Source organism: Prinia subflava, chromosome 5 (assembly GCF_021018805.1).
Source record: "Prinia subflava isolate CZ2003 ecotype Zambia chromosome 5, Cam_Psub_1.2, whole genome shotgun sequence".
Classification (NCBI taxonomy): Eukaryota; Metazoa; Chordata; class Aves; order Passeriformes; family Cisticolidae; genus Prinia; species Prinia subflava.
In genome coordinates, this window is record NC_086251.1 from 40,705,728 (window position 1) to 40,945,554 (window position 239,827).

At 44.1% G+C, this 239,827-nt stretch overlaps 5 protein-coding genes across 13 annotated transcripts; 4 read left to right on the top strand and 1 right to left on the bottom strand.

Annotated features, from left to right (window-relative positions):
- Nucleotides 1-24,040: 24,040 nt before the first annotated feature.
- On the top strand, nt 24,041-42,169 carry JDP2 (Jun dimerization protein 2). Of its 2 annotated transcripts, XM_063399018.1 has the most exons (5): nt 24,041-24,268; nt 35,288-35,349; nt 35,438-35,661; nt 40,176-40,280; nt 41,114-42,169. In XM_063399018.1, the coding sequence occupies exons 1-5, from the start codon at nt 24,045-24,047 to the stop codon at nt 41,297-41,299; spliced, it is 801 nt and encodes a 266-aa protein (XP_063255088.1). In that variant the 5' UTR covers nt 24,041-24,044; the 3' UTR covers nt 41,300-42,169. The 2 variants fall into 2 exon arrangements, with proteins under 2 accessions (XP_063255088.1, XP_063255089.1); XM_063399019.1 differs by lacking the exon at nt 35,288-35,349 and having other exon boundaries at nt 24,126-24,268.
- A 9,114-nt stretch (nt 42,170-51,283) lies between these two features.
- Nucleotides 51,284-62,086, top strand: BATF (basic leucine zipper ATF-like transcription factor). 2 transcript variants are annotated; one of them, XM_063399021.1, is made up of 3 exons: nt 51,284-52,108; nt 58,996-59,100; nt 61,481-62,086. In XM_063399021.1, the coding sequence occupies exons 1-3, from the start codon at nt 52,103-52,105 to the stop codon at nt 61,685-61,687; spliced, it is 318 nt and encodes a 105-aa protein (XP_063255091.1). In that variant the 5' UTR covers nt 51,284-52,102; the 3' UTR covers nt 61,688-62,086. The 2 variants fall into 2 exon arrangements, with proteins under 2 accessions (XP_063255091.1, XP_063255090.1); XM_063399020.1 differs by lacking the exon at nt 51,284-52,108 and adding an exon at nt 54,946-57,176.
- Nucleotides 62,087-71,616: 9,530 nt separating this feature from the next.
- On the top strand, nt 71,617-107,215 carry FLVCR2 (FLVCR choline and putative heme transporter 2). 3 transcript variants are annotated; one of them, XM_063399031.1, is made up of 11 exons: nt 71,619-72,394; nt 82,927-83,068; nt 84,276-84,416; nt 90,102-90,169; nt 90,956-91,059; nt 97,716-97,826; nt 98,261-98,366; nt 98,828-98,939; nt 99,348-99,403; nt 100,942-101,039; nt 105,282-107,215. In XM_063399031.1, exons 1-10 carry the CDS (start codon nt 71,882-71,884, stop codon nt 100,993-100,995), a joined length of 1,407 nt encoding a protein of 468 aa, XP_063255101.1. In that variant the 5' UTR covers nt 71,619-71,881; the 3' UTR covers nt 100,996-101,039; nt 105,282-107,215. The 3 variants fall into 3 exon arrangements, with proteins under 3 accessions (XP_063255099.1, XP_063255101.1, XP_063255100.1); XM_063399029.1 differs by lacking the exons at nt 100,942-101,039; nt 105,282-107,215 and adding an exon at nt 100,535-100,918 and having other exon boundaries at nt 71,617-72,394; XM_063399030.1 differs by lacking the exon at nt 100,942-101,039 and having other exon boundaries at nt 71,628-72,394.
- Nucleotides 107,216-107,354: 139 nt separating this feature from the next.
- ERG28 (ergosterol biosynthesis 28 homolog) lies at nt 107,355-109,934 on the bottom strand. The gene is made up of 4 exons (XM_063399032.1): nt 109,675-109,934; nt 109,395-109,485; nt 108,033-108,151; nt 107,355-107,891 (listed from the first exon to the last, which is right to left on the bottom strand). Exons 1-4 carry the CDS (start codon nt 109,805-109,807, stop codon nt 107,812-107,814), a joined length of 423 nt encoding a protein of 140 aa, XP_063255102.1. The 5' UTR covers nt 109,808-109,934; the 3' UTR covers nt 107,355-107,811.
- A 134-nt stretch (nt 109,935-110,068) lies between these two features.
- TTLL5 (tubulin tyrosine ligase like 5) lies at nt 110,069-231,807 on the top strand. 5 transcript variants are annotated; one of them, XM_063399026.1, is made up of 35 exons: nt 110,069-110,221; nt 110,733-110,861; nt 114,521-114,630; nt 116,451-116,533; nt 117,271-117,377; nt 117,909-118,039; nt 118,598-118,680; nt 120,661-120,730; nt 121,024-121,108; nt 132,282-132,383; nt 132,505-132,596; nt 134,661-134,768; nt 143,658-143,739; nt 144,599-144,660; nt 145,357-145,448; nt 148,307-148,348; nt 151,204-151,320; nt 151,699-151,790; nt 152,402-152,464; nt 153,381-153,419; nt 154,350-154,495; nt 155,472-155,757; nt 159,753-159,873; nt 161,502-161,648; nt 163,800-163,900; nt 166,764-166,897; nt 167,502-167,621; nt 168,008-168,156; nt 168,355-168,409; nt 169,799-169,992; nt 182,370-182,524; nt 207,681-207,855; nt 215,037-215,257; nt 222,286-222,371; nt 231,237-231,807. In XM_063399026.1, the coding sequence occupies exons 2-35, from the start codon at nt 110,782-110,784 to the stop codon at nt 231,275-231,277; spliced, it is 3,771 nt and encodes a 1,256-aa protein (XP_063255096.1). In that variant the 5' UTR covers nt 110,069-110,221; nt 110,733-110,781; the 3' UTR covers nt 231,278-231,807. The 5 variants fall into 5 exon arrangements, with proteins under 5 accessions (XP_063255096.1, XP_063255092.1, XP_063255097.1 ...); XM_063399022.1 differs by having other exon boundaries at nt 168,008-168,409; XM_063399023.1 differs by lacking the exon at nt 110,069-110,221 and adding an exon at nt 110,234-110,506 and having other exon boundaries at nt 168,008-168,409.
- The last annotated feature ends 8,020 nt before the right edge of the window (nt 231,808-239,827 follow it).

Sequence of the window (239,827 nt, forward strand, 5' to 3'; positions counted from 1 at the left end):
GAAAATGCTTTGTGTGGTATCTAAACTGCCACTCCAGTTAATTCCACATTTTTGAAGAGATAGAGAGATTCCTCTTTTCTCATTTTATTTTTGGTCTGTACTGCTTTGGGGACATGTTTAAGGATGCAAACTGCAGGCAGTGACTAATGAAGTGTCTCAGATGTCTTTCCATGATAAGACAGTCACCAGTGTGGAAAATAGTGTACTTCTTCTGAGGGGAATTTTGTCTCTTGCTTTCTGCTATAAGGGACCCACTTTCCTGTTCTTTATTTTAGGCTTCAGCAGAGAAGGAAGATTTGGGGGTTTTTAGGCAAGTCAGAAGGACTGTTTTTTCTAGAGCTTCAGCAGCTTCTCAGCACTGTGATGCTGGGATGGACTTTCTTTCCAAGTTTCCCCAGCCTCAGCTGTTACATATTTACCTGGCTTCATCTTGTCACCCTGGGCTGTGCCACCGCTTGGTAAGGCTTGCCAGCCCTGTGGCTCTGGTGGCTCATCTGTTGAGCTGAGTGATTTGGCCAGAGCAGGGGCACAGGTCAGTGTGGTACAACAACAGCAGCCCCAAGCCTGCTGATATGCAGTTAGGCAGCTGTTTCCAGTGCATGGATCAGCTCTTGGGATTTGTGTGATGACAGCAGCAATTGCTGCTCCCTAAGTTTTGCATGGATGCAGTGTAGGATCTCTGGTTGCTTGTGATATAGCAATATGGAGATTTTATTTTTCAAAACGTTGGTGTTGATAGGTAACAGGACTGTCCACCAGTAGAAGCTACTGAAGAGGAGATATGGAAGCCGGGGCAGAATATGGGAAGGAAGCAGAAAGAAGAAAATAAAATTGATACAGGGTAATTGTGGGATGGAAGGGGAGGTGGGACATTGGCTTTTATGGGGAGTTACTAGTGTGGGTCCAGGGAGGAATAGCTACGAATTGTCTGTGGAATTATTTGATCCATGTTGGCACTTTGAGGCTGCTTTGTGGTGGCTGGAACCCAGCTCTGCTCCAGGAGTTCCCCAGCGATTACAGGTTCCTGGTAAGGTGAACTGAGACCTTGAAATGAGGCAATGTTCAGCACCCAGGCTGCTGTGCCACTGCTCCTGCCAGTGGTGCTGGTGATGTCAGTGTGAGAAACATGCAGCAGTCAGAGCGTGCTCTGCCCAGCTCCTTCTGTCTTTCAGGTTCTTTCTCCTCTTAAATGGTCCTTCTCAGGGTTGTTGATTCCCTGAGATTCTCCTTGGGGTTGCTGTTCCCCATGGTACTAAGGGTTCCCCCAAGGTTGCTGTTCCCTGGGAGTTTCCCCTGGGTTGCTGTTCCCAGAGGTAATAAGGTTTTCAGTCTTCTCTTTGCCCTAAGTGTTTCACACCAGAGGTAGAGACGACAAGTTGAGTTTGCCGGTGCACATTTCCAAGGTTGTTTATTCTTCATTATCTCAGTTCTTTCTCAGCTCTGCAAGGCATCCCCAGCAGAGCAGGACACGCGGCAGACTGGGTGCATCAGAAAGCCCCACACCTTATGTACGGTACCTTTGACCCAACCACCGTCCACGATGTACTTTTTATTTACAAAACTGTACCAATACCTACTACCTATGCTAACATGTCATTTCTACTCTAAACCAATCCTTGAGATCCAGCTCAGCAGAAAATGGGGGACGAGAGCAAGAACAAGGAGCACAGGGGCCACTCCCCAATTCCTCCATCTTGCCTCTTCAACCCCATATACTGAGAATCCTAGATTCTACATTTACATTCTATGATAAACTAAATACTACTTATTTTGAATTTTCTCAGCTTGTGATTCTTCATACAATGTGGGCATTCACTCCCATGGACAGGGATCAGAGGCAGTGTCCTCCTGGGCTCTGTGTGAGGCTGGTTGACCCCCTCGTACAGATCCCAAACCCCCGTCTGGTCTCCAAACCCTCCAGGATGGCCAGAGGGATGTTCTAGACTCCAACAGGTCCTGTGTGGTGCACTCACGGCCAATGATGGATCCTATGCTTAATGCTGCATTCCCAGAAAATAAGCAGTTCAGCACCGAACCAGTGCTTAGCTGCACTCTCAGACAGAACTACCCTTGCAAAAATGAGCTTCAGGCCCTCCAATGCATTGTTTGACCAGGGGTATCCCAGCCTCCTTTGTTTGAGACTCTCATGTAAGGAATCCAAATGGGTTTTTTGAAAAGGGTCATTAACAGACAGTCCTGCAGAACCCCTGAATATGTTTGTTGTCGTGAACTGCAAACACAGGTACGTGTGATGTTACTTGATCTTGGCATTTAGTACCTGTCCAAGCACTGACCTTCGAGTTGTAAGGCATTGAAAATTTATAATGTATCATGCCAGAGTTGATTCCTCTTCCTCTGACTCCAAGAGCTTTTCTCCTTGCAAGCATTTCAGTATCCTAAGCTAGGCTTCAGGATTTTTTTTTTTTTAAATGGTTAAAGAAACACGATCAGGTCAGTTTTGGCCCTCTAGTGTAGTTATTAGCTAGTAGCAAACTTATTGGAATCACTTGATGATTAAAAAAAAAAGTGATCAAGTGAAGTCTTTTAGACTTTTTCTGAAAAAATCAAACATGCCTTTGCCCATCATGCTTACAATCTTGGTACTGCAGTCCTGAAATCCTGTCAAGGAGAAAGGCTTAAAAGTATGGACAATATGAAACTAATTAGCTTGCTGTCATTGTCCAAGCTGAATTGAAGTGCTGAAAGAAAATAAACATTCACAATGAAACACAGCATGGATCTAAACAAATTCTTTTAGCTTTAGTAATAATCTGTAGGGCTTCCTTATGAAAGTAATGACAGGAGAATGTTTTATTTTGAGCTGTGTTTGTGCTCTGACACCATCACCGCTGAAGCGGCGCAGCTCAGCATGGACCTGCTCTTGCCACAGAGGGAAGGCCGGGCTCTCTCCTGTCCAAAGTGTTTCCTTTTGCAGGCAATCATGGTAGCTGCATGTGTCTACTAAGCATGCAACTGCACACATGGTTTTTGATTTGGACTCCTGCCTTTTAAAGATCAGGCCGTGAGTGATTATGGTTTTCAAATTTGCTTTGGAACTGGTATGATCCCTGAGAGTGCCTTCATTTCCAGAGTAGCTGGTTAATGGATTTCTCTTTAGATAAAGAAATTTCTGTACTCTGGCCTGAGTGGAACTTGTCAGCTGCAGGAAGGATTGTAGCTGCAGTTATGTGTGCTGTGAAGTTCCCAAAATTCCCACTGCCACCTTCACTTAAACATCCCCCAGCCTTGCTATAAACAAGTGAGAGACACTCACCCTGCACCCTGGCTGGGAGCCAGGGATAGCAGAGCTGAGAGACAGAAGGGGAGAACAGAAAATAGTGTCAACTCATGAATCATCTCAGTGAGGATCGACACCCACCATTCACTAAACCAGACAAACCTGGGGTTGCTGCTTAGTAAGCAGTTATTTCTAGTCCACATTACAATGTGCAAGTGAGCTGAAAAGGCAGCAAAGGACCAGTGGCAGACAAGTGCCTGTGCCTCATGCACAAAGGGCACCTTCTTGGCCTGTCCTGTTGCAGCAAGATACCTGTATGGCTGTGGATGTAGTGTGTGAGGCTCTTGGCTGGTTTTGGATGGTCTCCTAAGGTGACAAAGTTTATGTAATCGTGCTGTTTACCACAAGGCCCTTCTGGCAACTTTTGAACATGTGGAACAGTTTCAACCAAATTTGAGAGAAGAGCAGAAATTCCCAAGATTGTTACATTTCTGCAGGTTTTGTGAGGTTCCACAGCTGGACAGAAGAATCAGACCAGGCTCAGTGCCAAGCCATGGAAAAGACATGGAGAGTGCAGCTGGTTTGGAAACTGCCCAGTGATGTCCAGGCACCCTGTATATGCAGGGGGTGTGTGTTAGTACCACAGGCAGCACACACATGCATCAGAATTAGCTGGAACCAGGAATGGGAGAGGTGGGAAGAGGAGCCAGGATTAATGCCATGTGGGAGAGGCATTCAAAGGCAGGGGACACCAGTGTGGAAACTGGCTCACCTGCTGTTTTCTTGTGTTCCAAGATCCTTATCTAGACCAGCTTGTGGTTCTTAATACTGGAAAGAAATCTTGACAGTCTGTGCTCATGAGTGAAGATTTAGATACACCTCTCTGCAGCTTCATGCACTCGAGTATAAGACTCACTTGATTGGTTCCATTTCCTAAGCTCTTCTTTAATCAGACTCGAAGCTTGAAAGCAATGCCTGCATCCTGAGTGACTTTGCAGGGATTTAGGTGCAACCCATCAGCTCTTGGCAGGTTTTCAAGGTGGCATGGCTTCTTTTTTGTGCTAAGTTTTCACTGCCTGGTCTATGTATGCTGTCTCCTTGCACCAGGTCTGTGGGGCAACAAAGACTAGAGGGATGCTACATAGCAGCTGAAGTTTCTTTTGGGTGCTGCTTATGCAAAAACTTCATGGACCCACAGCCTTATGTCTGCTTTTTTTTTGGGGGGGGCGGGGGGGGTGTGTGGCATAAGCAGCCTCATACACAAGGAGGAACCATAGTTTTCCATAGTTTTCCATAGTTTTTCCCTTTTGGAGCACATCACTACATTACTCTGGGAGGGCTGTAGCTCAGCTTTGCAAGGTGACCTGCTGTACAGCTGTTGCCAGTGGATCCTTGAGATTATTTGCATACCTTGGGAGTTGCTCCTTCATCTGTGCCACACTGCAGCTCGTGTCATCTGAGCTGATCTGCTGAGCTGGCCGTGTGCTCTGTGGGTCTGGGGTCACCTTGACTGTCCACCCTCCTCTCTGGATCTGCAGCACATGGCCTCTTGTCTGTGGTTCCAGGGTGTAGCCAGCCTCTCTGGTTGCCATGCTCCCTGTTTCTGCAAGGTTATACAAGGAAAGCTGAAACTTTCTTGCTAGAGGCAGGGGAGCGAATTCAGTCTCTGGCAGACCTGGAACAATGAACAGCTTGGAGAAGGTGTGCTTCCAGGACACATGCCAGCACTGAACCAGCACCAGTGGCAGGTTTACAGAAGTGCCACGGGCAAAACGAGAGCTCTGGCAATTCACAAGCTCCCCGGGTTTGACAGGCAATCATCCAGCCTCACCTCTTGTGTAAGACTGGCCCCTTCATTTCAAGTAGTTACCTCTGTCCCACACCCAATAAGACGGGCTTGCCAGCAGTGCTTTTGGGAGGTTAACCAGCCCCAGTACAGAATCCAGTGGAGACAGGGGATCTACCGTGTGCACCCATTGATCAGCCACTCTACAGAACAGTGTTCTATTCCTAATCAGAGCTTGCCTGCTAATGGCATCTGGCTGTGGTTCCTGTTCTTCCTTTCTTCAGGAGATTAAAGACTTTTTGAATGCTCCATGTTTACTCTCTGGGATTACAGTGGAATAAAGACACTTTCTTCTAGTGCTCAAGACGCTAAACAGGCTGAGCTTACTGTGGGGCTTATAGTGCAGCTCTCAGCCACTGCAGTCTCTCTTCCTCCTCCATTCCCCAGTGGTCAACCTCCCTTTTAAAGTAGGGAAGTGATGCTTTTTCCAGTGTGTACACTGGCATCCGTGTACTTTCCTTTACCCCTACCCACTATTTCTTCTCTGACTGTCTGCTATGAGGACTCAGGCTGGATTTTAACCCATATTCCCAGTGGGAAGTGCTTGGAGCTATTTTATATGATGCAAGGTGCATGCTGAATCAGAGAGGGACAAAACCAGCAGTAACAAAATCTCTTTGGAGTTGCAAGGGCCAAAAGGAATTAATCACTGCAGGGAAATGGGCCCTCTCGTCTACACAGAGGGTGGGAGAGAGAGAAAAGGAAGTGCCTTAGAATGGAGAAAGGAAAGAAAGGTCCTTGCAGTGTCCCTGTCAGTACTAAAATAAATCTCCAAAGAGGGAGAGAGGGGAAACAATAGCAGCAGAAAGCTGCCAGAGCAATGGAAGAGCAGAGCCCTAGGAGCAGATCTCTTCCTGGTGAAAGGCTGCCAGCTCGGGATCTTTGTGGTTAGTTTGCTTTTGAACCTAGTAACTTCTGGCATGCACTTGCCTTTCTCATCCGGGGACTGCTTGCTAAATAGGCAGAGTGGTGATACTGAGGGCAATATCCTAGCAGGAATGTAGCTGAGCCATCGGATCAAATACTGGATTTGAACTAATCCAGTCCTGTTTTGGAGCAACTAAACTGTCTGGTGGGCTGGAAAAACCCTGGGGAACCTTGACTAAGGTTGCTAGAGAGCAATGTAGCAGGGAGTTTCCATCCAAAAAGGATCCAGGCAACATGTCCTCACAGTAAACAGAAGACAGCTTTGCACTTCTGTGATCCTCAAGCATAAGAGGGAGTAGATGAGGCTGCTGGGAACAGGCTGACAGCCCTGGGATGTTTTATACTGACAGAGCACATCTGTAGAGCAGAGCTGCCAGGCTGTCATGCAAACCCACGGGGGGCTATTTCAAGCACATGCTCTCTGCAGCTCTGGGGCTCCTCACACCTTCCTGGGCTTGACTGCAGGCAGGGCAGCAGGTCTAACCACTGGCATTATTAACAGCAAAGCTGACATCTGTGCTGGCCAGTGGAACAGCCCAGGCATTCGGTTTGTTTATTTTTCTTCTGCCTTTGGCACTTTTTCTCTCTACAGAAGGCACCCTGAGTGCGTTGCTAACACACTGCTTGGGATAAGCACTAAATGAAACTTCCACTATTTTGAGGAACGCAGCTCAGGCATTTTTTTAAATGACTGCTGCTTTTTTGTGATTCTTGGACAAATTGAAACTAAAACCTCTTAGCTGACACAGTGTTTTTGTCTGTTGTGCTGGTAGGCTGCTCTGTGGCTGCAAATCTCCACCATACTCAGATTCTGCTCTCACTTGGCCTAATTTGACACTCTGGGCTAATTTCATTAATGTCAGTGGAGACATTTCCTCTTTATGCTGGTGCAGAGCTAGTTTGGACATCAGCCCCATCATACCTAGAGGAGAGCTGTAACTATCAAGATATGTGCAACAGAGGTTCTGGAGTGCAGAATGTGAGCACATAACTGCTAGGGACTAGAAGGAGCTGCTCTCCTCCCTCCAGCTTGCAAGTAGCTTTGCCAAGAGCAGGTTTTCAACTGGGAGCTGTTAATTTGCCCAGGACCTGCTCTGCAGCACTAGGGAAACTGAGCTTTGCATTGACCTTGGCCTGGTTGGAGACAGCCTTCAGAGGCACCAACTCTCCTCCTTCCTCTTCCTACTTCCAAGCCTACCTGTCAGCATCCTGGTGCCTGGCATCATGAGCTGCTTGCTTTCTCGGTCTTAAAAACAGTGGGCTCAGAATGTTAGGCTCTTTGGAGCAATTAGAGTCTATTTTTAGCTGAGCTGCTTTTGAGGGCATTTGCGTAGGAATAGGTACAGTGTCCAGGGATGAGATCTTGGAGGCTTGTGACTGCTAAAATGCTGAACAGAGGTCTGGTGTGTCTGGCAGTGGGGTTCACTGGTCCCTCTGGGGGTGTTGCAGGGAGGGGGCTGGGGTGGGTGTAGCTGGTCATGTGTATCAGCAGCCAAAACCTGGTGTTGTAATGTCTGAGACGCACTGAGTTTGGAAAAGACCCCGATGATATCACCCTGCAGAACTGTTAATAATGCAGGAAAGGAAATGTTCACAAGGCTTTTCCAGATCTTTAATAGAGAGGAATTAATACTCTCTCTTCCTATGCCCATTGCTCTGTTTGGAAATGGCTTTCTCTCAGCACCAGGCATCAAAAAGGATGTTTCTTTCCCTTTTCTTTCTTCTCTTTGTTGTTGCAATCTCCCCACCACATGTAGCAGTGAGTGTTGAGGGCAAAGAGTATGAGAGCCGTAGCTCTTCTGCATGAGTTCCCTGTGAGGACACTGAACTCTGCATACCATCCTTCAGTTTTGCTTAATCCACTTCCAGAAGAGATAAACAAGCAATGGTGCTTTTACTGCTGCCACAGATTATGCAAAAAAGAGAATTAGTTTTGCAGGAGCTCTCCCATGCTACTTTTCCTTTGTGGCTCCACTGTCTCTGCAGCTCTCCATACCCCACAGCAACCCAGCATGACCACCAGCCCTTGTCAGAGCTCTTTCCCAATCCTGCAATGGAGACCTGCCTGACTGCTAGACATTCCTTGTTCATTGTGGCTGTAGCCTGCTGCTTAAGAAAGCATCTCTTCCTTGGAAGTGGGGAGCAACACCATGCAGAGATTGCTTAGTTGCTCTCATCTCTGCTTTTTATCATGATCCACCTACTGTCACAAGATCCTTGGGAGAGCAGGCAGTAGACGTCCAAAGCTGGAGGCAGTTAATGTGAATTAAGTGAGCAGTACTCCACATGGCACAAGGAGCATGAAGAATGATGTCAACTAGCGACTGCATGAACTAGGCAATTATCTCTGCGATTTTTCTCAACCAAAATGTGAAGAAGAACTCAATGCAATCAGACTTGTAGGCTGACTGGGCTGGTGTGTCATGCTGAGAACAAGTGAAAATAGGGCCTGTTAATCTGCTTTGCTGGGGGAGCCTTCTCTTGCAGCCAGCTGCTCATTGCCAATGCACAGAAACTTGCTTCCCCTTCCCTAGTGCATGGACTGGTCTTCCTTCTGCCATCTGTGATGGATGAGATCAGTGTGGAGCTCCCGCCCTCCTGCATGCAAGAGAGCCGAAGTCCTCGGCAATTTGAGAAAGGGGCAAAGCAGGTAACAACTGTGGCTTCCGCAAAACTTCGTGTCCTGGACTCATAGATTCCAGCATGGACTGGCCTGCCAAATGGCTGAAAAAGGACTGTGATAATTTGTTTATGCTTGTGAGCAGCAACGTGTAGCAAGCAAGGTCCTACCCTTACGGAAACAGAAAGATAAGACGGAATCAATTTTGTAATAGCTTGCACTATTTTTGGGCTGCAGCCCAAAGGACTGCAGTGGGGAGCAAGTCAGGCAGGAGGCCTGTGTTACTTTAGGCTGTGAGAAAGGCCAGTGTGATTTTCCTCTTTAGGAGGGGAATGAGGATCTCTCTTGAACAATTTAACAAATATTGTGATCTGAACTGGGGGCAATTGGAGGTGTTGACAGACAGGGGAGTTAGATTGAACATAATGCTAACCAGCCAAAAGATGACATAGGTGGGGGAAGCATTGCTGTCTCCAAACATCTGTGAGGAGATGGAGATTGCGTTAGCAAAAGGGGAAAATTTAGCCTTAGCATCAGGAAAGTACTTCCTAGAAGTGAACTGTGTCTCCGCAGGGAGGGGGTGGGAGTCCCATATCTGGCAAGATGGAAACAGCAGTAATAATGAATCTGATTACTTGCTATGTAATGATAACAAATAATGTAAAATGAGTCTTGATAAAGAGCTAGATTTCTCTGATAGCAACAAAATGCACAAGCCAGGGATGAGCAGGGTGGGACTTGGCAGGCATCTGATGCTGACAAGGGTGCACCTGGGAGTTCTGTTGACTTCCTTGAGTCACAAAGCCTTTATTTACGTTTTTGTTCACTTAATACTTCAAAGCAGAGATAAGTTCAATTCCTGGCCCTTTCTCTGAGGTTTTTCATTTGAAGGAGAAGTCTGGTACAGCAGTGATCAGTTTGTGCTTTATTTGCTGGCAGTGGGATCCCAGAGACCTGCCCCCACCAGCTTGATCCATTCACATGCTGTTTGGAATGGAAGGATCTCCCAGCAAAGAATGCAGAAAGGCAAATGTACATTTTGGTTGGGGGCTGTTCTATGAGATGAGCCAAGGGCTGGAGTGGGGTCTTAAATGGACAATCACATGCAGGAATATGTGAGAATCATCTTCTCTGAGATGTGGCCAAGATCCTAGACACCCTGGCAAAAGGAGCCCTCCTAGAGAGCAAGTGGAGTTATAGATGAGGAGAGCAGCTTGGTCTACGGACCCAAGTGAGCCCCAGACACCCACACTACAGAGCCTAGGCCCCAGGTTTCTCTGCAGCTGGTTTCTTGGAAACACACAAGCATCAATCTCCTATTAATACACCACTCAAAAAAATGGGGTTAAGGCCAGTGTGTGGGGCTTTTGGTTGCTGATGAGCCCTTGATTTGCTTTGGTAACCCAGGAGCAAGATGGCAGTGTTTAATTTTCTTTCCAAACTTAATGCCTTGTTTTTGTTTGGCATGGTTTATAGTGCCAGCCCTGGAGTGTTAAATTGTGAAAGGGGAATGCCCTTCACCTGTGCCCTTACCCCCTGTGCCCCTACACTTGGTCTGCTGATGGTTATGCCCTAAACAGTAATCATAAAATAAGAGGAAAATCATGACTGAGGAGGTGCTGGGAGAACTGTGCCATTCCTGGTGCATCACCTGCCCCACGAGTGGAAGAGAAAATGGGTGACTTAGGGCCTGGGAGCACAGCTGGGCCAGTCGTTTTACAGGGTCCAGATTCAGAGTGCTGAATGGGGGTCAGCCTCTGTCCACAACAAGCTTTGTAAGGGCTGAAGGAGAGGAGTTTCCAGCCCTGCTTTACAGCAGCCCTGCAGCACAAAAATGTGAGCCATGGGCAAACATGGGGAAAAGAAGACAATGAGCTGGTGGTTGAAGACATTTTTTACCCTGAAGCACATTTGTTGGAGTACACAAGGAGTCCTCTCACAGTCCATAGGAAAGCAAGCACAAAGGGAAAATAAACTCTAAGGATCAGGCACCTGAACAGCCAGGGCAGCAAGGCTGTTGTCCGCAGTTCCCTCAAAATAGGCTGTGTCATTTCAGAGACACTTCCACCCTGTCTAGTCCTGCCGCCTTCATCCCTGAACAGCCCCTGTGCTCCTGCCAGGTACTTGTTGAACTGCCATGTGGAGCCTGGGGGAGCTGAGTGCAGTGGGGAAAGGGTGAAAAGTGGGAGCTGGCTTGGATGTGGTGGCCAGCATGGGCAGGAGGAACACAGCATGTGTGCCTGGAGACCCACCTGGGTCTGTGGAGATCCACCTGAGGAGGCTCCCTGCTTCCCCAGGATCTTATGAGATGGCTACAAACCTTTGCTTCTAAGGATGCTTCCAATTGCCCTGATGTGCAAACTATACCTCCTCTTCCTCTATGGCCCTTCCTCAGCTAAAGGCTCTCTTCTTTTTTGTGCTGTGAAGGGTTCAGCTCCCTGTGTCCTTGAGGCTGAAATGATGAAAGTAATACCCAATGCTCTCAGGCCTGTTTTCCACCATAAGGAGCCATGTGGTTTACCCAGAGCCAGCTCAGTATGTGGAAATGGATCAAGAGGAGTGGCCAGTCAGGGGACAGAGCCAACCTGCAATGGCAGCATACCTCCTGTGCAAAATTTGGTGGTTAACTTTTCTCTCAGGTGTGACAAATAGACAAAGGGATCCCAGCTGACAGCATGCACACCATGTGCTGTGTGGAAGGAACCTCAGAGCTGTGTGGAATTCATTAGGAGTGTCACCTGTCACTTTCGTCTGGGTTGTGGGCCTGGCTGAGAGCTGACCAATTGTCCCACCAGATCCATCTCTTTTTTGTGATAGAGGTATCTAAACCAAGCAGGACCTGAGCTCACCTGTACTGAAAGAGCTCCCATGTCTGGCTCCTGGACTGGTGTGGCACTGCTCAGGAATGCTGCACACTGGAAGGCCAAACTAATCCTGCCACAAGGAGAGGAACCACCACAGCCAGCACAGGCAGCCTGGCTTTGCACACCGCTCATGAGGACAAGCACTTGGGGAATGGTCATCTCTGAACCCTCCTCCTAGTGTGCTGCTACAGCCTGGCCTGATTTAAAAGCTGGATAATAAAATGTCTAAAGAAATAATGGAGAGTCCCCTGAGGCCAATACTGGGAATGGTCTGGAGTGCAAATTTTCCTCATTGCCTCCCTGAAGCAGACTTGCCCTGGGTGCCATGAGGGCCATGGAGAAGTTAACTCTGCAGCTGGGAAGACATCTGCCATTTGGTGAGGATAGGTTCTTTCCACAGAGGCTGCTAATTCTGCATGACCTAATCTGGGTTTGTTGCTTCTCTGCACTGTGAGTCACAGTGTGCACAGTCCTTTGGTCACTGTGGCAGGCTGCAGGACTTCACAGTGGCCTTTTGCTCTTCCTACAGACAATGACTGTCTTTGACTTGGCTGTCATGTGCTGTTTGATGCTTTCCATTTATATCTAATAAGATCACCACAATCTGCAGCAACTGTAGGTTGTCATACTAAGGTCTTCTCAGCAACAAGAAATACATTAGCTGGTCAGGAATCACACTGGTCCAGAACAAAGACTGTATGAAAAAAAAATCCCCAAAGGAGCCACTGATAACTCTTAGGAACTGAAAGCCTTAGTGTGGCTGTCTTGTGCAGGTAACACTTTACAGAGCTGGGTGGAGGGGGAAAAACTTCTGGCATAGAAATAAAGCAGAAGTTGATAATTCATTGAAAGGTAAGTGCTGTCTTCCTTATCAGCCTGCCCAGCACCCATGGAAAAGCTGGTGCCATCAGTAAATCCAGCCTCATGACCAGAGGACTCTCTACCCCACCCTGCACCTACTGGGACAGCTGAGCCCTGAGACTCTGCAGATTCCCAAGCTGCAAGCACTGGGATGTGGGTACCAGATTAGCTCTTTTTATTTCCTTTCATTTAGCAGGATCCTGCAGAGCTGGGTAGCTGCCAGTCAGTCTGTCAAGACGTGAACTATTTTGGGAATTTTTATGATGGAACAATATTTTTTTGGTAAACAAACGGAAAGCTGTTAAACAGGGACCTTCACCTCACAGCTCCCGGTTCAGCTCCCTCGCTGCTGTGATGCCACAGTGACTGTACTGTCCACTCTGCAGAGCTCCCTTCATGGTTCCTACAGGGGCAAAACAAATAGCAGCTCTTTTTTTTTTTTTTTTCCTTTTCAGTAACTCCTCAACAACAACAACAAAAAAACCCCCCAAAAAACAAAAAAACCCCAAAAAAACCAAAAACCAAAAAAACAAAAAACAAAAAAACCCCACAACAAACAAACAAAAAAAAAACACCACGAAAAAAACAACAAAAAAACAAAACAAAAATACTTCCCCCCCAAAAAACCCAACCCAAAAAAGTCCCAAAACAAACAACAACAACCACCAAACCCTAAAACCCACCAACCAAGGAAACAAACAAACAAACAAAAACCCCAACCCAGAAAACAACAGAGAGAGAAGAAAAAGAACAAATTTGCTTTAATCAGCAGAAGAATTTTCTTGGTGGTCTTAACCCCTGACACACCTGAGGGCAAGCTGTATATTGTCTCTGTGTGTCATGTTATCTGACTGTGTAGCAGCTAGCCACATCCCAGGCTGGATTTCCTCAGGGCTACTGGTGGCACATGAATCCAACCCACAGTGGCCGACTGTGTCCAACAGGAAGACTTAGTTTTCCACAGTATCTGTTAATAGGAAGCCCTGATGGAGTCACAGAGTGCACAGAGGAAGATATTTGTCTGGAAGAATTGAGCAGGGAAAGAAAGGGCAGAAACATTTCCCACTCTAAAATGGACGTAACATGTTGCTCAGGGGAAAAACCCTTTAGGGGCCAGTGAGTCCTTCTTGCTGCCATAGGCTAAAATTAGTTTCACTATTCCAAGGTACTGGGGCAGTGGAGAATCTAGTCATACATGGGCTATATCTGCCCCAGCCTTTGGGGGAACTGATTGATGGCTATCAGTTGGAATGAGCCAAGCCATTTGTCTGCGCCACATGTTTTATCCATGCCACAAAGGCAGTTTGTGGTTTTCCTTGGTTCCTGGAAAGTCCAGTCCAGTTTGTACAACACAGTCCCTACTGGCAGCCCATTAATTCCAGACCATGATGATTGCTGAAGAATCTCGAGGGATGCCATTCTTCCTCTCTCTCCCTGCCCCTTGATCCACTCTCAGACTTACCAAGGAGTTGTAGTTTGCCCCACTGACAACTCGCACAGTGGGGTCTTTTGCTTGCACCACACTGATTCTGCCTTGGGATCTCTCCTGTATCTCATTAACTGTTCTTACTCTGAGACTCTGCTACTAATGATTTCTTTGGAGGAGCCCTCAGTAAAGTTGAGTGTGGGCAAGTGCTCTTTCTCCCTGTCAGTAAGCGCACTTCCTCCCTGGCCAGCTGTCTGCCCTTCACTTGGGCAGATGCAACCCCTGCATTTCCCTCTCTTTTTGTTTTTTGTTTGCTTTTGCAGCCTCAGCAGGTCAGCTCTGGCCCTTATCCTTCTCCATTTCATTCTGATGCTTCCTGGGATTCTTCCTGTGTCCATGTGTGTGCATGAACCTCTTCTCACCTGTAGGTCTTCAGTACCCTCCCAGGGCAGCTTCCCCTGTTCCTGCTCTTCCTGCTCTCTGCACAGAGTGCCTTCCTTGGCTCCATGGTTTGCTCTCTGCCAGGTAGAGCAGAATTCATCAGGCCCCACTATGGGAGGGCCTGTGCTGTACGTGAGGACTGAGAGTCCCAGGACTGCTGGGAGGACACGGGCTGAACATCTTGGGAACAGCAGCAGTGATGTGGTGGGAGAGATGCACACCAGTCCTCAAGCTCTTTGGCATTTAAGGCACCCCCATTCTGCAGCTGAATGTACAGAGATGGATTTACTCAGATCTTTCAGATCCCAAGTGTGCATTTTAAACAGATATCTAAGCTGCCAGGAATCCTGCAGCCCATATCTGCTGTGACTACAGCTTCTGCTGTCAGCTATTGGAATCTCACTCCTATTTCCTCTTGAATTGGCTTCTCTGTCTTTACCCACTAGCATCTCCTCTCTTCATTGCACCCCACATATTTGCTAATTTAGCCCCCTGATTTGAACTTAAGAGTGCTTAGTTGGTCCATTTGCCCCAGAGAGAACATACTTGTCATCAGTAAATAGCTCAGGTCTCTTCCTTTTCATCTCTTTTCTCCTGAAATGTGTGTGCTCTTTTGTGGGTCTTTATCTCTTTAGTACTCAATGGCTTACTTAAATTGGTGTCGCTTATGCTGTCACTCCTATTCCTCCTGCTCAGCCTCATGCCTTCCCTAAAGAAGGCTTATCTTTCTGCTGCAGTTTTATTTCTCCATCTTTTCTCCATCTTAGTTTTCCCCAGGTTCAAGTGCACGTAGTTTTCTATGTAAGTCAGGGAGCTATGTTCAAAAGGATCATCACATGGGAGAGGGGACAATCCTACAAGTCATGGCAATGTGTTTTGCTTATGTTTATCTTGTGCCTCTTTGGGCCTTAGCCTATAGTTGTCCAGCTCTGTCTTCTCTGTGCCAGACCATTGGAGGCAGTTTTATGATCCCCTACTTGGGTCTGAGCACTTGTCACATGGAGGTGCAGCAGAATGCATGGGGTTTGTCCCAGCAATGCCTCTGCAGTGACTTGTAACTCTAGACCCGGGGCACCAGAAGGATCTGGTTTTTGAGGCTGTTCCTTCAGTCAGATGGGAGATGAATGTACCCACAGAGCTGGAAGGCAACCTAGCCCCTCTGCAGCTGTGACAGCATCCAGCTGTACTACATAGTCAGAGTGCCTTGGGAGGAGCAGGGAAGAGATTTCAAATTGTCACACTGGCAAAAACAGCACCTCGGGTAAGAGCTCAGGGTCCTGCCTCATTGGTGCACCTATGCCTTCGTGAAGGATGTTCTTTCTCTCAGCTTCCAACCTGCAGGCATCTCCTGGTCCTTTGTTGTTTATGATACTGCAATTAGTTGCCTTGGAAATAAGTGGTGGTTTATCCCAAACAGAGCCTACAGTTTCACAGCACAATCAAGCGAGAGGAGCAGATGGTTACCCCAGCTCTTCTGTTGTGTTTCCCATTATCCTCATCCACAGTTGGATGACAGGAATCTATGATTCAATGCAAGTATCTGTGGCCCGGCTGCATCTACCCATGTGAGCTGGGGAGCCATGTTTCTGCTGGGATATGACATGCCTTTGGGTCTAGCATCACTCTTTTGGCTTCCTGCAAATGGAACTTGACCAAAGAGTGAAAAAACCCAACCTTCTTGCTTACTTCAATGGTGTCTAGGATCAGGGGGCAGAAGGAAAGTTCAATACCGTTTCTGTTCAATGAAGTTTCTGTTTCCCAGGGCTTTGTAGTATCTATTCTTAAGCTTTCAACCCTCTGCAGCCTCATTTTACTGTTTTATGTGTTGAACTTTGGACAGTATACACCTTGTACTCTCTGTAGACACCGGCATTCTCCTTTCCTGCGTCTCTCCGGGCTGAAGTTGCAGTTTGGCAGCAGCTCTGCTAGGTAAGACTCAGGGAACTGCGTGGAGGCTAGATCTTCATGCAAATGCCTTTGCTTGGAAGCAGTTTTCAAAAGAGCTGGTGGTCCAGAGATACAGTGGAGTCATGGCCCTCATGTGCACTTGGAGAATGGAAGAGATATGGGGACTCCACAGGGCTGAGGAGCCTTCAGGACCTGAAATGGCTGGGGGAATCAGCACTTCCAAGCCCAAGATTAATTGCTTTGCAAACAGTTCTGCTTTCATTCCTCAGTGCTATTCTTTGCGATTCAATCTGATTTGTTTGAATTCTGTTCTGAGGCTTATGTCCTACCCAGCACTTTGCTGCATGAGTACTGTCTTTCCTTGCCTGAGCAAATTTAGCCTGGAGATTAACAAAATATTTTTTCCTTTCCAGGTAGTAAGATCCTTGGGCAGCTTTCTAATGAGAACAGAGAGAGCAATTGGTTTTGAAGACTGAGCCTGGTTAGTTTATGAAGGGAAATATATAAATAATGCTGTTAATGCTTATGGCTGGATTTAGTGATTTGGTGTCTCTTCTAGTTCTTTCTGGGAGACAGCTATGCTTAAAATTAATTTGAAGAAGGGAAAACTATCCTACTGGTTCAAATACTCTGCATTAAAAATGGAGCAGAGGAGATTGAAAACTGGTTCTTGCCTAGCAGCAGGCAGGCTGCAGAGCCAGGTCAAGAAAGGAGGTTGGATTGTGGAAAGAAACAAAATTGCTCTAGTTCAGTGCAGAGATGTGGCATGGGGAGGGCAAGGCTGGGCCCTGGGGTGGGCAGTCGGGAGTGATGAGGCCAGGAAGGAGGGCTGGGAGCAGCACTGGAGTACAGGGTGCAGGCCTGTGAGGTGTTGGAGGAGGAGAAGGGAAAAGAGCTGCTCCTCTTCCTTTCCTGCACATGCCATATCTTTTGCTTATCACTGAGCTTATCCTTTCTGCAATGAGTAACTGACTAAGGCTCCTTGTGCTGCTCCATTAATCTGTGGCTTTCCATTAACAGGCAGGTGCTTGTACCCGGGGGACCACCATGCTGACTGCCAGAGATTCCTGGCACTGGCTACTACAGAGTTAAGCAGCCAGGCTGGAGTGTGCAAACAAACAGAGAGACCTGTACTAACAGCCCTGCTTTGTGTTAGTGGGAAGCACAGGCTCCAACTTCTTCCTATTTCTCACCTGTCCAGACTGGTACAGAAAGAAAATGCCTCTTGGAGTTTCAGAGAAAACCACACCTATTTACAGTGGATTCCCCAGGGCCCTCCTGTGAGGTATTAACCCTTCAGCCCCAGGCCCACAGTCTGCCTTTGGTAGGAGGAATTCCCCAGCATCCCTGGGGAAGTCAGCCCTTCTACCTCCACTGCAGGGACTTCTCCTGTTTGTCTCCAGGGCATTGGCCCATCCCTAGAGCAAGTCACTGATTTCTGTTTTCTCCCACCTGTACAGCTGTCTCTGTCCTTTGCAGAGCTGTGTGCTGGTGTTCTCTCTCTGTGTACTGGTCTTACTGACCCAGCTCCTTCCCCCAGAAAGCAGAACTTGCTGTTCTGTGTTGGGGTTGGATCTGTGAACGTGTCTCTCTGTTTGTCTCAAACCCCACAAGTTTCCCTGAGATACCAGCTCATCCCTTCCCCTTAAAATATCCATGCTTTCTTCAGATTTCTTCCTGGTCTCACTGTTTGCTTTCCCTCCTTTCCCTGGTTTCTGAGTTTTCTCGGAAGGAATCCCGTGCTCTGGCCTCCTCAGGCTGGAGTGTTGTGTTGTTGTTTTTCCTTTCGTCGCTATGGGCAGGGATTTTGAATACTGAGCCAAGGAGAGGGAGGGAAGAGAGGCAGTGAAGGAGGAGGGAGTACAAGGGGGGGGCAGGGGGGAATGAAGAAAGCCAGAAAAGTAAGAAAGCAAAGTGTTCAGGGGAGCAGGGTAAGAAAGAGATGGTGGAGAAATGAAATGGGAAAGGAGGATAGGGGGCATTGAGTAGAGAAAGAGCTCTGGATAAATATCAGGAGATCTTTCTCATTGGTTCTTTTATTAATAATGCGATTGCCGTAGACAAAGATATCCAGGGGAAGGCAAGGAGCCCCCGCCTCTCCCTGGCCCAAACCCCTCTAGGACACAAGACATGAGAGATCCTTCCGAAAATGAATGTTTAAGCCTAAAGCAGCCAGTAGGTGCACAGGCTGCAGTAGGGAATATGTTAGATGTGAATCTGGCAGGCAGGGAGAGAATGCAAAGCACAAAGACCCAGCAAAAATTATAGGACCTTCATTCAGCCTGTTGAAAGTAGGAAGCCTGGGAGAGGACTGATGTGTTTTGGGAACAGGGAAGAAAGCAGAGTAGCTAAGGAAGCTTAAGACACTGCAGAGAAGCTAAGTAATTCCTGTGCCTAAAAGAAAAAGAGACAAATCCCCCTAACAGTGCTTCTCGGCTGCTACAGAGAGGGCACCTTCAGGCCGTGAGAACTTCTGAAAGCAAGGCTGATGTCTTAAAAAACAACAGTTCTCAGGGCTGGGCACCAGCACCTGAGGAGCAGAGTGCTAGACAGTGACAGCTGGGTGCAGTATAGGGGAGGGCAGACAGAGCTAAGGAATTGCAGACTTAGGTCTTATTTCCATCCCAGGTAAACTGTTTGATTACAGATCTGCAAGCCCCCCTCTACCTGATTGGCTACATTGCAGCAAGAAATTTACAGTTCACTTTCTCTGCTAAGGAAAATCATACTCCTGGAGCTGCCAGAAGTTATGGAATGTTTCCTGTTGTAGGAAATAACAGCAGGACACAGATTTTCAGAAAGCTAGGAACACTGTCTTTCACAGGAACTTCTTGATGAGGCTGAGTGGCCACGAGGTAATTTATGCTGGCATTGCTGAAATACTGCAGAGCAGAAACTGTGGGCTCTGAAGGCTCAGAGCAGTCTGCCTCTGGGTGCCATGCAGGGGTGGCTTTATAGTAGAATGGAAACAAATTCAGACAATAGTGAGTCTGGGATACACCTTCAGCTGGAATACTCTGTATGCCTCTCATCACCCATGCCGGGGAAAATAGGGGAAATAAGGCAGATAAAGAAGGTTACTAAAAGGATGAAACTCCTTCCACATGGGCAGGGACTGTAAAGAACATAACGTCAGTTTACAGAGAAGATATATGGGGAAGAGAGATGAATTAGATAGAACTGTAGCTTTTTAAGGAGACATATATATTTCAAAGTTTAGGCCAGTGTCTAAATGACAAAGATAAAAAGGAAATTCCTTTTTGAAGAGGTTATTCCACAACTGTCCAACATAAAGATCATTTAACTTAAGGATCTGGTTTGTCAGAGACAAGCTCTTGCACAGCATTTTCCAGCCCCGGTATGTAACCAGTCCTATTTTTATAAACAAGCTATGTGGGGATCAATCAGTCCATCAGCCTGTGTGGCACTGTGTGACCACTGTGGTGGTGGTGACCATCAGACCTTAGCACTGCCACCAGCCCAGACACAGCTGCTTTTCCTCAGTGACTGAGGGGCAGTTTACCATCCTCTCACTCCTACTGCTTGTGTGATTTTTCTTTTCTCAGCCCAGTTCTAGAAAACGACGGGAAGTAATTTTTTTAAAATAAGAATAAGACTAGAAATGGGTTTGGGATTCATGAAGGGAGCAGTTAAATCAGAGCTGAGTTGTGGCCAAGGGGGTGGTGCGACATGTAGGCAGAGGTGGCCAAATGGCAGCTACGTTAACTTTACTTGTATCACCACCATTCTCTCCCGCAGGGTGAAGCTCTTTCTTGCTGCAGACAGGTATTGTACTGTGGCTTACAGCAGTCTGGATGTACAAGTCCTAGGTCAGATCCTTCAGTGAATGGTTTTCAGAACTGGCCATCAGGAATGCACATACTGAAGACAAAGATCAGGAAAAAGGGAAGCAGATCCATGAGGATTTGGGTGATTAAAGTGGATGGGTAAAAGATGAAATGCACTGTTTCATATGGCAAATGTTGGATGGCAACTGTGTGAGCAAGCAGCAGGTCTGGGAATCCCAGGTAAGCACAACACAGCACAGCTCTCTCAGGCTCAGTGGGTGGAAGGGGATCATTAACCCTGTCAGCCTGCACTGAGAGGCAATGCCAGAGAGAATTTTACATGTAGGACATCAATGTGGCTTTATATCTGCCAGGCATGTCCCATGTTGTTGTGCTAGTCAGCCCTGAAGAGATTTCAGGAGGTGAACTGGAATGGCTAACATCCTGATTAGACGTAGGATATTGATTGTTTTCAAGCACATATAGCTGTGCTTGGTCATGCAACAGAGATGTTTAGGTCTAGTGTATCATTGCCTTTCTTGGCCAAGAATGTCTCAGGGAGGTTACACTGAGTCTCAGTGAGCTCATCACTGCTAACAGTGGCATCAGGAGGGTGCAGAGGGCAAGCAAAGGACTACCATTGCTGGGGTCTGAAATGTGCTCTCAGTGCATTTGGACAGGGCACACTGAATGTCAGGGACCCTCAGGAGCCTTGTCCATGCTGTGGCTCTTGTCACTGTGCCACAGACAGGGCTGTAACAGGCTTGGGAGAGAAACCTGGCAAGAGGGACCAGCGCTGGCTCTGCCTCCCCTGCCCACCTTCACATGGGTCTTCTGAAGGGTGGTGTCTACTTCTGCTGTGAGAGGGCCACCAGGCAATCCAGAAGAGGGGTAGAAGAACAAGGGTGGTTGTGGTGCTGTTTTGTGGTGTCCTGGCCTAGGCCTAAATCCAGCTGATGAGCTGCACTGTTCATCCATGTAGAGAAGGCAGAGGAACGCATGCTGGCAGGAGAAAAGCAAAGATGTTTCCTGAGGACTGAGAGCAACTCCTTTGCAGTCAAACTTCTCTGCTGGTGCAGCTCTGTTTTGCTCTAGAGTTCTCTCTGTTCCTGATAACTTTCTGTCCCCATGTTGTGTTGCAGAGGCTGTGTTCCCACATGAGCCTTCACCTTCCACACACTTTATTTTGGACAAAAATATGCAAATCATCCCATTCATCTGAAGACAAAGCCATCTGCCAAGCAGCAAGGTACTGTCAGCTTTTTATTTTCTGTGCAGTGGAACTTTTGCTTTTTTTCTCGACAGCTCCTGTCTCCATTGCAAATGCTGCCATTCACATTTGATTAATTTGTCTTTGTCAGCACATTTCCACTGCAGTGGCAAGACTGACCAGCCCTGGTAGGGCCAGACATGTTTATCTGCATCATTCAGTAAACAGCCTGTTGTAGGTGACTTCTTTGTTCACTTTCACCCATTGAAGCCACGAATTCTCAATTTATTGTTATGCCTTTTCTAGCCAAAATGAAACTATCTGAAAAGTAAACATGTTTGGTGCTCACATGAGGCAAAACCCAGCTTGGGAAAGAACAGTTCAAGCACAGGCGGCTGCAAGAGGAAGGAAAATTCCCCTGTGAGAGAAGAGTTCCCAAGTCAAGGAAGAATGATGCAAGTTTGTCCCTTTAAACATGTGCGTAAGCACTGTCCCAGACAAGGATCATTTCCCTGGAACTAGCTCTGCAATAGTTAAGTGAAATAAGTCCTAGTTAGGACTAACTTGCATTATTATAATAATGGAGACTTAGCTGCCTTCAGGACCTGCAGTGGGAAAGCACGGAAGGAAAGAAATTGTTGGCTGAAGGGCTTTCCTTCCCACTTCCCAACCTGCTTCAGCACTGTCTTGAAATCAGTGCACTGCAAACATGCTGCAAGTGCTGGTCTTTCACAGACCAGTGGATGTTGGATCCCTGCTCCCATCCTGTGAGGGCTGTCTGGGAGAGAAAGAGCCAGTACTCAATGCTGGGGCAATAGAGTCTGTGTTGCAATGAGATCTCCCAGCTCTGCCCACCAGTGAAAGAGAAATGAAAAAGGCAAAACGGTGGAAGACAGAGCAGGGAGAGCTCTATTTCTTCCAACCCCCTGCAAAGAAGGGGAAGTGGCACTTTCCCCCCTTCCCCAGGGTAGGGAAAGGCTGCAGGAGGAACCATGTGCTGGACTGGACCTTGCTCAACCAGGTCATCAACCTCTGCTGAAATCCCTCTGGTTTGCCCTCTTCCCTTCCCTCAGGAAGCAGCAGTTGTGAGGAAGCTGCCATGCCCCGAGGTCAGCTTGTCTGATTTGCCGGAGAGAGATACTGTTTGTCAACCCCATTGGGATACCTGCAGCTTAAGGCAATAGAACAGTCTCTCCTATCTGATGCAGGAAGGAATGCATATGGAAAAAATACATCTTGGCTGGCATTTCTGCTTTGCCCCCAAGATTAAGTGCCAAGATTAAGGAAATATTTGGGTTGTATGCAAAAGTGTATAAAAAGTATACTGCCTCTCTGAAAACAAAACAAACAAACAAAAGAACAACAGCATGAGAAGATTAGTAATGAAGATACATGTGGAGTGTCCTGCCAAGCCAAGATGTTACCTTATTTTGTAGGACAACTTGGGCAGGTTATTTCCTATACTGAACACAGCATTTCTGATCCCATGTTCCTGCTCAGTCTCAGACCTCTCCACATTAATTCTCTCTCTTGCTGAGGTACAGAGAAAGAGGACAAGGCTGGAAGTGCTGATGGCAAGACCTTGTAGATGATGACTAGTGTGAATCCTCAGTTGTGAAAAGAAATTAAATTGGTGAATGCTGAAAAGAAACAATGACAAGTCAGGGGAAGGAAAACAAGGTAGGGTGGATGGTGCCTCTCTGTGGCGTTAGGTGGGTCAGAGAGGTGGCACTGTCACTTAGCTGGGTAGTGCTGCTCAGCCTGGTGGTTTTGCTAACTACTCTTAGGATGTTGTCTCTCCAAAGGAAAAGGAGCCCTTCTGTCCTGAAATGCTTTAGGAGCAACAGCCCTGGAGAATCCAGTACCTAAGGCAGGTCCAGCATGGTCCTCCAGTTGTGCAAAGCTTTGCTTCCCCAGAAGAGTTTGGCTGATGCAGCTGGAAAGAGGCCAACGTTAGAGAGAAAGAGGAAAGAAACAAACACAAATCAGTCATTGAGAAGGCCCCAGTCTGTCACCTGCTCCATGATCCCCATCTGATATGACGGTGCTGGAACACTGGGCACCAGGAGTGTACCTGTGCTTCAGGTCATGTCCCTTCCTGATGATAGGAAAACAGAACACCTGGGAAGAGGAACCTTGAACCCCTCTGCTTCGTAATGGTTACTGTCCAGGCCAGTCAAGGGAGTGGTGGAGCTGGGGCTGACAGCCCTTGGCCCTTGTGTGAGGAAGACAGCTTTATGTGGGGTATCGCAGACCAGGCTGCAGAGGGATGAGATGGGAACGTTCTTCCCTCCCACGGGACAGGGGAGTGACCCTACAGCCCTCCCCGCCCCTGTGCCTCTGCTATCCCGGGTGAGGTGGGCTTGATGCTGGGGAGCACCGGATACTCTCTCTGCTGCCTTGCCTCCTTCTTCCCAGGCTCAGGACTGAGGAGCGGAAGCTCTGCACAAATTGGTCCAGCTCGGGCACGGCTGTGGCGGCCCCGGGCCGGTGTCCTGGCGTGCACCGGGGCCGACAGCGGCGTGCAGGGGAGCAGGGAGCGTGTGGAGGGGGCAAACAGGAGCGCGGGGAAGACGCGCACCCGCTCGGGGGCTGCGAGGTCCCGGGCGCCGTGGTGCGGAGGGGTCAAGAGGTGCCGGAGCGTGCCGGGGATGCCGGCTGCGAGGGCGGAGGGTTGCCGAGGAGCGGCGGGTGCGGAGTCCCGGCGCGCAGGATGCGGAGATGCCGGCCCGTGGGCTGCGGGATGCCGAGGCGCGGGATGTCGGGGTGCCCCGGCTGGTCCCACCCCTGCGCGGCGCTCCCCGCCCCGCGGCCCCGCTCCCCCGCCCTCCCTGACGTGTGGCGCTGGCAGCCCGGCCGGTTCCGCATTCCCGACCCCTCCCCGCAGCCCAGGGGCCGCTATATAACCGGGGCTGATGCAACCCACCCCGCCGCCTGCCACAGCCTGCGGGAGGCGCGCACCGGGACGGCGGGCGGCGGCGGGCCGAGGCGCCCCGGCGGCGGCCGGCACCGACATCGGCACCCGGCGGGGCCCGGGGGTCGGGGCAGCGGCGGAGGCGGCGGGGCTGAGCCTGCAGCCCGCGCCCGGCCCCTGCGGCCGGGCCCCGCGGGCACCCCGGCAGCCCGGTCGCCGTGCACGGTGGGTGTGGGCGGGGAGCGGGCCGGGATTGCGGCAGGGGGCGGGCGGCGGCGCGGGGCTCCTCGGGGTGGCGGACAGCGGCGGGGGCCCGGGTGGGGGGGCCCGGAGGAGTGTCCCGGCATCCCGCGGCGGCGGGCAGGGTGCCGCTGTCCCGGCGGTCGGGCGCTCCGCGGAGATGCGGGGAGACCCTCCATGAGGGCGGGCACAGCCGCATGGGCGGCTCGGAGCAGGGCTGCTACCCCCGCACCCGGCGACCCGGGGCTTGGGCTGTCTCTCTCTGGCTGTGGGGCTGTCTCTGGGGCTGTCTCTGCTGTGGGGGTGCCTGTCTCTGGGGCTGTCTCTGCTGTGGGGGTGCCTGTCTCTGGGGCTGTCTCTGCTGTGGGGGTGCCTGTTTCTGGGGCTGTCTCTGCTGTGGGGGTGCCTGTCTCTGGGGCTGTCTCTGCTGTGGGGGTGCCTGTCTCTGGGGCTGTCTCTGCTGTGGGGGTGCCTGTCTCTGGGGCTGTCTCTGCTGTGGGGGTGCCTGTCTCTGGGCTGCCGCTGTACCGAGGGGCGGCGGGGGCGGCCTCCCCCGCTGCCGGCGCCGCTGCCTCGCTTCACCTGCCGGCCGGGCGCGCAGGTGAGGGGCCGGGCTCCCCGCACCGCCGGCCCGGGCGGGCTGGTTGTCGCCAGCCGCGTCTGCAGCCCGGGAGGCCCGGAAAAGGAAGGGGGACCCTGGAGGTGCCCCCACCGCGCGGTCCCAAGTCCGCTTTAGCAGTCAGGCGTGGAGTTGAATGGAAGTTGCATTCTTTTGCACGCTCTGCTCCAGGAGGCACTTTTCTTTTTTCCATGGAAGGGAAATAGGTTTGAGAGCAAATTGGGGGAAAGGGAGAAATACCAGGGGAGCAAGAGCCACATTATGTTTCCATTTTCCTTTAATGAAGGCCCTGTGGAGGTGTATTTGAAAACACAGGGTCTCCTATGCCTTCAAGGAGGGTGAGAACACTGTGCTGGCTGGTTCCAGGGCCATATGCAGCGTATGGTGGCCAATGAAACGGGGCCTGGCTCGTTCTCTTGCTTGTCTTGGCAGCCTGCTCCATGGCTTGCATTACCAGCCCTGGAACACAACCACTGCCAAACTGTGAGTGTGTGTGCGTGTGTGTGTGTTTGGACTCCAAGAGCTCAGCAGAAGCAAATGCTTCTGCAGCTCAGATCAGGATTTTTTAGCTAGTTTTGAGGAAATTTGCATAAAAACCCCTATCTGGAGGCCTTTGACAGTCTGCCCTGGGAACTGGTTGGTAAAATCTTGTGTGAGGGCATCTGTGATCTTTAGCATTTAGAATCTTAGTATGAGTCCTGGTGTTTTAAAAATGCAAAAGCTTGCCCATCTAGGGGATGAGTGTGTGGGTTCAGGAGCTGCCATCCACACCATTACTGGCTCATGCAGCAATTGGTTGCCCCTGGTGTCTGGGGAATTAACAAAATCTGCTGAGTTAGTGTGCAAGTTATTGTCTCTGCTTCCTCGTTGAGACACCTATGGATGCATTCCCTGCATCTTCACAGTTGAGTGTTTCCCTCCTTACAGGATGCAGAGGTCTCTGTGCTACATTCCTTGCAAAGGAAGAGTAAATACCCTCTCAGACCTCTTGCCTTCTCCTGCCCTGTCCATCTAAGCAGTGTGTCCAACTGCTCGAGCAGCACTGAGCATCTGCTCTGTGGTCTCCTTCCCTGTGCTGGTGTTTGCTACTTCAGCTGCATTGCCTGGGCTGGGTACTTGGCAGCCTGCAATGTCTTGGATGTGAAGCTGTAAGAGGCTCTTTTCACTGCAGTGGCTGTTCATAGTGGGCCTGGCCCCAAGAGCAAGGGAGGCAGAGCCATGGTGAGGCATGGGACCCCTTGCCAGCATGTGTGTGTCCTGCCAGGGCAGCTAGGAGGGGGCACTGCAAACCTGGTGCCATCTGTCTTTGGCTGCATTTCTCAGTTGCTTGGACTGTCCAGAGTATCAATCCAAACACTGCAGGCTATTTTAACATGCAGCCAGGGAGCTGAAGGCACATACGGGCCTCTCAGCTGAGCAGTGCTGTTGCAAACTAGCCAGGGCTGGTCTTTATATGGATTAGAGGTCTTTGTGGATGACCCTGGTATTCAGGGCATAATTTTGAGGAGTTTCTAGTGGGGGGTGGGGGCTGTCATCTCTGAGGCCATCCTTGGCCCCCGAGGGCAGAGCTTTGTGCTGGAGCAGGATTGTCTTCTTGAAGATTCTAGTCCTGACCACATGTGGTCATGGAAGGCCCTGGGTAATTTTAACAAGTCAGAGGTTAGGCTGCAGCTCAGACACTGAGGTTTTCTCAGACCAGGATATTCCTTCCTTCTCAAATCCCTTTGAACTGCTTCAGGTATGAGTAGAATAGCTTTTACCTTCCTGCTCTGTACTGCTGTCCAGTGGGTGGTGCAACCTCAAATAATTAATTGCAGTCTTAATAATACTGTGATAATGAATGGCACTTTTTTGTAATTATTGCAATTAACTCTCACAGTAGGGGACCTTGCTACGGTAGGTGCTGTATAAACCCTGCTGTCACAGGTTGCTTGGAAGTCAATCGCTGCATTGCAGTGGTGGGAGCAGCTAAACCAGAGCTTTGTGCTGCCCTGTGAAGGTATGGAGGAGAATGCTCAGGGAGCAAGGGCTGTGAGCTGACTGCTTTGCTAATGGCAAATGAAGATTGTTTCTAAAGCTGAGGACTGGAGAACCAGTATCCCCCGTACTCATAAAAGGGAGAAAAAGCAGTAGACAGGCAGATATGGAGGGCTAATGTGAGACTCAGTTGAACAAGGGCTGCAAAATGTCATTTCTGCCAAGGAGAGGCTGCCCCATGTGCACAGGGTAGGAAGCTTTGAGCTTCCCTGATGCAGGAGAGGAGGGAGGGCAGCAGGGCTCTTTGCACTCCTGTTTTTAGAAAGCTTTTCATAGCTCTCTGTCTGTTAATGACTCGGATGTTCCTCCTGCCAGCTAGATGTGCAGGACTGAGCCAGAATGTTCCCACTCATGAAGTAGGTTTAGCATTCCACCTCCTGAGGAACAGTTCTTCATAGCTCCTTCTTCTGTTCAGCACTGTGGCCCCCCACTCACTCTGTGAACTGGGGGTGGGAGGTTACACATGTGGGTGTTCACAAACCCTGCAACTCTTCTCCCACCACATGAGTTTGCCTGTGGGAGGAAAGGAACAGGGGGAATGGCAGCTCTGAGTGTCTGTGGGAAGGGCACAGAGGCATCTTTGGACCTGCAAACCTAGAAGCTGGTTGCAGGAGCTGTCTCTCCCTGCTGGGATGGGAGTGTGGAGGTACTACAGTATCCTGCATTCTGAGGTGGCATGCTCCACCTCAGTGCACTTTATAGGCCATGCTGTGACCATGCCTTTAACTGCTCTTTAAACAAGGGGGAATTTCTGTGATGCCATAAAACAGTAAGTAATGTTAGGTGCTCAGTAAAGAGAAAGCATGCATGTTTTTATCCCAGTTGGTGTCACTGCAGCTTTTCAGTATGCTATAGGTGGTGAGTTCCTTGGCATCAGAAGGTTCAGCAGCTGAATGAATGAATGAATTCACCGTGGCTGTTGTTAAAGTCCATTCTTACAGCTACTGCATGGGGATCTGAAAAGCCTTGGCACTGGCCCTGCAAGCTACTGCTTTTAACAGTGCAGAGCAGAAGCAGCTAGACAGATTACTGTAAGGTGCTACTCAAAATTGAATACATCTAGAGCAGATAGAACTGTGTGGCAATGGGAGAGGGTCGTGTTTTAGACAGCAGAAGAAAGCTCTAATTGCTCAGCAAGGTACTTGTGGCACTGGGAATGTGGGGTAGTGTCTTTCTGCCTTCATCTGCCCTCACCGGGGCCTGAACCTTGAAGCAGAAGTGGAAGAAGGTCTGTAGACTTTGGAGCATCAGCACTCTGTAGTCTTCTTAGAAGAATCCAGATGGAAAAAAGCAAGCTCCTTGTCAGAGCTTTAGAGAGGGAGTGATAGCCAACTGCCCTGTCACTGTTTAAGAAGTTACATTCTTGGGGCATGAGAAGTTGGGTATGTCAGGAAAGGGCTTTCATATAAATCATCCTTCTGCTCACAGAAGGAGCTAGATAGAGTCAATGTATGACATATGGACTGAGGTAGCTTGATAGCCAGCTAAAAAAAGTTTTAAAATGGCAGTAAAGCCAGAGTGGAATCTAGGGATCTAGAAGTTGATAGTGCTGCTTCTGATCTCCAAAGCAGAATTATGACTCCCTGTTGGCCAGGAGCTGATGAAAGACCAGTTACTGTGACTAGGGTGCTCCAAGACAATACATACAAATGGCAATATTGTGCTAGGTGCTAACACACTGATGAAGAGATCAAAGATGGCTTGTATGGTGGCTTACAGACTTCAGCAGTGCTCTGATACATGGCAGCTGATAAGTAATGGCAGGCACCCAGGCTGAGCCTGGTGAGAGAACACCAGGCAAGCTTGGCCTTTAATTCTGCAGGCAGCGTGGAGAAGGGCTGGTAGGACAGCCTATGCCTTAGTGCAGTGAGACATGAGCAAAAGAGAAACGTAGGTACAGAGTGTCAGAATCTGCTGGCTGGCAATATTAGGTGCTAGACTGGCTCTCTGAGCATCAGAAGGGTACTTGGATCAACCATTATAGGTGTCAGCACATGTGAAATAGCTTATGTAGTGAGAAACTGTGATTGTATTATAGACAGCAAAATTGAAGATAAGGCTGCAAATAGCCCCCACTCTCAAGGAAGCTGACACCAGAGATAAGGCAGTAATGGCAAGTTAAATTGAAGTGTGACTGTCAGCCTGCTTTGAGATGTCATGGTTGTCTCTGCAGGATGATGCTCTTGACGCAGCAGTAGCAACTGCATTTGGTTTATAAAGAAGCAAACAGCACCTCTGGATAAATGGGGATGCATAGGATGGTGGATACAAACTGAGGCAGTTTATGTGCAAGGCATTGCACGTATGATTTCAACACAGGTAGGCATTCCTGTGCCAGCTTTAGTCTGTGGGTAAGAATAGCAGTGAAGAGGTGGCAGGAGGGGTGTGAATACAGGCTAGCAGCTGGAGTACAAGCCCCCAGGGATACTGGGTTATACGAATTATGCCTACACACGTTAGATTTATGCTGTAACTGCTGTGCAAACATCAGCTACTTAAAAAAAAAACAAACAACAAACCAAAACGAAACTAGACGAAAAGAGTTCCCTGAAAAAGCAGCAACCAAATCAGTATAGGGAGAGAAAAAAATCCCAGCTCATTAAAAAAAAAAGACAACCCAATAACATGAAGATTAGAACTGCAGGAGAAAGAAGAGAAGGGTATGTGGGGACAGTGTCACTGAGGAAGCAGAGCAACTTTATAGGACAGAAACAACTTGGTAAAGCTTCTTCCCTCTAGGTTTTGGTTTCCAGAAGATGACAGCCTCTGGCAATAGGAGAAAAGCTAAGAGTAATGGGTGCTGCCTCTAAGAAACATTAAAACAACCAGTGTCACAGACTGCTTACCATAAGGACATAATTGGGGAACAAAGCACACAGAGACTTGGAACTGGTGGGAAAGATGCAGCAAAACCAAGGCAAGCAAAGAAAGCTATACTGCTGTTAGCTTTTGGGGTATGAGACTGCTGATAAAATAACTGAGTTGACTGAAGCCACAGGAAGAACAGTGCCAAAGCAAGGATGCAAAAGTTGCTGCAATTATCAGGAGGGTTTACAGACATTTCGGCAAGAGGTCAAGTCTTGTGTTACAGCATTTTAACCAGAATAAGGGAGTGTAGAGAAAAGCTGAGGAAATAAAAACTGAATTTTGACCTGTAAAATCATGTGTTTACCAGATTTTTGCTGTAAAGGTAGTTGCTGAACAGAGCAATGAATGGCATAAGCTACTCGTCATTGAACTGAAGTTGTAAGAAAGCCTTCTCTGTCTCCTAATTCACTCTGGAGCATCTTGATGTCATGGCACAAAATGATGAATAGTATTGGTGCAGAAGGCAGAGTTATGGTGAAAGTGAACTCAAGGAGCTGGTGTCAGGCTGATCCATGATCATATGCAAGACTGCACATTCTCTTTCCCCTTGCTGTGTTGCTGTTGGCTTCATTACGTGAAAAAGCATAGCTGATACAATGTGTACAAAGGAATTGTGTGGTTCAAATGTAGGACACCAGAAAACTAGGTTTTACTAAAGACATGACATTTCCAAGCTCATGTAGAGAGATGTTGAAAGACCACCTGAGACTGAGGGAAAAAGGCTGTATTATTAATCAGTTCTGAAAGGTAAAAAATCTAATAAGAATTCCTACTAAAGCACCATGTTAGGAAGTGAAGGAATACAGAGGTGAGTTGGTTCATGTGCCTTAGAAATAGCAAATGCTGCAAGGGAATATCCAGAAAGAATTAAGAATTGGGAAGGTGCCAGCTGTATTCACCACATCCAGTGAGATGTGGCTGTTGAAGGACTGCAACTTAAAGGTCAAACTCAGATCCTGAACTTTAAAGTTCTGCCCTACCATGCAAACATGGCACAAATACACTGGAGCTGTAGGTAGGCATGTCCATGTCTGCCAGGGTAATGGCTTCAGGAGGAAGACCAAAATATTGAATAGAATTCCATACTCTGGCTTTTTTTTTTTTTTTACGTGATCAAAGTACAACTTACCTCTGGCACTTGCCAGAAAAGAATGGGAAAGTATCTGGGACTTGGGATGAAAAGGAAGTTGTGCTTACATTAGAAGAAGCAAAGGAGTGGAACAAAGTTGGAGTTTGTTTGAGTCCCTTCAGTCAGCAGGAGTGACAGTGCCTGGGGCTGAGGGCCATCAAGAACTGGGGAGATGATCTGTTACTGCACCTTTGCTCTGCAGAGAGGGATGGCACTTCTCCTCACTCCTTTTTATTTCCATGGTTATAGCCCTGCTGGGAATGGTGTTGCATTCCTCTCCAAGGCCTAACTCAGCTTGACTCTTGGCAGTTCTCAATGTGCTCCTGAGCTTTCTGACCCCGAGCAAGCTCTCACTTGTAGAAGACTCTTCCCCCTTTCCACCTAGTTCTCAGCTCATCTTAATGTGCAGGTTAATGGTTTTTCAGAAGGCTTCTGGCACTTTGGTTTGATTGGTTTAAAATTTAATTTACACTGATGCAGGTGTGATGTGGGCTTTGGCACTGCAGTCCCCGGATCCAGGATACATTTTTACAGCATATTGGATACTGGGCCAGCCCTTCGCTCTTACCTGTGTTGTGTGTTACACTGGGACAGAGGCTATTTCAAGGCATGTTAAGCTACCAGATCAAAGATGCAGAAGGAGAAGGTGTGCTGGAGTAAACAGTGTTTACTCAATTCTTTAGCCACTTGTCCCCAGGGATCTGCCCCAGGCTCAGGAGTGCATGGGGGTGGGTGCTGAGCGGTCAGGTTCTCCCACAGTCTGAAGAATGGATTTCTCCTTATTTCATAACTTGCAGTGACCCTGTATTCAGTCTGCCTGAGGACCTGGACTGTCTAACCTGGGTGCTGTCAACTGTGTGTCATGATGAAAGAAAATTGAGCACAGCAAGGCCAGCCAGTCAAGGGAGGGGATTGTCCTGCTCTGCTCCACGTGTGTGGCCTCACCCTGAGTACTGTGAGCAGTTTTGGGCACCACAATAGAGAAAAGAGATTAAGCCATTAGAGGGCATCCCAAGGAGGGCCATGAGGATGGTGAAGGCCTGGAGGGGAAACTGCAGGAGGAGTGGCTGAGGTCACTTGGTCTGTTCAGCCTGGAGAAGAGGAGACTGAGGGGAGACCTCAGTGCAGTCTACAACTTCTCTGTGAGGGGAAGAGGAGGAGCAGGTACTCTGGTGACCAGAGACAGGACTCGAGGAATAGCATGAAACTGAGGCAGGGGAGGTTTAGGTTGGATATCAGAAAAAGGTTTTCCATCCAGAGAGTGGTTGGGCACTGAACAGGCTCCCCAAGGAAGTGGTCACAGAACCAAGCCTTGCAGAGTTAAGTGATTGTCTGGACAACAGTCTGAGGCACATGGTGTGACTCTTGGTCTGTCCTGTGCAGGGTCAGGAGCTGGACTCAATGATTCTGATGGGTCCCTCGAACTCAGCATATTCTATGATTCTATGAATAAATTAAAACCAGGTTGTCCAAGTCCAGAATGGATTTTGGCATCCAATGCTGGGCTCAAGTCAGTTCTCATCCTGAACCCTGTGAAAGGATGGGTCAGGGCCCCAAATCAGTCCATGAGAGACTTCAAGTGGATGCTCATATACTTCTGCTACTGATCATTTCTCTATTTCTTTTAATGTTGATGTAAGCTGTTCAAGCTGGGGATGGACATCTGTGGGAGGATGAGGGGTGTGCAGCAGATGGGCCAGGCTGTGCCACTGTTGGTAGGTGTCTTCCCCAGTGGCACAGCTTGTCACCTTGGTGACACAGTCAGGGACATGGCCAGCTCTGCAGTGTATACAGTTATCCCAAAATGGCAGACTGAATTGAACTCCATTCAGCTTGTCTTGTGGCAGGTGAACCTTGAGATTCACCTCCCCTTTGTCATGCCACCTCATTGACCCAGGGCCTTCCTGCTGGAGAGGGACAATCTCTGAGGAATGTGGTAGGGATTTAGCCACACTCCCTAAATAATTTGTGTTTTCCTGTCTGGAGTGCAGCCTAAGGGTGTGATGGTGCTTGTTGCTGGAGGAGTGAAGCATCTTAGCCATGTGTAGGCCTGAAAGGAAGGGGGAGAGAGGTAGTGTGCAGCTTCAGAGAACAGCTGCATTGGGCATCTCTGGACACTTTACAAGATGTTGATGCAGATTCACTACAAGGTTCTACTGCAGACATGGAGTGACAGTTTTCTAGTTTAGGGAGCTCTGTGGAACAATGAATACTTTACATCAGTTTAGGTTCTTGCAATCTCAAGGAGTAGTCTTTTCTAAGGGATACTTTTCAAGTATAAAGGATACTTTTCAAGTATCCTTACCAAGTATTTTCTCTTACTTTCTGTCACCAAATGGGCAGGAGTCCATTCATCAGGTAGCAGCGCTTCTCTTGGAAGGTTACTTGTGTGTCTTTTCTGTCTTCTCTTCAGGCTTTAATGACCTTATCCAGATTACCCCCTCCCTGCCCAGCTTGCTCTCCCCACAGCAGTGCTCCCAGCACTGCTGAGCACTGGCTTGCTCTCCCCTTTCTGGTCTCCTAAAGGATGACTGGAGCAGAGGGCTTGATTGCTGCTTGTTACCTCTTTACGGTTTCTGTCTTGCTGCATCTGCTTTCCCTGCTCTTTCTCAAGTTTTCTTGATCACAGCTGAGCAAACCCTGCCAGGGGACATCTCATGCTGACACCTGGACCTCTTCATTGGCAGATTAGTCTGTATGGCAGCTCATAGCAGCTTGTAGGTGCTCTCTGCTGCAAATCATTCTGTCTGTCGCACCAGTATAGCTTGCACAGCACCCGTGCTGGATGCTGTGAAGTGTGCATTAGCCTCTCTGCCCTTGACTAGCCTCTGTGCTTGTTTTTCCTTCCCTTCTGCTGCTTATCTCTGGTTCCTTCACATTAACAAATATATTAAACAATCTCTTGAGTAAAGAGATGTGCCAGTGCCAAGAAATCTCTGACTTCTCTGTTTGTCATGATTAACCCTGTTCAGCCAGCTCCTACTGATTCCACCTGAGCAGGACAGCTGGACCAGGCAATCTCCAGAGATCCCTCCCAGCCTCAAATGTTCTGTGATTCTGTGATCCAGCAGTTCTATCTCACATGCAGCTTTTACTCAAGTTTTCAGCCTGGTACTAACATAGATTTGTCACCCTGGGATGGCAAGTGCTGAGCAGCTCTGGCAGCTGGCTTGGCTCTGGTGTGTGTGTGACTCTGCATGACTGTACTGCCTGGGCCAGAAGTCTGTATCACCTGGTACCTGGTCTCTCAGCAGATGAGAGTGGATGCTTTGGAAAGAGCAGGGCAAGTGCATGTTATCCCTCGTTTAATGCTCCTCCCTTCTCTGACACTTGGTGCTGCAAGAGCCTCCATGAGCTTCCCCAGCTGTTTGTTGAATCCTGCCTTGTGACTGGCTCTTGTGGTTGCAGGAAGCTGCACAGTGGGATTTTAGGTCCACTCCTTTAGTCTGTTTCTCTCTTGACATTGCCAGTTCTTATCCCTGCTGTGCTGGTGCCTCCTGCACAGGGGCAGAATGGGCTCCTACAGTGTCCTGGGAGTTCTCTGGATGGGCAGAGCAAGGAGAGCAGTGCACACACACTGGGACACGTGGTTGAGTTGAAGAAGAGGAACAAATGGCTGCTGTGTGGACAGAAGTTGACTCTGAATGTTGGAAATAGGTAACTTGTGAGTGTCCCAGGCCAGTGACACAGCAGGGATGTACCTGCATTGCAGCCAACAAACATCTGCTCCCGTGGCTTTTGGACTAATGTGACAGCTCCAGCTCTATGGACCTCCCATTTTAGGTTTAATTTTGTTATCTCTTTGTTGCTTGTTCTTCATACTTATGGATAACTCCCTTTCTCCTCCCTGTAAGTGACTTGCTGAAGTTTGCCCTGATCCTATTCTCACTTTGTTTCTTTCATGATAGAAGACTTTTGAACCTTGCGCCATTTCCCTTCCCCTGCAGCCTTTGTTTCCTCATGTTTGTCCTGAGAGATGTTTGTACAGTGGTGGGTTTTTTTCTTGCAGTTTTATTGGTGGTCTTTGTGTGCAGTGTCCCAGCCCGGACCAGTGGCTGAGCCTTCCCAGAAGAAATCCTAAAGCCTAAGGCATATTACAGTTCTCTTTGTGCCATTTTCTTCTTGTACTAATAATCCACAGGTTAATTAATCAAAATGCAGTTAAAAGCAAATCTTGATCTGCTGTACTCCAGAGAAAGGTGTCCATGGGATCACATCACTGTCATTGCAGCCAGCTCCTGTTCTTCTGGTGCTTTGCCTCTTAGGTCTCTTCCCTTCCTGATCTACACCCCAGTAGCCTATGGGTGGGAATTCTTGGCAGGATTCACATATTTTGGGTTCTGTCTTGCAGGTTCTGCTTATTCTCTGCCTTTGCCCTTCCTGGGGGAAACGTCTGCCTTGATTCATACCCCTGTAGGTGATGGGACTGTAGCATGGGTTTGTCTTGTGCTGTCACGAGGCGGTGTAGCTGGGCTGTAATGGGCTCTCTCTGTCCCCCTAGCCTGCGCAGCTGTGTCCCCTGCTATGATGCCAGGGCAGATCCCCGACCCGTCGCTGGCGGCCGGCGCGCTGCCGGGGCTGGGCCCCCTGACGGGGCTGCCGGGCACGGCCCTCACCGCCGAGGAGCTGAAGTGCGCCGACATCCGCAACATCGGCGCCATGATCTCGCCGCTGCAGTTCCTAGAGGTGAAGCTCGGCAAGAGGCCCCAGCCTGTCAAAAGTGAGGTGAGTGTTGGGGCCTGCTGTCTGCAGGTGGCCCTGCAGGGCTGTTGTCTGCACTTGCCTGTGTTACCCTCCTGCCTGTGCTTGGCTGTCGTAGCGGGGTGGCCAGCACTGTGTTTTATAAGCTCCCTGTTTGGTGCTGTGCACGCACGTTGGAGCTGCTCCATTAGCTGCCTCTTCTTCCTGCCTGATTTTCTGTCCCTGGCTGGCAGTGGGAGCCTCAGTGTCCCAGACCTGACTGGTCCAATGCAGCAATTGGCAGCCCCCTGGACTCAAACCCGGCGTGTGGAGTGGGGTCTGGTGCAGCCAACATGTCCCTAGGTTGGAGCTCGCACCCAGAGCAGAAGTCCCACAGCCTGTTACCCGTGTCAACAGGCTCTTGGTGTTTCTGGCGTTGGTGTTGCCTCTCCAGTGGGGATGGGCTGTGTGGGCAGGCGGTGTGGAGCAGTGACAGCCTTTGCTGCTGGCTGGGAGCTGCCCCTGCCCCATTGCTTGGGGTGGGCCCTGGCTTCACCTTGAGTTTCCCGGGATGGGGAAGGTGCATAGTTTCTGCTTGGTACCACAGGCTGCCATGTCAGAACCAGGCTGAAGGGACCAGGGGGATGCTTGGACAGTGTTTTCCTCATATGGCTGTGCCATGTGTTGGTTGTCCAGTCTTTGACTCTAGCTGAACTGGCAGGGAGTGTTTGCACCTCCTACTGCCTGCAGATGGAGCTGGGAACTCACCTTTTCAGAGGTCCTGCGTTGGTGAGGGTGCTGGCTGCTCTTAGAAGATCCAGTAAACACTCTTGTGAACAGAGCACTTGCTCTGAGTGAGGTTACATCAGATGATGCCATGTGAGGATAGGGTGATGTGTGTTCTCTGGAAGCGTGAGCAAGGAGATGCTAGGTGATATGAAAAGCTGCCTGTGAGCAGCTGAGCTGTGAGCTTTTCACTCCCTGAGCTGTGAGCTGAAGGGAGTAAGATAGGAGTTCCAGGGAGCAACCTGCTCCCTGGAGTAGTGCTGACACTTGATTTAGCCCAATTTTTTTGGCAGAAGCTCAGCAGCAGACAGGCCCACCTGTGCAGAGCATCCCTGTTCTTTCCCCCAGCCATTTGGAGTGGACACCTGTGGGTGGAACTGGTATGATGTAGCCCTCTGATTACCTTGCACAGGAGCTCTGTGCCCAAGAGAGTGTCCAGTCAGCTTGTGCAGCCTGGAGGTTGCCTGGGAAGGACAGGGCAGCTCTGCAAGCAGAAGAGCTGAGGCTAGGATACTGTGGGAGGCCATCATAAGGTCCTGGGGGATGCTAATGGCTTTTGTTCCTCTATGGGCAAAGCAGTCATGGGTTTGCAGCTGAAGCCAAATTTTCTTCCAAGCCCTTGGCCTGGGTATTAATGCAGCAAATGGTCTGCCATGCCTGCCTTGCTTCATGGGGTAGGGAAGAAAAGAGGGTGACTCTGTGACTGTGCTGCCTTCCTGTGCCCAGCTCCTTTCCTGGGGCACCTCTGAGCTGGCCCTGCAAGCACTGCTTTTACTTTTTGTGGGCATGGGTATGTGATGTCACTGGCATCTTTGTCACAGGGACAGGGCAGTTCTGCCCCACAGCAGGTACTGGAATTGCTGAGTGTCCCCTGAGCCAGCTGTTGAGGCACCATGTGGAGGAAAGATAAGAGAAAACCCACTGACAGCCCTTGCACAGCTGCCTTGCATGCAGCTGGTTCCTTCCCTGCATGGCCTGTGAAGCTGAGTACTTGAAGAGAGCAAATGGAGCTGCCTTTGGCAGGGCTTTGCAGCAAAAGCCTGAGGGAGCTGAAGCAGTAGCTGCTTATCCCATGAGTAGCCAAGAAGCTGCCCACGCATAGTTTTGCAAGGCAGCCTGCAGCTGCTTTCCTCCTGCAGGCGCTGGAGCCCGGGATGCTGGGTGCTGGTGTGCCACTCTGTGGTGCCTGGGAGGACAGGCTGCTTGCTGTGAGCCTGGCCAAGGCAGCTCTCTCTGCTCTGCTGGGGGCACCAGCATCTCCTGGCACTGGGGTGTTTGTGCCTGGGGGCACACACAAAACCCACCCTGTGCGTGTTGGGTGCTGGCTTCTCTGCAGGGTGATGGACAGCCCCACTGGGAAAGCTGCTCTCCTCTTGGCCAGGTGTAGACAGATGCTGCTGGGCTCCTCCACCACTGAATCCCACCTGGGGTGCTCCCTCTGGGACTGAGCCCTGCCCCTCAGGCAGATGATCACCTCAGTCACTGAGGCTGCTGACTGAAGCAGTTCAGGAGGCATTCCCAGACCTTCTACCCACAGGGATCCCCTGGAGGTCAACTGCTCAGACACACTATTGGGTGATATGTCATCACTGCCCCATGTGCCTTTGAATAACATCCTAACCCTCAGCACCAGGGCCGTGTCACCCTTTTGAACCGAAATCAAGCAGGAGCAGATGGGGAAAACCTGCTTTCTTGAAGAACAGAACTTCTCTGCCCTGAGAATTTGGGGATTCCTTATACCTGGAAGTGTTCAAGACCAGGCTGGACAGAGGTTTCAGCAAATGCTCTACTGGAAGGTGTCCCTGCCTGTGGCAGGGGAGTTGAAACTAGGTGATCTTTAAGGTCTCTTCCAAACATTTGTATATTTCTATGAAGCTACAGGAGCTGTGGTCAAAAAGCAGAGCCAAGTGTTAAAACTGCTTCTGTGTGTGTTGAGCCACCTTCCTTGGGCATCTGTACTCCATCTAAAGGACACAGACCTTTGCTGGGCCCTCTGTGGGATGGAGGCAAGGTCAGAGACAGGTCATTTATTACATAATTGTAGTTGAATGGACCAACAGGGCATGGAAATGTCAGGCAGCTCCCAGGGCTGGTGCAGTTGCTGGTTGCTCTTCCAGTTGCTGTTATGCCTCAAGATGTGCTTTTGAAGCCAAGATTAGGGGTGGTTTTTGAGCCTTGGACCTGTGAGCACATTACAGCTGTGAGCTGTTACCTCTCTGCATCTTCCTAGTAATCCTTGAACTAAAAAGTCAAGAAGCTGTCTTAGGGGTACATGAGTAGTTGGTAAATGTGCAGAGGGGAATTGCATCTACCCTCATGACTGCCTTCTCTTAACTTCTGTCAGGAAATTTTGTAAGACCTGGCAGTGGAATGTAGAGTTAGTGCCTTCCAGATTACCTCTGCCAACCTGTCACATCTAACTTATGTGGATGCTGTGTGAGCTGTCTGTTTCTGACTGGATTTGGGGGTGTCAGTGCAGTTTCCATCCTGGTTCTCCCAAGTTGGTACATTGGTGCCCATGACACTGCCTTGGCAAAGGGATGGTGGCAGCCTGGCATTCTGGAAGTCTGTGCATAGCTTGTGCTGGCTTTGCTTAATATTTTAGTCCCAGCTAAAATAGCAACTTTGGTATAATGCTTGCAAAGTAAGGTAGAAAAGATGCAAACCCGTTAGTGCTGTAAAGCTTGGACATTGCCTTCTACAGCATGTTGTGTGCTGTGTATTGGACATGCACATGGACATGCAAGATAACTTATGCTACCCCTTCACCCTGCCTTTGCTGAGTCCACGTTTCACCCAGTCCTTGTGCATCACGCTGGGATGTTTTGATTAGTGGGTTTTGGGCTTGGTGACTGTTAGCAGTGTGCACAGTCTGCTGTGGATGATGGTTACCGTCAGGCACTACTGGTGTGTCTGCATGTGGGGTGATCTTGTGGCCACCGGGTATCCGTCAGTAGGAATGGGGCAGTTCAGTCTGTCACCTCAGATTGCAGAGACCCAGGCCAAATGTGGATGAAGGCACTGGGGACCTTTCCTTCTCTTTCCATGCAATAAAGCATAACCTGACTTCACAGGGCTTTCCAGCACTCAGACTTTTCTTGAAGGCACTAGTTTGGATTCTTGGATGTAGGCATGCCATAGGCCATTTACACAGGCTTTGCAGATATATCCATAAATACTTTGATTATGGGTTTCTAACCCATAGGACCTATTGGCCTGTGTGGTTTGAGTCAAAGAGCACAGAGAACTGAGTCATGGCGAGCAGTGCAGGTACTGCTGTGTCCTGCCTCCTTACAGGGGACGCAGGACCTGTCCCCACCCTGCTGTGGTGGCCCTGTGACTCAGACAGTGCTGCAGCAGACAGTCCCAGGTATTGGAATGGGGCAGGCCCAGCTGGAGTATCTTCTGTGTTTCTCTGCCTCTTGTCCTTGGCCATGTGTGTGTTGCTTTCAATGTCTGTGCTCACAGAGCTGAGCCTGTAGGTGTCTGTGTGACAAACCACCCATGTTTCTGGGAGCAGACTCTATTTTCCATCTGTTCCCTCTCTCAGGGAAGGAGCAGCCCTGTGAAGGGTTGTCTGTCCCCTGCCAGCCATGGCCTCAGCTGTGGGTACAGGTGTCCCTCTCTGTGTTCCCCAAAGTGGAAGTAGAGGCTGTAGGAGCGGCACACCTGGTTCCAGTGAGGATTAAGTCATTTTGCTGGTGGCCCATGACCATGGGCTGCCACGTGCTCACCCTGCTGGCTCTGATCTGGGTTTCTCTGTCTTCTTGTAGCTGGATGAGGAAGAAGAGAGGAGGAAAAGGCGCCGGGAGAAAAACAAAGTAGCAGCAGCACGATGTCGGAACAAGAAGAAGGAGAGGACAGAGTTCCTGCAGCGGGTGGGTGCCCCAATCTGTCCCAGGGCCCAGCAGGGACCTCCCTGGAACACTGCTCCAGCTGCAGGCAACACTTGCCTCCTGAACTGCCCCTCTGCCACCCCTTGCTCCAGTGCCCTTATCTGGGAAAATACAGCCTGTGCTTTTCATGAGGCTGTGAAGGTGATGGCCATGTGCATGCCCAGGCAGAGCTTACCCGTGGTACCAGGGCTGGAGGTTGGCTCCAGGCTTGCATTGAGAGAGGAATGATAATGTCTCTGCCTCAGAGCTGAAGCAGGAACACCCATGAGTGTGGCACAGGACGAGGGCTGGCAGTGTGCTGGCCCCTTGACTGAACTCTTAAAGATTCTCCCCCTCAAAGGCCAGATGTCCACTCCACCTCTAAGCCCAAGGCAGAAAAACTGTCACACCACCTTGCTGTTTTTCTGCAAACAGTGGTGAGACATGGGCAGATGACATAGCATGAGACTGGGAGTCATTTCACAAGGGCAGATCCTTATATATGGGCTGGGTGAAAACTTAAACATGGGTTTGTTCCCAAACACCTTACCAGACCATGGAAAGCAGCCAGGCAGAGGTTTTGCTGGGGTGCAGCAGAGACCTGTCCCAGGTGGTGGCTGTGTATTTCTGAGTGATGGCACTAAGTGTGGCAGAAGGCAGCAGGGCTGGGGATGAACTGCCTGGAGGGATGTGATGCCTTGGCAGCTCTTCAGTCTGCTCCCCTGCTGCGGGGGCTGAGGGACAGCACTGAGCAGAGGTGGCATGTTGGCCAAATTGTTTCTTGTATCTTGTCCTGCTAGATAAAGTCACATGCGGTTGTGTTCCTGTCCTGCTAGGAGTCTGAGCGTCTAGAGCTCATGAATGCTGAGCTGAAGGCCCAGATAGAAGAGCTGAAACAGGAGAGGCAGCAGCTCATCCTGATGCTGAACCGGCACCGTCCCACCTGCATCGTGCGGACAGACAGCATCAAGACGCCCGAGAGCGAAGCCAACCCTCTGCTGGAGCAGCTGGAGAAGAAGTGAAGGTGGCACAGGGCCAGGAGGAGCAGACAGTGGCACAGGGTCTTCCAGGGTCTCTCATGTATGTACTGTATGAAGAACTGTGCACCCAGGCCTGGTGCAGCCAGGACCCAGTGGGCTTCCTTGGGAACTATGGACCAAACATGGGAACAGAGAAGATCAGGAACCTGCCAACCATGTACTCTGAGGCTGAACCTGGGAGCAGGGCTGGTGGTGCCAGTGAGGGCAACCTCGCTGTGATACCTCATCCCAGCCCTTCAGCCTGCCCTCAGCCCCGGGACACCCACAAAGCCCCGGCGTGTCCTGCAAGGACCGCGCAGCCCGTGGGTGGCAGGGGCAGCAGGCTGAGGAGTGGCAGCTGTGCCGTGCCCACCAGCACCTGCCCAGAGGCTGCTGCTGCTCCTGGCGCACGCTCCAGAGGGAATCCCTAACCCGAGAACCACAAACACTTGATGCAGCCCCATCTGGTGGGCAGGCCTGTCAGGGCTCGGTGGCGCAGGCGCCCCCCACAAGCACACTCAGTATAATGTTTACAGCCCAGCTGTCCGTGTCGGCCGTGCTTTTGAATGCACATTTTTACACTTTTTTAAAGTATTTTTTACAAAGTTTTTATACAGTGATCTCTATATGGATTTATATAATCACTAGATGTGATCCCATAGAAATGTATGTTATAATGGTCTGTTTGTTACAAACACATATGCCGCAGTTATCTCCATTGTGTTACTTGTCTGGTAGCATCCAGCTCCTTTCCTGGCATGCTGGGAAGGGGGTCCAAGCTGCCCTCTGCAGTGGTGTCGCTACCCTCTCCATCCATGTATGTCCTTCATAATACTCAGTTCTGTATCTCTCAGTAAATGTTACCTTTGCGTATGCTGTCCTCCTGTAGCTCTGTTTGGATCAGCATCTGCTGGGGTGAACAGGGCAGGTGTGTTCCTGGCTGAGTGGCACAGTGGGGCAGATCCCAGAGCTGGTTTTGGTGGTGGTGTTAGCAGCTGGGGGCCAGGAGCATTCACCCGAGAAAGCTGGGAACCTTGGAGGCCACTCTGACTATTGTCAAGCAAGAGTAGCTCAATACTGCACCAAAGAGGATAGGCAGGCATGGCTTGCCACTTGGAAAGGCAGAGGGAGGCCTTAACTGGTCATCCATAATGACATCCTTAACTGGTCCTTTGTGTTTCAGTCAAACAGCAGTTTGAACTCGTTTCAGGGATGAGAAAGAGGCAGGGCAGCTATCATGATGTCCTTGTGCTGGTTATCCCGTTATGTGCCTTTGTGCTTCCTTCTGCCCAGACTGGAGTGGAGTTCACAGCTCAGATCTGACCCATTCCTCAGCTATTGTCAGGAGCCAATCTTCATTCTCTGAAAAACATGATACCTCTGCTTTCATCAAGCTCTGCTGAAAGGAGGCAGAGCACGTGGTGGTCCTCCTTATCTTTTATCTTTTATTTCCCCCTGCAAAGAGTACATGGTAATAAATTTCCTCTTTGGTGGTCAGCAGGAGCTCCCTGTGGATACCAGATGATCCAAGCATCTTGTATTTCTTGCTCATCTGGAGAACCTGTGTGCTCATCTCCACTCAGGAGGCCTCTCACTCATCTGCTACACAGCTTCTGGTAGTGCTGGCAGTGCCGTGGGTGCAGGCGATGGCCTTTCCCTGGTGAATAGCCACATTGCAGTAAAAAATTTCTTCTATGAAAACAGCTGGCTTGGAAGAGAAATAAAATGTGTCCTTTGAAACTCAGCATGCTAGAAGCATGCAGAAGAGTGATATATCTACATCAGTTAATTGCTTAGCTGTTCTAGCCACGGCTTGGGCAGGAGCTGAATCCTAGCAATGGCCAGGGGTTGGAATGAAATTATCTTTAAGGTCCTTCCTAACCCAATCCACTCCTGATTCTGTCACCCAAACAACCTGCTGCTCTATTCCACTCAGTACCAAGGCATTTGACACTCAAAGTTGAGGGCATTTCTTTTTCAGGCAACTTGGTTGGGCTGTAGCACAATAAAGTTAAAGCAGAGGGTTTGTGTGTCTTCCCCTTTGTGCTACAGCCTGTGACTGTTAAATGGAAAAGATTCCATCTCTGTGCAGTGCACTACACTGCACCCCCCTCCTGGTTCCTGTAGGAGTCAAGCTGTTTGCTGTTCTTGACTCTGGTAGCATTTGTCCACTCAAAACCCAGCTCCCACCTTCTCAGAATTAAAAATTTTGCTATGGGACAGGCTTGTGCATTACAGTGACATCTCCAGGGCATGGGCAGGAGCAGAGGGCACAGGCCAGGCACAGCCTGTGTTGCTGCATGCCAGAATACATTCCCAAACCTAAAATGCAATGTTTCTATCTGTGGCAGTGTCCTTGCACTTGGATCCACTTCATGCACAGATTGGTAATGTGGATTTGCTTGGAAAAGTCAACTGACACTTCCAAAAGGCCAGGAAGCCACCTCCTGGCCATACCACCCCACCCTGTGTTAGGTGCACTGTGGACCACTGCTGGAGCAGAGCTGAAGAGATCTCATCCTTCTGGGACAGGGCTTGGTGCCGGTGCTGCTGGAGCGGTAGCCTGGTAGTTGTGGGGCTGTTGCCGGCCCCACGTCCCCTGTCCCGCCAGCCCTCGGGCTGCAGCCCTCATCGGGGTGAGCGCACACACACGCACACGTGGATCCCTGCCGTGGGTAGCTGTAGCTGCGTGTAGAGCCGCAGCTGCTGGCCGTGGGCGCAGGAGGCCTGAGGGCGGCGGTCGCTGCTGGTACACAGCTCTAGTCTCGCTTTCTGCCTGCTCCAGCCCGAAGCTCTCCCGTGCTCACCCGCACACGTCTGGAGAGCGGCGCGCAGGAGCCGTCGGCGGGCGGGGTGCGGCAGTGCCGGGCACCGGGCAGGTGCGGGTCCCTCTCCCTCAGCCCCCCGTGCCCTCCGCTCCCCGGGCGCGGGCGGAGCCGCCGTGCGCTCGGCGGGGCGGCGGGGGCGGCGGGAGCCGGGGCCGCCGGCAGGAGGCGCCGCGGGAGCGCCGGGCCGGGCCGGGCCGGCAGCGCTCCCGCTCGGTCACGGCCCGCAGCGCCCGCTCTGCCCCGCGCTGGGGACAGCCCGAGCACGGACCGGCCCCGGCCGGCGGGCAGCTCGCAGAGCGCGTCCGGAGCTACGGGCATCTATCCTATGAGAAAGCGAGAGCTGGGGCTCTTCAGCCGGGAGAAGGGGAGGCTCTGGGGAGACCTCAGAGCACCTTCCAGTACCTAAAGGTCTCTGGGTAAGCTGGAGAGGGACATTTTACCAAGGCTTGAGGTGACAGGAAAAGGAGCAACAGTTTTAAACTGAAAGAGGATTTGGATTGTATATAAGAATCTTTTAAAATGAGGGGGCTGAGGCATGGGAACAGGTCCAGGGAAGTGATGAATGCCCCATCCCTGGAAGTCTTCATGGCCAGGTTGGGCCAGGATAGGGCTCTGAGCCACCTGGTCTAGTGGAAGGAGTCCCTGCGTGTGGCAGGCGGTTGAAACTAGATGACCTTTAAAGATCCCGTTCATTCAAACCTGTCATTCTATGGTTCATGGTGCAGTCCCGTGGTTCCATCAGATGGTTCTTGTTAAACATGTGAGCCCACTTAACAACACTGATGCTTCCTGGCCATTTCACCTGCAGGCCTCTCTGCTTCTGAGATACCTGAGGTAGCTTAACAACCAGAACCACCGGCAGGAATTTCCAGGGTGCCAGCAAACCTCCTCCAGGACACACCCATCTTCTGGTTTGTGAGATCCACATTCAGGTCATAGCTCTTGTGCTCCTTCTTACACTCACCAGCAGTTCAGGCCAGAGCTCTCCCCAGAGTGATGTGATACCATGTTTTTCCTGAATCCCAGGCAGGTGAGCAGCATTACTTTCCCATTGTTTAGATGCTTGTAACAGCTCTCTGGTGCCCTTCATATACTACCCCAGTTCATTCCGCAAAGCCACCCTTTCTTCTTCACTCCTTAGGAAAGGTAGGTACCACTTTGCCCAAAATCACCAGGCCTGAGGCAGTGGGGGATAAATGGGCTGGGAATCCAGCTACAGTAGTTTGGTGTCAGTGCTCTACACTGCATGCCTGACTCTCTTCTTCTTGCTGGACCCCTGGCAAGTGTCAGGGTCTGTGGACAGCAAGAACTCTGTTTCGCAGAAGTGTTTTGCCAGGTCCTCACCCCTCTCTCCTGCAATCAGCTCATCCCAAAGAGGTTGAGCAGGCCATCATGCTCCCAAAAGGTTCATTGTGGCCCTCCTCCTTTCCTCCTCATCTTCTCCCAACCCATTATGTGGGTCCTGGGGACAGAGGCATCCAGCCCCTCCCTCCCTTGCCTTGCAGCAGAGGATTCTTGGGGGTCATTACTTTGCAGTTTTCACAGTACTGTTCTCACTTCATCTATGAAAAATTGCCTCCTCTGCCCTTCTTGTCAATGGCTGAGGGTGACTCCGTAACACTGTGGTAAGTGGTATTAGCTAACCTTTGCCAGTGACCTGTCTCTCTTGTTTCATTTTGAGCCAAGGGCAACAGGTATTCATTTGTCTTTGTCCTTATTGGTTCTTCTACTCAACTTGCTGGAAAACAAGCCCCAAAAATCCCCAGCCTTGATATTTACCAAGAGTCACGGAAACTGCTTTGATTACCATGGGTGCCAGACTCTGCTGAGCACTACTGACACCAGCACGGCCCATGGCTGGGCACAGGACTGGAGCCAGGGAAAACTGTGCTGCCAGGATGCTCAAGAGGAAAGAGAAAACCCAACTGCTGCTTCCCTTGGAAACATCACCTAGCTCCCCATGGCTATGCACACTTTTTGCTTATTTGTGATCACTGGTTGCTGGTGATTGAAGGGAGGGGTGGGGGCAAGAGGGTGGGAGGTGGACATAAGCAAAGGGAATGGGCCCACGTGCATCCTGTGCTTGCATGGAGGCATCATGCTCCTACCGGGCTCAGGACACTGCTCTGTGGGCAGAGCTGGGTGGGTGGCTTGTCCCTGGTTAGGGGCATGAGTCTCCCCAGAGGATGCAGCTGGTGGGGTGGCCAGGGTCATCTCCCGGGTGGGTGATGGAGGCAGGCAGGGCAGCTGCATTCAGAGGTGTAGCCAGCCCCATGGCAGGGAGCTTGTTGTCAGCAGCTCTGTCACCAACACTTTCCATGTGAGGAAAAGATCCTTCCCTGCAGCCAGGAGATCTTGGTCAGGGCCACGAGGAAGGGCTGGCACCCACGACATCGTGGCTGGAGTTTGCCTTTTCTCTGCATCTGAATCCCCACGAGCAGAAGTCCTGGGAGCACCTGTTAGCTTGGACTGACTCCTCCACGGCAACTGAGCTGTAATTCCAGGCACAGCCAGTGCCTGTGATGCTTCCCCAAGCCTCAGTGCCTGTGACAGCCTCAGTGGCTCTGCCTGCATGTAGCTGGGTCTCCTGCCCAACACAGACATTTCAGCTCCTCACCACACACTTGGGGAGAAGGTGGTGGAGCAGCTGGTGCTGAGGCTGGCAGGGAAGCACAGAGCAGCTCACTAAGGTGAGAACCAGGCTTTGCAGCCCATGCATCATCTGGGGCTGTATTTGGGCTGAAGATGCAGTGTGTAGTTGTGGGATGAGCAAGTTTAATGATGCTCAGCCTTTGGTTTTGTTTGTCAGGATGAGCAAGAAGTTATTCCAAATTAGCTAAACTGATGGGCTAATTTGGTGGTGAAAAACCCTCCTCCAGATGTTCTGCTGTGGAGTTAAAGTGGTTTTTTTTGGTTTGGCCTTTTCAAGTGGAGTGACCAACTCAAGTAGACTTCAGCCCAGGGACATACTTGGTAGAGCAGGCAGAGATATAACTGCCTGTGCTGATAATTTCTTTGTGAGCAAAGCCTACCCAGGGGGTAGGGAGTGAGCCCAGTTATACTAGGATGGCTTTAATGCTGATTAAGAACATCTGCCAAGGGGGCTGTTGAACTTCAGTCACTTCCAAGAAGGAAGGAAGGAAGGACTTTCCTCTCTCCAGTCCTGTGTCCTGCTGTGCTTATGCAGAGTGTAAGTGAGATGCCATGGGGATTGGAGAAAGGTTAGGCCCTGTGGAAAAGGAAGAGCTTTTGCTGCTTAAGGCATGAGGTGGATCACTGTGGGTAAGACTGACAGCTCTGCATCCCTGTCTAGTTCAAGGGACTCTGCTCGACAAAGAGGCCCTGTGTTAGCAAGATGATGGACTTTTCCAGCCCTGGCTCCCAGCATTGCCACCTGGAGCTCCTAGAAAATACCAGTACAAAGCCTCTTCCAGAAGCCCACATGGGTTCCAGCAAAAGCAGAGTTTGGGTCTCTTTGACAAAAGGGTTTCACTGCAGCCTGTCACGTCTCAGATGAAGCTTCAGGAACAGGATCGTTTGCCAGTAACCACCACCTTATGCTGATGTTATCTAGTTTCTGCAGAATGAACTTGCTGAGTTGTCATCTGTGACACTGTCAGGGGAAGTCCTGACTCCTGACACTGCAGTTGCTGCCTCTGCTTTGCCATGGCCCCAATTCCAGCAGCATCATCTGGCTGGTTGGATTTGCTGGACACCTGCTTGTGCTGAATTGTCACGGGGTTGTCAGAAAGAACAGGGCAGCAAGGCTGTGCTGCAGGCCTGCGGGCTCCCAAATCCAATGGAGCTGCTAACATGTCGTTTCTAGCTGAGGATAAAGTGACTACTGACAGCTCATCTCAAGGTGGTGCTGAGGGCTTGGTGATCAGGCAAGCAGCAAGAGGGGGTTTGCACTAGAGCCAAGGTGTGGGTATTGCCAGGTGCCTCTCAGTATGTGGGCTACTGACTTCTGTGACAGAGACAAACTCCGTGGGTGCCAAGCAGAGGCACTGCTGCATTTTGCAGGTGTTTGCCAAGTGTGGCACCCCTTTTCTTCTGTGCAGACCTTCCCTGGAGGCAGTGACCTGATTCACTCTCTAGCTCCAGACAGCAGGTAATGGATGAGTGGCTAAGGTAGTCAGGTGCTGGTGCGTGCTGGCACTGCTGTATGACTGAGCAGCATAATGCCACCCCATGCAGCCAGTGTAACAGGCTGGCAAAGCCAAGCTCAGCGGTCCAAACAAACCTCCTCAGCTGCAGGTGCAAGGTGTTCTCTGTGTCTGCAAAGTGAATGCAGGCACCTATTCTTCTGTCTGTTGAATACCTGCAGGTTATTGGATGACGTGCACAAGTTTTAGGAGCAATGCAAGCAGCCAGTGTATGCTGTGTGACACGGAGCCTCATTCAGGCAGGGCTTGGAGCAGCACATTTCTTCATCTGACAGCAACCATCTGCTGTGGCTGCAAGGTCCCACACTGCTTGGCAGCTGAGTTTGCATGCTGGGGTAGCAGCACCTCTGCATTTCTCCCAGCCATGCTCTGGAGTGTTCCTTAGTGCCAGCTGGCACCTGGGTGGTTTAGACATGAGTGCCGAAGGGTTCAAGGCTGTGCTCCAAATTCAAGATAGAGCTACCTATGGGTCCCTCTCACTGTGCAGTGGTGGGGAAAGGAGGAAGGCTGCATGGGGAATGGGATGAAGAAGAGTACATCCATCCTTTATAAATGTAATGCCATAGTAGATGGGAGAAGCTTCCCTCAGATGTTGTTTACTTCTGTCTTTCCTGCTGTGAAATCAGTAGACATCCAAAGATGGGTGCTGACCTAAATTAGGGCTGCAGGAAAATTTCCCTATGTAGGGACTAAAAGTCCCACTAGTTTAGAGTGGAAACTAGTGAAATGCCACATGATAGAGATGTGCAGAGCAATTCCTGGCTTAGAGATAAGTCTGTTCCTCTGCTCACCCCCTCACAAGATGTTCAAAGAAATGGAAAGACAACTCATTTCACACTGGTAAACTGACACACTTCTCACAGAGCCAGCAAACTGGTTTGTGCAGGTGGACAAGATGCCCTGCTGGCCAACAGTTTCAGATGGCTCACAAAGGATCAGGTATTGATATGAAGAGCAAGGATACCTAAAACTGAAGTAAGAAAGTTTGGCTTAAATAAGATAAAAGATGACATGATTCTTTGGTTCATCATCTACTTTGGGGTTCAGGTAAAGAATGGTGGCAAGGAGTATCTATTTTCCTGTCCCTCCTTTGAAACCAATTTTGGCATTATAAGTGACACCAGGAGGACCAAGTCTTCAAGTCAGGGCCTTGCACCATCACTGCTGGCCTGGCTTAGGGTGCAGCACCTCTCCCTCATCCCAACTCCAAAGCACCATGAGGGATGAGGTTCCATGGAGGCTGCAGGTCACTTGTGTCCAGGGTGTGACAGCACGTGCCAGTGCACTGTCCAGGCTGATGGGGCTCATATCCACCTGTGTGTTTTGGTAACTCTGCCAGTGTGGTTGTGCCGTTCAGCACTGCTTGCACAGGCACCAAGTGTACCTTCTGCACAAGCTCCCCTGTCGCCTCCTTCACAGCCACTCTGCCCCAGGCTGCCTGTCCTCCCCCACGCTGCCTCCGGCGTGCTGGGCTCCAGCTCTGCTTGCACAAGCACCACACATGCCTGGGCACAAGCTCACTGCATGTGAGCCCATCAGTGCAGCTGCTTGTGCTGAACACCTCCTCCAATCCTGCTGTGTGAGCTGAAGGATTTGGGAAGCTCTTGTTCCTACCAAGTGGGGTGGAGAGAAGGGAAAACCGGTGTACACACGCCCATAATCCAAAAGTGAAGCAGATCCCATTGGGGTGAAAGTACAGTGCTAGCATGGATGTTGTTCACAGCCATCTCCTGCCGAGGTGGGTGTCTCAGAGTCTATCTGAGAACATGCCCTAAATAAGCTGTATTCAGTCCTTGGGAGTCTTGAACATGTTTTGTGGTGATGAGTGGTTGAAGGACATTTTTCTTCTGAATGGAGTCATAAAGCAGCAACGTAATACACTCAAGAGTCATGTATTATTTAAGAGACACCATCCACCCCCATGCCATGGATCACGGCTTCAAACAAAGCCCTGTGAACATCAAATCCTCCATCAGGCATTGTTCATCCCCTGGGAGCACAATTTTTGCTGCTTGGTTGGGTTCACTGCAGCAGTAGCAGAGTCCCAAGGCCTAGTCCTGCTAGGCTGAACAGCCACATGTGTCTCTCCTGCTCTTGTATCTCCTGGGAAGCACAAAGGAAGCAAGGGCCATGGCCCCTTGCCATCACCAGTAAGTCTACCCCTGGGTGGATCAGCCCTTCTGGTTAAACGGGTCACTGCCCTTCCTCTTTGGGCCTTCCCCGTCATCACCGAACGAGACTGCCACCGAGATGAGTCAAACCGTCAGACAACATCTGCACCTCCACACGCCCGTCCATGCGCTTGGATAGTTCAGCTGGTGGGCTCAGCCAGGCAGCGGAACCAAAGAACCCTGCCTGACGGGGGGCGTCTGGTGGCTGAACCTTTTCAGTGTCCCAAGCGCAGCTGGGCGATCTGGTTCATTTTTGACTGATCCCAGAAGGTAGACAAGGCCTGTGAAGACAGCGGTGAGAGAAAGTTTGGCCTTGAATGGATGTACTCTACCAGGGTTTGAGATCTGCTGACCTGGAAACTTGTAAGTGTACATCTGAGTATTTGCTCATGAGCTGCTAAGTCCTTGCCAGAAACAGGTTAGAGGTTGCTCAACTAAATACACAACCAGTTGATCTGTACAGGGTAATGTGGTTCATCCCTTCAAAATAGCCTGGGGTGAACTCTAATAATTGGTGTCTTGAGACTGAAACTCCCATGTGTGCAGGAGGTCTCACCCTGCCAACCTCCTGTCGACCCTTCAGCTCTAGCAGGGCTTGCTCTTCCTCTCCAGCTGGGAGATGGACCCCATCTACCTGGTACTCAGTGTCCATATCTGGAAAGCTAGCACACTTGGCATTTTCTTTCTACAATTTCCTCCTTTTAAAATATGGACAAAAAACCATAAAAAGCATTACTAATCACATTTTAAAAACCCCAAAAAACAAACAAACAAACAAAAAAAAAACCAAAAAACAAAAAAACAAAAAAAAAAAAAAACAAAAAAAAAAACAAAAAAAAAAAAAACAAAACCAAACAAAAAAACCAACAACAACAAAAAAACACATAAAAGTGGCAAAGCCAAGTACTGAAAAATCTAGAAATTGCCAGAAATGGGTTTGCCTAGGCAGCCTAGTGCCAGCTGTCTTGTGCATATGATCACTTCCTACATTTTGCCCCAGATTGCCACCTCTTCAGCACCCAGGTTGGACCTTGGCTGGAGGGAGCAATAAGCTGGACAGCTATGCTGCCTCCTTTCTTAGCAAGGCTGGGAAACTCCTATCAAGTTAGTGAAGTGAGAGACTGCAGAAAGAAACGTGGTTCTCCCGGTAGACAGCTGATGCCTCCCTGGAGAGCTGGGTCTGTGTCATCCCCTGCCTTGAAGTTACTCTGTGAGTTGGTGAGCCACATAAGCAAGAGCTTTCACAGAAGCAGCCACGTCTTCCTCATTTCCCAAGCTGCTTTACAGAAGAATTGAAGATTTTCAGATGCAGTCACAGACATCAGGATCTGGGGTTTGACTAAACTAAGTGCTATATAGTGCCAAAACTATCAAAAAATTTAGATCCTAGTTGGTTTAAAACATGTATCCAAAATTAATGAGTACTTATGACCTGAATCTCTTTTGTCTCTTATTTTGCACCTGGTAAATAGGTATAACTCCATCCCCTCATCCCCAGCTCCGGACCTGAAAAAGTGGCTGAGAAAACAGCTTCATTAATAACCCTGAAGCACTCACTCAGTGCTGAAGTGATGAGCATTACAAGGAGTCCATGAAGAAATGGAAAAGCAGGATGTTGGAGCATGCTGACTGCAGGACAAGATGAAGGTAACACAGCCACCCCAATGAATATACCCTAGTGGATCAGGCAGCCACAGAGCACAGCATGAAACACAGCATGAGGGCGTAAATGCAGCGTGCTTTAGGAATTTAATGATGGGATTTCCATAATTTTGAGCACTTGACTTACAGCCCTTGTCATGTATCAGACATTCCAGGTGTAAAGTACCTGTTTCCTGTACATTGGCTGGTTGCACCCGGTAAGGACTGGAAGTGTTGGAGTTTGCTCTGTGCCAAGTGGGATGAATTTGGTGGGATTATGTTTCAGCTCTCCTGACACAGCCTCACTCTCATACTCAGCTCGGTCAAGATGAAATAGCTCTGGTGACAGAGACTGGGGAAGCTGCACATGTTGCAGACAGGACATGCATGCTGGCAGAGTGGGTCATGGCAGAAGCATCTGGTAGAGAGCAGGGACTTTGTTCAACACAACCATTCACTTAACATCTCTTCTTAGCACTGATTTCTATGCTAAAATCTCCAAATTCATGTTAAGAATTTATAAACAAGTTGTTGCAATTGTCCAAATATTGTAAGAAATTATTTGCATAAAATGCTACATGTGAAGCAGAAACAACCTTGGTGGTTTACAGGAGGCTGAAGTTGGTAACTGCTCTAGGCTGGATTTTTAAATAGCACTAGGCACTGAATGGCTGTGCAAATGAGATGAGTGAGGTGGATGGGGTGAGATGCCATTTTGAATATTGTTGTCATCAATCTGCTGCAGGCAAGAGCTCTGGAGCAGTAGGTTTACAAGGGAACTCCAGCATCCACCTGTGCTGAGGAAGCTGATTGCACATGTGGGACACAGGGATAAAATACCCCATGTGCTCTCTTGGGTCTGAGGAACTCATCCTCGTAGCACCTTTTTTTTTGTTTGTTTGTTTGTTTTGGTTTTTTTTTGGTTTTTTTGGGTTTTTTTGGTTTACCTCTTATTTAAACCCTGGGAACATAACTCATAATATAATTGATTGCATCATGAGGCAGGATTCAACCTAGACTTCTTTTGAGAGACATTTCTTCCCAGCCACTTCATATAAAGGGGCTTGAATAACTCTCCTGAATTGCCCATCTCAAGGTCTTCCTAACCTCATCATGTTTCAAACATCAGACCTCCACCTTTCCTGCTGCAGTTGTAGCCTGTTGCTTCTTACCCTGCTTTGGCTGCACAGAAACCATCTGACCACCCTTTCCATTACAACATATGAAAGACTGTTCCTTCCTCACCACCCACTTCTCATCCCCAAGACTTCTCTTTTCTAGGCTAAATGGGCCCAACTTCTTCACTCCTTTCTTTTAGTGCAATTATCTCTGTGTGTTTATCCTTTGTTTTGTTTTCTTTCAGACTACTTCACTTCTTGGCCTGGGACTCTGAATGGGTCCTGCACAGGCAGCACAAGGCAGTCACCTCCTCTGCCCTGTCCCAGAACCCCAAGTCAATACGTGACCCCTTAGCTGCTGGCAAAGCTTCTGTTTTCAGTCGTCTGCAACCCTTGGAGTTTTTCCCTGCTATTCTGCTGCCCCATCAGTTATTCCCCAGATCTTCTACCTACAGCTCGCTTTGCTTTACATTTGCATTTGTTCTTGCTGAACTTCATCTTGCTGCTTTCAAACCATTTCTCTGCAGTCGAGGTCACACCAAGCCCAGGCTCCAGAGTCCCTGCAGCCTCTCTGTCCTAAGACAAGACTCCCATCAGCATTGCCTGCTGTAATTTACAAGGGACAAGTACAGGACTGGTTGGTCCTGTCCTTCCCCTAAAAACCTTTGGAACCTTCCTTTCTCCATCAAGGTGCTGGTATGGCAGTAGCCTAGCACTGGTGAGTTTTTCCAGTGTCACTGACAGTGATTTCACAGCTCCTGTGATTAAGATCAAAGAAAACTCAATGATTCCAGAGAGAAAGTCAGGGAATGTTATTCACAGTGTAAATTTAGTCACCTAAGTCAAGCACAGAGATTAGGAGACTGACTCCTGAAGCTCCCCCTTATGGAGTGGGGGAGCCTGGGCAGGGGCAGCAGGAAATCAGCTCCCCATGTTGTGCCTGGGAAATGCCCAGGTCATTTCCCACAAAGCTGTGAGCAGATGCTGGTGCAGCCATACTGGTGGTTTCTGCTGCTCTGGTTGGGGGATCACATCTCTGACCAGAGAAATGGCAGGGGGCTCTCACTGCCTGTGAGGAGATAACATGGGCCCAGCCCAGAGAAGCATTGTGAAGGCTCTGCCCATCTTCCCACCAGGAGACACTTGTCTCACAGATGCTTATTCATTCATAAGCGGAAGGAATTCATTAATATCACGGCCAGTTCAAGGGAAAAGAGTGTGTTTGGACACGGCAGGAAAAGAGATGCTCTCTTAGTCCTGCTCAGAAACACAAAGTGTCCAAGCCCTCTCCCATGCTGTTGCTCTCTCCTTAGGTATCTTCATCAGCTGTTCATAAAAGCCCAGCTCTGAGCAAACCAAGGTGCACTCAAAACCTTCCTCCTGTGGATCAAAGAACATGATCAAAGGCTATAGCCTTTGCCATAGCCACATTCTAGACAGTTTTGCACTGACTGTCCAGCTCCTGCCAGGACACTCAGCTTCCCTCACCACCTTCTGCCAACAGCTCCACCACCTTCCCAGCTGCCTCCCAGATGCTGGCCCTGCTAGGTACAAAAGGAAGGAGTTCAGCTAATTTGTGCAATAATGGAACAAGGATATTTTTCTCTGAGGAAGGAGCTGCCTCCATCCAGCAGCCTGCAGAGCAGGACAGAGACCAGGCAGTCTCTGAAACCTGCTCCCCAGCAGAGGAGTGTGGTTTCCTCGGGAGAGTGGGAATCCAGCAGTGTGCTTCCTGGAAAGGAAGTGCTGCACAGGGTTACCGAGTTCAGAGGAAGTGTAGCGATGCAGCGAGCTGATGGATCCTTCAAGGGCTGTGCTGCTATCCAGTGCCTTGGGAGGCCTCAACTCAACACCTCTCACCTCACCGATGCCTTTGGGTACTCCATTTCTGGAGCCAGCTGCACCAGAAGAGCCCTGTGTGCTACAGGGGGGCTGCACTTCCAGGAGATTGGGTCCCTCAGTGTGGGTCGTGCCAGGCAAACCCTTGCAGCAGTGTTAAAAAGTGTGGTGGATCCTAGCATTTGCATATAGCACACCAGGAGGAAAAATACACTCAGTGCTGTGAAATGTTCAGATAAAAGGGCTAAGAGCAGAACACCGGTGCCACAGGATGTTTCTAAAGAGGGAAATGGGTCAAAATGGAGTCGTTTCCCTACCGGAGCAAAGTCAGGAGATTTCCCTGAGCCACCAAGCCTGCAGCCAGCCCCATGCAGTTCTTGGTTTTGGCCAGGTTTGCTCCTGTGTTGGCTCCATGAGTGGCAAGGATGGAAAGAAATGCTAGCAGTGCCCATGCAAGTCTGCATTGAGTTGCAAGCACATGCTTCTCTCTAAGTGTATTTTCTGTGCTGCAATACAGAAATTTTTCCCAAATGATGACTGCATCTCAAGTGCCCTGAACTATGTTCTGCTGCTGAGACTTGCTAGCTCTTCCTACCTGAGGCAGGAGAAACTCAACCAAAAGACCCACAGGCAACAAAAAGCAGTAAGCTGGGAACTGGGAATTGCTGTTTTCCACAGCAGTGGGTTACTGTGGATGGGTTCATGCCTGTTTCTAGATCTGCTCCTTATTGCACATGCAAGAAGGTAGCAGCTCCAAAGTTGTGTGCTCCTGTCTGTGGATGGAGAGCCTGTTGGCATGTGACCCTGGCTCACCCTGCTGGATCTGGTGACATGAGCAGATCAGAAAGCAAATGGTCCCTGCTTTGGCACTTCCTACTTCTGCATTGTCACCTCCAGAGCCACTAGCATGGGCTACTCCCTGAAGCACTGCTGTCCTAGGGGCTGACTGCACATCTTTAGTCTTCTGAGGATCATACTAAGGATAGAAATAGTCCCAGAGAGCACAGACTGGAGGACAAAGAAGGGGATCCCAAGCAGCTTCTCCTTGCTGCTGTCTGCATGGGCTGATCCACAGATTCTTACATTTACAGCACTTTGTCTGCCAGGGTTGATATTCCCTTAAGGGCCAGTGGAGACATCCTAATGAATGTTTTAAAGTGCTAAGTGGCTTTGCTTTGTAGAAAATACTGGTCCTACCCACTCCAAATGTTCTATGATCCTGAGCTTTTCTTCTTAGATGGGACTGGTGCTCCAGCGTGCTCACATTAAGCACCTGCACAAGCAGTGTTTTTGTGGCACCTGCTGAGGGGACCCGTCCCCTGCCCGGGATGCGCGTCAATGCTGTCGGGGGCGGCAGGAGGGGGCGGCTGGGCTGTGGGGAGATCTGTGGCTGCTTGGGAATTTCCTCAGCTGCGTTGGGGTGACTGAGGTTGCCTAGGGCTGGACTGACCTCCTGCCTGCATCGGGCTAGCATGGAACACGGTGTCCCTGGACTTTCTGTGGCTCCCAGTGCCACCTCCTCCGCACTGTCCTCCTTTGAGGGTCCAAGTTTCACAGCCAGAGCTGGGGCTTTTCTTCCTTTCCATCTCTGCTGTTTGTCTCAGAGAAAACCCATCGTGTTGTTTTTCAACTGCCTGAAGGTGTTTTTTGGGGGTTTTTCAGGCTATTTTGAAGCTCATTTTTCCCAGATGTGCTTTTTTTTTCTTCTTTTTCTTTTTTTTTTTTAATTGGTTTTTTTAAAAAAAAATTCTTCTGTAAATTTTCTTCTTTGCCTTAAAGTTTCCGGCCACGTGACTTTCAGCTTACATCCCTGAGGTTCTGAGAAACCACAGGAGGCTGAGACCTAAAGGGAAGGTGCAGAGGCTCTGAGAGGAGAGGCAGCGAAAGTGTTGGAGGGCAGGAGGACAGAGTGCTTCTGGGACGGGTGAGAGCAGGGAGCCAAGGGCCACACCAGAGGTGACAGAGGAGGACAGAGAAGAGGCAGAGAAGCAAGACAGAAAGCAAGAGCACAAAGGAAGCTGAAGAGACCCTGGGAGCCAGAAACAGCAGCTATGCCCCACAGCTCCGACAGCAGTGATTCCAGCAGCTTCAGCCAGTCTCCCCCTCCCAGCAAGCAGGTAAAGCAGGGGCCCTTCCCCAGCTCTCCCCAGCTATTTCAGGGTGGGCCACGGGTGGGCAGGAAGTAGGGTGGCACCCACTGTTGGTGTTTTCACAGTGCAATATAGAAGAGCTTTCTAAGAATGGCTGTGGGGAGAGACATGCAGGGCTCAGCCAAGGGCCCTGGCAGAAGCTCCAGCCACTGAGCTGGGTATGGGCTGAGAGAGATGACCTGGTTACCTGGGGCTACACCAGGGCAGCTGGGGGCCCAGGACCCCAGGCACGGTGGATCCTATGATACGTGCCAGGCAGGCAGGAAGCTTTGGCCTGACTTGGTGCTCTGGTGAGGAGCCTGAGCAGGCACCTCCTGGCCATGGAACAGGGCAGCTGAGGGGCAACCTGCCCGCTTCCTGCTTCTGTAGACAGCACTTGGGACCCAGAAAAGCCCTGCTACTTTGGATCTGCTTTCTTTACTGTTCATTCTCAGCAGTTTTTCATGTCAGTGATGCTTCACAGAAGGATTTTGTTTTGTTTCATTGCATTCCTTAATGGCAGGTTTTTGCTGGCAGATACAGACACAAGTCTGAGGTATTCTCACTGCCTTTTCTGGCTAAACTTTATTGTATCTGTCATTTGCCATTTCTCTAGGGCTAGCAACAAGAGCAAGTGCCTGAGACTTTGCTCGGAAACCTTGGGGTTCATCAAGGCAGATGATTTTTGGCTTGCAAAAAAGGATGGGAATGCATCCTGGCTTGCATTCTAGTAAAGACAGGGATAAAGGATATAATGTTCCAAAGGATATAATTTTCCAAAGGATAGGAACGGACTTGATGCAGGACATGGGATCTGCTATATCTGAGACAATATCTGAGACATTTTCAGGTATTGAAGACAAGGATAGAACGGTTAAGTTCAAAGAAAAATATCTTGGGCTGGGGGAGGGGGGAGAGGATGTGGACAGATAGATGGGCTGGGAAGATAACTTTTGTGGCTGAGTTTTGTAGTCTTGTGGAGAAGCAGTGGTGTGAGTGTTAAAGAGTCCACAAGAGGGGCAGTGCAATATGAAAATAGAAGATGAAAGTCTGTGGGACAGTTTCAACTGTCAGAAGGACCAGATCTCAGCAAAGAATGGCTGGTGCATGAAGCTCATGACCTGGAGACCTCTGTTCTCCCCTGAATAAGGGGCTTGGGAGTATTGCAGTCAGCACTGCAGGCATTGCTAACAGCAGACTCCAGAAAAAAGCAAGGACAGGGATCAGAGAGATGAAGCAAATAAGATCTGTGTTAAATACAAAAGCTCTGAGTTTGTCTAGTTAAACAAAGCAGGGACCATATTGTGTTGTGAGGGTCTGCAACCACTAAAGCCTGAGGCAGAAGGGTGATGGAGAATAGAGGGACCTACAGGGGTGAAAAGAGGAAAACACAGGCTGAATATCTGGAAAATGGTATATCGAAGGAGCTGGAATGTCTACAGTGCCATTACCCTGCAAAGAGAAAGGAAAGGAAAAGGTTTTCTGTACAAGAATTCAAATTGTCTTTTTTCCAGGGGAAGGTTCTCACTCTAGTCCATCAAACTATATCCCAGGCCAGTGTGTTGGTGAAGGGAGAGTGGCCATTTCCCAGCTGTGCTGGGATCCTCAAGGATGTCAGATGTGCCCCTCCTGGCAACAGGGGTACTAAAAGCATCACACATCCCCTGGGCTACGGCTTTATACTGGTGTGGAGGGTGTGTCCTGTGCTTCAATGATGTTATCTGCTGTGTCCTTTTCCCAACTACTGCCCTGCAAGAAAAGGGTGAGGGAGAGAATTCCCAGTCATTTCCATGCCTTGTTTCCCTAGGACTCTTCTGATGACATGAGGAAAGTCCAAAGGAGGGAGAAGAATCGCATTGCTGCCCAGAAGAGCCGCCTGAGGCAGACCCAGAAAGCAGACACGCTGCACTTGGTGAGCACTCCCACCCTCCCCTGGTGCTGAGGACTCATAAGAGACAATGTGCTTTTCCCCTGGGACTGGAGCAGAGATGGTCAGTGGAGGCAGGACAGGAGCAGTGAGACCAAGGCAGGATGTAAGAGCAGCACTTGCAGTGAGAGCACACAGCCCAGGATGACTGCCATTGAAGTGTTTAGTTTTGCAGCTAGTTTTGAATCCAACTTTATCTCTCAGTCTTTCATTACTGATTTCCTTTCCCAACCTCTTCTGACTGAGCTCTTTGAAAGCACAGTCCCACCTGGGTTTGCTCTCCCCAGGTTTGAGATTCATGCCACCACTTACGCAGAGGTGCAACAGCACACAAAGATACTTTTCTGTAGCACTGTGGGCACCCCCAACAGCTCTTCCTGGTACAGAGAATTAGATATCTGCCTTTCAGGAGGGATGGTCACTTCTGGCTGTGTGTGTTTGGGCAGGCATATGTAGTCAGTGCTGGAGCATAAGGCTGGGATGCTCTACATTTTGCACAGTGATAAATACAGTCCCGTGTATTCTGGGCCAGTGGTAGGAAGGATGAAGAACATGCAGCCTGCAGTGGCCAGAAACCATCTTTATCCTTGTGCTGGGCTTGGCTGTCCTGTGAAAAGTGGTAGTTGAGCTCATGTTCAAAAAACATCCTTTGATTTAGCAGTCTCCATATTTCCATTATTGGAAATAATTCTTGAGAATCCAGTTCTGAACCTTTGTCCTTACATAGTGCCCTTAGTCCATGGTTGGAGCTAGGTTTAAGACAGAGATTTCACTCTTTTCTCAGTAGCTGATGAACCTTCTGGACCTGACATAGCTCTAGGCTGATTGCAGTACATCAGCCAGCAGCAATGGCTCTGGGCAACTGTTTCTGAGAGACCCTTTCCTGGGTGTCAGTGGTCTCTCCACAGTAATCCTAGAGGTAGGGATGGGCTCTGAGCTTCCTCCAGGAAAATCATGCCTACCTGTGCACCAAACAGAATTGGGCTGCTTTTCTTAGAGCAGATAACAAACCACTTGCTTATGAGATTGCCACTGCTCATCTAGCACCGATAGCACACAGTCCTTGCCTTTTCATTGGGGTGGGGTAGTGGGGCTTAGTCCAGTTTGGATCTCAACAGGCAGATAAAAAAATGCAGGGAGGCAAGTAGATGATGGATGGTAAATTTCTGCTAGTTTTTATTTTTTTCAATTCGAGTGGACAGTGACCCCCTGCTGCTCCTGGGTTCATTCCCTGAGCACTCTTCGCCTTGGGTTGATTCCGCATCAGGGACTTTGTTTTTCTGATGTGGTTCTTTACAGAAAACCATGGCTCATTTTGAGCTAAAGTGGTATGAAAGGAGGCACCAGCTCCATCTGCCCCAGGGTTTTCTAGCTTATGTTTTGAGGGGAATGAGTCATGAGAAAGCTGGGACTCCTGGCCCCTGGGTGATTCCCATCAGTTCCTGAGTTCAACAACAGTCATGATTTCCAAAGCATTTGGTCATGCCAAATGCTGTTTGCTGTGTGAGCTCCTGCTGTGACTGCAGCTGTAACTGCTGGGTGCATTTCAACCTGTGCAGGAATCAGCGTGGCAGTGGAGGTTCACTTTGACAAGATGATGGTGCAGCTTTCCAGAGCCTCCCCTCCAAGTGCTGGGTCTTGCTTTAGCTCTCTCAGCTGAGTTTCCAATCCTCTGGTCCTGCCCAGGCTGCTGGCTCCATGGTCAGTTGATGCCTGCAATGCTTCAGTCTGGAGCTGGCTACACTTCAGCAGAAGCAGAGGTTGCAAAGGCTTTGGTGCTCTCAGTATTGTTGAGACAAGGCTGAACATCATTATTAAACCCTTTGTTGTTATTCTCATGAATACCAGTATTAATTCAGTTCTTCTGAGGCCTTAGTTTCTCTTTTCTTCTGACTCAAGCGTCTCCCCTTCCTCCCCATGGTGCGCTGCTTTCCTCGGCTGCTGGCAGGAAGCAGTGAGTCTCTTCTTTCCAGGGCCATGACAGGTTTCCTGTGGCAGGTGGTTTTCTGGTTAAAGACGGCGGTTATTCAACGTGCTCTCCCCTGGGGGCTGGGCTGCCCGGGAAGCGCCCGGAGATGTGTGTGCATGAGAGGGAGCGAGAAAGCCTGGGCGGGAGCCAGCCACAGTCAGTTCTCGTAAGCCGGGCCGGGGAGCGTGGCTGGGGCTGCCGGCATCGCACCCACACCCGGCCTGGCCAGCTGGCGGAGGAGGGTTTGCCCAGGCGTGGCTCTGTGAGGAATTTACCAGAACTATAGCATTCTGGAAATTCTGTGGGGCAGAGAGGTGAAGGACTATAACCCTCATGTCCCTACCTCGTCCCTGTGGGTCCCATGCTGAGAAAGCCCCTGTGGTTTTTTCTCCTCAGGAGAGTGAAGACTTGGAGAGACAGAATGCTGCCCTGCGCCGGGAGATCAAGCAGCTAACAGAGGAAATGAAGCACTTCACCTCGATGCTGAGCTCCCACGAACCACTCTGCTCCATCCTGACATCCCCTCCACCGCCTCCAGAAGTGCTTTATGCCACACACTCTTTTCACCAGCCCCACATTAGCTCCCCACGCTTCCAGCACTGAGCCAGCCTGCAGGACAGCAGCCTGCCAGCTCCACTGATGGAGAAGTAACTTTGTGGGGCTTGCTTTTCCATCCAAGGGAAGGAATTGGACAGATAGACATTCCTTCTTAAAGTATGTATTCTGAGTGATTTGCCTAAGACTTGCTCCCTGTGCAGAAATGGCAGAGCCACCATGAGGTATCTTTGGACAGTTTCCAGCTTGGATTCTGGGAGGAAGAGGCAGTCACAAAAGAGCACCAACCCCCTTCTCTGGTCCTTGTTTGGGGAGACTCACAGGAGTGTGCAGCACGGCAACCTCCATGAGAGCAGCTGGCTGTGGCACGCAACAGCCAGAGCTCCAGGAAAAGGACAGGGAGCAGGGGTGGAGGGGAAGGTTGGGGGCCACAGAGTGTCAGGGCAAAGCTGGTTTATTTTTGTAAAATAAAGATTGAAAATGCTTAACTCTTTGTTTCCAAAATAGGATTTGAGTCACTCCTAAAGCCTGGCATAATTTGGCAAAGGTACAGTGAAGAGACAGGCAGCAGGAGGGGAGAACTTGGAGCCCAGAAAACAGCCCTGCATGCATAGCAGTCTAATCCAGGGCCAGCAACCAGAGCCCCACGTTTAGAAGGGGGGCCCATGCATGTAGGCTGGGCAGGCTGAGGAGCAATGGTTTGTAGGGTGATGATGTCGCTGGGGAGGATAGGTCTCTCCTTGCTGCAGGGCTGGACCTGGCTAATGAGTGTGACATGCCAGGTAGTATCACAGGTCTCTGCTGAGCCTCTCAGCTCCCTGCAGCTGGTGGCCATGCCTCACATGCTCCCCTTGCATGTGTGGAGGTGCACTGCCATGTTGTGTCAGCTCACAGGCAGGTCTTGGTGGGATGGTGGAGCCTTCAGTTTGGCCAGCAGCACAGCTGGGAAGGAGCATCATGGCATGGAGGGAGCTGGTGCTGTTTTCCTGGCATGCACAGGAGAAGCAGCACCTAGCAGGACTCTTGCTCCAAGGTACCCTGCTAAGGCATGTAGCTGCAGCCTACATTCTTTCTCCTTGCCCATCAGTCACAGCTTCACAAAAGGCTGCTGCCCTACCTCATGCATTGAAACAGATGAAACCTGAAAGGTCAAAGAGGAGTAGATTAGTACTTCTGAGACTGATTTGCTGGAAACACAAGCCAGTCCATACAGGCAATCTCTGCACCTTACCCCACACCAGCCAGCGGCCCATTTATCAGCCCCACTCTTTACACAAGGCTGAATCCCACCTGCCAGTGGTTCTGTTGCTCACAGTGGTTCAGGACTGCTGCCATCTTCAAGGAGCATCAGCTGCAATCTTTTCAGCATAGAGTACCACACACAATGCTGCTGATGTAGGCTTTTAAATGAGGGAAGTAGACTAAATTTGTAGATATCCTTCTTGCAGGCCCAGAGAAGCGGCCTATTTCCAGATGGGTTTTGGCCCATCATCACAGACCTCAAGAGCAGTTGGGTAAAGTCTGTAATGTGCTGTGCTGTGCACATTTTCTCTCTCTGGTTTGCACTAGCAAGATGATAACCAAATACTGCCATGTCTCAGCAAGCTGTCCTCAGGATAGGTGCAGGTAGCACTGTGATTTCTCCTGCCACAGTCTGTTCAGAGGTTTGTGAGCCTCCTGTCTCCAGTTTCTGTGCCAGCAAGGGAAGCACGGTGGTCAGAGATGCCTGGTGTCAGCACATTGGCCTGGTGTCACCCAAGGTGTCACCTACAAAAGCAGTGCTGAGGCAATAGGGGATTGCTCTGGCCTTCCCTGTCTGTGTGGCTCTGGGATGAGGGATGAGCACATTTAGGGAAGGACATAGGGAAGGATGGTGGTTGTTCCAGACAGGGAGCTGGGTTTCTGCATATATGACATGCAGAATACATCTACAGGAACAATTTCAATGTCTTACACCATCCTTCTCTGCTAGATCTCACACTAATAGGCTTCACCCTAACCATTGGTTCAACAAACAGAGCTGCTGGTTCCTTGCACAGGACATGCTTTGAGCCAGTCGGGCTGCACAGGCTCTTCCCAAGGTTCTTTTCTCTGTAATTTGTCCCTTTAAGTCTGAGAGAGACAACTGACTCCAGCTCTAGATGAACCTGTCTTTACAGGCCCTGCTTCTGCTCCTTGAGCTTCTTGTGAATTTTCTTCCAGATTTTTCACTTTTGCTGTTCCTTAGGGTTCTGATGTTCCCATGCTTCCTGGTTTACAGTCAGAGAAAAAAGCTATTTGAAAAACCCCTTGCCTGGGGTTTGCTGTGGAAGGCACTGCAGACTCATTGCTCTTCACTGGAGGTTGCAACAGAGTCCCACCAAAGCTTGCAGTGTTGCCCACAGTGAGAGATCTCCACCCTTGCTGCGACCTTTGTATTTTCTCATGGCTATAAAATGCTAAGCTTGGTTTTAGCTGCAGATGGAGGAGGTCCTACCATGATGTACATGAAACCTATGCCCACTCACATACGGAGCCAATATTCTTGCTGCAAAGCTGTCAGAGTCTAAATCCTTCAGGCTGGGTGGGGTTCTGTGTAATGCCCATAGAACTACTAGACCCAGTCACTGGTAACGTCTCAGACATATTACTGCAACTCAGAACGAAAATAACCAGCAAGTGGTGAGACTGGCAGACGGGTTTGCAACAACATCCTCTCCAAAACCTAAACAATATTCTTGGCATCATCAGTCAATGTGTCCTGCTCCCTCTGTGGGGCTGACTGTGAGCTGGAAGGCCTCCTACCAGTGCTGAGCTCAGCCACTTTGGCCAGACCAAGCTGTTCTGGTGTTCGCTGGTCCTAGGAGACACATCTTCAATCTGACATGGCTTTGTCCCGGTCTTGCCCTCAAAAACCTGATCACAGAACATGATCTGCGTGGCTTAAGCCGGTTTTGACCTCTCCCACCTTCTGAAATGGTGAGGTACCTGGGAGGCAGCCTCTCTTTGTTATAAAGAATGGTTCTCCTGGGAGAATGTCCTTGTCACCAAAGCAGCAAGGGACAACATATCCTTTCTGCCCTTTCAGACAGTGTAGGGAAAAAAATCCTTTCCTAAAGCTATTTGCAGAGCTGCACAAACTGCTTGTTCCAGCTGTGTGAGGAGATTCCTTCACTTCTGTACTGGTGCTGCCTCTTGCTTCTCTTTCCCGGGCTCCCTGCCTTTCCTCAAGACTCCTCACACGCTGCTTTTGATTTCTCAGTGGCCAAGTGCCTGTCCTCTGGTGTGGCCCTCACTGCTGTCGGCAAATGAACTGCAAATGAACTTAAACGAGGAGCAAGGTGCAGGGAGGTGGCCAGGGCAATCACTGCCGATTGCTTTCCATTGTCTGCTCCTCCCAGCAACGCAATTCCTGTAATTTTCATTTCCTTGGCATCTGGCATTCCTCAAGTGCTGTGTGTGTTATCTGGCCGTGCCCCGCCTTCAGGAGCACCGAGCTGCTGCCTGCTCCAGGGGAAGGGGATGCTTCTGGGCTCGCAGCCGGTGAACCGAGTGATGTCCGGGCCTGGGGAAGCCTGTCCTGCCCCAGGAGGGTGTCAGCGCCCTTCTGCTGCGCTACAGAGCACCTCGCTGGAAACATCTCTCAAAGCAGTACAAAAACGAGGAGGCTGAGAGACCCTTTTGCAGCAGGGGGAGGCCAGAGAGGAGACAGAGCTCTGCGCTGCAAGCACAGCCGGCCGAACGCCGCGGGTGTGCTGGCCTCTGCTGGGCGAAGGCTGCGCGCTGCCAGCCGCACCTGCGCTGCTCCGCGCACAGCCACCGCGGCTAGGGACGGACCAAGCAGCTCTGGGGGAGCTTTGGGCACTTGTGTCACAGATCCCATGCCAGAATTCACTTCTGTTAGAACTACCAGCCTGCATCAGCACGAGGATAACCTCCTGCATGCTGAACTAAAGCAGCAGCCCAAAAAGAGACCCTCTCTGCTTCCTGCAATGATTGTAGTGTACAAAGCAGCACTAGTCACACAAAAATGCTGCCTGGATGCTAATACTTCAGTACACAGAGATCAAAAAATATCAGGAATCACTGCTAAGAGACAAAGTATTTTTATAAATCACAAGCTGTCAAGAAGGGAAAAAACAAAGCATGGCATGAAATGGTTAAGATTTTCTCTGAGTGAACAGCACTGTGCTCACTTTGTCTGTGTTCGGCTGTGTTTTTGCCACCTTAGTGATTGTTGATCTGGAGGAGATTTGAGCAGCGAGGCAGAGTTATATGTATCCATTAAGTTTTTTGAGGTTACTCAAAAACTCTACCCAACTAAATGTTAGGGAGCACATACTCATTGCTTGCCAGGGCAGGGTTATAATCCATGTGTTAGGGTTAAAATATGAGACTATAATTTTTATTGCAGCTGAGGTTGCAGACACCAGCTCCTGAGAGTTCTCCTACCTCAGAGACATACATGCAGTGGCAAGACACCTTCCCCACAACTCTTATTCCAGTTCTGTGCTTTTTGCTAAGACACTATCAGCTTTTCTCCCCTCACAACAGCCGTGACTTGGTGCTGTGGTCCTCAGAACTTCTCCCAAGTTTGTTTTTTTGCTGCAGTGTGAGTGGGATAAAGAAGAGGGAAATGCCTGAGTTCAGCAGTGAGGCTATGCACAGTTCCAACACTCTTTTATTATTAATTAATGTCAGCTGCAAGCGATAGAAGATTAAAATCTTTTTCTCATGTCATTGCCATGAACTGGTATGACTCACTGAGATGGAGGCTGGAGGATGCTGAGTAAGAAGGGCTTATATACTTCAAGCTTTGGTATTTGGGGTTAATCCGTGACCCTGATCTGGACCAGGCATGGAAATCTATAGCTGAGTTTTGAGGCTAACTCAATCTTTTTTCACTTCTTTTATTCTGAGCTGAACAAAGACATCTTCGTATCTCATGTGCATGCCTGGTGCACAGCAGAGGAGTGAGGTGGGTTTGCTCCAATAACAGAGCGTATGCACAGCTCTCTGTATCTCCAGCTGTCTGTATCTCCACAGCTTTTCACAAGCAAAGGTTGAGAGCTGGGCTCAGATACTCAAGCAGCACAGCAGGCTAACCACAGTTACACAGTTTTTGGATTAGAGCCGGTTCTCATCCGGCCTGATCAGAGAATGGGGCAGCGCAAGTTGATATGTTTGCAGAAGGCCATGCAGAGGTAGCATAAGCACCCTCTGTCTGGAGGGGTGTGTGCTAACCAGGAACCAGCACCTTTGAGGCACCTTGTGTGCAAGTGCTTGTCCATCCTGTGCACTCCTTTTACATCTTTTTCTTACTGCAAGGAGGCAGCTGTGAATATTAGCACTTCAGCCATTCCCTCCCATCTACTCTTTACAGTTCACACTTACACCACTCATCCACACAAACATCACATCTGAACTGGACAGAGTTAAATTAAAGCCATTGCTCTGTTAAAGCCAGGCTTTGAACAGGGAGATTAGATTTGCAAAGGACTGGTTAAGTTCAAGCTGCTCTTGGGCAAGCCCTTGCAGCCCAGGCTGGAAGGTGTCAAACTGGAAAAAACCCTGCCCCTAGCAGGGCCACACAAACCACCATAACTCTTTGTGCCCCTCTAAAATAGACACAGATGATGCATCTTCACTGAAGCTCCCGGAGAGTGAGAGCGACATATGAAATATGCTGAAGGGGAGCAAAACCTTATTTCCTTTCCCCGAGTTCTACTTCTGAAAGGCCTAAAGCTTTGGACAGTACAGGCTGGGTGCTCAAAGTTAGCCCCTGCACAACCTTGGTGGTTCTGAGGTCTGCAGTCTTTGCTAGATGAGAGTTTAGACTGTGCAACTAAGCCATTGTGTTTTGTTTAGCGGAAGGTAATTTTTGCAAAATTTTGAATGCTGCAGAGGTTACCTGCTGCACTGTTATGAATGGAGTTCTCCACCACTGTTCAGGTACCCAGATCTTCACCCTGAGAATGTAACAGGAAAGATTCTTAAAGGGTTTAGGGTATCGAAATAATTGTGTATCTAAACTACAGTAATAAACTAATCCATTGCCATTGTAAGCTGTATTCTGGGTGGCTCTTGGGGTGCAGAAAGCTCTGGGTGCCAGCAGAGGGCTTGCAGGGTACCCTGCTCCATCGGGGAACACCACTGGCTTTGTCCAGAGCAGCAGCCCTGCCAGCCCATGCTTCACTGTGTGTCTCCAGCTCAGCACTGCATCCAGCTGTGACCCCAACATGAGCGGCTCTGCCAGCTACTTGAATCTTGTCATTTGATACAACTACCTGACCTCTGAAGAAATTCACTAAAGCAATTTAGGAGCTGAACCCAAAAATAAATCCTTCTCCTTCTGCTAACAAAGATCTTGTAATCTTTCCTGCAATGTCTATTGTGAAAAGTTGTGTGGGATATCTGCTGACAGTTCTTCTAGACATAAATGCTATCAGTCAAAATGTGATAGATCCACCTAAGAGGGCTTTTGTTAGGCTTTGTAAGTGCAATGATGAAATTTAGAGGCACAAATAACAAGGCTGAGTGTTTGAAAGCAAGGGACATCCTGTGATCCTTCGAGGTTAGATACTTCCTATTTAAAAGGAATCTAAAGAACTGTATGGATGTGAAATCTGGTAGATCCTTGAGTACTTGCTTTTCCTTTTTTCTTTTGCTCACATACTCCTTGGATCTCTGAACTGCTGTGGAGAGAAAACACACCAAGGAATTATACTTTTCACAATAATTTTCTATAATACCTTTTGTATACCCCCAAGCCAATGTTCTTCACCCATTCGTATCACCTTCCTTGTCATCGAGCCCTAATTGCCATCTGGATTATCATTGCTGTCACCATCCCTAGCACTTATATTTATTGGGTGGACTTTGAGAACAGCAAGCTTGTTGCAAGGCTTTACATAACATAAAGGAATGTATGTACTAATTGGTCATAAAGGCAGCATATATTCCAAGACTGCCAGTGTTGGATTTCTTGAGATCAGTAGGGAAGAAGATTATAGAGGTTAGGCTCTACCTTATGACCTGCACTGTTACACTTAATTTGGGTCCTGCTTCTTCCTCTGACTTAGTGCATTCCAATCTTCCCAGATACTTTTGGCTCTAGGATCCTATAAGCTTTTTAGCACTTCTGTTAATCTCCATGTAAAGGAGATTTCCCTCTAGCTTTAAAATCCACTTGAAAGGGTTGTCCTGAAATATAAATAATTTTTCATGCCTAAGAAATTTTTATATAAATATGCTGTGATGAGGGAAATCCAAAAGCAGCTGCTCTGGTGTTTAGAAGGGAAAGAGGCATGTGAGTAGAAACAGATGCAGCAATAGAGGAGGAAATGCAAAGCACAGGGGTTTTATTTTAGTATTTTATAATTAGAAATTTGCAAATTATATAAAGGGGTGATTGAATAGTTCACAGAGTTAGTAACAAAACAGCCCTGAAATCCAAGGACAGGAGTTCAGGGAAGTGTGGGCCTACAGGTATGAAAAACCCTTGTCTGACTTGGCTTTGAGGAGCCAGTGTTCCTTCCCTACCTGGCTCATGTTCACTTGACAGGCTGCAGTCACCAGAGGCTGGGCACTGCATTCACACATCTCATTTCAGCTGTTATCTTCAGCAGAGTCTGTGTTTTAGTCATTCTTGACTTACCATTTGCCTTTTCTGACAGGACCAAGACATTGGAGCGAATGGCTCCTTGCTTGGCAGGCTCTGACTTGCTGCAGATCTTATGTTGATGCTGAGTAAACCTGAGGATTTTTGAGAAATTTAGGAGCTGAAGGTGGGACAAAAACAAAACTCAGGATGACAGACTGTTTTTGACTGCAGCTTGGAGTAGAGCTGGCAGGAGGCAAAGGACTCAACATGTGTCTCACTCATCTCCCATATATCTAAAGATTTGTCTCTTGTGTGTGTTCTTCTTTTATTCATGCATTGAGAAATTTAACTGTTCTCTGTGTCTTCCTGATGTGTGACAGTATCTCCTAGATTCCTAATTTGTTCTCTTTATACTTTTACTGCTTGTTCTTTTTTGAAAACCACATTCCATCTTCCTCTTTGCTGCCCAGAGACCTTAGGACAGCAGACTGCCATACAGTACCTAATTCCATTATCCTGCATTTATCTGAGTTTACAAATTAAAGATGCCATGGACTGTGACAATACTTTCAGTTACAGATAGCTAAAGCTACAGTCCTAAAGTCATTTCAACCTTAATACAACATGTAGGTTACATATTTAAGTAAGGCTTGACTAACTCAGTAATGTCTTAACCATCTGCAAATTTTGTTCCTTGCACTGCTAAAGGGATAATAAATGATGGTCCTCTGAACAAACCCAGATTGCCATCCTAAAAATTACCTGTACATTTCTTTTCTTGACTTTGTTTTTCAACTGCTTTTAAATCAATGATAGTGATTACCTCTGTGTAACTTTAATTTCTGTATAATATTGTGGAGAATTTTAAAAGGTATTTTCAAATCTTACCAGCCTAGAAGTTAATCTTCTGTACTCTCTTAGTTTTATTGTTAGAGTTCTCAGATGAAGTAGTTGTTGAACCGTGATAGTCTTTTTCCTGCTCTGTTTCACCTCTGTCCTATCTGCACTACCATTACTCATTGGATTCCTTATAACATTTAGATTACAAATTTGTTACAACAAATTCCTCTGATCTTTCTGTTGTCTCAGTGCAGAGCTTCGAGTTAACTTTGGTTGCCTAATTTAATAATAAATGGGACTGGATACCTTTTTTTCTGGCTTTTGCTTCTGAATTTGCCTTTCTTATTTATTATGTAAAAGAGCTACATTATGTTTATGTTGTACCATTGTGAGAAGCATCCCAGGTGAGGCTGGAGGTTCACTGGCAAAGCTGTGGGCTGAGGAGGGAGAGAGTAGGAGGATTTGCAGCTCTGCCCCATGGAACTTTCAGCAGAGTACATAGGGCAGACTGCACTGGTTCTGCTCATCTCCAGCTCTGCTTCTGGCCACTGCTGAGAGTAGGAAACCCAAGCAGGTGACAAGGAATAAGCTCTGTGAGGATACACAGCAAGAACCACTTAAACTGGCATTTGTGCTTGTTGGAATAATTTATGCAAAGCTTTTTTGTTTTGGGAGTTTGTTTGTTTTCTTTCATGGTAAATAAGAACGTAAAGGTATCAAAGCTGTTTGTCTTTGCTCCTCATGCTAGGTGGATAACTCAGAGGACAGCAGCAGTAACCTTTGACAGTGTTCCACCAAGTAGGCAAAAAGGGTATGTTATGATGCAGCTATCAAGTAAATACAAGCCAGAGAAACCTCACTTTTTCATACTCTGTATTCCTTTGTTTCAGGAATACAACATCCAAAAGACACTGCTCCCATTTTTCCAAATGAATTTTGACCTTTGTGCTAAATGCTGGAAGAGAGCTGAACACCACCACTAAACTCACGTCCTTGTGCTGAGGAATGTTTATGCAATTCAGGTAACATGATGCTAATTAAATGAACTGTAGATCATAAATGATCTCCAGGCAGGCATCTGCCAGTGGCGTGTTGCTCAAGTAATGGGAAAACAAGCGCTGACTCATTAACTGCGAATTCCCCATGAGAATGGAAACAAACACCACTTTTGGCTCTTTTACTTCAGTGACGCTGAGATGTTTTAATTTTGATTTCACTGGATATTTTCACTCTCTAGTGTGCCATTGTGAAAAAAAAAACATCAGAGGCCAACTCAAACGAACTCCAAACCAATTCCTCCTCTAGGACTCCACCCTGGCATCTCTGGCGGCGCCGGGCATTGCCCGCTCCCTCACAGCCTCCCCCAGGTCACAGTTCTGCTCAGCCCACGTCCCCTCATCGCTGGCGGCCGAAGCCTCTCCTCCCCCGGAACGCCGGGGGGCCCTCGGCGGGCCCGGGCAGTGGCGGGGGGCAGCCCTAGGGCGGGGGTCGCGGCCCCTGTGCTGCGGGGCGGGCAGGGCATCGGCAGGACCCGGGCCAGGGTAGCGGCCCACCACTGCCCCGGCGCTTCGAGGGCCTGCCGTGCCCCCCGGGCGGCCCGAGCCCTTCCCGGCCTCGCTGCGGGGCGGGGCCGAGGGCGCGGAGGGCCGGCCCGGGCCGGGGGCACCTCCCCGCGCTGCGGCCGCCAGTGAGCCCGGCGGGGGCGGCCGGGCGGGGCCTTTGGGGCAGGTGGTGCCAGCGCCGAAGCCGTGCCGTGCCGTGCCGAGCCGTGTCGAGCCGTGCCGTGCCGTGCCGTGCCGGGTGCGGCTCACGGTGCCGGCATGGTGTTGCAGGAGCCCGCCGGGGCGCCGAGTCTGTCGGCTGCGGCAGGAGGGGTCGGTGATGCCGCCGCTGAGGTACAGCTGTCCCGGCTTCGCTGGGCTGTGCTGCTGCTCTTCAGCAGCTACTCCCTGTGCAACGCCTTCCAGTGGATCCAGTACGGCAGCATCAACAACGTCTTTGCGAGCTTCTACGACGTGAGCACCTTCGCCATCGACTGGCTGTCCATGAGCTACATGCTCATCTACATCCCCCTGCTCTTCCCTGTCGCCTGGCTGCTGGACAAGAGGGGCCTGCGCCTCATCGCCCTGGCTGGCTCGGCCCTGAACGCCATGGGCGCCTGGGTGAAACTGGGCAGCCTGAAGCCGCACCTCTTCCCCGTCACTGTCCTGGGACAGGTCATCTGTGGCCTGGCCCAGGTCTTCATCCTGGGCATGCCCTCACGCATCGCGTCCGTCTGGTTTGGCTCCCACGAGGTCTCCACTGCCTGCTCCATTGCGGTCTTTGGGAACCAGGTAATGGGCAGCTGCACCTGGCTGGCCGCACACGTGGGGCGGGCTGAAACCTGCCTGGCCGGAGACTGGGAGCGCTCAGGGAGCAGACCAGGGAGGGCTGGGAGATGCACATGGCCTGAAGGGCAGCCCCAGGGATAACACGAACTTATGTGAAATTCCCCCTGGAAATGCAGCTGGTAGCTGGAATGATGTCACTGGTGTTAGCCTGAGGACTGATGGTGGTGGCAGAATCAACTGGGACCACCATCTACAAAGGTCGGGGCTGCATGGGGGTTAGGTATGATTCTGGCTTTGAGAGCTCTTTGGTTCAGGCTCTTCTCCAGTGCCCTCCACTTCCTGTGTGTGTGAATCTCCAGTCCAGGGCTGTGATTGAGTTGAACTGTGAATGGCCTAGGGGGGAAAGCACAGTGCTGAGAAACTGCTTCAGGCAGAGTGTCCTTCAAATCTTGTATCTGCAGTTGCATCTGGACTTGACACTGCAATATCCTCTTCCTGCTGACAACTAGATGGGACAAAGGAGATTAGCTGTTTGCTGAAAACATTGTCATTGGGCCCTGGAGGAAAAGGACTTTAGCACTTTTATACCTCTTAAAAGTAGCTACTGAGTTTCTACGAGCAGTTGCTTTGAAAAAAAGGAAAGTTCCATCAGGCCAGTGTGAGGTCAGCTTCCCGAGGACTCTTGTATCAATGCAGGTCCCGGAGGCCAGTGACCCACACTTGCTCAGACTGTGACTGTCTTTTCTCGTAGCCAGAGCAGATAATTTTTTATACAGCTTTGAAAGGCTGGGGGAAATAGCTTCTTGACCCTTGCACCGGAACACCTGCTCGTACCAGTTGCGTGAAGTGAACAGGCCAATACTGATGCAGTGGGGCATAAGTGAAATGAGCCTGGCTCTGCAGCCCTGACACAAAGAAGAGGAAAGTAGAACCTGGCATTAGCTGCTAGGCTGGGCCTGTGCTCCTTGCTTTGAGATGCAGTGTACTCCCCTGCATGTGACTCTGCTCCACCCTGGACCATTCATCCACCCAGCCTGTGAGTGGCTGCCATTCTGATTTGAATGGTTTTTGATTCAGGTAGGTTTTAATGCAGACTGCTTCTTCGTGTGTTTCTGTATTTATTTAGGTACTGCTGAGGCAAAAGTGGTGAATGCTTGAAGATGGTATTTGAGGAACAGTAGTTTGCTGAACAGCACTAGGGAATTAAGGGGCCCGCTTCACATGTTTTGGAAAGAGAAAACATCTTTCCTTGAGTGCATCTAAGCTTTCCTTTTTGCTTTTATCATCACTTCCAGTGGGCTGGTTTTTATGTGTTTTTAAAGGCATCTTTAGAGTCGAAGGCATCTAACTTAGCCTAAGCAAATAAGTAACTGAGCATTTTGCTGTCAGATTTTTTGAAAATTATTCAGGTGGAGTTACTCAACAGTGTGCATTAGAAATCCAAAAAATGAGGCTGTCAGCTTGTGCTATATGCATGTGTGGAGTCATCATCATCCCAAAAGGAGTGGCTTAGTGTAAAGGTTGCTAAAAGCAAACTTTGGCTACCCTTTTGGTGTTCCACACTGCTCTGGTGGTTGAACTGACATGACAATGAGACCTCAGTTCTGTACAGTCTTTGCTTTGTAAGCCCAGACTTTCCTTTTAGAGAATCAGGGAAGTCAGAAATGGTAGTGACTAAAGACAGAGCATACTCCATAGAGAAGACCTATTTATTCCCATAGTCAAGCATAATCACAGTGAATGAAAACTAGCTATTTTGTTTACTGGTGAGGTTGGGCAGGAGAAAGAAATAGAGGCATAGATTTTTCCTGACTGCAATTAAAGATTGTGTTAGGGAGTATTAGCAAAGGGTATAATACAGTGGTTTTGTAATTGCAGGATAGTAAATTATTCCCTATGCTTGTTTCTCTACAACTGTATGGTTTCCCTTGCCATGTCACTTAGCTTAATTATTATTATTACTGAATACCAAGCATTGTTGTCCCTCTCCATTAGAAAGTGCAAGCAACTCCATGAAGAAGCAGGGAAGTGCCATTGCTTCTTTATTTGCTGTACCTGCTCTCTTTCTGCTCTTGCTCTCTTGGCCCCAGGCTGCACTTCAGCAGCACTGTCCTGAGGAAACAGGACAGTTTCCTGTCTGCTGGCTCATCTCGGTCTGCTGGGGCCATGTTTGCTTAGGACACTGCCTCTGCTTGCTGACTGGTGGTAACCTTCAAGTTCAAAGTTAACCCCTCCAGAGTAAATAATTTAATCAATCAGACAAGATATTAAATACCCTTAAAAAAAATCAAACAATCTCTAGTAAGGTGTCAGAATTACCTCACTTGTTTCTGGCCATATGTTGGCTATGGTATCTGAATTGTGAAAACTGGTTAGATTGAGCACTCTTGAATCAGTGCTGGAGAGCTTCTAGAAGAGTGTGAACACCTTCTGTGGTGTCATCACATCCTCTTGTTTACCCACTGCTGGTTTTCATGACATTTTACTTTTCCATATTTTAACAGGAAGATATATAGGTGTTTTTCCATTTTTTTTTCCTTGTCATGGAAGTTCATGTGTGGGGAGGTATAGAATGAAGTTTACGTGTCAGATGCTTTGGCATTAATATATTAGTGATATTGAAATACTACTGGCTTCTCATTGCTTGAAAGACTAGGAAAAATCTATATGGGGATTCTTCCTCATGCTGAAGATCTGGGGTTAAGAAGCAGAAGTGTTATGGAGAGTTCACTAATGTTCTTCAGATGCATTTTAATATTGGCAGGAATTTGTCTGACATGCTTATGAAATACAGCTGTCAGTAGTGGTGTGCCTGCTGCATCAGCAGTGTTCCCTGTGGAGCACGTCAGTGCTGGATGTCTATGTGAAGCCCCACACACGAGGTGGATAGGAGAGAGTGGTCTGAGTAAGGCCATGCTGCTACCATTTTGTTGTATTGATTCATCAGCTCCACCCCTGTTTGGGACTGTGGTTGTGACCTGACAGGCAGCAGCAAACAGGCTTCTAAACTTGTGTGCTGATGGCAGACTGTCCATCATTCTGCCTGGTGACAGGACTGCAGTGGGAAGAAACGCTCTCCTGAGTTACTGGCATTTGCAGGAGTGTGTGCTTGCTGGAGCAGCAGGTCTTGCCCCTTCATTTAACACACTTGCTCCTCCGTAATGTGGGGATGAGGAAGCACATGGTCCTTTGGCATGACAGAACTAACATGGTGGTGGGGATGCTTAGGTAGTGAGTTAAGTTTTCATGGCATTTTGAAATTTATAAGCTGGATTTGATGGCCAGGTACCAGCTCTCTCCTTCAGCTGCCAAGGTGTGTGCTGAACTGCTTTGCCTGGATTTTATGTGTATCTCACTCTTACTAGTTTATCTCCCTGTTTGTCACTTGATGGGCAAGGGGCACAGGCAGCATGCAGAGAAGCGTATAACTGTGTTGCACACAAACAAAGAACATTTGTGTATTTGATTTGTTTGCCACCAGTACTGGGTTTTTTGATGATTGAGAGACACCTTGTTCCTGTTTCTTGCTGTTTTGACAAAGAAACAAGCGACTGATGGGCTTGGGAGTAAGGATGCGGGCCTGTTAAATGATCTTTTTGCAGTAATTCTGCCTTTTTAATTATTATTAATTTAAAGCAAGGCTTGAAAAAAGGTGATGTGATTTGGGAGGAAAGAAAACTTCAGCCTCATAGTAAGCTCTGCTTTAGGGGAAGAATCATGCAGCACCTTACTGATCTTAGGATCTGTCCGTGTTCTGATGTAGCCGAGATGTGACTTCAGAGATTTAGGGCTTCTGTAACACAAACAGCCTGAGGTGGAGGATTTAGGTGGTATCTGCAGCCTGCTGGGAGTGGCAGTCTCGAAGTGATTAGGTGATGGCCTATTGAAATGGATAAAGGTGTGAATGATGGTGATAAGGTGTGAATGAAATTCAGGGAAATGTTCCCTCTCTCACTCCTGGTGGGTCCTTTCCTCTGTTTTGAATTGAGGGTAAGTCTGCCTTGGTAGTGGCTGAGGTGGGTTTTGCCATGTAGCTGATCTGCAACATCTGAATAGCCATTGCATTTTGAGCTGGTAATCCTACAGTGCTGTTTGTGCTGAGCATGTGCCATTGTTTGATGCCCCACTGATAACTCTGTTCTGTATCTTTTGTACCAGGAAAGGCAGCATCTTAAAGTCTAAGAAGCATTGTGGAAATGTATCATGTCCTGCAGAATCCCTGTCTTCCAGTCTTTCAGTGGACTTTTAGATCATCTTTGGCTGCACTGTCTCTGCTGGAGGATTCGCATTCTCTCAAATGATTCCCTGTTAGAAATATGGACAGGTGGTGATCTGTCTCACAGCTCTCTAGCTTGGCCCTATATTTCTCAGAGTTTTAGCTATCAGAATAGAGAAGATTTTAGTGTCAGCAGCTAATGGTTGACATAGTTGCTTGTAGTGACAATAGTTAATGGGTGAAATTCTCTAGCCCTGTCTCCTTTCTCTCCCTGAAAAAAAAAGGGCGGGGTAGATCAGAGTGCTTGGATCTCAATAAGTGCTGTGTGGCCAACTCTCCAAGATCCTGGACATGGCTCAGTGTGGGAGGGTGTGCTGACCAAATAGCAATGTGGCTTTTGCAGGAATGCCTCAGTTTCTATAAATGGACATGAGAGCCTGAAATGAACTTTTTCTACCCATTTCATCTGATGCTCCCTTTCCAGACCAAACGCAGCTCCCCTTTCTCACTCACAGAAGTTGGCTTTTGGGTTAAGTTCTGCCTGAGGTAGCTGTCAGAGCTGAAATCCCTCTGTTTTGTTCTCTCTCTTGTCTACTGCTGTTGTTTTGCTGTGTTGCATTTCTTTCCCAGCAGACTGGGGGAAGTTGCATTCAAGACTGACAGCCTGAGTGACTCACACGGGGGAATAGTCTTCACTGTACAGCATTGCATCATATTAAGCATTATGAGATGGTGCCATAGAAGCAGAAGTGTGCAGAAGGGAGTTTGCTTTGTTTTCAGATGAGCTTTGGTTGTGCAAGTGCAGTTTGGAAAAAATAAAATGTCTCCCACATTTGTGGGAAAGTCAAATAGAGCTTAAGCCCTGTCTTATCACACAGCTTGATTACAATTATTCCTTTCACAACTTGTGTATGTCTTTATTTTTTCTCAAAACACTGCAAGAAAGTTATGTAAACTGTACAAATATGTACATTGGCTTCGTGACTATCTGGATTTCAGTAGGCTCTTCTTTTTGCTGTGAGTGGTATGGAAGAAGCATATTCTGGACACTAATTCATACAAAAGTTTATTGTGTAGGAACTGGCAGCTTCTGCTTAAACAACACCTCAGCTGAGTATTTTCAATTCTCCTGTAGCCTTTTATATGGAAAGACAGCTGGGACCTTTGCTGACAGCAAAGTATTGGGAAGCCAGTGTGCAGTTGGGAGGCACGGGGGGTGAGAAGGGGGTAGGGGTAGCTGTCTGCTCTCTGCAGGTTGTGATATATGAATTATAGGGTCGGAAGGTTCAGCTGCTCTTGTGAAATGTCATGGTTACAGTTTGAGGGGGACGTGTAGTTAGAAAAGGAGGGAGGGCCTAGGACAGAGCTTTGATACCCAGACAAGAGTAGAAGAGGATGCTGCGTTGCCCAGAGCTCTGGAACAAGCATGTCCTCAAAGGGCTTCTCTGGGTGAATCCAGAGGGAGTCTGAAGTGTATCCTCCTCACTCTCCAAAGTCTTGGCTTGTTGACCAAGCTCTAAGACTGTGTTGAAATCATAGTGTCTGAAAAGCCTGTTGTATTGGTGTTTATCAAAGATCTTTTGATTGCTACATTTTCTGTCCACTTGGCCAAAACAGCAGGCTGCTGGTCTTAGGGTTTCCTGGGACTCCTGCTTATGCTGAACCTCCTAAAATTTGGCATCACTTTTCTCTTCTTCCATTCCCTATTTGAATATTTGGTAACAGACCATTTGGTATGTTTGTGTGCAAGTAGTGTGGATTTTCTGTTGACTTGTTCTTTTGAACTCCTAGACGAATACTAGCTGGTCCTGATGCCTCATAGAAAAAATTAATTTAAATAAATTGAGTAATATCTGCCACTCATAACGCATCATGAATGATGGTCCAAGACCTTTTTCTCGAAAGTTCTCCTTCCACACTGATGATGTGTTGACCCTTCCATCAGGTTTCCTGATTTTGTTGTGTTTGAAGAGTTTTGACTTGGTTTGTAAAGCTGTTCTGGTGCCTCTTTTGGCCTAATTACAGTTTTATTTTAGCTTGGTCCAGTTTGCTGTCATTTTTCTTTGCTTGAAGGAATAATGTCCAGTTTTAGAGCTGGGTAGTTTATGTTCATGTGGTTTGTTGTTTTATTTTTTGTGTTTTTGTTTTTTTTTACTTAATAGTGGTTCCTTTATTCTAAAATATTTTTGGTAATATTCTCTAGGCTTACAGTGAGCCTCTGATTCAGTGTCTTTGCACAATCTTAATGCCACTTGCAAGCATTTAATTTCTTAGGCTTTTCTTCTTCATTTCTGTTTAACAAACTTCTTTCCTTTTAGGCAGCTTCCTCTTGTAAGCTATATATTGCTGTAGTGTTTTGGAGGGTGTTTCCTTTTTTTTGTCACTGCTGCAAGGAAGCTGAATTTCAGTCCACTGCAGAACCATTCTGTAATATTGATCATAGTCACACTGTGCTGTTCTGGGTCAAAATCACAAATTGTGCTGCTTCTTATAAGTTTTCCTCAGTAAAGGATATTTATGGAATCCAAAAATGCAGTCTCTGCATCATCCCTGTCATGATGTTTATTTAGCTTGCAAGGGCATTGTCAAAATTTCTTACTGTTGTATATTTTTGCTTTTGCAGCATCTCTCTCTCTCTATCTTTTAACATTTTAATTGACCTTTTGGATTTGGTGGTACCCTCTGTCAACATTTATACCTACATATGGAAGTTTACAGGGCTTCTGTGTTCCTGTTGCTGACTCATAGTTTTCTTTGAGGTGGAGGTCCACTCCTGCACTCTTCCTCTGATCACTCATTTACAATTTTTATGCTGATAACCACTGGTTATCTTCCTTCAGGAGACTCTTAGCAGCTAACCTTAGATATGTCATTTTCTATTTCAAGATTTTGGGTACATTTATGCTATCTTCTTAGCTACTTACTCTTGGGTTTTTTGCCTGTTCTTGTGCACACTTGAATATGATCTTGTTTTTGTGACAGGTCCTTGGCAAAATTCAGGTAGGAAATACATTTCTTCTATCCTTTTCTAGTCTCTAAAGAGTAAGTAAGTCATCTGAACAGTGCACTTTGCTGTAGTTGTTGACTTCCTAGCAATGTGTTTAAAAATTACCCCGAAGCTGTCTTAAAACAAAGTGCCAGCAGCCTGATCTCTTGGAGAGATCCTCAGAGATCAGGATCAGGCTGGGTGTTTTGGGTGAGAGGATTCTGGGTGATGTACCAAATGTTGAGAACAAGCTTATCTATATAGGTATTAGAGACCTATCTGCCTGTATAAAAGTTGGAGATGCAAATACAATAAGAGGGTCCATTATGACGCATTATGACTGATAGTGTCTGTAAGAGGGTAGCACAACTTTTGCAGAACTAACCTTATTTTTACATAGCTTTCTTTTCCCTGATGTGCAAGGTGTGGAGAAGGGAGAGAAGTTATATTTCCCTTTCTAAGGTATCTTTAAAATTTTCTGGTTAATAGGTTACAGTGTTTCTGTGGGCTGATGGTAATGTTCACACTGACCTGCTGAGAACTAGGCTAAAAATCTCCTTATAATAAGTAAAGTATATGCAATGTAATAGTCATCATGTTGTTGAGAGCTTGTTTTCTCTGCTAAAAATGCTATGAATAATCCAGGATCTGTGAGTGTCATTCAGGAAATCTTCAGTTTTAGTCAAGTCAAGGGGCCTCATCTTCACAGAATTATTACCATGAGTTGCTCTGAAATATAAAATGTAGCTCCTATTGCTATGATATTTTTTGTCCATTCTGCTTCTTATCAAGGTTCTTATCAAAGGTATGATGAACTCCTAATGGATAAAAGTTGCTTCTTTTGGGGGGAGGAGAAGAGAAAGGACAAAATATCCATTTATGGTTAGAAAAGTTGTTCAGGAAAATTCTTCCGAAAAGGCGATAAGTAGTTCAAGAAAGCTGGGTAAGTCTGTGACCCATTGGGTAAGTGATGACTGTAGGACCTATCAGTAAAAGATTTCTAAACAATTTGCAACAGACTCTCAATGCCTTCTCTGCTAGGTATATCAGACAGATCCTTTTTCAGGAAGGAGCAGCTGGAAGGAGACTGGAAAAGATTGAATCTCAGCTGTGGTCCTGCAGAAACTTATGTCAGAGGTCAGAATGAAGCGTGGATCTCTCCTCTCCTGTTTTGCTGCTGTTCAGCAGCTCATGTGGCTAGCATGTGATTGCAGAGAGAAGGAAGCCAAGAAGTACCTAGCACAGGAATCCAGCTTAGTTCTTCCAAGAATGAAACAGTGGTAAAACAAAGAGTCAGTTTCCAGTCAAATGTTTGTAAACCTTGCTTGGGAAAGGGTGGAGGGTGTATGGAAGACCTGATACATGAGACTCAATAGGACTCTTCTCTCAAATGGAAAGGAGCACTGTTTAGAGTCTCTTCCTCAAAGGTTAAATCTTTAGAAATGCTCTGGAGATAGGAGTGAAGTCCAGGCTGGCTGTGTCCTGGGCTGACCAGGCACACCAGAGGCACAGACCTGCACTTGGCCATGAGGAGGGTAGAATAAATGTGCTGCAGACACAAGCAGGCTTCTGCCCTCTACCAGCAATCTCCGAGAGCTTCTGTGTTTGATGCCGTTACCTTTTCTGTGCAGCTGTAGGTTTGTGTAGGGGAGGGGAGGCATGCAATTTGGTGGAGATTACAGCTTGAAGCCTCTAAACATGAGAGTTCTCTGTAGTCAGTGGGCAGTGCAGAGGAGAGCCAGCCTGACTCGCTGTCCTGAGAGGCTAGGCATAGGCCATATCTGAACAAAACCGAGCTCTGGCAAGTTTAGTCCTGTGTCAGAGACTCTCTGTGCCATGTGGATGTTAGAAAGGTTTATCCTCCTTAATGGTCTTTTAAGTTTCCTCCTAAACTCTTTTCAGTCCTTGACTTGCTATCTAGGTTGGCACAGCGTGGCTTTGTCTTCAGTCTCTATAACCAAACCTCAAATGTTCTTATTCTTGACAGTGCCTTGAAGTGGAGGGGCACATCTGTAATCTCTTGATGGCTCTTCTCACTAGCTCCCTGCAATGTCTGAGCACCAAGAATTAATTTAGTGTAGATATCTGTTGCCGATCCTGACCCAGAATATCCCCGATCCCAGTGGAGGGCACTGTTTGACACGCGAGAAGTTTGGCCAGACATGGTTGAAAGTCACTTGTTTGTAAGCTAAATAGGGTGCCTGAGGCTAGCAGATAGCTCTGTTTGAATCCTAAGCCCTCTTCCTGTCTCAAAAATACACCAGCTGGAGGGAGGAGTAGGGATTTTGTGGAGAGTTCTCTGGTGCTGGAGGGCACAAGCTGATTTTTAGCTTACTACCAAATATGGCAATATATGAAATATAGTTGTTCTGAGATCTTTGTCTTGGCCAGTAATTCAGTCTTCCAGAATGTATCTATCAGCATCCCAGAAACATGGAGACATGTCAGAGAAAGCATTCAGAAAGCACAAGGAGGTTTTGCTAGAAGACAGCCTGGGAAAGTTTATCCAAGCTCATGCCTGGCTTGCAGGGCTCTTGGGTCTTCTGCTCTGTGCTGACGTGCTTCCATGAGGTTTATGGGCTCCACAGAACTTGTCTTCCTTAGTGCTGGCTTTCTGTATAGTTCAGAGCAGTTTATCCAGGGACAGCTGCCAAGCTCCATTACTGAAACAACCTCAACATCTAGGATATGTGCTGTCAACACTTCCTTTGCTTTCAGCCTTGATGCTCTTCTAGGTTCTCCTGGTGGTCATAAGGTGAGCCTTGTCTTGGGAGGCTGCTCATTTGAAACTGTATCAAAGTTGGCTGAGCCGGATTAATATATCAATTATGTGAGTGGTCACATAATGAACTTAAGTGGTTAGAAAATAAATTGTTTCAATTTATTAACCCAGCAAATATTGGTTGGTTTTGATGGTCTTGTTTTCTGCCATTTTTAGTGAGCAAAGTTGAATTGCCAGGTGATCAGGCCAGCTCTAGAGCAGGGGTAAGGTAAGGAATGGGATGTGTGTGTGAACAGGAACATATATTTGTGGAGGAGGTAAGGGCAGGCCAGACCACCACTTTTGTGGAGCCAGGTATTCATTTTGCTCAATTCTGTTGTAAAACCTTGCCTTGAATATCCTGACAGTTGTAAATGCAGTGGGGAAACCTGTCTTATGGCCTAATTGCAATGTGTATCTGACTTTTATCTGTTAATTTTTAGGTGGTAAAGAAGATTTTTATCTTGGTTGTGAAACTGGATTAGGCTCAGCTGAGCCTGTACTGAGCTGTAGGGTAGTAGCACTGTTGTGGTTTCATGTCGTGCCTCTGTTTATCCCTTCTCTCTCCTCAGCTTGGCATCGCTGCAGGCTTTCTGGTCCCTCCAGTTCTGATCCCTAATGTGGAGGATGTGGAGAAGCTGGCCTACCACATCAGCATCATGTTCTTCATGACTGCAGGTGTGGCATCAGCCCTGTTCATCCTGGTCATCATAGGTAAGGAGGTGGGAGTGTGAACATGAAACCAGATGGGACTGAGATCAGCCGATGTGTGTCAGGGGCCTGTGTGCTGGGAAATGGGCTGGGCAGGCCATCTGGGGATGTGTCCTACCATGCACCTGACAGGGTCATGCAATACTGTATCTTGCTGCTTCAAACCTTTGACAAACAGCACATGTAGAAGGGAGGTTGTCAGCGAGCCTGTCAAATTGTTAGTTTTGTCCATTGCCTGCATAAATTCCAGGCATGAGTAAATCCTTTAAAAACCAAAAGATATCTTGCAGGTTTCATAGTCATCTTGCCTGCAAACAGGGTGCAGGGCCTTGGGTTATGTTTGGGACCTGACTACCCCTTAAGAGTAGAAAGAGGCAGATTACATGGCAGGATTCCATAACAGGAACAAGCTGTTCCCATTTATGAGTGAAGACAATAAAGCATGAAGGACAGTATCAGGACACATGGGTTGCAATTCCCCAGCTTAACACATGAAGTTGAAGCCAGATCTTTAGCATGAAAGACTGGCATGCTCTCTGGCAAGCTGAATTTGGTTGCTGAATTACATGCAGTTTGTTTGACAGGCTCCTCTTGCCAGTTTATTCATGTTGCTGGTGGCTGAATCAGATGTAGACTTCAAATAATGTGGGGCATGGAATAGACAAGGTACAAAATGCCTGTCTCGCACCTGGCAAAGCAGTATCGCCTGTGACTGGGATTTCTGGATGCTACTTTAATACTAAAAAGGGGCAGCAGATGGCTTGGCCTGAAATAAAACCTGGCAAAGGTTATTGTTCCCTGGCCACTGGCCACTGCAGAGCACTAGGCCATCTTTGTCAACTGACTTGTCCTGTTCCACTTTGTCATTTGTAAATCCACATAACACTTTTGCACCTGGCTGGTCATCCTTCTAGAGACACAAGCATTAATAATCCTGAGAACTCTTTTGGTGTTGCTGTACACTGCCTACACAAAAAGCTCATTGAAGTCAAGATCTTTCCCTTGGGAAGGTGGCAGGAGTTATTGTTGTAAGAGAGCTGTTCTTTCCTGTTCCTGGATAGGTTCATGCATGGAGATCAAAGCTTAAGGAAAATGGTGTGCTTTGTACTTGGTTCTACCAGCCCCTCTGCCATCCCTCAAATGGTGCAGTGTGTGCTCAGGCCCCTCAACTGCACCATTACAAACAGATGTACTTTGTGTCTGTTTTCAGTCTTCAAGGAGAAGCCCCCGAACCCTCCAAGCCAAGCTCAGGCTTTGATCCAGTCAAGACCAACTGCAGAGTATTCCTACGTGCAATCAATCCTCCGCCTGCTCCGCAATTACAACTTTTTGCTGCTTATGGTCACTTATGGTAAGGTCTGGCCTTTCTTCTTGTGCAGTTATCATGACTTCTCTCTCCCTCTCTGTGCTCTGCTGGAGCAGTAACTGGCTTGAATTGGGGAATATAAAGATAGCTCCCCTGTGCTGCCACAGACCAGGAATCCTTATAGCCCAGTTCTCTCCAGCAGTGGCTACCAGCAAATGCAGCAGGGAAGAATGAAAGGAAGATGTGCCTCTACAACTGTTCTTCCAGTCTTCGTTTGCTCTTCAGGGGATTTCCTTATTTGTTCTCTTTTCCTAGTCATTTAGTTAATTGCATCATGATCTAAGTGTTTACGTAAGAAATACAGAGACGCGTCTGAGTGCAAGTCACAGAACTGAGTGAAAGTTATTTCCAAAGGCAAGGATATGAGTATGACTGCAGACATCTCTGTAGAGGTCATGTGGAGTATGCAGACATGCAGACTTTGTCAGCTTCCTAGGCAGTTTCTCTGAGGCAACTGGAAAAAAGGACTGGAGAACATCTTATGCCATCTGTCCTTACATGCTGAATTTGCTGCTTCCTTCTCATCAGCAGTCTCGGTCTGTCTGTTTGAGGGCAGTGTGATGTGCTGAATCTATTCCCTGATGCTGAATTGGCATATGGAAAAGTGTTTTTGTTAATAGCAGAAAAACCATTGTGGTCTGTGCCTGGCTGCATAATAAGGTATACTGTAGCCAGCTAGTCTGTGGGTAGGTTTGTCTTCACTTTTCCTACCAGGCTGATATGGAGACTTCTCGGGGAGACAGTTAAACATTGCTGAAAGTTCTGCACGTTCTGCCAGCAATTGCATCTGAAAGAGGTTGGAGAGAGTCAGATGGTGGCTTTTGTACTTGCTGAGGATGCTAATGGTCTTTTGAGTTGTTGGAATCTCTGTTCCCTTCCTTCTCAGTGCAGTAGACTTCTAGAAATGCCCCTCTCAGATTGCTCTTAAACTCTCCTGGTTTGCATTGCCGTTGGGTTTGGCTTTTTTTTTTTTTTCCCCTGTAGGACATAATGCACTCTCAGAAACTGAAGACACAAAAACCTGTCAGGCAGACTGTCTAAAGTTGGATTGTATCATCTGCTCAGTTCATATTTACCCTTCAGGAAAAAGAAAGGGGGAAGCATTCGCTCTAATACGCTGTCTTGGTTTGAAAGACAGGTGTCTGCTAGGGAGGGGCAGGGCCTCCCTTGGAACAGAGAATTCAAATCCCCTCCCTCCAAATTATTATAATTTATAAAATTAAAGGGCTCTCAGACAGAGGTATGGGGATAGGAATAACAGTTCTTTACTAGTATGTATAATAAGACAAACAAACAACAACTACAGCTTTAATAATAAACAGAACCAGGACCCCGGTAACAGCCTCCCCGACCCTGTACAGACCCGTTCCCCGTGGGTGCAGTTCCGCTCCCGGCCGACAGGGGCGCTGCGGGCTCCCGGCGGGCAGGGCCGGTGCGATCATCCCCCGCGGCTGCAGGGGGCGCTGTGGCGCGGGCTCGGGGAGCACGCGGTGATGGCGGCTTTGTCCCAGATGGGAGGAGACGGCAAAGACGCACCAGAAACCCTGGAGCGGAGGCTGAAGACGCAGGAGGTCTTGGCAGGCAGGAGGTGTGGGCTACAGAGCAGCGAAAATACTCAGAGCAGTGCTGAAGGAACAGCAAGGGGGCGGGACAACAGCGGCCCTGCTCCCAGCGCGGTGACAGGCCCCCCTTTTAGTGAGGTAGGGGATAACAAGATCCCAGTTCAGCGTTTGCTCCCAGGAGCAGAGGCTCACTCCACACGAGAATAAAAACAGGACCAAGCTGGGCTTTTGCAGCAGTAAAATGAGTTCTTTTCCTAAGCAGCAGCTACACCATCACCATCGGAAGGCTTCAGTAAGTGAAAGAGTTTCCCCTCCCGGCTGTCTCAAGCACCCAGCCATTAGTGCTGCTTAGCAAAACAATGGGAAAAAACCCATCGGTAAGACTTAAAGAAAAGGAAAGGAAAAAAAAAACCCTCAGCCCCCAGCATAGGCATAAACAAATCCAAGAGGAGGGCTCTCAGTTAGAGCATGTTAAGAATCTGACCCTCCTGGGATAATTCTTTTCTGTCAGTCGCAAACAGTGTGTTCAGTGGCTCATAATTAATTTTCTCTTGCTGCTGCTCTGTGCATTTATTCTGTCCGTCTCATGCTAATCTCCAGTTTGACTTGAGTGGTGACTGTTACTCAGAGAGAGAACTATGCTATGAAACACTTTTTTTTTTAGCTTGTCTGGGTTTAAAATGGTGACAGTTTTTCCTACTCATGTCAAAAGTTACGTTGGCCAAGATGTAAGACATCTGCAGCCACATGAGTGCAACTAAGTCATTCTGCCTACCTAACATAAAGATATGTGCAGCCTGTTGGCTTTTGTGTTAGAATAGCATGTGTCAGGGGAGAGAGGGGCAAACCTGCTGCTTGTTCATCTCTCCTGGCTGTAGAAAGAATGGGGATCCTTCTACAATTCCAGGTGAGAACAGGTTTGCAGACCTCTAAGGTCTTGGTATTACCAGCAGGCAATGATTCTTTTCTTGTGGCAAGACTCACAGTGCTGGAAACAGTGGTGTCACTGCTGCTATGTCAGTGCTAGTGAACTGTTTTTCAGGAAAGCCCTCAGGGAACCTTTTCCCCAAGGCTGCTGACATTGCTTCCATAAAACAGGCATAACATGGAATGAACATTAAGGAATTCCAAGTCAATGGGGTTGGACTTTGTATTGGAGAGCATGTTTCTAGTGGAAGGCAGTAGGCAGGAAAAGGGTGGGAAATTCTGGGAAAGGCTGGTACAGTGGAAGTCATGAGACAGTCTTAAAGCATCAGCATTTGGAATGGTGATGGGGCAGTGAGAACTGGGTAAGGAACCATTATTGGAGAGATTACAAGGGTGAACAAGAGAGAGACCAAGAGTCTGGCATGTAGGTAATAGGCTGCCTACCTGTGGAAGACCTGGGTTCTAGTCTGAGACTTTTTAAGGGCTCCTTTTGGAGCTGTAGGCAATCAACTTCCCTGTTCTGGCCTCTATAAAATAGAGGAGACACTGAGATATCAAAAAAGTTATTCTACGTTACAAACCATAATAACTAGCTAAAGAATCAGGTGGTGCTGGACCTTCAGACGTCCTGCTCCCAGCTACTGGTTACGGTTTCCCCCATCTGGGTGGGCAAATGGCCACTTTCCCGTTGGAAACAACCATATCCTGTTTTATGGACGTTCAAACAGCTATAATTCTCAGAGAAGCTTCACTGAGCAACTGTGACATATGAAGTGCCCACAACTTTTCTCAGCCCTCACATATGCAAATTTGACACATTGTCTCGATTCTTAGAATGTTTTGCCTGTCTCTGGTGCCAAGTGTTGCTGCCAGCTCTTACTTTCTGTGCAGCTTGGGAGCAGGGGCCCTTCTCTGTCTTGGAAATCACATGGATCACAGAGCTCCTGTAAAGCTGGTTTACTGACAGCATTAGGTACCAGAGCAGCATGTGACTGTCTTCACATGCTGCTCTGGCTGTCCTCTTGGCTGGATGAGAAATAACGGTGCATAAATGAGCGGTTAATGTTTATGTCCAGCTTTGAAGTGAAGAACCAGAAGGACTGTGCTGATCTGCCATACTCCCATGTCCTTGCATTGCAGCTTGTGGTGTCACCAAATGAGTAGGGTGCTCCAGAGTGGAGATAGGATGAAGATGATATAGGGTGTGTGAGCTGTTTTGCCATAGCCAGGTGTTGCAAAGAGGCAGCTTTCAAGGCTGCAGGGCGCCTCCTTGCTGTGAGATCTGCAGTTGGTCTCCCCCATCCTTGGCTGCTGGCCTTGCTGGAGTTTCCAGCCTTCCTGAGTAAGTCTTGGTAAGGGTTGGGTAGATTCTTCTGCCTAATGAGCGTGTAACTCAACATACTAGCCTCTCCTATAACCTTCTGACATATGATTTTGAAGTGGAAAGCATTGTCACAAGCAATATTTGGGATCACTTGCATCTTCATCTGCTGCCTGTGCCATACAGCTGTGGAGTGAATTTTGCTTAATCATAGAGTGGTTTGGGTTAGAAGGGTTTTTAAAGACCATCTAGTTCTAACTTCCATGCTGCATGCAGGGACACTTTCCTCTAGACCTGGTCACTCAACCCAGTCCGGCCTGGCCTTAATGACTTTCATCTGTACCTTTAGGCAGCCTGATCCAGTGCCTCACCATGCTCACAGTCATTGTAATGTTGTCAGACATGGTATGTGAAGGAGGTGTGATGCACCTTCCAGCTGCCAATCTTGTGGCCCCTCACAGTGCTGTGTACTGCAACAGGTATTCAGTGTTCAGTGGAAGACTGGGCTAGGTGCAGGATTGCTGAGTACTTATGGGGAGCTAGGGGACTTCAGGGTTAGGAGGGCTCAGGGCTTTGTTCCCTCTGTCAAAGCTCTGCCTGCTAGACTGCACTTCTGTATCCTGTGTTAGTTTCTGCTTTTAGCTGAGGCTTAGAGAGGAAAAGTAGGAAAGCGGAACTTGACATGTATCTGTTTTGTCAGGATGTTAGGCATCTGTGCCTGAAAATCTGTTTTTAAACCCATGCCTCCTTTTGGAGCTTATAGATGTGTGAGCTGCAGTGGTGAAATCTGTCCCTTTCCCTCCACCCATCAGAATCACTGAAGCCTTGAAGAGAAACCAACTGCAAATGTAAATGACTTTCTGAGAAGAAAGTTCTGCTGACTGTTACAGACCTCATCCACCTGGGGAGGGTTTCTCAGTATCACCCAAGGTGAGAGTGTAGCCGTTGCAGTACCACTGGTCCAGTGCACATGTTCTTGCCTGCTGAACAAAGCTGTTGGGTTTTCTGCCCTTTTGAGAAGGCATTTAACCAACAAGAGCTGCATGTACGATGGAGCAGTGTCTGAATAGGGATTGACCAGTATCACCCTAAAAGTTTCATTCTCACCTTGGGTGATACTGAGAAATCTTCACCAGGTGGTTAATCCTTGTAACAGTTGATGTAAGTTCTCTTTCAGAAATACAATTACTTTCACGGGGTTTTTTTTCAGGCCTTAGTGATATCTTTTAAAATGCAAGAGTTTTCCCATGCAGACAAACTCTCCAGGTGCCTGAGGGTAGTGCTGTTTGTGCTTCACCAATCAGCTCTGCTCCTACTTGTCTTCTGGCATTTCTTGGCTTGGAGAGGATGTTACTTACTGGCTGTCAGCAGAGAGAATGCTGACAGGCTCTTCTCTGGAAGGAAAACACACAGGTCAATGACACTGTTGTTAATTGAATCTCAGGTCCTTGTTCAAGGTGTGATGCTGAGGCAGATGCTTTTCTAGTATTCTGACTTGGCTGGGGGCAGAGGAGAAAATTGCAGTGCTAAAGATGGATCTGGCTGTGAGAGAAGGTTGAGACTGTGAAGGAATTGCAAGACCTTTCAGTACCAGAAATAAGCACAGTCCTTTTTCTAGCTGCTTAGGTAAGAACTGTCCTGAAACTGCAGGGTTCTTCCCCTGCATGCTGAGGCCTGGATAGTGGTCTGCATTTCTTTCAGTAACCTATGTCTGTCCAGTCTGGCTCACTCTCCTGAGACTCTGCAGCCTTGTTCTGGACTGATAGTCCCAAAGATTTCTCTCTCTGCATTTCTACCCTTTCACAACCCAGGAGGAGAGTAGCAGGCTCTGAATGTGCTGCATTTTTATCCCCTTCTCAGGTCTGAATGTAGGTTGTTTCTACTCCCTGTCCACTCTGCTGAACCGCATGGTGATCCTTCACTACAAAGTAAGTGCATCCAACCCTCATGGCCCTCTCTGATGCTTGCTGTTGTCCAGCACTGGCTGCCAAAGGAGAGTCTGTGAGAAAGGCAGTGTCACAGCAATCCTGGCTGGCTCTAGCACAAGACTATTCCTTTTTGGCTTGTTGAACTTGGCTGTTCCTTTTTTCCTTTACACCACCCCATGCAAAAGCTGGTGAGCTCTAGAAAAGATGGCTCCTTTGCACCTTAAATGAAAGCATTTACTTCTGAGAAAATCTTCCAGCAATTTCCTCTCCTTGTTTCTGACTGTGATTTATACTGGGACATCTGTCCCAGGAGGCTGCCCATGTGCATGCTCTGGTGGCAGAAGGGTGGGGTGCCTCAGTACCTGAGCTCTTGTACGGCTTACTGCTGGTGCTGCATGCCCCAGAGCTCCTTTCTGTGCTGCCCTATAGTGAGTCTCAGTATTTCCTAGTCAATCTGGTCCAGATCCTAACAGCAAGCTTCATAGAGTTTATGCTAACTCCTCTGAGAGTATCTGCTCACACTGGCCAGTGCACACCTTTTTCTCAGGGCTGGCTCAGACACAATTGCCAGATCACTTTTTTTTCATGGACCAGAAAGCACTGGCTCAGAAAGTGGGCCCAGAAGTGTTCTTGCAAAGGCTAGTTCTGGTTAGTGTGTTACCAGCAGAAAACATGTATGAAGACTTACTTTGGTGTCTCTTCCTCTCTGGGTTTTCTGCACTTTGCTTTTTGCTGGATCTGAGTTAGCTCCTGCATTTGTGTGAGTGTGTATGTGTCTCACCACAGGGGGAGGAGGTGAATGCTGGCAGGATCGGACTCACCATTATACTGTCGGGGATGGTTGGGGCTCTGATCTCCGGCATCTGGTTGGACAAAACCAAAACCTACAAGTAAGTCCCTTGTTTGCCTCTGTCCCCTGGTGACTGTGCTCTTCCTCCATACTGTGCAAGGAGCAACCCTTTGCAATTGCAAGCTGGCAGTCTAGAGACTGAATCATTGTGAGGATTTGTAGGGAAAAAATAGGGTTCTTCATAACCCAGTTAGTCTGAAGTGAAGTTTGGAGTTGTGCATTAGCTGGCACTGGGCCCATAAAGGTCTGGTGTCGGTGATCCCTAGGGAGGCGTACAGAGAAGATGAGATGGCCCAGTAACTGCTTCGTCAGGGATGAGAGAGTTCTTGGCACAAGCAGAATCAAGACTGTACCAGACCATTTCTCAGCCCTTACAAACCAGCCTCTGTGAATTTTTGTCCAGTGTAATGAAAAGCACATTGAATCCAGTGCCCAGAGGCATTGTGTTGATGGCGTGTTGCTGTATTTAGGGCAGACATAAGGGTTATTGGGGTTACGGGTGGATGATTCTGTGTTTGTTGCCCAGTGAGTTGGGAAGGCAGATCTGGCCAGCATACCTTGCCATTTGCAAAGGGGCACTTAAGAGTCTTTGTCCTACAGTTCCCAGTCCTCAGGAATGTGGATCTCACTGAAACATATCTCTCTGTAGGATATCCTGGGGGATACAGAGAGACTCTTGTGTCTTATACGGGGCTCCAACCAGCTTTTTGGTTTCTCTGCTGGCTTTGAGAGCTGTGCTATAACCTGTTGCCTGAGCAGGTTGAGTGAGAGGGGGCTTTACTGGTAATGTGCTGGTAATGACTTACAAGCAATTTCAGAGTTTTATTCCTTGCAGCAGCTTTTCATCTGGGAGAGTCCTACTGCCATTATCCTACCTCATATCTTCGGCCAGAAATGCACATTCTCATTGTAGACAGCTTAGATTAGTCTGGCTAGCTGTGAGCTTTGCAACTTCTGAAGTGGCCTCTGGCCTTAGTTTCCTGTAAAGTACAGGGATCAGAAATAGAAAATTGGCTTCTTTAATAAGAAAGAACGGTAGGTGAGGACTCCTAGGACTGGCAGGTCATGTGTCTAGATGGTTGTGTGGCACTGAGTAGTTCTCATATGGGAGCCCTGGGAAATAGAAATACAATTGTTACAACTGCACTGCTAACCATGCAATGTGACTCGTCTCTTTCCAGCCCAGGGCTAGGGGTGAGGTAACCTCAGCTGGCACTGCTAGACTGGATGATCTTCCTGGTTCTCTGTAAGTGAGGTTAGGTTGCAATATGAAGGCTTGAAGAGCTTTGTGACTCACCGTGCAGAGCTGGGACTTGAAATTTGGTAGAGTGGGAGAGAGAGGAAAAACCACAAATCCTGTCTTTGTTCCATGTCCCCTCCTTCCTTGGAGGAATCACATAGGTAGGCAGAGCTGGCTAACCATGCAGAAAAACAGGACTATGTCATCCATGGAGTTTATCCTACAGACCCCTGGAACTATTGGGAGATAGTTTCAGCCTTAGGTGAGGAAAAACCCTGCTAAGAATTTGTCCTTCATTACAGCCTACAAAATGGATTTCTGTGAAACTAGCACATTTTTTTTCTGAGTGCTACATAGTCTTTATTTAGCCCCATTTAAAAGTCTATTTAAAAAAGCTGTCAAGATGCCAGATGTTCTAGGTGGGTACCCTCCCCCTTCCCTCTGTTGCTGACATAGTATCAAGAATAAAATGGTAAGCACATGAAAATCAGGAAGGAAAGATATCAAGTCTTTTTTTTTAGTCAGCTTGGAGAGAGATGGAGCAAATGAATGGCATCCAGCTGTGATTGAGGGGAGCAGGGGAAGGTTAATAACAGAAGGAATTGCAGAGCTCTACGTGCATGTTTGATCTTTACTGTACCATCAGCAGTTCCTTGAAAGGGTGAGGCTGTGCTAAGTCAGGCTTTCCCCATCTGTCATGCTTGGGCACCAAATGGCCTTGCACTCTTGCTTTTATTTGGCAGGCAAGTCCCTGCAGTAGCCTCTGCACTGTTCTTGTGTTTGGAATAGCAGGTGCAAATTTGGTCCATTCAAATAAATACATGAGTTATGTAGTGACAAGAGAGCAGTGCAAGAACTGGGGTTGTCTTTGGTGGTATGGGTTGTTGAGAACAGCCCATCTCTTTGAACCATAGAATCAGGAGAAGACCCTTAAAGTTTTGACATCAAGTTCCTGGCTCAGAGGACAGATGAGGTTCGTGACACCTGGAGACCGCTGGCTGTATTGTTATTTGTAGGGTAGTCTGGCTTAGAAGAAGGTGTTTGGGGACTGAATGAATCATCATTTCTGTTTGGCTATGCTTTTCTTTTAAGTGCAGTGTTCACATGGCCTCAGGTCAAGCTGGTTGCAGTCAGCACTCTCCACTTTCACTGCTGTATCTCTATAAGGCAAGATGTCAGAAATATCCGTCTCTCTCTCTCTCCATTGACTAGGCAGAAGGCCCCAAGTGGTGTTTTAGGTCTGTACAGATAGAAAGTACAAAAATTTTGGGGAGGGAGAAGTGATAGTGGAGGATGGGGCACTTGGGCCTCTTCTACTGAAAGTTGAGTGCTCTCTCAGCCTAGCCTGACCTGCAATTTGAGCCTTCTTATTGTAGTCCTTTTTACACAAGGTTACTCCTTGTGTAGTGGATGTGTCTTCACCCTGTCATATGTCTTATATAAATAATTTACCAACACTGTCCTTTCTTCTGACCTTTATACAGGAAGAAAGTGATATAAAACTGAATGCCAAAGAATAAGGGCATGGTGAAAACCAAAGCAATCTTCTCCAGTTCATCTCTTTCTCCAGCTGACACCTCCATGTCGTCAGCTATGAGATCTTCTGGGAGCATAGGAACAAGGCCTTTGTTCAGGCTTGTGTGCAGCCTGGAATGTGCTGTCCTCATGGGAAAGCCTGTGGAGGCCATCTGGCATCCTCGTCTGTACAGCAGAGCATGCTGGAGCTGCACACAACATCCCTGTGAGCAGCTAAAATTGTTGTATGTGGCTGTGCCCCTCATCCCACCTCCCGCTCCCAGCTTGTTCATTTGTTGCCTCAGATGTTGCTTGACTCTAGTGTTTTTGCAGCTGCAATCCCCTGTGAGTCTTGTCCTGTCACTTTTGCTTTCTTCATCCAAGTGACCTTGTGAGACGAGGCTGGGCCAGGCCATACCCATTCCTTACTCTGAGGCTTCTTCTGGAGCTGACCAAACAGCAGGAGGTGTGTTCTTCATTTCAGCCCTGTTCCCTGCTGGTTCTGGCCCTGTCTGGCTTTTTTCCCCAAGGTCTCTTTTTTCTCACAGTCCCTTGTGTGAGCTCTTTAATCTGTCTCTTCAAAAGGTTTGGGAATGTGACTGGGAGGGCAGATGAATGTCAGGGCTGGTTAGGTTCATCTAAGTGACAAATATGTCAGGTCCTTCACAGATCTCTCTCTGGCTGTGCCACAGAGACTTGGCACTGGTGCCTTTGTAGCAGTGCTTCCACATGAGTGCAGCAGGCTTCCTTTCCACACCCCAGAGCACAGGGTTGGGTTAACCTCAGTTTTTCTAAGGTAATGTGGCAGGATGCCTAACTTCCAGCCTGTACTCACTGCACTAATCAGCCTGTTAAGTAGACAGTCTCTGCTCCCTGTTCCATACAATGAAAATTGTCAGTCCCTGTACAGCCGTCATGGGAGTAGGTTGCTAAAAACACCGGAATGCAGGGCTGATGCGCTCTGTGAATCTGCTTCTCCTCCTTCGTGCTTTTCTCACTTCCATGAGATTTATGGCTCTGATAAGAGGCTTAATAAGCTAAAACTGGGCATTTTCCATGCCCTGGTGCCCCTAGGGCCACAGAACATTCTTGTCCTTTGGTGAACAGGGTGTCAAAGGCCACTTCCTGAGAACAGTCTGTGTCTTTCCCCAGGGTTTTTTGTTTCCCTATGCACCAGTGTCAACCAGTATCTCAGTTAACCCTCTTCGAAGTTTTGCATCTTTCTTAGACCACTGAGCACTAAATCTCCTTTTCTTCTCATCAGTGGTATGCTTGGGGGAGCAGGGTTTTGCTGAAGTGTGGTTTAGGAATAGTCTGCTTGTGTGCTTAAGGTTGTTTCCTGCTGTGAGATTTGCATTCCGTGCTGTCTGTTCAAATCCTGTGAGGGGCTGTGGTGAGCAGGCAGCAGCTCATGGCTTCATGGTGCTTCCTGGTCTGTGGTTGCACAACACTCAGACCTGTGGTCTTGTTCTTTCACAAAGGTCTGTTGATTAATTTTGTCTTTCTGCAGCCTAATGATTTAGGGAGGTCAGTGAGGAAAACTTGCTAGATGAGGTACCCATGGCAGGATCAGTTTTCTCCATTATGTCCTCTGCATAGTTCTGCAGTTTCAGTGAAGAACACCTTCAAGAGTTTGCCTGCAGCTTTCAGTCTGCCTGCTCTGGTTCTCTATAGGGCACAGTATGTTCTGGGAACTCTTCTCTTGCAGCTTGACTAATGACATAGCATCAATGTGAAACAAAGTCTTGACCACATCTGGTCACTATCTCATTCTTCACGTTTGCAGGGAGAGGAGGGTGAAGTGCAACACTTGGCCACTGTCATGACTCTGAGTAAGATACAAATCATTTGGAATACTTGAACCATAAACCAAGAAAACTGAGTGAGATTTTGTGTGACTGTCCTGACACCTCTGCACTGAGCCCAAAACTGGCTGTGGTGAGAAAAAAATTATAAAACTGTCCATGGGCTGAGTCTACCTGCTGGCAGTGACTAAACTTCCAAGGTCTGCAGCCACCTCTTGGAGGCCTGTATAGTATTTTAGCACTGACTGCTGTGTAGTTTGGAGACTTCTGTTTATGAAAGAAGCACCCCGTTCAAACTTTGTTCATGTAGCCCAAGTATAGAACTGTAATTCTTGCTCTGAGCTCCTTTCCTAATCATCTCTTTCCTCCATGGCTGCCTGTCAAGGCATGGGAGGCGTAAGAACTCATGGGACATACCTGAGAAACCTGTATTGAACAGAAAAAGGCTTTTACTTGCATCTCTTTCACTCTCTGGGACTGCTCTCTGTTCAGTCAGTCTTTCATCTCTTCTTCTGCAGCCTCCAGGTTCTGCCAACTATGTAGCAGCTCTCTGCAATGGATTATAACAGAAGTAAGCAGTCTCTTTATGCTGCCTTCACAGATGAATTTTTCCCTCAGTGAAAACTTTGGAAGGAACATACTCTACAAATGCTACAGCACTGGAGGTTAAGGGATTCAACTACTCCTTTGATACACAACAAAATTACTCGCCACAGCATGTTGTTTAGCCTTTCAATATATTAAATGAACCTGGTGAGTCTTGTAAGTAGGGATCAATAGCTGAAGCCTGAAATTAGCTTCTCAGGCCTGTATTTGGATAAGAATTGACATATGGGCATGAGCCCCACTGACTGCAGTCGTTCAGCAGTGAGGGAGGACAGAACTTTAGCTGGAACAGTCTGTATCTGTAGTAATTCAGTGTACTAGAAACATTTTCTTACACATTGTAATACTTAATTGCCTGCTTGTGTTGGATTTTTGACAGTGATCATTTGCATTAAAAAGGAAAAGTGAAAATAGTTCGAGATTTAGTTTCTTCAGTAGAATTCAAGGAACTGACATCAAACACATTCTTTAATGGATTAAGACTTAAATTTGGGAGAAAGTACACAAGTAGGTACTTGTGGCAATACATGTAACTTCTTCCTGAAAGACAATGATCAAAAGATTTTATCAACTCTGGTAACTGTTCTGCTTTCAAAATCCTGGTGGAATTTCAGTCAGGTGAAGTATTTACCTTTCCCTCCTTTCCCTCCTCAAAAACTATGTACTGTGTAGACCTACTGCTGCCTCTTGTACTAGAAAGAGCCTTGTTTTTTTCCTAGTGTGGGAAGGGTTTTCTTAGTGTGTAGTCAAGGATGACAATTGCTAAATGTTGCTGTAAAAGCTGGCCTGGGCTGCTGCCTGTGTCTCGCAGTATTAAGTCCACTGATGATCCTTGCGTGGCCTGGCTGCAGGTTTGGCTGTTGCCAGGATCTGACTGGCATACTCCCTGAGCACAGGGTGTCTTTGTCTTCTCTGCACAGAGACAAGTGCTTGTGGCTCAGCTGCTGTTGGCTGTGGAACTAGCACTATCCCTGCTAAATGCTCACATGGCTTGAGGCTGAGGCTGTGAGGGCAATCTGGCTTGCACGTCACCTCTCCAAATACAGCAGGTAGTTTAAACAACAGAAAGGAGCAGCAATGACAGCTGTTTCAGACAGCACTGAAAATTACAGGTGCAAGGCTCTAGCAATGTTGGCACCTCTTTCCTTTATGTTCCTGCTTGAGAGTGCTTGATCTCCTTGGCTCCTGCTTATAAGTAAGCATATTCAACTCACTACAGTACAGAGGATGCCCAAGAAAGATTAATGATCTCTTTAACTGGCACTTGTTCTTCCCCTCAAGTGGCATGTACCATCTATGACCAGGCACCTGTCAGCCTGTGGTGGGATCTTTCTTCTGCTGTGCTGTTCTGTGTGCAGGCCCTTCCATGCTCTCTGTCAGTCCAGTTCCTCTGTCTGGGTATGAGTGTCAAGAGAGTGTGCAACTTTTAAATTTGTTTTTATTATGCATGTGCTACAAGCTATATTAAGATCTGAGGGCAGAAAGGAGGAGGACTGGATTAACTAAGACCCTGATTGCTTTTTCTTGCAGGCAAACAACACTAGTTGTCTATATCATGTCTCTGGTGGGAATGATAGTCTATACCTTCACTCTGAGCCTGGGCCACCTCTGGGTGGTCTTTGTGACTGCTGGGTTACTGGGGTAAGTTCATGTGCAGGCTGCTTTCCTCAGCATGTGAAATGCTAGTGGATGAGCAGGGAGGCAGAACTCCTGCTGTGGGGGGTACTGTGGAGAGCCATAGCATCTGAATGCCTCCTGCATGGTTTAAGGACAAAATTATTTGCCCTTCCCATCTCTCACTTGTATGTGTCTCATTAGAATCAGGGACATTATTGTGACCCTGCTCAGCTGCAGCCACCTTAATTGTTCCAGCTAATCAAGTGGAAGCCTTTGGAAAGCAAGTGGTACCCACAGGCCCATAGATGATCAGTGGACAAGAATAAAAAGCATGTGAGCTGGCATGGCTATTTGACTGTGCTGAGGGTGTTGCCTTTTAGAGTTATGGTCTATACTGTACCTCTTCAGTCTTCCTTCTGGCAGTTGCTGAGTCTTCCTTTCTGTGTACTTCATTACAGGTTTTTCATGACAGGATACCTCCCCCTGGGCTTTGAGTTTGCTGCAGAGTTGACATACCCAGAATCAGAAGGAACATCATCAGGGCTCCTTAATGTCTCAGCACAGGTAGGTATGCTGTCTTCCCTTTGCTTGCCTCCTTTTAGGCAAAAAGAATTAATTGTAGTTCCAAGCCTTGAGTCCTATTTCTTGTCCATTATTGGTGTAATGTGCTGCAGATCTAAGCACCCTGGGACTTGGCATTTTGAATGACGTTCCTCATGGCATTTCTGTAGTGGCACTCATTCTGTTTCTCTTTAAGAAAATACTTCAGGGTGCCAGTCATCCTTGGCTTTTCCAACATAGCTCCTAGTCCTGGCTTGTCTCCAGTGAGAGATGAGATTCCAGCTGTCGGGGTTATCTGTCATTCCATTAGCTGTAAGGAGGTGCCTTTGGATGTGTTTATAACCAAACTTTAGTCTCACTAGGCCAACTGTTTGGCCTGTATGCTCTGATAATTTGGTAAAGATTGGAAAGAGTTCAGGCTACTTTATAATAACAGTAGAGCTTGACATTACCTTTGTTTGTAGATTTTTGGTATTGCCTTCACCATTGGCCAAGGGCAAATCATGGATCGCTTTGGGACAAAGGCAGGAAACCTCTTGCTTTGTTCCATCCTGTTCCTGGGGACCGTTATGACAGGTAATTAAAATTGTCAGTGTTCTTCTGCTCCACCTTCGCTTTGGGCTTGGCACATTAATTGAAGACTTTTGTGTGCAGTGCCTGCAGGACAGGGCAGAACCCGCACACCAGTCCCATAGCAATGCTGTTCCTCTTTAAGCATCTGGTCTGCTTTACAAAGAAGAGCCAAAGCTTTTTTAGATAGGATCTCCAAGTTGCACCTTCTACATGCTGCAATTGACAATCTCTATCTTGCCTGTTTCAGAAGCGTTCTCAGCCTTGTCCAGGAGTGTGGTTTCTCTTGCTCATTGTAATGTGTTTCTGTCTCTTCTGGGGCTTGTGCTGCTCCTTTGAGTCCTGGGGATATTGACTTGGGCACTGCATGGTGACTTGACTGCCTTCACACCTCTCTCCTTCCCTCTCTTCCAGCATTCATTAAGGCTGATCTCCGAAGACAACAGGCCAATTTGGAAAGTGAACAGACAGTGAGTAAACTCCCCCTCAATCACTGCTGTGCCCCTGCTATTAGCTCAGGACAACACCCAACCTCTCTCCTTTCTAGGAAAGGGGGTGGTTTGTGGGGAAGCTCCTTGTTGACAGTTTCAAGCTGGATGTAATCCCAGCTCTGCCAGCTGCTGAGGCCTCTGTTTGCTTACTGTTAGTGTCATGCAGAGTCTGTAGGCTCTGGTCCTCTGGGGTTCTGCAGAGCCAGATATAGGGCAGGGCTGGGCTCACTTCTCTCCCTTGACAACGTATTGAGGCCTTCAGTGCTTTGCTTTTTTAGAGGTAACTATTATTCTAGGCCCCTAGGCTGGCAGGTTATTCCTCTTACTCCTTGCCATCAGCTGCCAAGTGGGGTTCAGTTCATGTGACTGGAGCAAGCTAAGGTGACAAAGCCTAAGTGAGGAACCTGGGTGCTCACACTTTGCATAGTGCTGCTGACAAGGCTGCTAATTCATACTTGCACACCAGTGCTTGGCATGTGATGTCCCTGTGGCATGCTGTGCAATAAATGCAGCTGTTTGCACTTGGGAGAAAGCCTCTGGTGAACCAATTGCAGTGGATGCTGTAAGAAGCTCTCCCTGCAGGGAAAGGGAGGGGACTGGTTGCTCGAGGCTATTTTCTGTATTGCTCTGGGCTCCTCTTGTAGGATGCTAGCAGAGATATCCACTCAGCATTCAGGCAACCATCAGCAACCATGACTAGCAAAGTGTGAAAATATCAGTTCTCTGGTGTCTTGAGTAAGCTCTATTCAGAAGGCAGTGGCACTGTGAGTTAAATTCATTACATGTATGTGGAAGGCCCAGGATGGGGCCTGGGGACCTTTGGCAGTGAAGGTGATGCCTTCTAGTAGTAAGATCCTTTCCCTTTGTCAGACATTTCTCTCATCAGATGAATTGTACATTTTTTCGTAAGCCATTTTTAGTATAAATCTTTTTCATTCTAAATACTATTGTAAGAGTTTGCTGCTGCATGGGGAAGATCACTGCCACCAGAGCAAAGGTGGTGCAATGTCATTTTTATAATCCTAAAAGTCTTCAGAACTGACAGTAGTAAGAACTAGAAGGATGTGTATAAGATAACAGGTCTCAGTCAGTCAAAAATTTCACTGGCAGCACCTTCCCTCTGAGGAGACATGCTCTGAGGAAGTCATGTTGCACACCCCACCACACCCCCAAATGTGTCCTCCACATGGCTGAGCTCACCTGAGTATTCTCAAACTTAACAACCAACCGCAGGCGCTGGACTGACTGAAGGTAGGCTGAATCTGGTGCTCTGCACTAAGATGGATGTGTTGGCCAGGGGATCAGCTGGGCTTGGGCATTGTCTGCTGCCTTTGTGGAGAGCTCTGACAAAGTCAGGTACTGGAGCTTTTCTATGTGGCACAGCTGCTTACACATTCTTGGGTGATTTTCTGGTTTCTTCTATGGCCTGTTTCCCTTTATTATTTTGCTCCGCTTCCATTTCTTTTCCTACTTGCCTCCATATTTTCTGGCACAGTGACTTGTGACTATCGTTACAGAGACTCCAAGGCAGCAATCAGATCATGGATTATGGGACTGTAGCTTGTAACTAACCCCATCAATTCCCACTCCTGCTCACTAGCTTAAACACACCAAGGTAGGAGAATTGCACTAATCTGCTTCTCTGAACACTCGTAGGGTAGCACAGGCACCAAGCCAATGGCATTTCTGGGGTGATTGCAATTGCTGTAGAGTATCAAGAATCTTTCTGGTCTTCTCAGTTGAGAGGAAAGACGAGATAGCCTCCAAAAACAGAGTGGAGATCCCTCCAGACTCATGCCAGACAGAGATGTTGGGATTCAGCTAGGTACAGCAAAGCAAAGCCTGGCACTGGAGCAAATAGAGTGAAATGTCAGTAATTTGTTAGGGAGAGGAGGTGCAGACATTTGGAACCACTTCTCTGATACTATTTTTACAGTCCAGATTCTTGGCTGGAGGTGATACTAGGTACCCTTTAAAGAATTGGCTTTGTTTGGGTGCATGGCCCACTTCAAGAGAGAAATTTAAAAACATGTAGCAAGAACAGAGTCATTGTTTTGGTGCCTTGCGGTATAAGAATGCCTGAAAATTGTAAAGCTCTGTGCTTGTTGATCTGTGAATCTCAGTGGTATTTTGCATTTTCTCAGCTGTTGCTTGGGGTGGTATGCTTTACTACTTACTGTCCTCTGCTTAACACTGACAGGCTGGTCTGCTAAGTTATCCATGCTACCCTTTGCTTTTCAAGGTGTAATAGATTGTGTGTATCATTTAGTGCCACAGCCAGCAGGACTAACAGGCAGAAGCAGAGTGAGTTGATTGGGAAAACCAGCCTTGCTTTGATGGAAGTATGAGGAAGAGTCCCGTGGGCAGGGAAAGAGTGATGGTAAATGGAGTTACATCCAGCTGACATCAGGTCACCAGTGGTGTACCCCAAGGCTCAGAATTGGGGACTGTCCTGTTTAATATCTTTGTTGATGATCTGCATGAGAGGATCAAGTCCACCCTTAGTTGGCAAACCAAAAACCAAGTTGGGCAGGAGTATTGTTGGAGGATTGGAAGACTCTGCAGAGGGACCTGGATAGGCTGGATCCATGAGCTGAGGTAATTTTATGAGGTTCAACAAGGCCGCATGCTGGGTCCTACAGTTAGGTCACAACAAGCCCAGGCAGTGCTACAGGCTTGGAGAAGAGCGGCTGCAAAGTGGCTCACTGGAAGAAGACCTGGGGGTCCTGGTCAGCAGCCACTGAACACGAGCCAGCGTGTGCCCAGGTAGCCAAGAGGGCCAGTGGCACCATGGCTTATGTCAGAAATAGTGTGGCCAGCAGGACTAGGGCAGGGATTGTCTCCCTGTACTCGGTGAGGCTGCACCTTGAGTCCTGTGTCCAGTTTTGGGCCCCTCATTACAAGGACATTGAGGTGCTGGAGTATATCCAGAGAAGGGCAATGGTGAAGGGTCTGGAGCACAAGTCCTATGAGGAGCACCTGAAGGAGCTGGGGTTGTTTAGCCTGGAGACAAGGAGGCCCAAGGGAGACCTTTTTGCTCTCTACAACCACCTGAAAGCAGGTCATGGTGAGCTGGGGGTCAGTCTCCTCTCCCAAGTAACAAGTGACAGGAAACTTGAAGAAACAACCTCAAGTTGCACCGTTAGATTGGGTATTAGGAGATTTAGATTGGGTATTAGGAAAATTTCTTCACTGAAAAGGTTGTCAAGCATTGCAACAGGCTGCTTAGGGAAATGTTAGAGTCACCATCCCAGGAGGTGATGTTTATAAGACATGTAGATGTGGGTTTTAGGGACATGGTTTAGTGGTGGACTTGGCAGGGCTGGGTTTGTAGTTGGACTCGGTGATCTTAAGGGTCTTTTCCAGCCTAAACAATTCTGTGGTTGTTGCAAGGGGAAACCTTGACAAGAGTCAGTTGTGAGCTTGCAGAGCATGCAGAGCTGTGGAATTGCACAGATCTCACTTTCCACTGAAGCACTGTACCATTGGCTGTGTAGCAGTTTGTCTTCTATTGGTGCCCTCATCTGCTGTGGTTATAATTAAACAAATGTTGCAGTTAGTGGATTAAATTAGCCTAATGGCATTGTGTACACCTTGTCCTCTGTTAATTAAGCTGTCTAGTGTGGTCCCAACAATCCTCCCCACTTTTGTCTGCCTCAGTTCCCAGAGCTCTAGCTGGGTTAGCTTTCTATATCTCAGGACACTTGGATCAAATGCCTGTTTTACATGATAATGAGGCTCTTTGTGTGCTGCTTTTGCTGTAAATGCATCTGAAGTCATTCCAGTGTTTTGCCTTAAGATTTCATAGTAGTGTCAGTTGATTCAGCAAACACATTATACTCATGAATATGCTGTGTACTGCTTATGCTCATTTGCTTGTGATTTTCAGCATCCATGCAAACCTTTTTGTATTGTCTCTCTGCATTAAGAAAAAGCATCTTTGCTGATCTTCCATAGTTTGTTTAGGACAAGTGTGCACCCTCAATAGCTCACTGGATTCTGTTGGAAGTTGTACCATGCTTAGCCTCTAGTGAAATACTGCCAGTAAAAAAATGCTGGAATTTTGTGTAGTAGGCACAAACAACGTGTACCCATTCTCTGCTTCCCAAACTTCCTTACTCCTATTCTGTGTTTACTGTGTGGGAAGCAGCCTTCTCCTGTCCCAAAGCCATAGGCAGGCCATCTGTATGCCCTTTTCCAGTACTGCGACTCACAGCAGTGAGAACAGCCTTCCTTTCCCAAGGTGGTGGAGCCCTGCAGACTGATCTAAATCTCTGCTTCTGTAGCTCCACAGCAGATGACTGGTGCTGAGACCCCAGAGATGCTTGGGGACCCTGTTCTGAGTTGCTTGAGTGCTTCCATGCTGCATTCTGCTGGAGTTTCCAAAGTCTAAATGCAGATTTCCCCTTATTCTACCTCTGGCACTACTTCATGAACAGTCCTACCCTTCCTGCTTATTGAAGTTCCCTCTTTGCACTTCCTGGCTTTTGCTTTCAGACATCTTTGAAGCTTTCCTTATCCCACTCCTTTGCTTTGGGATATTGCTGCTGAATTCTGTAAAACCTTTTCACCTACAGATTACGTAAGAGTCTACTCAAAATGAGATTGTTTCATATCTCTTGCTTCCATGCTGCCTGGATTTGTCTTGAACTACACTGGGGATATGAACCTCTTTCCTGTGCACCTCTGATTTCTGCCTCAGATGTCAGTCTTGTCCTACAGTGAGTAACCTCAGAGCCCAGGCTGCAGGAAACTCCACATTCACCCTTACAAATCTGTGTGCTGTCTTCTGCATTGGTGACAGCTGGGCTGTCTCCCTGTAAGCAGAATCAGAACCTGAGAGGTATCAGAAATCCACTAGGGGAAGAAGAAGTCTCAAGATTAATCCTAATTAACACACCCCAGAAAGGCTCAGAAGCTGAGCTTGTCAAACTCCACCCAGGAAAGCTGAACTGGAATTGCAATAGTTAGACTGTTCCATGAAGCTGAGGATAGAGTGGTAATTGGGCAGCAGTCTCCATTTTCCTTGCTTTTCCCCTGGGAAAAGCTCCCTCCGTCTTAAGGTTTCAAGAAATTAGGCTATTTTTTCTACAGGATTTATGGAGAAAAATACTTTTGTATGTTTGCCTCTTATTTCTTACATCTCTTTAAGGTATAAGCAGTGACCTTTGAAGAAGGCATCGCTCTGTGGATTATCTCAGCCATAAATCCAAGCTGGGGAAAGGGAAGAAGCAGGACAGAGGGTGCGAGCACTTCAATGGGCAGTGTGGTTGGGGATGAAAAGACTCGAAGATAAGCAAGATAAGCAATGTGTCTGGGAGTGGAAGAGATCTCAGATATGCTGGAGTAAGAACACAGGGGAACTCGTGGTTGTGCTGAGCCTCCTGAGGATGTAAAGAAAGCAATTTCTCTCTGGTGTTTGCACAGACACTATGCTGCCTCATGGCATGAAGGAGTTCCCAGCACCTTCCCTTGGCCAGGGAACTGGCCCTGCAACTTCATGCTTTGAGGCTGAGCTTGTGTCCCAGTGAAATGTTGGTGAGCTGACTGTGGGTCTGGCACCTTTGGTGGTATCAGCCCCACACTGAATTAGTAATGGTCTGAGGACTACAGCAAGTAGCTTGAACAGTCAGATGTTGCACTGCCCTGCTGCCCCAGTGCCCCTTGCTTGGGCAGTTAGAGTGGCTAGAGAAAGAAGAGGGAACCAGCAGCAGTCTCTGAGGACGGTGATTCTTCTTTGGGGATTTCCGCACTAGCAGGGAGCTATGAATTACCCAGGCTCTGCCCAGTTGATGTCTCTGAAGCCTGGGTCTGGCCAGCCAGGGTCCTAACCATATTGTTTTTCTCTGACTTGCAGAAAGTATTGCCAGAAGCCTGCACTAATCCCATATTCCTTGAGGAATCACGGCTGTGAAATGAAGGGCTGGCAAAGCTGGGAGATACAGTCCCCCCGATTCCCATTTTTTCTACCTGCACCATCCTCCTGTGACATGCACCCCATGGGAGCAGGGCAGCCTCAGGACAGGAGCCCTGTGAACTGCTTGTGGAGAGTGTGAAAGAGCAAAACAAGCGGGGTGTTGCTTTTGTCAGTTTTATCTTTGCATCTTGCTGTTTCGGTGTTTGGGAGAAGTTGGGAAAATTTGCTGTGTCCCCCCAGTTCCTACCATGTATGCTTGGAAAAAGCACATGTGCTGAGAGAAAAGTGACAGTACCATGCTAACCCTGAGCATGATGGTGGCACCTTGCTTGTGGCTGTGACATGAAAGGCAGAAGCTGGACCACACTTACTCTGTGAGCAGCCCTGGAAGTGCTGGCTCTAGGGAAAAGGGATTGCTCTGCCTTGGTTCCCATGATGTTCTGTGTTGCACAGGTAGTAGTAGAGGCCTCAGTACATTACCAGCAAGTGCAAAGCAGTTCACCATCTGCTGCCAGCTCTTCTTTATTTGGCTTTCCTAGATGAAGCACTCTTAATCTGGATAAACTTCTGCTCAGAATTCACTGGGGTTGCCCTGACATTCCTCCATATTAGGAGTAATTAAGAGATATCAATATGCCGCCTCCTAGCTCGAGGCAAAGACTAGTTCTGCAGCCTAAATCTTGCTCATCACTACATTAGCAACAAAAGTGAGTCACGTCACAATTTCCCTGCGCTGAGGACTGTGTCTTCCTCCTTAACAAAGAAGTGCCTTTTGCATGTTTCAACCTTACATATAAACTTTTGTGAAGTGTTATACTGACAATAGCAGCCAAGGCTGTGTTGCTTTTCACAGCCACAGGGAGGGGTATGATGGGAATCCAGCTTTGCTCCAGTGTGGAAGCACCTCCCACTTCATAATAGAGAACCTTCAGGAGAAGGTGCCCACTTACCAGCATTTGTGTCTTATAGACACTGCCCATCTCTATGCTGTTTATCTTCTAAACACAACTGTAGATCCTTTTATCACTTCTCCATCCTTTCCAGCATCCCACCCCTGCTGGTGACATCAAGTGTCCTTATACATCTTAAATCATTCAGTTACTTATGTATTATTTGCGGCAGGGGACAAAAGCTGTACTGAGTGGAATGGTTAAAAATGCTCCTCTCTGATGAACTATTTTTGACAAAACATTTTTTAGTGGAATTTTAACTTTTTGATACATTACATTTTGATACAGCCTGTCTGACTTCAGTAAGTGCTTAGACAACACTCCCAGGCACATAGTGTGATTCTTAGGGGGCCTGTGCAGGCCCAGAAGTTGGACTATGAGCCTGATAAATTCCTTGCAGTTCAGCATATTCTATGACTGAAGTCCTATCTTTGATAGTTTGAGATTGAGGATGGGGTTTTAGAATGATTTTCATAGAAATTTCAATGTAAAATATAAACATTTGAAGTGTACAATTAATTAAACCTGACACAGTCATATTAAATGGTTGAAAACAGTCTACAAGTGGCTCATTTAATAGTCTGAAATGTTCTGCAGAATGGAAAAATCATTTTTCTGCCCAGTGCTACTGATGTGTTCTTTTCCTCCCTTTGTTTCCTTTCTCTTCTGCATGTGAATTGTTTTCCCAGCTAGGAGTTCCTGCTGGGTTTTTTTTGCATTCTGTGTGCTGCCCACTGTTTTGGGCATTTTCTCTACATCTAAGGAGCCTGATCCTGTTTTCCCCATCTTCTCTAGTTATAACTTGCTCCACAGGAAGCTCAGTCCTCGCTCACAGATGCATAGTTCGAATTTGCTGTCACCAGCGTCCTGCAGAAGAGAGAGCATCAACAGCCCTCTCTCCTCATGTGTGTTATGAGAGCAGTCAGACCTGGAATTTTGTGGCAAGGAGTCAGGGCAGGTTAGCTGTAAAGAGAGGTGATGCATTCTGCAGCATACAGTGGAAGCTGCTGTTGGCTCTGATCTTCTACCCACTGCTGTGCAGCAGAAAGACAAACACAGCCCATTGCAGTTTCTTGCCATTTATTAGAAATGGCCCCTGGGGAACACACACATGCAAGTTACACAACAGTGCCAGGGGTAGCACCTGTTCTTTCTGGTCCAAAGCATTCAGCAAATCCTGGATGGTTCTGCACCTTGTCCCCACAAGTACACCAGGAGAGAAGTCCTTAATGCTCTGGGCTTGCCAGAGACTTTGCCTACTACCCAAGGAATCAGTCACCAACTGCCTCCCATAAGCTTTGATACAAACTCCTCTTTGGGAGTTTGGGACTTGGTCTTTGACATCATTCAGTTAAAATGTTGCCTGGACAAGACAAAAACAACTTGGTAACGACAGTGATTGACAGAGTCCAACACTGACCCACCAGTGGGACTGGTGTCCTGGAGAAGTTCAGCTGAGCTTTCGTGGAAGTCTGGCAGTGAAGGTAGAAGATGACACTGACCTATAAAAGCCCTAAGCTTCAGTTTTTCTTCTTGTTTTGTGATAGCGCTTCTACCTCCAGGTACTGCAGCCCAATCAACATCCCCATAATAGAGAAACCTGTGATAGAGATACAGGATGAGTTGTGTAGAAAACGCTGGACAAGAGATGAGGCCCTGCTGCCATCCCCTCAGCCCATGGCTGCATGGGGAGTTTTGCTGGGATGGCATAGCTCCAAGGAGAATGCAGAGCTCTACTTACTTGCTACCATGAGGGGTGCCATAATTCCAATTGTCAAGGCTGCAGTGTGGTATATGAAGACCTCAGAGAGGAAGTGAGCAAGGGCCAAAAAGAAGGTAAAGAGCGTGATGTGATAGAGGCTGTTGAAGAGCAGAAAAAAAGCAGGTTATCGTATCATATCATATCATACTATGGGCATGAATATGGCTGAGTGGAAAAAAAGGCAAACCTACATGCTGCCCCATCTGCTCTCCCTGGCAGCACAGAGGGGACTTTGTCCCTTGCCTAGTGAGGTGCAAAATCTCCCTGGGCAATAACTGAGAGGAGACTGGGGCAGCATGTTTAATGGTGCATTGAAAGTCACAGGCATTATCTGGCCTGAAGAAGGGTGAAGAGGGGAGAGCATGAGTAGGGCACCAGTGAAATGGTAACTATGTGCACACATAAAAAGAAGGTGAAAACTGGATGAGCAGAGAACTAGGGTGACAGGACTTGGCTGACTTCAGGCTGCATCACCCAATGTCTTCCCACCTGTGCTCTGCTACCCTCTATAGGCCACAGCTGTTGAAAAAGATAGCAGGTTTAAGAGATGCAAGATAAAATTCCTCAAAGAAACAACTGATTCTTGATAACTGGCATTGCCACCACCCCCTAAAAACATATCGTTTAGTCCCTGCACCTCCCTACCTCAGATAAGCCTAGGCAATCCAAGCACATACTGCCAGGTGAACAGGAACTTCTGCTGTGGGGCTGAGGGAAGCAGTGACACAAAAGTGTTCTAGCAACCTCCAATAAAGGCTTTGTCTAGCACAGACCTCAGATCAGCTTGCTTGGAAACCCCTCTCAGAAACTATTAGCACAGGGAGAATTGGTGTGTCTCCCACTCGACATCAGGCTGCCCCTCAGGCCTTGTTGTCAGCCCCAGGTGGTGTAGGAAAGAAAGTAACCGATTAAGACCACTGTAATGGGGCACCTAAACTGTCCCAGTTTTTAGCTGAGCTGTCATAGTAAAAGAAGTACTGAGCATCAGTCACACCACAGCATTAGCAATTGCTTAATTAAGAGAGCAGTAACGCCATTCAGAAAATGCTTTCCAAGCTGGAGCTCAGAAATTGGTAACACTAAGAGGTTCTCAGATCTACCAGTTTCTGACTGAGCTAAGATTAGAAATCAAATGCGCAGGCTGTCCCCACAGAGGAAGAAGGGGGGAGCAGCTATCATACAAATCCCACACCGCTATTTGAGCTTCTTCATGGAATGCTGTCATCACTATAGAAAGTTCAGGAACAGCTTTTGATTCCCCACCTTCTCTGTGCCGCCCCCTAAGCTCAGGCTGTGTCTAGCAAGCAAACCAATGGAGTTGTCGGGTGCTGCTTTACATACGTCCTGTTACGGATGTCGATTGCGCAGAGGCAGCGGATCACTGATGACAACAGGGTCCAGACGCCGAAGGTCCGAGCCTGGAGCCCATTCACTGCGTGAACAAGGAGGGAGCACATGGAGACCGCGCACGGCCCTGCCTGCCACCCCCAGTCCCGCCGTGGAGGCGCATGCCGGGGCAGTAGGCAGCTCCCGGGCCCCAGAGGCGGGACCCCGAGGGGAGCCCAGGGCCCACGGCCGGTGGGCGCCTTCCAGGCGCCAGGACGGCCGGCGCGGCCCTTACCGAGGCCGGGGCTGGCGGTGTACAGCTTCTCTGAGAGGAAGCCGTGATCGCGAAAGCTCTGCAGGGTATTCCCGGCGGCGATGACCGACACCATCACCAGCCAGCTGCGCAGCACGTTCAGGAACCGGCTCATCCTCTCGGCCGGCTCGAACCGCGCCCGCCAGGCCCAGGATGAATCCCCGCCCGTTACCGGCGGCGCTCCCGCGGCGGCACCGGAGCCGCGGCCGCGCCAGCCACCGCCCAGCGCTCCGATTGGCCGCGGCGCGCCGCTCCATGCGCGCGCCACGTGACGTAACCTCCTCTCGCCAATCGGATCCCTCGTCGCGCGGGAGGCGGGCCCGCTGCCGTCCCCGCCCACCTCGCGGGAGTAGGCGGGAGCGCCGGCAGGGGGCGGAGTCAAGCACGCCTGCGCAGTGAGGCGGCGGGGGCGGCTGCGCGCCGGGGCGGAGCCGCCGCCCGTCGGTTGTTGTAGTAACGGGGAAGCGGCGGGAGGGGCTGGGGCTGCCTTGTGCGCCCGGCCCGACGCGGCCTGGTCGTGCGGGAGCAGGTACGGCTGGCACGGGGACCCGCCGCCTTAGGCGCTCCTCGCCGTTCTTCCTTCTTCTGCGGCCGCCGGAGGTCGCCGTGCTTGACCTGCCGCTGAGTAGGCCGGGCCGTAGGCTCCCCTCCGGGCCGCGGAGAGCCGCTCCCTCGCCGGTGGGGGCGTTACGGTGTCCGGCTGTCCTCGGGCGGCGGGGCAGTCCTGGCGGGCGTTTCCCGTTGGGGCCGGGCCGGCCTGGCGTGGGTCTGCGGCCCCAGGCGAGGCAGGGCGGGGCAGGGACGCGCGTTACCGGTAAGCGCCCGAGTGGCTCTCACGGGCAGGTGCGGAATCATCTGCTGGAAGGTGATGCTTCTTTCTGCACTCGCGTGCCTCGGAGGTGATGTTTGACAGATCAGAGATGTTTAACAGACTTGTTGATAGTCCTCTGAGAAATGTGTACTGGCAGGAGATGGTAGATACCTGATACCTCTCGCTGTCCTGCTTAGCTGTTCATTCCAGCATTTAATCCTTACTGCAGGTAACTGCTCTTGCAACTCGGACTGGCTGTATGAAAACTCCCAGAGGAAATGCCAGCTGGGATGGCAAAAGATCTGGAAGAAACTGGCTCGTCCTCAGAGGAGGAAGAAGATGCTGTAGATGGACTGGAGTAAGTAGAAAAAAATACTCTCTGGATTGTTTCTATGTCCCTGTGTTTTCTGGTGCATCTGTAGTAGTTTGAAAACACAGATGCATTCCTTACCCTCTCAACCTCCTACCTATGAAGTGGGAGTTGATTTATTTGGGCCTCAAGCCTATGGACAGGCTACCTAGATTTGCAGCCTAAAAGACCGCCACATTCATCAGGGTTGGATGTGCAGATTTTCTTTGGTTGCTCTGAAGTCCATAGTTTTATGGATTTCTTTCTGTCATGTTCCTGAAATCGGAGTGTTTTGATGATATCAGTCCCTTTTTTTAGCATATATGTGGTTTTTTGGGTTTTTTGTGTTTTTTGTAGTTTTTCTTTTAGCTTTTGCTACTGCAGAAATTAGAAATCTGTACAGTAGATTGATATGTTTTATGTAACTTTTATAAAACTTGTTTTGATAACTCAACTATTAATCTTCATATTTCTTACTAACAACAAGTGTGTTCTATCTTTGTTTAGTAACTTCTTTTAGCTTTGCTTGTGAAGGAATTGCTCCCTTATTCTTTCCCACAGCAGAAGCACTTTTGTTTCACCTGGACCTACTTCACTGTTGTCTTTTTAGGGTTTTTTTGGGACCATATTGTGGCTGTGTGCCTAGCTGCAGACTACAGTGACTTCAGACATTTGGGGAATGTTGTTTCTTAGCAAGTGGTTGGCTTGGATTTGCTAGATTCTCATGGATGGAAAGGTCCAGAACTAACTTTGCCTAGAATGTAACTGTCTGCATCAAGTGACCAAGGGTCATGCTAGGAATGAATGACTGTCACCTGGAGGATTGAGCCTTGCTGCAAATCCTCAGGACAGGCTTAGTATAAACTCCTGTCCTGTTGCCTCAGCTTATTTTCCACTTACATAAGGCTCTGGCCCATAGTGTAAATTCTGGAAGTTTCTTGGGTCCCTTCCACTCTGAATAGCTAACTACAACCCAGTTGTATATTTCTTTTAAAAATTATTTTTAGAGGTAAGGGAAGCAGGTGGGAGTGCTGTGAAGTTAATTTGTGTGGATGATAATCGTAGTAACTTTGTAAAGAGGACCAAGACTACCATTAAGAGCCCTTGTCCTAACATCAGAAAGTTGCCCTTTTATCTCTGTTCCTTTGTTCTAAGTTTTGGAAGTGTTTTGTCTTGTGTAGCTTCTCCAAACCTTTGGCAAACAATGATGTTTCATATTCTATAGACAAATGCTTTTGTATATCTCCGTCAGTCTTTGTATTTCTTCTTGTTAGTATAGAGATGCCTCTTCAACCCCTCAGTCTCTGCTTTCTGTTATATTTTCATGTTTTTAATTTTCTTGTGCAGTGGTAATAAACAGCCAGACTTTTATTTGCCTGGGGAGGTTGAGAGTTTTTCTTTGTGTGATCCTAGAATTTGATATAACAATTTTTTTTTGGTGTGCCCTTAATTCCTCTGAGGAGATGATACTTCCCAGTGTAGTCTTGTTGGTTTGTACAGAACTGATCACTGCATCTCAGAGCCTGTAGCTTAAGTGCTGCACTGGGGGCATCGTTCTTGGATTCTGGCCTTGCAATTCCACTATATCTGACAGGAATTAAAAGGGAAGAATACACAGCTTTATCCTTTTAGTTGAGTCAAGTCTGTTGTAGTCTCTCAAACTCTGCATTATTGCTCTTTTTTTTTTTGTGCACTTCAGACTCCAATATTACAGCCAGGCAGACTGCACTGATCTGCAGTTCTAAAATTGGAGGCTGGAACCTGCATTGCAAGGTCTGGTTGTGTGGATACCAGCAATTGTGGTTTATCATGAATTATAGATCTTATTTTCAGGCTATAAACTCAGAGAACTGTAGCTGTGACATCTCATGAGGCCTCTCCTAAATTATACCCACTAAAATAAATAGAGAACTAAACAGGATTAAACAGAACTTGGACTGGCAAGACCAATTCAAAAAGAGGAAGATTCCCTTTATAGCTGAGTACCAAGGGTGCTGTATTGCATTTGTGTGGCCAGGTTTTGGTAGTGGGAGGGTGGTTCTGTGAGAAGCTGCTAGAAGCTTCCTCCATGCCTGACAGAGCCAATGCTCCAGTATGGAGCTGCCACTGGTCAGGATGGAGCCCAGGAGTGATGGTAGAAACACCACTGTGGTAACATATCTATGAAGAAAAAAAAAGTTATTGCATGGGGGTAATAGTGCTCAGAGAAGAGAGAGAATATGTGACAGGAAGGGCTCTGCAGCCACCAAGGTCAGAGGGCAAGGAGCTGCTCCAGGTGCCAGAGATGGGATTCCCTGCAGCCTCTGGTGAAGCTCATGGTGAGGTAGCGGTGCCCCTGCAGTCCATTAAAATCTGTGGGGGTGCAGAGATCCACCTACAGCTCATGGAGGAGCCCCACACTGAAGCAGGTGTATGCCCAAAAGAAGATTGGGATCTCATGGAAAGCCTGTGCTGGAACAGACTCCTGGGAGGGACCTCCAGACCTATGGAGACAGGAGCCTACCCTGGAGCAGATTTGCTGACAGGACTTGTAACCCTGTGGGAAACCCATGCTGGAGCAGCCTTTTCTTTAAGTACTGCACCCTGTGGAAAGGGACGTGTGCTGGAGCAGTTTGTGAAGAACTGTAACCCATAGACAGGATTCACATGGGAGAAGTTTGTGGAGGACTGTCTGCTGCGGGAGGGACCTCGTGCTGAAGCAGGGTATGGACCCTGAGGAGGAAGCAGATGCAGCATACAATGAACTGGCTGAAATCCCCATTCCACATCTCCCTGCACTGCTGAGGGGAAGGAAGTAGAGATTCAGGAATAAAGTTAAGCCTGGGAAGGAGGGAGGGGTGGGGGGAAGGTGTTTTTAAGATTTGATTTACTTCTCATTATCCTGCTCTGATTTTGATTGGTAGTAAGTTCAATTGGTTTCCACAAGTCGAGTCTCTTTTGCCTGTGGCTGTAATTGGTGGGTGGTCCCTCCCTGCCCTTAACTCATGAGTCTTTTGGTAATTTTTTTATCACCTGTCCAGCTGGGGAAGGGAATGATGGAGCAGCTTTGGTGGGTACTTGGCATCTAGCCAGGGTGCAGCCTGGAACCACCACAGATGCCTAGCATGTGTGTAAGTCAGCACAGGCAGGGCTTACAGACAACCATAAAACTGTTGCCAAAATGCAAAGAGTAAATTTCTTTTCGGAGGGTTCCCCAAAAGCAGCATCAGAGGCACGCAAGTGGAGAGACAGGCACTGTGGAGCTTGGTCCTTGCTAGAGGATCCCTGAAGCTGCTGCTCTTACCTGTTTCTCAGGGATTCTTGCAGGTGTATTTTACCACTGTGCTTTGACCTTTCCCACTGTAGGAATCTCAAGCATGTTCGGTAGAGTGCCTTGAAGTCTAGTTTAGTGCTATGCTATCTGACTTCAGATGTTCTACTTGTGAAACACACAAAGACAGACAACAGTTAGAGTGTCACGTATATTTTTCTACACCCAAGCTGTAAGTCACTTAGGCATGTTTACAGTCCTCCTCACTAATCTCCCACTGTTCTCCCCACCGTGTTTGCTTGTGTCCTGTCCACAGGCTAGGTGGCTAAGTATGGAGAAGTGCTGTGTCATTACTGTAACTAATTGCTGCATGTATGAAGCTCAGCAGTTGCTTATTCTGATTGTCTTGTCCTTTCAGGGATCATCCATGTATCAAGTGGACCGGTGGTGGCTGCAGGCGGGTCCCTGTCTTGGTGTTTCATGCTGAAGCCATTCTGACTAAGGACAGCTACCTCCGTCTCATTGGAGGTGAGTGCTGCTATGTGCCAGCTTTTGGCTTGAAGGCATGAGGTAAAAGTCTCTGAGCTGATGTTCCCTTCACTTTGTGCTGGGAAGAGGATGTGGTAGGAAAGAAATTAGAATCCTCTCTTCTCTCTCATCATGGAGACATTCAGAAATGCTTAATCTGTTGGTGAATGCTTACAATGTCTTTGGATCATGGTAAGTGTCTGTCCCTCCACTGGGCTTTGATGTGTTTTCAACTGGAACTGTCTGCTTGCAAATTGGACTTGTAGGCCATGCTAGAACTTAGAACCAGAATACAAATTCACCATGGCTAAGACCTTAAAATCAATCATTGCAGTGAGTTTTGAGAGCATTTCACTGGGAAATAAAGCAGCCAGCCCCACAGTTGAACAATAATAAGCTGTAGTAACAAATCTCTGAGTCTACAGCCCCACAACCCTGAGAAGCCATAAACAAAATGATTGCTGGCAGCACATGAATTGGGAGACCGAACCTGTCTAGTGTCAAATAAGGGAGGGCCTCTATAGAGGCTGGGTTGTTATGGACACCCACTTTGGATTTGAAAAGTTAATGCTGATGGGTGTGTACAGCTTGGGAGCTTGTTCTGGACGTGCTGAGTTGGAGAAAAGCTAAAATCTACTCAGCTTCTCTTTTGTGAAGGTGCTGACACTTCTTTCTTCTCTTGCTTTTTGTTTCTTAGGTAATTGGTGCTTTTGTTTCTAATATATTATCCAAGCAGAAATGCTTGTGGCTCATTTGGGTAAGGGGTGGAGAAGGTGACTTATATGTGAAAACTCCTGATCCTTTTCATGTGAGTTAAAAACATACTTGGATGGTGCCAGAAGCTGATGGTAATTGTAACTCGCATTTTTACTGCAACGTGGGGGCTCTTCTGCTTTTTCTTGCATGGTTTAACAAGTTTGTTGCTCAATAGTGCAACCTGTTAAATTTCCTCCAACTTTGTCTTGTTCCTGATTATGATACTTCTTACTTTTTTGACTTACTTTTGTTGATAAAACATATTTCCTGAAGTTCAATCTAGTCTTTACCTTTTTATTCTCAGTTTGAATCAATTTGTAAACTCAGTTTTCTAGGCAGTTCTGTATTCTAGCATTGCAATTTCTTTCTCTACTGTCTTTGAACTCTTTTTTTGGATTGCCACATCCTTTTATATTACAACTGACCTCTAGTCTTGCTACTTGCTTTTGGTTTATCTTATACCTCCAGGGCTGCTTACTGCCTTTGCTTTTATGACTTTCTACTAGCATAGTGAGTTTATCTTTTTATTTCCTTGTACTACTTACTTTATTTCTTGTTTTGTTTGCAGTTACTTGTTGGAAGGTGAATGAGATATAAACAAAAATTCAATGCTTTATTTTGGGTTTTCAGGATATCAAAAGTGATCACATAACCCAGCCATGTCAATCAGGGGCATTAGAAATGATTACTTTTAGCTAGGAATACCAATATTGAATAGAGAAGAAAGCTGAAATCATGTTTGGAGTGTTATAAAGTAGTCTGTATAATAGAATGTTTTTAAAAAAATAATCTGGGTATTTGTAAGGCTGTCCTGTTCTTTATTTTTATATGATGGGGTTCTGTGATGCTACCATATCATAGCTAAGGATTGATGTCAGTTCACTGATGTTGTTGTTGATGACAGTGTGGCCTTCCTGAGGTGTTATGTGCTGCTGCTCTCTGTGAATTAAGTGCAGCTGTACTGTCTGAGTCCTGTCTGAGTCCTTTTCTTTGGCAGCATGAGTGACTTTGGGTTATTTCTCCAGGTGCAGACTGTAATCCCGTGTCTCTTTGCCTCTTCCCAGAGCGCTTCCACATGTCCTATAAGATCGTGCGAACAGACAGCCGGCTGGTCCGGAGCATTCTGACTGCCCATGGATTCCATGAGGTGAGTGCCATGAACTTCTGATCTGATTTCTGCTGGGCTGGGATGTGATGATAATGTTTTTGGATTTTTTTTTTAAACTCTGCAGAGTTAGAACCAGGAAGTTGCTGTGGGCCCCCTTGAGGTTTTTGGTTTTGTCTTTTTATGTATTCTGCTGGTCAGACTGAAAAGATGTCATTTTGTTCTCTCAAAGGAGAACTCATTAATCTTAAGCCTTCAAGAATAGGGAAAAAGGAATGCTGAAGTTTGTTCATGTGTTTTTTGTCTTTTTTGCTTTTAAAGCTTAACACCCTTGGGAAGATCTGAATGATTTCTCAGCCTTTACAAGCTCTCAGAAGTTTTGATGTAGTATTTCACACTTCTCTTCTAGTGCCTGTGTTGCTCTAAAAAATGTCCTGTATGCAGTTAATGACAATTTGAGAGATGTGTAGGGTTGATTTTTTTCAGAATAATAGCAAGTTAAGGAATTGATCTGACAGGTTTTCTGAAGACATTTAAAATGTTTTACAAACTGTGTTTAAACTGTCTATGAAAATAAGTCTCATAACTTTGTTTAGAAAAATTTGACATGCTTATTTCCCAGTATGGGAATACCTTAGGTCAGCAGTTTGGCTGGAGTTGCCCATATATTAGAGATAGTAGAGGAGACTGTCTTGAACTAGAGTTGCATTGGCCTTGTAGATCTAGGGACAAAGATTCATTAATTCGATGTGTGTGGTGTTTTTTATGTTGCTCTTTAGGTTCACCCTAATAGCAGTGATTATAATCTCATGTGGACAGGATCACACTTGAAGCCCTGCTTACTGCGTACCCTTACAGATGTTCAGAAAGTCAATCATTTCCCTAGGTAAGGTCCCTTGATACCATGTTTTGTTGAGCATCTCTGTGATGATTTGCAAAAATCTGACCATAGAACTCCCCAAAAACTAGAGTATACATGGTACTATAAAATCCCAAGAGACTGGGCCAATGCCACATGCTGTCTTCATTCTTAATGGTCTTTGGGATTTTTGGGGAACAGTATATGAATTAAAATGCTTGTCTCTAGCCCAAATATTGTATTTTTAATTTTATTTTCTTTATTTGATGATAAGTTATTTGTGACTTCGGGTTTTTAGTTAGAGGCATAGTCCTGTGTCCCCAGCTAAAGTTTGTAACCACTGTTATAACAGATTGCTGTGCTTCAGCCTTGGGAATTGCAAGAAGTGCCACAAACAATATTAATACTGCTGTAAAGTAGAGGTAGTAAAGCTTGAGAGTAGTTGTGGGTTAGAGTTTAGACATCTGACAAAGCTACAGATACTTCAATAACTATTGCAAAGGGTTGCTGTCATGTAAGGGGAAAAAATAGATAATGTCTCTTGTTTTGGGACTCCAGGTCATATGAACTGACACGAAAGGACAGACTGTACAAGAATGTCTGTCGAATGCAGCTGGCCCATGGGATCAAGACGTTCCATATCTTACCTCAGACCTTTATCCTCCCTGCAGAGTACCAGGACTTCTGTAGTAAGTGAATGACTGGTGATGCCCAGACATAAAACAACACAATGGGATGTAGGGGGATGGGAATTATTTTTAATATCCTAGTCTTTTGATCATGCCAGTGATTAAGGCAGCAAAATTAGAGGAAGCTGAGAAGACAGTAGAAAATGTCCCCATAATTTCTTTATGTAATTTATACTCTGCTGTTTACTCCATGCCTGTGTAAGTTTTCAAAAAGCTGATGTGCGCTTAAGACTCCAAAATGGAGGAGTTTTTATGTACACAGTGTTGTTGATGATCAGCTTCACAATATCCCTGCCTGGGAGCATTGAAGTGAGAAGTGCCAAAAGGAGGCATAGGGCAGAAGAATGAATCTATTGAAGCAGCAGAGGGGGCTTCAGGAAGGGGCTGTAATAATTGCAGTGATTCCAAAGGGGTGAATAGCACATGGAAAAAGCAGACTTAGATCTGCTTGTGGAGTTCTCTAAAGCATTTACCGTAGGCAATGTTCTTGATTCTTGCTCCCGTGTTAACAAGCAAAATGGAAAATGTTGCAGACTTGTGCTGTTTTCTTTTAACCAGATACCTATTCTAAGGACAGAGGCCCGTGGATAGTGAAGCCTGTGGCCTCTTCCAGAGGTCGAGGTGTCTACCTGATAAATCATGTAAGTGTTCACTAAAAGGACTGCTCTTCAGTAAAACTGTCTTCAAAACTGTGTCGGCTTCCAGGCAAAAGGCATGGAGGTATCTAACTGGACACTGGCCTTACTCTCAATTTCAGCCATGTATTGGTGAGCAGTTCAACAGTTCTGAGCAGCTGGGAAGGCCTGCCTGGGCCTGTGCTGTGTAACCAAAAGCAGTTTGTCTCTTTGTATGGTGTGCTCATCTTGCAATCTACCTTCAAGTCTCAGCTTATTAGGAGCAAGTTTATATTGCCTGAGACAGTCTGGGAAGCTGTGCTGCTTCATGCTGTCTTTGTGGCTGACATTAGGCTGACCTTGTGGAGATTTCCAGAACTCTCCTTAGTTGTTTCCCTGTATGACCTAAACAGTCCTCAAACAGACCCCTTGTCTCCCACTTCCCCATGGAAAAGACCAGTTTAAATGAACCTTGATAGGGTAGGAAGTGTATCAATCTTAAAGCTATGTTATCTAAAGGCCAGTGTGACCTTCCTGAGGCGTAATGGGGATAGTTCTTTGAAATCAGTGTGCAGGTTTTAGTGTCTTTTGCTCTTTGTGGGCTTTGCAGTTGTCATAGGTAACAAATACATCTGAACTGGAGCCAAACACATGAGGGGATTCCAATAAATATGCTCAACAGCAAAATGACTGTTGAGTCATTCTGTTTTCACCCATTCAAACCCCTTTAGCCTTCCCTGCGCTGAAGGGGTCATGCTGTCTCATCTGTTCTCTACTTGGATCATTTCCCATAAAATAAGGGAGCAATTCGCCAAGTGTATGAGGTAAGTATTTCCAGAGCTACACTCAGTTTTTTCTTTGCTTGAAAGGGAGGAATGAGCTCAGGCTCACATGGCAGTTGGCCATGACCTGGGGAAAATACCCTTCTGGGACCAATATCCCTTTGTGTATTTTGTTCAAGAAACAGTGCAGCTAGTTTGGCCCACAGGCCAGTTTTCTTCAGTGTGATGCCATTAAAAGAGCGTCTTTCAGAATCTTAGCACAGTTTTTGAAAACAACAATAACCCCTCCAAACAAATAACAAACATTTGCATTTCCCTGATCTGTATAGAGCAGTGTGTCACTTTCATGTGATATTCTGAGGGAAGTTGAGCTTGTCCTCTCACATTCTATATAAGCATTTTATATGCTTAGGTTTTCTGCTCCTGATGCTGGTGTTGTGGCTGAAAAGATGCAAAATTGAATAAAGGCAGAATTCTGTGATTCTCTTGCCTCTTTTGCAAGGCAAGAAAGTGTTGTGCAAGAAAGTCGTTATGAGAGAGCCTTGCATACAGCAAAAAGTAAAAACTTTTTCAACAGATCCCATAACTTTGCAATGTGTGTTTGTCATAGTTGGAGCTTTCAGTTCTTACCTACAAGTATAGCTTCTTTTGGGTACAGGAGCTCCTGCTGTGAACTGAAGCTCAGTAGAAGGTAGGCAGAAAGGTTGGATACCAGCCCAGGATGTAGTTACAAAGATCACAAGTTGAGTCATTTTCTTCACTTGTGACTTCACCAGCTGTAGTTACATATTGCATCCTGGGTCTCTAAACCCCTTCTCCATGTGTTTGGTTAAGCCCTTGAGAAGCAAACAGAGTAACAGTTACTTCTTAGATGGGGGGTGGGAGTTGTTCCTGCCTATTTTACATTGTTGCCATCTGGCTGTTAAATCTGTATGCTACTCTTGAGTATTTTACTGGAAAATTCAATGAGCAGGGTTTTTTGGCAATTTAAAATCTAGGACAATCGTTCCTAGACTTCTCTTTAGGATCTAATTACCTTCACTATGTTGTGACTGACAGTAATGTTTTTTTCCTTTTGATTTTATTTATTCCTTCCCCAGACGTACTTGTTAGTACAGGGTGGCTTTAGGAGGAAAAGGCAGGAAAAATGGTGGATTTGATCTAATTGCTTCTTATTCCTTACATCTTCTGTTTTTTCACTCTTAAATTCTCTGTTCTTCTGCAGCCAAACCAAATTGTAGTGGAAGACAACATCTTGGTGTCTCGTTACATCAGCAATCCCTTGCTCATAGATGGTGAGTGTGCTTAGGAATTGCTTTTTTCCCTTCCCCCAACCCTGCATCTGATGGTCTCTGCAAGCTTTTCAGGAGTTTAGTTGAATAATTGAGTCATCTAGCTTGGTCTAGCATCAGACAAATATAACTACAGAATTAATTAAAACTAGGATCTTTTCAACTGGGATAGTTTCAGGCACCTATGTCATCAGCAGGTAATGGTTTATTGCTCCCAGAGTCTGTTGAAATTCCTCAACTAATTATGATGTCTGGAAGATATTTGCAATCACTGACTCTTGACAACTGTATTTCAGATTTCAAGTTTGATGTGCGTCTTTATGTTCTGGTCACATCCTATGATCCACTTGTCGTCTATCTCTATGAGGAAGGATTGGCCAGGTATGGGAAAAGTCTTCCTTTTTCAGTACCTGCACTTGGTGATCCAGACATTTCTTTTCTTGCCTCTACTTCTGAAACAATAGTCAAATGAGGAAAGTGCAGTTAGGGAATTCTGCAGAGTTTAAATAGATGATACTTTGTCATGTTGTGTTCCATCAGGTTTCTTCATATAGGTTATAGGATCTTGAGTGAGGGTTTATATATATACATTATATAATTAATAAAGCAAGTTTTCCACTCTCAAGGATTGAATGGCCAAACAGGTCATCATTGGCATGTCCATTCTCAAAGGTGAGTTCTTGAAATTTGTCATTGTTGATACCTTTCTGCCTCTTCTCAATTCTCCAAGGGAAAGTGAATCCAAGCTTTCTGAAATTTATCTTAAAAAGGTAGTTGCAGACCTGTTAATGAATGAGCTCAGTGACTCATTCATTTCAATGACTCTTCTAAATTTTAGGTCAGCACTTGAATTATCAGCAGTATCTACTAAGTGGTTTTAGGCTAGTTCTCTGTTTTGACCCTGCAAGATAACAATTTTCATTTGAATGTAAGTCTTGAAAGACATCTAAGATTCCCTAGAATCAATACTCATCTACCAAAAATATCTGTTTTTCTTTGTTCTAGAAGTTTATAAAAATATTTGTCTGAAGTAACTAATTGATTTGAAGCAATCACCCCTCTGAATTCCCAATAGATCAGAATTTTAACTGTAGTGATGTTGGAGAGAAGAACACCACACAGCTGTCTTCAGCAACAGTTTTAAGTAATGCTGTATCTTTCTTACAAACACATCAGATGTATTCAGAATATCTCTAGGGTTCATGCCTGTCATGGCTCTGACTTGGGTAGATACTGAGTCCAAATTATCTTTGTCCCAAGAGGATAATGAATCCCAAGGAATACATAAGTAACCCTCAAGAAATACCCATTAAATTTATGAATGCCCTTCAGGTGTGTTGTGATGTCCCTCTGCCTCCGAAGATAATGTGAACACATTTTTTTCCCTAAAAGGAGGCAGAAAGGGGAAGCTTGTCCTCAATAAGTGGAAAGCTTAATAACTATATTCGCCATAGAAAGAGAGCCTTAGACATGCCAGTCATGCAAGACTTTTCTCTTGGGAACTGGCAGCTAAATTGTTACCTGCTAGTACTGCATGTTTTTGGTAAGTGAAGAGGGAAACAAGATAGCCTAGAATGCCAGCATGTTCTCAGAATGGGCAGTGCATAGCAGGCCTTCAAAGATAGGACTTGCACCATCATTGATATCTTAAAGATGGTTCTGCTGATCTTGTAACAAAGGAGTTTACTTCTGCAAAAATCCATCTGTATAAATACAAGTATTCTTCTCTGAGGATAAGTGTGCATTTTTGCCAGTAGAGTAATATATTTTGCTTTAAGGTAAGAGTGTGGAAGTGCATATCTGGGTATCCATTCAGAAACCTCAGTCTCAGCAATTCTGGACTCTCAGTATTCCATGCCCGTCTTTCAATGTCCATCTGGCAGCAATACTTGCAAATCACTTTTCAGTGTTCTGAAATCCTTAGCAGTTTTATTTCTTTAGATTCCATTTGTTTAAACTGTAATCAAATCTGGTGCACATGGTGTTGACACACATGACAAGTGGAACATATATCTACAGGACACCACAGTATTACTAATGAAAGTGCTCCTTTCTTTCAAATTTATCCCATCTTTCAGCTTTCTGTGAGAGGTAGATAGTATATGGAGACTGAAAGTGGCACTAGGTATCTTAATTCTGCTTTGCAGTATGGGCCACTCTACCAGTACAACTGTGGAAGAGGTGTAGAGGAAATGAAAATAATGAGCTGTTACCTCTCTTCCAAGAGAGAGAACTCTGGACTATGGAGAGTTGCTCTGGTTCTGTTACTAAACTTCAACTGCCCTCTGGGTGGTTTTGTCTGAAGTGTCAGCTATGGCTATAGACTTGTAGGTGAATGCTTTCACACGATAGCTGTAAGTTTATTGCAGACAGTATGTTTAGTTATCCTTAAGCTTTTCCCATCTACTGTGGCTGTACAGCTGGTATGTGCATGCTGCAAGTGCTGGCAAGGTCTCTTTGGAGGACAACGCTCAAGGTGAGCAGAGGCTGATAAAACTTCAGGTGGGCTGTTTTCTGTGGCCTCCAGATGGCACTAGTGGTCTGCAGTTGTAGCAATTGGGTTTTTCCCCATACCCTGCACTTGCAGATTCAGTTGGTGAGAGTAAAGAACCTGGAGTTGCTGGATTATGTCTTCCTATGTAGCTGTTTTGCCATTCATTTTACAGCTTGAGTTACATGCTGGGAGAGAGTATTGTATTGCCTCACATAGTGTAATGCTTTGGTTTAAAGCTGGGACAAAAATTTAGCTCTGCAGGGGGAGGGAAGCGTTTTAACCTTGGGGAGCAGAGACTGTTTTTAATACTTTGTGAAAAAAAAAAACCCAAACCTTGCTGCTTAAGGGTAGAAACAATTTCTAGCAGAGAACTGGGAGGTAATGTCAGGGTCTGGAATCAAAGGTGGTATAGAAGCAATATAAGGTGAAAAATACCAGCAGAACAAAGCAATCTGGTTTTGGAACCTCAGCTAGTGCTTGTGGTGCACTGTGGGGACTTCCATGTTTTGAATTTGCTTTCTGAAGGCAGGTAGTCTCTGACATGTAGTAAGGATGATCTAGCTTGATGTTTTAAATTTTTTTTCCATTTTCTTTGTCTGTATGAAAGGTCATGTTCCTCTAGTGTTATGCTTTGCATATTCCAAGAGGAACCTGACTGCTTTGATAAACTTGGTGGCTTCTACCAGAAAAGGAGTGTTATGAGGAAACCATAAGATGTAATGATCTTTACAAGGAACAGACTTGGTATAACAAACACTTGTGATGTTTGACTAGATATTTCCTTAGGCCTTGTTTCTTCTGGCACAGCTAGATTTGTCATGACATGATCTAGAGTGGAATTTGAGGCTTCAGAGCTGAGGAGAAGTAAGAGGTTGTGGATCCAGCATTTTTGTACCTTCTATTTCTCTTTCCAAGTTTAATTTAAAGGAGATAGGAAAGGTATATATGCAGATGTGTGTAACAAAGCCTTCAACTATTGTGCTCAAGTACTAAATAACTATTTGGTTTGCCCCCTGGCCAAAGTTCTTTCTGTCTTTTTTATTAATTTTTTAAAATGCAGTTTTTCAGGAAGGTAATGACTTCAAAATATTTGTGTAGGAGTGGGGTTTTTTTTTCTTTTTTATTTCTTTTCTTTTCTGTTTATCCTCTAAAAGAATACTGAGTAGAAGTTAGAAAGTGCTGATGTTGAGTAGTTTCTAGCTATTTCCATCCCACTCCATGTTAAATAAGCTGTATAAGGGGACAGAGCCTCATGTGAGCAGTCACCTGTCAGACTTCTGGAGAGTTATTAAGAGAGGTGTCAGTGTGCTCTGTTTTTATCTTGTGTTACAATACAACTTTTCTAGTTGTTCCTGCCTTGAACTCTGTCAAAACTCCTTGCATATTTTGTCCTGGTGGACCTCTAGAAGGAATGCTGCTAATAGATTAATTTGGAGATATTCAGTGATCTGTTTGGAGGGAGTGGAGCGGGGGTGGGGATTTTTTTCTTACTTGAGGCTTGGAATAAGACTGAAGCTGTGTGTAAGACATAAAGCAGCACTGGATGACTTAAGATCCTCCTGTTGGATTGTAAAATGTGTTGAACACTTTTCTAGTACTTTTCTATTAAAAAAGTAGACACAATGTGCTGCCATACATCTGTTAAACTGGCGGATATTTAGTAACTTTGTACTGGAAAGGACAATTATAATCTAGATTGGTTGTCTGTGATCACAGCCTGGAGAATTGTAGCTGGGACATTTGCATTGAAGGTATAGATTTAGAAAATGAGATGGTCATGGCAAGCTTAGTCCAGGTTTGCCTGAGAGTATAACTATGTCATCTGATCATGCATTAAAAATCTTGGTTGTTTTATTTATCTGAGATTTCCAAAACAGGCAATGTAATGTATTTATTGACATACCTTTTATATCTTAGTTTGAATAAGAGGTACTTTGTTAATAAACTGCAGTCTTAATTATAAACTTTGACATGCTTCTGAAGGTGACTCACCAAGCCCAGTTATGTGGGAGTCCCAAGGCTTCACTTAGAGCCAACTGCTGAATTGGTGGATTATGCTGGTTTTTGGAGGGACATTCATGTAAGTAGAGAATAACAAGCTTGACTTGTGCCTGAAGTACAGTTGAAGAGAACATAGTGCCAGGAATAGCTCGTGCTGTTTGTGAGCCTTCCCTGTTTTGCTAGCTCTCTCTCCTGACTAACTTCCCCTCCTTCGGTGTGGGACAGAAAGGAGCCTGGGGGACCTCTCTTGCTTCGTGCCTGCAGGCGTGATGAGGGCTTGACACATAGTGTGGGGAATTCATAGTGAAATGGCTCCTTGTTTTGGGGAGACTTCTTGATAGACTGCTTTTTCTCCTACACCATGTTTAGACATCCCTATTTCTGAGCTTGAATAGCTGGAAAGGTCATAGATCATCAGGAACTTGTCATTCAGATTTACACTGAATTTGAAAAGTAGATTAGAGGAAAAGAAGCAAAACTGAGCTGAAATCCAAACCTTCTTGCAAAAGGCCCAAGGAGCAGTGGCTTGAGGAGACTTTCCAGTGAGCTGCAAAGGTTAGCTCTGGGGTTAGACCACTGAGCTTCCCAGCACCTGCCACTAGCTGCCATGCTGCCACCTGAGCTCACACCACTCAGCCTTGTGACACTCTTCCTTCAGTAGCCTGGCTTCCTAATTGACACTGGCTTCTCTGGGATATTCACCATTTCTGTGCTGGATTCCTGTGGTTTCCAAAGAATTCAGGTGTTTGGTTTGTGCCAAGGAATTCACATTAGCTCGCAGGCTGTGCTTAGGCCAGAGCTGGCTGAGCCAGCTGCAGCAGCCCCATCCCTCTTGCAGCCTCTGCTCCTTAGGGAGTGCACTCATTTATTTCTGCATGGGCACCTGGGACTGGGCTACAGCCACTTCAGCAGACACTGCCCTGTGCAGAAGCTGTGCAGCAGTGTTCTTCACTAGGTGTACCTGCTGGACTTCAGGCCAGTGGATAGATGATCAAGCCAGAAGGCTTTATGTTGCTTCCTTACTTTTTAATTAAGATAATCAGATTCAGATCACTGAGATGAATAACTACTGAATCACTGAGGTGTATAACTACGTGACCCTACTGTTGTGCTTAACAGACAGGCTAGTAAGCAGTTGTGAAAGCTGGTCAGCTCAGTTGTTAAAGCTGCTGACAGTCTGAACAATGAGAAACTAGTGAATGTGAGAAACAGAACATGAGAGGTTCACCAAATCACAGTAGCTGAGGCTGAAAGGGATCTGGTCCAACCCCCTGCTCAAGTGGGCCCATCTAGGTCTGGTTGAGCAGGACCGTGTCCAGATGGCTTTTGAATATCTCCAAGGAGGAACACTCCATAACCTCTCTGGGCAACCTGTGCCAGTGCTTGGTTATCCTCATGGTGTTTTCTTGTGCACCAAAGGTTCAAAATCCTGTTAATGGCCATGCATTAATTGAAAACATGCAAATTTGTTGTGAAGAGATTAAAAAAAGTCTTTATTTTCCTTCCTTTTCCTTCAGACATCTGGTAAAACTGCTCCTGGATCTTGTTCTTTAACATAGAACTGTTCAAGTAATTTTCTTCAGCTTTGATTAGAGAAACTGCCATCATAGAGGTGTCATCAGAATTCCTTTTTATGTTTAGTAATTCCCTTACAAGCATTAGCTCCTGTTCATCCTCAGTTGCTAACGAACATATCAGGTGGATACTGTGAAACATATTAATGTTGGAGGTAGGGGGGTTGTGATGGTCTTTAGACTTCTGTTTTCTGTCCTGTACTGTAAGAGACCTGTGTTCCCTAAACAAAGTGGCAGCTAATAGACTAACAGGGAGGCTAAAGTCTAATGCATGGGGAGGAATGAGGGACTGACAAAATGACTCCAAGTGTAAAATGTGAGGAGCATGCTTGTAAAAGCACTACACTGATTATTTCCAGGATATTTATGCAGGAACTCTGTGTGCAATCATGGAAAAGTCTATCATAATGTGTTCTTTTTGTAGAACTCATTTGAGAGAAGAGGGATTAACTATTCCTTCCTTCTTCCCACTCCAGTCTTTTCCCTTCTCCTCTTCCTTTCCCAGGCTCTGACTAGATACTTCAAATAAGCATTCCAGAGCTGTCAAGTTTCATGCAAAACCATGTAACATCTTCTGTAAATATTTAATGATCCAGTTTACATGTTTCTGAAATGACTTGCAAACTTTACCTTGTGGTTAATTAATTTCCTGATGTAATGCTGGAGATAAGGCAGAGAGCGTTGTACAGTCCCTTGGTACTGTCCTGCCTGAAACTGTTACAGTAGAAGGGTAGTTGTTTGGGTTAAGGCAGTGTAGGGATGTGGGTAAAGGGCCAAAGTTTGGTGTGGTGGATTTGGAGATTTTTCAGTGTGAACTCTGACAGGTTTTGTAGACTACTAGGTGAGCAGGGAAAAAGCTTGCATGGCGCTTGTAGAGAAGGTGACCTATTGCAGACAGAGCTTAAGTGTGGTTATTAGGCTTTTAATGAACTCTTACAAGGAAGGGAAGGAAGACTGGAATCTGTCAGTATCTGAAGACCAAAGGTGAACCTGAAGCATGACAGGGAGGCAGAGAGCTAGGATGTCTAGATGTTATACTGTTAGTCTGGCAGTTGAGAGTAGTTCTGGAGTCTGAAGGAATTAGTAAGGAGTTTTCCCTTAGTTTTCTTTTTGTGCTGCTCAGGCTACCTGCTGCTGCTACTGCCACTTTTCTGCTTGCTTTTGATTGTTCTTTCTTCCTCTCTGATCCAAGATGAAGTACAGGCAGAGGGAAGGGAGATGTGCTGTTGGGGAAGGTGAGCAGTGTAGTAGTGTGTAGTTGCTGGTATAGAGAATGGGTTGTTGCCTTCATACAAGCTGGAATATGCCTGTGTGACTTGGCTGTGACCAGCAGGGACATGAGCAGCGGAGACATGAGCAGATGTATCAGAATAGTGGAATGTATGAGGATCACTTCTCTATTCTGAGCTTTGAATGATGAAGGACCTCTCCTCAGTCCTGCTGGGGAAAGAGAAGCTGCAGTGAAAAGGAGGGAGACTGCCAGGGCTGTTCCCAATATGACTGCAGCTACCTCTGCCTGGGAGGATGTATTACAGGCAGCAGTTAGTGTGGAAACTGAACAATCACAGTCAACCTCTGTTTAACCTTTCCTATTTCCAGCTGTAGTTTTTGGGTAGAAGCTCTCCTATAATATTTCTTCTTAGAGGCTTTCAGAGGAATCTGATCTCTTGTGTACTGTATTAGAATGTATTCTTAATTTTCATAACTTAGCCCTTTTGTCAGACTTTTAAAAGGACAAGATTGATTAAAAGGGTTGCAGTCCCATTCTTTGAGAGAATGGGACTGCAATAAGGGCAGGTAAACAAGTTAATGAAAGCAAGTATCTTTAGTATAATTTGCAGTTCATTTTTGACAGAGAATACAAGAAATACATAACATCAGGACATGGGAAGATGCTTCCTCTATTCTTATTGCTGTGAACTGTATTATCTATGTGTAATACATATCTCAGAGATGACCCAGGTTGATGCTGTCAGAGAGGATGATTCCTCTTGCATCTTCTACTCCTGCACCCTCTCCAAGTACATTGGCAGGTGAAAGAAAGTTCAGTTTTGAAAACTGGTGGTTAGAACTTATGTTCTAGAGAAAGCAAATCTGAATTCAGGCCAAAACAGAGTTGATATTCTTCTGATGGTGGATACAGAACAGACATCCTTTCCTTTCTTGGCTACCTGCATAATATTTCACATTGTTAGCAATAAGAAGAACTGCTGGTTTAGATGAAGTGGGGACAGAAGAATGCACTGAAGTGGCAGAAAACCTTCCTGTCTGACTAATAGTGGAAAATTTTACCTTTTCCTAGTTTTTTTTCCACTTGACAAGTCCTACAGGAAAATTCTATTTTTTTTTTAATTAAAAGCAGTGTGACTCTAGTTGTTGAACTACTCAGCCCACACACACTTTATCAGCAATGCCTGTTAGTTGTGGTGGGTCTCTGCATTGCAAGACCTATGGAGTAGTCCAGAACTTGGACTGGAACAGATCGAGTGGGGGGAAATGACAGTTGCTTGAAGTGGAATAAGAAGAGATGGTATTAGTAAGCAGAAGATAGTGTTTAGGTGAGTTTCCCTGGATAAAATACTCTTTTTTTTTGGCTGAAGATGGGCCTCCACGTGTGGAGAGTCCCGCCTCTGTTTTAGGAGTACTCTTGGATTCCTGTCTGACTGCAGGCTCCCACATAGCAGCATCCACGAGTAATGCTTTGGCCCAGAAACAGTCCTGTCCTGGCAGATGGTGATCTGGACTCACATACTTGTGCCTTCATCACTCTTTGGCTGGACTATAGCAATATGAGACACCTGGGCATGAAGCCTTTAGTGTTTAGAAAAATAGTTCATGCAGAATATTGAGGCATATGCTTGTGGTAAATTCTGTTACTATGAAAACACAAGGCTTGCCCTTTATTTTCTGTCCCTGCTTAGTATATAGTTTTTGAATTGATTTTAGGATCTTGGCCCTTATCTTTTAAGTAACATATATTCTATTCTTAATAGTGGTCCAGAATGAAATTGGAAAAGAACATTACGCTTAAATGAAGTAATCTTCTAAAAGATTGTAAAATTCCTCAAGAATTTATTCTAATTTTAGGTTAACACCTAGAGATCAGGTTTTCTTATTTTAAATTTTTTTCCTATTTTTCTATTTTTCACTATTACTGTAAGATCTTTTCCTATGACATTGGTTTCTCTAAAATAACAGTAAATTTCTGCTGAAGCAAGACATTCTGTAGCCTGCAAGTCTCTTGTCCTTCCTGGAAAGAACAAGTGTGGTAGATGAACAGCATAGTTACTACAGTGGAAGAACAATTCAAAAGTATACTCTGTAAAGCTGTAGAACTGCAGAGTACTGAAGGTGATTGTGACTGGTGTTTCAGAGGTAGCAACACTCCTCCATCTCAAGCAAGTGCAAAACACTGAAGTGTTTGCTATTTGCTAGTGTTGTACTTCTGACCTGTTACTATTCTGGCATCCAGAGGCTATTGATAGAAGCTCTAGAAATAGCTTAGATTTTCCATTTGCAGGCTTGCACTTAGCATAAGGCTGGTCAAACCAGCTCTGGCTGAATGAATTAATAAGCATTGGATTATGTTGCAGAGTAGATATGAGTAATTTAATGTTTTGGAGGTTTTTGGTGCATTGCTGAAGTTGCCCATGATGTCCTTCAAGATGATAGCATCCTAGTAAAAGAGGAACCTTTGGTACTGGGAGCTCTGGAAAACAGTGAAATATCTTCTGAATAGACAGTCCCCATGGAAATGTAAAATTCTGAGCATGGAGCTCAGACCACCTAATAATTAAGGACAATCTCTGTAGAAGAAAGCTAATGCAAGCATTTGAAGGTACAGAAATACTGTTGTTGAGAGTACTGTCTGTGTCTGCCAAGGGTTCCTATTCTCATATTTGAAGATGAAAAATCAAAAGCATAAGCCGAAAAGCATGGTGAACCTAATTGCCCTCTGCTTGGAAGTACCAAGGGAGACTTGAAATGGCTTTGATTGTGCTCAGTATCTTCCAGGATATGGCTGAAATTATATTTCAACAAATACTTCTATTTGCCAGTAAATTATTGTTAAGACAGGGATGATGAAATCATAAATAAGGACAAAAAATATGACAGTGCTTTTGTCACTGTTTTCAAAACAGAAGGGCTAAATCCAGGAAACATACAGTTAAACTGAAAAGAAATTCAAATACTTTAAGCTGTGGAAATATGTGGAAAGGGGATCCAAACTTCCAAATGCTTTTCTTGCCAGCTGCTCTGACTTCATATGTAGTTAAGAGAGAAAAATAAAGTGCAAAATATATTTCACTCTTTTAACCTTGCTATTTAAAATTAGTTATATCATGGGGGGGTTTGTTTCCCCCCCTGCTTCCACATGGGTATTTAAGGATAAGTTTAAGCATTTTTGTGAATTTGCTGGTATAGTTTTTATGGCAACAGGTATTTCTCAAAATGGCTACCAAGTGAGGGCAGTAGTGGCATCATTTTAACAGAGAAATAAGGTCTTTGTATTTTTGGCAGTTCTTTCTAGAGGAAGGATTGTGGTTTTGGTTTGTTTTTTGGTTTTTTTTTGGTGGTTTTTTTGGTTTTTTTTTTTGGGTAACTTGTTAGCTGTCTTTGTATACTTCAGCTTCTTCTGAGCTATGGGAAATAATTGGGGAAGGATGAAGAGAGATGACTATTAATGAAAAAAATTGGAAATACTTCTTTTCTGAACGTTTCTTCATTGCATAACCAGATGGTCGAACTTTCTCTCCCTCTCCCATTTTTCCTGAACCCTGACTCCTTTTTCCTGCATTGAGGCTTCCCCCATATCTACTCCCTTTTTTATGCAGCTAACCCTCCTGCACTTGGTAGATACTTTTCCTCTTGCTAGAGCTTCTTTGGATAGCATGTTTGACTCTACCCTTATCTTTTCTTACTCCCCTTACCTCTTTTGAGACACTGGCATCTTAAGCTCTTGTGGTACAGGAGGGGTGTCAGAGTGAAGGTGTTTTTTCTCTTGTTGATTTTTTGTTGTTTGGGGTTTTTTTGAACTGGAACATGCTTGCTGTTACAAGCTGTGGTGATTATCAGTGGCTCATACTGGTCATTCTACCTACCAGATGCTCCGGATTCTGCTCTCAATTTTTAAAAATTAATTTTTCTCCAAAGTTTGAGGCCTAAAATATGTATTGAATCAAGTTTACATGTAGTGTAATAAAATGATTTGCAGTTGGGCTAGATTACTGTTGTAGGTCCTTTCCAACTGCAACTACTCTATTACATTATATTCACATTCTATTACATTATTTTTTGCTTGATGTGTCTTTGAGGATAAACTGTATTTTGCATTTGATGAACTCTCATTACATGCCTTCTCTCCCTAGGTGTTGCTGTTGAGTGGTCTGTGTGGTAGTCTGTGATTTGTAGGGACATGCCTGCTGTATCTAGCAAGAATCCCACTTGTTCAAGACATACTGTGAGTTTTTATTTCTCTTTACAGATTTGCAACAGTGAGGTATGACCAGGCATCCAAGAACATTAAAAACCAGTTCATGCATCTGACCAACTACAGTGTCAACAAGAAGAGTGGAGATTATGTCAGGTACTTGGATGGAAAACAGAACTTGTTCTTTAGAGGTTGGGTCAGTTTACCTAAGTTGGTCTAATGCTGATCCATAGAGGTAGGCCAGTGGTGTCAATCTCATTTTTTCATTGATTTTTAGCTGTGATGATCCTGAAGTAGAGGATTATGGAAATAAGTGGAGCATGAGTGCAATGCTGAGGTACTTAAAACAAGAGGGGAGAGACACTGCAGGTCAGTAAAAATCTTGTTCTTTTATTTCTTTGTTGGATCTTGATCATCTCACTAGTGTGAATTCTCAGAAGTCAAGGAAGTGCCCCAGTGAGTCCCATTTAGCAGCAGAGCAGGGTGGAGGGAAGCACTGTTCCTTACTCACTAGAGCTGTGCATTTATTCCCTATCCCCAGAGATAAGGCCTAACCCCTTCCTTTTTGCAACTAGTATTCTGAGACTTTCTCAGGGTGTGTTTCTTAATATTTTACCTACATTTCCCGTTTCTTAAGGTCATTCCATTCCTTCTAAAAGCTTCCCTCCCTCTACTGCTCCCATGGCCTGTTCAGTCTGATGAGTGACCAACCTCTGGACAGCTGTGCCAGTTTGAATGACTCTTGGATGTGGTGTCATCTTTCCATGGCTCAGGTTTTTGCTGAGTGTTTTCATTTAGTCTGTGTTTCATATAAAATAGCTCCCTCTTCCACACCTTTGCCAGGCCTGCTGGGAGTAACTGCATCTGCAGAGCAGAATCCGGGTATATCCTTTAAGGGATAATTTACCTGTGATACTGAGGCATCAGTAAATTACTGATAGCAGCTGTGGCCCATATTGCAAATGTTGCCAAGGAGCACTCGAATGTTGGAGGAAGGGGTTTGAATCTGGCTTTCAGATGGAATTAGACTTCTTTTCCATCATGTGTGTGCATGGCTGTCCAATCCCTTGCACCATATGTGTTCAGTAAGCTGTGAATGCATAGTTATTAATATTGATACATCTCCTTGCCTCACGCCAACCTCAAGTATAAAATATACACTCTTAATAATTAAGTAAACTACTGAGCAATGCAAGCAGATTTCTTTAACTATCTATTACAAGGCTTCTTGCACCTTTCTCTGATGCATCTGGTTCTGGTCGTAGGGAGGCTGAATGCTGGCTGAAAAATGCTGGCCTTGTGTGGGCTGGCAGGGTTTTTGTGCTCTGGGTTGTTTATGTGTGCTGGGATGTTCCCATGCTGTGTTGGTTTCACTTAGTTGTTTTCTGGTACAGAAGTTCACATCTGAATTTGCTTGCATGCTCTTTCTGTAATTGTTCAGGTCCCTGCATGTCATCATCTGAGCATGAGAAATAGTAATTGTAGACCTAAAGTAAACTCTCTAGTCAAGTGGTTTCTAGAAGATACTCTTTGAAGCAGGGATTGCCAGATGTCTGTGTGGATTTGCTTGTGCTCCCTTTGAGGGGTGGGGAAGGCTGTCCTTTCATCTTTAGTAACTTTGGAGACTATGACTCCAGTATTTGTTCATTTCTCCCTTCTCTCACTTCTCTATTGCTTGTCCTTGAAAACAAAATCAGTGTGGTGTTCTTTCTATTGCATGACTCATCCCAAGTCCAGTGGAGAATCCAGGTCTATGTCTAATGTGTATCTTTTCTTGCCTTTTGCCTCCTCTATCTGCTTAGACTCCTGTTCCTGAGCTGTGTTCACAGGCTCAGGCAGGAGCTGGAGAGTGCTGTCTAATTGTGGGTTATCTATAGGTCAGCAGGACTAGGGGCTGTCACCAGTCACAAAATTTTGAAAAGATTTATGAATTTTGGTATGGGAACAGCTGCTTTAGAGGAAGGTGCAGTGTCACAGAACAGTTACCTCACAAAAGTTCACAAGAAGAATTTTTATATCTTGGTGCTATGGCTTATTCTCTGTAGTTTGAGGGCTTATCTCACTAACCCACTCTTGTTTAACTCTTTTTTAATCCTTCCTAACACACTGAGTGGGCAGTGGTCAGACTCCAGCTGACTGGTGCTGGTGTGTTTGCCATATGCTTCTGCTTACCTGCACTGTAAATACACTCACATTTACCATTCTCACATTCTCATTTGTGAGTACTGTTGCACGAGGATACTTATGCATGTCTCCATATACTTAGGCTTGCATGGATTTCCGAGCATCATTACTTTGTCATCCCTAGGGTCTCATGTGCTTTCATTCACAAAGGTGTGTCTCCATATGCATATTCTCATGCCTTTCTGCATATTATGTGTTATTTCATAATCTTTTTTCCTTTTTCCTCCTCCCCCCCTGCCCTCCTTGCAGCACTGATGGCCAGCGTGGAGGACCTGATTATCAAGACTCTGATTTCTGCTGAGCTGTCCATTGCCTCAGCATGTAAAAGCTTTCTTTCACATCGTGGCAGCTGCTTTGGTAAGACGCCGGGGACATCTTTGTTGATTGAGTACTGCTTGGAACCTCCAGCTTTGTCACGCTAGAGAGAAATGTGCATTCCCTAGTGCAAGAAAGCTGGATGCTGTTTTGATTGTTTTGATTTTTTTTCCCCTCAGCATAAGCCTCAGTGAGGGCAGGGGGCATCGAGGGCACAGTTCACCCCGTGTCACTTCCAGTGATCAGAGTCTTGTGCAAGAAAATGAAAATAAGATGATGAAAAGGGACTTGAAAGGGAGCTTGGGGAAGTGCTGGAAAGTTGGTGATATACTAGTACCCTTGCAAAGAACAGCTATGGATGATTACACACGTTTTTAGAGCGTTTGCTGTTTTCTCTCGAGCCACCTGGCAGTGTAGTTTGGCGTTTCCCTAGGTGCCTGTGGGGCCGGGCAGAAGCCGTGTGCCCGGAGTGGCGGCGGACGCTCGGTGCCGGTGCGGGAGCGCCGCGCGGGGGCGCCGCAGGCCGCTGCTGGCGGGGCCGCTGCTGGCGGAGCCGCAGGCTCGGCGGAGGCTGGGCCGGGCTCCAGAGAGCAGCGCCTGCTACCACAGCCTGCCTTCTCCCGCTTTCCAGGGGCTGCTGCCCAGCCTTCCCGAAAGAGGCCTCCTCCTGCTCCTAGCCGTCCTTCACTCATGTGGATACATGCTCGAAGATGAAGTCTCAGTCAGTGCTTAAACCAAAGGCCAGTAGCTTGGCTTAGGTTATCCTGGTTTTAGGTAGTGGAACTTATATTTAAACTAGCTGTGACGGGTCAAATCCGTATGTGCGGTCCTTGAGTTGCACTTAGATACTGACAATTCTACAGCTTTCAACACTCCAGTGTAAATGCATCTTTGGATATTTGGGGGTGATAAGACAGTCAGGAATCAAGGAGCCATGATTGATAGGTGGTTTAGTTACCAACCAAAACTAGCTACCTCTCCCACCATAGTTTCTCCTGACTGACTCTGATGCCTTTGTTCGAAGTTGAAGGACCTGGTCATACATGGGAATTTATGAGTTAGATAATGGTCTCAGTGAAATAGCACTTTATTGGCTAGTTGAAAAAAAAAACACATCAAAACCACTTTAGCTGCCTCTTTTTTTGGCTTCTCCCTTTTCCTTCCTCAGTTGTGTCTCTACAGCTGTATATATGGAAACTAATGTTCCTCATGTACTTTCTGCTGGGCCTGGCTCTGAGGTTATCCCACTTCCTGCTGCCTCCCCAGGGCTGCACTAACCACCCTCTCAAATGCTCCCCCACAAATAAACTGTTTTGTTCCGTTTATTTCACTGTAAACATAAATTAAGAGCTTCCCAGGAAAGAGAGCTTAAGTAGGAGCCATACTGCTTCCCTAGGGAGACTTAGGCATTTCCAGAGCTCAGTACTTTCTGCCACCTTCCCCCACAATTAAGTGGTGGTCCTTGTCTTGAGGATTTGAACTTTCATCATGCTGTATGGTTCATTTGTCATCTGTGTGTCTTGTTCTGACACTTTTTTGTTATATGACTTTTAACCTTCTTGTAAATATTCAATTTTTCTATCTAGAAGTATTCATAATGGTTCGATTCATAGCTGTTAGTATGAAGGAGAAAACTGGGAATGAAGATTTCAAGGCAGCATGTAGAGTCTCACAAGAGCTGGTTTGGGGTTTTTTGTTTTGTTTTGGGTGCCTTTTTTTTTTTTTTTTTCCTTTCTTTCGTTGTTGTTGTTCTGAGCTATGAACAATGACACTGAGTGTGTGTCCTGAGAAGGGCTGATCATGTGAAAAGTATCTCAGACTTCAGAAACCTTTATCTGAAATTCAGATGCAAAGGTGGGTATTGTTTGGAAAGCTTCTGAAAAATATATAACTAAGTTGTATTCTACTCTAGAGTTTGTAATGCTTTTATAGGGAATAGAACTCATGTACAATTGCCACTTTCTTCCTGAAAATTAAGTATCACGGATACTTATTTGTCCAGATGAGGTTGCCCACTTTATTTCTCTAATAGTTTAGTACTGCTGTGGCCCTTCAGTTCTTTCACAAGTAAGTGTTTTTTATATGTAATGTACTTGTTTCCTAGATTTAAAGGAAGAGAATTTATTTGTGGCTTCTTCATTTTCTAAGATAAGACTGGTGAGACAGGCTGATTCCTGCTACCAGTGCTTGCCTAGAAAGTGAGAGTGGTAGGTGAGGATGGTTCTTTTTCTAATGTCAGAACAGAGTGCTGGTGACAGTTTGTGTACAAAATGTAGTGAGTTCCATTTTGGCCATGTAATGTGAGCTACTGACTACATTTTAGTAATAATCAATTTTGAAAGGACTTGGGATGCTCAGTTTTGTTCCTCTGAAGTGCATCACAGAAGCCTTGTTCGTGCACTGTTACTAACAAAGTGATTCCAGACCTCTATTTTGTTCTTTGTGATTAGCTAATAATTCCTTATGTAAAATTAAGCTCCTAAAAATTGTTTTAACTAGTAAGTAACTCCAGAGGAGGGCATGCTGCAGCTCTCCAAATCACTGCACTGTCCTGAAGGTGGTCACCAGCTGAGTTGGTTACCTCTGGAGCCTTCTATAAGAGAAAGACAGATTTTACACTTATTTGAGGGACATGACATCTCAGTGTGGGAACAGGAGGTAGAATAGGGCTGCATATGCCCAAGCTGATACAGTCTGTATTTTTCTCCCTCCTGAAGTAAGCACTTCTGTGTAGGCTGGGAAAGGCAGTAAGACCTGCTTTCAGGCAGAATGAAAAATTACCTATGGGATGGTTTAGTAGGGTATGAAGTGAAGGTGGCTGGGTGCAGCACACATTTTTGCCAGCAGCCAATGTAGCACCATTTTCTGCACTCACTGAAATGTGAGCCTGAAGAAGCAACAGATTGAAGTCCTCTTGTTCCATTTACATTCTAGTAAACCCAGCTGTGACACTGTTGAGCTTGTCTGCAATCAAGAAGGCAGGCCAGGACAGGGTAATGGGAACCCTGTTGATCCCACCAAAGCAATGAGTTTCTTATTTAGCTGTTTCTGTGTCCTAAGGCTGAATTGGTCAGGCTTTTGTTTCTAATCACATCTATACTGAGATAAAAGTAACAATAAAGTATTGTATGACTTGAGTGGTGCTGACCTGGAGCTAAGTGTTTTAAAAAGTCTTCATTTGTGCTGAATCACCAGTTTCTCAACTGCCTATGTTGCTGTTCTTCATGAACATTTAACTTTCTTAGTAGTGGCAGTTGACCTATTTGGGAGAAGCCTTTTATAGTTTTGAACAGAAGTGACCTGCTCTATTATGACTTTTGCAGGGCATTAAAAATGTGAGATTCTTAAGGAATTTCTGTATACACTTACTTGATGTGAGGTGAGTCCATGCTTAGTGAGTTAAGTCAGCCATACATATATGATATGTATTTCCTATGTTTTTCCAATTTCTTGCATGACATGTTACAGAAAAGCTGAACAGGGATTTCCTACCCTTTCTTTGCAAAGCTTAATCCATTCTATTTTTATAGCCTTACCACCAGTCTTGACTTTGAAGCCAGCATGCAAAGATGCCATTGGAATCTGAAAAAGGCTGTCCATAGTATCCTCTGGCTACAAGCAGATTCAGGAGGTCTGTACCTTTCAAGACAGGTGTTTTGATGATCTGATGTGCAAGGTAGATTTTGTTGATAATGTAGCTGTATCTTCAAATTTAAGTAAACTGTCAGCTGAGTCTGAAGGGTAAAATGAGTTCAATGGTTCCTGCCATGTATTAGGTCAGCCGTGAGCAAGTATGATCAGCAGTAGTTTAGGTGAAAGGAGTTGATGAGCTCATATCAGCTCCTATCTTTAGATTGATTTGCCCCTATGATTACTGGAAAAGGGCAGGTTTACCTAAAGGCACAGCAGGTGGGACAAAGAGGGCAGACTCTTTCACAGCTCTGGAGGAACTGTGGACAGCATCTTTCCAAGAAAGTACAGTGAGCTTCCACAGACACCTCATCACAGAGAGACAAAAGAGGGTCCCTGCACTGTTTTTCTTACTTGTCACTTCATGGCTCTAGATGGTACCTATCTGATACTGATGATTTAGTACCCAGAGCTTGATTAAAAGATTCAAGATCCCTGTTGCTGCAGAAAGTTTCAGTTTTTTTAGGAAGTTGTTACCAGCTTGGTAGCACCGGTTTTCTTTCTCAGAAGGCTGGGGCAGACCTAAGAAGCTTTTATGTCTGTTTTTGGGAGACTTAGGAAACTACCAACTCTGTCAATTTATCGTCAATGGACTTGTGTTACCGAAGTCGGAATCAACCCTGGCTTCTCATTCTGTCTTCTACTGCCACTGGTTCCTGTGGTGGCATTAGGGCCTTCACCAGATAGATGACATGAAAGTGAGGAACACCAGGTTATTCTTGTCTCATGGCTTTCTTGGGGCTAAGGTTTTTGGAGTGTAAGAACTTGGCTAGTGAGGTTGGGAAACATGCTCTCTTTATCCTTCACCTCATGTATCCATTCTATAGAGTCAGATGGCTTTTATTTGGTCTACCTACTATCATATTTTGTTAATTTGGGCACTTGAGTTTGTTGAGGACCAAGTAGCTGCATATCTACTCTTATGTTCCTCAGAGCTGTAAGGGAAGTTAAGTGATGTCCTAAAGTGGTTACTGGGATATTAACCTCTTTGCTCACTCTGGTATCACATACTGTGTTGAACAAGTTTATACCTTGTGGGTGATAATTTATTTACTCAGTAAAAATAGGATTATAAAGGCAGCCCATTTTGCACCACAATTCCCATTCTATGATGTTAGCCTTGAAGACTGCCTTATTAACTTTTCTGCCTTCAGATTTGAAGGATTATTCTGAGTCTGATTTTTGGTACAGATGATGAGCTAAGATCAGCTATAATCTTTGTTTCACCAAAGAAAGCAGTGGTTTATCTAGAAGGACAGTCAAGATGGTGAAAGATCTTGAGGTCGAGAGTGTTGAGGAGAAGCTGAGATTGCTTGGTATGTTGATCCTGGAGGTGGCTGAGCAGGGCCCTTATTGCAGTCTCCAACTGCCTCAAGGAGGGCAGTGGACAGGGATGTGCTGATCACCTCTCTCTGGTGACCAATACGAGGAGGTGGAATGAAGCTGCATCAGGAGAGGTTCAGGTGGGACATCAGGAAAGGATTCTTCACAGAGAGGGGGATCAGTCACTGGAACATGCTCTCCAGGAAAGTGAGCCCAGCACAAATGCTGTCAGAATTCAAGGAATGTCTGGATGATCCCTTACATCGTATGACTTAGTTTAAGGTAGTCACGTGAGGAGCAGGATGAGACTCAGTGATCCTTATGGGTTCCTTCCAGTTGAAGTTATTATCTGACTCTATGTATGTACCTTGAAATTAATCCACTTTTGAAGACTTTTATTGAGAATACAAATAATTGTCCTTCAAGTTTTAGTAGAAGTAAAGAAGGTTCTCTGCAGAGAAGTGTTCTTATGAGTGACAGACTTTCTCTGGTTACCTAGAGTGCAGAGAGTGCCTCAGAGGGAGGCAGTCACACATCTGGCTGAGCTAGCATGACAAACTCTGGCTGGTGCAAGCTGCATTTCATGAAGTAGGCAAGAACACCAACATGTGGAATGATTTTGTCCCGTCTTATTGGGTTCTTTTCTGTAATAACATAGAGATAAAACCTTTCTCTTTTAAAATAAAGTTCTCTTAAAAAGGGAAATAAACCTTAATATAAGAATGGAAATAGTAGGAAGGAAAAATGGAAGACTTGAGTTTCGGTGGCAACATTTCCTTGCATTAAAAATGTCTAAATATGCTCCCACATAAAACCAGGAGATGGGTTTTTATTGCAATATCAAAAGAGTTATGTACTGTGCAATTTTTTTCCCACTGTCTGTGTCCCTTTGTAACTTCAGGTTGTCTCCATTTAATTGTAGAGTATGTACTTTGCAGTAAAGCTTTTTTTCTCCTGAGAACAAGGTGCAAAGAAAGACCAGAATTACACTGACCCTTTAGGAACTGAGCTTATTCATGCTATGCAAGAACATAAAAAAATTGTTTATGCTACTGTGCTATCACTTGTGACTTAGTTTCTATACTTACAGAGAATAACAAATTCTTTGGAGATATTTTGTAAAAGAGAGTGCTGGTGCAGACTTGGAGAGGATTATAAGATAAACTTGAAATACATGGGAGTTTACCAGAACCAAAAAGCCCGAGACTATCCCTCTAGCCTTTGTCTTAGTCTTAGATAGTGTCTTTGGCAAAAAAGTCTCTAAAAGGCTGAACTGTTGCTGTTAGACTGCACTCTGAGACTAGGCTTTTTTTTTGGGAGGATGGGATGCTGATCAGTCAGCAGTGACTTCTGTATGGGGTTAGAGGAGGAAGAGGCAGGTTTTTCCTGCAGAGTCTTGGAAACTGTTGGTACCTCCTGATATAGTGCCAGTCTTTAGCAAACTGCAGGGTTGAAAAATGTTTTTGTGGATTCTAGTATCAAGAGAAGGCACTATGGAAACTTAGTATCTTAGTTTCCACTAAGTGGCTTGTCGTGAACCTTCCACTGCCACAGTGTGAGGCATGTTTTGCTCTTTCAGTCGTTCTCTTTACTCTCTCTGCAGAGGGAAATGGCAGCCTTGCTGAAGTTGGTAATTTCAGGGGATATACTTTTGATTATCTTATGTTCATGTGGCACCACATCTTTGTCCTGCTTATGTATTTACTTTATCCAGTGGTAGTGGAGTTTCACAGTGGTAAGGGTACTTGGACTACTTGTTTTATTTAGGAAGTACAGTTTCCAAATGTGGAAAAGGGCCAGCAAGATACTTCTGGGTAAACTTCTGACTGTTGAACAGATCTTTGTGCTAAGCTCTGTGTGGTATCTGTAAGGCTTGATTCAGTTGCCAGAACATGGATATTACATAGCTCCTGATGCCCCTAGGTAGCAGAGACATCTGTCTAGGGCTTGTAGATATGACTCAGAATACTTGAAGCTTGGGGCATTATGGAGCAACAGTGGAGACTTCCTAGGAGACCCTAAGTCATTGCAAGTGGCTTTAGAATCCATGTTTAACAATGGAATTGAGTCCACAGGGATACCCTGAAGAACTTACTGTCCTAATAGATAAGGCAGACACAAGGGAAAGCGATGTGAAGGTCCAGCAGCATGGTTAGAGCTAGTTGAGGTTAAAAGGCTTCTCATATGTATATGAAAAAGTGGACAGAATGAGTAACTGGTGGGAAAGATGGAGCTTTAAAGAGCAAGCAATTTGCAAAAGAATTGTGTGGGAGAGGAGGACAAAGTCAGAGGAGCCAAAACACCAGGAAAGGGCCTCTGAGGGGCCAAGGAAGGGAATGGCCAGCAGCAAAAGAAGCAGGAGCTAGTCAAAACAAAATGCGTTGCTTCCTGACTGGGGCTGGGAGGTTGCAGACCAGCAGCTGCTGCAGGCCCACTCATTGCTTCTCTGCCTTGGGCATGAGCTGCTAAGTGTTCTGTGCTTCACCAAACCTGAGATTGTATTTTGAAATAATGTATTAAAGTCCTCAGAAGTTTCTCCTGGTCAAAATGCTTTGCTAATGTTTCTACTTAAAATCCCCACCTTCTCCTTTTCCCTCTACTGCAGCCATTCTTGTCTGGGGAGCAAGAGAGCAAAATGTAGATTCAGCCTCTTTTCTTTGGAGTGAACCAACTCTTTAGCTCTCTGCTGTTTTGTTTCCCATGCAATGTCTGGCTACAGACTCTAGAAGAGTGAGCAGGCAATGCTTGCACTTCTGCCATTTCCTCCCTTCCAAGCAGCCCCTCTGCCCCAGCTCATTAACTTCCCATTATAAGCTATATGAGCTTTTGCACAACTGTCTGTATAGGAAGATCTTGTCAAGCAGTCCAGCTCCCCAGAGCCAGCATCAATTCAGGCAGGCTACAAAAGGCCAAGGCCGGAATTCAAGGAAAGAAACATGGCCAAGCAGATCTGCTTTTATTTCAGGTGGTAGGGAACTGGTTAATTCCATGAAAATTCTTCTCTGCCAATACCCTGTTTCGTGGTGTTTTTTAAAAAAATTGCTTAAGTTGCCCAGATGATTATTAAGTCTGTTTCTGAATGCTGCTGGAAGAAGGAATTGCATTAATGCCAGCTTTTGATTTACACTCATCTTTGTGTAGCATCCTTCTTGCAACTCTTTCCAAACTAGAAAGAACATGTGTAGAGAGAGAAACAGTAAAACTGGATTTGGAATGGGAAGCTGGCTTCAATCTGATCTGTGTAGAGCAGAACACATCTAACAGATGTAAGATGTTATGAATATTTTAGAAACTAAGGAAAAAATATTTCTGTTGTCATTTGTTGCAAAGTGGCAAGCTGTCAATAAGCTAAAATGTTATGGGAGGTTGGCCATGTAGATGGAGTTGCCGAGGAGAAGTCTGCTGTCTAACCCCATGGAGGTATTGCAGAAAATATACAAGAATATTTGAAAAGAAGCTGATGCTTGAAAGAAGTAAGATATTCTCTAGCTGACTGGAACAATGAATAAGAGGATTAAAAAGGGGAAAGGAGAATGAAGTTTTGTTGTTTCCAGGATCCAGTGGAAGAAGTAGATTGAACCTACTATACTTGTGTCAATTCTGTGTGAAAGCAAGTAGTAGAGTTCTGTGTGAAGTACAGCTTGTGGGCAGTAAAGAGTTTTTTATTTTTCTATATAGTACTTTCCTAAATATTTTTGTTTCCCTCTTTCCCCAACAGGCAGAATATATTTATTTAAGTTCGATTCTGAGGAAGTGAAAATTGCCACTTGAGGAATGTTACTATTTGTTCATCCCTAGAGAGTTTACTGGATTTAACAATATAATTTAGATAGAAATGACCTGGTAGAGACAAATGTTTGACCTTACCTGAATGCTTAAAGATGCAGTAAGATGAACTTAGTGTTTGCTGTTTTTCAGAGCTGTATGGTTTTGATGTCCTTATCGATGACACTCTGAAACCCTGGCTGTTGGAAGTGAACCTGTCCCCATCATTGGCCTGGTAAGTGATTCCCAATTTAATAAGAGGCAGGGACTGTTGCTATAGATGGTTGTCTTTGAAACTTGTCATCCTAGGAAGGCATGATTTTGTGATTGGCAGACAGGATTGTTCCTTTGCTTTTTTCGTTTGGATAAACAAACATTGCAGCAATAGGTTTTGAAAGAGCCCAGTTGGGATTCCATTTGCTTTTTAATTATTTCTCTTCCATCATCATTGTTAATGCTTCATAATCTGTCATCATAGATGAATTTTGGAGCTCTGTCAAACTATTGTGTTGGATTTCAATCTTCTTGGCTGATAGAAGCTTTAAGAATTTGGAGTCCAAGCAGAGTTCAATCAGTTACACTTTACTTAAGTATGTAGAGGAGTTCTTGAGCTCAGTCTAGTACTCTAATCAGATAAATTCTAAAGAGTGAGTGTTGACTTGGCCCTTCTGCTGACCCTCATGCTTTAATGGAAATTGAAGATTTATTTTTGTAGATCTCTCAGCTATGATTTTATGTGGAAAAGGCATAGTTGAGTGTGGTTTTTAAGAATTCTACAACAGCAACTTTTATCTGCTTCATGAAATGTAACATATACATTCAAAGAAAATGTTTCTAGCCCTAAGGAAAGTTTAAACAAAGCTGTATATGTCTGCATTAGGACACTGAAAGCTGTGGAAAAAGGATGAACAGATTAATCGGTTGCTCTCTGTTCTTTACCTGTGTATGTGAAAATCACCTAGTTTTCTTCTTGTTTTTGTCTGTTTTAAGAAGGCAAAGAAACTATATTGGGAGATATACTGAATACTGATGCATTCCTCTCATTTAATGCCAGAAAAATAATTCCTATTATCCTCTGTTGCATGTGGGGACAGTGATTCCCCCTTGGACCTGAAGATCAAAGCTAGCATGCTCTCAGATATGTTCACTCTTGTAGGTGAGTGAAATTAAAAAAAATATCCTTCAATCTTTCCCTCCTTTAAAAGAAGTAAAAGGTTGATGTATGAGCTGCATGTTACTAGATGAGTATAATAGAGGTGAGCTCTAGTTAAGGAGAGCAGCTGTATTTAGCATTAAGGAGTGATACATGGACATTTCAACTTCAGAATAATTGTCTGTTTGTGATGCTTAGGTGGTTTTAAGAGTCCCTAATTTGGTATTTGAAGACACTACACTCTCTTTAGGTTTCAGAGTTAGTATTTATGCATTTTTTAGGTTGAATGTGAGGGTTTGGGTTGGGTTACTAGAATTGGAGTACTATCTAGAGCACAGTGTCCCTTGCGCCTCGATTTAGTTGTTTGATGCAATTTGCCCCGATAATGAAAGAAGTAGAATTGAAGTCAGGTACCCTGCTCAGCTGTTTAAAAACACAAGTCTATTTCTGTGCTGTTGTTCAGTAACCCACTTATTGATTTAATTACTTGGTCTTGAAGCCAGTTGTTATTCAAACAATGTAATGCAATTACAGTTTAGGATTAAACAAAGTAAGGTATAAAAAAGAAAAACATCCTTGTTGGTCCTTGGGCAGGGACAAGAAGGTCATGTATAGACTAAGATTGTGAACAGGAATGCTAGATTTATATTTCAGGGTTTGTCTGTCTTAAAGTTCTCCTGTGGCTCTTGGTGCCCATAGGCTTTGTATGCCAGGATCCAGGCCAGCGGTCAAGCCGGACCATTTATCATTCATCTGAATCTGTCAGAAGAAATCCATTTCAGAAGCTGCAGGTAAGTGAGTTCTACAAGCCCTGGCTCAGGAGCGTAGGAGGAAGTACTTCTCACTGAATTTGGCTCATGGGTGAGAGAGGCAGTGAGCGAGATTATCTGGATTTCTAGCGTAACTGCAGAAGATGAAATATTTTAACTGTGGGGGTCATGAGGCACTGAAACATATTGCCCAAAGAGTTTATGGACTCTATCCCTGGAGGTGTTCAAGACTAGGCTGGATGGGGCTTTTAGCATCCTAATCTAGTGGGTGCTTCCCTGTCTATAGCAGAGGAGTTGGCTCCAGATGACGTTTAAGGTTTTTCCAGCCCAAACTGTTCTATAGTTCTTAGAGACTCAGGGAATACACCTGAGTTCTGGGCTGTTCAGCCACTTGGATTTGGTTGTGGACAACAAAATTCCAGAACCGTAGAGCTTTATGAATGTGTCCAAGACCTCTTTCCAGGTGAACAACTTCTTGCATTTAAATGTAAGGCTTCTTTCCCATTCTCTTTTGCAATCTCACTTTCTTTTCCATGGATCGTTGGATTGAGGCCTCATGTGGCTTGCTGTGACTGTCCCTTGCTTTTTCTGTTGAGGTTGTGCTTTCTCAGCACTGTAATGTTGAAGGGCAGTTGTTCTCTATTTCTTTTTGTCTATGAAATGGATTCCATAAATATCTGTGGAAATGGAGCATTCACAAAAGGCAGAGAGATCTGTTACATCACTTGGACTTTCAACTCATTTCTCCTCAGGCAAATAGGCAGATGGTGTTCTCTGACATCTCTGCAGCTGGTGGTGCTGTCGTGGACATGCAACATGGCCATGTAGCTCACCTTCAGTTAGGAAATGACAAGTCATTTTTGTTCAGTGGCAGTGTACCAAGACACTGTCCATTGTGGTATAGGGGAAACTCACAGAAATTGCAATGTTTTGTCTCTTGTAAAAATCAGAGTCTTTAGTCACTGTGAGTGAGGTGTGTAGCTGGTAAGACAGGATTTGAGTGTCTTTAGGATGCATGTCTGAGTCTAAACTTCTAAGACCAATATAATAGTTCTTTAAATACAGATCCCTCTGACTGCATAGGTGCTGTTTGTAGCAGACATGATACATGAGATAAATTAGGAACCATTCCAAAAAAAGTACCCTTCTTTCTTAGAGTAACGTGATTAGATCCTGATGATTGGACAAAATTATACAAGAGAGTCTCAGAAAATTATGCTGTTGTAAAGCATTGACTTTTAAAGATGCTTTCAACTTTGTTTTGCTGAACAGTCCTTACCAACAAGGAGATGTAAGGCTGGCCAGTTGAAAAGTGCAAAGGTTTGTGTGACAGTGCATTGGTTATGAGATAGGATTAGGGTGGTTCCCCTAACCTCTGTTTAACAGGAACAGGTTTGTAATCCAGTGATGAAGTTTTACAGCATTGTTTTCCTAAGTAAGAAAGTGGATTTCTAAGTGGAAATCCCATGGCTAAATAGGTGTTTAGGTCTTTCCATGGTCCAAGAATGTTTTAGCTTGTTCTTTGCTAAATATTTTATCTAGGATTTTTTGATTTTTGATACCTGTTCCAATTCTCTGTTGCAAAGGCTATATGTAATATCTTTTGTTTTTTCCCACCTCCTTCATGATGTCTTAAGTTTTGATCATTCACATAGGCTGTTTTTAATCATTGTGAAAGTTGCTGCTTGGAAAAGAACTGTTTGTACCAGAGCTCTTGAGAGTTCTCTTGAATAACTGTCTTGAGATGGTTACTCTTTTTTCTGAGTTTCACCAGACTGGACTTCAAGTTTCTTGAGCAACTTGTTTGGTTTGACTCCCTGAGTGTTTCTTCCTCTAGAAAAATGGACAACTTGGCTGCTTCCTTTGTAACTTCTTGTTGAATTGGGTTGGAGCTCTTTCAATTAATTGTAAGCAATGAAGGGATCTTGATCTGTTTTGAATAGACCAGCTGTAGAGAAGAACTTGTCAGTAGTATGGATAGAAATGATAGATAAGTCTCCTGAGAATTCTTTCTTACACCATTTGCTCCTCTTGGGTGTTGGAGAGGAGGAAGACAGTCTGAATACCACTGAAGGCAAGAAAAATTTAAGCTCCAATGATGATTGTTTGCTTTAGAACCTGTCCCTATCCCTAATCTGGTTTTACTTGTAGGCCTGATACCAGATAAGTAATACAGGGTACTTCTTGACATTGTGATGTTTCTATACCTGTGCTAGAATGTTAAATAGTATCTTGTGTCTCCACAAGAACTGGAATATTGTTGAGATATTTAAATGAAATTACTTGCAAAATTACAAAATTTTACTTTCCCCCCTCCCTCTATTTTATGAACAATTTTGACAGCATCTGTGTCTCCTTGATGCATAGCTATTTTTATATGGGTGACTCGTATTTTACAAAAATATGAATTTTGGTCATCACAGTTGAGTTCAGTGTGCTTTTGAAAACCATATGTCTGGATGCATTCTGCACAGCTGAGCACATCTGTGGTTGGAATGAGTGCTGTGTTTGGAATGGGAACAGGATACATTTCTGTAGGAGATCAGGGAGATCAGAATTGAGATTATATAAGTGGTTAGCTTTATCTCTGGACTTGTTATCATAGAATGGTTTGGATTGGAAAGTACCTTAAAGTTTATCAAATTCCAACTCCACTGCAATGGACAGAGACACCTTCCATTAGACCAGGTTGTTCCAGGCCCCACCCAGCTGTCTTTGAACAGTTCCAGGGTTGGAACATCCACAGGTTCTCTGACCAACCTGTTCCAGTGCCTCACCACCCTTTGTTTAGGGTACTTGCCAGTCCTCAGCGACTTGGGCAGGGATTAGAGTGTCTTGGAGAACACAAGATTTTTATTCTCTTTGTGTGTCTCTTGCAGCGTCCTGTGTCTGCACAGTCACAAACAGCAAACAGCAGATTGGTAAGTACCCTTCAGCTCCCATCACTTGTATAAGAGCTACAGTTTCAAGTGTTACTGTGTACAATGCTTTTGGCATAATTAGATCCCAAATATATTTTACAGTTAGAGTAGCCTGAGGCAAGGGTGGCGGGGGTGAGAGGGAAGTCAACATGAGGAGGTGGCACTAGCATGTTTCCATGTGGCAAAAGCAAATGTTGAAAAAATATTTACATCACTTCTAGCAGCTTAAAAAAAAGTAGCTGAAGCATGCTGAGAGTCAAGGTCAGCTGAATCAAATACCTCAAAGTTTTTAAGACTACAAGTCTGAATGATGAGGTAAGCACAGAAGAATCTATGCAGACAAAATTCAGGTGGGCCTACAAGAGAAGTAATCATTTTCTGTGAGACAGTCTTTGGAAGGACACTGCAAAAATTTGAGAGTGAACTGGGTCAAAATAGATGCAGAGAACAGAAGGATGACTTAAAGTTAATGCAAAAATATGGGATTATTGTTGGCCTATATGAGACCAATCTACCATGTTATATTTGTCACCCTTCTTGCAAGCCACATGGACAAATCAATATTAGTTTACAATTATAAGTGCCTGGCCATGTGGGGACATGTTAGGCATTATTTTGCTGCTGGGCTTCCTGCACAAATGTAGTGGAAATTATTCTGCTTTTTTTTTTTTTTTTTTTTTTTTTTTTAATGGGGTTTCCCCATCAGGAAGGGAAGGGAGAACACCTAGAATCGTCTTGAGAACCTAATTCAGTCTGTTCATTGCTGTTTGTCATTCTGAGTAAGTTTAGCTAAGGCTCAGAGGAAAGAGTCTTACTGAATAACAAGGTTTTGTAGAGAATAGAAAGGATCTTTGTGCCAACTCCTGTCAGTGCTTATTAAATTAGAATCATGATTTGGGAACCAAGGATAGTTGCAGAATTTGGAGATATACCAGAGTGGTTGGATTTATCTATACTTTTATAGATATGCTGGGTCAAAGAGGAAACAAGATCTTCATGAAGTTGGAGACATTTCTGTGCTACAGCCGGAGGGTATTCTGTAGTGAAACATGGAAAAAACTGTTTGTGCAGGAAGTCCAGCAAAGATAGAGTTTTCTCTAGCATTTTGACAGCAATGTGGTTTTGTTCTTAGGGAGGAGTCAGAGCTGCCAATATGTAGACTTATGTTTACTGTTCGTAATCAATAAAATCATCTCTCTTATATTGAGACAATAGAGATTATTTCATTGAAGTATTTCCTTAATAAAGCACATCATTTAATATGATGAGGACTTTCCTGTAATACTCTCTTTGAGCAGCAGTTCTCACATGATGATGGGTTGTTATGGTAGTGCCAGGAAATGGTTTTTAAGAGAAGGTTATCCATCAGATTTTAGAGAAAGTTGTTAAACAAAGTTTTTGAGCTGTGGATTTGAAATGGAAGAAATCTTGGAAAGAAAGACTAAAATCTTTCAACTTAGTGCCATCAAGCAAACCTGTTTTATTGTTGGCATTTTTATTTCTTCTGCATATGTTTTTGTCTCTTGCCTTCTTGTCCAGATTGTCTTGTTTTCTCTTTTTGATCAGTTTTAGTTAGACTTAATAAAATACTTCAGCTGGTACCTACTATGTCTGTATGTTTTATCTTTGGATTTTTCTATGGCAATCACTGCGGTATAACCTATTCCAGTGCAATGCCTGTTGCTTTTGCTGTTGCTTCATCTACAGATTCTGAATAGCCACTTGTCATTTCTAATGAAACAGAGAGAATGGAATTCAATTCCAATAGTCTTTACAAATAAAGGTGCATCCTGATCTTACCATGGATTTTTTTTTTTTGTGTCTGAGCAGTATGGGATATTCCCCTGGACTTATCCACCTGAAAGTTTCTGTCATGTTTTTCTCTTTTTTCTAGATTAAGGCTCTCTGTGCATTCTTTGCTCAGTATTCTTTGCTCAGTATTCTTTGCTCAGTATTCTTTACTCAGAGCGACAAGAAACTTTGAATTTAGTATAAATGCTTGAGACTTTCTCAGTAGACTCTTTTAGTGCTGTTTTTACACAGGTAGTTTATCTAAAGTGAGCCTAAACCATCTTAAATGTACTCAAGAACAAGTTCAAAGATTTCTGTCTTGCTTTGATTTTAAAATTTTATAATTCCAATAATTTGAAGACATTTTGAATTCCTGTCCTTTTGTTAGAATTGGCTAGGACTGCCCATCAGGTTAAAAATAAGCTTAGTGACACTGTCTGTAAATTACTGCTTTTCTTATTTAAAAATTTGCCTATTTTTACAAATTTGCATGATGTAACTCTGTACATCTGCAGGATGTGTCTGTTAAGTGAGAGAAGCATCAAGTTGACATTCAGCAATGTAGTAACAAAATAACAGGTGTTGCACTTTCCCCTGCAACATTTATCTCACCAGGGAATTGTAGTTCTGTTGTTCTAGTGTAGCAACACAGCTAGAACAGAGAATCATGGTTCTGGTAACATTGATGTGTGAATCGAAGTGTATTTGGGTCCTGTGAATGCTGACTCAAGTGCCCCTTGGGTGAGGATTTTCCTGTATGACATTCTGACTTTGCTGCTTTTGGTGTGTTTCCTGTTTTTCAACAAGGGGCCAGGGGTGTAAATACTGGCAATGATGCCTGAATTGTGCCTCCTGTGCTGAAATCTAAGAATCTGAATACTGGCACTTAGTGACATCTGGGGTGTGGACTCTTCAACACCTGGGGTGTGGAATTGTGAATTCTGGCTGTAGTGCTCTGGAGTGTAGATCCTGCTGGGACTGGGGTCCTGGAATGTGAATGTAATTGTTTTAATATGAAAATTGAGAGAGGAAGAAAAAAATCTGGATGCACATTGTCTCTGCAGCGAACCCGTCCTATGTCTGCCAGCGATGCTGAAGTTAAAAGCTCGATGCCCTTAGGCAGGGAAAAGTCAACAGGAAGACAGAACAGCAGCTCTGTGTTAGGCCTTACCATGGAGGAGGTAAGGAGTCTAATAAATAGTTTTTATTTATTTGCTTTCATGCAGCATGTGGAGTTATTTCCTCAACAAAGAGCAAGTGCATGTAAATGAAAAATGTGACAAAAGAAGTATAATTTTTGAAACAGAAATTGAGTTTTACTGCTGGTATTGACCTTGCCCTCAATCGTACCAAGCAGAGATGCAGAGATGTGCTTGACACAGTGATAGAGTCCTTCAGAATTCAAATGCAAGACAAAATTCCTTAAGGATATCATTATCTACCCAGTCCATTTGCAGGATTGAATAGTTTTGCTTTCTGAAATTCAGAGATTTTTGGTTCATTTTTCGTTGTTATCTATTTTGCTGGCCTTTTGTTTTTTTTTTTTTTTTTTTAATTAGATCAAAGTTCTTCGACGAGTGAGAGAGGAAAATGAACGGAGAGGAGGCTTCGTCCGGATATTCCCTACCCCATTAACGTGGGACCTTTATGGGTAAGAATAAATATCTGATAGGATGGCACTGATGCTCTGTATTGAGGGATATTCTGTTAGATATGTGTAGATCAGCCATCTTGGCATTTAAAAAGATGTATTGACAGTTTTGGCAGAGTTTATTTTAGTGTTCAATATTCTTTTTTCTGATCCCTTGTTTTTATCAGCTGCTGCTTTGCTTAACTGCACCTATGGAAGGCTGTTGGACATTATTTCTGGTATTGCTTTTCTGTTAGAATAAAAGTGTCTTCCTTTCAGATTTTTGCTATCTACTTTTGCATCCTCAAGCTGCATACTCTGTACTCTTGTCATTAGGCCATAGACACCATAAAGGACTCACTCATCCTGAAAGTTATACTATATTACACTTCTCTAAGTTTGTTTTTCCAGTCTGTAATGTTTTCTCTGCCTCTTTCATCGCTAGGAACTTCAGCTGAGAAATGATAGCTCTCCTCCTTTCGTCTTTTCTGTTGTGGTGCAGCATGTTGTCTGAATCCACTTCTGGGATGTTTTTTAAGAGATCATTTATTTGTGTATTATGCTGCCTTTCACTGTGTTGAGCTCTGTCATGATAATACTGTTTGTTTCGGTTTTGTTTTTTTTTTCCCTAGATCTTTTCTAGAGCACAAGACAACAATGAACCTCATGCTGGCTTCACGTCTGTTTAAGGACAGGTAGAAAGCTCTCTGTTTGGGAGAGAGGTAAAGGGCACAAAGAGTACAAAAAGGATTGATTCCTCACTTATCCAATGTTATAGACACAAGTCTGGGATTTATAGGGATGGTGATAGTTGTGCATTTCTTCTCTAGTGTTCCAGTGACTGTTGCTCGTATGTTTATGTGTTGCTCATCTGAAACCTAGGGCAAAAAGGTCAATACTCAAATGGCATAGGAATCATTGGAGTACTAATATTACTATAGGCATGAAAAAACTTAAAGCACTTAGGTTTCTCTGTGAAGGGATTATAGGTGGTCCTGGCTTACCTTTTGTTTCAAATTTCAAATGGGATTAAAGCTTGTCTTTGTGTAGAGCAAGCCCTCAAACTGACTTCTCCAGCGTTTTAGTATCCCTATGTCTTGACCTCATGATTTGATGATTCTTTTTCTGGGTTGTGGTTGGATGGGAATGACAGTTCATGCCACTATCTGATCTTCCACTGAGAGTTGTATGCAGTGTCTTTCACTGTGTGTTTAATGCCCTTCCTTCTCAACAATTCTTGTGCAAATCTGAGATCCGCTATGAAGTAACTACCAAGTAAAGACAAGGTGACTGAGAAAGGAGAGTATTTACAGAAGCTTTTCCTGCATCAGTGCTGTACAATTTTTTTTCTCTGTGTATGTCCAGGGATTGTGCCTAAAGAGTAGTTCTAAATAATGCCTTCTCCAGCTTAAGCCAGATAAATGCAAGCATTAGTTGTTGTACAGCTGCTCAGGACTCTCTTTTGGAGCCCTGTTTTTCTCCTTTAAGATAGAACTCACAAGTAATTCTGTAAATTTGGTCTTTCCATTGTACACATGAAAGAGTAGGGAGGCTTTTTAATCAAGGCTGATCCAGTATAGAGGGTGATTTTTGACCTTTTTCTCTTTGTAGGGGCAAGATGAAAAGAGAGTTCATCACTGGAAGATCCCGGTAAATAGCTTCTTAATTAAATAATTTGGGCTTTGTAGGATTTATTCTAGATTTAAAATTCCTTAGCTTCATCTTCCAAGTTGTGAGTCAACACTTCTTCTACCTGAAATCATTGAAAATAATTTTAGAAACATAAATGCAGTGAGAAAAGAATATACCCACGTGTAGAGAGCTCATGTATTCACTGGACCTTAAAATTTCTCCTCATGGGCTTCTCACTTTGGTATTCCTGCCATATTGATGAGCCTCATCATTGAGCTCTCTCAAAAGATCTTGTAATGCACAATGGTTTTGGACTTCATATACTCATATATTCACTTTGTTAGATCTAAGAAGATAAATGAAACAATAAGCATTTTCTGTGCTTGTTTCCACTTATGTCATAGGGAGCACTTTTCTGGATCTTCATGCACTGGCAAAAAGTTGTTACTTCTGTATGTTTCCCTTAAGGAATCTGGCATGGCTCCTCAACCTTTGACTTAGGCAGAACTTGTAGGAAGTTTGGCGTTTTCCGCTTTTATTGTGCTAAAATTCTTGTATCTGATAAGTGAAGAACAAGCTGTCTACATAAATGGCTCAGACAACTGGATTTGTGTCAATGTGCTCTCTTTTCATTCCCCTTTGTTGTTTTGTATTCTTGCAATTCCCTCTATTAACTGTGCCCTGAGCTGTTGCATGATGGGCAGATGCTGCTCAGTCATGAAGGCGTGACACTAGGTGAGCGTGTCTTGGGGCTTTGAGAGATGATGTTCTGTGAAGTATGTACAAGACTCTTCAAACATTTACAGCCTTGAGTAGAGCAGAGTTAGAGTGATGGTAAATATCAGGAAGAAAGTTTCTTGAAGCAATTAGATCTACTAGGTCTCTTGTATCATCAGGGAAAGAAAGACAAAGGGAGACTGAAGGATATCTCTGTACTGTGCTTCCCAGAGCAGGTCTCAACGGAAGGCTGGACACGAGGCTGGAAGCTGTGGGCTCTCATGCTCTGTTTTATGAGAGAAAGCTTGTTTCACTGGAGGTACGGAACTGTCGACGATACCGTGGCAAGGCCAGAGCAGCACAGAGAAGAGCATCAGGTATGCATGGCTAGAGTTTAAGAAGCTAGTCAAAAAGAAGCAAGCAAAGGACTTTCTCATTTGAAATGTGTGTGAGTGGGGTTGTTTGGTTTCAGAAGTTAATAGTTTTCACTTCATTCTCATTCTGAGCTTCTTGTTTGTTTGCTGCCTTGAATTTTACTCCCACCTTTCCACACCCCCATGTATTTGATTAAAGGTAAACAGTGCTTACTTGGAGATGAGCTCATTGTTGCATTTCAGGTAAAGAATTCAAAAGTATGTGTGCCTCTGTAATCCTTCAGCTTTTCAGAGAAAGATGGGACCTTTCAGATTGGTTCTCCTAGACAGCTGTGACTCTTAAGCTGTTGGGAAGAAAAGTCTTTATCCAAGCTGATGTTGGAAAAGCTTAAGAGTACAGAGGTGAATGATCCCCCACAAGTGACTGTTCCTGCCTTTATCTAAACTCTTTCTAAAATCTGTGTGATACTGACTGCAATAGGAGAGATTGGATTGTTATAAGATGATTTTTGCTGCTGTGTTGAGATACATGATCTTTATTGGCACATGTGGAAGTTTAGGTTTTGTAGCTTTGTTTTATTTGACACACAACATACAAAAATGTGTTTGTATGTATCTATCAAGTATGAGTGTATATATGTGAGTATATATGTAAGAATCAGGATAAAATGTAGGAAAATGTCTTTGCCTCTTTGATTTTGTGTGAGCAGTATTTTTTAATTTGTAGGGTTAAAACGAGACTCTTGGTCTGTATTCTGTATTATTGGGAAAATGGGCTTCTCAAGTGTTCAATGCACAAGAACAAAGCCAGAAAGAATAATATAGAACAGTCATACTTAAGATGCTGTTCTGAAATGGTGGTGTTCTGTCCTTTTAGCAGAAAAGAGTTTAGGGGTAAAGCAAAGGGTATAAATAGTAGAACAGTCCTCTCCACTTTCTTTTTTCTTGAGCAGCGTAAGTGATTTCTCCTCTGCTACAGGCACATCAGAAACAACAAAGCTGTCCCTCAAGTCAGACATGGAAGGTGAGGAGGAAGAGGAGATAGATGCAGATGAAGATGAAGATAGAAGTGTTTGCTCTCTTTTGGACACCGAGGAGAAAAACAAGCTAAAGCTCTCTGACTCAGTGAAAACTACTTGTAAGGATAGACTACAAAAAAAACATGACAAGAAAAGTGGAGATGGAGAAGAGGTGTTTCTACAAAAGCAAGACTCAAACCAACAGTTTAACTTGCTTCAGATTCTTCAAAAGCAAGGAAACTTGAGGTGAGAGTTTTCTGCATATTGCCTCTAGTTTTAACTTGAAGCTAATATGGGTTAAAATATGGAGGATGCACGTTATGAGTGTGAAGAGATAGGACCCTAGAAAAGGAGCCTGGATTTTTGTCTAACTGTGGGCTGCCTTAACATCTTGTTGGCAGAGAAGGGAGACCATTTCAAAGTGTGGCAGTTACACTGGCCCAAAAGATCAGGCATTCAGGTAAAGCATTACTCTATGGTTTCCATTGCTGTTCTTTAATCTGATGTTGTAAGCTTTTCTTTGTCAGCTCAGGTTTCTAAAATGCCTCTTTGTCTTAATGCAAGAAGCCTGTTGCTGAATTCTAAATTTTTTCTTCTCATTTTTTGTTTCTGCCAAGAAGTGGTTATAAACATATGTTAAATTATCCAGGAATGGTTGGATAGGAATATCTCAATGCTGTCTCTCCATAAAATTAGTTTTTTCATTTTTGTACTTTTATTTTTGATGATAGAATTTTTACCTCTTGTAGTAATCTTTGCTCAAGGTCATTGCCTTCTGAGAGCAAGACAGGAAGTGATTTGAGAGTGACAAATTACTGAAACATCTCACTGCATGTTGTTGAGTATGATGGTGTGGAATAGAATATGTTCTGATGCATGTCTCTGTCTCTTGGAAAAAAGAGATGTACTGGAGATTCTAGAGAAAAACACCAAGCAAGGTCTAAACAAGATGTTTTGAAATATGATCCTCCCCTTGAATGTGGGTAGCTAAACTCTAATTGCAGATGGACAGAAAGTGTAAAAAGAAAGCATGATCATATGTATCTGTGTAGGAAAGCTTTACATCTTCTAGGTAAGAAGCAGCATTATGTTTGTTGTGAAAAGTGTCCAAACATAGAGAGAATGTTTCTTGTTGCTTTCTTAGTTTAGTTTCTGGGAGAAACTATGGATTATTCAATGGCTTTGGGGAATGTTCTGATGTCTAATTGTGGCAAGGACATTTGCTGCTGTGACAGGGAAGATTTTGAAACCTCTTTTGAGGATAAACATAGCAATGCTGTGTCTATATCTACGTATATATAGAACTGACTCCTGCCAAGAACATAAGCTCTGTCTGATGTTCCTGTCAGAATCTTGCTCAGCACCCAGCACTGTTGGGATTCCCCACAGAAGGATACAATGCTTGTGGTGATCTCATGTTCCAAGACTGTGCTGGGCTTCGCCCCATCTGATCTGTCATTGATGTAAGCTTTGCTTGTGGGCTCAACGGGCAGAGGGGCTGAAGTAATAAAATTTTCATCCAAGCGAAACCAGGCCCATTCTAGTCACTTTTTGTAAATGGTAGGACATCTCTCTCCTTAGTCAGCTTGATGAGGGAATATCTGCCTTCCACACATTGGGTGTTACTGGTGAAGAAATGGTAGTCAAAGGAAACTTGTTCCCCCAATTGTGCCATTCCCAAGGAAGTAAAATGAAAAGGAAGTTAGTTTTTCCTGCATTTAAGGCCTTAAATATCCCCCACACCAAAGGAGAGGCAGTGTTAAACAAAAACCTTCTTTAGTTTTTAGTCATAGAAGTATCAGGTGCAGGCCAAGACCTATAGTGTGCTGATGTTGATAATGGAGGCTCCTTATCAAGCACAAATCTTGAACTGGTCATGAGGTGTTTGAGTTGTACCTAAACCAAACCTCACAACTCTAGAGAGCTGAGGTGAGAGCCTTTCCTGATACATGGTAGCCTGATGTAGAGAGTATCAGTTCTCAGCTAGGATTCAGAGATTCTCCCAATGTTCTGCACATGTAGAAAGAAAAGGTAGATGTAGTGACTTGTAGCATACAGAGCTCAGAGATGTTACAAGGCCTGCTGTGCCATTCTGGAGTTCACTGAAGTTCCTGGAAGACAGAAATTGTAACCAGGTATTTTCATGATGTTTTAGTTGCTGCAGTACAGCTATTAACAGAGGATGTTAGCTTGAGACTCTTGTACACTTGTCACTGGCTTAGCCCCTCTTTGGCCCTGTGTGACCTTCCAGAAGCATCAAAAGTTGATGATAAAGCTGATACATGGATATTGCCAGTGTATTTTATTTTAACTTCAATTCTTACCTAAATTGATGCTTTGATCTCTATAAGTGTTGCTATGGTATGATTTTTGTGTAACACTGTAATATAGTGTTCCTGAAATGTACAGAACCAGAAAGACTTAATTGCTGCACAGAGTTTTTAGCAGCATTTCAGGGACTCCTGTACCTGGAGTCATAAGGACCATCTAAGTACCTGAGAAAGAATATAATTCGTAAGAAGCAGAGAACAAGTAGAAAAAATATGGTGAGGTTCCTCAGGAATTGGTCTGAAGCTGATACTAATCATCAATTCAAGAATGACACAAAATGTACAAATGTGCTAATGAAATTTACTGATGAAAAATATTTGGGAGTTATTACCATGAGAAAAAAGTAGTGGACTAAATATGAGAAAAACTGGATGACCTTGAGGATATAAATAACATAACTAGGATGAAATTCAGTAGAACGAAGTGCAACAAGATGCTTATAAGAACTAATAATTTACAGCAGAAGTTCTGTCAGCTGGGTGTTCATCAACTAGAAATTAATTATAAGGAAAAATCTCTTGCATGCTGGTTGATCAGAGGAAGTCTGTGAAGCCCTAGCTCATGCATGCATGAAAACACCAAATGTGTTCCAGGGTTTATCACTTGACATACTTCTGAGACTTCTTGTGGAGTATTGTATCACTCATATTCATGGAAGACAAATTGTGAGTGGAGCAGAGATGGAGGTGAGCTGCTGATCTCATCATGTCACCATTGTGGGTGCTTTGTTTGAAGATACTGGCAGATGTGGATAGTTCACACCAATAAAATGAAAACTAGGAAAGGATGTAACTTTTAATAAAGACATTCAAGGTGGGACACCCATCAGGGATTATATTTAAAATACAGGACAATGTTGGAGGGGAAAAAAAACCAATTATAAACTGTTCATAAGTGAAGCTGGGCTGGATAGTCAGAGGAGGTTCCTATTTAATAAAACAGTAAGTTCTGGAATAATATTTCAGGAAAGTAATGTGTTCAAAACTCTAGTTTGTTTTAAGATGAAACTTAAAATTCTACAGAACATATTAGGACATTTTCTGTGATAGGAAGGAAATTCTGTTGCTGACACTAAAGCCAATCTGCTGCTATGTCCTTATGAGAAGCTTCTAGCAGTATGGGGAAAACTGTGAGGAAGAGCAGAGGCTGGGAGAGCAGAATGTTTGAGGATGGGCTTTAGACCAAGAGAACAATGAACAGAATTAGGCAGAGCTCTCAGCGATTTCTCTCACAACAGATGAATATACCAAAGTGGCTACTATTGTGAGGGAATGAGAAGATGTGTCCCTCCCAGTCCTCTCCTCAGTTCATGCTTACAGCTTCCCAACATGTTCAGCCAGCTGCACAGCAGATTTTGCTGATGTTCCTTCATTCCTCAGTGGTGCCTTGCTCAATGAAGTTTGGCTTGTATCCCCGAGCCAGCAGGGGAAGAGCTCACTTTCACAGATTTAATTCTTTCATTTCCAATGGGAATTACAGGGCCTTTGTTATAACTCTGGCACCAGTACCAAGTCCTTTGTTTATTTTATGGTCTGTTGTTGTGGTGTTCAAAATGTTTGTGAAAACAGAGGCCTAGTAGAGCCTTGAATTTGTTTTAAAAATACACAGTTTTGCTGATGTCCATGTTACTCGTTTTTAGAGAAGAGTAACCAAGGCTGTAAAAGGCAGGAAGAACATTCCACTTTTAGAATTTATTCTGTACCTCCTGCAATACCTACCCTATATTGGTGAACTGAAGGTCTGCTTGAAAATGCTGATGAGGTAAAGAGGTCCTCCTTTCTTTGAGCTTCAGCAGTAGTGCATGTAGGAGGTCCTTGCTGACTGTACTTTGGTCCATAGGCTGTCCCTGACTGCTGTAACTCTTCCCATTCTTATTCTGAAGATAGCTGATTGATTCTTTTTGTCCACAGCAAAGTACAGGCTCGTACAGCTTTCTCTGCCTATCTACAGCATGTTCGGCTCCGACTGATGAAGGAGGCTGGTGAACAGATCCAGAATCCTGCCTGGGCTGCCAAAGAGGATGAGCAAATGGTAAGAAGCTTTGTGTTGGCCAGACTGAGAAGCCAAATTGAAATCTACCTTGAGAGTTTTGAGGTCAGTTCCCATCCTTGCAAGTACAGAAGTCCAGCTGAGATGATGGTTGTTGATCTTTGTCTAGCTGCCAGTGCTGTATTTTTAATATACAGATGAGGTAGGACTGTTTACTGACCTGAGAGCAGTGATAGACAACTCTTAATGACTGGACTCTTGCTGACATTCAAGCTGCTCAGATCTATTGCTGGTTCTCCTTCATTGATTTCTGAACTTACCTGCTCTTGAATTCTTCTCTAGAAGATTCTGTAAGATTACTTGTCAGGATCTGGTTTCTGCTGCATTAAGCAAAGCCTTCATCTACTCAAATAGAACAAGTACCCACTTAAGCATTTCTCTTATGTACTGTTGTAATATATCCAGACATCTGTGTTTATGAATATTACTTGCATTCTAGATAGAAAAAATTAAAGTAAAAGCCACTGAGCAGAGAAAGTAAAAGTGATGAATTTTTCTAGGCAGTATTTTAAAGTCCTGTGTTTGATATGTATGCATTTTAAAAAGTGCAGCAAGCCCAGATCCCTTCACAAAGCTTCCTAAGACAGCTTTGTACAGTAGGCTCTTGAGCTTTCTGCATATGTTCTCACTGAGTGCATGTTGCAGGGAAACAGCCAATGTAGTTCAGAGATAAAATTGTGTGTCAAGAATAATCATTCAACTCAGTGGAAAATGTTACCTCTGCTCTTTCCAAGTGGAAATTAAAACGGGCTTTTTGAGAGTCACTTCGTCTGCTGTACTGTGAAGAATAATGTTTAAAATAACAGATCAAACCAGCCTGGAGTAATGGCAGTGAGAGGCGAGCTGTGAAATCCAATAGTTTGGCTGTGAGGCTGCTCATTTATGTATTAGCAGAGCTGCTAAGCAAAAGCAAATCCAGAGGCGAGACAGAAAGGGTTCAAAACACCCACAGGATGCTCCTTGCCTTAGGATCTACTTTGCCATATGTTTTTCCCACCAGAGGTCAAACAGACATGGTGAGGGACTGGAATTACATGGCTGTAGATACAGGCAACTATTACTGGGGAGAGGATGTGTCAATAATGTGTGTATACATATATATATGTATACACTATATATATAAAAAATGATGAAATGGAGCTACTTGCTGCAGTGGAGATATCTGACCAAGATCCCCTTTCCTGTGGTGCTGCTGAGACAGTTCTGTGTCAGTGCACTTTTTCACAGGCTTTCTTTAACACACTGCAGGTGGGTTTTTGGAAACAGTCTCCTAAGATACTGGACTTTACAGGTTATTATGTTTCACTGCATTTTGCTGATTGGCTATTATTTTCCTTTCTCTGCCATGCTTTTGAGACAAACACTTTTTAAGTGTTCAGAATTCTGACCCATCTCAGGCAAGATACACCATTGTTTTTCTCTCCCATTCTGGATTTATAGGACTGTAATAAAAGTGCATATTGCAGAATGCTTTTGCCTGCCAGTTTCAGCTCATTTTCTCAGAACAAAGTGTTAGTTCCTGCAAGTTCTTAGCTGCTGTAGTATCTCTGTTCTCCCCTCCCCACACTTTGCAGGTAGAGTGTTGGTAACTCTGTCTCTCTTGCTCGCAGGAGCTCATCATCCGCTTTCTGAGGCGAGCTGCCAGCAACCTTCGTCAGTCCTTGAGGCTGCTGCTGCCCAGCCGTCATGTGGGACTCGCTGTTCGTCGTCGCATCCTGGCTCGCCAGCTGGGAGAGTTCATAGTCTGTTACAACAAGGTGACTCACTCTTTTTTAAATTATTTTTTTGATTTCTCTTTTCTTCTTACTAAGTGTCTCCTGCAGGCTGTTTCAAAGGCATTCCTCTGTTATTTACAATTATTTACTGCTTGCAGCTGTGCATCCAATAATGGTCCTTTGTTGAAATTATCAGATAAACAACAATATTATTACATAATATGTGCAGGCCACTAATTATGTACATAAAAAGAGGTGCTGAAATAAAGTGGAGTTTAACTGGCAGTGTGCTTTTTCTTTGCCTCGTCTTTGATTCTAGTGCTTTGTAATGCCTCTTCCCACTTCTTATTTTTATGGGGCTTCTTTAAAGATATTTTGTTTTATACAGAACAGCGTGAAATATGTATTTTACTATTTACTTGATATACTGAGGGACTGCTACGTATCTTCTGTAAGGTACTTTGCATGCTCAGTGTTAAGGAGATGTAGGTCCTAATTTAAGTAATTTTCACATTTTTATATATTGGACATGTTGTTCTTAGCATAGTGGTTTCAACTTAATCTTCATTCTGCAAGGACAGCTTCCCCTTTCCTTTGCCCCCTAGCATTTCTTCAGTGTTAGAACAAGGGTAATTGAAATTCAGCTTTCAGATGCTGCTGCGCAGAGGCCTCCAAGCTTCTACTTGTTAGGAGAGGATGTTCACTTACATTACATTGTCAGAACTGACATCTGGTAACTTGATCTGTCTAATCAAGGTTGGTATTGGACCAAGTCTGTTCCAGGGAGTGCCTTGTATGCCTAATGCTCACTGAAATACTCTGTTAGGAGGAACCACAAAACACTTGGGTGGCTCTATGGTGAGTGAAGAATGCAGCTGCTTTGGATATAATTTCCACTTAAATTGTATTCAAACATTAGGATTTTCTGGTAACTCTTGAGTAAATTCACAAAATAAAGCTGTGTAACTGGTAATAAATCAGTGCAAAAACATATTTTCTCAGTTAAAACAAGTGAGAACATATCACTTGAGGTTTCAGGGCGTACGTGTTTAAGCCCTTGAGAGACTGTTGGGCTGTGGGGCTTTTTGATTTCTGGTTCCAACATAGAGACTGCTTTCATTGACTTGTAACTTCAGATTTAATAGGGACTCCTACTTGCCATTATATATCATCTGTAATGAGACAGAAGAAAAGAATACAGCTCCAGCAAATTAAATAAAACAGATCACATATTATCCAGACATTTACTTAAGTCGTAAAGGGTAAAGATGTCCCAAACCAGCTTTTTTTTCCCTTGTCTTGAATTATGTTTCAAAAGATGTATCTGACCCTTTTTTCCTGGGAATGCTCAGGGTAACAGCAGGAAGAAATGAAGTGGAGGTCAAGTCTGGTCAGATAAAGCTTTTAAGCTGATACTGGTATCTTAGACAGGTCTGAACGTTTTTTTAATGAACAAAAATGTTTGTATCAATCGAATCTCTAGTGCCAACCAGTTCTACTGGTGTAGAATAGACTGTATCTGAAAACTTGCACCCATTTTCACACACAAAGGCTTACTATTTATTCCAGTATATTTCAGTGTATAGACCCGTTTGCCATAGACCGTACTGTTTTACATTCTTAGTCTTTGCTAAAGCAGTGGAGTTTTGGTATAAGCCCTCAGCAATTTACTGCTTGACAAAAGAAATTAACTCAAGAGAACTACTAGTTTATAGCAGAAAATCCGTTGATTTTCTACAGTCATCCTTCAGTTTCTTTAAGATTAATTTTATATGTTTTCCCTCCTTTCTTCTATCTGTCTGCTTCTGGGATAAAAGCACAAATAAAAAGCTGTTTGGAGGAACTCTGCAGCAGAAGTAACAACAGTAGAGAGGGGACCTAATATCTGTAAAGAATGATTTTATTTTATTTCCTTTCCATAATTCCTTATGTTCTTGCAAAGAATGTAGTTGAAGGAGCAGAACACATTTTTGAAAATTTGACCTTTTCTCAGCAAATCAGTTTTGTCAGGTAGGGGAATGGACTTTAGAGTATGCTTAGGATGTTGTCTCTGGGGCTCTCCATATTTATTCATGTTGTTGCACATAGCAATGTTCTTTTTCTCTTAGATCCTGTGGAATTGGTTTTTGTATTCTGGGAGTTGTAGCTATGCCATGGAACATAGAGACACTTACTGATACTGTTTATTAACAGGAAACAGAGCAGATGGTTCAGAAACAATCAAAAAACAAACTGGAAGAAGAGGAGGAGGGAGTGAATCCTGAATATTTTCAGAACTTCCTTGCCAGAGCAAGGTAGGAATAGATTTTATTCCCTTTGATAAATGATCTCTCAGCTTTGAAGCATTGTTCTAAAGATGATTTGATTGATCTAAAGCCTCTAGATAGCTTTGTTAACTGTAGGACCTATTCCTGCTGAGGGACAGAGAGCTTGTCTTCTCTTGTCTCTCTTCCAGCGAGCAAACACTTGTAGCATCAGCACCTGGTGCATAGAGAAGAACATACAGTAGATGTTTTGACCATTAAGTAACTTCCCAAAGGACAGCAGTGGTTGCCCTGGCCTGTGTAAATTTCAAACTGCTGCTGGTGAGTTAATGGTTTCCTTTCCTGTGATGCTGGACCAAACAACGCAGTACTTCAGAAGGAGAATGAAACTAGAACTGCTGCTCAGATGATCTGGAGCTGCTCTGGTTGAACAGTTGTTACACTTCTGACTCAAGTTTCTGCTCTCAGAAAATAAAAGAAAAAAATCTTTTGCTTGCTGCCTCTCTTCAGGAATTTTCCAGGTCTGGATTTTCTGAGATGGGCAAGGAAGGGAGTTAGGCCTCTTATTTGGCCTGCTAAGGCAGTTCAGTGCAAGCAGTTACTTTCACAATGGAAAAGCAACATTTTCTATCACTGCACTTCATCTGCTTTAAACTTAAAAGAGTCTGGTAAGAAACATACTTTAAAAATAGTTAATTATTCCTTAGGGCCTGCAGCACTGTATGAAAAACAGTGGTATTATAATACCCCTATCTGACTGTGGAGAGGTCTGAAATTATTCAGTGAACCGCAATTATATTTTCAGAGTCTCTGGCTCTTGAGCACAAAAAGCAATTCATCTTGACTCCATTATTTGGTCAATAGATGACATGTCTCTATGTGCAAGAACCCCTGTCAATATCTGGATAGAGTTTACCTGCCTTTTTAATGCCCATCCTTTTTTTTCTATGAAGATTGATGGTCACTTCTTCTTTTGCATGACCACTTATTAAAGTGTGCTTTCTTTTTCTGTTTGGATAGCACTAATAGTGAATGATTAGAAGTGGATGGTAATTGAGGCATCCTAAGTAAGTTCAGGTGGTTTCACCTGAAGACAAGTCTGTCTTGATCCATTCTTATGAAAACAAGTATTTTACCTTTTGCTAAATATAATTGATGGAGTCAATACTACAACAGATTTACAGGATCGCAGAAGAATCTTCAGATAAAGATGCCTGACTACCACACACCATAGGATCTACTGCTCTTGCTAGAAATGCATATTGTGTGGGCCCATGCCACTCTTTTAGTTCTCTGACTGTTCTGGCCACTGAAATGTCTGTGGTGTCCTAGGCAGGTCATTTTCCTTTTTGCCAGAAATGTTAAGAGATAGCTGCATGGAACAGAAGTGCAAATTCTTCTGTTTCTGTGTTATTGGCTACCATGCCATCATGGCCTGATACACAGCCCATGGTGGAGCTGGAGATTTTTGCTGGGTTGTCTGACTGAGTGATAAAGAACAGTTTGCCAATGATCAGACAATTTCTAGCGATGATCTCTCTGCTTCTTATGAAGTAAGAGGTGTGTTTGAAAACTCTGATACCTGACACTTCTTGGCACTATGCTTCAAGCTTAAATCAGTGAGCAAGTCATTTGGAGGCAAACAAAGGGGATAGATTTCCACTTTAAGTGTTCATTCTGCAGTACAGTAAATGCAGCAGTGCATTTACTGGGTAAGAAAATGGGTACTAAATGTTGCTTCTTAATTGAGATTGTCTCATTGAGTCGTTAACTTTGATATCACATGGATGTCATTGTGTTTAGTTGTACATATGCCATGACCATTGATTCTAAACGTCCTCAGTGCATTGTAAAAGCACATACATACTGGTAAATTAATTTAAAAGCTTAAAGCACCTTTCTGCCAACAACTTCACTTCTATTTTAGGAAGAAAAAGTGAAGTTTGGATCTTCAGGGCATGCTGCAAGCTTCAGTGTATCAGCTTTAGACATGGCTTTTACCAAAGTTTAGCCTGGCTAATACTAGTTACAATTGTGATATTCAGAGGATATTTTGAAAGATTCTAACTGCTGCTCTGCTAATTTATATTTCTGTATTACATTTTCTTGTAGTGTTGCTGTCACTATACTGCTTGTTTGGTGTTTGCCATGCCATACAGCCACTCACTGATGCTGAGGCAACACTATAAAGCAAAAGGAAAGCATACCAAACAACTGGAACTACAGCTTGCACAAACACTGATAAGAATGGCCAAGTAGCTGATACTGGTTTGGGACCCATAGATGTTTAGGATATTTGGGCTGTTCCACTTTGTTCTTGTAAAGAAAATGAGAAACATATGCAAGTTTTGTGAATTTCACAAAAGCATTGACTGTTCTGGTTGTCCTGCAGCTTTGGCTAATTAACAAGCTTTTGCCTTCTTTCTTCTCCCCTGCTGCTGAATAGAAACTACTAATGATGACTATAAAACAGAGGCTGAGCTGAGTTCTCTCATGGGAAGATAGCTGCTTATTTTAAAGAGCACCTGCAGAAGAGTCACAAATTTAGCTGTGAATGGAATCTCTCGAGTTGAGCTAATCTCCCCAGATATGGGTTGATATGTTTGGAGTATTCACTTGCTCTTTATTTATCCTGGGAAGGCTCCTAAATGCCTTGAGTTTTCTACTGCATAAGATGATATTTTAGTAGGAACTCAGCTTTAACCAGGGCATATTGCCTTCCTTCTGCTCTTACCCTGTAGAACTGAGCAAATCATTATCTTGTCTAGTATCACCTTTTTTTTTCCCTACTCCAATCTTCAGTTTTCTTATAATTTATTGTCAATGATTGTTACATGAATGCAGAAAAGCTTAGTGTCCTCACTCTACATTCATTCTTCTGTCCTTATTGCAGTGAAGGTGACCTGGAGGAAGTACTGACATTTTACACACAAAAAAACAAATCAGCAAGTGTCTTCCTAGGAACAAAATCCACAAGCACAAAACACAGCAACAGCAGTCAGCAGTCAGTGAAGCAGCCCCAAGGTGGTAAGTTTTGTAGGCAGTTCTGAGATGATGTTGCCCAAGCAGATCTAGTTTAAGTCTATGAAAAGAGAGCAACCTCTCCACAACGTTACTCAGGTTTTTTGAGGTTGCATACGTTTTTGTTTTTTTTTTTCTTTTTTATCTTAGTCTTATGTGAAGACTAGAGTAACTTCACTCCTGCTTTCTTTGCCTGAAGTGAAATGTGTTGAACTTAGAATAACATTTATGAGGAACTAGAGATGCTAGTTCATGTCTGAAATGAGAAGGTGCAGACTGAAGGCAGTAAGAATTGAAATGAACAGATAATCCTGAAATCAAAGTAAGGGATGAATGAAATCAGGGTCTTAAATTTTGCTGCCTGCGCTGAGTGTACCCATTGGAGGGAAAAGATATATTTGAGCCTAATTAGGCATTCCATGGAAGGGAGAGTGTGCCAGCTCTGTGTATCTAGCACACCATGCTACTGTACATGACAGCATAATTGTCATCTATGAAGCTGTGTGGCCTACAGGAAGTATTAGCAATAAATTTATGCAAGGGTAAATTCTACAGCTTTGTTTTGGTGATTTGCAATATTGTACTTCCTAACTCCTTGATTTTGTTATAGAACATCCTGAGATGGTGAAAAAAATAAAAGGTGATCATCCCAAAAGTTCAGTTGCAGATTTGTCTGCAGAAGGAGCACTAAATCCAAAGGGCTGTAAACCCAAAGAAGCGAAATCAAGCTGTAAGTGAACTGTCTTAAATAATAAATAAAAAAAAATTGACTGCATATACTGTTTTTAATACTGTTTTAAACAAAGGTTGGAACCTTTGGATTCAAATTGAGAGATCCAAATGCCAAATTTTCACTTTAAACACAAGAGAAGATATTGTAGAGTATGCAGTGGGAAAGAGTTAACTGCCCCTGCCCCTCACTGGGGGGGGGATGTTCTAGATGGCAAGCTTTGGAAGAGGATATTTATCATGTAGAGCCTCTTCTTGTCTCTGCTGGAAGATGAGGTCATTGTGGCTTCAGTATGTCTGAATACAGGTATTTGGTGTGTTGATACTATGAAAGGACCTAAAAAGCAGATTTTTTCCTCATATAGTATGTTCATTATCTTTGTATAGTTACAGAAGGACTCACCTTCTTAAATGCTGAAGTGAAATTACCTCAGTGCAGCCCTCCTGGTACTTCTTCCTCTGCTCCTGGTGCCCTGTTCCAGAGAAGTACCAGTTCTTGGATGCCATCTCAGCCTGCAGCCTCTGAAAATTCAAAGGTGGCTGGTCACCCTTCATTGCTGGCTCCTCTAGCTGCTCCCAGACTGATACAGTCCCCACCCTCACTACCCTCCTTGCCAAGCACAGCTCCTGACAGCTCTTCTGTCCTCACAAACCCGGTGTCCACAGAAACTTGTGGCCTTGGGTTACATCGTCGTTCTGGTAGCTACACCATTGGCCCATTCTCGTCTTTTCAGAGAGCTGTTCAGATCTACAGCCAAAGTTTGGCCCAACCACACTCTGCAAAAGTAGGTGAGTGTTCATAATGACCTGCTAGTTCAGTACAGAGATTGTGGAGTAGGTAGAAATTTTACATTTCCAGAATTGAGGCAGGTTGGATGGTGCTAAATTTCTCACAGAAAGCAGAAGTGCAGGATGCAGCCTTGTTAGGCAGATGCCCTTTTATTGACCAAATGAACAGGCAATCATAGAATCGTTTGGGTTGAAAAAGACCCGAGGTCCAACAATTAACACTACCAAGTCCAGCATTAACCAGGTCCCTAAGAGATGCATTTACATGTCTTTTAAATATCTTCATGGTGACTCAACCACTTCTTAGCCGCCTTTTCCAGTGCTTGACAACACTTCTAGTGGAGAAATTTTTCCTAATATTCAATCTATACCTTCCCTGGTGCAACTTGAGGCCATTTCCTCTTGTTCTATTGTTTGTTATTTGGGAGAGGAGGCTGACCTCTGCCTCACAAAAACCTTTTTCTGGTAGTTACAGTGATAAGGTCTCCCCTCAGCCTTTGAACTTGTTCAAAAAGAGCTGTGAAATTAAGTATTATATATTTTCTTTATTATGTTACTGATGTCATCTATCTTTAGTGGGTTTAATGTTGTTTTCATTAGCAGAAGTCCTGTCTCAGTCTATGTGCTGTCCTTAGTTCTCTGATTGCCTATCAAGCATAGAAATCTTGTAATGAAACCTCATAAGTGTTGAGTACTTAAATGTGTGTCAAGACCTCCAGAAGGGAAGGATTGGAATGAATCGTTACAATATCTCATTCTCTAGGGTGTTTCAGCACTGCCATATCCAAGACTATCCCAGAAATAAGATTTAGGGACCTCTCCTTTATCATGCCGTGGTAGAACAGTTAAGCAATACAGCTTTAGAGTGTAAAGAATTTGAAGGGTAGGAGAAACTGTTGGAAATTGCATGCAGACTGTCATCTATTTGGGAACTTTTGAGAACCACACAGAGGCTAACAGCTTTGATCCTGATAATACTATTTTTTTTGTATTTTGATGGTATTTATTTGTTCTAGGTTGCGTGTCAGAGTCAGCACATGTATACTAGGGTTGCTGTATATATATTGACAACCCCTCTAGCACTAAAGTACATCTTACTTCCCAACTGAGGAGCTTACTTAAAGAGATCCATATGTTTTTAAGGAAAAACTTTACAGATTTAACTTGGGTGACAGCTGCCAGTATCTGTATAATTGGGTGCCATTAGATACATTGTAGTAAAGAGAATACAGGTTTGGAATTGCTGATTGTTCATATGGGCAATACCCATGCAGAACAGGTGTATTCTGTATTCTTGTTGCTATCTTCCCTGCTTTTGTGTGTCTGTGATCAGCAGGCTGAGAGTCTGACACAGCACTCACTAGGCCCATGGAAATGTTCCTCTGGCAGGTGTCCATCGCAGTCCAGGTGGGCAGCCGGGATGTGTGGCCTCAGGCAGGATGCACAGAGATGCAGATCACGCTTCTTCCCAGGGCAAACGGCACGGCCCCGGCGTGCTGGCAGCAGAACTGCAGCAGCTGGCAGAAAAGCAAGGAGCCTGCCACTATTCCCCACCAAGCCACGTCAGTCTCCTTACACAGCAGGTATGTGAGCACTGAAGTAAAGTCCCTGTGCAAGGGAGGAGTTTGGTACAGGCTTCTGTGTGAGCGCTGCGCTGGGCTCAGATATGCTGCAAGCGGTAAATTCAGAGAATTCATTTCTGTCCTCTTGGTTCAAAGTGTTTACAGTCACCAAAATTTTGATTTTCTGTGAAATGACAAGAATGTCTTGAAGTAATTTTATAGGAGAAAAGGCTGAGGATTAGAAGATATGTTGTGAAAAACGGAGTCCATGCTTTGGAAATGGAATCCTGCTTTATCTTGGTAGACAATAAACCCAAGTCTTCTCAGATTTGTGCTTCCATGCAGTTTGCTTCCTCGTCTCTCCAGTGTGTCATCACAGTGCTGGCAATGAAAGTCTGCAGAATGGGTTCTGATGTAAATTCTGTATTCCAGTAACACTCTAAAGACATAATGAAGTATTTAGAAGGATGGGGAATGATAATCCTTTTGTCAAACATGGCGATACACATGAAATGTACATTGAGTTCTGGTAGAATTCCACTTAGTTTCATATTTTTGTTGAATTATGTCCTAAATGGCTACACACAAATCTTTTTTTTTTTTTCTTTATAATATGCTATAGTTGAACTCATCAAAGGTGTTCAAGTTGAGCACTTCTCAGTTAATTAAGGTGCCAGCTGCAGATTTTCTAGCATAGGCACTTTGCCTTGGACAGCATTTTTTTTCTCTTTACTTCCTGCAGACAAATGATTTGAATGTCTTAGCTTGATTCTTGTGTTTTGGAATTACTGTTTTAATGGTTGTATTTTGCTAAGTTTTCTGAGGCATGTTTAATAGTTGCAACAGCTGCTGGTATTTGCTTCTCTTTGCTTCTTTCAATTTTATTTTTATATGTTTGGATTTTGGATATCTGGTTATGCTGTTGGCAATATATTTATTTCAAAATGTGTGGTACATTTATAACTTTGGAAAGCTGAATAGATGTTGGTTTTTTTTGCAGAATAGGCCTTCAATTTTTAAAGGATATGTCAAAAAATAAAGTCCCTTCTTGTTGATGACTCAGGAGAGAATATGAGCACTGGCTGTACTTGTAATGCTGAGGCCTGATCTTGCACAAGGCTGGATCCTATTTAAACAACTTGTTCCTGTTTGCTTGTCTAGGAATACTCAGAGCTGTCAGTCTGGTTCTCAGCTGGTTTTAAGTGAAATGTTGTTGGTAAAACTGTTCAAAAACTTTGATAGTGAAAGATTTTCATTCAGAAAATCTGATTTGTTGAAAGCTAAATATATGGTGGAAACTGCCTCCTTGGATAAAAGTATCTAAACAAATACTAGGGAAAAATTTGAAATATATCTATTTCATTTCAGTCTTTCCAGAAAAGAACTTTGAAGAATAAGTTCATAGGCCTTTTCCCTGAAATCATTCATTACCCATTCTTCTTCAATTGCCATTTGTTAGGTCTGGAGAACCCAATGTGTTGTCTTGCAGCCATTTATGCAGCTATTAAATGATTTTTAAACTCCTGTATTTCTACCATGGCTAGTTACTCCTAGAAAAATTAGGAAGTATAGAAGGGGGAATGAAGAAAGGAATTTGGAAAGATCTGCATGGGAAGGGCAGTGCAGTTTCCTGAGCACAGCTGTGCTGGTGGCCAAGGAGCATACTCTGGTGGCAGCTGAAGCCTGCTTAGGCAGCAGTCAGTCAGTCTGTGTAGGTACACTCAAGAGTGAAAGTGGCTGTGAAATGCATGGGTAGCCTGGAAGGGTATTGGCTGTAGTAAATGTGTTTGCATTGCTTTTGCTTCTGGGTTCTTCCAAGGTACTTTCCCACAGAAGAGGTGGGAATTGCAAAGTAGGAAAATGATGGTGCTAGTTTGCTTTGCTACAAGGAAAAAGAGACACTTTAGCTCCTAGCAGACACTGTCGATTTTCCTACTCTGATATATTTTGTGTTCAACTATGCAGTGTTTGCACAGGCTTTGATTCAGTAGTGAAATGTAGAAATGTGTTGGGTTATGTCATTATCATCTTGTGTCATCATGGAAAAGATGCATGGAGAAAGGAATTCACAAGTCAATGAGAAGTTCAGAGCTGGAGTTCTGTCTGACAATGAGTTTCCTTCCTGAGCCTGTGTCCATTAGCTCTCGACATCTGCTCTACTGTGAATTTTCTGGCCATGTTTTTTAAATAATGCCTTTGGAGAGGTGAAATCTGAATCTGAAACTTGCTTAGTATGAAAATTTGGATTTAGCTGAGAACAGTTTTTAAGGCAATCTGTTACTTCAGTACTGAATTTATGGCACATAGCAATTTCTAAGCTGAGACCACTATTTTTAGCACACTTGAAACAGTGATGTTTTGGAAGGTTTAGATGTAGCTGCAAAACCCAATGTATCATAACTAAAGCGAGCAGTTCCTGCTTATGCTTTTTTTTTTTTTTTTTTCCACATGGACACATTCTACTCTTCTGTCGGTCATTAAAAAGTCATTCTGATTATTTTTTTGATCCAGCCTGGATTTTAAAGCCTGTCTTGCAAGAAGGACTCCGGGGTTTTGGAAGAAGACAGGGCTGCTATGACAACAGGGGCAGTAAGAGGTATCAGCATACAATTAAACATAATAATAGGGCAGCAAGGCTTGGGCTTAGTGTTGAGGGACCTGGAACCAGGATATCCTTGAACTGCTAGGCATGGATGTGCATTTGAAGCAGAGGCATTGAATAAATAGAAGTGTAGAAATTGCAGAGTAGGCTGGAGTTTGTAATTTGCAGAAGAATAGGTACTGTTGAAGCTAGCTGGGAGTGCTGTGAGGTTTTAGATTTGGGCAGACCAGGATTTGGGTTGAACCAGGAGAGGGAAGGCAGAGGCAGATGAGACAGAGAAATATGTAGGAGAGGATTTAGTAAACACCTGGAGAGAACTGAGAAGTCAAAGACTATTGGTATGAGATGAAAGGGGGAAAGGCTTGAGATGGGAGTGTATGAGGGTTCTGGGTTATGAAACTCTGATGGCTTTAGGACAGGAGAAATAAGGGGTTGAAAACTGAGAGGAGAGTAGAGAAAGGGCTCATAAGGGTCACTTAAATAAACAGGGCACTACTTTCCTATACATTTCTAACAGGAAACTCCAAATTGTTATTTTCCTTCTTTTTACTTCTCTGTTTAAACCCCTTGAAATATGATAGTATTTTTTAAAAAAACGTTCTTAAATAAATTGGCATGAAGATTAGAACATTACTTACCTAATAATAAAAATAGTACAATTGTTTAAAGCCATTCCAGAAACTTGGAGTTAGTCTGCTTGTTGGAAAGTACCTGGCTGGTATGAAAAGGACTTGATATATGGATTTAATTATGTTTCATGATAAGATTAGGACCATTGATTTGGAGGGGGTATAAGAAAGAGTGACTTTTGAAAATACTGGTGTTGCTGTGGACTGTATTTTTGTGGGGCTTTTGGTTTGTGTGGGGATTTCCCCCCCACCCAAGGGCAAGAACTTCTCTGTGAGAGTTGAATATCTTTGTGCATTAGTTCTCTGTGTTGTGCCAACCTGTGTCTTGGAGGCTGGGGTGCTCTGAATACATACCTCTTTCCAAAAGCAGCTGGGAAGCTTACTTTCCATTCCCATTTTTGTGAGAATTGCGTCTGGTATCCATATAGTAGTGTGGGTCTCTGGGGTTCCCAGGAGTGTAGCCTCAGCAGCTGCACATGGAATGGTGTTCTCATTCTGGTTGGGAGTCCACCTCTGTCCCTCTCCAATCCCTGCTGTTCTTCTCTGTTTTCTACCCATGCTCAAAGCACCTGTTTTGTGTTTCCTCTTTTACATTAGTTCTCTAGCCTCTGTATTAAATAGGTTTCTTATTGAGTTTTTTTAATTGATATAATTTTGTTGATATTATTGATACTCCTTTATTATTTACTACTAAAATACTAGCGTCCAAAGGGAAAATTTTAAGTATCTGACGAACTTTGAAAAAGATGTTTAAGAGCTGTTCTCTTAAGAAAACAAGATTTTTGTGTTTACATCAGCTTTCTGTCTTAGTCAGTCCTCTCCATTCACTTCTGAAACATGAGATAGGAACTTTGCACTGATACTCATAGAATATACAATTCTTAGTATATGAGAGATGGAGATGTAGGAAGGTAAAGCCTTACTGATGTGCAGTTTTGTTATGTTGTACTCAGTTTTTAGTTCATGCAGATTGTCACACAAGGCGTGTAGGAACATTTTGCCTTTCATTAAGTTATGTTGTTCTACTTTTTCTAAATAGAGCTCATTTTGAGATTGTGCCAACAGTGGGAATTAGGTACCTCTGTCCATACTATATATTTCAGACACTGCCTGATTTTTGCAGTATGTGCAATCTAACTGAAGTACTCCAAAACATCCAAAAATAGAAAGGTGTGCCTCTCATTAACTACCCAATGTGTCTGGGAGCAAGCAACAGAGATCTCTATGGTAAATGTGCCTTTGAGGATCCAGCATTAACCTGGTAAGGCAGTGGCTGAGTAAGCTAATGAAATATCTGAGCTCAGATGGCCATAAGAAAATAAGTAATCTATTATGTCCTATTTATTAGAGTTCATTAAACTGAGAAAAATAGCACTCAGTGTAACTTGTTCATATTCAGACTTCCAAAAAAGTGAATTTCAGCAAGTGCTGTTAAGATGGATAGGTGTCTGCAGGATGATAAAGAAAGTTTTATTACAGATCAAAAAAAGACAAAAAAGTAACGAGTCAATTTGCTATATAGCAAATGGATAACTGAAGACGCATAATACAGAATGTCCATGATCCAGTGTAAAATTAAAGGTTTGAAAGGTTCATAAGGACATTAATAAGGCATTTTATTACTTAAAGAATGAATACAAAGGCAAATTATTGCAAGGTAATATAGGATGGGGATTTACAGTAGATTAACTGCTCTGTAGTGTTCATCCATGTTTGTGCAGGTCATGTTTACTACATGAGGTAATTTCTTGTTACCTTCAGTATAATGTGGGCTGCAAGAGTCCCATGTTCAGTTACAATGAAGTTAGGTGTGTACTGTAAACTTAACCTCCTGGTAATTGGTCACTATGTTTGCAATTTTATTATTATGAGTAAAACAAGTAGAAATTTAAGAGCTGTGTTAATTGGGCTAAACACTGGCAGATGAAGATCAGTGTTTACAAATAACTGACTATATGATAAACAATAATTTTAACCTCTTGAATGATTAATCTAAAGTTTATTTCTTTAGGGAAGAAAAAAAAAATAATTTTATTTCATTGAAAGCTCAGTGGAGAGCAGTGGTTAATGATGCATGTTAACAATACAATTTTTCTGTTTCCCAAAATTTTCTTGTTCAGTTTGCCCATTGCCTTGCATGTGCCTAAGATGGTGACAGTACTGTTGGGGAAACAAGGCAGGTATATTGGTGGTGAATATGGGAATGAGACCTGAAGATACAGTTCAGTAATCCCATTTTGTTGGATAGGAGCTTAATTGCCTTTCTTGTCTTGATTTGTGATGTAGAGATCTTACTGTCACTTTGGGACTTCTGGACAGCTGAACTAAGAGGGGTTTTTTACCTGTACCTACTGTAAGGCATTGGCCTTTCCTCATGGACAGATGGATGAAGCCTTACCCAGACTACTTTTCCTTCTATGCCAGGCTTTAATCTTAAGTTCTTTATTTCATGTGTGTTTAGCATAAAACATTTCCATGTGTTTGTATTGCAAGACTTTCTGCAGGGAGGACATGAAAGTACACAGCATGTGTGTACATCCAGAGCCAGGTGGCTGGATACTGGATGCATAGGAGTGTTTCTCTTTGTGAATAACGTGCAACTTCTTTCTGAAGCACGCTGTAAGGTAAAAATCCTTCTGCAATGCTGTGTCTGTGTGAGGTCCCTATCACTGCCTGGTGAGGGGGGCAGCAGTTGATATCTAGCAGGCTGTAATACTTGGTAGTTATTAATGCTAGGGAACTGAAGAATGTGTTGAATTGGCCAGCTTGACCAAGAGGAGGAGGAAGCTGGTGGGAGCTCTGACTCTGTGTGTGTGTGTGTGGGAGAGTGAGAGATTTCAGGTCCCAGCTATCATCAGGAATAGCTCCAATTCTTGCAGCCAGGGAGTTTTATCACAGGGATAACATCAGACCACCCAGGCAAGGGCTATACAGAGCTGCCTTCTTCTGTGCTATGCAGCCAGTCAGTGCCCAATATCCAGCAGCCAGGATTCCTGCAAACATACTGACAGATCCAGTGGAGGATGGGGCACTTGTCTTAATCTACACTTTTTATTTAGACAGAAGGTGGGAATGTGCAAGAAGCAGATGAGTTTACTGAACCTTGGGACCAGGGAGAGGGAGTGAGGAAGAGTTGAATGGAACATTTTACAATGTCCCAGAGGGATCCTGTATATGCCATAGGAATCACAAAATAGTGAGCTTCATCTTAACATCAGCTACAGCAATGTTGGAAGCCACACCACTCCTCATGTAGCTGTCTTAGTACCGTGTGGTACCCTCACCTGCCTTGTCCTCAACAGAGCAAGCTGCCAGTCTGCCAAAACGCACTGAACAGGTCCCAGTGGGCATCAGCTCTTTCCTGTCTAGACCTGAACAGCACAACAAGAGCATTAAATTTAGGGTGCAGCAAATTCTTACAGAAATTCGGTGAGGCTGTTGTCCCCACTGGGGAGTTTTGGGGTTTTTTCAGTGATGATCCCTTGGTTTGACTCAACCCACTTCGTCTGAGTCTTAGTTTTAGTTTCTTAATGTGACCATTTCTTTGGTTTTTACACTTCCACTGATGGAGAGAAAGGGAAGTGTAAAGAAAAAAGGCATCTTACTATAATCAGTAAGAGGAGCAAGAACGAGGCAATCACCTCTGAGGGGCATTTTTCTTCCCTCTTTCACACACCTCTGCACTGCTGCAGGGCCCCACCTTCTCTTCACTCAGGCTGTTCACACAGGAGCTGGAATTACTTTAAATACTACTGATTTGTAGCAGCAGCAATAATGTAACCAGTTGGTCTCAGCAGAGATTGTAGGAAGTGAAAATATCTCTGTAGTTTCTGCAGTGCTCATGTTAAACTCCTTCTGCTCTGAGGCTCCGCAGGGAATAGAAGCAGAGGGTTTTGTTATGATGCAGCAACATCTGCAGATAGTCACCAAGCAGGCCAGGCTGAGCGCCTAGGTCTCATGTTATGGGAAAGATTACACCCTCATCATCAAACTTTTGGCAGAATTGTGCCTTGTAAAAATCACTCCCACTGGAAGTTTTGAGGCAGAGTGTCTAAATGAAAGCCTGACTTTTTCAGGAGAAGGAAGAGGGGGGAGTTCAACCATCCACAGCAGCAGCACTAACTTGGGTTTCTATTTTATTATTAAATGGATGCATATGCTGGAGACACTACAAAGGAATTTGCAAGTTTGTCAGGTTTCCCAGGAATGTCTTTGGCAGGTCTTTGTCTGGAACGTTTTCTGGAGACTGGAACACTTGTGCTCTGTATGCATATGTATATCCTGTAAGCTGGTAAGCTCGGAGAGCAAAGAAGGAATGTCACAGGCCTTTGGCCAGATCAGCCTTGGTACACACACAGATTTCACACTTCCCAGCCTGTTAGCCCCGGTTCTTCCCTCCTGGCCAGTTGTTACTGCAAATTCAAATCCGTACATAAATTGAAGGTGCTTTAGTATGGGGTGTAGTCAGCAAGATGGCCTGCATAACAGAGAGGTGGTTCTAGAAAAATCTGTTTGTATTACATGATTTCCTCATGGAATTTGTAGTAGTACATTTTGCTTCACTGTTCATGCAGTGTGTGTGTCTTATCTGTGATTTGGGGTTTCCTTTGCCACTTAAGAGGCATGTTAAGATTGTGTGATTTTTTTTTTCCTTTATTTTCCCCCCATACTGGGATATCCTGTTGGATTCCAGTATCTTGATGCATTAAGGAAGGCAAGGCAGCTGGACTATTTCCAGTAGTATTGGCAGGCCTGCAAGCTGTGTTAGACCGAGTCATGCTGGCCTGTCCTGGATCCCAGATGCACCTGGGAGCTCTGTGGTAATGCTAGGAAAATGCAACACATGCTAGAGAGAGGACAGGTTAACAGTGAGTGTGTATATCATTGTAGCATCTAGTCAGTCATCTCTGAAGGCTAAAGGAAGAAAAGTAACTGAAAGAATACAGCAAAATTTCTTTCTTTTTAAAATTTTCCTCCATATGGCAAGTTCTTGGCTCTTCCCTTCTGTTAAAGATTTCATGGATCTTGAAAGCCTTAGGGGTATCTGTGTTTGAGGAAGGCTTGGCAAGTGAAAATACTAGTGACTCTGGAAGCCAGGTAATGGAAGAAAAAGCACATTTCATTTGCAAGCTATTGGATAACGTTGGTGTTGCTGGATGAACAATAAATAATAAAATGGAGAATTAGGGATTGACTGAAGGGTCTTGAAGGAGTCAAACTGTATAAACTTATGGATACGTGTGCTTATAGAGCATAAGGGTAAATAGATTGAAAGGCAAAGGAGAACACACTGCAAACGATGAAACATTTTACACATTTTCAGTTTTCGAGTGGAATGGTTCCCCATTTGAGCTCATGATAGAGTATCATCTTGTCTTGTCTGACTCATCAAAATTTAAGGATTCTGGTCTGATCCTAAGGCAAAGGAATAGTAATCTTATGTGCATCTTATCATGATCCTTGTCCAATCCTTCTTTAAACAAAAAGGTTTCTCAGTTAACAGTTCATTCGTGTATGCCTTTGTAACCTGTTGATAGGGTATATTGTGCTGAAAACTTTGTCTCCTCCTGCTTCTGACTGAAAATTTTATAATTTTGAAGGGTTTTTTTGGAAGAGACAAAGTAGGCTTATGGTTACTGCATTCGTTTGCCATATCTTTTAGGCTTGACATGTGAAATATAGCTTGAGCTCTGGACCCCTTTTCTTCCTCACCAGTCAGAAAGATCCAAATGGAAATGTGAGATGTGTGAACTGCGGAGGATGCAGTGTGACTCTCAGAGCAATGATTTTTAGACTTTGTAGATCTCCAATCTCCACCACTTTTTAGGCAACAAGATACGACTGGCTTCTGCCAGAAAAGTGCTAAAACTGCCAACTGGAGAGGTTCAAGTAGGCAATTTATAGTGTATTGCTTGCTGTAACATGTTGACCAGTGAAACTTTGGATCTGCTATTCAGGATGTTGGTAATGAAAATTTAAGTCACTTTTTCACTGCCTGCCAAGAGGGGCAGAGTAACAACTTCTAGTGGTGATGTGTCCCTGTTCACCCTGGTTGACTCCTACAAACTAGCAAGAGAAGCATTCAGGCTTTCAGGAGGCTTTTCCTGAATCCATAGAGGCTGATCTACAACACTCATTTTTACTAATTTTCTTTTCCTGATTGTTATAATTGATGGCTTTAGCTTATTTCAACCATTAGAGAAGATCAAAAAGAAAATACTAACTTTATTATAGAAAATGATTATTGAATATGATAATGGGAAACTCTTGAAGGACTAGTATAATGTGGATCAGAAAAGTGAAAGATATTAAGCCTTTTCTGATTGTTGCATGTGATTTCTTGGAAGTACTGTACAATGGATCTTTGTCTGTAGGCTGCTATTAAATGGAAATAAATTCTATCCTGAACTTTTTATTCCTGTCTGTACTTGGAGAGTTCATATTTCAAATTGGATTTTTAAGGCAGATTAACAAAAACAAACCCCACAACTCCTATATTCAGCACTTTGGAATATCATTCCATATTGTGGCCTTGCTTTCAGTCTTAAAGTTTTTTCAGAAATTAATTTCTCTGAATGAGGCATGACCATAGAAATCAGTTAATCAGTTCTTTAAGTTTAGTTTCTCTGCTGGCCAGGCCAAGTGTATTGCAGTCATAAACTTACCTTGTAACATTTAAAAATAAATGTAGAAAGGTATTTCAGCATTATGCAATAATTTGTGTTTTAGCTTATTAGCACTATACAACAGTAGTAAATAGAACATGTACTGTTCTATTTACTACTGTAAAATAGTAGTAACAACCCGCATGTTCTGCTCCCCTCCCCCCATTTTTTCATGTATCATAAATAGAAGTACATCAATTGGATTATTTTTCTTCTGTGAGATCTTCTGGGGATTCTTGGTGTTCTTCAGTCAGCAAGTTCCTTTCAGCTTCTAACTTCTTTGCTTCTTCGTGGTCCTAACCAGTTTAAAAATTGTAGCAAAACTTTATGAACCCTTCTATCATGAAGGTTACTAGCTGTGTATTGTATTGCCTTTTACAAGGTCCACAAAGAATGTGTAGATGTGACAAGAGATGTTTGAAAATTGGGATGTTTGACGTGTAGCCCACACAGATCTCCTGTCATACTGTCAGTGTCAGGAAAAGTACTCTCAAGTCAATCACTGCTAGTGAAAAACAGGAATCTTACCAAGCAGGAGAATTTGAACCCATCTTGTTGCAACTCAGTTTGAAAACTCACTTAATTCTTATAGATTCACACCAAAAACCACCTCCTCTGTTGAGCCCCACTAGCCTTTCTTGGTTTTGGAGAGTCTTTTATTTGTTTGGTTTTGCTCCATTAGTACTATTTCTGAAGCTACAAGCTCTTCTATGTGGATATTTTGGTCCAGGTGCTCTACATCACCTTTTACACCCGAGCGCCAACTGATTTGCTGCTAAGTCTTTGCCTCTGTAAAGGGAAGAATGCAGTTCCATCAGGTGCACAGGAAATCTCAGCACAGATGTGGGAGTGCCTCAGTAATCCTCCCAAACAACATCCTGGGCAGCTAATGATAGCAGCTGACATGTCTCAAAGCATGGCACAGTAACATGCAGTAACGCCTGTCTGGGTGGGCTGGGTGCAGCTAAACCTTACATACTTGCTGGTATTTTCTCTCTTTTTCTGAATCCTTTGCCTGTTTTTAATCTTGCTGTAGTTTAAACACCTGTCTGTGGGGAATGTGTGAAATGTCGCTATTACCTGTGTAAAGTTATTTGCTCACCTGCTTAAAAAGACAGCTTTCAAATAAAAAATGATATATTGGTAAAATGATAATTAAAAAGGAATAAAGTAATAGAGAAGGATTGAGGTGGTAATTTGTCAGACTAAATGGTTATTGGCATCAAGATGATGAGGAGAGAAAATTGGATGAAGTAATCTTCATTTCACACATTGGATGTGTTAGCAAAGTTGTCATCACTGTCGCTGACAAGCTAAGAATTGTATATAACCTATTTTATTTACCACGTTGCCTTCTGTGTTTGCATCATTTACCATTCTTCCTTCTTTTCAGACAATAAATTCTTTGTGACCAGCAACTGCCATTGTTAGGTATTGTACAGTGCCTGGCACAATCAGATCTAAATCTGATTTGAAGCTTTCTGTTACTGCAATGAAGATGCTTTAAATTTTAATTAAATTCTATGGAACACAGCAACTTTAAGGGTGAGATAGAGGCACCAAAATTACACCTAATACTGTTTTCCATATAAGGTGGATAACATTACCCATTACTAAACTTGCCTGATATTGTCCCACTGTAAGATCTTGTCTTCAATTGCTTATAGTGTTCTGAAACTTTATTCATTTGAATTAATGTTTTCTGTGCTTATTGTTCAATTTTCAGAACATTTCAAGCAAGGTGAAGTATTCCAGCCAAAACCAAGGCTGGATTAAAAAGATATTTTGTGTATTTTAATATCTATAGAACTTTTCTTTTAAATCTCTTCATCTCCCATGCTTTGAAATAGCAATTTAGAGCTTGATATTGCAAATGTACACCTAACATGATTTTTGTGTGTTTACTTGTGTGAACACAGTTCTTTGTAAGTGGTTATGTGTGCAGTTTCTTTAGTATTTGGTTGAGATTTGGTTTGAATTTTATATCCAAGGTACTTAGGTTTTTGGGTTGTGCCTGTGTGTTTGTGCAGAGAGGGGTAGAGACAGCACAAGTGCATATGATTGGCTCACTGACACAGCTCATGGTGACTGGAGAGATACTCTGCTCTCTGCTCAGTGGAATATAGGCTTCTAGCTTTTGATCAGTGCATGTGGAGTTCATTTTTCACATGGCATGAACTCTTTTACTTTGGGATTTTTGCCCCATCTTTGTCCTTTTCCTTCTCTGTTCTTCTGTAAATGGAAGCGTTGTAATTTTCATGCTGGCTCCTGAATTCATCTCAGGCATGGTGGCTGTTGGTGTCACTTCTCACTACTTTATGCAACTAGCACAGTGTTTTTGCATTTGAATATTGCCATTTTCTAGTGGTTAGCTTCTCTTACTACATACTCTATCCTATTTGCTTAGTGATACTTTTTTATCTTTTCTTGGCTTTTAATTGTTTCTGATAGTTTGTTTGGGTTTGTTTTTGTTTTGTTTGTTTGTGTTTTTTGCCTCTTTAGTTAACAAACCTGGACTTGGCAAGTGGAGCTGTAAGCAAGGGGAGTGCAGCTGCCCTACAGAGCTACTGGTCACCACTCAGCAGAAGAGGGTCACTGTGGCCTGTTCAGTCAGACACACAGAGAGATGACAAAAGATCTGTCTCTTCAGAAGTCAGGTAAGTTAAAATTGCTGCTCGAGCTTTTTGAAGAAGAATGCAATCACTCAGGTGCTCATTTGTAATTTGTGTTTGGCTTCTTGCTGAGATGCAGGAGCATGTCCAGAGAAGAGCAACAGAGCTGGTGAAGGGTCTGGGGCACAAGTCTGATATGAAGCAGCTAAGGGAGCTGAGATTGTTTATCCTGGAGAAAAGGAGTCTTGGGGAGTGGGGGACACAATATTGCTCTGTACAACTCCTTGCAAGGAGGTTGTAGCAAGGTGTGTATTGGTCTCTTCTCCCAAATAACAAATGAAAGGACAAGAGGAAATGACCTCAATTTCCACTGAGGGAAGTTTAGATTAGATATTAGGAAAAATTTATTCACCAAAAGGGTTTTCAAGTATTGGAACAAGCCACCTAAGGAGGTGGTGGAGTCACCTGAGGGTTTTTAAAACATGTGTAGATGTGGCACTTAGGGACATGTTTTAATGGTGAACTTGATAGTGTAAAGGTTTACAGCTGGACTTGAGGATCTTAAAAAGAGGTTCTTTTCCAGCATAAACAATTCTCTGATTCTAAGGGCTTAGTAATGGTACCTCTCAGGTCTAGAAACTAGCCCTATGAAAATAGCTATGTTCACAGAGCTGTCAGGTTCATGATGAAGTAAGGGCATAGATGAACATGGTAGATGAAAAGGAAATGTCTGTTTTTCCTTGGTCATTTCCCATCCCTGCATCTGTAAGTTTAGGTTTGTTGGTGTTGAGACATATATGCAGAATACAAACTTAGACCTGATGCTGCAAAAATCTCCACTAAGTCCTCATCTTCATGCTTTTTCCATGAATATCAAGTTTAGATTGTTCAAAGAGCAGTGTTTATCAGAGTTTCTTTTCCAGATGTCTTCTTTATATTCTATATTAATTTTGGGCATTGGAATTTATATTTATGGCTTATACATTCTTTGGAATCAGGGCAGAGGACTGATTTTGCAGTAAAACCATTCTTCCTGTGATTCAAAGAGCAGCAATATTTACTTGCACTGAAGTCTAAATCTTGGAAGCCAGGAACAAGGCAAACTTGCTGCAGTAATCAGGCTGGAAAGCAAGCCCAAGACTGCTGGAGATTTGAGTTCTTTCTTTGCCTCTCCAGTAAATAATATTGATTCCTTTGCCTAAGTCTTCATTTTTGTCTTTCAAAACAGAATAATAAAGCAGAGCTTCTCCAAGACATGAATTTAGGTCTGGAAGCACTGTGTGCATGAAAATACTGATTTTTATCACTGGTGCCTGAATGCTACTGGAAAATGGAAGGAAGTGCAAGAGGGAGAAAGTGCAGAAGGCATGTGATCTGAGTGATGATCCTTTCCCAAATGGATCCTTCAATAGAAAGATTGTAATGGGATTTGGAAAGCTCAAGTAAAATTGTTCTTATTTCATCAGTCACTACTTTTCATCCTGCCTAAAGAAGAGGAATGTGAGAAATGAATTCCTGGCCTGTTTCTGTTCCAGCACAATGTTTGCCTCAGGGGTTTTAAAGTTATTGAGAGAAGTGGTGGTGATTCTGCTCTTGGACCCCATCCAGGCAAGCTCTTACCTAGTCCAAATAAAGAACCTATCCAACAGGTGTAAACTGCCTTCCCCTCCTACGTGGCTTGGGAGAGCAGCAGCATGCAGGCTGTCCTAGAGCTTCCATTCCCTTTTCAGCTCTGTTGGCACCTTTGCATGGGCTCACAGACAGCTGCAAACCCCACCCTAATGCCCAGAACTCCACTCTGAATGACTTCCAGGGTGGTCCCTCATCTAGTGTTGTGTGCATAGTTTAATGCCTTTAGTTAAAGTTTCTGTTTTATTTTGTAGAGCAATCTGAAAATACTTCAGAATTTTCCAGTCACACCTTCAAACCTTTGACGAGTCATTTAGTCTTTCATTACTTCAATTGCTCTGTTTTTATCCTCAGAACAAGAGTCAGAAGATGCCTTAAGACACTCTGTTGAATTATTTTTTCTTCATGGCTGCTTTTATTGACTGGCCAAAATACTGGGAGTTAAGAGTCTGGTGTAAATCTGGAAATGAAAAAAAAATTCTTGAGGCGGTGCTGGATTACTTGGTCTGTGAACTTGTGTTTAATGAGAGAATTCCAAAAGGAATATCAAGGTCAAGATATATGGAGATGGCTATCTTGTATTGTAAATGCCTTTTTTTGCGACTTGATTTCTTACATTGGAGCAAGCAATTCATAGAGGGTCATCTGATGGGTGTCAGCCTGTGCTCAGTGCTGGATGACTGAAGAAAGCTTCCTGTTTTGTTCCATTGAGATTCTCCTCTATCAGTAGCAGAATTCAGCAAGGATGGAAATTTTCTGTAAATGGGTCTCTTATCTGGCTTGCACTTAGCTCCAGTTCAAACATCTGTCTCTGAAGTGCAGTCCTCAGTTTTTGTATGCCTCTGTGGTAAATTTAAACCATTTCAGTATTGCTGAAGTTTTTTAGAAATTTTTGGTTTGATACTTGCAAATCTGTAGGATTCAGGCTCTTCTTTTAGACAAATCATCTTCTCCTTTGATTCCTGCTCTCCTAGTACTGACTTAGCTAAATGTATCTCAAAAGAAGTTGTCTTTTCTTTTGCTGATTTCTTTTCTTTGCTTGAGATATGGTACCAAATTAGTTGTCTGTTTGCCAAAAGGCAAAGGAGGTCTTGGATTTGTAATACAGAGACAGAGGACCGCTCTAGATATGTTAAAATGTTATTTTATAAATCTCCTCTGCTGTGCATTTTGAGATTCTTTTTTTGCCACTTTCTATAAGCATTGGCATTATTTCCATTCAAATGATGGCCTAGCCTGTTGCTACACCTCAGACAAAGAAATCCTGCAGGGCTGCACAAGAAGTGAAATGTTCCAAGTTGTATGTGGCCTTACTTCTGACTACTGTGACGTGATTGTCAACCTCTGCCACGTTTACTGCAGACCTGCCTTTGTTGCCCTCTGTTTATCAATGAAGTTATGCCAAATCTGTTCTCTCCTTCTTTAATCCTAGTCCTGTCTCAGTGCTTTATCTCAGTTCTTTCTCAGCTTCTCACTCAGTCCATTGGGCAGGATTGTCACTCCTTCACATTGCGCTGTAAAGCCATGAAATGCGATTACATGTTTTGTAGTAGAGTTCTTAAAGATTACCATATATAATTTTTATCACAATTTTATTAATCTATTCCAAGGACAACAGACATGAAAGTGATTCCTCATTATCCAGTGAAACTATGACTCAGCTGAAGCCAGGATCATACTAGAGCAGCTCTTGAAAAAGTATTCTCCTGAAAGCATTCTTGGTTTCATAATAAAGATAAAAAATCAGGTGTTTAACAGAATGAAACTTGTTGATTCAGAACATAAATGATCTTTGAAGTACCTGTTAGCAAATAGCTGCGTAATCCCTAGTTGTGAGGACAGTAGATGGAGGTTAGTAGAGGCTTCTGGCATTGGAATTTGCAGCTGCTGTGCCACTTGTTTTGTGAGGAAGACAGTGGATTTCATCTCCAAGAATTGCTTGGGGTCCAGAGGTCACTCTATCTCTAAGACCTGGACCAAAACTAGCAAGAAAGATTTCTTTCTAGCTGGTACAGATTTCTGTGTTTTCAGTGGGCATCTTGGATTCAGCAGCCATCATCCTTGCTTGTGTTCATCTTGTAGAATTCATAGGGGCAGTAAACTGGCAATTCAGCAGTGAAATGGTCAGTGTTTCCTCAGATCTCTATTTCATTAGCTTCTTGCTTTCATAACATCTATCTCAAAGCTGAAGACTGACTTCACACTTCTAAACTGATCAGCATATTTTTTCCTTGGATTTTCTGACAGACTTGTCTTAATTGGTTAGGGCAGCCAGGCAGGCTTCCTTGTCATCAGTCAGAGGGTAGAATGGCAGACAAATTTATGTTAGAAAGCCTTTGAAGGGCCACTGCAGTCAGAGAAAAGGGATTCTCCTCTTTTCCTTGCTTGATGTGTCTGAAATAATTCTTAGCTCATAATTTCTGCCAAGATGCTCAGGTTCATCAAGAAATTATGTTTCTTTGGTAGACTTTTCTAATCTGGTTTAAATTTATATGAATACATGCCTTTTCAAATTTCTGATCTAAGGTGTTTAATTTACTCTGAATCACTCTCAGTGACAGCAACAGATCTCAGGGCCTCACAGGCTGTATGCACATACCTGCTGTACATCCAGGTTCCCAAACAATCTCTGCTTTGGGTATTTTAATTTTAATTTTTATTTTTCCTTGCCTAGAAGTATCAAATAGGGTGGAAAACCAGAACATGCTGCCTAGACATTTATCATCTCAGAAAATTCTGGGTCACATTGCATATATTTACTGCTCATGTACAAATCAACAATGCAGGTGCAGAAAATCTGGTACTACTTAAAAAGCTTCCTGTGCCTGCTCTAATAGAAAATATGTATTAATTTATATCCCAAAAATTCTACAGCAAGATGATTGTACACTCTGCTCTCTTGCACACCCCAGCTCACAAACTAAGATTGCTGTGTTGCATCCCCTGACAGTCTGCCAGATCAGGATCTTCCTTTTAATTGCTGGCCTTCCTTAGCCTTGGCTGTGAAGTGGATACTTTATATCCTGATTCCCCACCTAGTGCCTACATCTACTTCATGACAAATTCTCTTACTGTTAGGGGTACATGTACTATGTGTTCTAGGTTTCAGATGTTCTGATCACACCAAGTGTATATCCTTTGGACTTGTGAGGAAGAATCCCAGGTCTCTTTTGAGAGTTTTCTCTGAGCTGCTGTATTTGGCTTCTGTAGTTTCACAGAATCTTTGAGTTTGGTCAGAAAGACTCCAGACAGCAGTCACCAGCTGATTATGGTTCACTGGTCTCAATCCTTTGTGTCAAAGGGGCGGTTGGCTGTATTTGACATGAAGGGAAGGTGAAAGTGGCTTTGTTGTTTCCTCAGTTTTTATTTTAAATTTTGGAGCTGTGGAATGTGAAATAAGAAGTCATGCTTGGACCTTGACTAGACAGGCTCTGAAGAGCAATGAGAAGAGGGAGACTGAAATAGACAAAAGGATGTGCTTGGGTGATTCTTACAAGGATAGAAGGGTGAGCAGTTGATGGGACAGTCTTACTTTTTTGCAAGACTCTTGAGCTAGACTAGGGTGGGCTTAGCATGGCAGAAGCAGCATGGGTGTTGCAGTTGGGGCTGTGGGAGTGAGTTAACTATGGATGGGTTTGCAGCTAGAAATAAGGGCAAGAGAATTCCTTGGGATGTTGGCAGTTAATGCGAAGTTCTTATAAGAATAAATCTCTTCTCTATGTTACATGTGTGTTGCCTTGTAGTTCTGGGTTGATGGTAACTTTATTCTCTTCCAAATCATTTTTCAAGCTCCTTGCAGTTTCTTGCGAGGTGGAGGCTACCTGACTGCTCTCCAGTTCTGCATTTGCCAAGTGTTCAGAGCCTATTTGTTTGCACAGCATCTAGGTGTAAGGTAACTTGGAGGCTCTGCTATGCAGATGCCTCTGGAGGAAGTGAAGGGAGAAAGCAGCAAGCATTGAGGGTTACACAGTAGGGCCTCAGTTCAGTTTGAGCAAACTGCAGTGACCCTAACACCTCCCTGGCTAAACACTGCAGAAGTGACAGAGCAGCAGCAGCCCAACAGCACTGAGTCCAGCCCTGTGCTAGCATAGCCGCATGTCTTTACCTTGTTCCCCACAGTGCTTGTTCTCTTTTCTCTTTACCTTAATGCCTGAAATATTTTCATTTCTTTGAGGCAGAGAAGTAATTGAGGGTGGGTTCAGTGATTTTTCTGTGACCTCTGTTTGCATCACCTCAGCAGCTCTGTCATGCTGATTCTACCTGCAGTCCTCGAGAGGCAGCATTTCTGAGAGCCCTGAATTTGGGATTTATTACTTCCTGCTCAGAGGAGGTTTGAGGAGGGCAGGTGAAAAATAGAGCTACAGCCTGGGTAGCTGTACATTTTTGCAAGTCACCCTGTTTCCAGTTTGTGCATGTTCTTCTCCCTGTCCATCCATGCATATTTGTGCCTGTAATTTCAGCCTCAACACCCTCTTACCTTTAGTTGTTTTGTTTCTTTTTCTACGCATGTCTCCCAGGGTCCCCAGTGACAACTTGTTAAGTGTGGAAGTGAATTGGCTGACTTCAACTTCAGAAATAAATGGCTTGCCTTGTATTTATATATATATATATATATAGGTCGCACTAAGGAAACTTGTGCTGTCAGGGCTAATTGCTCTCCATCCTGCTTGGAAATCGCTCAGGGCCTCAGCACCATGGATTGGCACAGTCCTCAAGGCTCCCTGCTTCCCACAGCTAGGCCTTGGCTCTGTCTGTCTGGAGCCTGCAGGAGAGGAGAGGCGGAAAGCTCGTGACTTGCCCAGACAGTCTGAGGCCTGGCCCTGCAGCCTCAGCTCCCCAGACGCTGTTGAGTCGGACTTGGCTGGCAGCCGCCGCACTGTTACTTTTCCGAGGTAATAAGTGAGATTAATCACAGGACCCTTTCCAGAGGCAAAGGAGGTTTGTGCTGTGTGCAGGGAGACCGTAGGAGCCAGTGCTGGGGCTGTGAGCTGGAGGCGAGAACCGGGGCCTCACGGCAGGGCAGAGCAGGGCACCAGTGGGGTTGTGCAAGTGTGGCCTCTCTACCCAGCTGCTTCTGGGCAGCATTGCTGGAGCTGCAGCCTGGAGCCTCCCCTGGATGGGCCCTGGCTGAGCGCAGGGGGTACAGCGTCTGCACTACCTTTGTCTGCTGGACAATTACATTTTCTACAAATAACTCTCAAAATTTGAGGGGGACCAGGCTTCTTTTTGACTGCGCGACTTCCAGAGGAGATATGAGGATCTTTCCTACTATTCCCTACAGCATACTATGGAGAGCAAGCAGCCCATGTTGATGTGTGGAGGGGAGTGTCCTTTTCCCAATCCAGTACTGCAAAATTATTTTGAGTTTCCTCTTTTCAGGTGCCTCCACAAACTGATGTTACCCTAATGTAAACACAGGATTTGCTATCCTGGACTGGGCTGCTAATCTCTTCAATTCTCCCCATCGTCTACCTCAGAACAACTGTCTCCACTGTCATCAGTACAGAAAATACTCTGATGGGCAGCAGGGAAATTCCCTTTCTGAGGGGGAGATTGATATTGTCCTCTAATTGCTAATAGCTGGCATGTAGTTCTTGCAATACTTTGTTCTGTGTACTCTGGTGTGGATATTGCCATTAATCCTATATTTTACCTTCTGCAAAAAATGTAGTCCTGTTGAGTTGTAGCAGTGAGTCACACAGGTGGTCCATATTATGCAAAAGTTTCCTTTTTAAATTTTTTTGCAAAATTTGCCGGAAGCCTCTGTACCTGTAATAAGATCACATGAAGGCAAACAGAAATGCTTGGTTTGTTTTCTGCACTACTTGTTCTCTATCTTTTTATCACCTCCCTTCTTTTTTGTCTCTCTAAACTAAACAGTTCCATTCTTTTCAAATTCTAAATGGAAATCTTCCTGGCCCTGTAATGATTGTCTGGCTATCTTTATAGAGATGACAAGAAATGAAAACAGTACATCAAGAAGGGGTGAAACATTCCTTTCATGTAAATAACACTAGTGTATCTTAACTTTCTATCTCAACTTACATATAGCAATATCTTGTTGGCTTCTGACCATGCTAAACACTGAGTTTTTTTATTAATATGCAGTTGTTTTTCTTTGATTATTACAGTAAATGTTGGACTGAGCAACAGGTATAAGTAGTTCATTTTTTTCAGGTTTTTTTTTTTCTTTCACCATTCTTTGCTAGGCAACTCTTGCTGCACCAGTGGATTTTGTTGGCTATGATAGAAGTTGCTTGATATTTTCTGTTCTATTTAACACTTCATTCAATATAGAACAAGTTGAAATCTTCTAGTGTCTTGGCACTACTTGACTCATGATGTTCCCCCAGTTGTCCGTGATCTTGGAGGTTTTTGAAATATGTTGTATCAGTTCTAGATATTTCATGTTGCAAAGTGACCAGCATGTCTCCCTTTCCTCTGCGTTTATTTACACCTCCCATTCACCATTAAAACAGTTGTTTTCCAGCGTGGTTTTCAGAGGGTTAATGTGCCTGTAGTTCTCATGGGGGAGATCTTCTCTGCTCCTTACATTCATGTAACAATGAGGGGACCTTCAGTTCTGGTGCTTTGTAGGAGTGGCTTTAGCTACAGCAGCCTTCCACTCTAAAGGAGTTCTGAAAGGGTTACAAGGGAGCCTTGGCTGTTTCTTTGAGCTATTTGGAAAGGACGGGCCTCAGACAGCTTGGCAGGAACCTGAGGCCCTGTTTTTTCCAGCCCAGCCCTTCCTTTTGCACAGAGCTGTCAGGGAATCCCACGAATGTCTGGTTTTTCCCCTTTCCTTATTCTTTTAACAATATTTTTGTCCATCTGTGACTCTTCCTCACTCAAGATCTCAAATTTTATCCTTTGATTTGCCTTGCACGTAGTGAAGTATAAATGAAAGCTGTGCTACCATGCCATAGCTGTTGGGATTAGTTCACAGTTGTGCAGCTGAGAAGGGCACTGGGAAGTTTCCCAGAAGAATGTCCTTTCTGGCATTGATCTTAGGGCAGGTCCATCTGGCCTAAGAACAGAGGGATTGAATGGGCCCATCTTTGAACTGTGCTATTCCTATGTGTTACAGTGAGGCACTCTGAAATCCTGGGGCTGCTTGTTCTCTATCCTCCCTGTCAGGCATACAGAATGCTGCTTTGTAGAAATGGAAATCCCCTTTGTAATCCAGGCTTATGAAAGACAAGATAGGGTTACTGACTTTTTCTTCATTTGCTTCATGCTCTCCAGGACTAGCCTGAAGTTGAACTCATTGTGAATATTTTGGAGATTTCCAAATCTGCCCTGTGCCTTTTCACTTCAAGAAAAAGGACGTGTAGTGGGTAGAGTGAGAAGGGAAGTTTGGTTACTTGTGAGAGCAAAGGTCTTGACCAGCTGTGTTGAACACATTGGTGCTGTACAGCTGAGGAAGAGAAATTGAATTAGGATTTTATTGCTATCTCGGTAAGCCTGTCCAATGCTGGGAGTAGGGTGTGATCTGAGTTCCGTGTAGAAAGACTTTCAGAAGGCAGCTCTCCTGTGGGGCAGTCCCTGGACAACCCTACAGAGTCAGCAGGCAAAGGGCCTGGAATCAAGCTCAGTTGGGTTGAGGGTTTCAGTGACCAAGTACAAATGCCAGAGTGGGAGGTAGCAAAAGGGACCAAAGGGTTTTCCTTTCTATTAGGTTTTGTTTTGGAGCTGTCTTTCATTGTACAGTGAACTTTCCACCAGTAATGGACATTCATATTTTCCATCCAGACCAAGGTCATGCTTTAGCTTGGCTTTCTCAGGATGAACAATCGTTTTGGTGTTTTGTACTGTGGTATAAATGGGAAATCCCTGCAAAAGCACGAAGAAACCCCTTTCCTGTCCCTGAAAGTGTTGGTTGCCCTTTCCTGTGAAGATTCTGCTTTCACCTAATTTTCCTGAGCTTTCTGATAAAGTCTTGTTGCTGACACCAAAGTTTGTGAATTGCATGTTGTTGATTCTGTGTCAGTCTGTTATTCTCTAGGGTTTCTTTGGTCTGCTGGTATTTGTGAACCATGCAGGGATCCAGTGTTTAACAAGAATGCCTTTTGAAAAAGGGCAAGGGAAAAAATGTAAAAAAGACAAGATTATTTCAGATCCTCTATGTATGTGGTGAGAGCTTTGCTTGGTGATGCTGTACAGTAGGTCCTAGGGGTAAGTATGTTGTATAATCTGAAGAAGATACAGCAACCAGAGCTCCACTGTGGAGCACCAACTTTTTGTTTAGGGAGTAGTGTGATTTATAATAATGAGTAACATTTTTTGTTACTAGTACTCTTTTAGTCTCTACCCAACACTGGATACTATCAACCATTGAGTAGTTTGACCAAAATGCTCTGGGTAAGAGATCTTTGCTTGATAATGAGCAAGAAAGCTCACTCAAAAAAGCTTGTTACTGGATTGTCTAGAACCAGTGCCGGTTACAAGAATTTGGAAATGCACTGTTAAGGCTGGACTGTGGAGTGTCAGGATAGAAATGTCAAGAATCCTTCATTACAAGCACTTATTTCTAGGATTTCATTCTGTAGCAGTAGTTGAAAGATATGTTCTTAAAAGAAAAAGGCAGGGGAGAGTGGGCAAAAAAAGCTAGGTAGTGCTAAAAGATACCATTTTCCAGACACTCCCCTATTGCACACATGGCACTTTTATGAATATTTCTTATCCAAGAACTGTTCACAGCAAACCAGGTGGGGAGATGCCAGGGCAGCCTGGCTGATTCAAATCTGTTTAAAACTGGCACTGAGACAAGAACCTTTAGTAAAAGGAATTTAAAACGAAGAGAGCTCTGCTGGATGGTTGGGCATGTGAACAGGCTCCCCAGGGAAGTGAGGAGCCTGCCAAAGTGTTTGAACAATACTCTTGGGCACACAGTGTGACTCTTGGGGTGTCCCATGCACAGCCAGGAGTTGGATGTCAATGATCCTTGTGAGTCACTTCCAACTCAGGACATTCTGTGATTCTGTATTGCTTGGCTTCTTTGCTTGAATTTCAGATTACATCTGGCTCATCATGTCTTCCACTCCCCTTTCTATCTTTCTGCTCTCTGGCACATGAGACTTAACTGAAAAGTTAGTCAAAGAAAGTCTGGCAGTGCTGCACATGCGATTGGCAGCTGTCTGTCAGGGATACTTTGCCTGGGCAAGATACATTCTTTAAAGCAAAAGGGCTGTGACTTTCTTTGTCCAAAGCTTTTGTATGCATAAAAGATTTCTTTATTTGCTTGCTGCTGGAAAAAAAAATAGAATCTTTTCTGTGAAGAATGTAGCCATGTTGGGTCATGAATGTCTTCAGTGCTGAAAATTTGAGTTTTCTCGAAATTTCAGCTGAGAAAATTTTCATGTTTGGTAGACTATCTAAAAAGGAGGAGGAAATCTCAAGTGTGGACCATCTGTTTCTTTTTTGATACTAGGATAAAGATGCTGGTGGGTAAAGAGGTGTCAGCTTATCTTCATTTAGCTTTTTGAAAAGTTAAGATGCAGAGACTTGAAACTGAGAAAGTTTAGAAATTTTATTTCTTGGTAATGGTACTTAGTTCAGAAAACCTTTTCACAGCCAAATTCTGAATTTCAAATGAGAATTTTTCATTACTTACTAAAGACAATGTACTCCTTAATGGAGTGACTTATACTTCCCATTGCAGTTTCCTAAAATGTCTCAAGCTGTGGTGTTAGAAAAAGCTTGAAATAACTTGCTAAAAAGAATGTTCTGTTCAATAAATTTCTGATCTCAGCTTCTCTAGACACTTGGGTGTGATTCTTTGACAGTCTCATGATGCTAAAGATTCTGGCTTCTCTGTAAATATCTTTTGTTGGCTCATAATTTGAACAACAGTTAAAGGTAGTCAGTGTGACACAGAGAACACAATCTCACCTTTGTGAAGAAATCCAGCAATCAATCCAACAGCATATGTGAGAGATTTAAGCGCAGGCTCAAAAACTCAGCCTCAAAAGTGATTCTTCATAGACTTTGCTGTTCTTAAGATTCAGTGCTTTGATGAGCACATCCCTTTCTAATAAGGAACTGTGTATAGTATCTCCAGGATTTTCTCCAGGAGAGTTGAGATTTAGGTTTCTACTAACAGTGATCCCCCATGCCTTCTGTTTTCAAAATTCCTAACCAGAAAAGCAAGGAAGTTTAGACTTATCTCTTAGGAACAGTTCCGACAAAGGTTGCCAATTAAGATTTTTTGGAACAGCTGTCTTTCATAGAGTTTGGTTTTGCATATTGACAATTTGCTTATCTTTCTTCAAAGCTGAAAAACCCCAAGGAGGAGCTGTGTTTTAATGTGGAATTAGTTTTGTTAAAAAATCAACAGGAATAATAACTTCTCTCTTATCAAAAAGTTCACAGATATTTTTATTTTTTGATTTTAACTTTTATAAGTAAACACATATAACACATTTAAAAGTATTAAGTAAAATAATAGATACGGGTAAAATAATTTTGAAAACCTAGTTTTAATAGTTGGATTATTCTGGTATATTTAAAGAAATTTGGATCCAATCCATCTTTAGTCATTTAAATATTTTATTTTTCTGTTCTGGACATTGTTTGCATAACTGATTTTGCTTTTTTCAAAGGTCAGAGTCATGTTTTCATTTGTTTCTGAAATCCCACTTTCCTACTGCTGATAATAACGTGAACGATTTAAATATGAAAGTATCCTCACTATAAAGAGAACAAAATGCAAAACAACAAAATAAAAAGCAACAGTTTCTAAGTTGTTTTGAGGTGTAGAAGACAGACTATGGTTCATGTAGTGCAGACGTTTTCTCTATTGATATTTTCTAAATAGAAAAAAAATGTTAACATTCTATGTTCTCTGAAGCATTGCAAATCCTGAATATGAGTGTAGACATTACTGAGAAGCATTTCTGTGAAAGGGAAAAGAACTGTGGTGCTGGGTATTTTGCTGTTTGCATGTTTCACTCTGAAATTACCTAAACTCCTGGTATCATGTAACCCTATGAATTGTGAATTGTTATGTTTGTTGCTACACAGAGCATAGTTGTTTGTGTATTGTTTTCAAAACCTCACTCTGGTGTTTATGGTGTATATTGTTTGGTAGCAAAACCAGGTACCAACTACTCCTGTTATTTACTTTCAGGCTTTTTCTAACACTGTTACCTTTATGTGAGGGCTTGCTCACTGTCTTATACTCCAACTGGTCTCTAGAGCCTTAAACACAGTACACAACATGAAGGTTAACCTCTTGGCAAATGTTTCTGTTTTTACCTCAAGCCTTCTGGAGGCCATGTTTGGACTCTTATCTGCCTGTACTGCAGATGAATTTTCTCTGAAATGTACCAGTTGTGGCCTTTGAATTTGCTCTAGTTAGAACATTTCCTGAAACATCATGAAAGGCATCAAGTGTAAAGAAGCAGCATATTATGGAGATTTCTTGATGGACACTGTTGTTGTTTTCCTTGCTTGATGTTTCTTATCTATGACAGGAGGAAAGTCGTGAAAGGACATTGTTCAGGAGTGGTGGGGGTATTTTTGTCTGCCCTTTTAAGGGATTAGCATCTGCATCTTTGATGTGTTCATGCTCAGAATTACATGCAGTCACTTGGTGGACTTCTTGGGGTAGAGATTCCATGGTTCCCATCTGTGTTCCTGAGTCTGGGAGCTTCTGACTAATTATACAATCTTCTCTGTACTTGTAGGAAACAATTTGATTTTGGCTCTAGGAAAAGGGATTGGGTTGGACTGGAGTATAGGATTGTGTAACTTTTTTCATGTTTAACCACAAATTCCACAAATGAAAGCTATTGCACTTCCTCTGAAGATACCTACTCTTGGCTTTTGGTTTTCAGGGTCAGTAGGAATATTCAATCCCCATATACAGTCCAAAAAGACCTGTCAATTGAAATGCTTACCTAAAATCTGTCATTAATGAATCCAGCAAAATTGCATCTTTAAGGAAGCAGCACCATTCCTAGATGCCTATTCTCAAGCCCCAAGGGGAAAAGATAGATACAGTATGCAGCTGGGATGACCAGCAGAGCTGGCACAACTGCACCACAGACTTTCCTGTCCATGCTGGAGGAGAAAACATCACAAATACAGGTGCCTGGTCAAATGGAGATAATTTAAAAGCTTTTTTCCTGGGTGTTGCAAACAAAACCAGTGCTTACAGGCTCTACCTCCTATCCTACGGTTGTAGGTAGTGACAGAAATCTCATAAAAAATACTTCAGGCAGTGGGTGTTCAAGTAGGTTTTGTGTTGAACATCTTCTGCAGACAGGATCTGACAGAGAGGGATCTTTCAATGAATACTCGACAAGTTTGGGAACTGTGTTTTAAAATGTGCTGTCTCATCTCTTGGTACTATACAATGTAATTATCTTAACATGCTTTTACTCATCTTCCTCTAATGACAGACGTGCTCTGTCATCAGATGTATCAGTTTCCTGGAGAAAGATTTTGTTTACCCAGTTTACCAGGATAAGCCTGAGCCTTTTCTGTAGTTTCAGAGGCTTAGTTACAAATTTCCTGTTCTCAGTGCTAATTGTTTTCTGTCAGCTGGCCTTCTTGGTCAGCACGTGTGTTGCTGCCTTCTAGGGAAAAGGAGACAACTGAGGGATTTGGGGCTCTCCCATGATTTTCAACAGCACCATTTGTTTTGGAAGTGGTTGTAGAATTGCCAAACACACTGAAGTGGTTATGGTGGTTATGTGTACCAGCTCCTAAAGAAGCTGAAGGGGGAGAGGGGTTTCTTGCCTGATGGGTTTTGAAAGGGAGCTGAGACTTTGATGTTCTGTTTTAGCAGCTGCTAGATGCAGTGCCTCAGCCCTATGCAGCACCTATGAAGCCACAAGTGCTTCATGCATTGTATTCTTCTTTACACTGCCAGAATGGAGAAAATAAATGAAATGAAATGAAATGAAATGAAATGAAATGAAATGAAATGAAATGAACCAAGAGTATGGGCATTAGCAGTAGTGTTGCTCTGTTACATTTTACACTTTATGTTATAGTGCCTTGTGTCTCATGCCAGTGAAGTAACCTTGCACTTAATTGGGCCTATTAGAGTAAGAAATTTATTTCACTTCAGCTTTCTTTGCCTTTCTGGTTGCTTCTTCCTCATTTCTTCTGTTTCATATCTGCTTCCAAAATAATTGTAGTAATTTTATTCTTTTGTTCTGTAACGACCACATAAAATAGGCAGAGATTTACATGTATGTTGCACCAGAATTCCTTGCTTAGTCTAGAGGGACTGGATCATCTTTCCAGTAAGGACTGAGAGAGACAGAGAAATGGGGTGGCTAAACCAAGGCTTCATATAAAGCCTCTGTTAAAGCAGGAACAGACAACACCTGCTATATCTGCTGAAGGTAGTTTGCTGGGAATTTCCACTTCACTCACTTAACTCTTCACTGCCAGAAATAAGATGCTGTAACTCAATTTATTCTATTAATATTCAACTTTGTGGTAATGTGAACTCATCTCTGATTCTGCTTGTTGAAATACTGGTTTACTGGAAATGCTGGAGGCTGAGCTCTGTTTTCAGGTGAAGAGGCAGATAGGTCCCAATAGTAGGAGTGGATGGGGGCTGTATTCTGTCTAGTTTAAAATAAAGAGGCCAAAATTGTGGTAATCTGGAGTGGTCCTTTTTGGCAAGACAATACACTTCTGTGGTATTTATCTCTGGAGGACAAAGTCCAAAAATATGGGGAGATTCTTGCTCTGCAATACTAGCTTTTCCAGGTAAGGCTGCATAAATGAATACAAGCTTTTCTAGTATTTTCTTGCAGTTCTTTATAATACAATTCTGGTATGTCATCACCAAGGCAATAAAGGGGGATAGATGCATAGAAATTTTTGGGAAGAAAATGTCACTATTGGGTTTTTTTGTCTTTGTTCTAGTGCTGGCTATAGAATTTCTGATTTTTTTCTCTTCCCATATTAAAAATCAATAACGCCTAAATCAAAATTTAACCTGCCATTCTGTTCTGAAGTTTTTTCTTAGGCTGCATTTTAGCTATCAACAAAAAAAACCCCATATTTGGTCTTTTCTGAAAAGCAGTTTCCTCCAAATAGGGCGGAGGAATCTCTTGAGGATTCTTAGAAGGAGCACTACAGACCTGGAAAACTCCTGTCACTTTTAGCCTGTGAAAATTATTGCTAGGAATTTAGGCTGCCTTGGTTGAAATATTAAGCACTTTTTTACAGTACCTTCCATTACCGCTAAGGAAGTTAGATGGAGTGAGGGAAAAATAGCACTTTCTTTTTACAATGTAAATTCAGTGCTTTGTGGCCATCAATGAGGCTTGCAGTAATTTAAAAAAACAAAACAAAACAAAACCCCACGCTGTAACAACTAGCTCCACACCCCTGGTGTTGCTTTGGTGTTAGTGTGCCATGCTGCTCTTGGGATGGCTGAAAGTCTGTATCATGATAGTATCCATCTGTGGTATAAGTATATACCTGTATAAGTAGCCTTTTTTCTTATCTTTTTAAATTTCCTGCAATGTGTGGGATAGGATGGTGTTGCCTGTGCAGCATATACAGTTACTGGGCCAGCTTCTTCAATGGGTAACAAGCCATGCTGGATGCTCTCTGTGTATCTGAACATATTCCACCAACACCCCCGATTATATCTTATGTACCTACTTTGTTACAGACTTTAGGAAGTATGTGCTGTAACAGATGTGGTCACTTTTTCCATTGTTCCTGTTCAGGGAGCCACAGCAGGTGAGTTGATCTTTGTACAGGAGGTGGAGGTAAAAGAATTCTTTCTCCCTTAGCTCCAGCACAAACAAACTGCAAAAGGAACCTGAGAAGGAAAGACATTCAGTTTAACAGGTGGGATCACTCTCAGATACAGTCTATTTCATGTTTTACTTTGTTACCTTACAGAAATCCACTTGAGGGACAAGGAAAGCAGAAACTATGTATACATATGCAATTGAGTTCCTAACATAGGGCGGATAAGAATACTACAGGTACCTCTCTGGCCAGCATGGGAGTATTGTCAGGCTTAGGGGACTGTACCAGTCTATCTTTTTATTGGGAGACTAATGCAGTTTCATTGCATTGGATGTAGGTTGATAAATTCAGTTGTTTAAGGGTAGAGGTCTCTTTAGGACCTTTACTTTTCCTTTCAGTGCTTGGGGAATTATTCAGAAAAAAGAGACTATTAACTACAAGCCTCCAGCCTCACAGCAAGGACCCAGAAAAGTGATCTTTTTCAGTTCAGTTCTTGTTTGGTATTTTTTGTTATCTTTTACTTTATTATAGCAGCTAGATATTTATACAGCTTCAGTTGTGTTACTGAATGGTAGCACAGCAGATGCATCATACTGGTACCATGCTGTTCCTCTCCCTCTTTTACCTTTAAATTTTTACATTTATCTTGATGTAACTGACCGGCTGGCTTTCAGGTGATACTTTCCACAATCCCTGATGAGGTGAATTCGTAGATGTTTGCTCAGAAAGTGCAGAACAGATTCTATCCTTCCCTTTAGGTATATAGATTATAAATGTACAGGTATTGCTTCTTTTGTGAAGTTCTCTTATCTGGCTATAAGTCTTGAAATGTATAGTTATGATGTCAGGCAACTGTATACTTCAGCTGCTTTGTCCCCATAGACAGACCATCTAAGCTGCCACATTTATCAAGTCTTCTCTAAGAGACACTCATAAGAGAGTTCATCTACCACATAACAAGATTATAGTTGTACTGGTTGTCAAGCCAAGTTAGTTGCTTTAATTAATTTCAGTGCAAATTTTGTGGAACCTAGAGGTTTCAGTGTAATAGATATTTAATATTTAGACAACAAAATAGCCAAAGTAAAGTGCATGAGATGTCTCTACTACTTGGTCATATGGCACAAAAAATTTTGTTTGGGCCTCAAGTGGTATGAAATCTGGACAGCACAGCCTTAAGGAATCCTGAAGGCCCTCTAGTGCCTCTAGGCCCTCTAGACCATCCTGTGCTGTATCTTTTGGGATACTGCTGGTGGCAGGGGCATTGAGCTCTGGGCAGGGGCAGGGCTTTGAATACTTTCCCCCATCTCATGAATTCTAACCCTGCAAAACTCAGCATCCTGGATTTTGCTTGTTTGTTTATTCTTGTCAAGTGCTCTAGATTTCACCAGTTTAGCCCAATTGTAACTTTTCACTTGCCTCTTGGGGTTTAAAGAGGAGCCTGAGCTGCTTTTCTCATTCCCCATTTTCTTACTTATTGGGATCTTGCAGCTGCTGCTTGAGCACATAGAGCAAAGAGCACCACACTCCGGGAAAGCTTACACAGGAGGAAGCTTAATGGAAAATATGAAAAGGAAAAAAATGTGTTTGATGGACTTTTAATACAAAAAGAGGGTAAGAAAAGAAAAGGAGGAGGGGGAGATTTATTCACTGTAATAGGAACCAAATGTTGGCTGAGACAGCAGCTAAAGCCTCACTCTTTCCCTGTAAACCCTATGAGTGGCTTTTCAAAGGCAGTATAGGGTGCAGGAATAATGTAGTGGTCCTGACTTAACCCCTACCTCTCTAGAGAGAGGTAAGGAGTAAGGATTTTCAGGAGAGATTGATGACTTTAATTACAAGCTCAGTCAAAAGCATATTCTAGACAGATAACATTGCCCATTTACTGTTTTAATCCTTGTGTGCTACTGCTGCTATCCACCCATAAAATGCAAAATCTGCTTGCATAAAGGACTAAAAAAGGCTTTATGTGTAGAGATAAATAAAGTCTGTAAGTCCTTTTCAGTTTGGTTTTCAATATACTTGTCTACAGTGAAAGAAAAAAGTAGAAGAATGTCATTACAACTCATGTTCATCAAGTTGATCCACTTGATTCATGCTAGCCTTTTACAGTGGAACCTCCTTCTCCTCATCCTTCCTATCTATAAATGGTGCAATAGTGCATCTAATTTTCTGGTACTTAGGATTCTGTGAAGTGTGTATAGTCACACCAGAAACTCTGCCTGGACTAGGATAAGTGATCAAATTTAAGATGGCACTTAATACATGTTCTTAGTCTGAATGACTTACCTTAATAAAAGCAGATCCAGACAATACAGTAAAGTAAATTAATTGGGTCCACCTTGCTCTATCTGAACTTCCTTAATTAATTAATACTTTAAAATTGGGGGTAGGGTGTGTGAGACCACACAACACAGTTCAGGCAGCTGCATGTCAGAGTTAAACAGGTAACCCTTCCCAAAACTTCCTTTTGATGCCAAAATGATACCAGGTTTCTGTTCTAGTCTTACTGTATATATGTCTCGCTGTCAAAATATTTTTGCAGGTTCTAACTGTGTTTGTGGAAACATGTGCAAGAAACATAAAGCCAGAAGAGCCTTGCACTCAGCACTCTTTAAAGCTCTGTGTTTGCTCTAATTGAGGGTAGAAAGACTGTGTGATTTTGTTAGTGTAGATCACTTGGAGGAGATATGCTCATTACCTTCATTACCTTTCCAGTGACCTGATGAGCCACAAAGGATGAAGACAGTGAACTTTCCAGTCAATTGGCTGTTGGTTATCTTCTTGATTCAGCCTTTCTGCTAGTGAATTTCAGAGCTGCCATGTGTAAAGAGAAGGAAAATAAAAAGAGTTGATTACTTGCCAAGTATTCCCCAGATCAGAGAGACTGACAGTATTTTGTAACAGGCATGAAGCCAAGGATGCTACTTAGGGGCCCAACAAAAATTGTCTCCAATGAAGGATAAATACTTGATTTCATTTGCTGAGACTGGCACCTTTAGTGCTTCTGATTGATAATGCCAGTTAAGTCCAGGAGTAGCTGAGATAGGTTAGGCCTTTCCTGAAGAGGTCTTCCAGTGCTGCATAACCTCATTCTGCCCTTCCCCTCCTAGACTATCAGAAGGCTGTTTTGATGCACCTAATTTCTAACTTAGCGGGTCAGACACATAACACTCATGACCTTGCCTGAATATGGAGACCTAGCATGCAAGAGGCACTTAATTCCTCATCTGCATTGCCTTTGTTACAAGAAAATACTTACGTTCCAAAACCCAGGTTTGTCAATGGCAAGTAAACAGCAAGAATAATTTTCAGAAGGTAGGGAGCAGGAAATAAATTATCCAGCAAGATAGCAGAATAGAAGAAAGCAGGAAATCTCTGCACATAGCAGAAAAGAAGAGAACCTGTGGACTTTGATAGTAGATGTTGAAAAAAGTGAAGGAGCAAGAAGGCAGTGGGCTTTCCTTGTATGGCTATTGTGCATGCACATCTGGAATAATAAAGTGGAAAAAGTTCACAGAAAAGCAATGTGCAATCAAGGCCAGAAGGGACTGAGTTGAGGAAAAAGAAGGGAGCTGAGTGTGCCAAGGCTGGCTGAGCTCAAAGGAGGCATAGTTCTAGTAGTGAAGGTTTCGTCCTGAAATAAGAGGAATGTCATATAATGAAACAGTGAACATTTAATTAGGAATGTTGGGTGAAATCCTTGATGGTGAATGCGTACTTGCTTGTGGAGTTGTGCAGCTGAGTGGGACACACGGACTCCTCCAGCCACTGAAATGTGTTGATCCTGCACCACAAAGAAATAAGCTGGACACTTTTGCTCACGTATTTGTTTCTGAGTAAAATTCTTAGAACAGTATCAGTTCTCTCAGCTGAAAGGGGGAATTGCGAGAAGAGCAGAGGGGGACTCTTGAGATTTGCTAGATATTATGCATATTAAAATGTTCTGGAATGCTTGAATTGTGCCTCTGGTAGCTCTTACAGTTAACCTGTGAATGGATTTGTAAACTGTAGTTAAATACACAAAACTTCTCATGTTTTTTGCCTAAACCAACTCAGTCCTAAGGTTTTGTACATGGATATTATACATCTTCTGTTTTCTCTTCATCTTCTGTGACACAAATTATACTGATAGTAAGAGCCCCTTCTGCAGGTAAAAGTAGCTTGAGCTGCTGGGAAAAGGGGGAGCTGAAGAACTAAGGCTGAAACTAGTTCATGATGCCTCATCAATAATAGAGGAAGGTTTTGACTGATTGTCTGTGACAGAAACTCTCCTGCATCTCTACACCACATCTACTATGGGAGACTTCTCACTTTGAACTGGATGTGAATCCAAAATGCAGGTGTATTGTGCCAATGCAGCCTTAACAAGCCGCTCATTAACTTTAAAAGCTTTTCTTTAGCTTCTCTTGAAGAGTACAAAGTAGATTGCAGGTCAGGTAATGGCATCCTCACTTCATGCAGGCCTTCCCTGCTCCTTCCCTGTCTCCAAGTACCTGTACCGTGGTGAGTTCTGGACAGCTCCCAGTGCCTCAGATCTCCAAAATCCCAGCCTTAGCTCTTTTAGAATATTCAAAATGCTTTGTTTGCCCCTGGTGTTTTGTGAAACTATTTTTCTTTACTTTTGTAACACAGCTCATGCTATGTTACAAAGCAGGAGATTTTTAGAGGCTTGCGTGTTCCAGCAATCAGAGCTGCAGTCCTTGCTAAAATGTAGACTCTTGCTGACTAAACTGCACCAAAGTCACTCTTTCATGGACACTCCTGATAACAGCAGAGGCCAGGAGTGAACTATTCTCAAAGACTTCTTGCTCTGTTTTTCAGTTTTTAATTTATTGCTTTTGAAGCTGAGGAGAAGGAAAGAGGAAGAAAGACAAAGAAAAGCCTCAAGGCAAGTGAGAGGCCCAAAACTCCTGCATCCCAGCCAGGACCCCAGCGTCCTGGGCTTCATCCCACTCTGTTTATCATTGCTCTGTAGCCAGCCCCAATCTAGGACCTATTGTTAGGGATGGAAGAAGCACATAATGTGCCAAAGAAAATGTTCTGTGTTTTTCTGAGTGCCTGAACATAAGTCAGCAGGATGCTAGGAGCTGCCACACTAGACAAAATCATTAGTTACTATGCCAACTACTTTCTAGCAGCTGGTGCTCACCAAGGATTTGTACTGAAAACTTCCTAGACTTGTCATACCATCTGAATGCCCTGTGGGAAAGAAACTGCTGCCCAAGATTGTCTTGCATTCTATGGCAAGGTGGGAGCACAGATTTATAAATGTGCTGGATTCCCTTATTGCCAGCAATGGCTCTTGTTTCTGCCTTAGCTCCAGCCTTTACAGGAAAGGAAGCAAAATACTTTCATTGTTCCCTTGTTTCCTTGTTTAGTAGGAAAATAATTATTTTGTTAGTTTGCTAGACCTCCAGACATATTGATTTCTGCTGTGATCCTATCAGTTCTCACAAACTAAGCAGGGTTAAACAGAGGAATATTCTTCATGAATGCTAAGCTTCATTTATACAGTAATTTGAGCCTAGTTTGCACTGCCTTTCAATGGGATGTAGACACTTTTCAAGTGTTTCAGAAGTGCCTGCTTAGTGAGTGATATATGGAGAAAACCAGTGTACTTCATGAATTGGTATTGTTGCCTGCCACATAGGAGTTGGTATCAAGCGAGTGCCCAGCTGTGCCATTGGAAGAAGACTTCAATTGAAATATAAATGTAAGCCTGATGTGTCATTCTTTTAGTAAAAATTTGCTGTTTGTCCTGTAGTTCTTTGTAACTATGAGATCCTCAGTGACTGGTATTCTGGGGTCTGGTCTTGTCTACAACTTCAGTCCTTGGAATTATCTTCAAATTCTTTTGAAATGGAAACAGAAGCCAGCTGTCTCCTTTCTTGTAAGAGCTGATAATCACATCCCTTCTGTATGGAGGCTGGATTTCATAGAGACTTTTTTTTCCTGTAATCAATGAAAAAATGCATTAACATTTTATTAGTAATTAGTATTTTAGTACACTGACATTTAATTTCTAATACAGGTGTAAGTATTTGATTGCATAAAGGTTGTTTACATCAGAAAAAGAACTAACGAATTGGAAAAGGGAGCTAGAATAGAAAGGTAGTTTGGAACCAGAAAACCTGGAGATGAAGGCATGGCGTTCTAGCCCTTTTGGACTGGATCCCAATCATAATCACATGGTGATTTGTTGAAAATGATCTCACAATCAAACTTGTATCTTTTGTGGTACAAAAAACTGCAGCAGAGAGATTTTATGCTGTCAGTGATTTGGAAGAGAGAATTCTGGCCCAGCCTTTATGAAAACTACAGTTGAAAGAAAGGAACACAGTGGATTTCTTGCCAAAAACACTGAGTAGCCTAAAGAGCTGCTGGAAGGACAGAATCTTGCTTACAAAGGATGGGCCATAATGCCAAAGGCTGAGATTTCTTGTGCATAGCGAAGGCCTGAATCCTGGCCAGGTCTCTAAACTAAGCAACTCATAAATAATTCTGAGCAAGCTGTGAGAAGATTGCTCACAACCAGCCTGGCTGACAGAATGAAACCAAATCTTTTCTGGTGGCACAGGCGGGAATTTCTATTTCCCATTTGCATGTGTGTGCATCTGTGCCTAAATCTGTTGTCTGTACATTGAAGAAATGAATATTCAGTCATTAGTGTTCAAGCAATAACCTGAATTGAAAACAAGCTGGTCTGTGAGTACTGACTCTACAGTCCTCATTTCCATTAGGGGTGTGGAGGTTTTTTTCTGGTTATTTTTGGCTTTGCTTAAAACAGTGTAAGTTTTGAGAAAGCTTTTAATTCAGTTTGGGGTATTTATACAGTCTCCCTATCAAGTGAACTCTTCAATATCCATTAAGGTGTGAGGTTCTCTACAGCTGTTTTGCAGCCTTCATTATGGTGCTGAACCTGTTGTAATTTCCTTAGGCAGAACTAATTTCTGCTTCAGGGTGCAAAAGTGTTGTCATGTTTTGACAAATCATCCAACAGGCAGAGACTGAGAATAGGAGATGCTCTGTGACGCGTTCCTGTGAGCATGGCAAGTAGGCTGAGAGCTGGAGTGTGTCTCTAGGAGCAGTGTACTGAGTCTCAGATCCTGAGCCTGTTCTGTTCCAGGGCAAACATTGCCTTACATGTAATATCAGCACTTAATAACATTTTATGTGGGGACTTTACAAAATTGCAGATGAAATATCTCTTTATGAAATTGACCCCAAGACTGGCAAATGCACTGGCTTTCTGTTGTCAAGTATTGTTTATTTATACTATAGAACGTTGAAGTTATGTTTTGAAATATAATGCATAAATGCAGAATAATGCATTTACTTGGATTTCTGTCTGTAAGTAAGGAAAATCCTTAGAAGCCAACACAAGCATATTCAATCCAGAAGGATTCTGCAGGCCATGAGGATAAAATGTGCTTATGCAAGCAACAGTGTTTTCAATATAGTGTCTAGAAAAAAAAATAAGTGTTGTTTTGTTGTGTCATGTGGAGACAAGGTTGGAACTGCAGTGTGTTGTATACAAGATTGCACTGCAAATAATCTTAGCCAAAGTTATATGGTTTTGTTTGGTGGTTTTAAATTTATTTTTTCCTAAAGATTTAATAATGTAGTTTCAACACTGCTTTCCTGCGTAATTTAAGCCAAGTTTACCTGGGCAATATTATGTCCAGTATATTGGTTGAAAGTGAAAAAGGGAATTAAAGCAAGTTAGAAACCTAATGAAAGAATTTGAGAGTTCATTGAGTTGTACAAAAGTTGGAGAAAGGCAGCAATCTCAATGCATTTTGAAAAAGTCAGACTTAAGTATTTGTGATTCCATAACAGTTAATCCTTTGCTAGATATCTGAAAACAAAAGAAGTAAGAATCAGGGAAATGTGACTAAAATGTTGCCATTTCAATAGATACAACCTAGGTAGGTTATATTAGCCAGTGTCAGGATTCAGTGGGTCATACAACATCTGTCGTGTGAGCACAGAATGTGTGAATTGCTGGGCCATGTAGCCTCTTCAGGTCACCTCGTGGTCCTGTCAGTCTGCCACCTGCTCTCTGCAAAGCCCCTCAGCCTGGTGGAGAAGTGTGTTGGTGCTGCCTTCTCGCCAGGGCTTACAAACTTCAAAGCAAGCTGGTGAGCTTCTGTTGGTACTTATTATGTTGCAGGCCACAGCTGAACTCCTACCATGTAAGCCTGGGCTGTAAGAGCTTCCTGTCTCTTTGCAGGAGGCCTTTTGTCCTCTAAGAAAAGCTTGCATTTCTCTGAGGATGAAAGAAATGAGCCTATCTCACTCCCCCCAGGCCTTTTGGATTGTAACTGTATGGAGTCAGTATGTATCCTAGTTCCAACCTCACCCAACCTCCTTTATCCTCTCTGGATATTGTACTTCATGTCTGTTTCTATTCCATTGTCACTGCAGCATGTTCGTGCTTAGTGGAAGCCTTGTGTTACTCTATTAAAGCCTCTACAAATCCAAATAAATAATTGTCTCATTAGTGATGGGAATCAGCTTTTTTCCTGCTGCTATTCTGCCTGTCTTCAATGCTAATCAGCCACAGAAATGTTCCAGTTCAGAGTTTTTATTCTCCTTTTCTTTTTTCACCTTAAGAGAATGTCTAGTAATGTAGTTCTAGCCTATATTCAAGAAAATGCTCAGCAGGAAGCAGCTGGCACATGGCACCTTTCACAGGTGTTGTACTTGCCAAAGCCACTTAATACAAGCTCATACCTGGCTAAATATTTAGAGATTTTTTGGAAGCAGCAGTGCCTTATAGGCAGTAGTCCTTATATGTAGAATGGTGAAAACATGATGGCTCTTCTTTCCTCAGGGCTCCAGAGAATCATCATTTTGCCTTCGAAGGAGAGATGGAGAACAGTGTCTACAAGGTGACACAGGGTCCTCTGGCACATCCCAGCTATCAGCTTCAGTTTGCCGTGCAGCAACTTCAGCAGCAGAAACTTCAGGCAAGACAGCTGTTGGAGCAAAACCAAACACGGGAACAGGTAACCAAGAAAAAGTCCTGTCTGGGATGTAGCAGTGCTGACTTAGATGTGCAGAACAAACCCAGAGACAGTGCATAGGGCAGAGATTTTGTGAAGGAAGTAGCTCTTAAAGTGGGTTGCAACAAAACCAGTATTACCTGCAGTGATTTTGATAGCATTTTGATACTGTGGTTCCCAATAGCTTCTTCTATTACGTTGACATTGTAAGAGCTGGAGGAAATCTGAAAAAGTATTTGTATTATTGATGTACTGGATGACTCCTAGATGCCAAAGGTGAACCACTATGTATGGAACAGTATTTCCATTCTGCCAGGAGAATCTTTCAAGGTTATAATGACTTAATTGATACACTTGTTACCTTACTTTGTTATTATGGAGAGAGAGAAATGTATTCTGAGTGATTTCCCAAAGGCTTCCCTGCTGAAAAGGAGGAAGCCTTTGGGTGAACAAACCCTCATTCAAAACAGCTTGGTTTCCAATAGCAAGGAGCTGATTGTTAGCAGGCTGGCATGACTGGATTCCCATGAACAGACCTAACACCTGGAGGTCTGGACACCCACTCTCCCTCCTGTGAAGCAGATGGTTTATTAGTCAGGTCCTTGAGAATAGGTTATAGGCAAATTGCCTTCATCCTTTTCTGGGAGCATCTTGAAGGAGAGGCCCTTCTTTTTTTTGTTCCTTGCTCTCCTTCTTTCAAGGCTCTTACTTAGCCATGTAGCTTCCATCCTCAACTTCTCTCACCTACAGTCTTCTCATCCCCACTCCGTGCAGAAGGTCTTCCTTTCATCTCTGTCCACTGGGCTCTGGGTGGGCAGATGTGGCTGCTCCTGAGCTCAGGAAAGGGCCATAAACTGCCTTGTGCCTGTGAGGAGGCTGGAGCTGGCCATGGGACCTGGCGGAGCCTTCTTCTAACTGCTGACATTGATGTTATTCTTGGCCTGGGGCAGAGCCATTACTCAGGAGTTTCTGTTAAAATGATTCTTTGTTAAACCTCCTCTCACCCCCACAACATCCCCCCTGCTTTCTCTCCCTCCCTTCTCCTTCTGAGAAGAAGAAGCATTTTGGAGTTGCTGTATTGAGGCTATTGCCATGCTGCAGGATTCAGGCTGCACTGAGTTTGACATTAATGAAAAAAAAAAACCACTTAGTGGACATGGGGGCCTTCAGACTTTCTGTCATGAATAAAATGTGGTCTTAATAAAATGACTGTCTCTTGGACACTTCCTGTCCAAGACATTGTTCAAAGCCAGCCATTCCTCCTCTTCCAGTCACATTTGCATCAATCCTCTGATGCCCATCCTGCCAGTCATGGCACTGCCCTTGTCTTCCCCTGCACCCTCTCTAGCTTTCTGTCACTGACCTCTTCCTTCTGCTAGTTAGCTTCTCAGACTTCAGCTCTTTAACTTGGCCTTTCTAAGAACTGCCTTCTTGTTTCTGCTGCTTATTCATTCTCTGACCTGCATCTTCCCACTCATGCTGCTTTGACTTCTGCACCACTGTTTCATGCTGACCCTCATTTGTCTTCCCTTTTTAGTTAGAGTTCATGTAGCTTATCCTAGCCTGCATGGCTTTACCATATTTCCTTGTCAATGTCACCTATGCTACCTATCTCCCATTGCCTGCTGTTTTGTTTCTCTTCCTTCCTATGTTATATCTGCTCCATCCCTTGTTGTCTTGCCTGCTACATTCAAATTTGTCAGTCTCCCCTCAGCAGAAGAAATATATCCCTCAAGACTGAAAAGGCCTATCACTTCAAAGAGTGTCATCATCTCTCTCCTTTGGGGAGTGCATGCAGAATATCTCTGAGACTGTTTCATCTGATTGTTCAAGTTCTTGTTATGGTTACAAGGCAGACTAGCCATTTGTCAGTAGCTGAAGCACATCTATGAATTAATGTATCTTGAGGTGCACCCTGAGTGTGGCCTGACCAATCAGCATGGCTAGATGCCAGTCTTTCCTTTGTCTCCAGCAAAGGGACTAGTTACCTGTATGACTACATATATGTGATCAAGTAACAGAAGCACCATGACTAATAACATAGTAAATGCTTCTCCTGTACATTAACCAGCTCAGTATGTTGGAGATGAGATGGATGTACTGGAAAGCATGGACTTTTCTAGTCAATTATTTTTGTCATAAGAATCCCTCCATCTACCATGCAGTAGATCTGTCCTGTCATGTGTGTTAACATGAAGGCTTGTTATGGGCTTTGTTGCAGCACTCACTCTTGGCTGAGCACTTCCCAGACATGTAAGAATGGTGATGATTTCTCCAGGCACTTAACAATCTGTGGAATATCAAATACTGTGTGGGTGGAGGAAGAGGAATAATAACGAACAGTTTTCACTCATTGTAAGCAGAAGCTAGTTCACACAGTGTAGTATGGTAGAAATAGACCCTTGATGCCAGAATAGGTACTTGATTACTTGGACAAAAACACCAAACTGACTGGATGAGAATCTAAGAAACAAATAGGTGGAATGATATGGACCAGGAACAGACACAGTACAGACCTTGAGAAAAGTGAATAAAAACAGAAAGGGGGGAAGAGTTTGAAAGTAGAGACAAGAAGCTTAAATCTGATATCGGTAAATCAAGGAACAAGAATTACAAAATCAAACCAAAAGACAAGCAGAACAGGCTTATAGCAGTATTTTTAATGTTTAAAGGAGACTCATGTGACATGTTATGACCTAGATGTTATTATCACTGCTGCAGTTGGCAAGACAGTTAATATACCATCATTGTTTATTCTCTAATTGTTTCCTGTACTGGAAAGATGCCATTAGCTGTCAGGGAGGTTCCTTCTTTGTGTGACTATGTTCTGTCTGCTTAGCATAGCATCTACTGGGTTTAAAATTTTATGCCAAACATTTCACATGGGAAAAAAGCTAAATTAAAACAAGGGAAGTACAATTGTATGGTGGAATGATGCCCGTCAGTCCTGCTAACATCAAAAAGGCTCATGTTAAATAAGACATGAATCATGTTAATAAGTTGTGTGGGCAGTTATGTGATCACATTTTCAATCACAAATTCAAGTAGATTTTATACTGTAGAAGATTAGGCTAAATTAATCTTAAATAATTCTCCTCTCAATTTAAAAATTCAGAGTACGTGCTCAGAAGTATTCCTCATTTTGTGAAGTTCAGCAAGTTTTTTGTCTTTTAATATTTGTGATTCTCTTCTGACATCCTTTACCATTTATTTAGATCTGACTGGAAATGCTGAGTACTGTGAATTATATTCCTGGTATTCCTAGAACTATATTATTGCTGCCTGAGGATACAGGGCATCTCTGAATGCAGCCTCAAACAACATTAAACTGTATTCTAAACTGTTATGTATGGAACTGCTGTCAGATTTGCAGTGTCTCTTTTCCTTCAGTTTCTCATTCATTCTTGTTTTGCAGCTTTCTCCCTCAGCTTGTTTCCCCACTAAATGTTCTAACTGCCATTTTTCCTATTTGAGTCTTGTGATACTGATGAGTCAAAGTCTCAGTGTAAGTAAAACAGAACAACCATTCTGAAAGCAGTAGTCTGAGCTGATTTATACCAGCTGAAATTTTGTCCCCATGTTTCTGATCCTGTCACTATTATTAGAACTATGATAACGCCCAGATGTATTAACTATCTTTCCATTACAATGGAACAGCCCAATCCTTGCCCCAGAGAGCTAGCAGTACCAAGAGAAATAAAACAGAAGGCACCAAGTCAACTGAATACAGTATATTATTTTTGTGCTCTGAAGAATTTAGCAAAGACGACATGGTTCAGGACAGTCTGTGCATACCATGAGCTTGTGCTTCTTTAAGACCCCAAGATACTCTTCTTAGTGCAGTTTAACACTGTGGTAGTTAATAGTACATTTTGAGCCTGCTCTTTATGGCCACTTTGTTAATTTTCAATTCAACCCATTGTTGTATCCGAACTGATTTAACTGAATGCATTAGTATGTGTCCAAAAGAATTTCCACTAAACAATTTATATGATTGGAAAGGTCTTCCAAGGCTTTTAATTTTCTGTATTTTTGTAATGTTATCTGAAACACAGTTGCTTTTCTGAAAGTGGTGGGTTGTGTTTTGTTGGGTTTGCTTTTTGCCTTTTTTTTTTTTTAACTTAAAACCTCATTATTGTTTGTTGCTTATAAACATCTCAGTTTGCAGGGCTTTGGAACTGGCTGCATGGATCTTTATGCAGTACATGTGTGTGTGTGTGTGTCTGTCAGTTCTCATACACTGCTGAGTCTCTCATCTTTTTCAGATTTGCTGATCCAATTGAATGTGAATCACTGTGGGATAGAAATCTCGCAGCCATGTTTTGTACAAATTTCATTAAAATCAAGAGCCATATATCTGGGAAGGGGGGTTCAGCTACTGTTCCCATTAAGGCAAAGGCGGCAGCATGAGACCACTCCTAATTAGACAGCACAAAATCAACACAAGAGTGCCCAGACCCAAGAAGGGAGGCATAATTTGGAGTATGCTTTATATTAGATACTGTAAGAGAGATTCACAGGAAATGAGCTTCATTACCTCCTCTGGTCACACAACGAACATGTTTTTGCTTGCAGCATTTGTTCCATTACTGTCCTAGGGATGGTGTTAGATACAGGGATGGTAAGTGCCAGGAACATTCTTTCTGTTTATGAAGATCATTAATATATCTACTTTTCTTCAAAGTACTACACTACCTCTCTACTTTTAATCACTAACAGCCCAAACTTACCTGCTACTGACTAATACTCCTAGACGTTCATTGTCCTTACTGACAAGGTGTACAATTGAGATTTTCTAATTTAAAAAATTCTCTTTTTTGTACAGGTAATACTTTGTGTACGGTGTTGTAGATATTGAAGCAAGAAGATACTGCTTCAGTCTGTGATGTAGGGAAAAATACTTTCTCTAGCAGTGCTAACATTCTTTGTGGACAAGACAGGGTTAATGCTGTTCCTTCTCCCCAGAAAATTGTGCACAAAAATTAACTCACTGATAATTTACAGAAATTTTAGCTAAAACATCTTATAGCTTTTTTAGTATTTTTCAGATTTGTAGCTCTAGAGACTTGAGGAGCAAATGTCTCCTCAACATCAAGTTAAATCTGCCAGCCTGGGAATGTAATTAAAAGTTTTTCACTTGAAGCAGCAGTAGTTGTAGGGTGCTTGCTACCTGCTTCAGGACTGCATCAGTCAGGGTTTGTCTAGGCTTCTGCTCGCCCTAGACCCTTCACCTTCAGAATCCTGAGTGATAAGGTCTGTCTCCTATGTTTTGGACGTGCTGAAAGCTTCCCAGCCCTTCCTTTGTGTGGTCAGGCTCTGCTCTCTGCGGCTGTCCTCTTCATTTGCACAGAAGCTTCTCCTCGTTTCCTGTCCTATCCCCATGGAGTTCACAGCAGGGCAGAATACTCTGCAGCTGAATCCAGAAGCCATGGTCCTTGTCAGCCTCCAGTCTCCCAGTCCTTGCCTGGAAGACAGCCAGAATCTCAGCACAGTGTGGAGACAAAGGCATTTTCAGAAGTCTGTAACCCCCAAGAAAAACATCCATGACCTTTTTTTAGGCAGGTTTGAACACAGTTTTTGCAGATCAGACTTTGTTAGAGTATCCATGCTTGCTGTTTCTTCAGAGTCATGGACTTCCTTGCCAGTGCATATTAACACAGGGACAGGGTTAGGACTGTTGTTGTGGACTCCAGGATCTTAGTGATTTTAGTAACAAGAAAAGAAATTTACAGGAAAAATGCATGATATCAAAAGAACTTACAGAAAAGATGGATAATATTTCACAGTGAAATGTCGCTGCTGAATAGGAAGTAGGTGCAGTCACTTGAGGGTCTCCATCCCATCCTTACAATGTGTCAGGCTCTGAGATGCAAGGACTAAGCCAAGTTCCATTTTAGTTTTTTTTTCCAGGGAGAGGTGGGGTGTGACTGCTCTTTTCCAGGCCTCTGCACTTGTACTAGCTTCCTTGTTGAGAATCTGGAAGCTGCAATCAAGGTAGAGCCTCAGGGAAGGGAGAGGTTAAGAAGGATTGGGAGCTCAAGGGCGGCTTGTCAGTGAGCTCTAGTTAGGAAACAGGCCAGTTTTGGCTCCTGCACTTCCTTCTCTCCCTAGAATTCTGCCTGTCAGAAACGCCTTCCCACACACCACTGCTATGCCATTTGCCAGAGAATTGCGGGGGAGAGGGGCTTTTCCTGTCTGTATGCTGAGACTCAGCCAGCTCTCAGACTGTGGTTTTCTCTGGAGCCTGGAGCTCATTTGCTGTGGCTTTGTGTATTTTCCACCCGAGGAGAAACTGAGGACACACTCAGTGAAGGGCACTGCTCCCAGGGTCACAGGGAGGGCTCAGCTCTTCCCCTTATCTCCTATCACTGACCTCTGAATGCCAAAGTACAAGGTTACAGTATTGCCTCTGTGCTGGAATCTGACTGACTTCGAGGAAAGACAAAGCAGAGCTCCCAGCAGGTTGCTCCTTTCTGAAAAGAGTTTAGCAGTCTGCAGAGCTCCCAGAGGGGAAATATTCTCCACTCCCTGCTTTGGTAGGCCATTTCTCAGTTCTCCAGTGTCTAATGACATGCAGATCCTTTTGTTCCCTGTGTCAGATCTCCAACACGCTTACTCTCCCACTTGCTATAGGAATAGAAATATTTTCTGTTCCCTGATATTACTGGGGATTTCCTTTTTGTCAGTGGTGGACTTAACGTTCCTTTTTCAGAAGAAAGTACTGTAGAACTCTTCTGTTATTCCTACACAGTTAGCCCAAATAAGTAGCATTGTATCATCTTCCACATAACCTTTCTCTTTCCTAGAACTGTGTCTCAATCCTGCCTCCCATGTAAAGAATAATTTAGCAAGATAATGCAGAAAGTCAATGTAATGAAATATTTACTTCTTTGTGGATGGAAGCCTACTGCAAGATTAGATTGAGGATTGGGCCTCTTGTTTCTTAATCTAGAATGGTAGAATTCTGTGGCAGTAATGAGGTTCCTGGCTTCCAAGGGCATAAAATTCACTGACTTAACAACTTAACTCTTTATGTGGGGGACTTTCCCTGGAGCCCTGGGGTTGCTTTCACCAGACAGACATTATCCCTCTCAAAAATGTCACCCACCTTCATCAGCATTCTCAGCAATGTTCACAGAAGCAGTCACCAATTACTATGGGATTTTTTTTCTATTTTTACCCAGGCTGTTTTTGCCAACCGCTCACAATCCAGCACCAGTCATATATCTGTGCCAGCTGGCTCTGATGCCCGCAAGACATCAAGTGGCACTTCTAGTATCCAGAAGGCAGCCAGTTTGCACAAAGTGATGCCATCCCAGAGTACAGCTCCTCAGCTGGTTCCAAAGCCTCCAACAAACCACAGACAGGCAATGATCAGAAAGGCTCCAGCCCAGAGGATTTCCAAGTAAGTTCTATCTTTTTCATCCACAATAGGGAGTTGGCACTGGTGACCCTTGAAAATGAAGATTAGACAAGAAACTGTCTACGTCTGACTCTGACAGATCATTTTGGCTGTGCTGTCCAGGATAAGTCTCAGAATAACCTGAGGTGTGCATATGAAATAAGCATTGCACTGTATTGCAGTTGTGTGTTTCACAAGGGTATGGAAGGTAACTGTAGCATCATACAAAGGTAAGGACATAGGAGCTGTCAGATTAATCCCAGAGTGGGATTCAGTAATGTAAATACAGGTTGGTAGTGGCATTTTGGATGCCCAGGGCTATTCCACCTGACTTCCAGCTGCACTTCCAGATGAATACAGGTCTTCTGTAGATCTTGTGTTGTATCTGTCAGTCCCATACAGATGTCTCAAATAACTTGAGAGCATCAATGTTTTTTTTTGCAGCATCCTCTGACCTACCAGATTCTAGCCCCCATCAAAGATCACACAGAGGGAGTGACTTAAGGGCCTAAACATAGATGTCACTCCCTCTGTCTGATCTTTGATGGGAGCTAGAATCTGGTGGGTCAGAGGAAGGCGCAAAAAAAAAAATAGCCAAAACAAAGCAACAAGGCAATTTAATACCTTTAAGAAGATAATCTGCCCCTGAGCCAAGTTTTCCCATAAATTTAATACACTATGTTGGATTTAGGCCTTCAAGCAAAAGTGTTTATTTCATTTGAAATGTTTATATTGTGCCTGATGTAATGATAGCTTTTCTTATTAACTGTAGAAATCCTTCTTTTAACTTTTAGTAAGCTTTTAGTTAAATAATGCTTGCTATTCCAAGGTAAGTGGATGGACTTGACAGTTATCTTTAAAAACAAACGCTGTCTCTAAAAACAAACAATATTCACCATGAAGTTTTGCATACTGATTGTAAGTTTCCTTCCTTTCCATTTCTTGTCTTCTCTTTTGTGCATTATGAGAAAATGTGAGCAAAACTTCTGGGTTTTCAGCTTCCTCAGCTCTCTCTTTATCTCCTCTTAAATGGCAGAACTGCTTTTTTCTAAATCCTTCATCACTTTTTTCCTCATATATCCTGAAACTTGTTTCATCCTGAAAAATTGATTTCATAACTTCCTTCCTTGTCCTTACTCTACAGTCAGAAGAGTTGTAAAGCTTTCAGAGCAAGCTCCTGTGAGATTTCCTGATTCTGTTTTCACTTCCTGTTTAAAGAGAGAAGTTTTAGTTTTAGATGACTGATGAAAGACACCTTATGAAGATGAAGTCACTGTGTGTGAATCAAATCTAGAACTGCAAGGCATATTTAAGGAACTTGAACAGAACTGCTTTGGGGAAGTTTGTGTATTTGCTGCCTGTACTCTTGCTATCTTAAGAGACAGCACACAGAGTTAATCCCCCAAAACTATTTAAAAAGAAAACAAGATGTTAGTAAATTTTGTCAGCTCAGCAAATGCAGATGTGAGCATCAGGTCTGGCAGGTATGCTCTGGTTGCTTTGCTATCTGATTTCTTTCATGTTGGGTGGCTCTTGTTAGTACAGGTGACAGGCTGTGTCAGTGGGTTTCTCTGCTGGGCAGCAGGGATGTGTATTTGAAGATGCCGGTGTGCTGTGCTCACTTCTTGGCAAAGGAAATGTTTATCCTTGTGAGATGGAATTGCAGCTCCTTGGACAGACTTTACTTTGCTGCATTTTTGTGGTTTCTGCTCTGTGACAGGCAGGAGTGTGGGAAAACCGGAAAAAGTTCAGCACCAAAAATGCACAGAAGGGGGAAAAAAAGCAAAAGATTCCTTCAGAATTTTAGAAAACTAATCCAAGTATTGAAGGCTGCGAGGAGCCGCTCCGGAAATATTTTCCAAGTTGCCTTTCAGTCTCCAGCACAAGGCTCCAAACCCATTCTTGCCATTCATGGGATCTTGCAGTAACATTTTTTCACTTACATGGAAAACAACAGTGCCTAGCTATATTTCCAGCACACTGAGAGCTGATGGTTTAAAAAGTGCCATGTCTCAGATTAATTTAATCCATTCATTGTTGTCAGGAAAAGACCAGATACACATCTACAGAGGGGAGTGAATGGAGAAAAGCCTCTGTGTCAAGGGAATATAGACTAGAGAGGAAAAATATGTCCTGAGTGCTCCAGCCTGTTTTCTACAGTCCCTGATAATTTGTACAGACAAATTCTGTAGTCTGCTTTCAAAAAATTCTCGTGTTAGAAACTCCAGAGTGTGCTATAAAAATCTATTTAAGAATCTAGACAACTTTTTAATCAGCTAGCTTCTCCTGATGTGCTATCTGAATTTTTCCTTTGTTTCAGCCTGTTGTACCTCGTTCCTTCCTGAACCTTAAACACTTTCTCATGTAAATACTTTCCATCTTTTGAATATCCTTTTACTTATTGGAGTAACCTAATTTAGCTTAGACTTGTTGAGGTTTTGTTAACTTCAGATAGGAGTTCTACCTGCCAAGTCCTTAATTGTCTTGAATTTACTGTATTTTCTTCAATTTGTCAGAGTGCTTGGACTGTGGCACCCAAAAGAGTACTTTTCCAGTGAGACTACCATGTCATTAGGCTATGACATGGCAAATATCCCTCTCCTTAACATCTTTTTGGCTGCTTCATTTGTCGCTCAGGTCACTTTAGATTTGGTGCCTCCTCTCACTCCCTAATATTTCTTGGCTGTTTTTCTGATCTCTTTCCTCAAAGAGAATCTCAGGGCTATGTATTATTTCTACAAGACTCACTGAAATGAATCCCATTCTGTTGTTAAAGCTCTCATGTCTCTTTCTCCTCCATGTATTTCAGTAAGACAGACCTTATTTCTGTTTGCTCTTGCACTGCCTGGCTTTGTTTCACATCTTAACAGAGATCATCTTTTTGAAGTTGTTTCTAGAATTCCTCCAGAAACAGGACTGTGATGACAAAACTGAAATCAACTTTGTCTCTTTGACCTATCTCCTTCTTGCATGCCTTACCAATTCTCTCCCAGCCAGCACACATGGCTTCTAGAAAAGGAAGAAACAAGAAGTAGAAAACTCAGCTACAAACAGAATGAGATGCTGAAGGTGAACATTACTAACTAATTCAAAAACTGTCTAGTAACTTGGACACTTTCCTGGTTGAAACATAAAGGAAAAAAGTAGTGGAACAGCCAGACAATTCAGTCTTGTCTTTTCAGTTCCTGGCTTCTCTTGTTTTTGTAAAAGGTGGTAGGTTGACTTTGTAATGGATTGTGTCCAAAGCAGACTCCTTGCTTAAACTAACAGAGTGGAAAACTGGGGCCCATATTAAGGTGTGGAAAAAGACTAACTGGGAGAAATGGTTCAGTATGCAGCTCTATGCTGAAATAAAGTGCCATGAAATGGTCTCACAGAGGTCTGTAGTTTTGAGTAAATGTGCTCAAAGCACTGATAGGTAGTTTTTGAGCAGCTAACACAACAAGCTCTTTTTTCTTTCCCAGAGTCAGATTGGGTCTTTCCCACTGCTCATGCTGCCACTGCTATTGACAGGTCTGTGAACCATGAAGAGACCTGCTGATATTCTGAGATACAGATCACAGATACAGTATTTATAAGCTATGGAATGAAGCAGATGTTCCTAGAAGCAGTATTTGGTGTATGGAATCTTCACATTACAGATGACAGCATGCAAAGTAGAAAAATACATTAGCTCAGCTGTTCACCAGAGTGAAATGGTGGTAGATGAAAAATCTTTCAGCTTTTAGGAATGACTGAGTCGTAATAAATACACATTTCTGTGCTATCATTCACATAGTAACTTGTCAGAAATCTTATCTCTGTGACAGTGTGAAGAAGTGTAAGGCTTTGAACAACCTGTGAACAGAACTATCAGTCAAAGAAAACATCTCAGAAAAATTGATCTGTCAATATTAGACCACTATATATAAGGAGAGGAAATGCTAGGTAGGGAAAAAGAGCATTTTGTTCAAGACGTTATCAGAGAGAGACCAAGAAGATCACCAAGTTTACCAACAGTAGACTGGAACATTACAAACTATTGGCAATATTTGATCAGCATGGCATAATTTCTTGTACTGAACATCTCTGTAAATGTCATAACAACTCTATTCAGGAAGCCTTTTGAAATAAATATTCCGTTCAAGTCCCACCACCACAGCACAAATATTTCTACCATGTTCTCTTTTGTTTTACATGGTGCCAGCAGTAGAAGAGCCAAAGTTCTTCTCTATTTTAACTAATACAAAAACAGGGTAGAAGGGATCCATTTCTCCAGGATTTAGGAAATCTATCCCAGAGCGGGGAGGAGTCCTGACTGCAGTTGGACACAGAAGTAGACAGGTTTTTTGGGATGCACTGGCCAAGCCTAGCAAATGTGCCAAAAGCAGATGATGATCACAGAGTGAACCCTGTAAAAAAATATGGCTCTGTTTTGTGTCATGTCTTGTCCATGCATGAAGTGTCTTTAGTGAGCTGGTTACATCACACACATGAACTGAGTGCCCACTGAAAACAGGACAGGCAGCAGATCACACATCTGGCAGTTACTGGAACCCCCTTGACTGTTTTGCTACTGCTCTGCTGCAGCACACTCATTTTTTCAGCTCCTGAATATCTGGGTTAATCAGGCTGCCTGACCCTGAGACATTTTTGGCAGTAAAAGCAATGCATCTGAGAGACATGCCTTGATTCAAGCCTGACACAGCTGGGCTCACTGGACCTGTAGCTTGTAGCCCTTGACTAGCCTCAGATCATACACACAGATACACGTGCAGGGGTACCTTCTCCAAGAACAACAAAGAGGAACAAGCCTCTCTGGCTTTGGGTCTTTACATCAGTTGCTGTCCTCTTGTCAAACCTGGGCTTTTTGTGATGTGAATGTATTAGAGTCAGATCGGTTTGGTTCCACTGGAACTTTAGATGCATCTGTACCATCCGAGAAACAGGTTGTTAAAACAAAGATGTTCAAAATTCAGTCAAAGAAGTATTTCTCTTTCACCTGTGGAACAGAATTTGCAGTCTAAGGCTGGGCAGCTTAGTGCTAGTCTAGTACCTAAATTAAGGAAGCTATCAGTTTTGAGGAGGAATTAGCTGTATAGGAGATAGAGAAGAGCAATGACAGATATTTAAAGGAGGGGATGGTTAGGACTGGTTTTGTTTGTACTGAAGAAGAAATGGAGAACATAACAATGGATTGCACTGGAGAAGTGGAAGCAAAAACAACACAGACATTAAAAGTAGGAAACTGAGAAAAGGCAGTAGGATTTCAGCCAGCCCAAGGAGGAAGAAAGTGGAAAGGGATTACTTCAGTTTAAACAGTGAATATGTTCTGGCACTGCAGCTTCCATCATGACAGCACAGAGAGTATGAGAAAGTGAGCTTAGCGTGGTGGGAGATCCCAGGAGCAGAGTTATGAGAATGAGCTCTCAGTTAGGTGACTGTGGAAACTGCAAAAATCAAGGTACCCAATGTTGGGGGTAGGCAGAGAAGAAGGGCAAGTCTGTAGAGATAAAGAAATGTTCTGAACAATAAGGTAGAAGAGTGACTGTTCCCTGTTTTGCTTTTTCATTGTTGTTGTACTTGCTGGCATTCTTGTTTACTTTTTCAACTACTAGTCTTGCATTCTACTTGGGTTGAATTTGGCTGTCAGTTGTGCTGTGTTAACAAAGTGAACAAGCTAATTATCAACATGGAACCTCTATGCAAAAAGCATAAAGATCCATCTGGATTCTCTGCTCCCAGAAGGACCATGCTGTATCAGCACAAAAAACCCCATAAGTACACATCCAAAATTCTCCCCAATAGACAATAACCACAGAAACAGGCACCTCATTGATAATAGCATTTCCAGCTGAGGCTGACTGAAGTAAGGGGTTATGGTATGCAAATGTATCTGCATCCCTCTCCCTTCATGTGTGGACTCCATTTCACTGAAATCCAGCTGAAAGAAGATTCAGGAGTCCCTCACAGATCTTTTAGCTGTCAGAAACACTTGGGTTACTGGCAACTTGCTGACCTTGAAACACGGTAGCAAAAGGTTTCAGATAAAACCATAGAAACTGCACGTGTTTAAACAGCAAATAACAGTCTGTTAGTTGTCAGGGCATCCCATGGGGATTGGTGATTATGATGTTCTTCAGGGGAAGAGCTGACAGCAACTCAAACAGTGCAGACTGAAAGAGTGAAGAAGGACTCTGGCAGAGATGAGTGTACACACAGAAGTCTGTAGGGATCGGAAATGAGTTGGACCAGAAGGAAGAATAAGGGAGGAGAGGACAAATCAGGAATAGATGGATAATTGTATAAATTTTTAAGGCTAGAACAGATGCTTACAGCTATATAGCTTGCCCTTTTCTTGTGAGTAGACCCAATTTTTCTGTAGGAGAACCTGTCTCAGTTTGGTAATGAACCTTTGTGAGTAACAGTGCAGTTGTAGTCTACAGAGTATAATTTTGCTGTAACTTGAGTGCTGAGATCAATGTAGAAGGATTTGCATAAGGTATCTGCCTGAGGAATGGCACTGGATTACTGAAAATTAAATGCATCCCATGTGTCTCAGTTTGCAAGATAAGTGAGAAATCTTGGCTAAATGAGCTCTCTCTGCTGAGGCAAGAGGCAAAGAGTTAACTTTTGAATTTAGCATGTTTTGACAACATGTGCATTTCTGTGCAACAGTTGCTTAATCACTTAAATTCAAATCACTGGACTAAGATAACCACAGCATTACTAGTTGCAATGTATGTTGGTGGTCCAATACAATTTACTATGCTCTTTATTCTCCAGAATCAGCTTCCAAGGCACATGAGACAATTAAGTGTTTTAGTCACATCAAAGTCTTCCTGGTGGCTTGACTGTTCATTTGTCTTGCTCTGCTTTTTTGGAGTTAGTTGCTGCCACTGCCTTTTTCATACCATGTTCAGGCACAGCTTCATGGTTACAGTCCCAGTGAGATTATGTAAACAAGGGGAATTCTCAGGTTTTTGAGACTTTTATTCTTCCTTGCACTATCACTTCATCTCTCTCTCTAATTTTATGGTTTTACCTCTTAGGGTCAGCTCCACTGAAAAGCAGCTGATTGGATTCCAGACCAGCCTTCACAGTGCTGCATCCTGTGAGCCAGGGGCATACTCCACAGGTGAGTGACAGTGCCAGAGACCGTGAAAGTGGGGTGGGCATGCTGGGATGCTTTCATCTTTCTCAGGAACTGTCAGGGAGAAAACTATCAGCAAGAAGAAACACAGCTGCCTCCTCTGCATGTAGTGGTTCCTAGGTAACAGTCTGGGTTCAGCTGTGCAGGGAATTTATACCCCCTGGGATTAAAAAGACTAAACAGAAGGGAGCAAAGGCTGAGTTTCTTAGAGTTGGAAGACTCCTTAAAATATGGCTGAGGAGGAAAAAAACCCACCTTGGCTCAGATAGTTCCTTTGTGCTTTAGACTTTGGCTCAAGATGCTCTCTTGTTTAAGCTTGGCCTGTAATAAAGGGCCAGGACATTCTTTACATTTTTCTTTGGTCTTGCAGAAAAGCTCTTAGTGCAGAAAGACATAGCTGAGACTTGTGAATCAGCTGCATAGTGAAGTCAATCAGTAGAGCTGAAAGTATCTGACTGAAAATCACTGAGAGTTACAGAATCAAATCTTCATCATTCCCTAGTGGCTAATTAATTCAGACAGGTTTATCTGCTGATAAGTTCTCAGCAAATGAGGGCCCAATCAGTTTTTCATTTATGCAGACTTACTGGCAGGTAGAGAATAGTCTTGTAAACCCATACTACCTGTGGCTCACAGTGATTTGTGATAGTGCTGTATGGACACATTATGTTTCTGAATGCTTTGAAAAATTATGTTTCTGGCCTTCTGTTTTGCAATGGAACTGTGAAAACATGACTTAAGTATCATTAATGCAGTGATCTCTGTGTTTTTAGAGGCTGAAAGAAAAGTTTGTGGAGGGGTGAACTACCCAGTTCATCTCTTGAATATTTATCTCTGAAACTTAAAGTAGGACGTTTCCATTATTTATGTCAGTGATTTTTTTGCTGATCTTCTAGTACAAACATTTAGCTAATGCACTTAACATACGGTTCCAAACTGCCTCCCACACTTCATCACCTGCCAAAAACTCCAGTTATCCTACCAGACAATTTATAGGATGAGTGGCCATAGTCAGTATGAAACACCCTATGGTACATTGGAAAGTGACAGTGTACTCTGACATATAGTGGGATTAGCAACATAAAATTATGTTGCTCTTGTGTTATATGTATAGCTGAATCAAAAGTTTTGGTCTACTGTATAGAGCAATTTAAGTTTTTAGTGCAGTATATAAAACAAGGTTACAGATAAACTTAAAAGTAAATGTAAAAATTAAGTTCCTAATACATTGACAAAAGTGGTTTGTTGAGTGGACTTACATGAAGATGTTTGAGTGCCTAATTCTGCCTTCTTTTTCACATTTTCAAGAGTACTGTTATAGTTGCCACCTTGTAATTTTAACCTTTCCAAGAGAGTCTCTCCATTTCCTCTGGATACTGTTGTTATGTGTATCCATGATAACTGTAGGTAGCATTTTGTTATCCTTCCCCATTTCTGTGAATACCTATGCAGTGCATGCATAAAGATGGATGATAATATTAATGATGGTATGCAACAGACAGAGCTGGAGGAGTAATAGAGGCTAGATAACAACTGTAAAGTTCAGGGTAGTCACTTCTCTGTGAATACTTGTAATCCAGTGAAAATTGAGAACTTGAGCTCATGTTTCCTTCTGTAGAACTGGCCTAGCTGCGTTGTGCTAAGCTACCCTCTCTGAAGCTGAAACAAAGGGTTAGCCTGCTACTTAAGGAAGAGTATTAGGGCTTAGATAAAGCCCAGGTTTGGCTGGGGGTAGGCTAATAGAACCATGGTGGGTGGGTCACTCAAAGCTTCCTTTCTGCTAAAAGAGGTACATAGCTCCAAGAACAGTGCTAAATATTGCTGTGATTAAACTAACTAGAGCAAAACGTTTGTTCTTGGAAACGGGAATATTTTCTTCAGCTTTGCACCAAGCCACTGGTATGTGTCAGAGGCTGTTGTGCCCAGTTTATGTGTCTCAGAAACTACTCTGCAGTAGTAGTCCCTGTTGCAGGAACAGCTGTTTTTCTTCTTCACTCTCTCCATTGATTGCTTATGCTAGGGCCCTGATTTCCTCTCAGCAGCAGTTTACTTGGGGTTACTGTTTCACATGTATTTAGTATCTTAGATACCAACTAGAGAGATTGGACACACAAGTCATAAAGCAAATCGCAGAATAAACTGCAAGCATTTAAAGATGGAAGGCTGTGAAAAGCTGCAGATATAAAAGAGGAACCAGACAGAACCTCTGTATAAACACATACACACAGATGTTCAGAGATGTCTGAGAAGCTTGAATAGGCCTTCTCCTCTAACAGCCTATCTGAGAATAGTTATGGGGCTCAGTGAAAAAGCATAAATGTGTCATGAGGGATCTTACCTCAAGCCAGGATGATGCTCAGTGGAAGAGAGAGTTGAGCAGTAAGGAAACTTTTAACTAGACTGTCCAGAAGACAGTTCACTAGTGGTTAGTGCTGCAACTGTAAAATAGCAATTGTAGACACTGTTGTGCAGTGGGCTCAGGCTCTTGAGAACAGATCCTTTGAAATAAAAGGGAAATAAAAATCAACATTTCTGCAAAGTAGCTCAGGATTCTGAAACAAGCCACCACTACAATGAAAGTAGCCTCACCTTCATTTCATAGAGAGGCAGAAGTTGTGGGAGCTGTCTGTCACTGGTGTAGTGAGAGAGAAGGCAGTGAGCCCCATGACTCTATACAGAGAGGAAGCTAAATTTGCAAGGTAGCAAATGGGGGCTACTTGAAGTGTCTGAAGAAACACATTCTTAGCAAAATCTGTGGAAGTTTAGCAGGATTTATTCTAATAAAGAAAGACTAAGAATTACTACGTCTAGGGAACATGTAAATTGCATGTGACCTGAGTTTTCATTGAACACCTAGCCACTGGTGCGTTTCTGAAAATACAGCCATTATCACATTGCTTTTTTTATTCTGTTTTTCTTTGAGGATCCCTCAGCATTACACTGATTGTTTCCTGTTTCATGGAATTTAGCAATTCAATTAGGATTATTGACACAGAGTGATTTTGAATTAAGGAACCAGTTCTCTTTTCAAAGTCTTCTTCAGAGTATAGCTTGCTGAGTAACAGCTAAGTACTGTGGTTGCTTGTTCAGGTCCAGGTTCATAATCAGACTGATTAACAGTAATGCAGTTTTATTGTGTTGATATTTATATTACTAGTATCCACATAACTTTTCCACTGTGTCTGCTGAGAGGAGAAAAAGCCCATTAGAATTAGGGGATGTAAAAATTAATAATATACATTTCAAGTTTGACAGTGAAGACCACTAATTCATGCAAAGTCTTGGATTTCCACCTAGTCTGGTTGAAAACACGAGTCCAAAACTAATTTATTTGTATGTTAGTTCTCTGGAGAATACTTGATGCAGAAAGTGAGTGTCAAAACTCAGCCTGAAACTAGGATGGATCTTCTTGAGCAAGTTGGTATGGACTCAATTTTATTTGCCATGATTTTCAGTTCTGTAGCTGTGCTTAGTTGCAGGGTGGTGAACAGTTGTCTGTTTATTTTGGACATTCACCTGCCCCCGTATCTGCATGAATGCCAAGTCCAGAAAGTATGCAACTCTTTGAAATAAAGTGTTATCTTCTATAAGGGCTTAAAACTGCATCCTGAGCTGCAAAGAGACTAGAAGAATATGGGGATTAATAAAATGGTTTGGATTTAATCCATGTAGAAGGCAGGCTGCTATTCTTCATTTTCTAGTGGTATTCTTCTTTAGGCTAAGGTGGAGTAAAGTGTCCAAATGCCATCCAAATATAATGAATGTGTAAGCAGTATGGAGCAATGAATGGAGCCTGCTTGTAAATTAGTGACATTAACAAGCACTTTTGTACTTACACTTCTCACCATCTAGCACACTCCAGAATTTTTTCATTTTACAGAAAATCTATAAGTAGACTGTGTATTTCTGAAGTTTTTAATATCCAAAATTATTGTATGGACCTTCAAAACAAGGTCATGTCTTGTTATTGAGACCTGAAATTAGAGTTAGCATTGGAGGTGCTAAGTCTTGACCGATTATTGTCTACGCACTGCTTGAAAATTGTTCTTGAAATGCAGCCTCTTTAGATTCCTTTAGCAGGTATGCAGAGGTACAGGTTTCTAAATTGTCCTAGTCCAGGAAAAAAAAAAAGGCAAGTAAACACCGCAGGCATATAAACAAGACACATACAATCACTTCATTTATTTTGCCAAATCTAAACAAACAAACAAAAAAGTGTGGAATTTGGAGATTCTTTTGTCTGCAAGAATCTCTCTACTCTCTTGGAGCATAAAGGGTGGAGATGGGATGTAATATGTACTGTTACCACTATGCATGGCCTGTATCAGACTTCCAGCCATTTGTTACAGTGGCGTGGAATTCCCAGCTGCCCAGCCTTGTCCAGGCTTCCTCAGCTTCTGCCAGGTTCCCTGCAGCCTTGGAAAGTAGTAGATTGTTGAACACCAATGTATTTATTTTTATGTTGTTACCACATTCCCAGGAGGAACCTTGACTATGATTTCAGCTGGTCTCACCACACTGTCCAAATCCTTCATCAGGAGCAGCTGGGAAAAGAAATCACTCAGGTTTCTACACAGCACATTGCTGCTATGCCTCCTCCCTCTCACTAATCCTGTTAATTCCAGTCTTCATTTGCACACTCCTGGAGAGCTGTGTTGTTGCTGTGATTGACTGCACAAATGGTCTTCACTTTAAAAGATGACCTTCAAATGGGCACCTCGAGTAACCTCTACCTCAGACTGCTTTGACTACTCAGGCACAAGATATCTTATGACACAAAAGAGCAGCTTTTGATGTCACCTCATTACTTATCCTAGTCCAGGAATGGAGTTATGATGAGCTCTTCCACATCAATCCTTTCAGAACCACCTGTCTGGCTGAGAAGCTCTGGGTGGATCATTGAAGAGGGAGCTCCTGTGTGATATCCAGCACTTAGCATCAAACTTTTCTGGTGTGTTCTCTTGTCCTGCATATAGCCTTTGTTAACAGCACTGCTGTCAGTATCTCTCTGTAATGTGTCTCCATGCAGAGAAAGGATCATTAAGAAACAGAATTAGTCCCTTTTATCATACTTTGGAAAGCAGTGGAGCTTGAGTTGAATCTTACTATTGTGCCTCCCTTTTCGGGAGGGCAAAGAATCAGTTACAATGGAGGATATTTAGTTGCACATTTGTTCTCATAGTTATCTTCCTAAAGCCATTGGGTTTTTTATGCATCACAAAAACATCCTGAATAATTTCTCTCTTACCCCTGCTGACTTCCACAGTTCTGTAAAGAGGGCACACAGGAAGGGGGTAAAAATAATTTCACTCCCTGCCTTAGCTGATGAATCAGTCCCAGGTCAGATAATGGCACACAAGCCTGTAATACCAGATGGGCCAGAAGGGAAAGGAGAAGGGTAAAGAGGCTTTCTTTTTACCCCATTTCTTAGTACTCTTTGGAGGGGCAGGGAACCATTATCTTATGACTAACAATGAGCAAATATTGATGTTTTAAATCAGTACCTTTAAAATAGATACAGGTTATCAACTGGACATGACTATGTTTGAGTTTACCCAGTTCTTTGAGAAGTGTATGTAAGTCTCATTAAGCCTCAGCAGAGTGGAAAGTGCTGCCAGCAGCATTCCAGGCCCTTCCCAGATGATGTTAAGAAGATAATATCCAACTCAGCCCTCGCCTCTCCGATAGAATTGAGGGTCAGTGTTCACTTCTAATCAACAGAAATTACATTTATTCCTTACCTTGTGAGAGCAACCTGCTTCTCACATCCTCACTCAACCTTTTGCCTTTCTTTTATGAAAGGAAGGAGCTTTTTCCTGTTGCTGCTGATCTTATGACACTGAAAGGACATGCCACATATCAGAACTCTTCCTGAGAAAGCAGGAGAAAATGGAAAGAACAGTCTTTAGAAATGAGCTTCCCTGTCCAAGAGCTAGAGCTTAGCTTGAATCTCAGGAGCCTTCGCTTCTGATAAACTCCAAAGCAGGATAAGTAAAGATTGCAGGCAGTTGGCATTCTTGCCTGACTCGAGGCTGGCATTGCTTGTTCTCAGTAGTGAGGCGACTGCAAACTGCCTGTATTTCCTTGCTGTGTTGGAAATGTCATCCAAGATCAGGTGTGCAAAGGCTGGGGAGAGGTTATATAATACTTTGGCTGTTTCTGTCTCACATCTGGTCCTTTGGCATTAAGCTACCTATAGAGAGGATGACTTTGCCCATCCAAATTGGATTTTGTTTTAATCTGGCATTGTTTTATTGAGGCTGAAAATAGAAGCCAAAATGTGTGTGAATAGGCTAGAACATGTGTCTGAAGTTATGAAATGAAATGTGAGGAAGAGCCAGAGAAGTGAGAGCCACAGTGAACCAGGGAGTAGAGAGGTGAATAAGAGAAATCAGGAAGAAGGCTGTCAAGTACAGAAGAGCACTAGCAGTTGGCATGAGTGTGTGGTGTGTGGTCTTTAACATGGGGAGCAGGAAGGCTCATGCTGACTTCCACTGGTATTTCTGTACTTGTCAGTGAGTCTGCTCACTGTTTTTTTATGTAGGAAGACTTCACTGGAATACAGTTGTGTGTACTGTTCATGACATACACATCACACTCCCCACACACACTCAGACATCCACACCTCCCCACCCCCCAAGAAAATTTTCATGACTTGGAACTGCTGCTTTCCTTTGCCTTCCTGGTCCAGCAAGTCAGGTTGAAATTGTGCCCAAAATATGGGGGAGGGAAGGCTGGCTTTCTGTTGTCAGCTGTCCTGGCTTGCTAGTGTCAGTCACCCATAGATATAAATAAAACCCATTTATTTATTGCCTTTCTTAGTTATACTATATATTATCAAGAGAATGCTGGGCATCATTCTATGATCAGAAATTCACTCTGGGATAAAAAAAATCTGAATTTCTAGGATAATCTTAGCTTTTCAGGGAGAAAGGAAGTTCCTTTTTTCAGCACTAGGTTCAGGAGGCTTCAGTACACTGCTCAGTTCTCCCACAAACTTTCTGTGAGTTAGATGCAACAGTCCAAACCAGCTGTTAAAACTGTTAGCAGGGGTTCCTGAGCCAGTACTGTCATCTAGCTTTGTGCTCTTCTCTGTTGTATTCCTGCAGCTTGGAAGCACAGTAGATTAGGTGCTGGTTTGTGAGCAAAGCTATGTATGTCTGTGCTGGGAAAGTCTGTATGGCACTGAATTCCAGTGTGCAGATATCTCTTAAATGACTTCGTGCAACTCCTTTGATTTTCTTGTGACTCAGAATCATATCCATAAAAGGGAGGTGATCCTTTTCTTCCCACTGTGACTGTTCTGAGTTTTTGAGGTGCAGTCATGGATGACATAATAGTGTGTAAACATGTGGACAGACATATGGGCAGATACTCTGACACCTCCTGGGAGGCAGAGAATAAAGGAAGCTCATGCTGTTGTATGTGGTGATTCACTGCAATGACTTTATCACTGGAGAGAATCAACCCTTAAAGTTGGCTGCTGTCAGCAGTGAGCTCTTTCTCTGTTCCCCCTACCCAACCAGAACCTCCATCTACTCAATTACAAGGAGGTGGAATGCTCACCAGCAGCTTTAAAATGATAAAACTTATAAGAATTACATACATTAATATTTATGAAATTACTGAATTGGCAACGAGCTGCACTCTTGTTAAGAACTTAGATATTTACTTGTAGACACAGGAATGCCCCTCTCTGTGCCGAGTCCTCAAGGTAATCATACAAGAACTCAAGGAAAGTGATTCTAATTCAGTTTGTGAGAAAAGACAAATGGTGCCATGCATTTCTGTAGGGATAGGAAGGCTCAACCATCTTCAAAACAGGAAAATGAGGTTGAAGTTGGCTGCCTTCTCTCATGTGTCTTTGTTTCCTTAATTTCAGCATATTGCCAAGGGATGCATTATTGGACTGGTATCCTATCTTAACGCATATGGTTGACAGTTTGGTTCCTAATTCAGTTTTCAAACTTTCTGTGCAGTGACATAGCTGGCAATTCCACTTTCTAAATATCTTACCAGTTCCTCTGTGCTCTGTGATGTTTGGCTCTCTGCTGGACTTTCAGGGAGAGTGTATTTTCTTTAAATATAGCAATATTTTTAATAAACAGCTCTCAACAAATGTCACTCATGTTTAGAAGCCAGCTGATGTGCCAAATACACAGGACAAGCTTTACCTACTAGATTAGCTGTAAAATGCAAGCAGTCCAAAATTAACTTGGTACATTTCTAAGTGTTTTGGATTTTTCTTTTTTAAAGGGCTATCTAAGGATGTTTAAGTGAAACAAGTAAAGATGACATTGACATTTTCCCATAATGTGCCTAAATAGTAAAATGCTGTGGTATGTAGCAGTCAAAACTGTATCTTTATAATAGTGGGGGGGGGGCAAAATTCCATATTCCCATTTTGTTTCCTTTTAAAGATCAACATTCACACCCCTAGCTCTCCTGCACCAAGGTCCTCAGCATGTGTTGGAGTGGGGAAGTAGACTCCTATGCAGGCAAATGAGTAAAAAACCCAAAGAAAGAGAAGAAGCATACTGATATGAAGGAAAGATTTAGAGGGTGAAGGTGAAGAGATGAGTCACATGAGTCAGAAGCAAAAGTGAGGAAGGTATTCTGGTGCTCAAAAGGAATACCAAGAGTACTTTTTCACACAGTAGCTTACTATGCTAGGTTTTGTTACACTGGTCTGTGATCTCATCTATTGAGGCAGAGAGGTTGTGTGATAGGGACACCCAGGTTTCTGGTGATGGCTGAGATTTGCAGAGCAGTGCAGCAGTTTTTCCTAAAAAACAGTCCTCCATGATTACTTGAAATCTTTGAGTAAAGAAAGTTTGGTTTTTTTCCTAGCTTCTGCTCGCAGAGAAGGATTAACTCAGAACTTCAGGTGAGGAACCCCAGGAGTTGCATCAACAATGGACAAAGGAAGAAGCAGCAGCAGTGACTTCACATCACTTCACACCATCACATTCCTGTATCAGTCTAAAAGGAGAGAAGAGGAGGCCTTGGTGAGAGAACAACCCACTGAAAAGAGTATCTAAACATCTGTGAAAGCAGATTGTGTGATACACCTGGAAGCTGAGGTGAAGGAATGCTTCTGAGAGCTTCTGCTGCTAAGTCTTTATCACTTCCTCCTATTTCTTCCTGATCACTAACTGTGAGATCTTTCTGTAAGAGAAGAGATCTTTCCTGTAGCTGTTCTTCCTAAAGTCCAGGTTTGAGCATAAAGTCTCACTTGCTCAGCCATTTCAATCTGTTCTTGTCTGGTAATAGCCAAGATTCCATGCTTTCCTCACAGGGCAACTATCAGCAGAGAAAAATATTAGAAAATGAGACTGAAGATGTCTGTGTTGGTTGCCGCCTTGAATTTTGGCACAGAGCCATAGAAATTAACAGTTTAAATAAAGTAATTTCATTTGTTTGTTTTGGTTATAATTTCAGTTATTAATTCACACACCCAAATATTTGCTGTTGTTATACTAGACAAGATTTTAAATCTGTCTTTGTTTCACTGTGGGATACTTGTATTCTGTGTGGCTTGTTTTGCATTTTGATTTCTGTTTGCTTAGACTTTGTAAACTTTTTTAATTGGCTGATGTTTTCAGACCCAGGCTTGAACCCTAAGGCCCAGGTGGCTCTTATCAGTTGCAATACTGTCTTGGTGAAGCACTCTAGTTAAAATTTGCCTAGTGTTATGAAAATTAGTTTGCTTGTGTTAGAAAATAATGTCAGCAGCTGGAAATTGTATTGGAGAGAAGATCCATCCATCCATCCTTAAAATGAACAGGAAGCAGCTTCAGCTCTGGCTCTTTGCTGGTGCCAAGTTAAAGGAAAACTCAGTAGTTTGCCACTTCTGCCTTGTCCAACAGCCTGTGATTGATAGTTCTTAAAGGTAAAAAGTCTTCTCTTGCTTGTATCAGAGTCTTCAGAGATTAGATTCAACATCTTGTTTGATCTCTTTTCTTACTCCACTTTCCCCTGTCTTTTCTAGTTTTTATAGTCAGTGTTAAGAGATCGTTCAAATGTGTTGACAAGTAGATAGTGATCAACCCAAAGGACTGACAGAAGAAAGTGTATCAGAGGGGTAAGGTGTTTTCTCTTGAAACGATTATGTTCTTGTTAACTCTTGAATTCTACATATTTTCTGTCACTCAATACCAGATAAATTGTGAGAAGGTTAAATAATTATGTTCATACCTTATTAGTTTCACCACCACTCACTTCAGGCATGAATTCATAGGATAGAATGTGCATTTTTCTATTTCTGGTACAGTCACACATGTGACACATTGAATACTTCACTTATCCAAAATGCAGCTCTCTGATACAGCTGTTTCCTTCATTTCCTTATCTTTATTTCCATTAGACAGTCAGGATAACATTCACTTTCTTCACATTTTTGTTGGTTCATGATTAGTGAAAGTTTAGTTGCAGAAGTTGTTACTTCAGACTTGTGCACATTCTCAGCAGCTGTGGGCTTCAGGATACACCTTCTCTAGATGTGTCTTCTCACAGCCTACTCTGCTATGCGTGGTATTGGCTATCACCTCCAGCTTGTTCAGAGGGGCTACTTCCATGTAAGATTTAGCTTCAGTAAATAACAATTCCATTCCTTTCTTCCAAAGGATCTGAGTTATCCTTATTCCAGTGGGTTTTATGTACAGGATTGAGTAGCTGTAGATATACATCCTTGTGGACCTCTCATCTCTGCTTTTGTTCTCTAGTTTGTTTGTTCAGGTTATCACAGCTACTGCTGAAAACTGTAGAGAGGTTTGTAGGATAGAGATTTAGTTAGCTCAGGAAAGGTGATTGTCTTATAGGAATCATTGTCAAAAGCAACATTCTTACATCTTTGTAAAGAAAATTACCAATTAGTGCTGGCTTATTATGAACACAGGTGAATTGTTTTTTCAGCTTTGCCAGTCTCACACCCACTTATTTTAGAATAATCATTTGAACTTGGTTATAGACGTTTTTCCTGAACTTCTTTGCTTTGCATGTTAGATGTAGCCAACCCCCTCATCTGTAACTGTGATGACTTAGTAGCAGTATATTAAATATCCTATCTCTAAATTTTTTTAAATATTCAGGAAAATTCACAGTACAGTCTGAGACCCTTATTTTGAAGGGATGAATTTTGTCAGGAGCAAAGTGAAGACTTGCATCCTTTTGCCTGGGAAAACTTTTCTTCTGCTTCCGACAAATAAAAAAAAAACAACCCAGGAGTATCAAGACTGGTTCTTTACCTGAAACCAAACACCTAGACCTTGAATTCCTGTTTATTCTCAGGATGTGCTCAGCTACAGCATCAAACAACATAGCAGTATTCCTTTGTCTTGGGCATCTGCTGATGCCATCTCTGAACACAAATGCTGATAACTGGGAACGTGTGCAATAGAGAATCAGGAACAAATTCTGTGATTCCAGCCTCTTATTTTTTCCATTCCCCAAGTGTTTCTTCAGCCTGGAGTCCATATGTCTGTGCATGCTGGGTACTGTGGACTGAAGGCTAACATGTACTTTGTCTCTTTGCAGCTCTGCTACTTCCATGTCCCTTTCCATAAGCCTCTCAGTGCTGCAGTTAAGAGAGTCAGTGGGGAAGTGTAGAACTGTTTCCCACCCATCTTGGGAGAGAAGGCATTTTACAGGAAGTGTTTTCTACTACAGGGGAGGGAAGTAGAATAGCAAACAATTTTGGATATATAATAGCTGCACAAGGAGAATACAGTTTTATGTGTTTCTCAAGTGTGGTTTATTTTTTCTCTGTGTTCATCAGTGATTCCATCAGAAGTGTCCTTCTTCACTGCAAGAAAATTACTAGTAGGAAGCCTCAACAATCATTCAGCATCTGTCTCAGTGGTGACAGTGAATAATGTAATCAAAGGATCACCCTCTTCTGTGATGTTTGTATCACTTCTAAATTACAGAGCCTGTTCTAGTCACAGACAATCAGGCTTGTTAGTCCTGAAAGCCGTAATGTGCACATCAGAGTCCTGGAGGCTGAGCTGATGACAAATTCACACAGCATTTTGTGCTGTGTTTTAGGTGTTGATCTTTCAAACAGCCTCACAAAGCACGTGAGTGCCATCAATGGGAGATCATGTTGTGACCCTAGACAAATCACTTAATGTTGGATGCCAATACTGAAGTTTCTGTTCTCAAGACTAGGTATGTTTTGGGACAATCATGATTTGTTGGAAATGCTCCTCACTATGATGCCTGCAAGGTCAACAGATGTGTCTCTGATTCTGGTTCCACATTGTGGAAGGAAGTTTTGGTATCAAGACCTTTGTTTACTAGTAGGAATCTCCGTGCTGTGCCTTTTCCTCCTAACAGATACTCTCCATAAGCATGGAGTTGAATGGCTGGCAGTGCTAGACTGTTCTTCTCTACCTGAGGAGCTCACTGATGTACAGATGACTTTACAGAACAGACATGGATCCTTAGCATGCATTCTCTAAGCCTGTACCTTGTACTAATACAACACTTCCAGTCATTTCGGATTATTTGCTGGAAACAAAAGTAGTCTGGCTTCTGGTTTACTTTTTAAGATTTACTTGATAAACTGCCAAGGACTTTTTTCCTCAGTCAGTCCTAGATTTGCTGATAATCCTGGGCTCACTGTTCGAATCTGAATGAGTTATTTTCTGGTGTAGAAATAGCTGGATTTTTTTTTTGTTGCAGTAAGTGGCTGATTTATCCTCTTCAAATTATTTCCTTTCTGAACACATTTTTCTTATGGTTCTGTCATAGGTTTATTCCAAAAGAAGCTTCTGAGCTTTATCCAAATGTGGGGCTAGGCTGTTTTTCCTTCTAGAACCTCATGTTTTTAGAGCTGAGACATCCTTGTTTGCAGCAAACATCAGGAGAACCATGTTTAGCTTTACAGAACTGAGATTGCTTATACCTACAGCTTAATATTCATAGTTTTCTTCATGCAGAAAGTGGTTAATTGGAAAAGAGATGAACAAGGAGGGTATGTAAGGGAGAAGTTGAAAAGGAGTAATTGTTTACAATCATGCCCACTAGAAGTAGGAGCATCAAATGTAACTAACAGAGGTTTCAAAGAAAAAAAGAAAGAAACTGGGGGGAAATGGCAACTTTTTTCCACAGTATGTACTTGAGCTATGGAATTTCTTGTTACAAGATGTGAATACAAAAAAGAGTATGTGGTTTGAAAAGACAAGTAGACAAATCCATGAAAAAGTAATCTGTTAGGGCATATTAAATATTAAAACTGAAAAACAGGAAGTTTCTCAGACTTTTCAAATTACTGTTCTAGGGAAGTCCCACAATGGGCGGTTCCAATTTTTAATTTGTGCATCAGGCATGGGCTGTTGACCTCTGTTCAACAAGAGCTGGGCTAGGTGGTCTTGTAGGCTGACTTTGTGTGGGTTTGTTATTTTGACAGTTCCAGTACAGACTACTAGAACAGCCAAGACAAAGCTACTTTTATGACAATGACATGTTCCACCAGACTTCATCCTGTGGTGTTTTCTTAAGAAAAGTGTCTATTGCTGACATATGCCATATTGTCACTTGCAACTTATCTATGCTTTCACCTGGGTGGGCACTATATATTGCAGATGCTTTCAGAATGATGTAACTTTTAAAAGAACATAAAGGATGCCCATAGACAAATTGGGATTTTGGAGAAAAGTAGGTTGCTATGTGGAAGTCATCCATAATATGATCCTTTTAAATGGTTAATTGCATAAATGTGGAAAAATCCTTTCATCTAACTGAAGCTTTTAGGTTATCTTATTCATTATTCATATTATCTTATTCATACACATTTCACTTCTTGACATTTTTGTCTTCCAAAGAGCTCAAATGCAGAGCACCTTCAAGGTGAATGTGCACAATGACAGCATGTCCTAATGAGCCTGGTAACTTGCTCCTTCCCACTTAAGAAAGCTGCTGTCCTTTCCCAAAGAATGAAGTTCCCTGCTGACTTAGAGATGAGTAGGTAGGAAATACAGACTGATCTCAAAATTGTTGGATTCTGAGTCTTCCTTTGCAGTGGTAATGCAAGAGGACAAATCCACTGAACTGAAAGTGACAAATAACACCAAGTCTGCTCTGAGGAGTCTGCTTTATTGCCTTACCAAAAAAGGATTTTATTTGCCCTCATTAAAAAGGAGTTTTCACTGCTGTTTTGAATTAAAAGGAAAGAATCACTGATCACTGTGGAGACCCTGGTATGAAGCCTTTGCCAGTGGTATTCAGTGAATCATAGTGGTTCCCAGGGGAAAAGACTATACTTAACAAGGCCTCTTCTCTACAAGTCCACGCCTATAGCACAGATGGTGAGCTTGAGAAATCTTCTGTTCTTTGGAAAGAAGTAGCTTCTTTATCTGACCTATCAGACAAAACAAATTTGTCTTAAAAAGACCAAATTTGATGCATGTGTTCAGGATTTAGGGGCTGTTAAAAACGCATCTTCTATTAACAAAATTTTCATCATCTGTTTGGGGCAAGTAAAGGAGGTGCTGTTATGTCAAAAAGACAATATATTTAACATTTTTCCTTCTGCTGTTCTGGGATGTGCAACAGAAGACAACTCCAGAACATTAGTTCAATTTGGTGCCCCTGCAAGAATATTTTAGAGAATCTTATTTCACCATAGTTATAGCAATGGTAAAGTGTAGTCTCCTTCCCCCACACAAAGGGGAGACAAGTTACAGTACTCAGTGTAGTTATGTTCCAAAGTCATAAAATATTTTGGGGTTATTGAGCTGATCCCTATATCTTGAGTATTATCATGTCAGAAGTCAGGAGAGGGTCTTTGAAAAGTTTCTGTTATGACAAGTCAAAAGGCTTGACTGTCATCATGCCCTCATTCTACTATAAAACTGGGTTTTTTTCTGAGTCTAGAGAAGAAAAATAACACAGGATTTTTTCCACACTGTTTCCAGTAATTATTGTATTTGGATTTACCTCATGGTTTTCATGTGGTTTTGCCTTATTTATATGATCTTCTGAAAAAGTTATGCTGTGTCAGATATATTTAATATAATATATTTAATACACCTAGGATGTCTTAATACACCATTCTTCAAGGTGCAGATAGAGAGCTGTGAATCTGCTGGGAAGTTTTAGGCATCCCAATGGTGCCACTACTTCTATTACTAATGCTTCCAGTTGCATGATGCTTCTCCCATTCAATCTGGGGTTGTCTTCCTTTCTGAAAGTGTTTCCTCTACTATTTCTAATTCCAGCAATTCACCATGGAATACATTTTGTCTGTGATACCAGCCTGGATTTTTATTTTTTCCTTATCCACAGACCTACAAAACTCCTGTCTCCATATGTGTAGTAAAACTTCCTTTTGAAAATTATCTAGGAATAAAGGTTGGTGGCTCTCTGCCAAATTGTGGCCCAGGTCTTTTGAATGAAGACAAAAGTGAAGACAATTTAAAATGTATATTCAGCGCAGTGTAACTGCTGCCACACTACACTTTCCTGAGATTTTATTGCCATCTCTTTTATTTGTTTCTCTTTGTTTGTAATGTTTTTTTCCAGTTCTTCAGATTAGCATGACAGAGCACTTAGCATGGTAGTATCTAAATGAGATCTTCAGATCCTGAAGCATACTTAGAGATTTTTGTAGCAAGTCTCCTCTGAGGGGGCAGATGTCAAATTGTGTCATGCAAGGCAGCTTGTTGCAAGCTGGATGTCTTTCAGAGACTGTTTTTGTGAGTCAGACTGTCTGCTACTGCTTTCCTCCACAAGTGGAGTTTCTTACAAATCCTTGAAAACAGTGGATTTCTCCCAAGCATCTAGTTAACCTGCAAAAGGATTTCAGCACTTCAAAAGGCCAAAATTTTGTTTCAAGGAAGGGCCAGAATATGTCTACCATGACATTCCCCAGTCATTACACTACATGCATTGCACAAATCCTGTAAGATTTGCCCCTGGCTGCACAGCAAATCTTTGTTTTGTCTGCTTCCTGAAGAGAATAATAACTTCAGGAGAAAAAAGAAATCCTTCCTGAAAAATGTCAGGAAATCTAGTTTGATATGACCCAGCTGGTTTCTTTCATCAAGTGATGTATATGCACTGGCCATGATATATCATTATAATGCCTCATTTCTGAATCTGATGAGTGAATATCTAAACAGCTAGTGAGAAATGGCTGAGTGTTGGCAGGCCAGAAAAAGGAAGCCTGCTTTGCTTTCTGCAACACACCTAATGCCTACTTGTTAATTTTTTTCTATGTTGTCCCCATGTGGACAACAATGATGGATATTCCTTTTCTTCTGTCACACCTGAAGGAAGGGTTGCCATTCTGAGGGACCTGGACAAACTCAAGAAGTGGGGCCATGGGCATGTCATGAGGTTTATCAGGGTCAAGTGCAAGGTGCTGCACCTGGGTCAGGGCAACCCTGGTATCAACACAGGCTGGGGATGGAGAGATGGAGAGGAGCCCTGCTGAGAAGGACTTGGGGTGAGATGAGAGGTGGGCGTGAGCCAGCAATGTGAACTCACAGCCCAGAGAACCAGCTGTGTCGTGGGCTGCATCCAAAGCAGCGAGGGCAGCAGGGTGAAGAAGGGGATTGCTCTGCTCTGCTGTGCTCTGGTGAGGCCCCACCTGCAGTGCTGTGTGCAGCTCTGGGATCCCCAGCACAGGAAGAACTGAGACCTGTGGGAGCAGTGCAGAGGAGGGACACCGAGATGATCACAGGGACAGAGCACTTCTCCTGTGAAGACAGTGTGAGAGAACTGAAATTGTTCAGCTTGGACAAGAGAAGGCTTAGGGGTGATCCAACTGGAGCCTTCCAGTACCTGAAGGGAGCCTACAAGACAAAAAGAGACTTTTTACAATATCATGCAGTGACAGGACAAGAAGGAATGGATTCAAACTGAAAGAGTAACTTTAGATTAGATATTAGGAAGCAGTTCTTTACTGTGAGGTTTATGAGGCACTGGATCAGGCTGCCCAGGGCAAATGTGGATGCTGGAACCCTGGGGATGTTCAAGGCCAGGCTGGAAGAAGCTCTGAGCAACATGGTCTAATGGAAGGTGTCCCTGTCCATGGTAGGGGGTTGGAACTACATTATCTTTAAGGTTCCTTCCAACCGAAATAATTCTATGATCTTTCCTAGTCAACTAAGTGGAATGAGAGGCAAAGAATATCACCCTGCACAAAGATCACAACCCTCCTAAAAGAAGGAGAAATAAATCTTTGCCTTCAGAAGGTACCACTTGGTATTCCTTGGTTTAAGTTAACAGTAGCAGCATAAACCAGCATAGGGGACAGAGTTTCTGCCTGGAAGTTGTTCACTAAATTTGCAGGATGTAGGAAACCAGTAATGGGGGGGATGGAGGAGGAGGAGAGGAGTGGTTTGCCATAAACCACAGCTGTAAAGAAACCATTATTGATTACCAGATAGAAAGATCCTTATCCCTAAATGTATTTTTCTTTAAATCATAGGCTG

What these genes read in the sequence shown, in the direction of transcription:
- FLVCR2 (XM_063399029.1), top strand. Translation starts at nt 71,882, where the DNA reads ATGGTGTTGCAGGAGCCCGCCGGGGCGCCGAGTCTGTCGGCTGCGGCA. An exon ending in TTGCGGTCTTTGGGAACCAG is followed by an intron (nt 72,395 to 82,926) that starts GTAATGGGCAGC and finishes CTCTCTCCTCAG; the next exon opens with CTTGGCATCGCTGCAGGCTT. An exon ending in GTTCATCCTGGTCATCATAG is followed by an intron (nt 83,069 to 84,275) that starts GTAAGGAGGTGG and finishes GTCTGTTTTCAG; the next exon opens with TCTTCAAGGAGAAGCCCCCG.
- BATF (XM_063399020.1), top strand. Translation starts at nt 57,111, where the DNA reads ATGCCCCACAGCTCCGACAGCAGTGATTCCAGCAGCTTCAGCCAGTCT. An exon ending in CTCCCCCTCCCAGCAAGCAG is followed by an intron (nt 57,177 to 58,995) that starts GTAAAGCAGGGG and finishes TTGTTTCCCTAG; the next exon opens with GACTCTTCTGATGACATGAG. An exon ending in AAGCAGACACGCTGCACTTG is followed by an intron (nt 59,101 to 61,480) that starts GTGAGCACTCCC and finishes TTTTCTCCTCAG; the next exon opens with GAGAGTGAAGACTTGGAGAG.
- ERG28 (XM_063399032.1), bottom strand. Translation starts at nt 109,807, where the DNA reads ATGAGCCGGTTCCTGAACGTGCTGCGCAGCTGGCTGGTGATGGTGTCG. An exon ending in CACCGCCAGCCCCGGCCTCG is followed by an intron (nt 109,486 to 109,674) that starts GTAAGGGCCGCG and finishes TTGTTCACGCAG; the next exon opens with TGAATGGGCTCCAGGCTCGG. An exon ending in GGCACCCCTCATGGTAGCAA is followed by an intron (nt 107,892 to 108,032) that starts GTAAGTAGAGCT and finishes TCTCTATCACAG; the next exon opens with GTTTCTCTATTATGGGGATG.
- JDP2 (XM_063399018.1), top strand. Translation starts at nt 24,045, where the DNA reads ATGCAACCCACCCCGCCGCCTGCCACAGCCTGCGGGAGGCGCGCACCG. An exon ending in CCCAGCCTGTCAAAAGTGAG is followed by an intron (nt 35,662 to 40,175) that starts GTGAGTGTTGGG and finishes GTCTTCTTGTAG; the next exon opens with CTGGATGAGGAAGAAGAGAG. An exon ending in GGACAGAGTTCCTGCAGCGG is followed by an intron (nt 40,281 to 41,113) that starts GTGGGTGCCCCA and finishes CTGTCCTGCTAG; the next exon opens with GAGTCTGAGCGTCTAGAGCT.
- TTLL5 (XM_063399022.1), top strand. Translation starts at nt 110,782, where the DNA reads ATGCCAGCTGGGATGGCAAAAGATCTGGAAGAAACTGGCTCGTCCTCA. An exon ending in AAACAGCAAACAGCAGATTG is followed by an intron (nt 148,349 to 151,203) that starts GTAAGTACCCTT and finishes TTGTCTCTGCAG; the next exon opens with CGAACCCGTCCTATGTCTGC. An exon ending in CAAAAGCAAGGAAACTTGAG is followed by an intron (nt 155,758 to 159,752) that starts GTGAGAGTTTTC and finishes TTTTGTCCACAG; the next exon opens with CAAAGTACAGGCTCGTACAG.